The 246454-nt window shown below is 41.7% G+C and overlaps 2 protein-coding genes across 8 annotated transcripts; both read left to right on the top strand.

Moving 5' to 3' along the window:
• Positions 1–31173: 31173 nt before the first annotated feature.
• Positions 31174–102511, top strand: SEC63 (SEC63 homolog, protein translocation regulator). Of its 2 annotated transcripts, XM_079939404.1 has the most exons (21): positions 31174–31413; positions 52404–52503; positions 58716–58830; positions 60389–60501; positions 64343–64404; positions 64995–65053; positions 66530–66580; positions 67610–67718; positions 69346–69440; positions 69540–69672; positions 71028–71120; positions 71788–71942; positions 73287–73434; positions 74765–74847; positions 83260–83319; positions 83524–83697; positions 86868–87026; positions 88796–88897; positions 93992–94090; positions 97697–97801; positions 98758–102511. In XM_079939404.1, the coding sequence occupies exons 1-21, from the start codon at positions 31290–31292 to the stop codon at positions 98899–98901; spliced, it is 2283 nt and encodes a 760-aa protein (XP_079795530.1). In that variant the 5' UTR covers positions 31174–31289; the 3' UTR covers positions 98902–102511. The 2 variants fall into 2 exon arrangements, with proteins under 2 accessions (XP_079795530.1, XP_079795531.1); XM_079939405.1 differs by lacking the exons at positions 31174–31413; positions 52404–52503; positions 58716–58830; ... (5 more) ...; positions 69346–69440; positions 69540–69672 and having other exon boundaries at positions 71030–71120; positions 71792–71942.
• A 12441-nt stretch (positions 102512–114952) lies between these two features.
• On the top strand, positions 114953–240766 carry SCML4 (Scm polycomb group protein like 4). Of its 6 annotated transcripts, none has more exons than XM_079939012.1 (8): positions 114953–115060; positions 178677–178891; positions 198248–198377; positions 200559–200759; positions 205322–205516; positions 225059–225346; positions 234382–234527; positions 237048–240766. In XM_079939012.1, the coding sequence occupies exons 2-8, from the start codon at positions 178736–178738 to the stop codon at positions 237171–237173; spliced, it is 1242 nt and encodes a 413-aa protein (XP_079795138.1). In that variant the 5' UTR covers positions 114953–115060; positions 178677–178735; the 3' UTR covers positions 237174–240766. The 6 variants fall into 6 exon arrangements, with proteins under 6 accessions (XP_079795138.1, XP_079795142.1, XP_079795137.1 ...); XM_079939016.1 differs by lacking the exon at positions 114953–115060 and adding an exon at positions 203138–203269 and having other exon boundaries at positions 178616–178891; XM_079939011.1 differs by lacking the exon at positions 114953–115060 and having other exon boundaries at positions 178616–178891.
• The last annotated feature ends 5688 nt before the right edge of the window (positions 240767–246454 follow it).

The raw sequence follows: 246454 nt of genomic DNA, 5'->3' as shown, positions 1-246454 counted from the left end.
TGATTGTGATTTTTTTAAAGGTGCTCCTCAGGATGGGTTTGGAAGGAACTGCTGGGCTTGGGTATTTGGAGAAGAGTGAGGTTTCTGGGAATCGGATCAGAAAACCTGGCTTCGGCAGAGAATGGTCTCTTTCTCTTCCTTGCTCTCTGTGAATATGAAATTCTACCTATCCCAACTTCTCCTTTTCCAGACACAGAGACTGGCAGCTTTTTGGAAGCTTCAGCTGTTCCCTCCCTCAAGGTGGTGGGCTTAGGGGCTGGAGGTGAGGTGCTGCTTTTGAGGGGGGAATGGTGGTCATTTCCACAAGCCATTTTGTGTGAGACAGATTTTATACAGGCTTTTAGGTCAAGATATAGTCAGGAGCAACTCAGGGAAAATTCTCCACCAAACCTCAGGTTCCTAGCACCAGAACAAATTTTTTTTTTTTTTTTTTTTGCGGTACGCGGGCCTCTAGCTGTTGTGGCCTCACCCGTTGCAGAGCACAGGCTCCGGACGCGCAGGCTCAGTGGCCATGGCTCATGGGCCCAGCCGCCTCGCGGCATGTGGGATCTTTCCGGACCAGGACACAAACCCGTGTCCCCTGCATTGGCAGGCGGACTCTCAACCACTGCGCCACCAGGGAAGCCCTTTTTTTTTTTTTTTTTTAAAGGAGGGTGTGTGTCTAGACTAGAGGACTTAGAGGAGGAAGTGCTCACCTCCATAAAATATGGTCATTATGCCCCAAGTACCCTTACCCATAGGCCCTTGATTCAAAAATGACAGCCCATGAATGAGTCCTGGGATGTAATGTACAGCACAGTGACTATAGATAATAGTACTGTATTGCATATTTGACACTTGCTAAGAAAGTAGATCTCAAAAGTACTCATCAGGGCTTCCCTGGTGGTGCTGCCCAGTAGTTCTTAAGTTCAAAACTCTGATAATGTCCTTCTAATCATACTCTATTGAGCCACGGGGACGCTTAGCCCTAGACTAATGCAAGAGGCTTAGAACTCTCGCACATGCCTTAGTTGTTTCTTTACTTTCTTTTCATGGATTTTGTTGACTACTTCCCAAATGTTTGAAAGGTACCTATTCAATGTCTCTTTATTCAGGTGCACCATTAAAAATTAAAGTTGAAACAAAAATAAAATATCAAATAGATTATCCTTAATAAAAATATTCCTAGGGAGGGCTGCTCCCAATTCATTAGGATCTGTGGCTCATGGGGTAGACAAAGACTGACTTAATAATGCTTATAGTATACTGGGGTTTATAGAGATCCAGACTGCCCTCTTGGTAGCCTGCAGAGGAGCCAGTGTACACAAATGGAAAGCATCCTCCAAACAGTCTATGAGAGAATCACGCAGTCAACCCAAACCCCTCACTTTGTTTAGCCTGCATTGTCCTCGTGAACTGACCCCACCTGCTTCGCCCAGGCTCATTGCTGACCGCTCTCCCCTTGTTCACCATGCTCCAGCCCAGCTGTTTTCTATTTTGTTCCTCAGATTCCAGCTGCTGTTCCACACTTCCAGGCCCTGCCCCTGTCCTCACCTGATACCTTGACCTAGAACGCTTTTCCTTCCTAGGACTGGCTGCTCATCCCAAGGGAAGCCTTTCTGAGGCACTTTACCTGAAGCAGGCACCACCTCTATCCACTCAGTCTCCAGGCCATGATCCTATTTGTTTCCTTCATAGACCTGCCATAATCTGAAACTGAGTTAATTTTTTACTGTTTGTCTGCCCTCTCCCCTCGCCCCAGAAGGTAAGTTCTGTAGGAATTTTCTTGTCTTGTTCACCGTACATAGCCCCAGCATCTCTACCTGGCACAGTGTAGATGCTTCATAAGTATTTGTTGAATATACAAAGTAACAAATAAAACAAGCTGGAGGATAGTAGATTATTGTTCAAATAGCGATGAGCTGTGCAATTATGATGTCAACTGGATTCAGAATTGCCTGCCAGGAATGAAGTCTCCAAGAATATCGATGTGGACAGGAAAACACAGACTCATCGGCCCAAGGCAATTTCTTTCTTTTCTTTTATTTTGGCATTCTTCTATCCAACTTCATTTATTTATTTTATTAATTTTTATTGGAGTATAGTTGCTTTACAATGTTGTGTTAGTTTCTGCCGTACAGCAAAGTGAATCAGCTATATGTATACATATATCTCCTCTTTTTTGGATTTCCTTCCCATTTAGGTCACCACAGATCACTGAGTAGAGTTCCCTGGGCTATACAGCAGGTTCTCATTAGTTATCTATTTATACATAGTAGTATGTTTATGTCAATCCCAGTCTGCCAATTCATCCTGCCCCCCACCCCCAAGGCAATTTCTTCTAATTGGAATTTTCCTAAAACTAGGCTGCATTCTAACAGTCCCTTGTAATGTTTCCCAAGACATATCAGTCTGAATTCCTCAATAAGAGAATATCCAAGCAGTATTGGGAGGTTCTAGAGACACAGAGATGAGGAAGCCTCCATCCCTTTCCTGAGAGATCTTGTACTCTAAGGGAGTAAAGACATAAGGGGCTTTGTCTTTTGTAAATTGCCCAGACCACAGAATTTTCATTAGTACATGAAGCAGTCTCAGGAGTGTTGTTCTACAATATGAGATTTTGAAATGGTTTCTGAATCCTTCACCTTTCAAAGCCTAGGATCCTTTGGACTCCACAAAAGTGCCCAGTGTTTCAAAACAAATAATGATTTTTTGGAAAAAAAATGCTACCCATTACTGAGCTCCTGTTATGTGCTAGACCCTACCCTGGGCATTTTTTTTTTTTTTTTTTTTTTTTTTTTTTTTTTGCGATACGCGGGCCTCTCACTGTTGTGGCCTCTCCCGTTGCGGAGCACAGGCTCCGGACGCGCAGGCTCAGTGGCCATGGCTCACGGGCCCAGCCGCTCCGCAGCATGTGGGATCTTCCCGGACCGGGGCACGAACCTGTGTCCCCTGCATCGACAGGCGGACTCTCAACCACTGCGCCACCAGGGAAGCACCCCCTGGGCATTTTTTACATTGTTTTTCTCCCAAGGTAGTTCCAATTATATTAAACTCATTTTTACATATGATGAGACTGAGACTCAGGAAAATTCAGTAGCTGGTTCGAGGTTACACAACTAGTAAGTGAAAGCCATGAATCAGATCCCAGTGTTTCTAGTGCCAGAGCCCATGTTCCTTGCACTATACCACAGGCTCTTGTTTCAAATATTCCAGGACCCAGTTCCTCCATTTTTCACCTACAGTGGATCTCTTCCTAACTTCCCTTCTCTATACGTGTTAGAGAACATCTTATACACACCAGGTAAAAGCCCTGTAGATCCAGGCAGTCTTCCTTACAAAGAGGGTGCAGTCCAATGGCACACTGTACTAATGGAACCATTGAATAAGGCTGCAGGAGCTCTAAGGATACGTAGAAGACACGGGGCAAAAATAACACTAAACTATCAATTACAGATGTGACTGATACAAGACCCTTAATCGGCTCAGCTTCTGTTCCCACTTTGGTAACTGCAGAGCCCTTCTGGGTGACACCATTTATCCCCTAGGTCCATTCAGGTTTCTCTCATGTCTTGTCTTAGCATAGGTATTTTCAGTTCCTAATGGTCACCTAAATAGTATTCATTGATGAAAAGCAGCTGTGTCTTCCAAGGGGTGTGACTTCCCCAACGACTGGCAACAGTGAGTGCTGGTTTCCCACTGGAGCCAAACTCTTCCTCCATCTCAGGGAAGCAGTTCCATTCCTCCTAGCCCCTGTGGATATGGTTTTTATTTTTTTCTTTCAGATGTTACTACTTGAAAATTGTGGTTTTATTCCAGCTCATTAAGTCTTATAAATATTATGATTTGGCATGTCACATCCCCCAGTCAATTTCACCTTCGTAAACTCTGGGTTCTTTGGACAACTGCAGAAATTAGACAGGGAGGGCATAGTTGGCAGGAATGAAGACAGTCACCCCCTCCCTTCCTGCACACACTATCAGCCCATAGCAAGGCACTGCTGGAAAAGTAGACTATGAGGGAGAAAACCTTTAAAAGTAATTATTACTCTGCTGAGGAAATAACATTGACTTTCCTTCAAACCACTTCTTTGGAGTATCAGGCAAATATCAAATATCTTTCAACCTCTTGAGTTTGAAATGGTTTTGTAGGTACATGTGACAATTGACTTCGAAACAAAGGCTTTTGGAACTAGCTGCTCTCCTCTCTAAATATGTTTCATAAGAAGGCATATGCCTATGGGAGGAGTGGGATGAGGAACTAGGGAAATAATAGAAAATAAAAAGAGGGGGGATGGGGGAAGGGTAGGAGAGAGGAAGAGTCAGAAACAAAGGACACATAGGGTTTAAGTGTTCTGCTTCCTTTTCCTTGTCATTAGCGCAAATGATGGGGCTACCCGTGTATTTCAAATCCACTTAAGCTCTTCTTAGGGCCTGGTTGTGGCCTGAGGCACAGGCCGGCTCTCAGAGGAGAGCTTGGCAGTAACAGAGGCAGAAGTCGGACAGAAAGGCTCTGACATGTGAGCTGTCGGGTGATGTCAACAACAGCTGACCTATCATAAGACCTTAGGAAGTAAACCAATGGGAATCTTGTTTCAGAGCATCCAGTGCCGCCGGCTAGCTCCCCGCTAGGTGCTTGGAAACAGATTGACTAGCATAATGGAGTGATTTTGTAATCTGTCATAATACCATAAGCCACAAATCCACAGACTTTGACCCCTCACAGGTATAATAAGCTCCTTTGAATAAAGCGGCACATGTTCTCCCTATGGGGAGTGTGGGAGGGGGCCTTTCCTCTAATTACATATCCAAAGCAGATGTTTTGCCTGAGAACAAAGCATTATATTCATTAGCAGCAATCTTATAAACCAGGTTCTTTTTACTAGCAAGTTAGCTAATTGACAGTTAAGAATTTGTATTAATAATATACTTCAGCCAGGCATTGCTTAATCTGACAGTTTTATTTAAAATGTAGGCAAGCTCTGCAAGCCAGCATGACTGCCAGCCTTTATGTAGGAATCCTGCTTATCCAGGATCTTCAAATCCCAGGTCGAAGTCCAGGAGTCAGCAGAGTTACTCGCTTGGATGATTTTTGTTTTTGTTCCCTTTGTGACACATCTGATCAAGGAAGTGATTTTGTCCCTGTTTTCTTAAAATCTTATTGACGTGATTCACTTGTTCTCCAAATTATCCAGATAGTGAATTATCCTGACTCTTCCTTTCTGCTTTTCTGTGTCCCACACTCTCTTTTTAAAAATTTTATTTTTCGGTATAGAAAGAACTATTTCTCAACTCATTAGCAACTCCATCAAAAGTTGTGTAAGTGATGGTAGAGATGGTGAAATTGAAAAGCTATCATCTCACTGCCCTTTCCAGTCTTTGCCTTCAAAATTCTACCCATTTTTTGAGACCCAACTTGAAGACTTCCTCTTGCACAACATCTTCTCTAACTTCCCCCACTCATGAAAATCAAATATTTCCCTCTTCCACTCTCCCAGCATTTGCACCAAACCTCTCTTGTGCCCATGACTCACCTGATTGTAACCCCCTGAACCCACTGAACTCATAACTGCCAAGGCAAATGGTCAATTTTCAGTACTATCTTTGTTTCATTCATATAGCTGATCATCCTTTTCTCTTCCAGGTTTTCTTCCAATTCTCCCAAAGCTCTTTCTCAGTCTCTTTTTTGTACACCTCTCTCTTTATCTGTTATCCTCCAAAATGTCATTACTCAAGATTCTGCCCTTGACTTACTTTTCTTTTCCTTTATATCTCTCTTCCTAATTACATTTATTCCCACACTTGAATGGTCACCTGTACAATGAAAACACTGGAATCTGTTTTTCCAGCCCAGCCCAGATCTCTTTTCCCAAGATTTCAGTTATCGTCTATCAAAACTTCAATGTCAACATGCCCAGATTCTACTCATGCTATTTTAATAGCACCACCACCCCCTCAACACCCAAGTCAGAGACCTGGACATCATCCTGACTTCTTTCTCTGCTTTCTTTCTGCCCCTCATTCATTCAGGTCCCCCTCCAGGTAAACATTCCCCCCACCCACCCCAAATTTCCCCTATAATCTGGACTAGAGTCGCATTTTACTTGGCAGAGTTTGAATCCCAAAGACAGTGAGCACAATGACAATTGAAAGAGTTAAAATTAACCTGAAAGATTTTTGTTGCAGTCTATGAAGGATTAAATACTACAGGAATTTCCTTTTACCATAAACAACTGGAAAACCAGACAAGATATTTGAAACAGTTTCCTGACATTGGACAACAGGTTATGAACTGTAATCCCTGAGAAAAGGGAACGAAACAAGGAATGCCTTATCAGCACTCTAGCTCATTGTCTGGTTGCAAGAAGAAGGAATCTAAACAACCTGATAGTCTTGCCAAGTTGAAAGACAGAGATCAGAGTCTGGGGAATTTGTGGCATACAGTACCAGAGTGGAGGGAGGTAAACAAAAAGAGAGCTTCAGGGGAGCCCCCTTTGAGTGTTTGGCTGAGTACTGATCTGAACATGTATTAAGAGGAAACCCCGCAAGGCCTGGGAATAACGGCCTTGTGAAAACGGTAAGGATGATCAATGCTCAAAGCCCACACAGGGTTAGGAGTAGCTGTATTTCATCCAGTCAGAATAGAGACCTTAGATAGAGTGCTTGCTCTTGTAGAGGGGCAAAATTAACTCTACAATATTGAGTCCTATGTAGTGCAGTTCTGCTGGTAATGAATTTTTCCAGCTTTTGTCTGTCTGAAAACATTTTTTTTGTGGTTTGCTCAAAGATATTTTTGCTGCATGTAGAATTCTAGGCTGACAGTTTGTTGGTTTTTTTTTTTTTCTCGGTACTTTAAAGTGTTGTTCCATTGTTTAACTGCCAATGAAAAATCTGCTGTCATTTTAATTGTTCCTTTGGATATAATGTATATTTTTTCTCCTCTCCTGCTTCTATGATTTTCTCTTTATCACTGATTTTCAGCAATTTGATTATGGTATGCCTTGGAGTAGTTTTCTTTATGTTTCTCATGCTTGGGTTTTTTTGTTTTGTTTTGTTTTGTTTTTAGAGCTCCTTGGATCTGTGAGCTTGTAGTTTTCATCAAAGTTTGGAAATTATTTCTCCAAATATTTTTCTGTACCCATTCCCTTTCTTTGGAGGCTTTAATTATGTGCATATAGTCTGCTTGAAGTTGTGCCACAGATCACTGATGCTCTGTTCATTTTTTAAATTTCTTTTTTCTCTCTATATTTCATTTTGAATATTTTCTTCAATCTCACTAATTTGTGATGTCTAATCTGCTACTAATCTCATGCAGTGTATAATTTATCTCAGGTTTAATCTCTAGATTTGGGTCTTTTAAAATACCTTCCATGTCTCTACGTAACTTTTTGAACATACGGAAAATACAGTTTTAATATTTTCTGTTAATTCTAACTTTTCCTCTAGTTCTGGATTGGTTTCAATTAATTGATTTTTTTTCTCGTCAAAATAGAGCATATTTTCTTGTTTCTTTACATACCTGGTAATCTTTGATTGGATGACTGGCATTAGAAATTTTACCTTGTTGGATGATGGGTATTTTTGAATTTTTATAAATATTCTTCAACATTGTTCTGAAATGCAGTTAAGTTACTTAGAAATCATTTGCTCTTTTGGGCCCTCGCATTTATGATATTTTAGAGTAAACTAGAGTAGTGTTTAGTCCAGGACTAATAATCATTCCCCATTATTGAGGCAAGACCTTCTGAGGACTCTACCAATGCTCCATGAATTATGAGGTTTTCTATGCTGGCTGGTGGGAACAGACATTATTCTTAGCCCTGAGCAAGTGCCAGGTAGTATTCTCTCTGATCCTGTTAGATCGTTCTTTCTTCAGCCTTGGATCATTTTTCCACATGCTTGTGCTGATAAATACTCTTGAATATTTGAAGGTGATTTTCTGAAAATCTCTGGAGTTCTTTCTTTGTTCAGCTCTCTCTTCTCTGGCACTCTGTCCTGTGAACTTTAGCTGCCTTTATCTCCCCAGACTCTCAGCTCCATCTCCTCGATTCACGAGTCCAGCAGGATCCACATGAGTTCGACTTTTCTGTGCTATGGCCTGGGAACGTTTCAAGGCAGAAAACTGGGGCAGTCATAGGACTCACCTCATTCGTTTCCTATCTCTCAGGGATCCCTGTCCTTCATTGCCTGATGACCAATGTTTCATACATTTAATCTGGTTCATTATTATTGTTTCAGGTGGGAGAGTAGATCCAGTCCCTGTTTACACTCCATCATGGCTGAAAGCAGAAGTCCTAAAGTCTCCTCTAAATTTGCCCTAAAGAAGCTTAAAAGAAAGCATTGACAGGATCAAACTCAAATAACTTAGCTGCACGTCAGAACAAAGTCCCAGACTCTTTAAGAATACAACAAAATCTAGTGTCCAACAATGTAAAATGCACAATGTCTGGCATCTGATAAAAATTACCAGCCATACAAAGAAGCAGGAAAATATGACCCACACCAAGGAGAAAAATCAACCAGTAGAGACAGCTCCAGAAATGACAGAGGTAATGGAATTAGCAGACAAAGAGCTTAAAACCATTACAAATCATACAGGTATATTGGACAATGTAAAGGAAAACATGAGCATGATGAGGAGAGGTATGAAAGATACTTATTTTAAAAAGAATCAGGTGGGAATTCCCTGGCAGTCCAGTGGTTAGGACTCCATGCTTCCACTGCAGGGGGCCCAGGGTTTGATCCCTGGTGGGGGAACTAAGATCCCACAAGCCTTGCGGTGTGGCCAAAAAACAAACAAACAAACAAAAAACCAAAAAGAATGGGAGACTTGGATTCTAACATTGATGCTTCCACAGGTTGGCTGTATGACCGTAGTGAATGACCTTCCCTCACTGGGCTAATGACATCCTGCTAATACTCTCTTCCTCTCAATCTCTTTCTCATCCCATAAATTCTCTATCCTAAATATCTACGTCTCCGTCTCTATTTCCCAATCATCTCTGCCTAGACTATGCAAGTCTCCTATCCTAATCATCACCAATCCTTTTCTCCCACAATTGCCGGAGAGATTTTTCTAAGATGAAAAATGAACCATGTCTCTCTCCTGGCCTTTCACTGCCCTAAGGACAAAGTCCACAGTTCATATTGCAGACCCAAGGCCCTTCCTGGTCTGGTCCCACCCTTCTTGCTCCTTTGAGCCTTTCTAGAAAGCATTCTTTCCTTTCCTTCATGGCTCCACTCCTACCCTTTCATCTTGAGGCTTCCTGCCTAGAACATTTCCCCCAGTGATTTTTCAGTCAGTTAATTTCCGATCCTTCATTAAATTGCCAGGGTAAACTCTACTTCCTCAGGGAAGGCTTCCCTGACCACCTGTATCCCTCCCCGTGACTGTTAAGTGCTGCTCCTGCTATGCACTCTTATATGTCTCTGGTTCAATGGTCACAGCACTTTTCTCACCATATTATAATTGCCTAATTGTCTCTCCCCATCCCAGCCTCTGTGCCTGTTCCCCATATTATCACAGCACCTAACCCAGTGTCTGGTTCTAAAAAGAAAGAATGAATGTTTACCCTCCGTAATATATTTCGGTTCTGCTCCTTCCATCCCACGCCCAGAGCCCTGCTCTAGGCCATGTGCCTGTAACCCTGCATTCCTGGAATAACCTCAGATCAGCCTCCCGGCCTGAGAGTCTCCTTCATCTAATCCACCCTGCTCACAGCGGCAAGAACCATTGTCCTCAAGCATCGTTTTGATCATATCACTCCCCTTCTTAGAAGCCTACAATAGCTCCAATTGCCTCTTGAATTAAATTAAAACTCCTAATCATGGGTTTCAAGGGTCTCTACCAATTAGCTGCCTGCCTTCCCCCACACAGAACTGCTGTCAGCTTTTCACAGGCCCTCAAGTCTGGCTTCTCCTGCTGCCCCGCAAATCTGCTCCATGCCCACCTCCTTCCTAAGCCCGCCCCTATGGCACTCTAGCCTCCTTTCTTAGCTTTTTCCCCTCCTCTTTCTTTGTCTCAAATTATATCCCTTCCCCTACTTTAAAAAATATTGCTCAATAATTATTTTCTTTGTGACAGTTTCCTAAATCAACTCCACATGGCTTTGTCCTTTCTATCACAACTTGTTTTCATGTGTGTAGAATATTGGTGCATATATGTGTGTTGTTAGCATTCCATGCCCTGTGGCTTCTGCTAACTAATTTTTGGTACTGTCTGCCCTATTAGGGTCTGGCAACTCCAAGGAGAGGGATGATGTCTTTTCATCCCTTGTGACTTCCTGTTAGCCTCAGGCATGTTCTGTGCCTGAGGTCCTCGCTTACCTTTACAATAGTGACAGAGGGGAGACTGGAAAGTGGGAATTCCTAAGGAAACCTGATTTCCTTCAGGCTGTTAGGTGCAGCCCTAGCTGAGCAGTAGATAGTGTGAGCTCAGCGTTCCTGTCATGGGGGAAATCTTAGTGTGGTGGTGGGCAAGAGGGACAAAAACAAACATTTCTGAGTGCCTCCTCTGTGCAGACACTGTGCCGGGAGCTTTACATATGCTATTTCATTTCTGCCTCCCAGTAACCTGATGAATTAGGAATGATTATTCTTGATTTACAAGTACATTCGGTGTCAGAGAGGTACGTATAATCTGCGTTGTCACTGATAAAAGTCTTCCTGATCCAAAATACATGCTTCTGTTCTCATACCAAGGAAAACATGTTTCTGGAAAAGTGGACCTTCCGGTAGAGTGGTGAAGAAGGGCACCAAAATCAGGACACGTGCTCTGACAATGCTGTGTCCATACTTCATATACAATGTTGACTATTGCTTTATGTTTGAAGAAGATGCTCACCAAGCCCATACCACGTGGCTCTGTCACCCTGTTTGCTTGTCTTGGTCTTGTGAGACAAGACTCCTCCTACAAATGATTACATTTTAAATTTTAGTTCAAGATTCCTTTAAGAATTTGATGAGAGCCATGGACTCTTTCCCCAGAAAAGATAGTAAACATATGACATTTATGTACAAATCAGGGTGTTTGCAGACACTTCCCCTCTTACTTCTAGCCATAGGTTTATCAAGATGCCAGTCCTACACAGAGAACTACATGTTTTCTTTATGCTTTTCCTATTTTACAGACTCCAGAACCTATTAATGGTAAAAATTTTTGAGGACTCTGTCTTTTATGTACATGTTTCAAAAGATATGCTGCATAAGCCTTTAGTTACTTAATGATGCAAAAGCTAGCTTTAAGGTGGAGACCTAAGAGAAAACCTAGAGATTGAAAAGAAGTTAGAGAAGGGGCTTTTGGGAAAGTAAACTTCATGATCCTTCATTCTGGTTGTGCCCATATTAATCTGTGGTCCCTACTGTTGGTTTTAATTGCAACACCTTAATTTCCAGATCAGCTTTCATCGTGATTGTAGAAAATATTATCATTTGTTTCAACCTAATTTTTTGAAGCACCGAACCAGAGTCTGCTCTATTTACAGGGGAAGCTCCTTTACAAACAGTAAACTCATTTTCCTGGAAACTCTTCCCTTTGTAGTTGAGGAGAAAGGAAAAAAATAAAAACACTGGCAACTTTTGGGGTGGCTTTTTGAGACTGTTTGAGGCGGCTTTTTGAGGCTGTTTGAGGCTGAAGAGTGACATCTTTCGGTGGGGAGATGGAAGGGGCTTCTTATTAGGCCACTTTTAATTGGGACATGTAGGAGACCAAGTGTCCATGGCTTGAGAGTATCTGTGAACTCCCTAAAGTTGTATGCAAAGTTTTGGGTGTAAAATGTGCATTTTTCTGAAAAAATCGTCCAGGGCTTTCATCAGGTCCTCAGAGGATTCTTAGATCATGAAAAGTTGGTCCACTGAGTTGGGCCTGTGTTTTCTTCAATTGTTTGAGGTCAGAAGATTACCTGCTGCAGAACCACTGGGAGGGCAGGGGAAGCGTGTTAAAAACTCAGATTCCTGGGCCCCATCTGAATCTTCTGAATTAGAACCTCTGTGGGAATGACCTGGGACTCTGATTCTTTCACAGTTACCCAGCTGATTTGGTTAAATTTCTGAATTAGCTAGGTTTCAAATGCTTAACATCACCTGTCTGAATAAGATAAAAAATTACAATGTAGAGAAGTACTTACATTTACCTAAACAGGCCTGGGTTCAAATGCCAGCTCAGCTACTTACTAGCTATGTAACTTTGGCAAATTATGAATCTCTTTGAACCTTAGTTTCGTATCTGTAAATATGTGACTAAATAATTTATCTGTCTTGAGATAATATTGCCTAATACATAGTAGGAGTCCAAAAAATATTATTTACTATTCATTGCTTCTCTTAAACATTGAATATTCCCCAAACTCTCCAGGTCTATTTTTTTCAAGTGCTTTATGAGGCTTTTTTCATAAAGATATTGTCAATAAACAAAACAAAACAGATTAATCATTTTCTGTGATGATCCACATGCCATGTATAACGGGGGTTCTCCTATGCCGTCAAATATGCCCGAACTGTAAACTATAAACCAAAATTTTCTTTGTCTCAATAGACAAATTAGCAATATTCATATTCTGTAGGCTCTGCTATACTGCAGCTCTCTCTGTGGACTCATGGTGAGTTTAGCAAATGGAAAGCATAAATACCAGAATTTACCCAACAGGGACAAAGTCTTCCATGCTTAATAGACACATTATTGAGAATGCTTGATTTAATTGAGAATCTACTTACTAGTACATCTCCAGAAGCAAAAGGAGGAAAGAAGAAATTCCTATTTTTGTAAAATCGGTTGTAAAATCCTAAGTTTGGTAAGAACACCCTCACGAACCCTTCTCACTCCCATTCCCACGCACACACACCGGACGGTTTTGAGCAAATTCCTTCCCTCTGGTGATTTTGCAGCTCTATTCTACTACAGCTGTCTATTTTCTATCATTAGGAACTCATTTACACAAATGTTCAGTTTTATACCAAAGAACATTTACCCTGGCTCACAATGTAAGCAGAAAATCTAAAGGAAATGCAATGTCTAAATAAAAACAACAAGCTCTTCTAATTCGTTTTCACATAGAGTCCCCATTTGATTAGCTAAAAGAAATCTAGGAGTTTGTCCCTGGTGTCTCTTCTGTGGCTAGACATTTATTTCAATTCCTGGTGGAAGAAGACTTGTTTGTTTGGAGCATAAGAAACTGTGGCTCTATGCAGAACTGGTATTCAAGAGGTCGACTGCAGGGCTTCCCTGGTGGCGCAGTGGTTGAGAGTCCGCCTGCCGATGCAGGGGACACGGGTTCGTGCCCCGGTCCGGGAAGATCCCACATGCCGCGGAGCGGCTGGGCCCGTGAGCCATGGCCGCTGGACCTGCGCGTCCAGAGCCTGTGCTCCGCGACGGGAGAGGCCACAACAGTGAGAGGCCCACGTACCGCAAAAAAACAAACAAACAAAAAAAACCGGTCGAATGCAGTGGTCTGCCCACCTTCAATCTATCATCTTATCATTCTTCAACCACTTGTCAAATATCTTGAATAGGATAAACTCAGGTTTCATATTCTTTGATTGCCATCTGCTGGTAATCCTCTGTACTAGAAAATAAAAATTCCCAGGAAGATTGCAACAATCTGGTTATTGCTTGGTTTAAGTAGTTCTCGAAACCCCAAAGAGAACGGTATTTTTCATGCCCACGGTGATACCAGAGAGTCATGCCAAAGTTCCAGAGAACGTATCTCTCAAAAAAATATATTTGTACGTTGTGTTGTTGTTTCCTGGGAAGATGGTTGCACAGCTACCGGGCATCACTCTACAGGGCCAGGTGCTTGTTTAAAAAACAAAAAAGACTTTATTGTTTAGAGTAGTTTTAGGTTCACAGCAAAACTGAGTGATCGAGTGGAGTTTACAGAGAGTTCCTATGTGCTTCCTGCCCTCACACGCGCACAGCTTCCCCCGCTGCCAACATCTGGCACCAGAGCAGTATGTTTGTTACAATCAATGAACTTATATTGACGCATCTTTGTCACCCAAAGAGATAAATAGTTTACATTCGGGTTCACTCTTTGTGTTGTAAGATCTATGGATTCTGGCAAATGTATAATGACATGTATCCACCACCGTAGTATCATACAGAATAGTTTCACTGCCCTAAAAATCCCCTGTGCTCCATCTGTTCATCCCTCCCTAACCCCTGGCAACCACTGATTGTTTTACCGTCTCCATAGTTTTGCCTTTTCCAGAATGTCATTTAGTTGGAATCACACAGTATGTAACCTTTCCAGGTTAGCTTCTTTCACTTAGTAGTATGCATCTGAGTTTCCTCTTTGTCTTTTCATGTCTTGATAGCTCATTTCTTTTTAACATTGGATAATATTCCATTGTGCAGATGTAGCACAGTTTATTTATCCATTCATCTAGTAATTCTTGGTTGCTTCCAAGTTTTGACAATTATGAATAAAGCTGCTCTAAACATTCGTGTTCAGGTTTTTGTGTAGATATAAGTTTTCAACTTATTTGTGTAAATACCAAGGAGTGCCATTTGTTGGATGGTATGGTAAAGGTTGCTCATTTTTAAGAGGACTAAGTGAGCAGTACTGGCTGTAAAATCTGTTAAAATCTACTTAACCTTTAGTCCCTGGACCCATGATGGGCTTCAGGCATTCAGAAATCCCACCAAAATAATACACAAACAATTGGGTAACGTGCGTTTTATGGGGGTATGGTTCATTGTTTTCATCACATGCTCCAAGATGCATCAGGAAACAGCTCCCTGGAAACTTTGAAAGGAGTGTAGCTGAGGTGCCCACACAGGAGATATGACAGGCCTATAGTGGTTCTCTTTGCCACCAGACATCCATTATTGGAGCTGGAATTAGAAAATAAGAAAACTAACATTTCTTGAGAACTTACCATGTGCCTGATACTGTTAGCTCCCACATTAAAAAGAAATAATAATAATAATGCTAAAAACAGTAGCTGGGACTTATTAAGAATCCAGCAAACTAGTTTAACTTTATTACTATATCTATAATCTTACAATTATCCTATTTTAGAAATTATTTTCATTTTATAAAATGACCAAGGATCAGAAATATTGCATTGCCCAGATTTATACAGCTAATTATGGGGCTGAAATTCAAATGCAGACCCGTTTAGACTCCACTCCCAAATAACAAAGACAATAAACCCAAATTCCTGCCTTTGATGACTTCTATGAGGGAAGACAGAGCTGCACACCATCTGCGGTGAGGAATGGGACGTGGCTCCCTCTGCTGAAGTGGGGGGACCGGGGATCCCCAAACAGGAGAAAATGTCTGAGCTAAGTCTTCAAGGGCAATAAAGACCTGGCTAGGCAGAGAAGATGGAGGCAGAGATGGAATTTCAAGTAAGGAAGCAGCACATGTCATGGCACAGAACACGAGAAATAGGCTGAATATATAGTCATACTGCCTATATCACAGCAGCTCCTGACAAGAATGACATGCCAGCTCTTGGGGCAATAGGACAAAGATCAATCGTCTTTGGTCTTAAAGAGAAGAAATTTCAAAAGTGAATTCAAAATAGATAAACCAGACTTCATCAAAGCTATAAACCTTTGTGTTTCAAAGGACACCATCAAAAAAGTGAAAAGACAACCCACAGAAAGGGAGAAAATATTTGTAAATCCTATATCTAATATGGGACTTGTACCAGAGTAAAGACATTTTACAACTTAACAATAATAAGACAAATAACTCCATTTTAAAAAGGGCAAAAGATCTGGATCAACTTGTCTCTAAAGAGGGCATACATATGGCCTATAAGCATATGACAAGATGATCGACATCATTAGTCATCGGGAACATGCAAATCAAAACCGCAACTAGTAGGGGGCTTCCCTGGTGGTGCAGTGGTTAAGAATCCGCCTGCCAATGCAGGGGACACATGTTCGATCCCTGGTCCGGGAAGATCCCACATGCCGCGGAGCAACTAAGCCCATGCGCCACAACTACTGAGCCTGCGCTCTAGAGCCCATGAGCCACGACTACTGAGCCCACAGTGCTGCAACTACTGAAGCCCACGCACCTAGAGCCCATGCTCTGCAGCAAGAGAAGCCACTGCAGTGAGAAGGCTGTGCACCACAATGAAGAGTAGCCCCTGCTCACCACAACTAGAGAAAGCCCATGTGCAGCAATGAAGACCCAACACAGCAAAAACAAAGACAAAAACAAAAAGACCACCCGCAATTAGTTATCATTTCATGCCCACTGGGATGACTAAAATTTTAAAAAAGACTATAACAAGTGTTCATGAAGATGTGAGGAAATTGTAAGCCTTACAGATTGCTGTGGGATTGTTACCAGTCCAAGCTTATAGTGCTTGCCACACAACAGGCCAATAAATTGAGAGACAAGGGGTTGGGGCAAGGAATAGTGATCTTATTTGGAAAACCAGCAGACCAAGAAGATCGTGGACTACTGTCCCCAAAACCCATCTCACTGGAGTTAGAGTTCAGACTTCTTTTATACTAAAAAGGGAGGGGTTGTGGCTGGTTGTTGCCAACTTCTTAGCGCTGGCCAGACCCTGGGAAGGGTGTGATGATCCTTTGTTCTTACAGCTATCTATATAGGTCTGCTAACAAAGTTCCTGAAAACCTCCAACAAGACAAATGTTCTCTGTTCCACAACTTTTTATCTCTATATGAATGAAAAGTGTTATACCTTTAAAGGCCTGGGAGGAAGAGCCTTGAGTATGGGCTATTATGTATATTTCAGGCTATAACAGGAAGCATTCCTTTACAAAGCTGCAGAACCAGCATGACTAAGCACAGGCAACAGAACAAGAAGGTTAGAGCTAAAGGACTAGATCCAATGTGGAGTCAGGTTTGTTCTTTGTTACAGAATTATAAATGGTTCAGACACTTTGGAAAACAGTTTGGCAGTTCTTCAAAATGTTAAACACAGAGTTACTATATGACTTAACAATTCCTCTCCTAGGTATGTACCCAAGAGAACTGAAAACAGGCAACCACACAAAAACCTATACATGAGTGCTCATAGCAGTATCATTCAGCCAAACGGTAGAAACAACCCAAATATCCGTCAACTGATTGGATAAACAAAATGTGGAATGTCCATATACTAGAATATTACTCAGCCATAAAAAGGAATGAAGTGCTGGTATATGCTACAGCATGGATGAACCTTAGAAACATTATGCAAACTGAAAGAAGCCAGTCACAAAAGACCACATGGCATATGATTGTATTTATATGAAATATCCAGAAAAGACAAATTCGCACAGATAGGAAGTAGACTAGTGGTTGCCATGGGCTGGAGGGAGATGAGGGAGAATGAGGAATGACGGCTATTGGTACAAGGTTTCTTTTCGGGGTGATATAACTTTAATCTAACTTTAAAGTTAAATATTTAAAGTTAAATATAACTTTAATCCCCTCAACCACCTACTGATGAGAAAATTGAAGTAGAGAGAGATGGAGCTGATATTTAAATATAAACCTAAGTATTATCCTTTGATAACACTTTATAACTTTTCAAAGCTCTTTCATGAAAATGGAATAATATACGCAGAAGTGCTTTGTGGATAATAAAGTACTATGCAAATGAAAGTAATTATAACTATTTTAATGTAATCTGATTTGACCTCCATGGTATTGCTGTGAGAGAGATAAGGTGTGTAATATTATAACATTCTGTAGACAAAAGCAAACGCATGCAATTGTGAAGTGCAAAGTAAAGTGACTTGCCCAAGGTCACAAAGTTAGTAATGGTATATTCAGAACTAGTACCCACATTTTTAAAGTTTTGTACTTTTTTTAGGATGATAAATTCTGTAAGTATTTTTCTTGCCAAGCGTATTAATAACTAGATTAATTATTAGAGTTAAAAACAGGTTAGTGCTCATAAATAAATCTTCAAATTATCCCTTCTTCTGTATTTTCAATTCCACTCACTCCAGAGGTACCTTCCTTCTCCTCCCCATTCTTTCCCTATTCTCTAACTCCCAGTCACTAATAGACCTTCATATTCACACTCCAGGAATCAGGGAGGAGCCATCAGCCTTCAGATCCCTCTTAGTTAACACAGGGAAGAGATATTCATCAACTTAACAGAATGAGACCAGATCTTAGCTCTTACGATAGAATCAGAGTGCAGTTACTAGGAGAAAGATGAATGTCTTAAGGTGACTACACAGCATTTGAAAATCACTCTTCAAGGTGATTAAATGTACTTGATTTTAGATGCTAGAGATCAGAAGGGATTAGCAATGTCCCCAAATGTAAGACCCATTAAGTACAGATGAGGGAATTCCCTGGTGGTCCAGTGGTTAGGACTCCATGATTTCACTGCTAAGGGCACGGGTTCAATCCCTGGTCAGGGAACTAACATCCCGTGAGTGGCGCATCCCCCAAAAACAAAAAAAAACCCAAAATCCAAGCCCCCCGCCCCAAGCACGCACACACATAAGTGATAGCATTTATTCTTCCCTTCATCCATGAGACCAGAGCTTGACCCTTCACTGGCCATTGAGCACCAAAGCTAGAGGCTATGAGACTGTAAGATTTCAGAAAACCCTGCAGTGGGGATTTGGTTTGTGAATGCTGCCTGGGGGCAAAGTGTTTGGTTAGGGAACTGAGGATAGGTACCTTAACTACACTCCTCCCTAATTCCCATCCTCTGTAAAGCTTCGTTCTGGACTTCTCTCCTGGACCTTTGAGTAAACTATTGCCTAAACCTTCTGTAGGGATTGGAGATAAGGCTGTATCTAAAACTGAGAGGCCCCTGCTTGTATGGGAAGTTCATGGCTGACCAGGAGGGGCCCAGCCCCAGAGGAGATCAGCAGGGGTGATTTATATAATGTTCTACCCAGAAGAGCAGCTAGGAACATCTTATGAGGGATAGAAAACAGAGGGACTGAGAGCATGTCATATAAACATGGCAAAGTCATCCATGTTTAAAAAGAAAAAAACCTCAGCAATTGGTTCTTGCTTAGTCTCTCATTCCCGATCCATGCCCCTTCTTCCAGCTCTCGTTCCTGTTCCTTCCCCTCCTGACAGAACAGTGCAGATGCTTGTCTCTGTCTTTCCTTTTCCTTCTAGTCATTACACACTGGCTTCTCCCCTCCCAACTACTCTATTGCAACTACTCTTGATAAAGTAATCCATCGGTGGCAACCATTTTGCTAAAACTACTAGACCAGCATTTCCCAAAGTGCATTTCTGTAGACCCTTGTCATGCCTATTTTTTAAAAGGAGGCAATGGTCAAATAATTTGAGAAGCCTCATCTTAGAGATTTACATTCTTATTCACAGACCAAAGATTTTGGGGTGTACTACAATCCCCTCTCTTCTCCGAGTTTTCTCTCCCTGCCTGATTCCAGTTTAGGACATCTTTATCTGACACCTTCAAGTGAGGGGTGAATCACAGCAGCTCTCACATTGTATTAGTTAATCCGACCGTCCAGCTACTCTTCACTTGTTCTTACGTTCATTTTTTGGAGATGGAACTCTGTCTGAAGCACCTGGGGCTGCCCGCATCACTGGTGTTGGAACACATAGCATTGACAGCCTGAGCAAACGGACCTGAAATTAAATCTTTTCTTCCTTTTCCCCTTTTTTATCCTCCTCACGCCCTGTCCATTTTATTAATGATATAGTCATAGAATTTGCCCATAGATTAAAGTCCAGATTCCTTATTCTGATTTGATCTTCAAACCCTTTACAAACTGGCTCCATCATTATCATCTTAATTCCATAACTGGGTGACTTTGCTGGGCCAGAGGTGAGAGTCAGATACTCTAGGAGAAGGAAGCCTGGTGACCCTCTTCACCTTGTAGCTATTTGCATTCACTGACATGCATCACAACTGGGGAGCCCTCTGGGCAAAGTACTTGAACCCTGTCCACAACTGGGGCTAAGACATATACAGACATGTCTGATTAACTGGGGGTTCCAGGTAGAAGCTAGGTTTCTGGGAAAGCACACTGGTAAGTAAGAGGAATCTGGTGCAGGGAGCAGGATAGGGATTGGAGGCAAAGAGGAACATCTCTGTCCTGGAGTCAGACTGCTTGGCTGACTGCTGACCACTTGTGTGTCCCTGGGCATATTTCTTTATCTGTTTAAGCCTCCCTTTTCCTCATGTGGAAAATGGGAGCACTGCTAGTCCCTACTTCATAGGGCTGTTTGAGAATGAAATGAGCTAAAGTACGTAAAGCACTTAGTGAATATTCCTGTTGTCAGCCGTAAGGCTTTAGCATTAAGGAGCCAGTAGTGAGCAGTTCTGGATAGAGCGGTGGTTGACCCTGGAACTTCCACTTCATTTGTGTGCTCTGGGGACAAGGTGCCTATGTGTGTGGACTCAAGGTTCTGTGATCCTTTGGCACTCAAGAATCCTTCCTGTGGACCGCTCCACTTGTTCCTCTATCCCCACTCTAACTTCAGAGAACTCTACTGCCACCACCAAATCCTGGACAAACAACATAGTAATACTAGGATATATTCTTTTTGCAAAAGCAATGGCATGGATTTCAACAATCAGATGCAAAGGATCTAGCATTTAGGCAATGACAGCAGTGGTGGTGAGGGCTGGGCAGTGGCCTCTCTGGGTTCTGTTGTAGTCTAAACCTGCAGGGTTGTAACCTAATTAGCCATGGCTGAGAGCAATGAGCAAGTCCAAAATGGTCACACGAGAGAGCTCCCTCTTTTGCATGAGGCTGGATTTCCTACAGCCTGCCAAGCAGGAACGAAGAGCCATCAAGACTGGATGAATGATATAAATGAACTTATTTACAAACCAGATACAGACTCACAGATTTTGAAAACAAACTTATGGTGATCAAAGTGGAAACATGGCCGGGGAGAGGTATAAATTAGAAACTTGGGATTAACATACACCCACTACTATACATAAAATAGATAACCAGCAAGGACCTACTCTATAGCACAGGGAACTCTACTCAATATTCTGAAAAAAATCTGAAAAAGAATGAATATTCTATGTATAACTGAATCACTATGCTGTACACCTGAAACTAACACATTATAAATCAACTATACTCCAATAAAATTTAAAAAAAAAAGATTGGATGAATGAACCCAAATCTGGTGAAGCCCTGCACACTTGGGCTACAGTTGTATAGTTGTAACAATCATTTGTTGAAGACCTACGGTTGCCAGGCCCTGGGCCGGGCAACCTGTAATTTACTAAGCACACACACACAAAGTTCTTTCTATTTCACAGATGAAATTAAGCTATTTCCCTAAGGTTACATAGGTAGTAAGTGGTAGAGCCAGGATTTAAATTTTAAGCTGATTTGGAAACCCAAGCTCTTACCTTCTATGCTACCCTGCTTTTCTCCATCTGCACCCTGGCCATATTTTTCAGTATTGGACACACTCTTTAGTTGAACTTTGACTATCTCAAATCTGTCTCATCAGATTTGGTCTGCAGTTCTTTCCACCTGTGTTGCCTCAAACACCATTTTTTTTTTTTTTTTTTTTTTTTTTGCGGTACGCGGGCCTCTCACTGTTGTGGCCTCTCCTGTTGCGGAGCACAGGCTCTGGATGCGCAGGCTCAGCGGCCATGGCTCACGGGCCCAGCCGCTCCGCGGCATGTGGGATCTTCCCGGACCGGGGCACGAACCCGTGTCCCCTGCATCGGCAGGCGGACTCTCAACCACTGCGCCACCAGGGAAGCCCCTTAAACACCATTTTTACGATGTTCACTAAGCTTTGTTGTGCCCTTCCTACATGAGAGTCACAGTCAACTGTCCCTTCTATCTTAGTTTATTTGCCATAGCTATATATACTCCTGCTTTTATTTATTGACACTAGATTTGGGGGACGATCTACAGCTTTGCTACTCCAAGTGTAGTTTGTGGTCCAGTAGCATAGGCATTACCTGGAGCTTGTTAGAAATGTGGACGCAAGGATCACACTCTGGACTTACTGAATTAGAACCTTCATTTTATTAAGATTCTCCATGCGATTCAAATGTGCATTGAAATCTGAGAGGCACTAGTCCAAATCTTTGAGCAGAATCCCTGAAGCCACCAAGCTTTGGGGTAGTTCCTGATCTAGTCCAGAGCTTTCAAAAACTAATAGGCTGCTGGCGTCAGCAGAACAAGAGCACTCAAGATCACCTGATAATACTTCACCTGCCCCAATACTTAAGTCCCCAATATTTAAACAGGATGTAGTTTTTCATGATGATGGAAAGCAACTCAATAGGAAGAGACTGTGAAAAGTGCTTCAGTATGAAGAGGGGTTTAACTTACATAAATGATTGTACTGGTTTTAAAATTTGGCTGCCAATTGGACTCACGAGGGAGATAGGAAGGAAAATTCTGATATAATTGATATAGGGAATGACCTAGGCATTGGAAATTCCCCAAGTGGTTCTTACACGCAGCAAAGTTTGAGGACCACTTACCTACTGTGAATACCTTCTTCTTTCAGTTAATATAATTCTAGGGTCTATATTGTATTCAAAGATAGTTTTATTTTATTTTTTTAAAATTTGTATTGGAGTATAGCTGATTTGCAATGTTGTGTGAGTTTCTGTGGCACAGCAAAGTGAATCAGTTATACATATACATATATCCACTCTTTTTTAGATTCTTTTCCCATATAGGTCATCACAGAGTATTGAGTAGAGTTCCCTGTGTTATACAGTAGGTCCTTATTAGTTATCTATTTTATATGTAATAGTGTGATTTAAAACGAGGTTTCCCATACTTCTTTGATTTTAGGACTCACCTGGAGTAATTGCTAAAAATATAACAACCATGCTTCCTCCCCAGCTAACTGTGTCAGAATCGCCAAGGGCCTGGGAGCTATAATTTTAACTAGCACCTGGGTTCTCTGCTCCTCCTCAGAGAGGAGGTTTGGAAAACACTGCCTTCAAAGACCAGTGAATCAGGAGCTCTAAAACTTGCAACAGCTGCTTGATTTTGTCATCTTCCTGTTTCTGGAAGGGCACCTGATCCTCACCCATCAGGAACAAAATGGTTATAAAAGAACAGAAAAAGGAACTCAGCATCATTCCACAGCTTTTATTTTTAAATTTTTAAAAAATTTTTGGCTGTGTCGGGTCTTCATTGCTGTGCACGGGCTTTCTCTCGTTGCAGCGAGCGGGGTCGAGGAGGGTCTACTCTTCGTTGAGGTTTGTGGGCTTCTCATTGCGGTGGCTTCTCTTGTTGCAGAACACAGGCTCTAGGCACGTGGACTTCAGTAGTTGTGGCACGTGGGCTTCAGTAGTTGTGGCTTGTGGGCTCTAGAGTGCAGGCTCAGTAGTTGTGGCGCATGGGCTTAGTGGCTTCGTGGCATGTGGGATCTTCCCGGACCAGGGATCGAACATGTGTCCCCTGCATTGGCAGGCGGATTCTTAACCATTGTGCCGCTAGGGAAGTCCCCATTCTACAGCTTTCTGAAGGGAACTGTTTTCTTATAAAATGCTCAGGCGGATGGTAATCTAAAGCCTAGCACAGATCTTGGCACAGGGTCACAAATATTTGTGAAATAAATGAATGAGTGGTTAAATAACTCTGGAAAGGAGCACCAGAGGGCTGGAGGAAGGAATCAGCAAACAGATGGTCTCCCTTAATTCCTGACTTTTGACCTTCTGCTCAGACACAAATTATAGTCACACACATCTAACCACTACAACATATGTTGCTTCAGTAAACTTAACATATGACAAACAGACAAATTGGGAAGTGGTTAGTCATTGTGCAAAAGGATGATATGATTTATAAAAATGATTCACTAAAACAGTGTGGTTTCCAGACTAGCAGCTTCAGCATCACCTGGGAACTTGTGAGAAATGCAAATTTTCAGGCTGCCCTTTACCACAGCCTGATTCAGAAACTCTGGGGGTGAGGCCCAGCATTCTGAGCTTTAATGAGCCTTCTAGGTGATTCTCCTGCAACTAAAGTTTGAGAACTACTGTGCTAGAGCATTTCTTTAAATGAGAAGCTCCCCACCTGGTAAAAGAATGTTCAAGAACATACTTACTGTCAAAGGAGACCTTATCTGTATTCTATGATTGAGCTTTTCCATGCATCTTCAGAAATCTTCCAGACCGTAGTTCAGTGTTTCTTTCTTTTTTTTTTTTTGGCGGTATGCGGGCCTTTCACTGTTGTGGCCTCTCCCGTTGCGGAGCACAGGCTCCGGATGCGCAGGCTCAGCGGCCATGGCTCACGGGCCTATCCGCTCCGCGGCATGTGGGATCTTCCCGGACCGGGGCACGAACCCATGTCCCCTGAATCGGCAGGAGGACTCTTAACCACTGCGCCACCAGGCAAGCCCCAGTGTTTCTTTAATAAAGCATTTCACACATAAGTATAATTTATTACATATACATTTAATATGAATAAATGTATAGTGTACGATAGAAAAATATCACACCACATTGCACATGGTGAGGGTTAAGTATTCTTTTATGACACTTGTACTGAGCCATAATGTAACATATATCTCTTGCTACGAATAATGGTCAAAAACAATTTTAAAAGCACAGCTGTATATGGCACAAAGTTTGGTAGTTCTTATCCGTACGAACAGGTGAATAGGCATACAGAAGGGCTAATTATAAGGATCAAATTGGTAATCCCTGCTAAGGAAGAACATTCCTTAGATTCTAAAAAGGCTTTTTATTTCTGTGGTCCTGTCTCAGACTCAGGCAGTGAGTTTGATTGCATAGGCTGGTTGGTTGGCTGTTTTTTCCTCAGTGTCTAGGTTTTAGTGGGAGTAGAGGTAGGCACTTGGCAAATCATGAAGACGTCTATGCTAGACTACTACTATGTGTGTAATACTATGTATACCTAACAACTGTTAAAAGCAATTCATTTAGTATTTACATAATGTGGAAATAAGTGAAGGTCTTCCAAATGAGAACAAACAAAGGCTGTTTATTCAGACCTTGCTATAGCAAAAGATTCTGCCACCATTGCTTGGGTTTGGCAGAGACTTGAAGCCAGGCAGGGGAGTGGGGAAGATTTACGGTGAAAAAAGGGAAGGCTTCGGTGTGCTTTGATGGAGAAGCTAGAGACAGGCTGACTAGGAGTTGGGTATCCTGCATGACTGATGAAGGCAGCACATTTGGCTGGTTGATCCTAATTAGCAAATGGGGGCAAAAAATTGGGAAGCTAGTCCTGGTGCTCTGGGCCAATTGCTGAACAGGTTGTGTTTTGGCTTCCTGGATTGCTTGCTGTAAGGGTTGTGGGTTAGAGTTCTATTGTCAGATTGGTCTGGCCATTGTGTCACTACCCATAAAGCAAGGCAACTACTGAACCTGGAAGGCAAGTTTATTCATGTATTTAATATTTATGGTCTCTAGCCAACCTGTCCAGTGAATCAGAGATTAAAATGAGGGTTGAATCTAGTCAGCCTGTAGGTCAAAGTTTCCCTTCCTTGATCTGATTATTTAACATTGGCAGGGAGGGCACACGCCAAACTTTTGGTGAACTGGAAATGCTTGCTAATGCTGACACCTCCTCACTGGCTATCAGTCAGCTCTAGGATGGCTATTCTGAGTCCGTGCTAATCTGACTGAGCCATGAGAGCTGAGGACCCCACAGTGACCATAACAACTCAGCCCTGTGCAGGCCAGCAGTGAAGGGTAAATGGATCTTGTCTCTACTGTTTTTGCAGCTTCTTGTGAATCTATAATTATTTCAAAATAGAAAGTTAAAAGAAGAAAAGGATCCCTGGCTGCTGTGTAGAGAACAGATGTGAGGCAGGAGAGAGGTGGGAAAGCAGGATTGGAAGTAGAGAGTGAACACGATGTGAAATATAGGAGCCAGCAGAGTGAGGTAAGGTATGTCAAAGAAATCTTTTTGGGGACATAACTATTGTATTAGATCTTCAGACTTGATTGATATCAAAGAGTGGAAACTATATGCTGGGTAAAGGAGGAAGAAGAAAATAGTAGAAATCATGACCTAGTTCACCCTCTTGTTTTCTGCAGGCCCTTACTCAAACCATGCTAGTTAAAACCATTTCTTTTTTTTTCTCTCTCTTTTTTTTAAGGTATCTAAAGGAGACTGCAATATCTCCCACTTATGAACTCCTTTAACAAAGCTCCTTAAATGGCAATACTGCTAACATGTTGCCTGTAACCTGGAAGCTGGACTTAAAAAGTATTTTCCCACTTCTGTGATTGCCATTTACAACCAGACTGGACTTCATGCTATTCTTCAAATGTTCTCTGAGCTGATTCCACCTGGAATTTTTCCTTCAATTTCTATTTAAGTTTCGAGGCCTAGCTCAATTACCACCTCATCCTTGAAGCCTTCTGATTCTCTCTGCCAAGAGAAAGGACTCTTTCCTATGAACCTGGAAATAGTTTTATTTGTATATTCCTTACAGCATTTATCAATTCCTTCCTCTGGTTTTTGTTACTTATTGAAAAAAGTATGCCCTTCTCATTAGACTGTAGGCAAGTTTCCAGAGGTCAGAGACCCTGTCTTAAACATTCCTGTGCTCCCCACCCTCGCTAATAGTATATGTGATTTCAATGAATGTTAAATGTTGAATGACTGATTTTCTTCCTTATAATAATCTGTATATTTGAAAGTAAGGGGATACATTCATTTTGGAGCTAGGGTGATATTTTTATGTAGTTCACAGTTACTTCTGTGTATAGTTGTTAGCACTTCCAGGAATACTTCTTCCACCTCTACCCCTGGGGCAAACTTACTGAGCATTGCAACATGAAAGAGTGATACATCTTGATTCATGATATGAATATATTCCACTAGGCCTGGTACCTGAGGTATGTAGGTAATAGAGGAGAAATATTGTTTGAAACGTACAGAGTCAGAAACTACTCTGTGGAAAATTCTTCCACTCATGAGATGTTAAAATTGTAAGCAGAGAATTTGGTTGTCATTGAGCCTTGTCAAAAAGGAAAAATCTCTCTCAGTAGAAATATATTCAATATACAGTTTATACAATTGTAAATGTTACCATATTAAAAAGAATCCTGATGGAAATCATGCCAAAATAGAATTTATCAGAATTCTTTTGTTTGTAGAACACAAACCTATAGCAATTATAATTATTATAAATATTAGCTTTTTTTTTTTTTGCAGTACGCGGGCCTCTCACTGTTGTGGCCTCTTCCATTGCGGAGCACAGGCTCCGGACGCACAGGCTCAGCGGCCATGGCTCACGGGCCCAGCCGCTCCGCGGCATGTGGGATCTTCCCAGACCGGGGCACGAACCTGTGTTCCCTGCATCGGCAGGTGGACTCTCAACCATTGCGCCACCAGGGAAGCCCAATATTAGCTATTTTTTAGTAGACTTTCTTTAGAGCAGATTTAGGTTCACAGCAAAACAGAGTGGAAGGTACAGAGATTTCTCATATATTTCCCACTCTCTCCCTCTCCTGGCCCCAGAGCCTCCTCCATTTTCAACATCCCCCACTAGAGTGGTACATTTGTTACAAATGATGAACCTACCTTGACACATCATTATCACCAGAGTTCATAGTGAATATGAACTTTTGTACCTAATTTTATAATCATAATTTTATATTTTTTATTAATTAAGGCTCCCCAATTTTATAAACTTCAGGATCCACAAATATTTGTTTTTCAACAAGATGATTTATGTTTTCCCTTAAGTTCTAATCTCTATTGAGATATTTTTTTTTCTCCTTACGCAAATATACAAACTTGAAATTGCCCATAGTGATCTCTCCTGTTTATTTATGGCCACTCTTCCAAATTATATTTCAATCTGGGTGGAAAATTTCATTAAGTGCTATTTTATGGCTCACTGTGAAATGTCAATCATTTTTTCTTTAAGCAGTTTAGATATGTTGGTAATGCATAAAATTAATTCATAAAGGAATAACCTAAGTTTGTTGATACATCGTTGACAACTGGTTTTAGTACAATAATTCTCAGCTTTGTAATCACAAAAGTAGGTATAGAACAAGAACAATATTTACAAGTCCAACATACTCATGAAAAGAGAGGAGCCCAAATGCAAACCTGATCCCAACACTAAAGAAAACCACAGCCCTCAATTCCTCTTTTAACATTGTTTTCATGCTTTCAGAGTGGAGCATAATCCAGTTCCAATGTCTTTTTAACCCATACCTCCCTTCACATTCTCTCCAAGTGTAAGACTGGGGTTTCATTGGGTCATAATGGCCTTAGGAAGCTAGGGAATGAAAGGATTGCAATCGGTTAGTACCTTTTACCTAGTCAAAGTTCCAACATGTGGGTCATGCTTTGACATTTCAACTGGAATAATGCTGAGGAAGTTTTTTGTAAATAATAAATGTTGTACAAAGGTTACTTTGTTGATGTTACTGTTGTCATTATGATGGGCATAACTTTTCATTTCTGTAAGATCAAATAAAAAGAATTGTTCATTTTGTATCAGAAGAGATTTAGCTCTTAATGGAGAAAATCCTGGCACTGAAACAAAGTAATAAGAGGCATAACATTAAAGATGATTTGCTAGGCTTTGACAGTGAAGGTTATTGTAGGGTAGAGAGAGGGGGAAAAGACTGGAAATAATTGCATGTACCTACTTATTTATTTGGTTCTTTCCAGTCTCTTTGAGGCTAACTACAATAAGCAGAAAATTAAATCACGTTGACTATAGCTACACAAATGTATTTTGGTATGTATAAATGTTAAGTCAACACCAGTAGTTACAAGCATGACTTGCAAGGAAGGAAAGATTCACTTTAAGGAAAAAGCAAATTATTAGGAGGAACCAAAAAATAGTCAGGTTTTCTACACTTGAGAGGAAATATCTACCTAGAAATTAGAATGAAATTGATTAAAATAATCCTTTACAGACACATATAGAGAAATACAAAAATGTCTTTTAACATGTCCTATCAGACTAAACAAAATGTGTTTGTAGCTCTGGTTCTACCATATTCACTCAGTACTATTAAATATTTCACTGAAATGATATCTTAAAAGAAACAACTGTTTAAAAAGCAATTAAAAAAATCAGTCAGAAAAAATTGTGATTAATTAAAGGTATGATTCAGATTTGCTTTGGGGAATATTTGGGTGATCTGAGTTTATCTATGATGAATAGCATTAAGTTCTAAGACAGACTGTGTTTATACATTTTCAAATCTTTAATCGTTTAATTTGGTTAAAAATTCATATTTTATATAGGTATGGAGTTTAGCAAATAAATGTGATTTGTTCAAAATTTGGTTTCATGGTTCAGTTCTGTACAAACCACTCATATGCATGACCCCAAACTGCAGGGAAAAGATTACTCCTGCAGAAAAAAAAGTCAGAAGGGGAATATTTATCATGAATAATTTATATTGACACAAGGTTATAAAACTGATGTATTATCTTTATCCAAATGCAGAGTAAAATGTATAATCAGGGTAATAAAAAACAACCAGTTCAGCATTATTAAAACAAGACTTAATAACAAATTCAGCATAAACAAAAGGAACTTCAGGATCCTACGCACTGCAGTTGAGCCAATTTTATGACAGACTTGTTTCTGAAGCAAGGCAGATTGTTTTGGGCATATCAGCCTTGGGTGATCACAGTGCTGTGCTGACTTCATTGTCCAATCCTCTCTCCCTCACCTCTCTGTTTTATTTCTTCCCCTCTAATATAGTCTTTGAAAACTTCACACAGAAAAAAGTGAGGAGGGGAATGCAGAGCAAATGATTTTCTGAAATTTCCTTTCAAAATGGGTAGTTAGGACATTTGAGAGGGAAGACAGAATACATGTGAATATAATCTATTATGAAGGAAGTCGTCACTGATTATGATAAATAATATTTTTGAGGACATGAAATAAAAGATGACATGTGACCAGATTTCTCTTCCAACACTGGAAGGCATATTGAAAGGAACCTAGTAAATAGACTATATAGCCTTAAAATGAGTTTTTAAAAATACAGTGTAATATTTGTTTATTGCATTGGTTTTCCAGTTTTCACTATAACTCCCTTTAATCTTCACAACGACTCTGTGAGGTGACTCGGGTGGGCCTTTCCTTTTGGTCCCCTGAGGGGAGGTGGAGATGCTGGGATAGGCTCCAGCCAGGGCTGCCGCGGGACCGTGGGGGTCATTCACGGATCGGGGCACCAGCCCCCTCAGCTCCCAGCTTAGCTGACACCAGCCTCTGGGGTCTCCCAGCTGGCGAGGGCAGAGGCCGCCGAGAGCGACTGCTCCCCCAGCCGTCTCTCCTCGCAGCGCGGATTCCTGCCCACACTCCGCACGCGAGGGCCGGCCGCTCTCAGGGAAATGCGAAGGTCGGCGACGAGGCGGTGGTCAGGGCACTGGCTTTGTGGCGTCAGCGTGATCTGGGTTTAAATCCCCAGACGTTTCTTTATTGTGCTTCACTTTAGGCAATCTCTCTGAGCCTCCATATCCCCATCTGGAGAGCAGGCATGCTTTGATTCATTCCAAGGGGTTCGCAGACCATTGAATGATTTAAAGCAATAAAAGTCTTTGCCTACTGCCTGTGTCGAAGAAAATGCTATAAATATTATTAGCTCTGGGATAGGTAGGTGACCATCTCTACCGGCTTGGGGAATCGCCATCTGCAAAATGGGCGCAATGTAGATTGCAGTCTCTTAATAGCAAACGTTGCTTTGCCAGAAAACCCCTACAGCCAAACCCCTCACCATCCCTCCCCACCGCCCTGCTCCCGCGCCCTATTCTGACCGACCAGTGTTTCCAAACTGGAGGAGCGGATCCGGAATTTAAGGAAACATTCTTATCAACCAGGGAAATTGAAAAGTGAGAGTGCAGGACAGGGTGGGTAGGGATGGGAGACAGGGGAGGCAAGGAAGCCTCACCGCTGCTTCGAATGGGTGCGAACCCGGTCGCAGTCAGGTGAACCGCCCGCGCCCACTGCTCGGCCGGGAAGCCTCGGCTGGGACCCTGTAAACCGACCCTCAGGACCCGGAGCTGGGCCCTGGGAAAGGAAACTGAGGAGGGAGGGGGAGGGACTTTAGGGGTAGGGGCGGGGCCTTCAGGGAGGGTCTACCAGAGCTTGAGGGGCGGAGCTGAGGCTAAGCGGGCAGGGCTAAGGGCGGGAGCTCGCAGAATCCTTCGGCTGCGCGCGCCACGTCTCTCTCTGCGAGCTGGTTGGGGAGAGGCGGGGGGCAGAGGAGGGAAAAACCGCGCGGGGAGGGAGCTATCTCTTCTCGCGAGAGCTGGGACCGCAGCGGCGGTGGCGGCGGCGGGTCCGTGAGAGTAGCGTGGGGGCGGGGAGGAGAGGCGGCGGCGGCGTAGGAGCTACGCCACACGCGGCCGGGGCGCTGGGAGCTCGAAAGCAGAGCGGGGTCGTGGCGGCGGTCGTGAGACGAGGGAGGCGGAGGAGGGGGTGCCATGGCGGGGCAGCAGTTCCAGTACGATGACAGCGGGAACACCTTCTTCTACTTCCTCACCTCCTTCGTGGGGCTCATCGTGATCCCGGCCACATACTACCTCTGGCCCCGAGATCAGAATGCCGGTGAGTCCTGCCGGCAGCAGCCCGTGGACACGCGCAGGCTCCGCCGGCCCCACCGGGCCGCGCCGTTCCCACCCGCTCCGGCCCAGCCCGCCGCGCCCGGGGTGATACCGCCCGCGCGGCCGGGCCTCAAGTCCAGGCGTCCGCCGCTGGCGGGGCCCGAACTCGGCGGTGTTTCCCTCTGTGCCTCTCCGGGTTCCTCTCCACCCCCTTCATTGTCCTCCTCGGGAGTTTCGCTTTGCACCCTGTCCCCCATTGTTCTGGACGCTCCTTGCAGCCTCGTTTTGCCTCTTTGTCTTCTCTGCCTCCAGTTTTATTGGGTATTTTTCTTTACGGAGGGAGCAGGGTGGGATAGGGAGGATGGGAATTGGGAGGTGAGAGAAGAGTTGGCCAAGGAGGAAGCCGAGCGTGCAGGCTCCACTCTGAGCCCCCAGGCCACGGTCTTCTTACCCCCACAGCCCAGTTTCCCTGTTGCAGCGGTCGTTACAGATGTTTCGGGCACCGTGTGAGCTGGGTGGCAGGTATAGGACTCCATCTGAGCTCGCCAACCGCCCCTCCCCCCGTGCCTCTCCCCCGTTGCTTTTTCATTTGTTCACTCACACTTGGGGGGGGGGGGTTGGAAGCAATGCCGTTATTCCCCTTAGGAAAAATTAGGCTTTTCTCTCTATTTCCGTTTCTTTGGAGTTTCCTGTTTATGGCGGAAAAAGTGCAAGTATGAAGGAAGGATTAAGTCTTCTAGGTAGTCCAGTTGTGAGGTAGCTGGTACGTTTGCTTTTAGTTCTGAATCTTTTCACATTAAACAACATCGGATTAGAACACAGAATTATTTAGATTCTTTGCAAGGCATTTTATGTTTGGGTTTTGGATTCCGTTTGTTGCACTCTACTAGGATATATGGCAGGTGATATTCTTAAAACCGATAGAACTGCAAGGCCTTAGTAGGTTGTTTGTGGTAGCGTTAACAGTAACAAGTAGCTTTTGAGTAAGAACATTTAGGGAAGGCTTTCTGTTTCACAAGAGCTATGCTAACTTGAGTAAACAGATTCTCTCAAGTTGGGTGTGGTGGGAGTCTGGGTTGTCCAGGTGGTATACTGTACTTTGGGGACACTGTTACCAGTGAAACATGGAATCAAATCGGAACTTGTTATGCTTTAAGACTGATTCAGTGCTTTTAGCTACTTACAGTTTCACAGGAAAACTAAGTAAGCTTCAAAAATCAAATATTAAAATATCCTGTTGTGTTATTCAAAATTACTACTACAGATCCACATGCTTTATTCAAAACGCTTGAGGACAGGTATGCTACAGAGTTTTTCAAATTTTAGAAAGATAGTGCCTACCCTAACAAGCCTTTAAGGGTCTAAAACAGCACCAATAATCAAATTAATATCCCAACAGCAAAATATGACTATGAATAAAGGTTATAAGTAGCCTTCTATCAGTCCGAGTCACCAAATTATGTTCCTGCAAACATCTAGGCGTGTAATTTTGAATTTCAGAGTTCTTATGGCAATATTGACTTTTCAGGGGTATCTTCTATATGAAAGCATAAAAAGATTTACCCAGCAATTGTACAACATTAAAGTTGAGTTTAATCTTTGTTTAGCTTTTTTAAAAGATGACACATTTGGGGGCTTTCAGTTTCAAGGTGACAGTTGTTTCAGTGTTGCTCTTTTGGAATTGTTGGGCTCTTGAGTCCATCAGAAAGCATGGCGTCATTTCAGATTGGAAAATGTAGGGTTTGACAAATAGAAATAGCTTGGTCATTGGCATATTTGACGTGTTAATTGAAGTTACTCTGTTATCCAAAACATTATCATTGGAATCCTTTTGCCTTGATTTTTGTCTAATCTGTTGGGCTAAGTGTGCTTATAATTAATACCCCTTTTGGTAGTTGAAGGGTCCTATTTATCTTACTCTCTTGGTTGTTTGCAAATTGGCTGAATAAGATGACTGAATACTTTTTCAGACCTTTATGGGCAAAAGCTCTGTGTGAAGTAATAATATGGAGGGTTTGGATTTCCTTAGAATAGTGGTTCTTAAACCTGACTACTCATTAGAATCACTTGGGGGACCTTTTAAAAACACTTAGACCCATCACCAGATATTGTGATTTAGTTGGTCTGGAGTGGGTGCTATGTACTGGTTTTTTAAAAGTCCGTATGTAATTGTAAATTGTAACTAGGTTTGAGTAGTGTTGCTAAGGTAGGTAGTGGTCTTTTGTTGGAGTTGTCATTTTGGGAGGTGGTGTATTTCTTTTGATATGTGCACTTTCCTGAAAACAAAAAAACCTCTAATGTCTTAGCTTTTTTATTTTACAAAGCTAAGAAGTACTTACTGTAGAATAGGGCTGTAAAATTCTTGTAGTTGAAAGTAGAATATTTTTGTTAAAGCAACTTTAATAGGTTTATAATGATATTTGACAAGAGAAAATAACTGTTTCTAATTATTAGAAATTCAAATAATCCAGAGAGGGCTTTTATTCTTTCCATAAGTTAAGGATTATAGATCCTTTGAATTGAGATAAAATATATCACTGCTTTCCCCAGATTTTGGAGGTTTTTTTTTTTGACTCCTTGATCTTACTTTTTCAAAACTGCCAAGTTTTGAAACCTGGATCTGCCAATTACTGTGTTATCTTAGGCAAGTGATTTAATTTCTGTGTTTTAGTTTACTCATTTGTGAACTAGAGACAGTAGTTATCTGTTTTATAGAATTAAATTAATAAAATAGATATATGTAAAATGTTTAGAACAGTGTCTGGCACATATTGGGGCTCTTAGCTCCTGCTGTTTTTGCTGGTTACTTAGACTTTGTGGAACAGTTTGATTTGGTACACTTATGTACTCAGATTTTTTCCCCCATTGTTTGAAAGGATTAATGAAACTTTTTTAAAAAAAGTTACATTCCTTTATTCTTCTTTGCTTGCTCCCTCTCAAATAGTGTACAAGTGATTTAGCTCTCTGACTTGGGAATGTGAGTAGGAGTTCACTTTTAGTGTTTAGTAGTAAAGTAAAAAATGCTGTATTTGAAGTTAGAAGTTTTGGTTTTAAGTTCCAGTCTAGTCCCTGTTTAGTTGTTTCTGAACTCTCATCCTCATTTTCTAGGGGTGATAATAATAACCTGCCCTACCTACCCAAGAAGTGATTATGAGAAGCAAAGAAATAAATGCATTTTAAATAAATGCAAAGAAATAAACATGCTTGCTTGTAAAACTAAATATGCTGTAGAATTTTCTTCATTTTGCAAGTATTTATAGAGCATAATACTTTGTGCTAGATGCTGCTTCTAGGTGATGGATCAGATTTTTTTTTTTTAAAGCTTTTTTTTTATATTTATTTTTTTATTTGGGGCAGCATTGGGTCTTCGTTGCTGCACGTGGGCTTTCTCTAGTTGTGGCGAGCCGGGACTACTCTTCGTTGCGGTGCGTGGGCTTCTCACTGTGGTGGCCTCTGTTGTTATGGAGCACAGGCTCTAGGCACACGGGCTTCAGTAGTTGCAGCACGCAGACTCAGTAGTTGTGGCTCGCGGGCTCTAGAGCATAGGCTCGGTAGCTGTGGCACACAGGGCTTAGTTGCTCCGTGGTACGTGGGATCTTCCCGGACCAGGGGTTGAACCTGTGTCCCCTGCATTGGCAGGCGGATTCTCAACCACTGCGCCACGAGGGAAGGCCAATGGATCAGGTATTTAAGGGCTTATAGCTTTTTTCTTAGTAAGTTGCATATACTCAGTGCAGAAAAGATCAAAGGAACAGAACAAAAATTGCTTGTAATTCCATCACCCAAATCACCCAGAAGTGATTAAACATTTTGGTGTGTGCATCCCCTTGGGATGACTTTAGACATAGTCCCTTTTCTTGTTGGGGGGAGACCCCACATCCTCCTCCAGTCTTAGACAGATAATTGTGATCCTCATCTCAGCTTTGCTGCTGTTCATTGAATGTTGACTAGCCTCAATGATGGGTAGTGCTGAATGCACTCACTATAGCACTTTAAACTAGACTCAAGTGTTATCCCAATTTTATTAATGAGAAAATTGAGCCCTAGAGGAGGTAACCAACTTGTCTGAAGCTATATTGCTACTAGGTGGAAGATTGAGTGTTGGACCCAAATCCATCTTATGCCAAAGCTTCTCTTGTTAGCCACTACCTTATACTCTCTCCTGTAATTACTATAACACATTATAATAAGTATTAAAATGATAAGTGGAAAGTGCTGTGGGAGCACAGAGGAAGGAGAGAATAATTCTGTTTGGGGATTTGGGTGTTTAATGTAGAGGAGTTGATTTGAGATAGGTCTTAAAAGGTAAATGGGAGAAGTGCATTCCAGTTGTAGGGGAAAGCATATGCAAAAGCGTGGAGATGTTCAGTAAGTGGTAAAGATTTAATGTGATTGGCACTTAGGAGCAAATCAACCATTTTATACTTCATCCTATAAGTTATTGGGTAAATAATGGAGGTTTTTAAGTAGGATAATTTACATGGTCAATTTTGCTTTTGTGGAGCTTTGAGTGGAGAATGGTTTGGTGGGAGGTGGTGGTGTCTGAGTGGGGAAAAACTAGATGGAGAAGGAATCCATTTCAGAGGCTTATTAGTCCTTTGAGATGTCAGCGTATAGGGGAATGAGCAGGTTAGAAAGAGAATTCTAAGATAGCATGGGCTGTTTGTGGAATATAAGTACTGTGGAGGGAATGAGAGAGTGGAGTGCAGATTTTGTTTTTTGTTTTTTTTTTGCGGTACACGGGCCTCTCACTGTTGTGTGGCCGCTCCCGTTGCGGAGCACAGGCTCCGGACACATAGGCTCAGCGGCCATGGCTCATGGGCCTAGCCGCTCTGCGGCATGTGGGATCTTCCCGGACCGGGGCACGAACCCGTGTCCCCTGCATCGGCAGGTGGACTCTCTACCACTGTGCCACCAGGGAAGCCCTGGAGTGCAGATTTTGAATTTTTCATTCATTTCTGTTTTGTTTCTCTTCCTCTTAAAAGCTGTTTGGTGATTGGTCCAATAATAACATATTAACTTTTATCAGTTTTAGGGTTGAGTGCAGGGAAAAGGATGGGGATGAATATTTTTATTTAAAATGAAATGTTGGCTTTATCTATTGATTTATCTAGATAATTTCTAATTACAGTAGAGTTATCTCAATCTCTTGTTGAGTGGATTTTTTAACAGAAAAAACTAGCTAGTTATCAGTTTTGTGTTCAAAGGAGTATATTTTATGAATGTTCATATTCCACTTAGAACATATAGTCTTCCTAAGATTTTAGATTTTGAAGGGGTATTAGAGATCTGAGAAGTTTGAGTCATTTTAAAGTAGTCATTCCCTCTGGGTTCTGTCTGGACAGAAAAGGTATCAGACGTGAGCATATACACATTTAAGTCCCACGTCATAGAGGAAACTTGGCAGTATGAATTATAGTACAACATTTAGGTTTTATAAATTCGGTGACAGACATTGGATTAGTAAATGCATTTATAAAATTGTTTTTAAAGGCCATCTTGCATTCTTGCTTGATCTTGGAGAACCTGAAAGACAAAGATAGGCTTACTTTCATATAAAATAAAATTTTCAGATGTTCATTCCCTTAATTATACTTTACAGGTCATAACAAATATATCCATATTGTACTCAGACTTCCTTTTAAAAAAAGTCCCATTACCAGACTCTGTTCATGACAAATGTTGTTACACCATCTCACTGTCACATTGTTGAAAGGCATTATTGTTCATTCTCTTAATAAGCGAAACCAAGTCCCCCTAAACCCCGAGTTCCTCTGCCGAGTTTATGATTAACCTATCTATTCAAAACGTTATTCCCTTTCTTGTCCCATATCTGTTCCCCTCAAGATTGAGGAGTATCAAAGGAAAGGGGGATTGAAACCAAGCAGGACCCTCCCAGGTACAAAAGCCCCTCCATGTCCCCCATTTCTTGTTTGTAGAAAAAGACTTTAGTCTCCTAGGCCTTCCTTGAGTTCCAAAGAGTAGGCATAGGTAGCTACTAAGTAGGGAAGTGAGGGAATGCAGAAACAAAGGAAAAGCAGTTAAACAAGAAAAGTAATGACAATAGTTCAGGGATAAAACAGAGTCCTAGTTCCTCCTCAAGGGATATACAGAACTATCTGAAGGATCTCTTGGAGTTGTTCTTCAGGAACTAAGACCTGTCCCCCGCCCCCAACCCTGTGGTGACTTGCAGCCCTCACCCCCAGATGCTGCCTTTAAAAACCCTTGCCTGAAAACAGTTGGGGAGTTTGGGTCTTTTGAGCATAAACTACCCTACTCCTTGCTTGGCACCTGCAGTAAATGCTGTACTTTCCTTCACCACAACCCAGCGTCAGTAAATTGGCTTTGCTGTGGCAGGTGAGCAAACCCAAAGTTGGGTTTGGTAACATAAGGTGTTCCTTACATTTTGGAATTATATTTGTCAGTATGGATGAAGGAATTTTCTTGTGTAGATTCCAGATGTTTTTCACTTTAGATTTTTGCCTCTTTAGTTAAATCTAGTAGTTATTGATTGAGCATTCACTGTTTGCCTGTACTAGGAGCAGCAGATGGTACAAAGATGAATGCAGTGTAAATATAGTCTTTTGATAGAGTTTATAATCTGGATGGGGTGGGAGAATTAGGATTAGACAGATACACAAATTATTATATCCAAAGCACAACAAAGAAAGTGTAAGAGAAGTGAAAGCAAGTGCTATGGAAGTTAGTTGGATAAAGTATTTGCATCTAGTTGGGGGTGGTAGTGGGTATCTAGAGCTGAGAAAAGGCTCTTCAGAGTAAGTTGATTTTGACTGGACTGTTAAAGGATGAGAAGGATTTAATGGGTTGAGTGGAGGGAGGAGGTGCAAAGAAGAAGTCACATGAGCAAAAGTGTAGAGCCTGAAAAGCATGAAACATGTTTAAAGTACAGATCAAACCAGTTGCAGCAGAGTTCCCAGAGTGAAAAAGTGTCAGAAAAGGCCAGAAAACTTGATTAAGTCATATAGAAAACCTTATATGTTCAGCTGAAGAGTGTATATGTGATTTGGTTGACAGTGTGTCATTTTGAACATTTTAGAACACTTTTGCAACTGTGCTATATGCAAGTTAATGTAATAACATCTCATAGGATGAGACAGTATAGAGATTGAGAAGCAGACAAGAAATAATATGGGCCCAAACAATGGTGGTAGCAATAGGAAGGTAAGGGACATACTTGAGATATTACTTGATATATTACTTTTCTTTTAAAATTTTTATTGTGGTAGTATGTATATAAAACATAAAATTTGTAGTTTTAACCATTTAAAATGTACAGTTCATTAGCATTAATTACATTCACAATGTTGTGCAGCCATCATCTTTCCAAAATTTTTCGTCATCCCAAATAAAACTGTGTACCTGTAGAGCAATAACTTCTCATTCTCTCTTTCCTTCAGCCCCTGGTAAACTCTAAGCTACTTTTTGTCTCTGTAAATTTGCCTATTCTAGATATTTCATATAAGTGGAATCATACAATATTTGTCCTTTTGTGTTTAGCTTATTTCATTTAGCATAATGTTTTCTAGATTCATCCATGTTGTAGCATGTATCAGAACTTCATTCTTTTTATGGCTGAATAATATTCCGTTGTACAGATATACCACATTTTTATTCACTCATCTGTTGATGAACACATGGGTTGTTTCTGTTCTTTGTCTTTTGTGAATAATGCTGCAGTGAACATTGGCATTCAAATGTCTGAGTTCTTATTTTCAGTTCTTTGGGGTATATTCCTAGGGGTGGAAATCCAGTTGTTCAAGCAGTATTTGTTGAAGAGACTGTTCATTTTTCATTGAATGAACAATAGCCTTTTCAAAAATCAGTTGGCTCTAGACATGTGGGTAGTCTCTATTTTTGTGGGATAATTTATTGAGCATAGTTTACTAGTGAGGACCTCTTAATTTTAGAATACCTCAAGACTGAGTCCTTGACTTCTTTTCCATCCACACTTATTCCTATGGTGATCTCATCTGGTCTCATGGCTTTAAATATCAGCTGTGTGACTCATAAAAACTTATATTTCCAGTCTAGAACTCTTTCCTTGAACTCCAGCCTTCTGTATATGTAAGTTCCGAGTCCACATTTCCATTTGCATATCTAATAGACATCTTAATGTGCAAAATACTGATGTGATTTGTCTCCCCTCTCCCCAACCTTCTTGACTTATAGTCTTCTCCATCTCAGTTAATCACATCTGTTTCTTCAACTGTTCTGGCAAGAAGCCTTAGAGTTATTCTTGGTTCATCTCTTTGTCTCATATGTCACTTCCAGACTTTTAGTGTGTCCTGTTGGCTCTACCTTCAAATTATTATATCTAGTCTGACCATTTCTTATTGCTCCACCACCACCACCACCCTGTTTTATTGCCTGGATTATCATTAGCCTTCCTAGTCTCATTGTTTCTACCCTTACTCCTTGCAGTCTTTTCTCAAAATAGTAGCAGAGTGATCCTTTTAGAACTGAAGCTGGCCCATGTCACTCTTCTGCTCAGAACCATTTAAGCCTCTCCCATCTCAATCACAGTAGAAGCTAAAGTCATTAGAGTGGCCTGTGAAGTCCTTCATGAGCTTTTTGACTTCATTTCTTATACTTTCTCTCTTGTTTCTTCCATTCCAGTCATACTAGCTGCTCTGCTGTTCTTAGGGCACATGAGGCACACTTCTTTTGAACCTTTATAGTTGCTGCTCCCTATGCCTGGAATGCTTTTTCTCTAGTAGCCACATTACCACCTCCCCCATCTCCATTATGTCCTTGCTCAAACACCATCTTCTCAGTGTTGCCTTCTTTGAGCACCTTATTTAAAATTCTTAAGTTTTTTTCTACCTTCAAAGAAGCTCTTCCCTTTTTCTGTTTTATTTCTCTTCATAACACTTATCATCTTCTAATATACTATATAGTTTACTTAATTTGTTTATTGCTTTCTCCTCTGCTAGAAAGTATGGTGTGTGAGAGCAGGGGTTTTTGTTTTGTTTTCTGCTGTATCAGTGTCCAGAAACATCCAGGCACATAGTAGGTACCCACCAATATTTATTTAATAAAGGTGTTCTCTACATTCTATACAAATATTTATGTAGTGCTTGCTATATTCTTGGCAACTGGAAAGGGCAGGGCTGATTATGTATATGACAACAATGTCTGCCTTCAAGAGTTTGAGTACAGATTAGTAAAAATTGGATTTAATACTGGCTGCTGAAGAATGGTGGTGCCATTCATGCCAACTGCTGGAAAGAATGTATAGTCCTACTTCCTTTTTTAGAAGAAAGCTATAAAAATGTTAAAAATTTTAAATTTAGTAATTCCACTTCTGGGACACTGTTCTAAGGATATAGTTCTAAATACTCATAGGACCAAAGAAAGATACTGTGATATTGTGACTTATAAAAATATATTTTGGTCATCTGAATGACCAGATATATGGTTCTTGTATATATTTGGCCTTTGTCCACAGTTCCTGCTCACAACTTCCAAAATCCTTGGAATTTCCTAAGTGTTAAGAGTGATACAGGTATCTTTTGTTATGTGAATGAGGTGAATTTTGGAAGCACTGAAAAGGGACCCTGCTGGTCACCAGGAGAACCAACCATGTGATTAGGGGGTTGGAACTTTCAGTCCTACCCCTGATCTCCAGGGATGGTAGAGGGGCTAGGGATTGAGCTCAAATGCCAATGGCCAGTGATTTAATCAACCGTGCCTATATGAAGCCTCTATAAAACCCCAAAAGGATAGGGTTCAGAGAGGCTTCTGGGTTGGTGAACACATGGAGATTTTGGGAGAGAGGTGCACCTAGAGAGGGCATGGAAGCTCCTCACCCTTTCCCCAAACCTTGCTCTATGCATCTGTTCCATTTGGCTTTTCCTCAGTTGTATCCTTTTATAGTAAACCGGTGATATAGTAAGTGAAATGTTTCTCTGAGTTCTGTGAGCCACTTTAGCAAATTAATCAAACCAAAGGAGGAGGTGGTTGGAACCCCCCAGTCTATAACCTGGGCTTGCGACTGGCATCTAAAGTAGGGGGGCATGGATGTACAGTCTTGTGGGACTGAGGCCTCAACCTGTGGAGTCTGATGCTAACTCTGGGTAGATAGTGTCAGAACTGAGTTGAATTTTTGGACACCTAGCTGGTATTCCAAGAATTACTTGTCGAAGGTGTGGGGACCCTCCCCACCCCTGCGTTGGAAATTGAGTCTCAGAATATCCTATTTAAATGCCCATAATACCAAAAAATCAGAAACAGTTTGTATGTCGAATTATAGGATGGTAGGTATATTATGGTGTCAATTCATTTGGTTATTAGTAGTCATTAAATGATGTTTACATTGAGTTTCTAAACATGGGAGATATTTAGAAATTAAAAATTACAGGTAATGTGATTTTAACACAAACTTTAGCTTTATGTGTTTGTGTCTGTCAGTTTGTATGCTGGTACATTATAGAGTGCTGCCCTTAAATTAGCATTTGTATGTCCTGCTTGTTCTTCTGTCTGAGAAACTATCTCTTGGGCATCTGCTGCACTGGGGAGAAGTAGTAGATGTCATCATTACTGCAGAAGTGTTCTTGAGGGCCTTGATTGAAGCAGCCCCACAGCCCTCTGATTGAGGGAAGCACATTGCCCCTAGAAATTAGTTGCTGGAATTATCTTGTTCGTAGAGAAGTCTTTCCTGAGTATGTAACTTCAACCTTGCCAACTTTCCTTTCTTCCTTCCTCCTTCCCAGATGTTCTCTGAAAGAGGACTACAAAGGAAACACATTAAAATGTTATTATTGATTATTATCTGGGTGTCAGAATGGTGAATACTTTCTTCCTTCTGCTCTTATGTATATGTTCAGTTTACTGTATGAATTTGTATTAATGTCTAAAAGCTTATTCAAAGAATCTTTGGCTAGATTGGCTATGATGGAATGAGCCAATCATAGCCATAGAAGGAGGAAGACATTCTCTGTACCTCTTATGTCTGCAGGCCCTTTCAGCTCAGTGAATTGTCTTTACTTTGGGGTATGTAGTGTTTAAGGTCCCAGTGGGACATATATCCTTGTGTGTTTTTTTTTTAAATTAATTAATTTTATTTTTATTTTTGGCTGTGTCGCGTCTTTGTTGCTGCGTGCGGGCTTTCTCTACCTGCGGTGAGTGGGGGCCACTCTTCGTTGCAGTATGCGGGCTTCTCATTGCTGTGGCTTCTCTTGTTGCAGAGCACAGGCTGTAGGTGCACAGGCTTCAGTAGTTGTGGCTCGTGGGTTCTAGAGCGCAGGCTCAGTGGTTGTGGTGCACGAGCTTAGTTGCTCCGCGGCACGTGGTATCTTCCCGGACCAGGGCTTGAAGCCTGTGTCCCCTGCATTGGCAGGCGGGTTCTTAACCACTGCCCCACCAGGGAAACCCCATCCTTGTGTTTTAAATTGCCATTTTTTTTTTTTTTAAAGCTAGTATTTCTTTACTGTAACAGTATTTGAGTTTCTCTATTTCTTTTTCTCTTGTTTTGTCTTAGAAATAATTAACCTTTGACTTGGGCTATGGATTATCACTTGAGATAAAGGTGAAAAGAAAAATAGAGTGGTAATGGTAGAGGAATGGATGAAGAGTAAGGTAGCTAAGAGAGTAGCTGTGCTGTTGGCTGATGAGATGGCAGGGTAGAGAGGACCCTTTAATAGGGTCTTGGGTCATGTTTGAGAGTATGCTAAGGAGACATAGCATCCTTCTCGGGGACCCATTTGCAGCACACTATAGTTCATTTAGAATTCTCCACTATCTTGCACCTCTAGTTCACTTTAAGAAATGTAATTTGAGGGACTTCCTTGGTGGTCCAGTGGTAAAGAATCTCCCCTGCAATGCAGGGGACGCGGGTTTGAGATCCCTGGTCGGGAAACTAAGATCCCACATGCTGTGGGGCAACTAAGCCTGCGCGCCACAACTACTGAGCCCGTGCACCTCAACTAGAGAGCCTGCGTGCCACAAACTATATAGCCCACGAGCTGTGGAGCCCGCGCCACAACTAGAGAAGAGAAAACCTGCACGCCACAACTAGAGAAAAGCCCATGTGCCGAAGCAAAAGATCCTGCATGCTGCAACTAAGACCCGATGCAGCCTAAATAAATAAATAAAATCTGTTAAAAAAAAAAAAAGAAATGTAGCTTGAAATGAATCGTTCCTGCAGTTGAGACTCCCCTTCTTTCCTTAGTATTATCTTCTGGCTTAGAGACAAATGGCTCACAAAAACCCCTGTGTCCTACAGATATGAGGGATGGTTTGCTTTTCTTTTGGATCGTGACACTTCTGTAGCAAATTGAGCTAAAACAAACGAAAAAGAACTGGTTTACCATCCCCTCCCCCTCAAATTTATGTGCTTACATTGCCTTGTCCCACACTCTTTAATACTGAAGTCCTTGTGGCGGTTTTATTTGTAGTACTTTTTTTTTTTTTTTTTGCGGTACGCGGGCCTCTCACTGTTGTGGCCTCTCCCGTTGCGGAGCACAGGCTCTGGACGCGCAGGCTCAGCGGCCATGACTCACAGGCCTAGCCGTTCCACGACATGTGGGATCTTCCCAGACCGGGGCACGAACCCGTGTCCCCTGCATTAGCAGGCGGACTCTCAACCACTGCGCCACCAGGAAAGCCCTGTAGTACTTTTTTTTTTAAATAAATTTTTATTGTTTTTTTTTGTTGTTGTTTGTTTGTTTTGGGCCACGCCGCATGGCTTGCGGGGTCTTAGTTCCTCCACCAGGGATTGAACCCGGGCCACGGCAGTGAAAGCGCCGAGTCCTAACCACTGGACCGCCAGGGAATCCCTGGTCTGTAAACTTCTGTTTCAGAAGTTTAGAGGTGTCATCTAATCAGTTGTTTTTAGCTACTCCTTGTTCTTAAATATTTTGACTTGAATTTCTTCGTATTACATTTTCTGCTTCGGAGATATAGTCTGGTCTGGTTAAGTTAATGAGAATAGGGACATAATATATTTTAGCTGCTTTTGAGAATTGTCAAGGCAATCTAACTATTCTTTGATTAGGAAAGACAGTTAAAGTGATTATGTGCACAGGCCTATGAATTTAAACCTGGGCACAAGTCTCATCTGTATTCTTTAGTGGTTATTTGCAGTTCCTTTGGTACCGTCTGTAACTTTGGGCAAGTTACTTAACCTCACTGAGCCTCAGGTTTTTTCATTTTGTTTTGAAGTATAATCATCCATCCATACATACGTACCCCCAGGTGGTTGGGAGGTCTAAATGAGGTAATTAAAACATTCAACAAATATTTGTTAAGCACCTACTATTTGCCAGGCATTATGTTAGGCAATGGAATATGGGAGTGAACAATATAGACAGGATCCCTGCTCTCTTGAAGCTTACATCTTAGTGTGGGGGAGATGATTGACATCTAAACAAATAAACAAACAAAATCAGATAGTGATAAATACTGTGTAGAGAAGTAGAATATTCAGAGAAAATTTTCCTGAGAAAGTTTCTTCAAGCTGAGTGACAAAAGGGAGCCAGCCATTCAAAGATCTGATTTGAGTGGAAAAGCCTGTTTCAGGCTGGGGAAACAGTGTTCAAAGTCTTCAAGGGAAGAAAGAGTTGGACATATTCCAGGAACAGAGAAGAACAAAGTGGCAAGAGTGTGGCAGGTGAGGAGAAGAATCAGGGATAAAGTCAGAGAGGGAGCTGGGATGCTGATAATGTCTGTAAGCCTGGTACGAAGCTTAGATTTTATTTTAGGTGCAGTTGGAAGCTATTGAAAGTTTCTAAGCAGAGAAGTTGACAAGGTCTCCTATTTCTTAATGAGGTGAAAAAAGTTTTTTGGCCAGCATGGATATATACCCTTTAAAGGATGAAGTCATATCTACTTAAAATATTTAAAAATCATATACTGTAAAATATAGTACTTAAAAATACAATTTTATCCCCTTACATTTCAGGAAACAATTATTTTCAAACTCCTCATGTATTCAACCTCAGTGTCTTTGTGATCACCAGAGCTATTTTAGGAGTCATCTAACAGTTTTTCAGAATGTATATGTTTCATCTGCGTTTGTGATATAGCACTTTTGGGCTCTGAATATGATACCATCACTGGAAATTTTATTCCAAGCCACAAGTGCAGTATTATATAACATTAGGTGTTTGATCATCCTGTAAGTATATATTTTTAATCTCCATAATGTAGCCACTTGCTAAATTTTTTAAGTGGTCTTTACAAAGGTTGCTTACAATGACAGCTTAACACTTGTAATTGTGAGATATACCCCCAGGGATAATTATGGAATATCTTAATATTTTTGCCTTCAGATGACCTCTGAAGTGTGCTAAACTACTGAAGTTGTGGGCTTTCTTCCTCCAGCTTTTTTTTGTTGTCTGGCTTTTTTCTTCTTTTAAAATAATCAAGCTCCCCAACCTCCCCCTCCCTCAAGGTGTTCATAAGTACTCAAATATATAGTGATTCTCTTTGCCTGAAGGATACTTGTAGGGGAATGGAAAAAGAGAATTGTTGCCTTATCACCTCTGTTTATTCTCGCAACCTTTCCTTTCTTCTCCCTGTGTCCCTTGTCTTCAGACCATAGCATTCAGCTGCTTTCCATGACCCCGCTATAGCCATGTGTTTTGGTGTGTGTGTGTTTAATATTGTCTCCAGTGGGGAGGTGCTCTTGGCATCTAGTGGGTAGAGACCATAATGCTGCCAAACATACTCTAATACACAGGGCAGCTCCCCACAACTGTTACCTAGTCCAAAATCCATAGTGCTGAGCTGAAAAACTGCTCTATAGTATTCGTTTCAGTACTCTAAAGGGAAAATAAAATTGAGGTGGGTAAGCATATGGTATAGTTGTATACTGCTGTCCAGTCAAGCACCAGCTGAATCTATTTGAACCACTTGGTTTGTATTGGTTTGCACTTACGTTGCACTTATATAATCCTTAGGCATTCCTGAGGATTATGAACTTTGGTTCTGGTGGGGTGGTTCTACTCTGATCCAAACATTTTCAGCTGCTTTCTGGGTTTCCTTCTCTGTTGCCAGGGTATGCATAGGGGGGTAGGTGGCAACTGAACCCAGGTTTCTGAAATCCTTCCAATTTAGGTAATCTGTGATTGTGTGCACTGGGTGGTAGTGATGGTGAGTAGCGTTAAATGTCTTATCTATCCCAAATCCAAACAGTTCTGACCTGGCCTTGAGAATGACACACTATGGCTAACTATTCAGATTCAGGTTAAGAGCATAACAGAAGCTTTAGTTTCTCTTAGTCTGTTTTGAGATTAGGGTGACTAGGTAAGCGATAGTTTTGGAGGTCTGGAGCACTGAATTCTCAGTTTTTCATTTCCAAATGATCATTTTCATGCCTTTTCTATTTTGAAGTATTCTAGGAACCAAACTGCACTATTACAGTGAAACGTGTTTTCCTGTTTTTTTAAATAAAAGAACGAAATTGTCCCAACAACGAGTGAGCCAGGGTCATCACATTGAGGTAATAATATATTCTCAACTAGCTGCAGAGAGACTTTGGGTAGCTAGAAAACTGATATATAATGTCTTCTAGACTTTTTGGGGTATTGAATATAACCTTTTGATTCTTGGTACTATTTTCTTGGACCCCTTAAGGGATTTAGGAATAGTTTTTAGGAGTCACTGAATTTTAGAAAGAAGTGTGGTACATTTTTTTCTTTTAAGTAAATTATGTTATCTCTATATCATTTAGCTTTATTAATTTTAGTAATCTATTTTGCAAGATATATTCTAAAATTTATTTCTCAGTGATTTTTATAATCCTCAAAATATATTGATATATTTATTTGAACTGAAAAATGAAGTCAGACTTTTTGGACCAAGTTTGGTTTGCCTGATTGGTTTAACAGTGAGGACTGCCTTTGTCAGTTAGGTTATGGAGCACGTTTTTTCTATAAATTGAATAACTGAAGATAATCTGCAACTTCCAAGTTTTGAAAAAACATACTTAAAGTAAAAGATAAAGCTATTTTACCTAACATTGTGCCATTATTGACAACAGTGTACTTTTTATTTTTAAAACTAAGTTTCAGTGTTTAGAGTTTCAACTCTTTGAACATATGGGATATTTACAAGTTTCTTATAAGTGAAAGCGTAACGGATATTTTACTCTTATTTTAGTAGTTTATCAATTTGTAATATTTATGTTGCCTTGATAACACACACACACATACGGATAAAAGTAGCAGCAGAAATTTTAGCACATAAAAAACCTTATGGATGTGTTAAACTTCACTGTGGTGAAATTACTGATGTTCTTTGGTCATGCGTGCCAAAGCATTTGGAAGTGAAGTGTCTTGATGTCTGCAACTTATTCTAAAAAAAGGGGAGAGGGAGGGAAAGAAGGAACTAGAGATAAAGCCAAGAGTTGCAGAATGTTAATAGTTGGTGGGTTTAGGTGAAGGGTATTGTTCATTGTAATATTCTTTAAACTTTTCTGAAGGCTTGAAAATTTTCAATATAAAAATTTGGGAAAAATAGTCACAGGGAATAAAACAAATTAACTTGAAGAAGTATGTGTCAGTATTATAAGAAATGACTTACCAGGATAAAAATATATTACATTAGGATAAAATTATGTGGGGGAAGTAGAATGAAGAGCTTGTTCATAAATTTCTGTAAATGGATGATGGTGGATATGAAATTGCCATTATGATTTTTAGATTTCATTGGTACATTTAAAAGCAATGAAACTATTTTATTTTAAAATATCAACTTATGTCAGAAACAACATCTTTTGCAACTCTTCAAACTTACGATGAAAATTTTAGATGTCAAATTAGAACTCTACAAGAGGGTAGATGATTTTTTTTTTTTTTTTTTTTTTTGCGGTATGCGGGCCTCTCACTGTTGTGGCCTCTCCCGTTGCGGAGCACAGGCTCCGGACGGCGCAGACTCAGCGGCAATGGCTCACGGGCCTAGCCACTCTGCGGCATGTGGGATCTTCCTGGACCGGGGCACGAACCCGTGTCCCCTGCATCGGCAGGCAGACTCTCAACCACTGTGCCACCAGGGAAGCCCGAGGGTACATGATTTTTAAAAAATTCTTTTGTAGTAAGCAGGCACACAGGTTTGAAGACCGGATCTGGCTAACATTCTTTCAGCTCTTTAGGTTCTAGGAATATGGTGCTAAGGGGGGTTCACTCAGTTATATTACAGACTGACAGATCATTCTGCATTACAGGTGGATATGACTGTTTTAGCAAAGGCACTGTATAGCTTGTGAAGCACAACCATAATAACCTGCCCCCAAGCCTGGACTACTCCCGTGGACATACAAACTTCATGATTGCTGAGAGCAATCATGATATGTTGTTATTTTTTTTTAAATCACAGAATTGTTTTATGACCTTGTAATTTCCCTTTTCTATAAATGTGAATAATTTCTTTAAAAACTGTATTATAAGTTAATGACATTACTTAGGTAATTTTTGCTGGCCATGAAACTAGTAATTCTATAAACTAGAAGTTGATAAATGAATTTCTTTTTATTCTAAGTGCCTTTAAAAAACTCTCAAAGTACTTTACTTTTTTCTTCTTTTCCATTATGGTTTATTACAGGATATTAAATATAGTGCCCTGTGCTACACAACAGGACCTTGTTGTTTATTCTATATATAATAGTTTGTATCTGCTGTTCCCAAAGTCCCAATCCATCCCTCCTTGTGGAGGGACTTTACTTTTTTTTTTGTGTGGTACACGGGCCTCTCACTGTTGTGGCCTCTCCCGTTGCGGAGTACAGGCTCCAGAAGTGCAGGCTCAGCGGCCATGACTCACGGGCCCAGCCACTCCACGGCATGTGGGATCTTCCCGGACTGGGGCACGAACTCGTGTCCCCCGCATCGGCAGGCGGACTCTCAACCGCTGCGCCACCAGGGAAGCCCAAAGGACTTTACTTTTGATAGTTACTTTGACTTGAGGTCATTAGTATAGAATTTTGGAATGTGTACTATGAATATTGAGTGGTGCTGGATATTACTGTGTTACTGTGTAAACTATACCCCATAGTACTTACTGATTATTTAAATATTCTGCTAAAAGGTTAAGATATAAATTTTGGATTGGAAGAGTGAGGCATACAAGGTGCGTGTATACGTCGTGCAAGACTTTGGGGGCTGAAAACCATGTGTACTTTCTCTTGGACAGAAACGTTGGGAGAATATTATTCCTTTGAATAGATCAAGCCATGTGGTTAATAGAGACTTCAGCATGTTCTTATAACATGTTTCCTTGGTTTCATACTTAAAATGGGAGACTTAATTTAATGAAATCCAGATTAAAAAATCACCCGTGGTGTTTTCAAAAGTGTCCATAATTTAACTGTGAAAATCAGAAAATTTACATTACTACCATTTCATTTTCAGACCTATTCAAGTTTTGTCACTTGTCTCAATGATGTCCTTTATGGCATATGATCCATTTCAGAATCACACATCATCACATTCAGTTGACATGTTTCTTTAGTCTCCTTCAGTCTGGAACAGTTCTTTAGTTTTTCCTTGACTTTAAAGATCATAGGCCAATTATTTTGTAGAATGGACCTGAATTTTGGTTGTCTGGTATTTTCTCATTATTAGATTCAGGTTATGTATCTTAGAGAAGAATTTCACAAAACTGATTCTGTGTTCTTCTCATTGCATTCTGTTAGATGGTATATGATTGCATTTTGTCTCATTGCTGGTGATGTTCACCGATCACCTGAAAATGTTGTCCACCAGATTTTTTGTATTAGTTTCCTATCATTGCTGTAACAAACCACAACCTTAGTGGCTTAATATTACACAAATTTATAGTTTTGGAGGCCAGACTTCCAAGGGTGGTTTTACTGGGCTAGTGATTGTGTTGGCAGGGCAGGTTCTTTCTGCAGGGTTTAGAATAGAATCCTTGCCTTTTCCAGCTTCTGGAGACAGCCTGTATTCTTTGATTTGTGACCTCTCCTTCCATCTTCAAAGAACATCACTCCAACCTCTGCTTGCATTGTTACATCATCTTCTCTTTGACCCTCCTGCTTCCTTATAAGGACCCCTGTGATTATATTGGGATCACCCAGATAATATAGGATAATCTTCCCATCTCAAATCTTTAATTTAGTCACATCTGTGAAGTCCCTTTTGCCATGTAAGATAATATATTCACTGGTTCTGGGTTTTAGGATGTGGTGGACATCTTGACAGGGGGCAATTATTCAGCCTATCACACTTCCCCACTGTAAAATCATTCTTTCCCTTTTGTAATATTTTGTGGGAAGATACTTGGATCTCTGGTTCCCATTAGCAGAGAATGCTATTTAGAAATCAAGATCTGGGTGCTAGGTGTGCTCACTGCTATTGAGATGTCATTGTTCCTAGGCTCACTTAATAGAGTTAGAGAATGTGTATGTATGTGTATAGATCTACATCTATATTTCTAGATTAAAAGATATTAACTAGTTCTTACTCATATCTTCAGTTCCACTCTAATACCACAGAGTTACTTCATGTTTTCTAATTTTTCACATATGTAACTCCCTTCTCTGACAGTGAAAAACTGACTGCAGTTATCCTTAATATATTAACTTACTTGATAATTCTCCCTGCATATTACCAGTCTCCTTTTCTGCCACCACCCCTCCCCCTACATGGATCCTTCTTCACCACACCTGTTTCTGATACCTCCTGCCACATAGCTCTCTCATGTGGATTCTTTCCTGGAAGCATGGTGATAACAGGGTTGGTGGGCTTCTTATATGGCAGCTTTGGAACATTCTATTATATGCAAAGTTCTTTTACTTACCTGAGATCTCATTTAAGGACTTGGTTTTGTAGTTTTTTAATATTGTGAAAAAATTTTTATTTAGTATTAAGCAGCTGGACTCAGTTGAGATGATCTCAGTTTTGTTGGCAACATCCAAAGCATCATAGTCAGTAGCCAGTCGAACATACCTTCTTCTCTCCATCAGCCCTGATCAGGGTGTTGACCTTGGCCATGTCAATGTTGTAGAGCTTCTTCATAGACAGTTTGATCTGGTGCTTGTTGGCTTTGACATTCATAATGAACCCAGGTGTATTGCTGTCTTCTGTCTTCTTCATGACCAACTCCCTGCTCAAGGGGAACTTAATGATGACATAGTGGTTAAGCTTGTCGCTCTTCCAAGGATAAACGGGCTGCCTTCGGGGTGTCTTGAGCCACCCAGAAAGTGGGTAACATGCAGTCTTCTTTTTGTGTGTGTGTGGATATGGATGCTTTTTAGCACTGCCTTCTTGGCCTTCCAAGCTTTTGTTTTTGTCTTTGGCTTTGGAGTGGCATGGGCTTCTTTCTTTGCTTTCTATATGCCATCTTCATGAAAAGGTAGATTTTTATTTTAAAACTTACCTAATTTTTTTTTAAACTTGGGAGAGTTATTCAAACCAAGTGATTGTAGTGAGCTTAGTAAAACAGTATATGATATGTTGGCTTTGGTTTAATTCCTTTTTAATTGAATTGCAGACTTTTCCCTGGGGACTAAAATAATACCTTTTGTTATAACTCTTATATAAACCTATTTTAACTTCTTAAGGGTTTGGGTGACTTTTCTCATTTAACATAATTATTTTCATATTTGAAGACTATCATTTCTGCTTGGCTTCCTTAATAAAGTGCACGTTCCAACTATTTTGCACTTTTTGTTACTTTTATAGCAGAAGGGAAAGGAGGAGAGAAATTCTCAGATATTACTGATTATATAACTAAATATTTCGGGTTCAAGTCAGTTTTTAATTTTTTCAGTTAGAAGTTAAGTCTCACATGAAAAATGATTGCCTGGTAGTTGAATAAAATTTTCCAGATAGATCATTTGTTCTAAGTGGTAGAAAATTTAGCTTATCTTGTGAATTTTTCTTAAAAGTTTAAGTAGAGAGTACTTTGTTCCAATATAATATTAGCATGATAATGAAGGTTAGTATGGTTTTAACTCTGGTTTTGCCTTCACTGTGGAAATCGTTGAACTTATCACCTTATTTTTCTTTCTTTTGACAGAGCAAAATCGATTAAAGAATATCAGAAAAGTATATGGAAGATGTATGTGGTATCGTTTACGGTTATTAAAACCTCAGCCAAATATTATTCCTACAGTAAAGTAAGTAATTGATTTCAGTAAAAAACATACTTAGTGCTTACTCTTTGCTAGGTATCATATAAAATAGGGGTATAATGATGAATAAAAACATGTGTTTGTAAAGAAATTGTAACCTTAGTAGGGGTAAGATGTGATTAGTAAATTTGAGAACAGTCTGAACAGAGAATGGTTTAGAAGTTCAAAAGAGAGAGAGTGTACTTCTGACTTGGGGGAGGAGGGGAGAAAGAGAAGTCAAATCTTGAAGGAAGATCTTGTATATCTTGTGTCAGGATTTGAATTTTGTCTTAAAGACTATGGAGGAATCTTTAAAAGGTTATCGAAAGCATGGAGGTGACAGGGTCAAGTTTGCATTTCATGGTGATTGAAGTTTTTGAGAACATACTGTGTGCCAGGGGCTGTGCTAGGATTTTATATTTTATCTCATTAGTTTTATGTTAACTTTAAGGTAGATATTTTTGCTTTTTCTCAGATGAGGAAACTGAGACTAAGAAGATGAGGTAACTTGACCAAGTTCCTGCAGCAAGAGGTGGTGGAGTAGGAACCTAGTTACCCTTTATTTTTGCAGGGCCATCTGCTTAAATAGGCCATTAGCATGTTTGAGTAGGTGTCTTTGATTTTTTGAGGCTGTCGGGTATGCTGGTTAGCCTGGGCTTTGGACCTTCACCCTAAGTCATCAATTTACAGGTAACAGATGAAACTGAGGGGAAGTGAAAGAGCTGCCATTATTGGAGGACTATATCCTGTGAATTACCTACATATATCTATCCAGTAGATAGGAGGGCAAGACCTAGCAGAGGATATTAGTAAAAGTGGATCCAGTTATTTTTAAAAATTGGTTTAGGGCTTCCTTGGTGGCGCAGTGGTTGAGAGTCCGCCTGCCGATGCAGGGGACACGGGATCGTGCCCCAGTCCGGGAAGGTCCCACATACCGTGGAGTGGCTGGGCCCGTGAGCCATGGCCGCTGAGCCTGCGCGTCTGGAGCCTGTGCTCCGCAACGGGAAGAGGCCACAACAGTGAGAGGCCCGCGTACCGCAAAAAAAAAAAAAAAAAAAGAAAGAAAAATTGGTTTAAATGATGATGATAGTTTTCAACATATGTGCCTGGATTAGTTCTTTTGTAGAGGGAGGGAAATCTTAGCTTTGGTGTTAAGAGTTCTTCAATGGTGTGAAACTAAAAGGCAAAATTAGTGTTTACAAGAGTAGTTTCATGTTCACTATGTATTCCTTGCTATTCTCATTTTTTGTTTTGTTTTTTTAATTTATTTATTTTGGCTGCATTAGGTCATCATTGCTCACGCGGGCTTTTCTCTAGTTGCGGCAAGCAGGGGCTACTTGTCATTGTGGTGTGTGGGCTACTTGTCGTTGCGGTGCGTGGGCTTCTCATTCAGTGGCTTCTCTTGTTGCGGAGCATGGGCTCTAGGCACGCGGGCTTTAGTAGTTGTGGCCCGTGGGCACAGTAGTTGTGGGTCACGGGCTCTAGAGCACAGGCTCAGTGGTTGTGGCGCATGGGCTTAGTTGCTCCGTGGCATGTGGATCTTCCCGGACCAGGGCTCGAACCCATGTGCTGTGCATTGGCAGGTGGATTCTTAACCACTGCGCCACCAGGGAAGTCCTTGCTTCTCGTTTTAAATTAAACTTTTATGAGGCAGCAGGCAGATATTTTTGGCTTTCCAGTCTCTTCTGTTTTGGGCCTTGGTTAACACATTGTGGGTATCTGAACCTCAGTTTTCAAGAAAAAAACCCAACTTTGTGATGTTCTCTTTAATAATTAGTAAAGAGATTTACTTAAATAGAAGTACAGATTAATGCATGTTTAAATAAGGAAGAATTAAATAATACTGGTAAAATTTTAGATAAGGCCAGGAACCATCAAAACCTTTTTGCTACTTAACCTTGAAGCATTCTTTCAAAATTAAGTAGTCATTGTGTAATACTCTAATTTCTGGAAGTTGCTTAAAAGAAAAAACACAAGACCTCAACTTAATTACTGAAGCCGTATGTAGGGAAAATGTTTGTCTTTTAAGAGAAACCAAACATGTTTTTAAAAAATTGGGCACAGTATGATGTAATCTCTTATGTTTCTACCTTTGGTATGGCTCTCAGGAAATTAGAGCGTGGTTTTATTGGTTGTGGTAGTTTTCATCAGCCTGGGGATTCTGTCATTAACCTCTTCTCTCTTCCCTTTATTCTTTGGCTCAGAGAGCTAGATGCTACATGAAGAGCATCTAACACAGGGTGTAGTGTGTTCTAGGTGTTTTGTTCCCTTTCTCTTCTACCCTTGTTTGCTTTAAAATTTTACTTTAGTGGTTTTCAATTTTACTTTTATCATTGTTTTTTGAGCTTTGTAGCCTTTTGGGGAAGTTCACAAAACAAAATGTGGAGTTACTAAGTTTGTGTGGAAATAAAATATATTTTCAAGTGTTCTTTAGCATATTGAGGGTATTAGCAAACTTTGGGTTTGAGTCAAAAGTTACTGTTTTAAATTATTTTCATTATTCATAAAATAAGTAGTTATTGTGTGCTATGTATGTGTCAGGTATTATACTAGGCGCTGATATACCTGAGTAACAAATACTAACAAGTAAACAAGTGATGATAATAGAATTTAATAAGGGTTGTAAGGGGCGGGGAGGGTGTGCCATGAAAGAACAGAGGGAGGGCTCTTAACTGGCATGAGATAGAGAAGATTTCCTTGTAAGTGAGGTCCTAGTTGAAAGCTGAGACTTGGGTTAGAGTTACTAATAACAGCAAATAGCTACCATAAATTGGTTGTTTACTATCTGTGAGGCACCTTTTAGGGGCTTTACATACCTAATCTTAGTTAATTCTCAGACCCACCCTAAAAGTTGGAAGTTGAATTGTAAAAGGCTAAGCAGCTTGCCAAGATCTCTAAGTTAATAAGTGGTAAAGTTGGGATTTGACTTCAGGTAGTTTTTGCTCCAGAGCCTATGTTCTTAACTACCTCTCCCTAGATAGCCAGGTAAAAGTGGGAGTATTCCAGGTAGGCCTCCCTCTTCGTCTTTGGGCATACAGATAGTATGGAAAGCAGCTTGTAGTATTATGCCCTTAATAAGGTTTAGAGCATTAATTTGGTCAGATAGAAAGAAATTTGCATCTGAGTGCCATCTCTGTTTGTTACTCTGAGGTTAGTCAGAACTGAATAGGATCCTGTCCATGTGCTCAAGGAGTTTGCAACTAGCCAGAGGAGGAAGGTCATGGTTTGTGCTTCTTTGTGACTGTAACCATGATCTCCCCATTGATCATCTTAACAAGGGTTAAGGATTGCTTCTTGGAGGATACATAATTTGAGTTGAGTCTTGAAGGATGAATATAGTTTGGATACGCAGCAATGGGGAATGGGAATTCTAGGTTGAAAGACCCAAGAGAGCAAAAGCATAATGGTGGGAAAAGCTTAGGGGACTGTGGGATATGGGGATTTATTTTGTTTGAAATACTAGGGTGATAAAAGTAAGGAGGTAGGTTGGAAATGGATCCTGGAAACTCCAAATAAACACATTTAAGCTAGGTTCCTATCAAGAGAGCTTAAACACACGGAATGTTTTCTTTCTGTATTTGAAAATAGGTCACTTCAGTTTTGTTTGATTAGGTCTCCTATGATTCATTTATGTCTTTGTTTAACAGTTCCTACCTAATGTAACAAATTGTGATACAAAAGGTATAAAAAAATTATTCAATCTCATCATTAAAGGTAACCACCATTAAGATGATTTACCTTATTAGATAACTCCCTAACACCATACACAAAAATAAGCTCAAAATGGATTAAAGACCTAAATGTAAGGCCAGAAACTATCAAACTGTTAGAGGAAAACATAGGCAGAACACTCTATGACATAAATCACAGCAAGATCCTTTTTGACCCACCTCCTAGAGAAATGGAAATAAAAACAAAAATAAACAAATGGGACCTAATGAAACTGTAAAGCTTTTGCACAGCAAAGGAAACCATAAACAAGACCAAAAGACAACCCTCAGAATGGGAGAAAATATTTGCAAATGAAGCAACTGACAAAGGATTAATCTCCAAAATTTATAAGCAGCTCATGCAGCTCAATAACAAAAAAACAACCCAATCCAAAAATGGGCAGAAGACCTAAATAGACATTTCTCCAAAGAAGATATACAGACTGCCAACAAACACATGTAAGAATGCTCAACATCATTAATCATTAGAGAAATGCAAATCAAAACTACAACGAGATATCATCTCACACCAGTCAGAATGGCCATCGTCAAAAAATCTAGAAACAAATGCTGGAGAGGGTGTGGAGAAAAGGGAACACTCTTGCACTGCTGGTGGCAATGTGAATTGGTGCAGCCACTATGGAGAACAGTATGGAGGTTCCTTAAAAAACTACAAATAACTACCATATGACCCAGCAATCCCACTACTGGGCATACACCCTGAGAAAACCATAATTCAAAAAGAGTCATGTACCAAAATGTTCATTGCGGCTCTATTTACAATAGCCCGGAGACGGAAACAACCTAAGTGTCCATCATGGGATGAATGGATAAAGAAGATGTGGCACATATATACAATGGAATATTACTCAGCCATAAAAAGAAACGAAATTGAGCTATTTGTAATGAGGTGGATGTGGATGGACCTAGAGTCTGTCATACAGAGTGAAGTAAGTCAGAAAGAGAAAGACAAATACCGTATGCTAACACATATATATGGAATTTAAGAAAAAAAAATGTCACGAAGAACCTAGGGGTAAGACAGGAATAAAGACACAGACCTACTAGAGAATGGACTTGAGGATATGGGGAGGGGGAAGGATAAGCTGTGACAAAGCGAGAGAGTGGCATGGACATATATACACTACCAAATGTAAAATAGATAGCTAGTGGGAAGCAGCCACATAGCACAGGGAGATCAACTCCAGCTCGGTGCTTTGTGACCACCTAGAGGGGTGGGATAGGGAGGGTGGGAGGGAGGGAGACGCAAGAGGGAAGAGGTATGGGAACATATGTATATGTATAACTGATTCACTTTGTTATAAAGCAGAAACTAACACACCATTGTAAAGCAATTATACTCCAATAAAGATGTTAAAAAAAAAGATGATTTACCTTCTATATTTTTACTTATAATAAACTTTTATTTACAAAGAATAGGATTATATTATACATACAGCTTTGAAAGCTGTTTTTCTAATTTAACAGTACAAGGTAGATAATCTTCCACAGCAAATATTTTTAGTGTCTAGATAGTATCTCTCTATGGATGTACTGTTATTTATCTTTTCAGTACTGTATTGATGGACATTTATGTGTGTATGTTTTCAGCTATGAATTATACCTGTAACCACCTTTTTATACTTTATAAACTTAATTTTAGTTTATTTCCTTCTAAATTTCTTGAAGTGGAATAGATGATAGTTAAAAAGGTATATACTTCTTTAGGGCTTTTGATAACCTTATTGCCAGATATTCCTTTAGAGTGTAGAATGTATGAGAGTTCCTTTTTACCTTAGCCTCTCCAACACTGATAATATCAATCTTTTAAATATTTTTACTAAATAGAACATATTGAGGAGAAAAGAAATTAGTTTTTTTTCAAACTATATGTTCTTTTATATCTTTTTTTAACCTGTTATGCACGTCTTTCTATATCTGTTAGCTAAAAATGTTCTATTGTGTGGCTATATCTTGGTTTATTTAATTAGTCTCCTATAAATGGTTTATTTAATTAGTTCCTTATAAATGGACATTTAAGGTTGTTTCCAAATTTTTACTGTTATAAACAAGGCTACTTATTCATCTTTGCACAATTGACCCATTATTTTTCATAGTTTATCTTACTAAAAGTGTAATTACAAGGTCAAGAGCAATTCTTTTTTACATTAAATGGTTAACTGAATACTAAGTATTAATATATTTTGATCTAATGGAATGGGTCCAATAAGTTAATGAGTACATTAACTTCTTACTTAAAATTCTGCAAATAGTAACTGAGAGAATATTATATGCCAGGCACTGCTAGGTTCTAGAGAATTCAAAGGTGAAAAAAGATGCAGTCCTTATTGTGTCTTACAATCCAGTGGTTATAGAATTTGAGTCAATAGCACAGTGACATGAGACTACTTAAGATCGTTTTATGCCTTGCCATAGTGTGTTTAGAATCTTAAAGGAAAACCATATAGTTGTATTTATTTATACTTCACTTATCTTTTTTCTAAACAGGAAAATAGTTCTGCTTGCAGGATGGGCATTGTTATTATTCCTTACATACAAAGTTTCCAAAACAGACCGAGAATATCAAGAATACAATCCTTATGAAGTATTAAATTTGGATCCCGTAAGTAGTATTTTATATAGTCCCTTGAAAATACTCTGGGCCCACAGCCTAAAAGAAATTGAGCTGTGCCTAAAGAAATCAGACTCTGGTCAGTTAAAAAAGATACCTAATCCATTATTATTCTAATGCATGTATGTTTTTTTTGGTTGTTTTTTCTTTGTGGTACGCGGGCCTCTCATTGTTGTGGCCTCTCCCGTTGCGGAGCACAGGCTCCGGACGCGCAGGCTCAGTGGCCGTGGCTCACGGGCCCAGCCGCTCCGCGGCATGTGGGATCCTCCCGGACCGGGGCACGAACCCGTGTCCCCTGCATCGGCAGGTGGACTCTCAACCACTGCGCCACCAGGGAAGCCCCAGCATATATTTTTTAAGCCACAGATGTTGATTGCCATCCTATTAAGAGTTGGTTTGTAATTGCTAAAATGTAAAAATATCTGAAGATGAGATGAGAAGTTAGTATATTTTTAAAAGACATTTCTAAGGTTGGTTTAATGCAAAGTTAGAAGCAGGAGGTCTATTTATGTTAGTTGGATGGGACCCTGTGTTAGTTGACACTAAGGCAGTGTGTTGGTGTCTTTGTCATAGAAATTCAGGTTAATCTTGAGTGTACCTGTTAGCTGACTTTCTTGATTGAACTTGAGTGATGGGTCGCAGTAGAAAATTGGTCTTTTAAGTTAATCAGTGGAAAGTTAGAACTGAAATGAATGCTAGCGATCATCTACCCTTTTTTTCTCATGGAGAAAATGAGGCCTGGAAAATTTGTGTTTTGTCTGGGGTCCCATAACTTCTTAGTAACAAAGGTGAATCTAGTGCCCTTTCCATTTTTTCTGCCATACTACTTTTTTTTTTACTTCTAGTCTCTCCTCAGTAGATGGCTTGATCCAGAGACTCATATGATACACAGTAAGGAGTGTGTTAATCTTGTAGTTTTCTGCTTTGTAGAAGAAAAGTTTGCATATCATCTGAGTTTTCTTATTGTGATGATCATGGTTATCAAGAGGGATTTTTTAAGATTAAAAGGTTTGGGGGCAATTTAATGCCATAAAAAATCAATGTGAAAAATTTATTCATAGAAATTGAATCTAATTAGGAAACAACTAAGGTAAACTTATTAAGTATTTACTTAACATTAAAATATTGACAAGCAGGTGAAACCAGAAATTCTTCAGATTTTTTTCTTAGAAAGGAAGTTAACCTTTGATTTGAGTTTTTTTTCAGCCAGACTTAATTTACTGTGATCATTCTTTGGTATTTAAATGTCACTATCATTTTATTTTCTTTAAATGGCATTATATAGTATCAGTCTAAAATTGTCGGTGCCTAGGGTACTGCGTGGCACATACTAGGTGCTCAATAAAATAAAATATCTTGGACAAAATGAATATTTTTATTTTAAAAATATGTGGGTGAAATTTATAGGACAAGGTATATATAGGATGAAAACTTCATTTTCTGTTTCTGAAAATATTGAGTAGTTCAATATTTTAAGTTCAAAGTGGGATGGATTATGTTTTTACAGCATTGTGCTTATTTTTTACTAAAACAAAGCCTTTTCTTTTAGGGGGCGACAGTAGCAGAAATTAAGAAACAGTATCGTTTGCTGTCACTTAAGTATCATCCAGATAAAGGAGGTGATGAAGTTATGTTCATGAGGATAGCAAAAGCTTATGCAGCGTAAGTATTATAGGACCCGTTACACATTTTTAAGAGTGGTAAAGATAGTTTTCTATTTGAATAAAGTAGTAATAAAATAGTTGTCATACACTTTTATTAAGCGCCTCATATGTTGAGTCTATCATTTATGGAACTACCTGGCAACCCTGAAGTGTTAATTTAGCCAAACCTTAATTTTAAATAACTTACAGTAGTGCTTTTGCCATGTAAGTTGGTTAAATTAAGTAATAAGTGATGTGTTAATTGAGCTATTTTCAAAGCATCCTGATTAGAAGAGATATACTTGCACCTTGTTTTCATTTCTAGGCTTTTTGTTAGGCTAGATCTATTTCTTTTATTTTGGCTTATAGCTTGTCTCATTTAAACTATAAACTAAAGATGAGTTTAATTTTGGGGAAACAGGATAGGGTATATAAAATTTGAAGTAATTCCTTGAGTATTAATATTACAAGAGTTAAAAAGTTAGCTGGACTCTTCAGGAATCATAGATATATCCCACACAGCTCTTATGTTGAATTAAAGAGTAAAATACAGACAAGATGTTATCTGTTTTTGAGGACTCGGTGATGTATATAATTTTGTAAGCTAACTTAAAAAATATAAGTAAATAATAGGATATGCAGATATAATAGCAGGCTGTGAAAGTGGAATGTGAATGACAAAAGTTTGGGAAATATCATCTTACGCATTTTTGTGCATAATAAAAGTATATTGACCGTGTCCCCTCTCTGCCTAGCCTGCCCCCCCTTTGTGGATTGCTTGTTATCTATGTGAATATGATTCTGTAATAAAGCAATACTTTCAGGAGCTTCTGAAGTGTATACTACATTTTCTTTTCTACGCAGCAGATGTCCTCCAGATTGCTGTCTTTCAGTTGGTGTCTCCTTTTCCCCTTTTTTCAGTGTCTCCTTTAAGCATTTACCCTTGTTGCACAAGTATTGCAGTGCCTTAGTTGCTGTCTTCAGGTAATTTAAGAAGAACTGAAGATTTCCAGAGGAAGTCAGATAGCCTTGGTTTCCCTGTACAATTGTCCACCCGACCCAGAGCTTTAGCTATTGTTTCTTTCAACTTTATGTCTCCTAATCAGATTCTTTTCCCCAAAATAATTAGTAGTTTTAATTTTAGTGCTTTTGGTACAGTTATTTTTTTTCCCCCCTGAGTTTTCAGGTATTGTAACACTTTCAAGTTCATGATTTTGTTCTCAGGTTACTGGAAATCTGACTCTATGATGTATGGTCACTATTCTAAGAAGTACAGAAGAATAATATATGGCCTTTGGTTTTAACTCAGTTACATGTTCAAGATGTAGAATGTTTTGTATGTAAAATGTCTTAAATAGTTGATGGTCTATCAGACAAGTGAAGAAGTAAAATGATTATGGGACCCAGAACTTTGAGTTATTGTAACTTGTACAAGTATAATTAGATTAGTTAAAAGGGTGCATTTTACTGAATATAGGTTCTGAGTGATTGAAGCTGCTATCTTATGTATGTATAACTCTACCAGCCTAAGTTATGTAATTCAAGCAACGTGTAGAATGCAGTTATAAAAAACTGCATGATCTACAAGGTTTTTCAGAATTTGCCTTGGTTATTCAGGCTGGTTTCTCTTCCCTTATTCACTCATTATAATAAACAAGCTGGGTCATTCCTATTTCTTCAGACCAGATTGTAACTGAAAGGAAAGGAGGTATGGCTATTTTTGAGGAGTTAGACCAACTATTGATATCTGATTCATTCTTCTGGATATAGTTGGGATTTTGCTTTTGGGTGTAAAATCTATGTTTAAACTACTTTGTAACAAGTGGGCAGCATGATTTACATCCTTAAAGATATTTTGATTTTTAAAAAGTATGTTTTCATGTGTTCTTACATATGAATATGTAACTTAGCTCTACATAGCCAACTCAGGCCCTTCGCATATAATTTAGTGAAAACATTCTCTGGGTTAGGATTTATAAACTGAGGTCCCTGAAACTGTATACAGAATTTATGTGTGTTTGTAAATGTGCGTTTTTTTTCCAGGGCAGGAGGGGCATAGGTTTCATTAGATTCCTAATAGGATCTATGATATAACCTCCCACCCCCAAAGTCAAGGGGTATAATCATGTTTAGGAAGCTTTATACTCATTGAATTAAAAAAAATTATGTTAGCACCATTGGTGTTGTTTAAGCTTGTTATATATAAATTATACTGAAATCACATAGCTTTTAAGTACCTTAAGTCTTAGGAATGGATACTGAAGCACTAATAAGTAGCCCAAAATCAGTTGCTTTCTTACACTGACTTTTTAAAAAATGGATAATTCCTTTGAGTATACAGGATGGTTACACAACAGTTGTACAGATGGTTTAATGAATGAGTTAATGGAATTTTAATCAGGTGTGTATGCAGGTTGAAAAATCAAGTGCTTCTCTGATGAGAGCTGTGCTTTATTTTGCAAAACGTAAGGGCATTGTATAGAGAACAGAACAGTTTATGGTGCTGCCATCATTAGAAAGTCAGGAGGGGACAGAGATAATTATTTTGGGGAAAAGACACTGATTAGGAGACAGAAAATTGAAAGAAACAATAGCTAAAGCTCTGGGTGGGGTGGACAATTGTACAGGGAAACAAAGGCAAAAGTTTTTGAAAAACATCCCTCCCTTAGCAGAAAGGAATCTTAGCACCACTCCTTATTAACTTGCAGTCTCTCTAATAATGCCTTTCATTGGCTCCTGTATTTTACTGCGGCCTTAGGTCAAACAGTGTAAGTGGAGTTATAGTTGAATAAGGACTAAAGACATCAAGGCTCTTGTTTTCATAAATGACCAAATTGGTAAGTTTAAAAATATTTTCAAATCATTGAAAAATTTTGCAATTTTATGAAGATTCTTCTGCATTCGCTCTCTCAATTGGAGCTTTGTTGAATAGAAAATTCATTGTATCTTAAGTGCATATGTTCTGGGAAATAGAAATATGGCTAAAATTAGATTTGGACATAAACATAATCTTTTGCCAATTAGTCTGCAAGAATGCCTTCCTTATTATGTTATTGGTCATTTTGTGTGTATGTGTCTGCCTTGTCTCCTTAACAGCATTGTAAAGTTTTTGAAGGAATTGAAAATTTCTTTCAATGTTTTTTTTTTTTTTAACATCTATACTGGGACCTGGAATAAAACTACTCTCACCCTGTGCCTTGAGCCATTGCCCAGGTCAGGGGTTATGTGATTAAAAAATCACTGTCACTTTCATATTGCTTGGGTTAAGAAGCTGTTGCTTTAGCAGGTATTTTCTTAGTCTTGCTGGAAGTTGGCTTAGGAGAAAATTGTGATCTTAGCACAATGCAAATGACCTTTTCCAAAGCAGTGGAATTTTATAGGTGTTATTTTTTTCTTTGAGAATGTGGTACCAGTTTTGGAGGGATTATTATTAATCATGTATTAAGTTTATATTTAAAAAATAGATATATATCATTATTAAAGTAAAAACATGAACATTGAAGAAATTTTGGGAAATATCTGAGTGTATAAGATTTTTAAAAGTAACGTATAGTCCTCCCTGCCTCCTTAGAAAATGTAGTAGCCTTTAAAGTTGCATCTTCTGGCTTGAACTGGCTAAACCTGAGAACCCATGGGCCAACTAGGAATTTGTATCTGGGCTCAATAGTTAGCATTTTCTGTTAATGCTGAATTTCTTATTTTCCTTTCCCCCTTCTTTTCTGATTTCAGAGAGTTCTTTTCTTGATTCTCTGAAATTATCTTTAGGAAGTGAGTTGGTTAGTTAATGGAGTTTGTGTATATGAGTACTTATTTTTCAGATGTGGCTTTCTAATTTTGCACCTTTGTTCCTTTTATGCTAGTTTAACTGATGAAGAGTCCCGGAAAAATTGGGAAGAGTTTGGAAATCCAGATGGGCCTCAAGGTGTGGTAAATGATGATTAAAAAATACTGGGGTTATGATATGTGTATATTATAAAAATGTTAAACTAGATTGAAAAGAATGTTTTGATTTTCTTAGTTTGTGAATAGGAAAATTACAACCACAAGGAGTTAAACAAATATGTAAATTGAGTTCCCTTTAATTTTTACTTTATTCTTCTTTCTAGAGATTGGTTTGAAAGATAGAACTTTGATTGATTTGATGAGGAAAGTAGTCACTGTCATTATTCTTCACTTCCAGTTAGTAGTTGATAAAAATTGGATGAATAAAATCTGTTTTTCTTTACTGACTAAACATTTTCTCATATATTCATAGTGTTTACATAAACTCAGGACATATAAAATAATTTAAGTGTTCTGGGAAGAAGGAATTCACATACTTAGAATTTTTTTTTCTTCTGGAAAAATTTAAAGTTTCAAATATAAACCATGTCCATCAACTTTTGTGTAATGGAAACACATAATAAGATAATCTTAAAGCTTTTTTGGAGGGGCTGGGGGAGACAGAATTTGGGGATATAAAGAAATAAAACTGGAAATGGAGACTCTTCAAAAATATTCTTCCTATTTTAGCCACAAGCTTTGGAATTGCCCTGCCAGCTTGGATAGTTGACCAGAAAAATTCAATTTTGGTGAGTACATTTAAATAAGACACTGTAATGTGTTCGATATATCTTGGTAATATATAGAGAGCTTTACAAAGAAAATACTGGTGTGCTGTTTTCAATTTAACTGTGTATTGTGAAAACTGTTTTTGCATAATGGAGAAAAGAATCGGTTCCTATTATTAGGTTGTTGGTTTGGGGCAGTGTGTTCTAGTATAGGGTCCGTCCCCCCCCCCCCCGCACTGTTTAAGGAATTCCTTACAGTTGTGGCGATTTCTTGTGGAGGTGGTTTCAGATTGGGTCCTACTCTTGGTTTAGGGAACCACTGTTTTTTTATGGTATCTACATTTATCTTACGTAGCGCTCAAAATTTAAGTTATCTTTTATTCCACATTTACCCAGGCTAAATTAATTTTAATGTGTGCTAACATAATGATATATATTATATGTGGCACTTCAGGAGACAGTGGGATATCAGACTTCAGTCTGTAATATAGAGGCTGCAACTCCTAAAACATCAGGAATTATCCTAACCTATTGTTCAGGAATTCCCTACTTCTCCTTTCTTGAAAATACTTATCTAGGAGCTATCTTTGAAGCAATAAAAAAATCCATGTTTTGTTTTGAAAATGGCTATTTAGTGTTATTTTATGGCTGTTTATTTACATGTTATTTTCCAGGGTATATAGTTGCTGTATATAAGCATGTTTATTATGCTTGGGGTTATTCAGGGAATACTAGAGAAGAGAAAAGATAGTTAGCTACCAGATTTGGGATCAAGCAGTAGGACAGAAATCTAAGACCAATAGATAGAAATTACTTGCAAACAGAACATTATGTGTTCTGTTTGATATTTAGGCAAAGAAACCAGCTTCTACCATTTATTTGGAAGGCACTAACTACTTGCCAAGGTGTGGATATATAATACAGTTGACCCTTGGACAACCGGGGCTTGAACTGTGTGGGTCCACTTAATACGTGGATTTTTTTGATAAATACGGACTACAGTACTGCACAATCCATGGTTGGTTGAATCTGCGGATGCAGAGCCACAGGTAATGGGGGGCCAACTCTGAAGTTAGAGTTGGATTTTCCACTGCAAGGAGGTCGGGGAGCCAAGCCCCACATTGTTCAAGGGTCAGCTGAAGTTGGCCCTCCCTTTCGGCATGTTTTGCATCCGTGGGTAAAGAGGCCCTACTCTTTTATCACCATTTTATATAAAGGACTTGAGCATCCCTGAATTTTGGTATCCTTGGGGCCTTAAAACCAGTTCCCCATGGATACCAAGGGATGACTATATATGCTGAAGGTTCCCTATCTGCAAAAGGAAAATAATAATGGTACCTTCCTCTTAGAGTTTGAAAATAAGGATTAAATGAAGTACTGCATGAGGAGTGCTTTTAATAGTGCCTCCCCCATGTAAGCCTCAAAATAAGTGTTCATGGATGTTGTCATCATTTACCTGGTGAAGGCCATAACTTTTTCTTTCCTTTTCAATTCAAGGTTTTACTTGTATATGGATTGGCATTCATGGTTATCCTTCCAGTTGTTGTGGTAAGTTCCAGCTCTTTTTATTAACATTTTTTAGGGAAGGGAATCGGTGCATGCTTTGGAGTCTCCTTATAAGATTGTAATTTGTATTAGAATATAATCCATTAATCCTTGAATTTTAAGAATCTTATATTCAGTTATACTTTAAAGGTCTTCTAAAGGTGACATCTCTTTAGTATGTTAAAGTGAATCTCCTCCTGATGCAAAAATTACACACAGATGAGATAGTACAGATGTATTTAGAATTTAAAATGAAAATCTTCCGTTACCACCTCCCCCAACTCCATTTCTCTGTCAGAGATAATCACTGCTAAGTTTGCTTCCTTTTCAGATATTTTTCTATGCATTATGTATATATACATGTGCACATTTTTTTTTAAATGTGATCTTACTATATGTATTGTTCTGTGACTTTTTTTGCTTCATATAGGGGTACAACATGTAGAACGACCTCATTTTTAAAAACAGTTGCATAGTACCTCAATATTGAGGTACCATAAAGTTTATGATTTTATTGTTTATTACTCTTATGACTGGTGGTATTCTTACTGATCTTACAGTTCCTATGGGTCCCATAGTGAGGCTAACAATTAACCTGTCTTGCCTTCTTCATAGGATTGTTGTGTGAGAATCCACTTGTGTGGAATAATGTGAATGAAAGTAGTATATCAACTATAAAATTGCCTCTTCGCTTATTTGTCCAATATTTATTGAAGACATGCTATGTGTGAGGAACCAGCTTGTTGCTTATAGCAGTGGGTTGTTTCATTCCTATTTTGTCTTTAAACAATTTCTAGCTGAAACTTAAATGTTTTAATCATATATATGTAATGAGGTAGGTTGGTGTTTAGGCCTCAGGCAGCATAAATATTTACCAAATAAATCATTTGAAATATGTAACAAAGGCATTTGTTCTAAAGAGCAGGTCTTTTTATTGGTTTATGAACATTTAGAAAATTTGACCATTCTGCATCAAAATTAACATTTATCATGGTTTTTATGCTTTATTTCTGGTTTAATTTTGTGTTTTAGGGCTCTTGGTGGTATCGCTCAATACGCTATAGTGGAGACCAGATTCTAATACGCACAACACAGATTTATACATACTTTGTTTATAAAACCCGAAATATGGATATGAAACGTAAGTAAATTTAAGTAACTGTGATACTAGATTATTTTCTGAGTCGTTTATGTAGAGTTGATATATATTCAACTGGAGAAATTCCATTTAATAGTTTTAGGGATATTCAGTTCATTATAGCTAAAGCTGGAGGAAAATGCTAACACCCTTTATCATATGTCTTAATCTGTAGTTCTGTTATTCCCATTTTACTCAGCTATATGTATATATCAATACATATTTTTTTCCCTCCAGAAATTTTATGGTAAAACTTCTTGTGGGCTAATTTTGTAATAATACCAGCTAGGATTTCTTGAGTATTTGTCATTGCCAGGCATTGCTAGCCACTATGCATGTATTAACTCATTTAATCTTTGTATGCCCCCATAAATAAGTGCTGTTTTTAAGCACATTTTATAGATGAAGAAACTGAGCCCAAGGATACACAGTAAGTGACAGAGCTAGGATGGAACTCAGGTAATGTGGTTCCCAAGCCCTAAACCAGTACATACATAAAGCTTTGTTTAGCTGGTGGGTTTGCTTATATATCCTTGGTTTTAGCATTGGCACCATTTATATAGCTGTTGTTTTCATTCAGACATTTGAGGGTAGTAATAGTACTAGCTCACACACATTACTATGCTGACTGTGTGTCAGGCACATATGAAGAAACCAAGGCCCACAGAGAGGTGAAGAATATTGTTCTAGGTCATTCAGCTATGCACTTAACCTCTTTACCGTCCTGCTTTTTGTGAGGATGTTGCATGTATTTTCTGCTGTAAGGTAAGATTGATGACTATAGTGCCAGTCATTGAAGAACTTGTATAGGCCAACGAGGGTAACGCTAATATATGTGACCTCACATCATGTGTATTTCAAGGAACACTATTCCTACAAAACCCTCCAGAGTTCCATAATAAAAATTTCTGCAAATTACAATATATTGTAGTTTACTCAAGGCTCTGAGGAGTCATGAAGTGAAGAAACCTGAAACTCTTTTTTTTTTTTTTTTTTTTTTTTTTGTGGTACGTGGGCCTCTCACTGTTGTGGCCTCTCCCGTTGCGGAGCACAGGCTCCGGACACGCAGGCTCAGCGGCCATGGCTTGCGGGCCCAGCCGCTCCGCGGCATGTGGGATCTTCCCGGACCGGGGCACGAACCCATGTCCCCTGCATCAGCAGGCGGACTCTCAACCACTGCGCCACCAGGGAAGCCCCTGAAACTCTTTTTAACTCTTATTTCTCAGCTTTATTTAGCCATGGAGTCCCCGCCCCCCCCCCTTTTTTTTTTAACAAAGCAGTTAGTAACATCACATAGAATACTTCCTACCATAAATTTCTGTGGAACACATGCTTAGGTCTAGAAACAGATGCTATTTGTAGTGATTTTAATGCACCTAGTTGCTTCTGGGCCCTTAATTTGATGTGTATTTCTATTTACTTGTGATAGGTAATATTGCACACATTTTAAAAAGTGAGATGTTGCTTTTGTTATGAGAGAGATTAATGCTTATTGATAGTGGAGTTCAGATGATTTTAGCATTGTGTGTGATTGGAAAACTGCCTCGCTCTAGGATTAATCAAGTATCATGGGAGGTGGATTAATGGGTGACCAAATTTATTTTTCTTCATATTTCTTTTGTTTTCTTAGGTCTTATCATGGTCTTGGCTGGAGCCTCTGAATTTGATCCTCAGTATAACAAGGATGCCACAAGCAGACCAACAGATAATATTCTAATACCTCAGGTTAGGCCTGTCTCCCAAATTCCTTGATAAACATTTAAGTATATAAGGTTAATGCTTTTTTAAGTATACATTTTTAAATAATTATTTTATTTACTCTAGCTAATCAGAGAAATTGGCAGCATTAATTTAAAGAAGAATGAGCCGCCACTTACCTGCCCATATAGCCTGAAGGCCAGAGTTCTTTTACTGTCTCATCTTGCTAGAATGAAAATTCCTGAGACCCTTGAAGAAGGTATTTGTGATTCTAATATCTGTAGGATTTTAGTGGTACAGAAGAGGTGGATTTAATTAGACCTCGTGGTGCAGTGTTTTTTTGTCACTGTTCTTTTTTGCTCAATCAGATAATTACTCAAGGACCTTTTAAAAACAAATCTATATGCTATGTACATAATTCACAAATTCTTTGAAGGTATTAATAAGTCAGATGTTTTGGCAAATGTTAAAATGTTGTATTTCAAGGTGAGAGAATACTCTCTATGAAAAATGTTAAGTCAGTTGCAGATTATACAATAATTCCTGATGGCTTTTAAAAAAGGATTTTGTAAGCCTTTTGGGGCAAGGAAAAAATGGATTTTCACAACAGATGTCTCAGTCACTGCCACCAGTACCACCATCATACTCCAGGAGTAGTTACCAATGAAGTGTCTGTTTAATCTTTATTTAAAGCTTCAGAAGTACTTGAAGCCATCTATTCTACTTAAAAGAAAAGCAGTGGATTGGGACAGTGGTGTTTCCAGGGATGTCATGAATTTGAGTGTCATCTCTTTTCACTTGCATTATTTCAATTGGAAGTTCTAAAAGAAAGTTATTATCCTTAGGGAATTTTCTTTCTGAATGAACCAACCCTCCCCCCACCACTTTAAGCCAATCAATAATGCAATCAAATGCCTTTGAAAACAAGGTCAGTTGATGCTCAGTGATTAATGATAGGATAGGCTGCTTATGATGGAATCAAGGAGCGCTATTTAGGCATTGTTTATTGAAGTTGCAAGTTAACTAGTAATTCTGTTCCTAATGTTCTGTACAGATATGAAACCATCTCCATTTTTACCAATTATCTTAGAATCAGGGAACAGATTTTTTTTTAGGTTGAGTACCAACCCCAATGGATGATCTTAATGGTTAACTATTATATGCAGTATAAATGAAAGTGTCTGTCTCCCTCCTCCTCCTCCTATCCTCCTCTCTCCATTTGGTTGACATTTATTCTCAGTCTTAGTCTTTGGACTTATCCATAATTATAGGAATTTAGGTACACAGGAAGAAGAATTTTGAAGTTCTTAAATCAGTAAGATTATGATTAAATTTAAGATTAAGGCTATTTCCAAAAAAAAAGGTAGGGAGTAATTTATAAAGCCCAAGACCATAATATTAAAAGTTTGCCTTTGAAACATCTAATTTGAGGTAGGGTTTTCTGATTGATTTTTGACATAGTGCTGCCGAGGAGAAACTATTGTAATATTCTGAGGTCATGTGAAAAATGTGTGTGACAGCTTAAATTTAGCATTCGTCTTGGACTACAGGTGATAAAGGTGTTTTAATCATAAAAGAAGAATGATTTGTTTCAGGTGTTTTATTGTTTTGCAGATCAGCAATTTATGCTGAAAAAATGCCCTGCCCTACTTCAAGAAATGGTTAATGTAATCTGCCAACTAATAATAATGGCCCGGAGCCGTGAAGGTGAGGAGGAAGCATAATTATGTTGTACTTTTTCTTGCAAGCACATACAGATTACACTTCATAGTTTTAAGATTTTTGGGTGCTTAGTATAATTCTGTCTGTAAGGTGAATCAGTTTTCCCAGTTTTGTTCATGGTTTTCCTTATTTCTTTCCTGTATTTTTTATTATGTAAAGTATGGTGACTTATGTTCTTTGAATTTAATTTTTCATTGTTTTATTGTTATTTATTGTTTGCAGAGATTTAAAATACCCTTTTCCTTCCTCTGAGTAGTTTTAGAATTAGGTTAACAATGAGTTTGAAGTAATTCTTTAAGTGATGTGATGATGATTCATCTGACGTGTAGTGTTTTTTACATAATGGAAAAAAGAACGAGGGAGTTTATTTATGGTCAGTAATGGAAAGAGAGACCCTTAAAAAAGAGATACTGGTTGTGTTTTGTTGTTATGGATGATGTCAGTTTTTGGCATGACATCAGTATGTGCATTTGACCAAGTTTGTGTATTTTCTGTGTCTTACCCAGTAACTTTTAAAGGAAATTCAACACTGTGATCGTAAAATTTGAGGTGTTAAGGATGTTCACATGAATTTGTTTTTGTGATGAATTGTGTACTCCTGAACATATAAAAAGTCCAGACCTGTTTTTGCTTTTCTTCTATTCTTTCTAAGAAAGGGAGTTTCGTGCTCCAACTTTGGCATCCCTGGAAAACTGCATGAAGCTTTCCCAGATGGCTGTGCAAGGCCTTCAGCAGTTTAAGTCTCCCCTTCTGCAGCTCCCTCACATTGAAGAAGACAATCTTAGAAGGGTTTCTAATCATAAAAAGGTAATTTGCTACTTTAAAATTAGTTTTAAGCAGTTTGTCCTGTCACTTAAAGGTAACATGAATGAAAATTTTTCTAGAAATGGTTACTGTGAACTTCTTAGATTTATAATGTTTTAAACATTCTAAAACATCCCTCAAGTGATTCTGTTAATACTTTCTTGATTAGGTAGCTGTTTTATAATATTTTACTACTGTAGTGGTTTACTTTGGGGGTCAGTGCATTTTAGCAGTCAACACTTTCTTTTTTCTTTATGTTGCCAAAAATAAGCGTACTAAGTAAAAATGCACTGTATACTTTCCATTTATTTCATTCGTGGCTTAAAGGTTGGGCCATAGTTTATTGGTTGAGTCTGAACAAAAAAAATCAAGCATTCAAAAAATAAGTAGATCAAATACAGATAATTCTTATTTAGAAAATACAATCTGTATATAGATTATGATAATGAATCTTAAGATATTTCAGAAATGTAATATAAATGAAAACTTGAGGAAATACAAGAAAAAGTGGAATGAAATTGTAAGTTTGGTAGATTTTAAACATTACTTTGTATGTATTGATATTAGACAAAGTAGGCAGAAGATAGACATTGGATTTGATAGTGTTAAGGCAGAACTAATAAATACATATTAGAAATTTGCATCAGAGTTCTCTCCTTTCGAGGAAGTGTGTTACTCTTATAAATTTGATCACATTTTAAGTCATAATTGTAAACTTCAGAATTCAAAAGCAGGTATTTCACATGCCTCATGAGCTAATCCCTATCGGTGAAAGTAAAAATTAATAACTGGCACCGAATACTCAGAAATTAAAAAACCCTCTCCTGAGTATCCATTTAGCCAGGCTGGGTTTTACTGCAATAACGGATAGCTGTATTTAGAAAATAACAAAAATGAGAGTACTGCATAGTAAAACTTAAGGGTGCATGCAGCTATTACTTGGACATAAATTCATACTCTTAAAGGTTTTTATCATTAAAATTAAAAATAAAGGTCTGCAAACTGAACAAATCAAATGACAGTCATTCTTGCTTGGGTCAAGAGTTTATATGAATGTTATTATTTTTTTCCTCTAACTTTATTTTTTTCTAATTAAAAAAAGTAGCTGTGTATTAACTTTGTAATAAAAAAAATTCTTAAAAAAAAAAGAAAAATTCTTAAATTTCCTTGGAGAAAAAGGCCATGAAATACAGTGAAGTCGTATTTTCTGCTTTGAAATGTATATAATCTTAACATTTTTCTAAAAGTTTTTGGATTTTGTTTTGGTAAACATGCTAATAATTTTCCTTTTATGTAAAGTTATATGACTTCGGGATTTATTTTCTTTCTCTCTCTTTTTAAATTTAGTACAAAATTAAGACTATCCAGGATTTGGTGAGTTTAAAAGAATCAGATCGTCACAATCTATTGCACTTCCTTGAAGATGAAAAGTATGAAGAGGTTATGGCTGTCCTTGGGAGTTTCCCATATGTGACCATGGACATAAAATCACAGGGTAAGTGGGAGGTTTCCCATTGCTTCCCTTTTGATAGATTGGCTTTTGTTTATTTGCCTCAAGGCCCTCAAAACACTTCATTTAATAACTTTTAATTAGACTTTGCAGAACTGTAGTTTACCTGTCAGATTTGCTGTGATGGAAGATGTTGTATACTTATTAGTTTTGAGAACCCTACTTTTATTATCCTCCTAATGGGCTTAGGTTTGAGGATGCTTCTGTTCTGTAGTTCAGCTTTCAAGAAGATCTTAACTTTTCAAAGAATGAAAGAGATTTCTAGATGTAATGAAGGATATTTGAAATATATCTATTGTTAGTATAAGATACCTGCTTAGTCCTAAAATTAATTTTTAAAAAACCTAATTTGTTTATATTAATTAAATCTTGAGAATCACCATGCTCTGTGCCACATTTCATGTGTTTTTCTTGACTTACTTCTGTCTTTGTCTGCTTGGAGTGAAAAAAAATAGAGATTATTTTTCTACCTACATAATTGTCCTGTGAGTTCCCATTTTAGAGCCAAATATAGTATCTTAGTATGGTGACAGAATTAGAGATTATTCTGCTCCATTCCTTCATTGTGACATTGTTCTGAGCTTTGACATTTGCTAAGTTGCCATTGTGAAAACATTCTTGTGGGACCAAGAATACAAGGATGTGTTAGGAATGGTTTCTGTTTTTAAAGGGCTTGTAGTTAAGTTTATTTTATTGTTAGACTTTTGGGGTTGTGTGTGGCAAATGTGGTTTTAAAAAATTAAACAATTGCAAAAAATGTTTTTAAAGTGTTTTTTAATATAAACAATATTTTCAAGTTCTTGCCTTAAAATATCTTTACTGTTGCTCAGAATACTAGTTTTAATTATTTTATTCTTACAGGCACGCATTTGTTCATATAGGTAAGATCTTGTGAGTATAAAGTTTGCACAATTTAATAGAGTGACAGAATCCTATTTTTATATCACTGTGAGAGAAAGCTGTTGTAGTCCTAACATACTCTGTTTTAAAAGGCTTGGGTTTGAAACTTGGCAGTGTCGATATAGCCATTTTGTGACCTTGGGCATTTTACTTTATTTCTGAACCTCAGTATCTTCTTTAAAGAAATAATAATAATGCTTCATAGAGCTGATTTAAGGATTAAATGGGTACATTGTTGAAGGCATCTACTAGAGAGCTTTTTACAGAGTACATAGTCAATAAATTATTTTTTATTTAGTAGGTTTAAAACTCTGTATGTTTGAAATACTGAAATACCAGATTGATTTGAATAAGTTGTTTTGCTGTTTGCCTTGACATAGAACTTGATTTTTATTTATTTGTTTTTCTTTTATAGTATTGGATGATGAAGATAGCAACAACATCACAGTAGGATCCTTAGTTACAGTGTTGGTTAAATTGACAAGGCAAACAATGGCAGTAAGTAGTCTGTAGTTTTATGCTTTAAGAGTTATGTGTTAAGGCTTTTATATTCTCTCACTCTAAGTTATACATTCTCAAAGTCAAAACTGTTGTAGATTTGCAAATGTAATTTTGCAGGTTCTGTTAGCTGTTTTGAAATTTTAAATTAATTTTTATAGTTTTCACATTAGTTTTTCACACACACACAGTTGAAAAATACATTAATTCTTCCTCTGATGATTTGTTAATTCCCTATAAAACATTATAATTACAAGGTCGTGTGGGTATCATTCTTAAATTGTAAAGTGTTATACAGAGATTAATTATTGATTATTGTTGAGAATTTTATTACCTCCTTTTTTTTGAATTTTATTTTTTTATACAGCAGGTTCTTATTAGTTATCTGTTTTATACATATTAGTGTATATATGTGAATCCCGATCTCCCAGTTCATCCCACCACCACCAGCACCCCCCCCCCCGCCACTTTCCCGCACTTGGTGTCCATACGTTTGTTCTCTACATCTGTGTCTCTATTTCTGTCCTGCAAACCAGTTCATCTGTACCATTATTCTAGTTTCCACATATATGCGTTAATATACGATATTTGTTTTTCTCTTTCTTACTTACTTCACTCTGTATGACACTCTCTAGATCCATCCACGTCTCAGAAATGACCCAATTTCGTTCCTTTTTATGGCTGAGTAATATTCCATTGTATATATGTACCACATCTTCTTTATCCATTCATCTGTCGATGGGCATTTAGGTTGCTTCCATGTGGCTATTGTAAATAGTGCTGCAATGAACATTGGGGTGGATGTGTCTTTTTGAATTATGGTTTTCTCTGGGTATATGCCCAGTGGTGGGATTGCTGGGTCATATGGTGATTCTATTTTTAGTTTTTTAAGGAACCTCCATACTGTTCTCCATAGTGGCTGTATCAATTTACACTCCCACCAAGAGTACAAGAGGGTTCCCTTTTCTCAACACCCTCTCCAGCATTTGTTGTTTGTAGATTTTCTGATAATGCCCATTCTTACTGGTGTGAGGTAATACCTCACTGTAGTTTTGATTTGCATTTCTCTAATGATGTTGAGCATGTTTTAATGTGCTTCTTGGCCATCTGTATGTTTTCTTTGGAGAAATGTCTGTTTAGGTCTTCTGCCCTTTTTTTTTGGCGGTACGCGGGCCTCTCACTGTTGTGGCCTCTCCTGTTGTGGAGCACAGGCTCCGGATGCGCAGGCTTAGCGACCATGGCTCACGGGCCTAGCCGCTCCGCGGCATGTGGGATCTTCCCGGACCGCGGCACGAACCCGTGTCCCCTGCATCAGCAGGCGGACTCTCAACCACTGTGCTACCAGGGAAGCCCCTGCACATTTTTTGATTGGGTTGTTTGTTTTTTAATATTGAGCTGCATGAGCTGTTTATATATTTTGGAGATTAATCCTTTGTCCGTTGATTCATTTGCAAATATTTTCTCCCATTCTGAGGGTTGTCTTTTTGTCTTGTTTGTCGTTTGCTTTGCAAAAGCTTTTAAGTTTCATTAGGTCCCATTTGTTTATGTTTGTTTTTATTTCTATTACTCTAGGAGGTGAATCAGAAAAGATCTTGCTGTGATTTATGTCAGAGTGTTCTTCCTATGTTTTCCTCTAAGAGTTTTATAGTGTCCGGTCTTACATTTAGGTCTCGAATCGATTTTGAGTTTATTTTTGTGTATGGTGTTAGGGAGTGTTCTAATTTCATTCTTTTATGTGTAGCTGTCCAGTTTTCCCAGCACCACTTATTGAAGAGACTGTCTTTTCTCCATTGTATATCCTTGCCTCGTTTGTCATAGATCAGTTGACTATAGGTGCGTGGGTTTATCTCTGGGCTTTCTATCCTGTTCCATTGATATATATTTCTGTTTTTGTGCCAGTACCATATTGTCTTGATTACTGTAGCTTTGTAGTACACTCTGAAGTCAGGGAGTCTGAATCCTCCAGCTCCGTTTTTTTCCCTCAAGACTGCTCTGGCTATTTAGGGTCTTTTGTGTCTCCATACAAATTTTAAGATTTTTTGTTCTAGTTCTGTAAAAAATGTCACTGGTAATTTAATAGGGATTACATTGAATCTGTAGATTGCTTTGGGGAGTATAGTCATTTTCACAATATTGATTCTTCCAATCCAAGAACATGGTACCTCTCTCCATCTGATTGTGTCATCTTTGATTTCTTTCATCAGTGTCTTATAGTTTTCTGAGTACAGGTACAGGTCTTTTGTCTCCCTAGGTAGGTTTATTCCTAGGTATTTTATTCTTTTTGTTGCAGTGGTGAATGGGATTGTTTCCTTAATTTCTCTTTCTGATCTTTTGTTATTAGTGTATAGGAATGCAAGAGATTTCTGTACATTAATTTTGTATCCTGCAGCTTTACCAAATTCATTGATTAGCTCTAGCAGTTTTCTGGTGGCATCTTTAGGATTCTCTATGTATAGTATCATGTCATCTGCAAATAGTGACGGTTTTACTTCTTCTTTTCCCATTTGTATTCCTTTTATTCCTTTTTTCTTCTCTGATTGCCGTGGCTAGGACTTCCAAAACTATTTTGAATAATAGTGGTGAGAGTAGACATCCTTGTCTCGTTCATGATCTTAGAGGAAATGCTTTCAGTTTTTCACCATTGAGAATGATGTTTGCTGTGGGTTTGTCGTATATGGGCTTTATTATGTTGAGGTAGGTTCCCTCTATGCCCACTTTCTGGAGAGTTTTTATCATAAATGGATGTTGAATTTTGTCAAAAGCTTTTTCTGCATCTATTGAGATGATCATATGGTTTTTATTCTTCAGTTTGTTAATATGGTGTATCACATGGATTGATTTGCATATATTGAAGAATCCTTGCATCCCTGGGATAAATCCCGCTTGATCATGGTATATGATCCTTTTAATGTGTTGTTGGATTGTTTGCCAGTATTTTGTTGAGGATTTTTACATCTATATTCATCACTTACACTGGTCTGTAATTTTCTTTTTTTGTAGTATCTTTGTCTGGTTTTGGTATCAGGGTGATGGTGGCCTCATAGAATGAGTTTGGGAATGTTCCTTCCTCTGCAATTTTTTGGAAGAGTTTGAGAAGGATGGGTGTTTAGCTGTTCTCTAACTAAAAGTTTAATAGAATTCACCTGTGAAGCCATCTGGTCCTGGACTTTTGTTTGTTGGAAGATTTTAATCACAGTTTCCATTTCATTACTTATGATTGGTATGTTCATATTTTCTATTTCTTCCTGGTTCAGTCTTGCAAGGTTATACCTTTCTAAGAATTTGTCCATTTCTTCCAGGTTGTCCATTTTATTGGCATAGAGTTGCTTGTAGTAGTTTCTTAGGATGCTTTGTATTTATGCGGTGTCCGTTGTAACTTCTTCTTTTTCATTTGTAATTTTATTGATTTGAGTCCTCTCCCTCTTTTTCTTGATGAGTCTGGCTAATGGTTTATCAATTTTGTTTACTTTCTCAAAGAACCAGCTTTTAGTTTTATTGATCTTTGCTATTGTTTTCTTTGTTTCTATTTCAGTTATTTCTGCTCCGATCTTTATGATTTCTTTCCTTCTACTAACTTTGGGTTTTCTTTGTTCTTCTTTCTCTAGTTCCTTTAGGTGTAAGGTTAGATTGTTTATTTGAGATTTTTCTTGTTTCTTGAGGTAGGCTTGTATAGCTATAAACTTCTCTCTTAGAACTGCTTTTGCTGCGTCCCATAGGTTTTGGATCATCATGTTTTCATTTTCATTTGTCTCTAGGTATTTTTTGATTTCGTCTTTGATTTCTTCAGTGATCTCTTGGTTATTTAGTAATGTATTGTTTAACCTCTACGTGTTTGTGTTTTTTCCGTTTTTTTCCGTTATGGATTTCTAATCTCAAAGCATTGTGGTCAGGAAAGATGCTTGATATGATTTCAATTTTCTTAAATTTCCTGAGGCTTGATTTATGACCCAGGATGTGATCTATCCTGGAGAATGTTCCGTGTGCACTTGAGAAGAAAGTGTAGTCTGCTGTTTTTGGATGGAATGTCCTATAAATATCAATTAAATCTATCTGGTCTGTTGTGTCATTTAAAGCTTGTGTTTCCTTATTAATTTTCTGTTTGGATGATCTGTCCATTGGTGTAAGTGAGGTGTTAAAGTCCCCCACTGTTACTGTCGATTTCCTCTTTTATAGCTGTTAGCAGTTGCCTTATGTATCGAGGTGCTCTTGTGTTGGATGCATATATAATTATAATTGTTATATCTTCTTCTTGGATTGATCCCTTGATCATTATGTAGTGTCCTTCCTTGTCTCTTGTAACATTGTTTATTTTAAAGTCTATTTTATCTGATATGAGTATTGCTACTCCAACTTTCTTTTTTTTTTTTCCGTACGCGCGCCTCTCACTGCTGTGGCCTCTCCCGCTGCCGGAGCACAGGCTCCGGACGCGCAGGCCCAGCGGCCATGGCTCACGGGCCCGGCCGCTCCGCGGCATGTGGGATCCTCCCGGACCGGGGCACGAACCTGCATCCCCTGCATCAGCAGGCGGACTCTCAACCACTGCGCCACCAGGGAAGCCCTCCAGTTTTCTTTTGATTTCTGTTTGCATATCTTTTTCCATCCCCTCACTTTCAGTCTGTATGCGTCCCTAGGTCTGAAGTGGGTCTCTTGTAGACCACACATATATGAGTCCTGTTTTTGTATCCATTCAGCGAGCCTATGTCTTTTGGTTGGAGCATTTAGTCCATTCACGTTTAAGGTAATTATCGATATGTATGTTCCTCTGACCATTTTCTTAAATGTTTTGGGTTTGTTTCTTCTCTTGTGTTTCCCACGTAGGGAAGTTCCTTTAGCATTTGTTGTAGAGATGGTTTGGTGGTGCTGAATTCTCTTAGCTTTTGCTTATCTGTAAAGCTTTTGATTTCTCTGTGGAATCTGAATGAGATCCTTGCTGGGTAGAGTCATCTTGGTTTTAAGTTCTTCCCGTTTATCACTTTAAATATATCATGGCACTCCCTTCTGGCTTGTAGAGTTTCTGCTGAGAAATCAGCTGTTAACCTTATGGGAGTTCCCTTGTATGTTGTCATTTTTCCCTTGTTGCTTTCAGTAATTTTTCTTTGTCTTTCATTTTTGTCAATTTGATTACTTTGTGTCTTGGCGTGTTTCTCCTTGGGTTTATCCTGCCTGGGACTCTCTGCACTTCCTGGACTTGGGTGGCTATTTCCTTTCCCACGTTAGGGAAGTTTTCAACTATAATCTGTTCAAATATTTTCTCGAGTCCTTTCTCTCTCTCTTCTCCTTCTGGGACCCCTGTAATGTGAATGTTGTCCCATTTAATGTTGTCCCAGAGGTCTCTTAGGCTGTCTTCATTTCTTTTCATTCTTTTTTCTCTATTCTGTTCTGTTGCAGTGAATTCCACCATTCTGTCTTCCAGGTCACTTATGTGTTCTTCTGCCTCAGTTATTCTGCTATTGATTCCTTCAAGTGTATTCTTCATTTTAGTTATTGTATTGTTCATCTCTGTTTGTTCTTTAATTCTTCTAAGTGTTTGTTCTTTAGTTCTTCTAGGTCTTTGTTAAACATTTCTTGCATCTGCTCAATCTTTGCCTCCATTTTTTGTCCGAGGTCCTGGATCATCTTCACTATCATTATTCTGAATTCTTTTTCTGGAAGGTTGCCTTATCTCCACTTTATTTAGTTGTTTTTCTGGGGTTTAATCTTCTTCCTTCATGTGGTACAAAGGCCTCTGCCTTTTCATTTTGTCTGTCTTACTGTGAATGTGGTTTTCCTTCCACAGGCTGCAGCATTGTAGTTCTTCTTGCTTCTGCTGTCTGCCCTCTACCTGCTTCTTTTTAGTCAGTTCTTGAGAATGTACTCCCTTTTATTTTTATTTTAAAAAGTACAGTAAAATTAGCTTTTTTCCCCCCTAATTATGTGAAAAATTCATGCTGTGTGGGGAAAAAAATTTAGGCAATGCAGAAAAGTATAGGAAGAAATTAAAATCACCTAAAACTCTACCATTCTGAGATCATCAGTTTTGAAGCTCATACCTTTAGCTAGCCTAAAGCATGAATACCCACAGAGTTAAATGATATTTTTATCATGGATCCCTTATCTCACTCCTGCTGCCTCAGGAAACCTCCTTGTCATACCCAGATGACCAGAATTCAGTCTTGTGTAAATCTTTTTGTATCTTTCTCCATGCTCATGTTTACTATCTGGACCTTTTCAGTGAATATATGTACATGCATGTATATGTATACTGGTAGTTTTCTCATTCTTTTTCATTAAATGCAGTCATAGTGTATATGTTTCCTGCATCTTGTTTTTCTCAGTTTCTGTAACATATTTATATTACCTCCCAAGCCAAGTATAACTCCCAAGTTTCAACTACAGTCGTTAACTCATTTTTAATAGACTGTAGTATTTCAGCTCAGTTTTATTCAGCCAGTGGTAGATTTTAGCCTATTCTACTCTGAGATCTATTGGCATCTGTAGGAAACCTATGCTACCTTCTTTTTTGTTTTGTTTTGTTTTTGTTTTGTTTTGTGTGTGTTTTTTTGCGGTACGCGGGCCTCTCACCGCTGTGGCCTCTCCCACTGCGGAGTACAGGCTCTGGATGCACAGGCCCAGTGGCCATGGCTCACGGGCCTAGCCGCTCCACGGCATGTGGGATCCTCCTGGACCGGGTCACGAACCTGTGTCCCCTGCATTGGCAGGCGGACTCTCAACCACTGTGCCACCAGGGAAGCCCACCTATGCTACCTTTAAAACCCATGTCTAGAACCTCTGGTAGGAAAAGCATATTTTGTAGTAGGACATATCAAATCAAAGATACTGATTTTATGGTAGCAAGTGGTAAGGAAGCATTTGTATCATGGACTCTGGATGAGAGGTGCCTCCTGGGAGAAGAGGAAGCTCTAAGCCAGTGGCCAGGATTGGGTTTAGAATCTAGACTTACACTGCCTACAGGCTTTGAAATTCCCAGCCTGAGAAATGAGCACAAAATTGGCCTTGGGCTGTTGACACTTCTCAGGTAATTAGTAAAAGAAAAAGCAAAAGTGCCCTGGAGGAAGGGAAAGAATCAAGTATTTATCTTTCAGTTCTTGCATCAGTTGTATCTCAGCATAATTAAGCATTAGAACCCAACTAATAAGTGAAGAAATGAAGTAGAGATAATAGAATTAGGCTAGAGGCTGGCAGACTTTTTCCATAAAGGTCCAGTTATTAAATAATATGTTCAGGGCTTCCCTGGTGGCGCAGTGGTTAAGAATCCACCTGGTAATGCAGGGGAAATGGGTTCGAGCCCTGGTCCAGGAAGATCCCACATGCTGCGAAGCAAATAAGCCCGTGAGCCACAACTACTGAGCCTGCACTCTAGAGCCCGCGAGCCACAACTACTGAAGCCCGCGCCTCGCCTCGAACCCATGGTCCATAACAAAAGAAGCCACAGGAATGAGAAGCCCGCGCACCAAAACAAAGAGTAGCCCCCACCCACCGCATCTAGAGGAAGCCTGCGCATAGCAAGGAAGACCCAACGCAGCCAAAAATAAATTAATTAATTAAAAAAAATTGATATGTTCGGTTTTTACAGGCCATACAGTCTCTATAGCAACTGCTGAACTCACAAATGGGCATAGTTGTGTTCTAATAAAACTTTGTTTAAAAAGCAGACAGTGAGCCATAGTTTGCTGACTGATGCATTAGGCCAACAGTTTGAGCCCAACAGTTATTGTTTTCACTTGTTAGTTTTAATAATTCTAGGGAGTTTATGAAACACAACCCATATCACTTGTCATCTTCTAGTATAGATTCTTGCTAAATTCTTATTGGATTTCAAATCCTAAATTTATAGCTTCTGCACTGATTCTAAATGGATTATTTGGTGGGTGGGTATGTCTTTAGGATATGTAGATTTGGTGTTCCACTTCTTAGTTATATCTAAGTTATATCAGTTATATCAACAATATCACTTAAAATCATAAATAAACTAATATTGGTCTCGTGAAGTTTCAATGTTAGAGAATAATGTAATATATTCAAATTCTCATAACTTTAAAATAGTCATGTCTTATTACTATTAGAATAAAAATAAAAATTTAAATTATGAAATATGACTGACTTATGAGTTTACATATTTTAAGGCATTGCATTTATAAATTTAAGTAGAATGTACTTCTCAAAATATATTCAAGACAGATGTGAGATATTTCAGAAGGTAACTTCTAAAGCATCATTTAGTGATTGCTAAATTTGCACACATACATCATTTAGTAATTGCTTCGAGTCTCCTGTCTATCCATGGTTTTGTCCCCACCCCCTGCAATTGTCAGCAGTTAAAAAACTTACTGATAACATATATTGAAAGATTGCTTTATCGGAAAGATAAATATAGGTTGACAGACTTTATATTTTTCTTCTCGCTACCTGTAGGAAGTATTTGAAAAGGAGCAGTCCATCTGTGCTGCAGAGGAACAGCCAGCAGAAGATGGGGTAAAAACTTCAGTTTTCCTATCTATCTTTCAGGTGAAATAACTGTTTTGTTTAGTTCTCTGATTGATTTATATTGCTGTGGGAGAGTAATTCACTTTACTACAACATTTATTAGTTTAGTCATTTCCATCTAAAATTTACTATGACTTCCAAATGAAACTAGTGCTACAACTTCTGAGTGTGCATGTGTGTTGTGATTTACAGCAGGGTGATACTAACAAGAACAGAACAAAAGGAGGATGGCAACAGAAGAGTAAAGGACCCAAGAAAACTGCTAAATCAAAAAAAAAGAAACCTTTAAAAAAAAAACCTACACCTGTGCCCTTATCACAACCAAAGCAACAGAAACAAAAGCAGGCTAATGGAGTCGTTGGGAGTGTAAGTTTATTATCTTATGTAAAGATTATTGTTATTATCATCTTTATTGAGGTCTAACATACACTAAAATGTTCAAATCTTTTTTTTTTTTTTTTTTGCGCGGTACGTGGGCTTCTCACTGTTGTGGCCTCTCCCGTTGCGGAGCACAGGCTCCGGACACGCAGGCTCAGCGGCCATGGCTCACGGGCCCAGCCGCTCCGCGGCATGTGGGATCTTCCCAGACTGGGGCACAAACCCGTGTCCCCTGCATTGGCAGGCGGACTCTCAACCACTGCGCCACCAGGGAAGCCCCTAAAATGTTCAAATCTTATGTGTACAGCTCCTGAAGTTTTACAATTGTGTGTACCCATGATACCCAGATCAAGATATAAAACCTTACCAGCACCCTAAAAGGCTCTCTTGTACCCTTCTCAGTCAGTGACCCCTCCATCCACCCCCACGGCCTTCCCCACTATTCTGACTGTTAGGACCATAGATTAGTTTTGCCTGTTCTTAAAATTCCTGTAAGTGGAATTGTTTGGCTGCTTTCATTCAACATAGTGTCTTTGACATTCATCTGTACAGTGTGTAGCAGCAGCTGTCTGTGTGTGTGTGTGTGTGTGTTTCCTGTGTGTGGTTTTATTTACCTGATGACTAATGATATTGAGCACCTTTTCATGTACATACTGGCCATTTGGATATCCTCTTTTATTTTGGGGTTGTTTTTCTTCTTATGGATTTGTAGGATTCCTTTATGTATCCTGGATATGAGTCCCTTTTAGCTCTCTTAATGGAGCTTTTGATGGTTCTTAATTTTAATAAAGTCTGTTTCATCAGTCTTTATGGTTAGTGCTTTTGTGTCCTGTTAGAGACATCTTTGCCTATCCCAAGGACACAAGGAATGGAAGATATTTTTGTTTTCTTCTATGAGTATTATTATTTTACTTGTTAAATTTAGCTCTGTGTTATATCTTAAATTTTTGTGAATAGTGTGAGATTGGGATTATGGACCACTTATTTTAGTACCATTTATTGGAAAGATCATTCTTTCCTCTCTGAATTGCAATAGTGATTTGTTGTAAAAAGTTGCCATTAAGTGTATATGTGCAAATCTGTTTATGGACTTTCTAGTCCATTCCACTGATTATTTGTCTCTTTTTGTGCCAGTACCACACTGTCTTAATTATTGTGGCTTTATTTTAACTCTTAAAATATGGTCATGTAAGTCCTCAAACTCTTATTTTACTTCTTCAAAATTGTCTTGACTATTTTAGGTCCTTTGCATTTCCAGCTAAAATTTTAGAATAAGCTTGAGAATTTCCACCCAAAAAAAGCTGCTGGAATTCAGATTGGTATTGTGTTTACTCTGTGGTTCAGTATGGGAAGAATTCACAGGTTAACAGTATTGACTCTTTTTATTTATAATTATGCTTTATCTTTATTAACTGGATCTTCCTTAATTTTTCTCAGCGGTGTTTTGTGATTTCCATTGGCAGAGGATATGACACATCTTTCATTAGATTTACTCCTGTGTGTTTGATCCTTTCTAGTGCTATTGCAAATAACATTAAAAAAAATTCATTCTTCAGTGTTTATTGCTGGTGTATAGAAGTGTAGTTGCCTTCTAAATATTACCTTATATCAAGGATTCTTGATGAATTGACAGTAATTCTAACTATTTGTAGATATTTAAAGAAAAAGATTTTCTACATACACAATCATGCCATCTGGGAATAAAGACAGCTTTACTTTAATCTTTATGTGGTTTCTTCCTTTCTGCTTTACTGTACTGGCTAGAACTTTCAATGTAATGTTGATTAGAAGTAGAAATGAAGATGGCAGTCACCCTTTTCTTATTGTTGATCTCATGGAGAAAGCAAACATTATTTCACCACTAAGTATGACGTTAGGTATAGGGTTTTTATAGATATTCTCTATCAGGTTAAGGAGGTGATCCCTCTATTCCCAGTTCGGTTTTTTATCATGAGATGATTGTATGATTTTTCTCCTTTCTGTTAATGTGACTAATTATACTGATGAATTAAAAAAATTTAAACTGTCCTTGTATTCCTGGAACAAATCTCATTTGCTCATAACACAATATTTTTAAAATATTTATCTGGATTTAGTAATATTTTGTTTAGGATTCCTGCATCTGTTTTTATGAGAGAATATTGGTTTGTCATTCTTCTTTCTTGTAATATTCTTGTGAGGTTTTGGATCACGTTTATGCTGGCCTCATTAAACAAGTTAGGGATTATTCTCTCTTTCTTTTTCCTGGAAGGGTGTATAAGATTGGGTTGTTTCTTATTTGGAAGAATTACCTAGAGAAGCCATATGGAGTTTGAAAAAGGATTTAATTGTAGAGTCCATTTATTTAACATATTCCACTTCTTTTCTTATATCAGTTTTAGTAAATTGTTTTTTTCAAGGACTTTGTCCATTTCCTCTAAGTTGTCAAATTTATTGACAAATTTGATAATATCCTTATTTTTAATGTCTTTTGGATCTGTAGTTATGTCTCTTTTATTCCTAATATTGGTAATCTGTATTGTCTCTTTTTTTCTTTGATCAGTCTTGCCTAATTTATCAATTTTATTAATCTTTTTAAAGAACCAATGTTTGGTTTTGTTTGGGTTTCCCTTTTGCATATCTGCTTTCTCTTTAATTGATTTCTGATCTGTATTATTCACTACTACTTTCTTTGCATTTAATTTGCTATTCTTTTTCTTGCTTCTTGAAATGGATTTTGTCTGGGACAGTGACTTTCCTTACTGCACTATACTCCTTATTGAAGATGATATTAAATTCCCAAAGCAGTACTATAAACTTCTCATTTCTCCTTCTCAAATAAAATATATTGTATAATTGGTGTTTGTGAAAGATGAGCCATCTTAGCCATTGTGGTAGTATATTTTGTGAATAGAAATAAAATATTTTTGTTTTACAAACTATGAAGACTGAATAAAATAACTGACAAAAAGACAGATAAGCCAAATGTTAAAAGTCTTCAGTCTGACTCCCACATATTTATACATAAAAATGTTTATAGTTCTCTAAAATTCTGCACGAATAGTGAAATTGTAATCTTGAGCCAGTTTAATTATAATGACAGTAAATTAGTTTCAGGGACTCAGAATGGTATATTCATTGAGATATTCAGAGCTTTTGTGGTTGCTTTTTCCTTTTAGGAAGCTGCAGTAAAGGAAGATGAAGAAGAAGTTTCTGACAAAGGCAGTGACTCTGAGGAAGAAGAAACCAATAGAGACTCTCAGAGTGAAAAAGATGATGGTAGTGACAGAGACTCTGATAGAGAGCAAGATGAAAAACAAAACAAGGATGATGAAGCAGTAAGACTTATAAGTTTAAATAATTGGAATTATACCTCTGGTGATAGTTTTGGTTTCTGTTGTTGTTTTTCCTTTGCTTGCTTACTTTTTTTGCTTGTCTTAAGCAATACCAGTATATTTTATAATCTTATATTACTTTTACAGAATGTTTTTGAGGGATGGTAGTTGTAATTATAAAGAAAAATTATTTCTAACAAGATTGGAAATCCTAATTTTCTTAAATCTTAAATTGTTAGATGGGATAGGACCTGGGTCTGAGGTAAAGTCAGTTTGTTCTCTTAAGGCAATTTTCTGTGTTATCTGGAAATATGAGTAAGGAGAGGTGGATTATGAAATAGGTAGCAGTTACTTGGAAGAGGATCTCAAAAGTTCCAGGAAATGTTTAGGGTGAAGAAACATTACTGTGGGCTGTAACGCCAAGAAGTTGGTTAAGGTAAAAGCTAACATTTACGGAATGCCACCTCGTTTCAAGAAGTATATAAGACATTAAGGAAAGGGCTGTCACTAAGGAATTAAGATTGTGAGGATAAAGGGAATAGAAAAAAATCTCGTGGCATGGCATTAAGTTGCACATGATTTATGAGAAAGCTGTAGAAAAGAATATTTGGTGGACAAATAATGGTCCTTAGAGGCTAACTGTAAATTAACTGTAACCTGATCAGCCATTTTCTTTACGTTTGTGGTGTTCTTGACTGGGCCATTGATCAAAAGTAACCCTTATGGTTTAGGAATTTAAAAGAGATTCCCTGAACAGCCTCTGAAGCAAAAGCAGAGGCCAAAAAAAGGAAAAAGTAAAAGGGCAAAGGATAAAGGTATACAGAAATAATGTACTTGCCCTTGGGAATGGTGGGAGAAAAATAAGGATGACTGTTTTTAGCAGTTGCTGGCCCTTGAGTGTTTTTGTACTTTGATAATTAAGTTGATTGCCAGGAAATTAAAACCTATCAAAGAAATTATTCCCCCACGCTTGTTTTGAGAAAGAGTTGACATATTTCTTTCTGACTGTATTAGGGTTAGTAGAGGTGACTAGGTTAGTAGGATTTTGATAAACTAGTTTCTTCAGATGACCAAAAAATAGGTTCATTCAATTGACAAATAATTATACAAATAACAAATAATTACTCATTATTTGTCACACTGCAAGCACTGTGTTAGATGATAGGAATGCAAAGCCAAATGTGCAATAATTTCTGCCCTTGAATGATAGTAGCCTGATGGAGAAGGCAGACTTGTAAGTGAGCATTATAGTAACAAAGAGACTATGCATGTTGTGCAAGGGGCAGTGATGCCACAAAGGAAGGAGTGATCAACTCAGCTCTGGGGTAGAGGACGATTTGTGGGACTCAGGAACTCATACTTTAGACTTTAGCAGCTCCTGAAAGAATAATGAGTAGGAATTTAACAGGTAGAGAAAAAAGAAAACAAAAATCTAAACAGGGTTTAGGAGGAGTGAAATAGCTGGTGAGGTCAGAGAAGGCTAGGCGGTTGGAAATGACTAGAAGAAAAAGTGCAGGGAGGAAAACAGTGACAGGAGACTGGAGAGACAGGTCCAGATCAGGTCATGATTGGCTGTGTAGTTCATACTAGATGGGTTAGAGTTGATTTATGAAAAGAAGCATTGTAAGTCTGGGGCAGGGAAATGATCAGATTTGTGGAACTGAACTCAGTAGTAGTTAGCATTGTCAGGAATAACATCGGGAAGAAGACGGACACCCCTCAAAATGATTGAAAACATGCTTGATTTCAAAGATTTAATTTTCACTTTACAGGAGTGGCAAGAATTACAACAAAGTATACAGCGAAAGGAGCGAGCTCTGCTGGAAACCAAATCAAAGATAACACATCCTGTTTATAGTCTTTACTTTCCTGAGGTGAGTTATACACAGCCTAGTGTTTTCCTTATTCTATGCAGATATTTCTTAGTTGCTTTTTATCTCTCTGTGGTGTGTATTGGCTCAAATGTGCTGAATGTGGTCTGTTCTTGATAGACCACATTTTTGAAGGCTATATTTCAACGTAAATCATTTTTAGTGAATGTGTTGTTTAAAAGGAGGGTTGTTAACGTTTTAAGTACTTCTGTCTTTTCTGCGCCCAGATTACTTAGAGTTGTGCTTAATGATGATTTTTCATTAGCAGTTCAGGCAGTCCTAGTTGGACAAATGCATATTTTGCCTATGACTGTATGGCTGTTATGAATCTCACAATTCTGTCATGTTTTAAATAGGATGAAAATGTTCTTAAATTTTCCCCATGGTTTTTCTCTGAGGGTTCTCTACTGGCCACCTGTAGCCACTAGACTTGCTCTGATAATTGCCCTGGTCCATGGGAAGAGGCAAGCCCATGGCTGAGGGACCCACTAAGTTCAGTAGGAGCCGAGCCCCAAGCTCAGCACAGATCATGGCAGTGCTGTTTGTTCACTTGTGCTTGTTTATGTTGTGACTGTGGCCTGTTCAACTTTTGATCTCTTTGATACGCTATGTTGTTTGTCTTTCAGATGAATTTGGGATCTGCTTGATGTATTGCATTTGTGGATGATTTTATCTGTGGCTAGAGATCAAGGACTGGTTGCCTCTTAGTTTAGCGAAGCTGTTCTGTAGACTGCCTTGCAGCTTTGCCACAGAACCTTGTGCTTACCACTCATGTTTGGCAGGTGATTTCATGTATAAATCTGCTTTCTGCTCTAGAACATCAATCTCTAGTTGTTGGGGGCTGCTGAAGGCAAATTCCTAAGTGATTTGGCTCTCCTAATAATAAATGAGTGGCTCTGCACAGACTTTTGTTTTGACTTGGAGAGAAGTCAGCCAGGATTCCATCTTACTGTGTGCACTGATCTTCTGGCATGTCCTGAGCTGTAGCCCATCTGTTAGGGGCATTTTGCCCATTGCAGTGTAGTCTGCCAACACCAAAGCTCCTGAAATCAAGCGAATAAATTCCACTCATTGATTGGTTTTAAAAGTACCATGGGGGCTTCCCTGGTGGCACAGTGGTTGAGAGTCTGCCTGCCGATGCTGGGGACACGGGTTCATGCCCCGGTCTGGGAAGATCCCACATGCTGCAGAGCAGCTGGGCCCGTGAGCCATAGCCGCTGAGCCTGCGCGTCCGGAGCCTGTGCTCCGCAACGGGAGAGGCCACAACAGTGAGAGGCCCGCGTACCGCAAAAAAAAAAAGGTACCATGGGATGCTGTAAGCTGCATCATTTGTACCCTTATAATAGACAGCTTCATTTTAGACCATGCTTAGTTAATAAGCAAAGCATTCATTTACTCCCTTAGAACATTTTAGCAGTGAAAATGCCTTCTTGTAATTTCATCTACATGGTAAATATCTCAAAGTGTCATTTATCAGATAAACTTTATTTAGGATTTTCCTAACATCTACCTGTCTACCTTCCCATGTACCTACCTAACCACCATACTACCCACTTAAATTACTTAAAGTTTTATGTTAATAATTGACTTACATGTTAATTGCAGCTCATATGTTTAATAAGTGAAGAATGGTTGGGAATCTCACACAACAGAAACAGTTTTGTTTAAAGTGCAAATAGCTCATGGTAGAACATCTTTTCCACTTTCACCATGTACATCAAGAGGGCGTAGGTGCAGTGCCATAGATTGATAGTCACTAGCTTCTTTTTTTTTTTTTTACACAACAAATCTGCTCTTTTTTTTTAAAATTTTCTTTTATTTATTTACTTATTTAGGCTGCATTGGGTCTTTGTTGCTGTACGCGGGCTTTCTCTAGTTGCGGCGAGCAGGGACTACTCTCTGTTGAGTTGGGCTTCTCATTGCTGTGACTTCCCTTGATGCGGAGAACGAGCTTTAGACACGTGGGCCTCAGTAGTTGTGGCTCGCAGGCTCTAGAGTGCAGGCTCAGTAGTTGTGGCACACGGGCTTAGTTGCTCCACCGCATGTGGGATTTTCCCAGACCAGGGCTCAAACCTGTGTCCCCTGCACTGGCAGGTGGATTCTTAACCACTGCGCCATCAGGGAAGTCCCAGATAGTCACTAGCTTCTTAATAAATAGTATTCTTGAGTGAATCTCATTTTAATCAAATAGCGTGCGTGGGGGGTGGAGGGTGGGAGGCATTCTCTAAGTGGAGATAAAGAATAAATGCACATTTTGAATATACCCCTCTGCTTCTCATATCAATACATGTTCTGGTAATGATATTTCTGATAATGAAATGTCAGACCACTTAAATAGTAGAGATGTTTACCTCATTTCATTAATAATCATAACTTTAAAAATTATTATTGATATATAGTTGAAATACAACATCACATTAGTTTCAGGTATACCATATAGTGAGTTGACATTTGCATTCATTATGAAATGGTCACCACAATAAGTCTAGTAACCATCTGTTCCCATACAGAGTTATTCCAATATTATTGATCATATTCCTTATGCTGTATATTACATCCCCATGGCTTATTTATTTTATAACTAGAGGTTTGTACTTCTTAATCTCCTTCACTTATTTCTCCCGCTACCCCCACCCCTCTGGCAACTACCGGTTTGTTCTCTATATCTGTGAGTCTGTTTTCATTTTGTTTTGTTTTTTAGATTCTACAAATAAGTGAGATCATATGGTATTTGTCTTTCTCTCACTTCACTTAACATGATATCCTCTAGGTCCATCCACATTGTTTCAAATGTCAAGATTTCGATTCTTTTTTTATGGCTAAGTAATATTCCATTGTATACATGTACCACATCTTCTTTGTCCATTCATCCATCAATGGATACTTCAGTTGCTACCATATCTTGACTACTGTAAATAATGATGAGGTGAATTGCTGTGTACATACCTTTTCAAATTAGCAACTTTGTTTTCTTGGGGTAAATTGCCAGAAGTGAAATTGCTGAATCATATGGTAGTTGTAGTTTTAATTTTTTGAGGATCCTCCATACTGTTTTCCATAGTGGCTATATAAATGTAACTGTAATTTTATTGTGCTCTGTGTCCTAGGCAGTTTAACAGATATTTTATTTGTATTATCTTGGTTTATCTTCACAACACAGTGTGAGGTAGGCATTCATTACTTAACAGAGAAAAAAGTGAGGTTTAGAGAAGTGAAATAATCAGGTCTGGATGGCTTTAAAACAGGCATTGGCAAACTACTGCCTACAGACAAATCTGCCTCCTGGCCTGTTTTGTAAATGAAGTTTTATTGGAACAGAGTCACACTCATTCCTTTTGCAATACAGTGGCAGAGTTGAGTAGTTGCAGCAGAGACTCTTTGGCTCACAAAGGCCAGATGTTTATACAGTTGGCCCTCGGTGTCTGGGGGTTCTGCATCTGCAAATACAGAGGGCCAACTGTACCATGACACTTTATGTAAGAGACTTGAGCATCTATGAATTTTGGTATCCTGGAGGTGGCGTGGTCCTGGAACCAATCTCCTGTGAGGTACAACTGAACTCTATTTTGAGTCTGTTATGTTTTACCCATTTTGTGTGTGCAAAACACTCATAGACGAACATGTATATACACATATACCTGTTGTGGTAGTCTTAACCCTTGAGTTGAGCAGAAGTTGGGTTAATCATGCACTTGTGATCTGTTATTCTGCTTATTAATGTTGCAGTGCCTTGTAGTTTAAGGCATTTAAACAAAAACTTTTAGCTGAACTTAGTGTAGCATTATTAGAAAGATAATAAAACGAATTTTAATATCTTAGGATTGAAATGCAATAGAAAGTGCAAGTGTTTTTGGCTTAGAAACAAACATTTTTCCTACGAAACTATTTTCAGTAAAAGTTATTTTTTTTAACCTTCTTTTGGATGATTGAGACTTTAGAATAGTCTGTTGTTTTTTTGGTTGATTATTTGGAATATTCTAGAGTTTATTTTTAGCTACAAAACTTTTTTTTTTAAAGCCATTTTAGAAAAATATTGTCTCTATCCAGTTCTTAAACAGTGGATGTGAAGAAGATGACTGTTTAGTTACTGACCTGTGCTGTAAGTGATAGTTGCTGGGCACACTGAAGTTTTGTACTTCCAGACTAGTCTTCTAATTTTTGTTTTAATAGATTTTTGTCTCCTGTCAGTGCTCTCTGCTACCATTGTGCATTCTGGTGGCAATTTTTTTACCCAGCTCTTTTTCTGGTCCTAATCTTTTATGAAGTACAACTAAAAATGCTGAGCTTGTTAAAATCATGTGCAGTAAAAGGTATAAACAGGCTCTTAGAATCTGAGATGCTCTCTTATGAGTAATGTGTTTTAATATATTAATTTCTGATATTGTTGTAAGTCCTTTCCATTTCTACTTTCTGGCTTTTGCTTATTACTAGGTAACATTACTAAGATTATTTGCTAAATGATATTGTAATAGTTCATACTGTTTTCTTTTTTAGCATATCTTTTGTCATTTACAATTAATCGGGTTTTTAATACAGAGGTTCATCAATAGCGTTTAAGGGGCCATTTGAAACACCAAAATTACATACAGAAGTGTTGTGGAGAGCGGATCTACAAATGGTTAAGAACAATTTATTCATTCAGTAAATATTTATGGACATCTATTTTGTACCAGGCACTGAGTCTGTGCTGGGGATACAGCAACGAATAAAACAAGGAAAATACAGTTGGCCCTCTGCATCTGTGGGTTTTGCATCCATGAATTTGACCAACTGTGGATTGAAAATGTTAGGGGGGTACATTCCAGAAAGTTCCAAAAGGCAAAACTTGAATTTGCTGGGTACTGGCATAGCGTTTACGTTGTATTAGATATTGTAAGTAATCTAGAGATGAAACAAAACATATGCAAATATGACACCAGTTTATATAAAGGATGTGAGCATTCATGGATTTTGGTGTCCACATTGTGGGTGTGTGGGGGCGTGTCTGGAACCAGTCCCCCTCAGGTACCAAGGGATAACCATACCGCTAAAATGAGACAAGGCAAAATTGTATTTCTCTAACTCTTTTTGGTTATTTATATTTATTTTTCTTTGCAGGAAAAACAAGAATGGTGGTGGCTTTATATCGCAGATAGGAAGGAACAGACATTAATATCTATGCCATATCATGTGTGCACACTAAAAGATATGGAAGAGGTAATTATCCAACAACATTATTTAAATATAGAAAACAGTGTAGAAATCAGTTTATCATATTTGGCTTATTACATTTTATTTAAGACACATTTTATAACTATTCTCTGACATATTTTGGAGGGAGCTCATTGGAAATTTATAAAGTACTGAACTACAACTTGGTAGTCTTCTAAAACCTTGTTCTCAACTTATTTTGGGGAGTTTTCACTGTTACTATCTAAGAACACATGCCTTACCTTATCTCCAGAATTTAATTATGTTTTACAAAAATTTATTATTTTTATCCTCTTTGGGTTAGTGCTCAGATATATACCTTTTGTCTTAAAAAACAAATATAAGAACTGGTGATTCGTTTTTTAGAGTGGAATTTTTTGTTACATTGCTTTGTCCGCTGTCAGTGACATCAGTAATATAGCTTTGTGATGAACATATTTTGCCCTTGGATTTTCTTGTTTTTCTTCTTGATTTTTTATGTTATTTTTCTAGGAAGAAGTTCTGTCTACCCAGACTTGGTGGACAAGAGCAAGGCTTTGAATTTCAAGATCTATGATGATGATTTTTAATCCAAAAAGTTTTTTCCCACCTTTCTAACCAAGTAGTACATGTATGAAGTAGTTTCTTGTTTATTTGACACTTAGAGTTGTTACCAACTTAAGGGTATTTTTGAGAGTAATTTTAACATTTTTTTTGTGTGTGTGCGGTACGTGGGCCTCTCACTGTTGCGGCCTCTCCCGTTGCGGAGCACAGGCTCCGGACGCACAGGCTAAGCGGTCATGGCTCACAGGCCCAGCTGCTCCGTGGCATGTGGGATCTTCCCGGACCAGGGCTTGAACCCGTGTCCCCTGCATTGGCAGGCAGACTCCCAACCACTGCGCCACCAGGGAAGTCCCAGCCATTGATATTTTTGAAGAGTCCAGGCAAGGTATTTTATAGAATATCCCTTAATCTGAATTTGTCTTATTGGTTACTCACGCTTATATTCTTCTCAAATATTTTTGGCAAAAATACTGCGTAGGTGATGTAATAACCTTCTTAGTGCATCACATCAGGGACACATTATATTAGTTTGCCTGATATTGGTGATATATCATGGTTGATCATTTAGTTAAGTCTTTTCTCTGTTGTAAAAAGTGTGTGTCTTCCTCCAATCTGTGGGGTGATACTTGGACACTATGTGAATACCCTGTTCTCCAACAGTCTTTAACCCACTCATTTTAGCATATGTTGATGATTCTTGCCTGAATCAATTTTTACTATGCTGGCTGTATTCAGTGTAGTTTAATTTTATATTTCTCTTAAGAGGGAAACTGTACATCTTTCAGTGTGTTTGAATCATATTTCTTTGTGTGTCTGTTTGTGACCATCGTTCATTTTTGTTGGGTTATATTGGTCTTTTAAATTGGTTTTGGGACTTTATTTTTGTTTAAATATTATGAAATCAGCCCTTTGTGATGTGTGTTGCAGATATTTCTCCCCAGTTTGTTGCACTATTGTGGCTGTTTTTATCAAGCAAAAATAGAAATATTTACTCATTTGTTTATCCATTGGTTTATTTGGGTGTTTGATGGTATGATTTAGTAGTCTTTTTCTTTTATGATTTGTAGGTTTGATGTTACAGTTAGAGGGGCCAAACTTTGAGATTAATTAAAAAAAAAATTCTCCCATGATGTTTTCTAGCTTGTTTGTTTTTTTAATAAATTTATTTATTTTATTTATTTATTTTTGGCTGTGTTGGGTCTTCGTTGCTGGGCGCGGGCTTTCTCTAGTTGCGGTGAACGGGAGCTACTCTCCGTTGTGGTCACGGGCTTCTCATTGCGGTGGCTTCTCTTGTTGCGGAGCATGGGCTCTAGGCACACGGGCTTCAGTAGTTGTGGCATGCGGGCTCAGTACTTGTGGCTTGCGGGCTCTAGAGCGCAGGCTCAGTAGTTCTGGCGCACGGGCTTAGTTGCTCCGCAGCATGTAGGATCTTCCCGGACCAGGGTTTGAACCCGTGTCGCCTGCATTGGCAGGCGAATTCTTAACCACTGCGCCACCAAGGAAGCCCTAGCTTGTTTGTTTTAATGGCAAATTTTAATATATAATCTTGCCAACAAAATCTGGATTTTGGAAAGTGGAGGCAGATTACCAGAACATCTAAATGTCATCATAAAAAGGTATTCTTCCTTTGTCCAAGTGGAGTAGAAACTTCTAAGAGTTCGTAAATGTTTGTATTTGAAGTTCATTAGTATATGATAGGAAATAACATATCTTTTTGACCTTGTAAGGCATTGGACATCTGTAAAGAAAAAAACGTATTTCTCCCATGTGTTTCTCCTTTACTCTAACACTACTGCCACACTCTCAACACTTCTGATACCAGTTTGTGGGCTTTTCCCCACACCAAGCAATTCGCTGTGACACCAGCTGAGTGTCCTGTGATTTAACTCAGTGCTGACACTGTCTACCTGGATATCTACCTCAGGTTAAGGGTTCAGTCCCACAAGACTGCTGTTCCCCCGCTCTCCATCTTTAGATGCTAGTCACAAGTCCCAGGTTATCACCTATACTTCTGACCAACTGGCTGTAAATCATGGTTCCCATGATCCCCCTCCTTGGGTTCAATAATTTGCTAGAATGGCTCACAGAATTCAGGGAAACATATTTACCAGTTTATTATGAAAATAATATGATAAAGGATATAGATGAATATCCAGATGGAAGAAATACCTAGGGCAGGGTATGTGGGAAGGGGCATGGAGCTTCCATGCTCTTTCTGAGCAATCCACTCTCCCAGCACTTGCACATGTTCACCAACTCGGAAGCTTCCAGAACCCCTACTTCGGGGATTTTTATGGAGGCTTTATCACAAAGGCATAATTGATCATTAATTCAGTTTCCAGCCCTTCTCTGGAGACTGGGGGCGTGGGACTAAAAGTTCTAAGCCTCTCATCATGGTTTGGGCTTTCTGGTGACCAGTCCTCATCTAGGAGCCCACCAAGAGCCACCTCATTAGAAGAGAACTCATTCTTATCCAGGAAATTCCAAGGGATTTATAAGCTCAGTGTCAGGAACCAGAGTCAAAGACCAAATATTAGAACAAAAGATGCTCCTTGTGCTCTTATCACTTAGGAAATTACAGGGGTTTGAGGAGCTCTTTACCTGGAACTGAGGGCAGAGACCAATGTATATATTTTCTATTATCTCACAGCATTTGTCGTAGAAATAAGAAAATTTGGCAGGAACTCTTTCCTCTCTGGTGAATTCTATTTTAGTCCATTTCATTTATTTTACTTTTATACCCAACTTAATTTCTTCAAGTTGTCAAGATGTGATGGTCAACATAGAACTTGGTTGCTTTAAATATGCTTTCTTGAATTGTGGAGATAGAAATTAACCCCATCAATTCTGCCTCTTTTTGTTTTCTTTTTGTATAGTATATATATGACATAAACGTCATATATGTGTGTATTTGTTGTTGTTAGAACTTTTGTAACATTTATTAGGACCTCCTGTGTCATCTGAGTAAACCCTAGCTATTAAATACTCTGGTCTAAATATTTTAGGAGTGAGCTGTTGTTTCTTCCACTCCTCAAAATATAGATTTTAAGTGCTGATTTTATATTCTAGGTAGAACTGAAGTTTCCTGCACCAGGAAAGCCTGGAAATTATCAATATACAGTGTTTCTAAGATCAGACTCCTATATGGGTTTGGATCAGATTAAACCATTGAAGGTAAGAATAATGACTATGCATTGCATATGGTTGTCTATTTGAATAAGTGCTTAATATACTGGGGAAGCTTTTCTAGTTTTGAAATGTAGAATAATAGAAAAAGAGGTCATCTCATACTTTTAGGTAATATACTTGATGGACTACTCTTTCAATAATAAACTTAAGTTGTATTAACAGAGTGTAATGATTTAGAACCTTGAGTATAACTTACGTGGTACATTTTAATGTGCTGTAATATGCTGTAACTTTACAGGGCCTCACCAAATGGGTTCTGTTTTCTTTAAAAAGCACATGTGTTTTCCCACAGATTCCATTGTAGTGTTTATTGATTTCCAAAACTAATTTGTTTTTGATCATTTTAGAGTATACATTTGTGTATCATTTGAAGCACACTCCCATCAGTGTTTACTGTTTCACTTGAGCTTTTTATAAGAGGCATGCTATTGTGTTAGAGAGATTGTGCTGAAGAAATATTGTTGCGCTGTATACTGGAGACCTAAGAGAAGGGAGCCAGCAAAGACATACCTTTTTTTCCCCCACGAGAATACTGTATTTCTTTCCATTGTCTGTAGAATGTTACTTCATGAGTCTGGAGGCTGCAAATACCTCTTTGGAAGTCACACTTGAGTTTTTCTTCATCAGCAGAAGACTTATTAAGACATTACTCAGTGTTCTCACTCAAGAATCACAATTATTCACCTTTCATGCCACAGAGTAAATAGTATAAGCTCCTAAAATCAAACTACATTAGAAATTTAACTATACTTATGTGTTAGTAGATTCACCTTTTTATTTCTGGGATGAATATCTGTTCTAAGTATGTTAAATTTAGAGTTAAAAGCATAAAATCTATTTCTTTATAATTGCTGCAGTCAAAGAAACCTTTTCTTTACCAGGTATTTCTCCCATTATTCCTCCCCAAGTTTCTAAAGTCTACATTTAATTCTTTTTTATAGTTGGAAGTTCATGAGGCTAAGCCTGTGCCAGAAAATCACCCACAGTGGGATACAGCAGTAGAGGGGGATGAAGACCAGGAGGACAGCGAGGGCTTTGAAGATAGCTTTGAGGAAGAGGAAGAAGAGGAGGAAGATGATGACTAAGCAGTACTATGAATGGACCACAGTATTTGCACATATTTGCAAATTTTTGCTGTTTTGGAAGTGTGTAATAAACCAGAAACAGTGCAGAACTGATGTTGAAGGAGGTGTTAGTTCTTTACTAGAAATGGGTGCATAATATAACTAGGCAGTGGTGGTGCCTTGGTACAGTCTGAAAAATGCTTAAGGCTTGTGAAAGCCTTTCAAGTATGGGATGGTGCATTTATTTCATCTGCAAATGATAATAAACCCTTTGTTATAACTGTCCAGAAGTGTGGGCTATGTATTATCTGATCATTTATGGTCCCAGTGAAAGTAAAGGTACATGAAAAACAGTCTATAAATGAGCGACTTTTCTTTGTTTAGCTTTAGTTTTAACAAACGTTAAAGTATGGTAAACACCACAAATGTTTTAAGTAACATCTGCTCAAGTTTTAATCTCTTGGTAAGCTCTATTCACTTATTGACATTTTGCAGTGATACAAGAGTATTTATAACAGCTCCATTCATAGCTTTAAACATTTTATTTTTGCCTATCTTGGTCGTAAGTTGGCATTCTGTCACATTCCACATAATATAGAGGGCTACATTTTGGGATTTTCCTTCTTTTAATTGCCCAGAGTTATCAGATTATAAAAATGGCTTTTAATGGCTTAAAACATTTTTAAGCCTCTATTTTAGCAGATCAATACAGGATCTAATTCTTTTTATAAGCTGTAGATCTAAAAATGATTGTGGGACCATATGTTCTCTGATATTGGTGACTTATGTTATTAAACCTTTTTTAAAAGGTTCATTATAAAAGCTGAAATACATTCTTAGCTTTTAATCTACCTGACTCTATCAGAAGCCTTTTAAGGAAAAATATAACATGCAAACGAGGCATTTTTTTGTATTCATTTTGGACTCCTGTCAATAAAATAGAAGTTTGACTCATTTTACGTTTGTAATGGTGTGTCTTTTTACTCCCAGAAAGGGATATGATAGGATAACTCATTCTTTTATTTTTCAACTAAAAATTTAATAATAATATACATGACTGCTGATGTGATTGCTATTTCTGTATACTATAGAAAAACCCATGATTGGGAAGAATTTTCCCCTCACACTCTCACACAGTACAACCTGGAAGGGAGTGTGTGTAAAGAGCAGAAATGTGTACATGCTGAGTTATTGAGGTATTACTAGATACGGAGGAAGCATGTCTCTATTATAGGACTGATTGTAATAATCCTCTCCTATCAAAATCTCCACAGACCAAAGTACTCTTGGAATACTAATTTGTGACCTTCTTTACATAGAAGGTTGTCACTTTCCATGCAGAATTACCACTGGTATTTTGTTACTGCAGTTGGAAATAAAATTTGAAACTTAACCAAAAACATGAATGGGGGGGTTTTTGGGTTCTAAATTTAGGATGTAATATTTCCTATAATACGATCAAAGCAATTTTTTCACTGGAACCTCCATCACCTATTTTTCTTTTAAAGGTGTTAGTGAGACCCTTCCTTGGGAAGCAGAAGCGCCACTGAGGATTTGTTTCATTTTATAAGTAGAGGGTGGGTTTAATTTTCGAGTCAGGTTTTGCTGGGAAGCTGCTGGCCACCTAAGTGAGGTGGAAGGGAGTGAGCCAGCCTGTAGCATCCAGTGAAAGGAGAGGTTAGAGAAAACGCAGGTGGCATGAAGGCAAGGAAAGCGAGCAAATGAAACAGTGTGTAGTATGCACACTCCTGGTTTTCTTGAAAGATACTTTTCAAGAAAAGTATTTCTATTCTAGTGGCTATTTTGTCTTAAAGAGGCTTTGTAAGTTATTCAAACTGGCTTCTTTCTGATTTTAAGGCTAGAGGATGGTTTTACAACCCAGTAACTCACCACAGTGCTTAAAAAAACAGCATCACCTCATTAGGAAACCCTACTAGCCTGTTTTCCTTTGCCATTTGTGTGATATATGTGTACTTCCTAACCAAATAATACATTTTCTTCTAATGAGCTCTTTCCATATTGCAATAGTGAAAGAACTGAGCCTTCGTTTTATAGTTCTCATCTTTCCAGCAAGTCTCTGAATTCTACATCCCTTCTTTCTTTCTCTATTATTGAGATTTGATAACTAATTTACCCTGGTTTGCATTTAATCAAATGGAAACTTTCACTGAGTGCAGTTTCAGTTTTGTTCCCATCAAGAAACACTGACGTTTTGTCAACAGAATAGATGAATATATAGGCGAAAACATTCAGTGTGCATATACAAAGTGAAACTGGTTATTTATGAAATTAAGCTACTTAAATTGTATAATATTTTTCTCTTTAAATTGATAAAGTACCTATTAAAACAAAAGGTACTCGTCCAGAGGAGACCACAATTGAAAGTCTTTCAGTTGTAAATTTTTGTGTTATGAAACTTGATTTAGGCCCCATGTGCATATCTCAATCTTGAAGTCAGGTGTTCATGTCCTTTAAAATTAAAAAAAAAAGTTTGTGAATATTTTTTAAAAATTGAGTACATTGAATAAGGTTTTCTGTGTAGAACATTACTGTATTTCTCCCAGCTTGCACTGAGGGGTGCAGAAGGATGCTGAGCCTGTCTGGCTGCAGGGCTCCACTGCGAGGTGGAAGCTCAGGCCCTGGGTGGAAACAGAGTGGGTGGACACCAATGGACTGATGTGGAAAAAGGGAGCAAGGGTGTTGAGGAATGTAATGAGGTTCTCTGAGCATATAATTCTCGACCATAATATTTATCCAGTTATTCACTTCAGCCAATCAAAACGAGATACTGGAGTGGCCTTTAGCAACAATTGTTACTTCAAATGCAATTCAGCAAGCACTTCGCATATTTTTTGAGGGATTGTTCATCATCACATATTTACTGAGTTTCAGTGTGGCTGGGTCTGTGATTGGACACTGGGGCTGTAAAAATCAGAGACTTTGTGTTCTTAATGACTCATAGGTATTAGGGCAGGCAGATTTGTGGCAGTCTGTTTTAATCCATTTGCATTGGCTAATGACCATTGTTTGGAATGCCTTTTTTAGTTTGTCTTTCCACTGTAGGCAGAGGAGTTTTTTAAGGTGCTAGCTACTTGTTGGCTTAAAAAAAGAAAAAGGCAAACCTTCATCCTTTATTATTAAGTGTTTCTTTAAAGCATTTTCCTCCCCAAATATTCTTATTCAGCTCCATGAAATCCCCTATTTAATCTGCCTTATAGTAACTGAAACAGCTATCAGTGAACCATAATGTGACATTTTACCTACCAGCTGTGCAGTGATTAGCCCAAATATGTCTTAAAAAGTTAGCATCAAGCATCTTCACACATTTAAACTTGATGCTAGAGCTATTTTGCAAAACTAAAAAAAAAGCTGTGATCTTGTACATTTTTCTGTAACTTGAGCTAAAAATTCAAGTCTAGCAATCATTGGCCTGCTTTAGGGCTGTGGCTTCAGGTGGGGGCGTGTACCTCCCAGGAATATGCAGGTAATCAGTCCACTGGGAAAATGTTAAAGCAGTTGTTTGTATTTAATCTCAGCCTTTTAAATTTCTATTTTTGTGTGTTTTATAATGTACATAATATATTGTACAATTGTACACTTCTATAATTTGTAAATAAATAATACATTTATTGGTGCATTATACATTCTTTTCTGATTTCAATGCATGATCAAAATATTTGCATATGCTGCTTTGAAGTGTTGATATACCGCCATTTAAGCAAAAACGAAGGTTTGGACCTTTGGCACTCACCATTTGAGTTCACAAAATGATGCTACTCTGCTGGAATTGAAGGGTTGGCATTCACTGTGTAGCAAAGTGATATTTTTTGAGGTGGAACTGAGTAGGTTTGGTGATGGGGTTAATACATGAGGGGAGGGTTCTAAGCAGCTGTTGTCCATGGAAAGAAAGTGTGACAGGTGAGGGCAGAAGTGCTAGGTGTGGCTTCCAGCAAAGTCTACAGCTCTGTTAGTGGTCCCTGCAGTCAGTGGCTGCTACAAATTACAGATGAGCATGAGAAGGACTGTCCACTCTTTTCGGCACTAGATGGTCCAGCATTAACCTGCCAGGCTGGGTTACTAGAAACCTGAAGTGTACACTTTAAAATCTGGATAATTATGAGCAGATTCCATAAAGAACTTTAAAACTATTTCCCTGTAGTTTCTAGCCTGGTTCCGGTAGAGGGCGATAGGGCTATAATTTTCTTTAGCAAAGAATGGTTTAGTTTGTGACACAAAGAACCAAAATTAAAGACATGACTGTGTAATTTATTTCTATCGCCACCTTCTAGGCTTACCTCCTACCCTTTAATGTTTTGTATTCCTGTCTAACCCTAGCCTTTATTACATGTGTCCTTTAATATATTAAATTTACTTCTCGGTTTTCTGGCTAGAAACATTAAGCCCCTTTGCAACAAACTCCCAAAGACAATCCACGTCTGTTAATACAAATGTATGAGATTGCTTGAGAGAGATGGGAAGTCAGGTAGGACAAAAAAAATCCTTTTATTCTACAAAATTAATTTTTGGATGGCAGGTGTCAAAAACTATTGAAGGGTCTGAGATTTTTACTGTGTGTGCAAGCTAACAAGTTAACCTGCCACAGTGCCATGGATGCTGGCAGAAGACAGGAGACTCCCAAGTCAGAGGCACTGGAGGCTGCGTGAGCTTCCTGTTCCCCATCTACGCCTCTGTCTCCCAAGTTCCATGGGGCTGATTGGAGTAGCTCAGGTGGATGCTGCACATGCTGAGGAATTGAAACCTACTCTTTGAGTATGCAAGCAGGGCTTCCCTGGTGGCGCAGTGGTTGAGAGTCCGCCTGCCCATGCAGGGGACACGGGTTCGTGCCCCGGTCCGGGAAGATCCCACATACCGCGGAGCGGCTGGGCCCGTGAGCCATGGCCACTGAGCCTGCGGGTCCGGGTCCGGAGCCTATGCTCCGCAACGGGAGAGGCCACAACAATGAGAGGCCCGCGTACCGCAAAAAAAAAAAAAAAGAGTATGCAAGCAAAGTTGCCCAAGAGGGAGATACCCTTTCTTCCGAGGCTGTTTCCTATGCACACATAAAAAGATAGTCTGGAACAAAAGCAGTGTGCCTCTGCTCACAAGGGTTGCAGAAACATGAGATATTCATAGAAAATTGTCTCTCAAAAGTTGGAATTCAAAATATATAGTAACTTCTATTTACAAAGAGGTATAGAGTACTTATTTTCAAAGAGAATGAGTTCTATTTAGTGACCGTTAGGACCAGTGAGGCCATGTTCCTTGAGAATAGTGTGCATTTAAACCTCTTGCAAATGTTTTATTGTCAAAGATAGTTTTATGTTACAGTTGAAGACCGTTCACTTAACATGTGCACCAACTAAAAAAAATACAGAATTTTCCAAATTGAATCCAGAGCAGTGTGATAGTGCAAACAGGGTGTCTAAAAATGAACACTATAGCTGTTATATATTATAACCATAAAAGATTTTGATAATTGCCTCTGTACCTTTGCCCAAAACCTCAACCCAAAACGTGTCCTGCCCCCCGCCCCCAAAATCCCACTCTTCCCAACAAACTGAACATGTGCCTCCAAGTGAGTGGATCCTTGTAGAACAGCTGCCCTTCCTTTAGTGGTGCCCTTTTTCCTAAGATGCTATCCAAGTCCAGGGAGTCTTTGGAGTGTCTTTGGTTGAAATAATTGAGGAACTGCTGAAATATCCTTCTGAACAGTTGTGCTGGCATCTGACCATCCTTTGAGAGAATATTTATTATTTTTTTTTACTGTGAAAAGTCATTTAGAGATGTTGAATTGGGAGGGTAGTCAAATTTGCTGATATTTCGATGAAAAATTAAGCATGTGACTAAAATTCAATGGGTGCCTTTTTAAAAATCATGATTTTTATTTAAAGTGCATCTGAGGACTCCCAAGGAGACATTCAGTAATATTACTGGGGTAACTCTAGCCTCCCTCATTTATATGGATTACTCTGCATCTATATCTTTGTAAAAATTAGTCTACTTGCTTTATAATCACATCCAAAGTTTCTCCAGCTTTTTATTTTTATTTTATTTTTAAATTAATTAATTAATTTTTGCGTTACGCGGGCCTCTCACCGCTGTGGCCTCTCCCGTTGCAGAGCACAGGCTCCGGACGCACAGGCTTAGCGGCCATGGCTCATGGGCCCAGCTGCTCCGTGGCCTGTGGGATCTTCCCGGACCGGGGCACGAACCCGTGTCCCCTGCATGGGCAGGCGGACTCTCAACCACTGCGCCACCAGGGAAGCCCTCTCCAGCTTTTTATAATTTCTTGATTCTCTGCCACATTCCTGGGACTCCTGTTGCTGGCTGTGCTGTACATCAAATTTCCAAAATTTTCCAGAGCCTCCTCTTCTTGATGTGACAACACATATATGAGAGAGAGAAGGGGGAGCACCAGAAGAGGTACCCCAAGTTGAAGGGAAGCAGGGCATCCCTTCCAAATGTCTCGGAGTTGCTGTTTTCCCCACAACCAACTCCTGGTTCCGGACTCTGCAGTTGCTCTTTCTCCACCGTCCTGAGATCGTGCTCCAGCTTCCCTACCCCACTCACAAAATGCTGATCCGGGCCCATTATCATGCAAATTATGAGGATTACTGTGATTTTCCGAATAGTGCTTTTGAGAATTGGAGATGAAACTAGTGTTATGTATGACTCACAGTATTATTTCTTTATACACTGAACCTCCACATCTTTCAAGTCTGCTGACTTGATGACAGGGTATCGCTCCGAGCGTCAGGAATGACACAAATGGGGCAGCGCACTTTAGATGATTTTAGGTTTGCTAATACTAAAACTGAGTTTTGAGTAGAATTGTGACTGTTTCAGTGTGTTGAATAATTTTTAGAGCGAGAAAAAAAAATCTTAAAAAAAAAGCCTTCCTCCATCTCCCTCTGTATGATTCGTAAAATTTTCTTTGCATTTAGTGCTAGGTACTTAAAATCTGATTGAACCGAGTTCCTGTCCCCCAATCTCTCCACAGCCTAATATAAGCAGAGAGAAGGTAGGTACGGGAACAGAATCCATGGATTTTAGTCTTGGTGCTACCTCCATGGAGGGGCATTACCGTGGGGAGTTCATGACAGCGTGTATGCAAGTGCTGAGAACCTGGGAGGCCCCTTCTCAGCAGCTCTGGTTTGAAGTAGATCACACTTCCAGCTGCGCCCACAGAGGGCCAGGCATTGACGTGAGGGAGAGACATGGAAACAAAGACTCAGATAAGAGAAGTGACTTGTCACAGTTGGTGACGGAGCTGGAGCTGGGACCCAGGCACCTTCCTCCACAGGGGCTGCACTGTACAACCCACGTGTCTTTACTTGCACCACTGCTTCCGACAGCAGGGCTACCCCGGAAGACCATCACTGACGGGTTCCTCATGGGCTCCAGGTGCAGGGACCTGAGGCCGAGGGGAGGGGCGGAGGACAAAGCTAACAGTAGACTGTGCTTGGGATACAAAGAAAACAGAAAAGAACAAAAGCAAATAAAGACCCCTGCTGTACATTCTAAAAGAGGAGAAAAAGAATGAACAATAAACATAATTGATAAGTAATTTAAATTGTATAATTGAAGGTGATAAGAGTGATGGAAAAAAGAAAGTAGAGAAAAACAAGTCAGGCAGATGGAGGACAGGTTTCACTTTTTGTGGTCAAGACAGGTCTCATCTCAAGCTGACATTTGGGCCAAGGCTTGCAGGAGTGAAGAAGTTAGCCGTGCAGATATTTGGGGAAAGAGTGTTCCAGACAGAGGGCAAAGCTGACACACAAGCTGTAAGACAGGAGTGGCTGGCAAGTGCGGGGAACATCAAAGAGGCCATCAAAGTGGCTGGATCGGCTGGAGCGGAGTGAGCGAGGGGAGAGCAGCAAGAGATGAGCTCAGAGAGATATTGAAGGTCAAGGTCGCAGAAGGCAGGGCCTTTCAGGTTGTTTAAGGACTTCGGCTTCTACTCTGAGTGAAGGGGGAGCCACTGCTGGGTTTTGAGCAGAGGAGTGACAGGGTTTTGATCCTTTTATGTCTTAAAAGGATACTTCTGGCTATTATGTTAAAAAAAAAAAGACTAAGGAGAGAGGGGTTGAAGTAGGAAGACCAATTAGAAGGTTACTGCGGAATTCTCCCTGGAATTTTTACATGTGTTATAAGGCAATGGATGCTATACAGGTGTACCTCAGAGATGTTGCAGGCTCTGTTCCAGACCAGCGCAATAAAGTGAATATCGCAATGAAGTGAGTCATAAGATTTTTTTGGTTTCCCAGGGCATATAAAAGTTATGCTTGCACTATACTGTAGTCTATTAAGTGTGCAATAGCATTATGTCTAAAAAACCATACATAATTTAAAAATACTTTATTGCTAAAAAGCAGATCATCATCTGAGCCTTCAGCGAGTCATAATCTTTTTGCAATAGTAACATCAAAGGTCACTGTCACAGATCACCGTAACAAATATCATAGTGAAAAAGTTTGAAATATTGTAAGAAATGCCAAAGAGTGACACAAAGACACGTGAGCAAATTCTGTGGGGAAAATGGCTTTGATAGACTTTCTTGACACAGAGTTGCCACAAACCTTCAATTTGTGGGGAAAAAAAAATCTGTGAAGCACCATAAAACGAGGTATGCCTGTATAGCTATCCCTTTGTCCGCATGGAGGCTTCGATGGGGCGGCAGCCATGGAGGTGGGGTGCAGTGGATTTGGGATGTGCATATCTTGAAGGTAAATCCAGCAGGATTTCCTCATGAAGTGAATGTGCTGTTATGAGGGAAAGAGAGGAGTAAAGATCCTTCTGCGGTTTTCGCCTGAGCAACCAGAAGGATGGAGTTGCTGTCAGCAGACAAGATCAAGGCAAGACGTGGAACATACTCGGGGGAAAAGATTAGAAGTTCTGTGTTGGATATGTTAGTTTGAGATTCTTCAAATGAAAAGTTAGGTGGGCAGCTGAGTGTGTAAGTCTGGAGCTTAAGAACAAGGTCCACCTCAAAATAGAAATTTGGGTTGAAACGGCACTTACTCACTGAATGAGATCAACAAAGAAATAAGTGAGAGACGTCTGGGCCCTGAGGAGGGGTAACGCTATCAGGCTGGAGTGAGGACGAGATGGCGGAGGAGACAGAGAAAGAGCACACTGTGTGTTGGGAGGAAAACCAAGAGTGTGGGGTTCCGGCAGACGCTGTCAAGGAGAAGGAGGTATCATCATTGGTGTCAATTGCACTGAGAAGACAAGAAAGGGGAGAACTGAGAATTGACCCCTGGATTAACCAGGAGGAAGCATTGCTGATCTTCATAAGAGCCATTTCAGTGGAACAACTGGAGACAAAAACCCCACTCCAAGCAGCTTTGAAATTCAGAAGGGGAATTATGACAGTGTGGTATTGGGACAAGAGCAGACAAGGAGGCCAGTGATACAGAATGGGAATCCAAAAACAGCCCCCCACGTGTGGATGGACTCACGCACTTGATATATGTGACAAGTTGGTGCTGCAGAGCAGTGGGGGAAAGGAAGGCATATTCAAAATATGATGCTGGGACAATAGGATATCCATTTGGGAAAAAAGAAAACAAAGATACATGGCTTCTGTCTCATGCTTTATACAACAATTAATTTCAGGTGACATATAAGTCTAAAATTGAAAGGCAAAACAATAAAAGCTTTTGGAATATAGGAGAATATATTTATGACCTTAGGGTAGGATACAAAGAGCATGTCTAAAAAGGAAAAAAAATTGAGAAACTGAATTACATCCAAATGAAGGACTTCTGTCCAAAGACACAATAAAGAAATGAAGAAAGCAAGCCCCAGAGTGGGAGAAGATATTTGCCATACATGCAATTAACAAAGGAGTTGTATCCATACTAAACAAAAAGCACCAACAAATTGGTAAGAAAAAAAAAAGGCAGACACCTCAACAGGAAAACGGGCAATAGGCTTAAAAAGACACTTTGTGTCACGGACTGGGTTCTTCAGAAGCAGACCCTGAGAAGGAGTTTGTGGTGCAAGATGTTTATTAAGAATCAAGATGCTTATTGTGAACAAAAGGGGGAGGAAGCAGGTTCGGGCAGAGAAAAGAGATGAACTTCGATGTAGGCCCAGCAAAGCCCAGGCTAACTTGGTGAAGGGTGCTCATTAATGTGTCCTGTGTCCCGTGTCAGGCTGGTACGGCTGTACCTTTAGAGTCTGCCTTGCTCAGTCAGAGAATGGGCTCCCCAGGGAGAGCGTGACCTTGGACAAGGTGGTTCTCTACAGTCGAGGCTGACCCTGAAGGAGCCACTGGCTGGAGGCTGTCTGGGGACCACTCAGCTGCTGGACAGCAAGTCCTTCCTGGAAGGAGGAGATGAGTGCCATGTCTCCACATCTACTACAGTTCACAAAACACTATATCCTAAGGTCCTAACACACACATAAAAAAAAAAGCTGTTCAAGCTCTTTATCCATCAGGGAAATGCAAATGAAAGCCACAATGAGATATCACTACATGCTCATGAGGATGGCAGAATTTGAAGAGATTGACAATACCAAGTGGTATTGAGGACGTGCAGCAACTGGAAATCACATCTACTCCTGGTAGGGTTGTAACTTTGTAGATCACTTCCTAAAACTGTTTGCCATTAGTTACTAAACTTGACCTTATGCATAGGCAGTGACCTAGCAATTACTCTTCTAGGTATCTATCCAGCAGAAATGCATGCACATATACACCAATAGACATGTACAAGAATGTTCATAATAGCCCCAAAATAAAAGTAATCCAAATATTGATTGATTATAGAAAGGATAAAGTTTTCTATGTTTATACAAAGGTTGTGATGGGGAGCCGCCAAGATGGTCCCCAGTGATCCCTAACTCTTGGTGCTCATGTCCTTGGGTGATCCCTTCCCACACTGGACCAGGATGGTCTGTGTGATCAATAGCAAACAGCAGCACTGACAGTGTGTCACTTCTGAGATTAGGTTATAAAAAACATTGCAGCTTCCATCTTGGGAGCGCCTTCACTCACATTTTTCCTCTTGGACTATTTGCTCTGGGGAATCTATGTCGTGAGCAGACCTATGGAGAGGCCGAAGTCTTGTCAACAGCCCTGTGAGTGAATTTGGAAGTGGATCTTCCAGTCCTAGTTAAGTCTTCAGAGATTATAGCCTTAGGCAACAGCTTGACTGCAACTACACGAGACACCCAAAGTCAGAACACCCAGCTAAGCCACAAATGATCCCTGACTCTCAGGACATAGGTGATATAATTAATGTTAGTTTTAACCTGCTAAATCTTGGGATAATTTGTTACACAACAATAGATAACTAGTGCAATGGGATTCTATAAAGTAATGAAAATAAATGAAATGCAGTTACATTTGTCAACATGGGTGAATTTTGCCAACATGATATTGCATGAAAGAAGCCAGCCACAGAAGACATTTTTTTTATCCTATTATTTAAAGTTCTAGAAACAGGTAAAACTAAAGTACAGTGTTGAGGGATGCATGCCTAGAAGGTAAAGCAATAAAATAAATCAAGGAAGTGATGATCATAAAAATTAGGATGGTGGCTACCTTTGGGGGCAGACGGGCAGGAAGTGGAAGAAAGCATTAGGAAGACTTCTGTGCTCTTGCTAATGTGCTATTTTTCTTGACCTGGATGGTGGTAGCAAGGGTATTTGTTTTGGATAAATCATTAAGCTGTATGGTTCTGTTTTTACCCTCCACTCCCCCTTTTTTTGGTATATGTGTTGTATTTCACAATAAAAAAGGCAAACAAAGAGAATGGGAGGAGAGAATTGGAGACAGAGAGCACACACAACTCTTTAGAGGAATGTTGTTACAAAGATGACCAAAGAAAGAGAGTAGCAGCTGGAAGAGAAATAGAATCAAGATTTTTTTTTAAAAAGATGAGAGCAATAACAGTATGTTTTATGCAGAAGGAAATCATCTACTGGAGAGGAAAAACTTATAAGGCAAGAGAGGGGTATTGCTGGAGCCAAGTTCTGGAGTAGGTGAGAGGGATGGGTCTGGGCTGAGCAGGGTGCCAGCCAGATATAGATATGTCTATATCTATGTATGAGAGAGAAAGGGAGAGAAAGAGGTGTTTTAAGGAACTGGCTCACACGATTGTAGAGGCTGGGCTGGTCCAGAATCTGCAGAGTGGGCTGCTGGCAGGCTGGGAGACAGGGAAAAGTTGATGCAGTCTTGAGTCCAAAGGCAGTCTGGAGGCAGAATTCCTTCCTTCCTTGGGGGAAGTGAATCTTTTTCCTTTTGAGGCCTTCAACTGATTGGATGAGACCTGCTCACATTATGGAGGATAATCTACTTCAAGTCTACTGATTGAAATGTTATTCTCGTTTAAAAAAATACCTTCGCAGCAACATCCAGTGTTTGACCAAAATATCAGAGTACCTTGGCCAAGCCAAGTGGACACAAAAAAACCACCCACCATGAAGACCTTGACAGTGTTTGTCAGTTAACTTGCATTGGGTGGAGAAGGAGACCGAGAGACAGTCATTTGGTGGTTAGGACATGTCTTGCCCTTGGTTTTCACTTGGAACATCTGTCTCTTGATTTTTCTGTCTGCCTAGAGAACGTCTGTACAGCATTGTGAGAATGGGAGAGGATGGAATCATTGTGTGAGTAAGGTAAAACAAGACACAAGACCTTCATCTTTTTGTTTTGCGTTTGCAGCAAAAGATACTACTAATTTTGACTGAGCAAGATGTCTACTTGTATTTTTCTTACAGTTTGGTAAGTCTTGTAGTTAAAAAGATGGATTCCCTATCACACTTACTCAAGGTGGTCTAAGTGATGGGGCCAGCGGAGCATTAAGCTACCTAATACCTGTGGAAGACGAGGGCAAAGATGCTCTCAGGAGCAGTGTGATTGTCCCTAGGAGACTTTCTACCAGGAGCTCAGGTCTTCCCTTGTCTCTGAAGACCCTGAAAGAGGTGTCTTCGGTGGAAACGGTCACTTTCTTCTGCCCTGCCCCATGAAGCACTTGTTTCCCCAGGACTCTCCACCTCCAGTGCAGGTGCTCCGTGCACGTGTCGGGATTCAGGCGGGAACGGGCTCAGCGAGTGAGCGGCGTGTCCAGATGCCGCCGCCAGGGGGCGCGAGGCGGCCGAGGAGGCCGGGAGCAGGCCGTCAGGAGCCGGGACATCCGGGGCGCCTTCCTGTGAGCCCGCGGCGCGAGCTCCTGTGGCCGGAGCCACTCCCGAGCTACGGGAGAACAGGAGTCCCGACCGTGTCCCCTTTGCCCACTCCCAGGACCGAGCTGCTTCTCCTCGGACCCCTGGAGGCCAAAGGGAGTCACTGCCGCTTTCGTTGTTCGTCTCTCGGGCGGATAGACCTGGCGCCCCGTCCTCGGGGCGGGAGGCTTCCCCACTGTCCTCAGGATTCAGCCCCGAAACTCCACCCTGGGGGCCGACAGCTACCCACGGTCATTGCCTCGGAGGGGTAACCCCGTGAACTTCAGGGCCTCTCGCTAGAGCAGGGAGGAAGTACAGCCACCCCACTGGATAAATATAATCCTCATTAGGACTCACCGCCACACCTTCCATCGGAGCTGTCAGGGGCCTGGCTTTGGGGCCAGGAGCAGGGTTGCCAGATTTAGCACACACACAAAGGATGCCCAGGTAAATTTGAAGTTCAGATAGACAACAGGTTATTTTTTAGTATTTAAGTGTGTTTCATGCAATATTTGGTATATACTTATACTAAAATGTATATTAAATATATTTTTATATTATATAGTTAGGAAAACACTTATACTAAATATATATTACATAATATATATAAATCTATTTATTAATAAATATGCATATATGTGTAAGGTATATACATTTGGTATACTAAATGTATGTTTGTGTATGTGTGTGTGTTCCTTGTTTATCTGAAATTCGAATTTGACTGAGTGTCCTGTATTTTTTCTGGCAACTCTAGCCAGGAATGAATTTATGTGGAGGGAGGAATGGAAAGGTGTGGGCGAATGAAAGAATGCGTGAAGCTCTCATTGTGAGAGAGATTCATTTCTGTTTTGTCTTTTGAATGTCTTCTTATCTCTATATTTTAAATTCCATTTATAAAAACCTGGCTGGTTTTTAAAAAAAATCCAATCTCTGCTTTGTTTCAGTTAAACTCAAGTACAACCTTGTCTGTGACTTTTTTTCCAAGCCATCAGCGTTCTTGACAGATTTTAAGAAGAAGCAACCAGTCATTTAGATCATGAAATTCAGCTAAAGCTGCTGCTCTTTATGTCTATGGAAACTTCTTTTCGAGAAGCTTAATATTTTTACATTAATTTATTTTAATAGACAAATCTGTATTTTCCTATTTTGGCAGAGAGGTTTACTTTTTTTTAATATATAAATTTATTTATTTATTTTTGGCTGCATTGGGCCTTCGTTGCTGCGCGTGGGCTTCCTCTAGTTGCAGCGAGCGGGGACTACTCTTCATTGCAGTGTGCGGGCTTCTCATTGCGGTGGCTTCTCTTGTTGTGGAGCACGGGCTCTAGGTGCACAGGCTTCAGTAGTTGTGGCATGCAGGCTTCAGTAGTTGTGGCTCGCAGGCTTAGTTGCTCAGTGGCATGTGGGATCTTCCCAGACCAGGGCTCGAACCCGTGTCCCCTGCATTGGCAGACAGATTCTTAGAGAGGTTTACTTTCTGACTGAAGACCATGCTGAATAGGAACTGTTGGGTAGGGCAGAAATATGGAAGTCATGATACCACCTGTGCACCACCCTGAACAAAGCCTGGTGGGAGCCTTCTGGGGACCTCACTTCTGGATAACCATTTTACACCCACTGTCCTATGGGACACACACACACACAGTCTATGTGTCCATTACATTTAGATTTTGGGTCAAAGGACTCAATCCCCTATGAGGGACCAGATCCCTTATAATATTCCTAATAACACTGCTTGGCCCTTGTTGAGCTTGTTTCCTTCACTCCACTGTTGAATCCCATCCAAAATAGGACTGACTCAGATGTAGATATGCTCCCCCTTGCTCCTGACCTGCTTAGTCTTAGAGGAGAGAAAGCCAAGTGTGTTAGTTTCCTAGGGTTGCTATAACGAAGTACCACAAACTGGGTGGCTTAAACAACAGAAATGTATTGTCTCCGTTCTGGAGGCTAGATTTTCAAAATCAAGCTGTCAGTAGGGTTGGTTCCTTCTGAGGGCTGTGAGGAAAGGATCATTCCAGGATCTGTCTTTGGCTTGTAGATGGCATCTTTCCCCTGTGTCACGGTGGCATCGGTACTTTTGTTTTTAATTAATTTATTTCTTTTTGCTGTGTTGGGTCTTCGTTTCTGTGCGAGGGATTTCTCTAGTTGTGGCAAGTGGGGGCCTCTCTTCATTGCAGTGCGCGGGCCTCTTACTATTGCGGCCTCTCTTGTTGCAGAGCACAGGCTCCAGACACACAGGTTCAGTAGTTGTGGCTCACGGGCCTAGTTGCTCCACGGCATGTGGGATCCTCCCAGACCAGGGCTCGAACCCATGTCCCCTACATTAGCAGGCAGATTCTCAACCACTGTGCCACCAGGGAAGCCCCAAAGTTCTCCTTTTTATAAGGACACCAGTCATATTGGATTAGAGCACACCCTAATGACCTCACTTTACCCTGATCCCCTCCGTAAAGACCCTACCTCAATTAAGATCATGTTCTGAGGAACTGGGGGTTAGGATTTCATCATATTTTGTGAGGGACACAATTCAACCCATAACACCAAGGAAACCCTGATAAATGAAAGCGCAGTACATTGGTGCCTGAGAGATGACTCTTCTGGAGGGGGGGAGGGCTCCCATCAGCACCTTGACAGACGGGGTTGGCCACCAGGCTGGAGCTTTGGTCAGGAAGCTCCTAGAACCCAGGAAGTGCTGGCTTCCAGAGAGAGCACATTGTTCCTGTCAGACACTTAAACTTGGTCTGAGAGATCAGCTGAGCTCCTGGCAGGAGAGGCGCTTTCCTCTCCACAGTGAACCTTTCCATGGTAGAGATGCTTGCCTCAGGGAGCGGTCCTTGTCTTCCCCAGGGCAGAGGCCCACTTGTCTCCTCTCACTGCAGGTGGGAAGAGGACCCTGAGCAGAGCATCCTCCACGGATTTGTCCAACACGTGTGGCACCCAAGTTCACCGAGGAGCTGGGAATTGGTCCAGGAAAGGAAAACAAGGGCAAGCATTCGGAGGATTTGAGGTAAAAATTTAATGATGTGTGGTACATGTTCATAGCAATCTGGGTCTCATAAAACCCAGCCTCCCCGGACTGTATCCTCTTACTCTGATGATAAAACTCTAATGCAACTCCATGTTGTGTCACACACAATTGAAATATGAGGATTCAAAATAATGCCTTGCCTAATTCTTTTCTTTTTTTTTAAGAAGATGTTGGGGGTAGGAGTTTATTAATTAATTAATTTTATTTTTGCTGTATTGGGTCTTCGTTTCTGTGCGAGGGCTTTCTCTAGTTGTGGCAAGCGGGGGCCACTCTTCATCGTGGTGCGCGGGCCTCTCACTATCGCGGTCTCTCTCATTGCGGAGCGCAGGCTCCAGACGCGCAGGCTCAGTAGTTGTGGCTCACGGGCCTAGCTGCTCCATGGCATGCGGGATCCTCCCAGACCAGGCCCCGAACCCGTGTCCCCTGCATTAGCAGGCAGACTCTCAACCACTGCGCCACCAGGGAAGCCCATCTAATTCTTTCTAAGTGAATATAGTCACTGCAGAGTTTCGAACTCAGACTTTGGTCACCCTTTTGTTCCATAAGATTTTAATATTCTAATTAGTAACAGGAAATCATGCAAAGGAGAGAATCCCATTTCCTCCACTGGTTTATGGAGACAAAAAGAATCCAGTCAACTATTCTGTAATTTCCAGAGTACCATCACCTTTCTAGTAGCTGCTAAATCCAGTGTGAAAACAGGCTAATAGCACGTGCAATTTTCCATCATTACTGATCCCCTTGGGAGAGTCTCCAGGCTCCAGCAATGCTAACTTAGTAGTCAGGGCCATCACAACCTGCTGCATTAAGACAGATTTTTTCATAACTCATCCCCCCCAGGCATAATTTCAAACGGTCCTTTTTGCCAAAATGAGATCCTTTGTCTCACTATGTTGGGGATATGAATTTTTAATCTCCCTAAAATAGAATGTATTGGAGGAGCAAAATTTGGCATCTGAGCAAATGGGATGGAGAATTGGCCTCAGGGAGGGAGTCCCCTTGCTGTGATGGCCATCGCCATTTGGGGCTCCAGAGGTAGTTGTTTGGAAAATGAATTGGATTCTGTCCTTAAAAATAAAGTTATTTGGCAAAGTGAGGAAGCCTGGGTCCAGCTGAGAGGCCAGAAGCAGCTGGGGGCGTAACACCCTCCTGCACACCTTTAAGACTTGTGGCTGCTAATTAGTACCTACTAATCATTTAAATCATCAGTTTCTTGATCCACTGTGAGCACATTAATAATTTTTCTCAGTACATTTGAGGTAAAAAGAGATTGCGGGTAGAAGACTAATTCAATCACTTGCATACAAGGGTACCAACACCATTTTTCCTGCCTTCCCTCCTTGGCAGCCTCCTTCAACAACACATATCCCCATGCTGTTGTGAGTCAGCCCTGCTCCAGAAGACCCACTCACCCTTCCATAGCCAACACGTGCCTTCTTCCTGTCAGTCTCTTCATTTCTTTTTCTCCTTCCGACACACATTCACATCTGTTTCCCATCACTTAATTGTTCTGTATCATGGTGTACATCTTATTTTTCTATTTTCCTGTCTATCATGTTACATCTAACTTTAGCAAACACATACTCATTTCATTCTGATACCGTATCCTTGATTGTTTCCCCTACTCAGTTTGTGATTATTATAGTTTTTCTTTGTCTCTTTTTTTCTGTTGCTTTGGTTTTTCTCTCTCAGGGGTATGGAAACCAGACTCCAGGTGCTGAAGCTGGTCAACATCACCAGCAGCCCTGGTGCCAGCAGCCCCAGTGCCATACCTTCCAGTCTCTTCACCAGTGGGCTCTCTAATTCTTGTGAGAGTAGGTGTGGTAAACCCCCTTCCCGCCCCCTCCAGCCTGTTTCGGGAAGTTTGGGTGGGTCATTCCCACCTGGCAATATGTTTAGTCTCCTTCCCTGAAGCTGAATGTGCCTACAGATGTCCTGCTCTTCTACGGTCCCCCTCTATAGGGCCTGTCGGGGGAACAGCTCAGAAGTCACTAGCAGAGTTGGCGGGCAGAGCAGGCAGGTTGATGAAGAAGCTGGTAACAGAAGTGTACAGTGTGTGGGGACTTGTTTTCCTGGATTACTTTGAATAAGGCATGTTACTAGAAGTTTTAAGATTGCTGCAAAACAGATGCTCTAAGTTTGGTGAAGTCAGTTCTGTTTTTTTTTTCTTTTTTATAATAATTTTGGATTGATGGCCTTCTAAAGGGGCACTGGAATGATGTTTCTGACTACTCTCTGAGAGTCTCCTGTCCTCCCCAGGGTATGTCATATGCCTTTTTTCTCTGGCTGCCTTTAACATTTCCTTTTCATCTTTTATTTTCAGCAGTTTGAAAATGATATACCTAGGTGTGATGTTTTTGTTTTCTGCTTGATGTTTCTGAGCTTTTGGATTTGTGGTTTGATGTCTGTCATGAATTTTGGAAAAGTCTCAGCCATTAGTTCTTCAAATATTTCTTCTGCCTCATTCTCTCTCTTCTCCTTCTGGTGCTCCAACTGCATATATATTAAATCATTTTATATTGTCTCATTTTAAATATGAAAACATACATATATTGTGAGTAAAGGACAAAAAATAAATATGCAAACACTAAGTAAAGCTGGAATAGCTATATTATATTAATATCTGAAAGAGTACACTTCAATATAAGGAATATTACCAGGGATAAATAGTGATGTTACATAATGATAAAGGAGTCAATCCTCCAAGAAGACATAACAATCCTAAATTTGTACATATCTAACAACAGTGCTTAAAAAGACATGAAGAAAAAACTACTAGAACTGAAAGGAGAAAGAGGCAAATCCATAATTATAGATGGAGACTTCAAGGACTGATAGAAAAAGTAGACAGAAAACAGTAGACAAAGAAGATCTGAATAATATCATTGACCGACTTGACCTAATTGATGTTTATATTGATAGAATACTCAGCAAGATCAGAAAATACATTCTTTTCAATTGCACACAAAACATTCACCAAGGTAAACCATACCTTGGCTCCTAAAGAAAACCTTAACACACTTTTAAAAATGGAAACCTCTTTTTGGTTCCTGGAGCTTTGGCCTATGGGCAAGAGTGGTGGTGCTGCCTAGAGAGTGTGCAGGGTGCCTCCGCTGGGCCAGTGGGATAGAGGGCAGGTGGACAGTTTAAAAAAATAAATGAAATCTGACAAAGTATGTTCTTGAAGTATAATGGCATTAAACTAGAAATCAGTAACAATAAGATGTCTGGAAAATCCCCAAATATTTGGCAATTACCACACTTCTATATAACCTATGGGCCTCAAGGAAGCCTCAAGATAAATTTTAAAATCCTTTGAACAAAATAAAAATGAAAATACATTATATCTAATTTGTGGATTGCAGCAAAAGCAGTGCTTAGAGGAAAATTTATGCATTAAAATGCTTATATTAGGGACTTCTCTGGTGGCACAGTGGTTAAGAATCCTCCTGCCAATGCAGGGGACAAGGGTTCAATCCCTGGTCTGGGAAAATCCCACATGCTGCGGAGCAACTAAGCCCATGCGCCACAACTACTGAGCCTGCGCGCTAGAACCCGTGAGCCATAACTACTGAGCCAACATGCCACAACTACTGAAGCCTGCGTGCCTAGAGCCCATGCTCTGCAACAAGAGAAGTCACTGCAATGAGAAGCCCATGCACCACAACTAAGTGTAGCTCCCGCTCACCACAACTAGAGAAAGACTGTGCACAGCAACGAGGACCCAATGCAGCCAAAAAAAAAAAAAAAGCTTTTATTAGAAAAGAAGCAATGTCTCTGATCAAAAATCTAAGCTTCTACTCTAAGAAACTAGAAAAAGAAGAGCAATTAAACCCAAAGCAAGCAGAAGGAAAGAAATAATAAAGAGCCTAAATCAATGAAATAGAAAAAAATGGAAAAACTTCCTACCCCCTCCCCCAAAAGAGTCTTTAAGTCCCCGTGTACATCAGTGGATGCAAATACAGATGTATGGAGGAAGAGGAATTCATTCACTTATACAAGTTAGACTTGTGAGTGTTGGCTCTCTGTCACCCAGGGCGTCTGTGAAAACTAGATGTTATAAATGTTTTTAAAATTATTATAGGTCATCTATGTCATTTTAAAAGCTAACATCTGTTGAGAGCTTATAACATGCCAGGTATTGTTATAAGCACTTTAAGTGTATTAGTTAGTTCATGGAATCCTTATAAATAACGTATTTTTACCCCCATTTTATAGACGTGGAATCTGAAGCACGCACAAGTTAAGTAATCTGCCAAAGGTTAGTCACCTAATAAGTGACAGAGTCAGGATTTGAATCCAGGCAGCCTGGCCTCAGAGCTCAGATGTAAAGGAGTGTTTTTGCTGGTATTCATGACCATAGGGTCCAGGATAGAAAAGTCTGTATTTGTTTCTCCTGTGCCTTGCACAATATCTGGCAAACAATAGCTCTGGATAAGTGTTAGTTGGCAGATTTACAACTTGAGACCATTTTAGAATAAAAATGGAAAGAATCTTGGCCTATTAGAAAGGTGACTTCAAAGTTGCTAAGAGACTAGGTCTTAAATGTTATCTCCCCCCCAGAATGAATAATAATTATGTGACATGATAGAGGTGTTAGCTAAGACTACAGTGGTAATCATTTCACAATATACAAATGTATCAAATCAACATGTTATACACCTTAAACTTACACAATGTTTTAAATCAATTATATTTTACACACAAAAAAGGTGATGACTACAAATCTACATTTTAAACTATTTATAAACCTATTTATAAGTTACTGATGCTGGTCAATACAGACTTAATATTGTCTGATGTGATATAATGGGTAAAGGGAGGGAGATGGTGTGTTTGGGGATTGAGCAGGTAGATGAGAGTGAGGTTCCTCTGATAACATCACGAAAGTCATAGAAGAGAGCAAAGAATTCAGTCTCGGGAATCTTCATACCCATTCTATGAGTTAGCTGCCATCACTCCCACTCTGAGGGGCCCAGACAGAGGTTAGGTAACTTGCCCAAGGCTGCTCTGCCAACATGCAGTGGGTGAGGGGTCCACAGAGCAGGCTGATACCCCTGCTCACCGTCTTCCCATCATGCACTGTGGTGGAGGGGCTGAGGCTCAGAGGGCTTCCGCTTCACTGCCTTCAGGTCTTAACACACCTTCACCTCCAGGAGACGTGCCCTGCTACTCTGATTTTAATTACAATTCCCTTCCTCCTTACTGCAACCCTGACACTCTTTATCCCCCTTCCCTGCTTAAATGTTCCTCCTTGTCATTCATCACTATTAACATGTACATATTTTATTTATTTATCTTGCTTATTGTCTGTCTCCCTGCAGTAGAAAGTAAGCTCCATGAGGCTAGAGATTTTGGTCTGTTTGTTAAGCTGAGCCTAGAATAGTGCCTGGAACACAGAAGGCACTCATTACCTATATGTTGAATGAATGAATGAGTAAAGATTCCCTGTCATTTCACTCATCATAAGTTAGGGGAAAGGCATTCAGAAGTTAGGAATCTGTGAGCATCTGATATGCTAGACAGCTCAGAAAGTGCCTATTTAATATAAAATCCTTTAATGGGCATGCTTTAATGGGCATGCTTAAAATTTTTTATTTAATGCTTTTTACAATTAAAGTTTTATATATATATATGTATATATGTATGTATCTATTGAGAAAGAGATTAAAAAGGCAAATAATTCTATAAGATTTACATCAAAAATAGTTGTCTCCTGTCCCTACTCTTCAATGATAACCATGTTTTTAGTTGTTGCTTCTGATATTTGCCTAAATTTCTAATTAATCTGCATATAATGCCCTTTTTTGATTATTTTCATTTTAGGTACAGTCTGTTTATCTCTTACTTTGGAAGATGAGGGTTTAGCTTGAAGACCTCATCCCACCTTTTTCTCCTTCCATCCTCCCAATAAATTTATGGCATAATATTTAGTGAAATCAATACTTAGTGATAATATTGTTTTGTAAATGTATATATCATTTAGAATTGAATCATATAATGAACTACAGTTATATTTTATTTTTCTTTCTCTTTATCTCTCTGAGTTAATAATTCTCTCTCTCTTTCTCTATTTTTTGTTTGCTTGGTTTTCTAAGTACCTATCACAAATTTATCCCCAAATTGTCTGCCAGCACTGTAACACTTTCATTATGTTTAAGCATTACCTTACCTCCCAGTTTCTTTCCCCCGCCCCCCGTTTGGTGACATGCCTCCAGGATGGGCAGCTCACAAGGTCCGTTGATATTTGTCATTCTGGAATTTCCCATCACCATTATTCTGGAATTAATCACTCTTACCAGCTACCTCTGGTGATCTGTCCTTCTTCAGACACTCCTGAACCAAGCCTTAGAGGACACTAGGGAAGAATTGAAGATGGGGCAGACCTGACCTCATATTTCATTTATCACCGCTTCTGTTTGCTGCCTGGGGATAAAGGAGGCTGAGTGGTCACCTCTGGGACTCTGGAGGGCCACAAGCCCTGCCCAGGTGGTGGTAAGCCAGCACTAGCCCTTCACTGTTATTTGTGGGGAGAAACTTAAGGAGTCCCTGCTTCTCTCTTAATGATGGTGAGGTTAACCTAGGACATGTTGGGCTATGATACCGGTTGGAATAAGATTTAAGCCAATCAGCTCGCCTTAGCACTGTGCAGTGCTAATGTAGGGAGCCAGCTATGACTTGAGAGATAATGTATTCATGGCCCTAGTAGGCAGGGCTATGGCACCCATAGGACGATCAGGGCCTTGATAGAGAGTTGATCTACATCAAGAAAATGCTTAGCAAAAATACCCTTCCAGGTTTGGAAGACCCCTCACTCCATAATCTCTGAAGGATGGGCTATCATAGTATCTGGTGTTAAACCTGACAAGAGTCACAGGCTATCAGTGGCTCTGGGTGATCTGTCCCCAGTGGTCAACCTGATAAATATCATAAACAAAGAGAAAATGTCAGGAAAAACACTCATAATTATGGGATGGGGGACCAAAACCTTGAACTCGTGGGGTGTGGGTGGGAGCACAGTAGGCCTACTAATTTCTGGACATCCAGGGTTGGGGACCACAATGCCCAGAAACTGGTCACCCAGAGCTCATGATTGGCAATCTAACCCTCAGACACCCCAAGATACCCACCCGATAAGGCTGTTCCCTTGTTTAGGGTATACACATTTCATAAGCCCAGGCGGGAGTGGAAGGGCACAGTTCCTGGAACATGTGATGCTTCCTGATGGTTCCATACTGTCACCTCTCAATGCAGATCCCACGGAGTAGGCTCTGATAATGGGTAAGGAATAGCAGCCTGCCCTTTTTTCTACCTACTGGGCATGTGAGACATCTGTGGATGTTCAATGGCTCCCTGAAGATGGTGGGTGGGGAGGGAAATCAAGACTAGGAATCAAGAACCCAGGATATGCTCCAGAACAGTGTTTGAATATACAAATCCCAATGTATGGAAGGACCAAAACCATATGAGAGACTGGGCATATATCACTGTAAGAATGGTGGCTCTGAGAAATGTGGTGCTCCAAAACATCACGGCCCTGATCATATCCCAGCTGAAAAGGGAGGAGTATGTGATATTGTGGGGAAGACTGTGGCATTTGTATGCCAGACAACTTCCCAAATATACAGGATTTAGCAAGGCAAGCATATAAAGAAATGGCTAAATTTAGGCGGATTCTGAGTGAGTCCTGGGATATGTGGTCCTGATGATCATTTTTTTGAGAAAGTGGGAGCTTATGTAATACAATGTGTGTTGTGCTTTGTTTTGTACAAATTGGTTGTAGTAAAATATTAACAGATGTCATCACCTGTTTGAGGAGTCACCACACCTATCTGGGCAATCAAAATTATTAGTGGGAGAGCTACTCCCATCCCTGACTAAAGAATTGGACGATGATGTATGCTGTGGCCAGTGCTTGGGAGGTCCAGAGACAGTGAGGGCACCCCATGTTGTTGGTAAGCCCTGGGTGGAAAGTCCCTAGGTCTTGTGATGTGGTTAGAGGTTTAGCATCTGGAAATCAGACTTTACCTAAAGTGGTACCTGAAGTGTAGTTTTATCAGTTAAGATGTTGATGATGTGGCCTTTGAGTGGGTGAGGGCTAAAACTCTGAGAATAAGGAGACAGAATAACTCTGACCTGCAGGACTCATTTCTGTGCCAGCTCCAGATTCACCTATATGTCTCTAGAGTACTTCTGCTAAAGTATTTTCAAATGAGAGAGCAACAATATTCCAATTAACATACTTTTCCAAAACAGCATGTTTTTTTAAAAGGATGTATAAATCTGCCTTAAGAAATTTATTCTCTGTTTCTAAAATACATCTTAAAGCACAGGAACAAAAATTGCTGCAATCAAAATTTGCTTAAGATTATTTACGTCAGCACAATGGCCTAGGAAGCTCCAAAACCCTTGTTTTCCCAAGAAGACATCCAAATACAACCAAAAACTAGCTGAAATAAACTTGCAGGAGGGTAAAGCCAGGAGGGACATGCATCTCACTTCTTAGGGGGCATCAGCCTGCCATGCATCTCCTACACTGATCCCCTAATTTCTTCTAGATTCCTTCTTTTAGCTTTTCTCTCTTATCTTGACAAAATCCTTTGATCTTTCTATTACATTTTCCATTTCTACTCTCATATTTTTAATTCCAAGGATCCTATTTTATCCTTTTAATGTCTTTTTAAAAAAATAGCAACCCATTCTCATGTTATTGATGCAATATGTCGTATTATGTCTTCCAGGACATTAATCATAATTAAAAAAAAATTTTTTTTTCTCCAGATTCCTTTTCTTCCTGTTTGTTGGTTTTAGTCTCTGTCTTTCAGGCCAGAGAATCAAATTTAGTGAGGCCCTTAAAATGTGATTGGAAGCTTTCTGCATATGGGTAGCCTTGTCACTGGTGGGCTTCACTGAAGGGGGATCTTGCTGGGCTGTTCACGTGAACCCCACCTGTCAGTGTGTGTAGATCTTTTCTCCCTCTGATGTCCTGCCTGGGAGTCTAAGTCTCCCTGCAAACAGTCTGACAGCTGAGTCGTGGCGGGCTCTGTGGGTCCCACGATTAAGGATATGAATTTTTTCTGAATCCTGTTTTGGGGACAGCACCTCTGCCCTCAGGCGGGCCTGTGTCCTCAAGGATAGAGTAATCCTTTGTTTGGTCAGGATTGAGGGGCCATCACCAGCAGCATAGGGGTGGGGTGGGGGTCTGGTCTTCTTGTTCTTAGTCCCCTCTCACTTCCACTTTTGGAGATTCCTTAAACCTCCAGTTTCAGAGGCTTTCATGGTGTGAAGTGTGTGCATCCTGGGACCCCTCACTTCAGAATAAAGGTTCAGATATCGTGGGTCCACCAGGTCAGATCCCTCTCGTCCATCAGCCCATTTGCTTTGCAGCTTCTACAATTTTGTTGCTTTTATCCCCCTTTTCTCCTGTTTCTCAAGTGTGTTTGTGCCATTTAGATTCCCTTTTCCTTATTATAGCTATTTATGTATTTATTCATTCATTCATTCCGGGCACTATTCTAACAGCTTGACATTTTATCTATTCTAACTCATTTCATCCTCACAACAGTAGTACTATGCCCATTTTACAGACAAGAGAAATTAAATAAAGCACAGAGCAGTTGCGTTTCTTCACCCAAGGTCACAGATGGGGTCAAGCCAGAATACTTGCTCTGAGCCACTGAGCTTCACATAAAACTTGTATGTTTCTTGTTAAATTTTCTTTTCATTTTAGTTTTTGCTATTCCCATCTCCTTTAGTGTTCATATGAATATAACTCCCACAAACCAGGAGAAGATGGGCATCCCTCACTGGAGAGTCCCCCACACTCTCTGGGTTTTGTACTAGTCCAGAGGTTGTTCCTGGTCTCCATCACTGGAAGGTCAGTAAAGGACCCATTCCTAGATGGTGCTGCCACATGTCCTGTCGCTGCCAAAAACAGGTAGTCTCTGAGTCCCTACAGCATCCCTTGAGCCCTAAGCTGTAGGAACTCCTTCAGTTTCCACCTGGCCATTTTCCCGAGGCTTGCCTGCAGCCCTTACCCTACATTGTTCAAGAGGATGGAACCGACCCTCCCACTGATTCCCTTCAGTCAGGGCCTGGCTTTTATCTCTCATCTCACAAAACACACGCCTGCAGCTTAGGGGTGAACTGTGCAGCTAGATTAAGGTAATCCCAATAGTTCACAACACTCTTCTCAAAGTGTGAGTCATTCAGTCTTGAATAGCTCATCTGGAGAGCACCAATTCCAGTCAAGGATCTCCAGAAGATTCCTCCCCTTTACTTAAGAGTGCAATATAGCTGAATATACACCCAACTTACATGGCTCTAGCCCCTTTGTCAGCTGGCTGCCTTTCTGTCCCTTAAATTCCTGATTTTCACATCCCAGGGAAGTCCAGAGTTCTCCCCATACGGCTTAACAGTTAACTACTTCCCCAGGTTTAACAGTTTTTGAATCCCTTTGGTATTTGTCCCTGCCTTCTCATGTGCTCAACATCTTCACCAAAACAGAGCAAAACTCAGCATCTTCACCAATTTCTACAAGAACTTCAACCACATCAAGCACTTCACAATTTCTGTGGTCTTTCCTGAAGATCATGTCTGAGAGTGCTGTAGGAGTGAGGGCCACGTGCACAGCGCACAGCATCCTGCCATCTCTTTGTCCCCCAACCCACCAAGCTCTTCTCTCCTCCCAGATCTCCCCCTCCCTACCTTCTGCTAATCAGTCGCTTCTTGCTGGTTATGGTCCCTTAGCACCCATTCCTTTTCCTTTTGGCCAAGAGCACTGCAATTATTCAGGTATCCAGCCCTCCCCAGGCAGCTCCTGTCCCTGGGGCAAAGCAGAATCCACCTCCCACCCCCTCCAAAGGTGGGCTTAAGCCAATCAGCATATATTAGTGGCTGTCATTGGTTCAGGGATGGGGCATGGCCCAATTGCAGCCAATGAGATGAGAGAGATGTTAGCAGGTTGCTCTAGGAAAGAAGCTTCCTGGCTCCTCTGTGGAAGGTACCTGGAGAAGCTCTCCTTTGTGTTGAATGTGAATGGGGAAGTATGTGGCCTAGAAGCAAGTGGCAGCCATATTGTGACCATGTGGGAAGCCAGGCATAGGATGATTCAGACTAGGTGTTTTGTCATATCATTGAGTTGGATCAGCCTCACTGAAAGCTCACTGGACTCCCTGCCAGTGAATGCTCTGAGTTATTTTTACTGTCAATGCAACCTTACTTCTCTCTTCCTTCCTCTTGGCCCCAGACTCAGTTTTCTGGGTTCAGCTTCTAACCCAGTGGGCTTATTAAAATTGTGGCCCATACTAAAGTTGGTTATCCTTACAGGGAATTCATCAACCAGTTGCTTTTTATTCACCAACCAGCTACTTTTTAATCTAAAGACAGTGAAAAATTTCAGACTGCATCATCTGCATTCAAGTTCTGTTTCAAGGACAATGGTTGTGTTCTTGCCTTCTGGTAACTAAAGGGCCCATCTTGGAGATCTTCCCTCAAATAAAGGGAGATGGAGCTTCAGGTGATCAATGACTTTATTCTAGAAACTGAAACTGCAGGCAACCCCCAACGGGCTATTCTCTAAATGACATTTTTAAAATGTAGAGTTTCTTTTAGCTGAGCCCCCTGGTACGTCCTTCCTACTTAACACACACACACACACACACACACACACACACACCCCTTTCTGTAGAAATTGGGTCCAGAAGAAGTAACTGTTATCAGCTAAATTGCATATACTCCTTTTTTTAAAATTGAAGTATAGTTGATTTCCAATGTTGTGTTAGTTTCAGGTGTACAGCACAGTGATTCAGTTATATGTGTGTGTATATATATGTGTGTGTATATATATGTGTGTGTATATATATATATATATATCAATTCTTTTTCAGATTCTTTTCCCTTATAGTTTATTACAAAATACTGAGTATAGTTCCCTGTGCTATATAGTAGGTCCTTGTTGTTTATCTATTTTATATATAGTAGTGTGTATGTGTTAATCCCAAACTCCTAATTTATCCCTCCTCCTGCCCTTTCTCCTTTGGTAACCATAAGTTTGTATTCCATGTCTGTGGGTCTGTTTCTGTTTTGTAAATAAGTTCATTTGTATCTTTTTTTTTAGATTCTACATATAAGCCATATCATATGATATTTGCCTTTGTCTGGCTTACTTCACTTAGTATGATAATTTCTAGGTCCATCCATGTTGCTGCAAATGGCATTATTTCATTCTTTTTATGGCTGAGTAATATTCCATTGTGTGTTGTTTGTGTGTGTGTGTGTGTGTGTGTGTGTGTGTGTGTGTATACATGACATCTTCTTTACCCATTCATCTGTCAATGGACATTTAGGTTGCTTCCACGTCTTGGCTATTGTAAATAGTGCTGCAATGAATATTGGGGTGTGTATGTCTTTTCCAATTATAGTTTTCTCTGGATATATGCCTAGGAGCAGGATTGCAGGATCAAATGGCAACTCTATTTTTAGTTTTTTAAAGAAGCTCCATACTGTTTTCCATAGTGGCTGCACCAATTTACATTCCCACCAACAGTGTAGGAGGGTTCCTTTTTCTCCATATCCTCTTCAGCATTTATTATATGTAGTTTTTTGATGGTGGCCATTCTGACTGGAGTGAGGTGATACCTCATTGTAGTTTGAGTTTGGATTTCTCTAATAATTAGCAATGTTGAGCATTTTTTCATGTGCCTATTGGCCATCTGTATATCTTCTTTGGAGAAATGTCTATTTAGGTCTTCTGCCCATTTTTTGATTGGGTTGGTTTTTTTTGATATTGAGCTGTATGAGCTGCTTGTATATTTTGGAAATTAATCCCTTGTCAGGTGCATCCTTTGCAAATATTTTCTACCATTCTGTAGGTTGTCTTTTTGTTTTGTTTATGGTTTCTTTTGCTGTGCAAAAGGTTTTAAGTTTAATTAGGTCCCATTTGTTTATTTTTGTTTTTATCTCTGTTACTCTAGGAGATGGATCCAAAAAGATATTGCAGTGATTTATGTCAAAGAGTGTTCTGCCTATGTTTTCCTCTAGGAGTTTTATAGTATCCAGTCTTACCTTTGGGTCTTTAATCCATTTTGAGTTTATTTTTGTATATTGTATTAGGGAATGTTCTAATTTCATTCTTTCACATGTAGCTATTCAGTTTTTCCAGCACCACTTATTGAAGAGACTGTCTTTTCTCCATTGTATAGTCTTGCCTCCCTTGCTGTAGATTGATTGACCATAGGTGTGTGGGTTTATTTCTGGGCTTTCTATCCTTTCCATTGATCTGTGTGTCTTTTTTTGTGCCAGTACCATACTGCTTTGATTACTGTAGCTTTGAGTATAGTCTGAAGTCAGGGAACCTGTTTCTTCCAGCTTCGTTTTTCTTTCTCAAGATTGCTTTGGCTATTCAGGTTAAAAAAGAGTAAATTGCATATACTCTTTACTTTATTTGAAGTCTCTTTTTCTGTCTCTTTGGAATATACATACAGGTATGGCTGAGGCTCACTTTCTCTAATTCTAGGAGTTTCTCAGCATTCCAACATTGATCGCTCATATTTAACTTGGGGAAAATATTTTAGGAGCTAAAAGGAAACCTATCAAATAGCCAAAAGTATTTGGAGATCACCTTTATGAATGCTGAATAAAAATTCATCAGTTTCAAACAAACATGGCTCAAAGCAGAAGTGATCCCAAGGAGACAGCATTTTTAGAGCATAAAGGTAGAGGGAGATAGGAAATGGAAGTCATCCTTTCAGTTTTAACAGATTAGGATTTTTTTTTTCTGATGGCAGATATCCAAAGTCAGTCACTTTTTGGGAGGGAGAAGGAATCAGGTCTAAAGGCCTATACTAATATTGATTAAGATTAGGTCACCTTTTTAACCCCTAGTTTCTTTTATTCATTAAGCAATAATTATTTGTTGATTTCCTACTACAGACCAGACACATGTTGGGGATTCAGTGGAGAACAAGACTGTTTCCTTGGCAGCTTGGAATCTACACACTAGTTACCAAAGAAAAGTCCTGGCTATTGTCCCCCGCAGCTCTCCTGGCTGTCAGCACATGCCCTCACTGACCAACCTTGTTACCAGACACTGCCCCTGGGATGAGGGTCACTGGACTTGCTACCACCAAAACTGCCAGACCCTGAGACAAATATTTCCACTAGGTCAATCCCTGAATATCAGCCAGGGCCACAGGCCCAGAGCCACAAATACAGTAGGCCCCATCTGAAAGGAACTAAGTTTTAGGCCCAAGAGAATTTTAATGAGTCATTTTTTCCTTGGATGGGAGTGATTTTCACTTCATTCGATCACCTTCTCCCCTCACCAACCCGTTTATCTTTAGAATATGGCTTTACTAAAACAAGACTGAGTATCATCAGGTGTGAAAGGACCCCACAGACCGTGGGAGCCCTTGGGTATAGAAGGATAGGGAGTCTGTCCCTGATTTTGTGTTAGTTGCGCTGAATACGCTGCATGGGCTCAAAGATATTAGGTGATGGTGAAGCCCAGAGTGGAGGACAACAGGATAACTTGAGAGAGTTGGGGAGCAGTCTTCAAGCTTGAAGCACTGGCTAAGGCCATGGCTGAATGTAGCCTACAACCACCAGGCACAGGATTTATTTTTATTTCATTGACGTAAAAGAAATTTGAGGTTTAAGATTTATGAGAATTATAAGCAAATATGTTTGCAGATGTGATAAGGAAAATTTGTCACTAATCAATTAATTCACATTCACTTTTTATTACCACATAAAGTAGGTGTTCCTTTATAGGAAATATAAAAAAGAGAGATTAAGAAGGTAAAAATTACTCATAATCCTATCACCAAGGGATCATCACTATTACCATAGCTCCAGTATTTTGCAAATCTTTTTCTATTTTTTCAAAATAAGATTCTATTCTGCATATTCTTTTGTAACCTGCATTTTTTGGCAACTATATATTGAGAACGTTTTTTCGTGTCATGGCTTTCTATGACATCCTTTTTGGTGGTTACATTGCATATTCTATAGTATGGACACATGATACATTAACTTAAATAATCTCTTTTTATTGGACATTGAGATTGTTTCCCGTTTAACTTCACTACAAAGAACAGTTTTGCTTCTAATTTTGAAAGATTCCTGCTTGTGTAGTTTAAACAAAGATCTGGCCCTGTGGAAGGTAGGGCTTTGGGTTGAAGAAGTGGCAGTTTGGAGGAACTAGGAGATCTGGGTCTACTAATTGTTTACCTCTTGTCTGACTATCAGGTTAACAATTTTCTGCCTTGATTTCCCCTCTGGCAAAATAGGATCATAAGCCTCATACTTTCCATAACCCTGAAACTTCTCAAATTTTCAGGAACATTCAGGGAAAAGTCTCTGGTGAATGATGTGGAAGCAGTGTCATGGGGCTTCTTGATTGTGGGAAACTGGTCTCCTTTTGCTACTTCAGGAATGGGATCTTGGCCATTAAAACTTCCCTGTTCCTTCTCTATGCTCTCTCCCCTCTATCTCCATCCCAAATTGACAGTCCAAAGCACTAGTTTATCAGATCTTATTCTAATGAAAGAGAGGGTGTTATTTTCCCCCTTAGTAGTCATGGCCGTAGCCACAACCATAAGTGAGTTCTCCTCCAACCCAAAGCATTTGCCTGTTCCAGCCCAGCAGATAAAGCAATTCATTGGACTGTAGAATGTCAGGACCATAAGAGACCACAAAGGTGACCTAGTCTTCTACTTCCATCCCCATGTTATAGAAGGGGAGTGTAATAACATTCGACCAATGTTTTTGGGTTAATGGCAGAGCTGGAACAAGGGGCAGTGCCAGGAGGCCATGTGGCCAAATGACTAAGTACTGTGTCTTTGGGGACAAAATGCCTGGGTCAGTCCTGTAGGCAACACTTCTCAGCTGCGTACTTTAAATAAGTATTTAAATAAGTTGCCCAAGCAACTTATTTAAAGTCTCAGTTTCATTTTCTGTAAAATGGGGATGGTACTCATAATATTTATTTCATAGGGTTGTTGTAAATGAGATAACATATGAAGAGGGCTGGTACATGATACTTCCCCAGTAAATGTTGGCTATTATTATGGTAACAAGGGTTATCATAGCACTGTGCTATGGTTTTTCCCATAGCACCGACTCCTTTGTCCAGGACACAGCCCTCTCCACCTGATTCTTGTGTTGGAACCAGAACTCTTTACCAGCAGCTGACATAGGGATTACTCTTCAGAGAGAGGCTACTCTAAGTAGGTTTGCACTTGGGATGCCCCCAAATTAACCTGTTCCCTCTGGCTGCCTCTTGCCAACCACCAACCCAGTAGCATTTGTGTAGAAAGAGTGGAGCGTGCTGCCTGTGGTCTGCGACAGAAATGTAACCACAGTACCAAAGAAAATTAACAACGTGGCATAGCCTAAGTAAGCATCCTGATCCTAGCCCAGGGATGTATAAAACCTGGAGATACATTAGCTCGGAAGGGCCCCTTGTCTTGTCAACAGACCCCTTAGCTTGTGTGCAGCCATCCCACCGAATTTCCTTTCTCTTACATGTTTAACTTAAATGTTTCTTGGAATTAAAAACATTGAGGATTTTTTAAAACATGAACTTAATTACTTAGGACCCACAGTCATGGTTGTATAAAGAAAGAAATCCCAGTAAAATTACCTACCTATCTATCTATCATCTATCTATCTGTCTATCCATCAAGCATCTATCTACTTTTTAAAAGCAAGTCAGGTTTAGTTAATTTCCATTTTAAGCCTCATTGTGCAATTGACCTGTGATGCCAGTGCCTGCATCCCAGACACACTTGACTTAAGGACGGGTCCCCAAGGACCAGAATTACAAATTCTCTAGAGCTGGGTAGGAAAACTGAAAACTCCTTTATTTCAGGCAGATCTTGACAAGCCTTTTTCTTCTTTTACAGAAATTGGGAAATATTCTAGATTATCTAGGAAATTTTTATTTGATTTATCTGAAGAAATATTTTAAAGCAAAGACTGGTCTAGCATCTCAGGCCAAGGTGCTTCACTGAGTGTAGTGTAGGATTGTGTTCAAGGCCATGGGCATAAATACTACCACTGTGGCTGCAGCAGAAATGCTGGCCAAATTGAAATCATCCATTGGGTCCTGTTTTCTTTCCTCCTCGTCTTCCTCTCCCTCCCTCCTCTCCTCCTCCTCCTTTAATGAAATGAACTTATATTAAATGAGCAAAATGAAAAACTACCAAACTTGCCTTTTCCCAGACAAAACAAAACAACAAAATTAGATGATTAAGTGGTGAATTTAAGTTCAATAAGTACAATGCTTTGACTTCAAAAACATTTTAATTTTTTTCTATGTTTATAATTTGAGGAGAGAGATTTCTTATTTCTTTCTTTTGTGACTCTGTATATGTATTTGGAAAAACCTCAAATTGTAATTTCAGTTTTTCATTCTCAGTAACTGTCCAAGTTGTGGCCTAAACCTTAATTATCCCTGGTAGATGTTTAGTCCTGGCTAACAATTTGCTTGTTGTTCACCCCCAGGAATAAGCCTGCAGGTGGTCACATATTAAACAGATGTTTCATCTTGTAGGAAATACTTGGGAATAAAATGCCAGAGTGGGGTGAATGAAATGGGCAATTGGGAGCCTTGCTCCACTTTACAAAAAAAAGAAGAAAAAGTCCCTTTACCACTATAAATTGATTTGCCACAGAGAAAACAATAGGGCATGGAGGATGAATAGTAGCCCTTATCCCATGTGAGGACCATTCTGCCTCATGCAGGACCCGACCATGTTTATGAGTGTAAACCATGTTTACGCTTCTGCACTTACACACAGATCTGGAGCCCAAGTCAGTGCCCCGTTTAAAAGAACTAACCATATGTGTTGTATGCAGCTGTAGAGTCAGTACGTATGAGCATGGTGTGCTCACCTGTATAGGCACACTCCTCTGGCAAACACACAGTCTCTCCTGAACAACGATGTCATTAGAATAATTCTTTTTATTTTATTTGTTCAAAGTCAAACATTCACTCCTTCAGATCACCAGTATCTTATAAGCCCGGTGCTGGCACACTGCTGCAGGACTGGGACAAAGAGATGATGTTACAGTCTGGTTTCTATGGCAACAGAGGAGGGGTAATGAAAACCGAAATGTTGGAAACACCCATTCTGACAATTGTGACATAATTCAGGTTATTACAAGGACGTAACTACCAAAGAAGCAAAAGTGTCATTACCTTGCAGCTCGTGTCAGCAAAAAGCTACACTGCACATTTCTGTTAGTTGGGCTGCTAAGAGGAAGGAAACACACACACACACACACACACACACACACACACACACGCACACACACACATACTCGCGCGCCTCGTTTTCTGCATGTAAAATGTGTGTGTTCTTTAAAAGCCAGTGGTTGGCTGGTTTTCTGGACATGATGTGGTTGAAGCTGTCATCGTAATGGAAATTCATTGCTGTAGCTATGGTAAATCGAGTTTTCTGCCTGTGCTGAATGCATTAGTCTAATGAGATGTTTGCAGCCGGAGAGCAGGGCTGCTGGAGACTAACTGTGAGCTATTAACACACGGGTGGAAGATTAGCTTTTGCAATACTCGGTTTGCATGTACTGAAAGTCATCTGTCTTCTGAGTCAACATTCCCGGCCTGGTAAAGAACCTGATCAGGGCTCTGGTGAACGAGCTGTAGGTAAGGGAGATGCACAATCGGAGGGTGTGCCGTTGACATGGGATCCTTCTCTTTTCACTATAAGCATAACAGATTACCTGTTTCAGTTCTTCTGGATTGCATGCCTACGTTTACGGCAATGCACGAGTGTCCTGCACTAAAACCGCTGAGGCAGGCAGGTAAACTTTAGTTCCTCCTACTCAAAATACAGTGTTTGATTTCTTGACCAGATCTCAGAGGGGAAGACATAGTATAGAATTATATAGTTTATCAATCTGGGGTACATATACTACTCTTTCACTCTGCATTTGAATATGTAGAAAGTTATTTTTTTTCCCAAATGTGCACTCAAATAATTGGTTAGTTTTGTTTTTTTTTTTTGGCATGATGATTTCACTTTGCTTTGTTCTGTTTTTTAATTTAAAAAATTGTAGTATGTCTTGGGATAAAAATATTTACCTAAAATTTAATTTTTATAATCAGTATGTTGTGAACATGTAAGAGTGGTTTTTAAAATTGAATTTTGTTTTTTATATCTCAGATGGAATATTTTTTATGTCTTTGTACTAGTTTCTCCTAATTTACCAAGATAGATGAGAATACTATTTATTGCTAGTTGCTGGTATTGGTTAGTTTTGGGGATAAAAACCAGGTGACTATGCAGTGTCAGAAGCAGTTTTCCCAAGTTCAAATACAGAATCACCTCCTTCCCAGGTAGTGCTTTGTGTGACTTGAATCCAGGGGCGTGATTGCTTGCTGAGCAGGATAGGACAGTGGATGAGGGTGAGGTGCAGGCTGCAGGTAGTCATTAGATTGATGGTTGAGGTGCTCAAAAGTTCTTTCCATTACCTGTAATGGTGAAGGAGAGTGAAGGAGAGGAGGCGCTGGATTCTGTGATGATACTCAAGCGGGTCCGACAATCAGTAGCTTCCTGAGAAAGTGGCTTTTTGGTTGGTCTCAGAAATTATGGTATTTGAGAAAGTAATCCAGTCACTTCAGAATCCAGATGTTTGTTGTATACTGTGTTTTTCTTCCTTTTCAACCAGAGGAACCATTTTTGAAGAGTGAGAAACATAGTTGCTTTTTTTTTCCTCAAGACTTAAAAATATATATATATATATATATATATATATATATATATATATATAAAAGATAGGATATTTGGAGTGAAAGCATAAAAATAACTATGAAGGAATTTATAGTGTGGAAAAGTAAACTAGCTAGGGGCGCAATATTCATGTGCAGCATTTTTTTGTGTGTTGCTTGGTAGAACTAGCCCGAAAAAATGAAGCAGGTATTTGAGCAACAGCGCTCGGTGAAGATTACCTAGAAAAGCAGTAGTGAATCGTCTAAACTCAGATAAAATGTGAATGTAGCGCCTTCAGTTTTAGGGAAGTTGTCTGGTGGCTTCACAATCTACATTTCAAACATATTTGTGACAGATATTTAAAAAAATATGAGTGTGTTTTCTTTATCGTTGTGTGTGTGGAGAGGCTGTGTAATATTTTGGTAAATAATTTATGTCTGCTTGATTTGTGGAATTATAAGAAAAGTGAAAATTCCGCAAACACCCAGTTCTTTTATGTTTAACGTGTTGAAATTTCTTCCCTATGCCACTAAAATGACTTCTGTTTTGCTGCCAAGACCCACCCCCCCAAAACCATGACAACAGCAAGAATAAAAAAAACTGACAAGTAAATGAACAATAATAGAAAGAAAACAATAAGAGATACAAGAGTAAATTTCTTTGGGTCATTTATCTGCTTTTGGTAGTGTGTTTTTGAGGCAAGTGAAACCAGCAGAAGCAGTTTCACTTTCTAGTTCTTGGCTTCTGTGGGCTGGGGTCGCAGGGGCTCCTCTAACAGCAGGTAAGACAAGCAGACCAGCTGTTAGAACACAAGCCAGCCCCAGGTACTGTCTCTGCTGTAGAACTTTTATATTGAAAATTTGAAAGAATAATGACTTTTAAAATGTGAAATAACATTTGCTTATTATAAAATTCAAGCGATGCCCCAGAGTACAAAGATAGAATTTTTAGAAATTTTTAAACTTTAAATGATGTGAAAAATCACAAGCAGAAACCTCTCATATTGTGGCAGCTTTTATGTATTTTTTAATCTAAATTTTGGATCTTACATATTTAAACAAGTTTAAGGAAACATTGCTGAAGTGCCCTTAGATCAAAACAAGGAATGCTCAGAGAGAAATAATCTTTACGCACACGTGGGAGTAGAGTGTTTTGGAGGTCTGCAGTTCGGCGTGGCTGGCTGACACATCACACACATTCACTCGCTCCTGAAGACACTTTAGAGCGAACACGGGGTCCTGGCAGGCAGAGGTGGGGTGGAGCTCGGAACTGGCTCCCTGGGGCCCTGGGCAGGGCTCTGCGGGACGAGGTTCCTCCCGAGTCTGTACCCGTGGAAGTCGCAGCGTCACACTGACGCCAGGTGGCCCGGTGTGCTTATCCCGATCAACACGTCCTGGAGAGAGCAGGAGGCGACACTGCCTGGGAGCTTGACAGCCCAAGCACCTCCAGTTTCTTTCCGTGAGGCTTTTCTTCCACGGAGCCTCTGCAGATGGTGTGGGAGAGAAGGGAAAAGAGATGAGGAAAGACTCTTTTCCCATCAAATTAACAAAGGGCATAAAATTAGGTCTCACAGTTTGGAAATGAAGTTTGTGAAAGCAGTCCCTTTTGGTGTGAGCACATGTGATTCTTAATTTCGGTGGACAAATCTGACATTTCGAGGAGAGAGCTTTGTTTAAGTGTCTCCTGGACATCTTACTTCTTAATCCTGCAGTGTCTCAAAAGGCTAGCTTGAGATTTACATGTTTTTAATGTTTTTGTTGCCTTCAAATGCAGACAGGTGAGGAGAGGCGAGGGGGATAAAAAACAGCCCCTGGGAGAAAAATCAAATGGTTTTATACTATATAATGTAACAGAAGCCACCACTGTGTCTAGTAAATTACTCTAAATTTTAATTGAGTCACAAAAGCCACACCATAAGCTTTAAAAATTACCCTTTTATCAATAAGGTGATAATTAACTTTCTCTGGAATTAGCAATTCTCTCAGCCCCCGGCAGTCTGCAGCCTAGTAAGTTCTCTGGAATCTTGCCAATTTTTAACAATTGGTCTTTTGGCAGACCTACTGGATTTTAATTCAAACATCTATTGCGACATTTTCCAATGTGCATCAAAGACCATTAGGATCACTCAAATTGTAAACTTTCTGAGGTTGAATGAGTGACTCGGAGTGTTTGGATTGCATTTGCACCTGTCGCTTTCTCTTTCTTCATTTTCCTTTTCTACCTTTCCCCCCAAAACCTCTGCATTTGCAGGAGCGCCACACGCTAGTCTCTGCTGTAAATCGCTGTGGCGAATTCTGCATTCGTCGGTACATTCAAACCAAGTTCGAGTGTTTGGCTGCGAGCCCACGAGGTTCTAAGTGTTTTTCATTGTTGCGCTCATCTAGGCTTCAGTTCTGGCAAGGGTTCGTTCCTTAATACGTCTTCAGACTCTCACCCTGGGGTTGTCAGATGCTGAGATTCAGACTGAGGCTCAAAGAAGAGGAGCTGCAGGCCATTTGAGACGTGCTCGGGGCTGTTTGCAGTTTGGCTTATTCCGACCTATGTGTATAAATGTCTGAGGAGGTAGAGGAGCTCTGGGCACTTCAGAGCAGCCTGCTCCACAGCAAAACCCCCGTGCCCCACTCTCCAGTGCTGTTGGTCACTTGTGGGTGGCATTCAGGGGCAGCCTGAGGAGGGACGCTGCTATTTGGCCACAGCAGCTGGAAGGCAAGTGGCGATGTGTGCAAATCACTCCTTCCAGGAGTCAGACCTCTCTCTCCACCCTCTGGGTTCTTCAAATGTTAGCGTTGGTGAGCTGTTGCTTCTCTCAGCTAATAGACCTGGAGACAAAACTTCCTGCTGGGTTAACCTGGCAGTTCTGACACAGTCAAGAACATCGCTGCCTTCAGGAGCGGGGGACGGAGACGAACAGCCAGCAGGATTTCTGCATTCTGTTATAAATCAGCATTTTTCAATCTGAAGAGGCACTTTGCCACCACTGAGGAGATAAAACACCTCTTGCTTCTTGAAGTGATTACTTCGTGAACTATCACTGCTTCTTGCAGTGATTATTTGAGGACAGAAAGGAGTTTATTACCCAGTGGCAATCCTCACTTTGCATTAGGCTGAAAAGTCATTCCACTGAGTCTATGTGACACCTGGAGTAACAGGAGTATATTCCGAGATCCACGTCGCGGGCTTCCCTGGGATTGCTCTTGTTACTGTTTGACCAGTTGTGATTTAGAGAGAATCTGGTGGCACCAAACTGTATAAACGCCTCTTTACTCTCCTACAAACTCAGACACGTTCTCCCTAAATTTTTATTTGTGGGGAGGCAGGTGTGCATTCTTTTTCATCAGCTTCATTTATTGATCACATAAATGGAACTTGGTCCCAGTGTCGCTGCTTTTTAGGAAGGATTGCACACTCCTTTGAGCCCTTTGGGGAAGGGGCTGGACTGAGGAGTGGTGGCCTTACTGTCTCCAGAGGGCATTCAGTGCAGAAGCAGAGGAGTGGAGTTGGCTGTTGTGAGAAAATTAATGCGCCAGGGAAAAACAGCGTCAACGCTGTGCTTTGAAAGGTGGTGACGTTGTCTGGTTAGCCCTGTGATGGTGACTCAACTTTTGTGAGCTGAATATTTGGTAACAAAAGACTTTGCCCTTTTTGTCTCTCTGTGCTGACCATTCTAGAGCAAAAGCCCCAGTTCTTTCAAAACACACATATATGGCTGAAATTCATTCTAAAGAAATATACAGCCTTTCATGAAGATGGGCACTAAACTTGGGAGCAAATGCTGATCTGGGCAGAGCAAAGAATTACTCTGGTTAGGTCCTAGTCCAGCCCAGGGAAAATGGCACTGAACAAAGATAAAACCCAGAGGAGAGAGCCTATTCCATCCCTCTTCCAATGAGGACTTGGGCATCACCCTCCCTCCTACATCCCCTGGTGCAGTTCAGAAAGGATTCAGTAATACCCAACAGTAGTACAAGGCTGTCAGCTCACAGAGCTTTATGGGTCGTTCGTTTTCTTTTGGAAGGAGAGATTTTCTATGTTCCCTTTCGCATTTGTCCACAAGTCATCCTGGGACATCATCATTCTGATGAGAAAACCGGGGTGGAACGCCAAGGAGTGTGTTTCTCTCTGGTGTCCGGAGGCAGGCCCTGAGCCCTCTCACCAGACTGATGTTAACACTTAGAGCGGCCATGTGTGAGGGTCTGCCTTGAATGCTGTCTTTGAGCAGGCCTGGAACTGGCCTCAGGATTTGAATCCCGTTTTGACAGGGCCTTGGTAAAAGAAAAAAAGAAGAATTGAGGAGAAAAACCCAAGGTGAAAACCAACTTCGGGGCATTCACACTTTTTGTTTTGGAGCCAGGATTTGGAGGTTGTGTTACTTAATTCCTTTGGGCCTAGCCATTTCTAAACTATTATAAGCCAATAGGAATCATTCTCATTCTTTGTGGCCTTCCAGAAAAGAGGCTGACCTCTTTCCTTCACAGCCTTTAGGATTCAGTGCTCTCACTATTGGGAAATTATGATGATGCCAAGGCTTAATCAAACAATTAGCTTTTAAGATATGCTATTTACCTAAAGCGAATAACTCAGAAACATTGGGTGAGGCATTGGGTTTATTGATCAGGAAAGAACTCCACTGTGGGAATAGAGTTTTGTCATTTTTCAGTCCTGAGAAACCTATGGTCACTGGTTTGATTCATACTGTTGCCCTTGTTGCCTATGCTAGGGGACTTTGCCATGAAATTTGGGAGTCAATCCAATAGCCATCAGTGCATTCCCACTTCTACTGAGAATTCCCCCTTACAGATGCCAAAAGATACTCAAGCATGTTTGATTATATCACTTTAAGACCTCATTTGCAAAGATGCTTCAAGTGGAAAGCTGTAGAAAGCTTTAAATTTTGGTGCACAAATTAAGCATAGAAACAATGAGAAGGAAAAAAAAAAACTAACTGGCTCTAACGCCTGAAATCACCACCTACAGTGTGAAAATATAGCCCTTGTATTGAGTGTTTGTAATGTAATTAATACTAAGTATTTAGCACAGTACAAATGTGTATTGTATTAATGAAACCAGGTGAATATAAACTGTCTCCAGGGAACTGAAGTCAGAAACTGAAGTTGGGATGCAATGGTGTGTGACGATGTGTGGAGGCCAAAGATACGCGATGCTATAATGGACTGGTCCTTTCTTTCTATTGCCCTCCTTTTAGTAAGAAGTCTTTTGGCATGAACCTAGTAAAGAATAAAGGACCTAAAAGTTCTCTGATAGCAGAACAAAGAAAAAGCACATTCAGAAATGTTTGTCTTCTACACACGTTTCCCTGGAAGCAGCCCAAATCTGCTAGGGTCAAGTGTGGAGAAATTGAGTTCTTATTCGTTGGCTTGAGACCAGAGTAGGGTGGAATAAATGGGAAGTATAATCATTTAAAAAATCTATTTCTGTTAGGCCACTGCTTTTATGATTATATTTGGCATTTTCATGCCTGAGGAAAAAATATTTCCATGGGACCAAAGACTTAGGCAGTCTTTGTAGATTTCTAACAGTGGACAGTTACATGGCTTCCTGGGCAAAATTAAGCAGTCCCAGGCTGCCCTTCGGTTGAGATTTCATGTATTCTGCTTGTGTACTTGGTAGACTGATTATCAGTTTCCAGGGGGTTTTGTTTTTCATCCCTGAGAATATGGATTTGGGACAGGATAAGGACAATTTACACTGGGACCATGGATCCACTGAAGTCCCAGACCATTTTCTAGCCAGTTCACCCCTCTGTGGAAGCTGGAAGGTTAAAGTAATAACCTAAATAATGAGGTTAAGGGAAAAACATCTGACATTTGAAGGGAAGAGTTAAAAGTAAAAACCTCTACTCTGAGAAGTGATCTCTAAGTGATTCCCAGATTCTTTAACTGAATGGGTTTTGAAGGCCTCCTTCCCAGGGCAGCCTCAATCTCTCCCCTAGTGTCTGCAAAAGATGCAGCCTACATCCTCAAGGGGCTGCCCCTTCCATTGTTGGAAGCTCCAATTGTTAGCAAGGGAATCTTTCCCCCAGGAGTTCCCTCGGCTTCTTCCTCCAGTAAATTCTTCCTCCTGTGAGGGTGTTCTTTTGTCCTCAGAGCTGCACATAATAAATCTGAATGGAGCAGCATAGATTTTGAGTGGCTACCAGTGTGACCCAGTTCAAGTATCGTGGCAACTCTGGGCCGCCCTGAACGTCCCCTCCTCCCAGGGATGGTATTCCTGTTAGTCCCCACTGCTGAGGCCCAGTGCCTTGAATATGGCAAGTGCTCAATAAATATTTGTTGAATGAATGAATGAATGAGTAAATGAATAATGTCGGCATGGGTGGAAGCAGCATAGTGTTGTGGAAAGGGCATGCACACTCTTTGGTGTTACCCCTACTTTACTAGATCATAGGATATAATATTTCAGAAGTTGGGAAGATTACTTGGGATAATGTATATAAAGTTCAAAGGAGACAGTATATAGAAAAGAGCATTATAAACTGTAAAGTGCTGTATGAACAGTAATGTTACCAACGAGGGTTCTTAGCCTCCTTAATCAATGGAAATTGATCAGAGGCTAGACAAGAAATTCAGGCAAGGCTTTAATTGGAGCCCCTGGTGCAGCAGGAGGGAGCGAGGACAAGTAAGAGATTCCCTTGCTCACTTGCTCGCTTCCTGAGGGCAAGCCAGCTGGTTCCTTATATGGGGTAAGGGTAAGGGGTGTGTCCAGGGGTCAGGCTGGAGGGGTAGCTTAGGTGGTTTGCCCACCCCTTTGGTGGTGGTGTGTGCAGGGGGCATGCGCAGTACCCTGCTTTTGCTCCCAACACCTTTCTTTTGCTCCTGGCTCTTCAGAAGTGGCAGTTGGGTTTTTGGTCTTTTGGTCCATGATTTGCCCCAGCTGCACATGCACACAGCTATTTTTAGTCCCTTATAGTTTCTTTGTATTTTGTTGCTTCAGGAGACATTTGTCCGGGTGCAAGCACTGCAGCAAAGGGTTCCAGGTCCCAGGTCCCAGCCTATCTCAATAATAAATTCATGTTTCCATTTATTGAGCACTGTATGCTCAGGGGTGCTGAGGGAAGCACTAATCATGCTTTATCTCATTTGTTGGATTTAATCCACATAGGAAGTCAATATGGGAGGGGCTATTTTTATCTCCATTACACAGATAAGGAAACTGAGGCTTAACTTGTGTGTCACATGGCCATGTGAAGTCTGCTGAGTCTTGCCTTAAGTTTTGAAAAGCTGATGAAGCATCCATGTCTTTTCACCTGTGAGGGCTGAAGAGCAAGAGTTCTTTCATGCCTCAACGCCAGCTGCTCCTCCTTGGCCTGGCTGGGCTGCTCCTAGGTCCAGCAGGTTCCAGAAAGGAAATGATTCCTTGGTGTTTCCACTTGGAAAGGCATTTTTGATCCACACAAACTTCTTTTAAAGCAGTGGATTCTCAGGCCTGTCACACTCAACCCTCATTTTTATTACAAATATTTTTAATGCCCTGTTTACAATCCTGAAGTGAATTTCCCACCCACATCCACAATTTAAGAAAAATCAGCATGACGTCATACCTGAGATCCAAAGAGGAACGAAGGCAGCGTAATTTGTAATTACTTCCAGTGCAGGTGCCTGGCTCTGGATGCCAGTGACGTGATCAGGTGCTTGACATTTGCTACCTCCAGTGCAGCTAAAACAGGCGAGTGATACTGGAGACTTGGATAGCACAAGCTTGTGCTGCTGCCAGTGACATGATTTTCCAAAATGGTAAACAACTCTTGGAATTCTGAACAAAATAGAGACAGTCTTTCCTTGGTTTATGTACTGATTGAATTCTTGGAAATATTATCGCTGAATAGAAATACATTATGTTTATACGCAAAACGAAGTTAGTTCTAGATTCAGAAAAACGAGGTCTTCACTTACGTGACTATACGGTGAGCAAGTGCTTCATTATGTGCGACAGCTGCGTGCACCCAGCGTCCCTCGTCTCTGCCCTCCAAGTACAGTAATGCTCACCCTGCCCCCTGCATTGGACCAGCGCATTTCCAAAATGCCCCTCTGCAGGGGTGTGATCACCACGCCTGTGGATCAGAGCATGCCAACTGCCATGCATTTCACTCTCTCCTCCCTCCCCAAACACCTGATTAATTATGGCCTAGAAAAAAGATGGTTCTGTTTTGCTAGCTCCCTACATGATTACTAAGCAGAGCCATCTCAAATATCATGGCAGGAATTTGGGGGTAACTTTGACATTCTGAGAAGATGCTCGCTAGCGAATTTCCTCCAAAAACTGCAGCTTTAAGCTAAGTGAGAAGGCTCTTTGTATCATGTCTCATTCTCCTTCAGTGTATGAATAGGTTTTATCATAAATACAGTATTTTAAAAATACCTTTGTAAAATCATCAGTTTTTTCTGGGTTTGCTTAAAAGCATTAACTCTTACTGACTAAAGTAAGGCTTATAACTAGGTATCCACAGGGTAGCCCTGGAACATACCATTATTCCATTTTACAGACAACACTCCCCCACCCCCGAGATTCAGTGAGTTTAAACTCAAGGTCACCCGGCAAGTGGTATAACTGGTGTCAAAGCTAGGTGTGCCTGACTTCAAACTGATGCCTTTGCTCCCGTGTGACCTGGCTCCTGCCTTAGTTCTTAGACGATACGCTTTTATCCATGATGTGGAAATCCTGTGTCTGAGGACTCTCTCCTTCTTCAGTACATAAGAATGGGGTGAAGGAATAAAGATGGCACAGGTTCTTTGACATTCCTACCGTGGAGCTGTGGAGGCTAATTCCCTCTCTTTGACTCTGGGCTGTCCTAAGTGACTTCCTTGGCTCATAGGATGTGGCGGAAGTCACGTTCCAGGACAGACAGGAGGAACCTCTGGGACTCTCCGAATGCTCGCCCTTGGAGCACTGAGCCGCCACATAAGAAGTGTGACTGCCCCAGGGCTACCAGGCCACGAGAAGTCAAAGCTCTGTGGAGAGGCGCTGGAGGATGAGACACCAAGGGGAGAGAGGAATAGGCATGAAACACGGAGCCGCTAGACATGTGAGTGAAGATACCATTCTGGAAGTGGATCTTCCTGTCTCAGCCTCCCCAGCTGATGCCACAAGGATCAGAGACAAACTGCCCGGTTGAGCCTTTCCTGAATTCCTGACCCACAAAACGGTGAGACCTACATAATAAGCCAAAGCTTGGAGTAGTTGTAAGTGTAGCAACTGATAACTGAAGCACACAGTGGTGGCATTCTCTCTGTTGTATTGTGTATTGAGTATTACTTTTGATGCCTAAGAGGAAAGGATTTTCCACTTGAAAGTAGGGTAAAATTCACTATAAAATATAGCTGATCTCCATTTGCTAGGGACTGAAATGAGAGACAGAAGTTTTGTGCCATATACAGTTACCATCAGAAGTGTGTGTTTTCAGGGGAACTATTATTTTAATAAGTGTGTATTTAATTTTACAGTTAGCTTATATATTTATATTTTTAACAAAAATATTTGATTTAAACTTGTCAATATGACAGAGTTGCATTTTAAAATGCATTTATTTAAATAAGCTGTTTAAAGATTGAGTAGGTGTTAAGTAAATATGGTACAGGAGGTGTATTATTAGTGTTCTCCAGAGAAACAGAACCAATAGTATAGATAGATAGATAGACAGACAGTTAGAGATAGAGATCTATTATAAGATGTCGGCAGGGAATTCCCTGGTGGTCCAGTGGTTAGGACTTGGTGCTTTCACTGCCGAGGGCCCGGTTCAATCCCTGCTTGGGGAACTAAGATTCTGCAAGCCATGTGGAGTGGCCAAAAAAAAAAAAAAAAAAAAAAAAAGGAATTGGCTCCCATGATTATGGAGGCTGAGAAGTTCCACAATCTGTGGTCAGCAATCTGGAGATCCAGGAGAGCCAATGGCGTAGTTCCAGTCTGAAAGCTGGAAGACTTGAGAACCAAGAAGAGTTGATGTTTCAGTTCAAGTCTGAGGGCAGGAATAAAATGATGTCCCAGCTCAAAGGCCACCAGGCAGGAGGAGTTCCCTCGTACTCAGCCTTTATGTTCTATTCAGGCCTTCACCTGATTGGATGAGCCCCACCCACATTAGAGAGGGCAGATCTGCTTTACTCAGTCTACAGAGTCAAATGTTAATCTCATCCAAAAACATCCTCACAGATACACTTAGAATAGAGTTTGACCAAATATCTGGTTACCCCACGGTTCTGTCAAGTTGACCCCTAAAATTAACCATCATAGGAGGTGTTCAGACATGACAAATATTGCGAAGGTTGTAGCTAAGGATCCAAAGTTTGCTAAGCGCTCCACTGTGCCCTAGGCCATCCCTGTCTCTGGTCTGAGGGTTCGGAGCTGAAATCCTTGGTGATATTGCTTAGTTCACCCACAGAGACTGCGATCCTCTGAATCCTTCCCATAGTGTCTCCTGGAAGAGTTGTTCTTTGGCTTCAGAGCAGCTTTTAGAGAATGTCCCTGTTGGTGACTCTACTTCTGGGGAGGTTTGAGCCACGCTTCAGACTTCTGGCTGTCTTCCTGGGAGTGGCCGTTCCCTGCCTCTCCCAGCTGGCTGCCATGTTTGCTGTCGGTGCCTTGGGCTGCCCACAGTTCTGCAGCTGCCGTTCGGGCTCCCTGCCAGCTCCTGCGCAGGATTGTATGTCACAGCAAGCTTGGTCCTCTGGTGAGAGAATGTCTGCCCCAGAAGTCAGGGTCGCTGGACACCCTGTCTCAATATGTAACGTGAAGCCTGGCTCAGTGGTGACAAGGAGCTCAGACGTGATGTATACGATGTGACATCATAGGAGCTGTGATAGGTCCATGTCTCATGACCATGAAGGGAGCTGAACATTTTCACATCCCCTCTGGGCGGGGCTCGTTTGAATGATGCCATGTAGCACCATCAATTTCACTCACCCACTGTCCCCTCTCCGTGAATTTGTGTCTAAACTGCCCTTGGAAGTGGAATAGAACGTCTTTAGGGCAGCATTTTTATCTCTTTGACCTCTTTGGCTTAGTGTCATAGCAGAACAGAAAATCAGTGGTGGGCACTTCAGTGGGATTGCAGAAGACACATCTTTTTCTCCAGGAGGATGCCTTTTGACTGGGGGCATTCTGGGCAGCCCTCATTTACACGAAGTGCTGCAAATCAGCAGAGCCTGTAATTGTCTTCACCCTGTCTTCGATGTCTGAGAGAGGGATGGAACTTCCACTCCCTGAAGTGATGAGTTCTGGTTGGACTAGAGAAAGGAGTAGGGGGAGGTTGATTCAGAAGTAACATGAGGAACAACAAGAAGCAAACAGTACAATAAAGAAAACAAGGAAGTTCACAAAAACAAGTTGTATTTATTTTGATTATATATCTATAGGATGAAAACAGCAGTGATCTCTTTCTGGTACTAAAGAAGAAAATATTCATAGTGCCTGTGTTAGTCTGCTTGGGCTGTCATAATAAAATACCAGAAACGGAGGGGTTTAAACAACAGAAACTTATTTTCTCACAGTTCTGGAGGCTAGAAGTCCAAGATCAAGGTGTTAGTGGTTTCACTTCTCCTGAAGCCTCTTCCCTTGGCTTGTAAATGGCTACCTTTTTGCTGTGTCCTCACACAGCCTTTCCTCTGTGCGTGAGTACCCCTGGTGTCTCTCCCTCTTCTTGTAAGGACATCAGTCCCATTGGATCAGGCTCCCACACTCATGACCTCATTTAATCTTAATTACCTCTTTAAAGGCCCTCTCCAAATATAATCACATTGGGGGTTAAGCCTTTAACATATGAATTTTGGGGGTGTACAGTTCAGTGCACAGCAGTTTTAAGATTTCAACTGACAGTTTTCATCTATTTCCTTGGAAACTATCAATGCTAAATGTGCCTCATGATGGTCTCTCATGACTTAGCAAACACCTACATTTCTTTGAATTTTAGGTCAGTCACATATCTGTCGAACCCACTCCAGATGGCCGGGGGATCTACCTCACAAAGGTTCCAACTCTCTCCTCAGGGCAGAGGAGGTGGTCTGATGTCTCCAAATTCTTTTTAAATGTCAACTGGAGTCTCCCCCTCTCTCCTCTTCCCCCAGCGGTGCAAGTTCACTAAGTTCGTGAAGTAGATGGAACTCAGCAAAGAGGGTTGTACTGATAGCGCCTCAGAGTTTATGCTGTGGACGCAGCTCCCACTGTGCATTCTACCTCTCCCAGTAGGACACAAGGCATCTTAGGATGTCTTAGGAGACATCCTAAGATGCTTTGTGCACCAGTTGGGTGGGGGAGTCTTGAGGATACAGATTCTATTCAAGTGGAAATAATTAATCTAAGTTTCATCCCTTTGACTAGATTTTCTTGAACTCTTCAATCTGGGAGTTCCCTCTTATTCTTGAGAGATTAACCTGTTGAAAATGAATAATAATTATTGTGACCTGAATTTTGACACTGATGTTGGGATGCATGTGCACTGATTAACAAGCTTCGTTGCAAGGAGACTGATGCGCCCTTGCTGCAGGGTCTATGACAGTAGCAGGGTTAGGATGGAGAGCTTGCATTCTTGAATCCCAGGCCAGAGCCACTGTCAACGTTAACCTGTAAAATTTTCCTAGAATCCCTGATTTGAGGATGGGCAATATGTGATGGTTGTGCATGAAGAAGTTTGAAAATACATTGCTATAACATATAACTCAAGCACTCTCCTCACTCATATTTGGTGGTGTGAATTGGCTTTGACTGGCCTGTCATGGTTTTGGTTGGTGTCCAGGCATTGAGGGAAAGCGCTGGGATAGCTGCCTTACTTGGGGGCTTTTGGGGTGACTTTAGTTATCTGCATACCACTTGATGCCCCTGACTGAAGATTTCCGGTGACTCTTGGCTCTGATGCGGCAGGCAGTGTGAAGAGGGCTGTAGTGAGGGGAGTGAGAATGAGTGCCCTTGTGTTTGAGCTCCTCAGCTGATAGTGGTAGCATAAGGATTGTTGTGTGAGCCTCCAGGACAGAGACCATGCTTGAAGTGGCTAGTGCCTTATCAGCCCAGGAATGGCCTCTCTGTTAGCCGCCCCTTCTCTGGACCACGAGAGCAGCGGGCCTGGCGTGGAGCTGCTCCCTGTGTTTTCCGGAGGGATCGAAGGAGATGTATGGACAGAAAGGGGGATGGGTGGTTACATGAGGGGGTTATGCACCCAAAGACTTGCTTGGCTAGCTTCCCAACTTCCAGGTTGGAATTTCAACTGTTTTAATGGACATCTCCACCTACATGTTCCACAGGTACCCTAAACTCAACATTTCCAAAACTGGACTCATTATTTGCTCCCTTCCCCACATCCTCTCCTTCTCCTTTATTCTGACTTCATGAAAGCGATCACTGCTTCCTCAGCTACCCAAGATAACAGTTTCAGAATCCCTAACTCTCCTCACCCCATGCCTTCCAACTAGAAACCAAGTTCTAACTGATGCTACTTCCAAAAGAGTTCCTGCACTTTCAGGTTCTCCCTCCACCCTCTATTGCCCTTGTTCAGGCCCTCACTGTCACCCTTCTCCTGGACCATGGGCTTCAGCCCTGCTCCTCTCCCTAGTTCCTCCTCCCGTCACTCACTTCGTGCATTGCAGCAAGGTTACCTTTGTAACACATGGGTCCACTCTAGTCACTCAGCTGCTTAAACATCTCACATAGACTCCACTGCTTCCATCAATAGGTGCCAAATGTTTGGACTGTGTTCTCCATCACAAATAATTCCTTGAGCGCACATTTCCAGTATACGTATAGTCATAGATTATATACATACACGTGTATTAATGCAGTATACATATTATAAAACATATGCAAAAATAGAAATGAAAAAGGCCATATGAGCCTTTTGCCCTTTCCCATACATTCTCAAAGCCTCTGTGTTTTTTCACTTTCTCTTCCCATGTCTTCCCTCACTTCTCCATGTGATGAAATTCTGTGTCTTTTAAGACATTGCTCACATATCACTCCCCTGACCCTGCTTCTCCACACATATTCTCCACACAGACTTTATATATAGTATTTAGATCCTTAACCTTCTCCTGCTGCAGGACTTGAGAATATTTTTCTGGTGGGCAAGGAGGAAGAAGGAAGGTATCGGGATATACATCCCTGTTGTGACCAAGAACAAAATTGTAGTAGTGACATGTCTTTCCTTCCTTGTCAAACATCCCGAAGAGGTTTTTGGTTTTGTTTTTGTTTTCTTTTTTCCTCATCCAACTTCTCTATTATTCTGGGTAAAATACGTCTCCCACAAATGAGTGCGGAAGCAGGCAGCCAGACAGACAAAGCAGGAGGGAGTAATTGAGGGAGATGTGCAAAAGTAAACTGAATTCCGAATATCAAGCAATTGGGCTGGAGTGATTTGGAACAACGTGGTGGGTGATGTTTGTGTTTGTTTTCCCCTCACACTGTAATTAATTCATGGAAGTGCTGTAGGTTGTTAAATTTTAGTAAACAGAAAACAGAACTGTTCTTTGAAATAAAAACAATGGCAACAACCTAGTCATCTTACAGTTTCGTGAATGCAAGACAATTACAGTTTGCGAGAACTTCTCCATCCAGTGCAGCAACACCGGCAGGGCAGGGCGGCTTGTCTTTGGCAGGGAGTTGCTGTGAGCACAAATTGCAAAGTTGATGTGTGTTCAGGGAAATGGCCAAAATGGCCAAGCACTTTCCCCATCTAGCCAAGGAGAGTGCTTAACTCACTTTTCAGATATTCCAACCAGTGTCCAACAGGGAATTGTGCTAATAAATATGACAATAACATTGTAATGGGACAAGAAAGGCTGACACAGCGTTTAGTTAGTGTTCAGCATTAGCAGGGAGCTTTGCAACCCCTGGGCAATGAAGCAGGAGCATATTGGTTGACTGTAGGCATTTTAATTAGGGGTCTTGGGACTATTTCTGTGCTGTGGCAGCTGAGTGAGACCTGGCCCCACGAAGTTCACCCAAGGTGAGCTTTCCTCCTTGCCCTCAGCAGCCATTAAAAGGTTTTACCCGAAGCACGGGTCTGGAGGAAGGGAGGAAAAAGTTTCTAAGAAGAGGAGGACTCCTGGTGGGCTGGGGTCCAACACCAATTAGCTACTCGGCTGTCAGCACCCAGAGCCCTTGTTTTAACCAAGTAGTGGCAAAGATTGACATAAACGGCTCGACCCCATGATGGGTCCCAAAGCATTTTTAAAAGGTTCTTTTGAGTCTTGCTACCTTTTCATAATTTGGCATAAATACAGTGCAAGAATACAGACATCATAAATCAAAAGCTGTTAGCGCACATGGCCCCTGAAATTTATGGGTATTAAGTAGAAAAAGCTTAGGAACATTTCACCAAATAATTTTCCAATCCCCTAAGACTCATTTAAATTTCCCTCCTCTCCCTCCTCTGTTGCTGATGTACGTTCTCTGGCTGCCAGCGATTTATCGATTATCACACAGGAGCACCTGAGCCCTAAGCCAGGGGAAGCCAGTTCTTTGCCATGAGACAGGCTGGAGGATTCTTACAGGGCGGAGCTCAAGGCTTCGTCCAGCTACCAGCACCACATGGGCAAAGAGCCAGGAACCAAGAGAAAGATATGGCAACTGCCCTCAGGTCAGAGATTTGGGCTTGGAGATGACTGAATCGGAGGTGAGAAGAGGCAGTGGCAGGGCTGGGATTCAAACACTGGGCTGTTCGGACACCAGTGCTGCATCACAGAGCCTCGAGTGCGAGGCAGCAGCTGTCCTCAGAGTTTGCCCTAAGCGAGGAGAAGACATAATTGTGTGTGCGTGTGTGCACGTGTGCGCACGTGCACGCACACACACACACAGAATAGATAATCTCCGACCTAAGGGAGCAGGGGATTGAGGTGCAGACCTGAATGGCCCTCTAAGAGAAAGAACAAGAACTGGAGGAAGACAGGGAGGCTTCCTGGAGGAGGTGGTCCTTGAAGGGCAGGAGACCCACTTCTGGTGCTAGTGGACCTGACTTTGTCTATCGGTATGGCCAGAGTAAGTTACTCCATGTGTCTCACCCATCAGAGGGGCTCAATAATTATTTGACAAGTTCACTGATTACAAACAAACATAACATCACTAATTGGTTTCTACATCTCCACTAGCAGTGAGACCCAGGAACCACCATCCAGGGCACAGCTGGGTGGGTCTGCTCCTTAATATTGGCCTCTAGTGGGCCCGCTGCTCTACAGACATGAACACCTATATCACAGGTAGCTATGGGGAGCAAATGAGGTAAGATGGGTATAACACTTAGCATATTGCCTGGCCACAGGGAGTGTGCAATAAATTGAAGCTGATATGATCCTGTCATTTAGCACATGGATTGTCAACTGAGCCCCTGTTCACTGTCTATTAGGACAAAATCTCTTTTTGATTGTTTGTCCTTCTGAGTTGACAAGGGGCCCTCTAAGCTGAAAGCTGCCCGGGAGAAGTAGAGAAGGTGGTAGGCATAGGACTCTCTGTGGTATCACCTGGCCCCGTGATAAATCTTATTTTATTCAATGAGGAAGGAAAAGAAAAGGAATGTCTCCTTAGACATTCTTCTGAGGCTGACAGAAATCTATAGATCAAGAACTCATAACCGTGGCCTTCTCCACGTGAATCCCATGCTCTCTGATCCCCTGCCAGTCCTGGTTTTCCTCGGAGATAACGTCTGTCCATTTCAATGCCATTGTTCTTATTATAATTAGGACTATCATATTTCAGAACCAGGCTGATTTCTCATCAGGTCTGATTGCGAATATTATAGCTACCATGTGCTCTTAGATCTGAGGGCCTATAAAACAGCTCACCACATATGGGAAACTTTACATCACTCATTCCCAGGCACTTAGAGGCCAGCTGTAAGAGGAATTCCCACAAAGCACCATGGGTCCTCACTGTTGGACAGGGTAGGGAGTCTTGCCAAGAAAGTGCCCTTGGAACCATCTGGAAGGATGACTTTGAGTGTGCCAGACAGAGAAGGGAGGTGGGAAGGGATTCCAGCAGGCTGAACAGTATGTGCAAGACAGTCTGTCTGTGGATTAGGGGGAGCCTGTCCTGGGTCTGGAGTGGAGAGAGGCAAGATGAGAAAGGCAGGCTGAAGGTGTGAGTCTCACCATGATCCTCTAGAAACATAAAGAATTAGTCTTCCGTGTGGAGGGGAAAGTGGCCTTCCCCATGTAAATCCAGACATAGAACTAGGGCCGGGGAGAGAAGTTTCTGGGAGGCAAGGGTGAGCTCAAGATTAGGAAGAATTTGCAATCAGTCATGTCCAGCAGTGGAGCAGGCTTCATCCGGCTTGCTTGCACGCCTCCCATGTGTGCCAGCGAGAGCCAGGGCATGTGAGGGCAGCAAGTACGGGCGTGCGGTTCGTCTGGCAAACATAGAAGGCATTCGTGAATGGGATGAGGGGGAGAGATGAACTTGAACCCCACCCCACTCAGATGACCGGTGCTGGTCTCACGCCTCAGGCCGGGATGAGAGCAGGGCCTCTTCCCAGCTAAGGGCCGCGTATCCAGCTCGGCTCTGGGCTGCCTCGACAACCCCAGTTTTTTCACACTTTTTCCTTTCAAGGGCTGCAGAAAAATTGGGACAACTGGATAATATCCTCTGCTAGCAGGAGGAATTTGGAGGGCTAGCCACTTCTTAACATTAAAGGCTGTATGTGTCTGTGTGTGCACACACATATACATAGGTGTAAAATACTGTGTTTGGATTCCAATATTAGGTCTACTTGGATGCTTAAACAACATATTGCAGTTTGAATCTGGCCCCCATTTTCTCTGTCTCCTCTGGACTCCCCTCTGGGTGTCCTGCATCTGTAAGGTTGAAATGAAACTTGAGAAGCAAAGCCCTGGACCCCATCTTGCCTTCTCAGGGGGCCTGACCTCAAGCAATGGTGGGCAGTCTGCCAGGACTTAACTTTGTAGCAGGCTGTCGAGGGTTATTTACTTATTTTAAATTATTTTTTCAAGATATACAAGTTGAACACACACACGTTCATGTTTAAAATGAAAATTAGTAAATTGGTACAGAATTCACATAGCTGTGCTCTCCACAGCAGCCAGAGCGAGTCACATTATTTCTTTGGCTTGGAAACGTCTGGTGGTTCTGCATCTCAGAGAAAGAACCAACACTCATAAGTGGCCTACGGGGTACTACAGTCTCTGGCCCCTTATTCTCTCTCTCACCTCATCTCCCATCCCTCCCCTCAGACAGTCTACGCCCAATATCCTGGCCTCCATACTGTCCTGGAACACCCAAGTACACACCCACCACAGGGCTTGGAATTTGCTGTTTTCTCTGCTTGGAACCCTCTTCATTCACATATCCCCATGGCTCATTCTCCAAGTTCCCTGAGGTCTCTGCTCAAGTATCCCTTGATGAGAGAGGCCTTCCCAGGCCATCAATATAAAAAAGCACCCTCATTGCCATCAGGCTTTATCCCCCTTAACCTAATTTATTCTTATAGCATTTATCATCACTTAGCTTATAACATATTTGTTTATTTGTTTGTTTATTGCCTGTCTCTCCCCATTAGAGTATAAGTTCCATGAGAGCAGTGACTTTGTTGTTGTTCGTACTATATCCTTAGTGCCCAGAACACTGGCATATAGTAGGTGCTCAATAAACAGTTGCTGACTAAACGAATGAATTAACAAAGATCATAGTAAAAAGTAAAAATGTCTCTCTTTACCCACTTATGTGCTCACTCTCATTCCACACTTCTCAGTCTTTAGCCTTGTAATAGCATATACTTCTGGAAACTGTCTTTGCATGTGCAAGAATACCTAGAGGCTTCTACTTCCAGTTAGGATGTAAAAAAATGTGAAATATTTTTGGACATGGGAAGCAACAAGAAAAACTTAGAAAAATAAAACCCATACTTTTCAATGGGACTAGCAAAAAAGGATAGATGCAAAGAAACCTTGATGAACTATATTCCAGAGAGAAATGAGCCCTTCCTAGGTGTAGCAGAGAACTCTAGCTTCCATACCTAGGGAGTGAGCAGGTATAGGTAGATGTAGGAACGGGGAGTTTCCTCAAGGAGATGCCCTCTGAGCCATCTGGAAGGATGACTTTGAGTGCGCCATGCCAGGAAGGGAGGTGGGGAAACATCAAAAACCAAAATATACTTAATGATAAATTTAACAAAATGTGTGAATGATATCTACACCAAAAACTACAAAAACATTTCTGAGAAAAACCAAAGAAGTCATAAATAAATGGAGAGGTATACTACGTGTAAGGATTGTACGACTCCATACTGGTAAAATTTCAATTCTTCCCAAATTGATTTATAGTTTCAATGCAATCCCATTCAAAATGCCAGTAGGTTTTTTTTTTTTTTTGTACTTATGTGGAAATTTAAATGTAAGTTATGAAATAATCTTGAAAAAGGAAAATGAAGTTGGAGCACTTACATTACCTGATTTTAAGACTTACTATAAAGTTATAGTAAGCAAAAGAGTTTGGCATTGGCATAAGGATAGACAGATATGTCAGTGACAAAGAATAAATAGCCCAAGAAATACACTCAAATTCATACGGTTAATTGATTTTTTTTTTTTTTTTTTTTTTTTTTTTTTTGCGGTACGCGGGCCTCTCACTGTTGTGGCCTCTCCCGTTGCGGAGCACAGGCTCCGGACGCGCAGGCTCAGCGGCCATGGCTCACGGGCCCAGCCACTCCGCGGTATGTGGGATCTTCCCGGACCGGGGCACAAACCCGCGTCCCCTGCATCGGCAGGCGGACTCTCAACCACTGCGCCACCAGGGAAGCCCGGTTAATTGATTTTTGACAAAGGCACCAAAGCAATTCAATGGAGAGAGAAAAGCCTTTTCAACAAATTGTGTTGGGGATGACTTGCTAACTATGTGTGGGAATGAATGAATCCTGAACATTATCCCACACCAAACACAATAGTTAATTTGAGATGAATCATAGACCTTAAACTGTAATAAGTAAAATCACAAAGCTTCTAAATTAGAAGAAAACAGGAGAATATTTTCATGATCTTGGGGTGGGAAAACTTTCCTTGGAGAGGGCACAAAACCTACTGATCAATAAGATGTTGCTATACTGGACTTCACAGAAAAAAAAAAAACCAACCCAAACTTCTGTTCATTAAAAGACACTATTCAGAGGGAGGCAAGCCGCAGGACAGGGAGAGAAGTTTTGTAGTACAGATATTTGACAAAGGACTTGTATCCAAAATATATAAAGAATTCCTACAGCTCGATAATTTAAAAGGCAAACAACCCAATAAATATTTGGGCAAGAGACTTGAACAGGTACATTAGAGGATACGTGAATGGCCAATACACACATAAAAAATGTGCTCAACGTCTCTACTCATCTAGGAAATACAAATTAAATTCTCACACTAGAATGGCTAAAATGAAAGACTGACAGCACTGATATTGGTGAGGATATAGATAAGCTGGGCTCTTTCACACTGCTGGTGGAGTGAAGACGGTGCAACCATTGGAAAATTGTTGCGCAGTTCCTTGTAAAGTTCAACATAAACCTACCCCATGACCCAGAGATTCCACTCCTAGGTATTTACCTTAGAAAATGAAAACATATGTCCACAAAGGACTTGTACATGAATGTTTCCAGCAGATCTGTTCAAATACCTTGAAAACAGAAACAATCTAAATGTCTATCAGCAGGTGAATAGATTAACAGGTTGTGGTATATTCATATAACAGGATACTATTCAGCAGTAAAAAGAAATGAATTATTGATATGTGCCAAAATATGTTTATGAACTAAAGAAGCCAGATACAAAAGAATACGTACTGTATAATTCCATTTAAATGAAACTCAAGAACAGACAAAACTAATCTATGGTGATAGAAATCAGGATAGTGGTTGGCTTTGGAAGAGTGAGGTTGACTGGAAAGAGACATAAAGGAACGTTCTGAGGTGAAGAAAATGCTCTAAATTTTGACTGGGATATGAATTACATTGGTGTATTCATTTGTCAAAACTCATTAAACTGTACCTTTAAGACCTGTGCATTTCACTGTATGTAATTGTGTATCAACTAAAACAAATATTTTTATCTGGAAAATGTAAATTTAAGTGGAAAACTTTACTTGCACAAATTAGCTTGAAGGTAAAGAAAATTATGGTTAAATTACAAGAAGGGCTATCAGATTTTCTTCATCTTCCTAGGGGATGTAGGAAGAAAAATGCCTTAAATTATAGCAAAAGACTTCTATAGAAATTCATATTCTAGTTAACATACCACCACAGATGGTAAGATAAAGACAGTATTTCCCCCAAATGAAAGGTCGATGCATACTACTCGTACTGGCCTGGATAGTGTCCTCCCAAATTTCACATCCATCCAGAATCTTGGAATGTGATATCATTTGGAAATAGGATCTTTGTAGATGAAATTGGTTAAGATGATGTCTAACTGGATTAGGATGGGCTGTAAATCCAATGACTAGTGTCATTACAACAAGGCCATGTGGAGGTACAGAGACACACAGAGAGGGTTGAAGGCCACGTGACCATGGAGAAAAAGACTGAAGTGATGTACTTGCTGGCCAAGGAATGCTAAATATTGCTGGTGACCACCAGAAGCCGGGAGAGAGCCATGGAACAGACTCTCAGATTCTCCCTCAGGACCCTAAGAAGGGACTAAACCATGCTTGGCACCTTGATTTCAGACTTCTGGCCTCCCGAACTGTGAGAGAGTAAATTTCTGTTGTTCTAAGCCACCAGGATTGTGGTAATTAATTATGACAGCGCTAGGAAACTAATTCACTACTCAACTAGGTTATCAAAGAACAAAGTTTAAGTATTGGAACATTTGTTTGGTACACTCAAGTAGATTTTAATCAATAAAGTAAACAAAATGTGCTCTGAAAAGTGTATATACGCCTTTTCTTGTATAAAACAAATGAGATAAGTGTACGTGCTAACATACTCTTTGGCTACTTCTTATTGTTGTTTTCTAACGGAACAGTAAATCCTGGAGACATTTCCCTGTTAGTACACAGAGAGATGCCTGAATGTGCCCCTCTGGGCTGTTCTGGGGCCAGGGAATTAGTCTTTCTAAAGACTGCACCGTGTTCCAGGATATGGATTTCCCATGATTTATTTTGCCAGCCCAGCTCAGTTAGATGACGGTTTATTAAATGCCTCATCCTGAGTGCTTCTATTTAAATCTGTTCAATTCAATCCAGCGTAGTGCAAACCAACTCAGTAAGCATCTATGGAGAGCACCTTCCTTGTGCCAGCAACTCTGCTGTGATCACATCTTTGGTTTCATCTTAATTGACTACCTCTGCCCCTCAGGTCTCATAGCAAACAAAGATTCTTCTTGAAAGTCTATTATGAAATATAATATGAGACTGATAATAAGACCAGAGTAAAAGAGTCTGATGTTTGGAAGGGGGACAATATTTTTCTTTTCCTATACTGACCTTCTTGTTTTAATAGGCTCTAATGTCCTTACTTAACTGGGCTTCTTAGAATTTGGGATTTGCCCCAGATAGAGAGGTGCAACTCAGCCTATAAAGAAGTGACAGAAGAGATGAAAGCAGAAAGAATGTGAGTCCACCTGAGTCACAGTGAGACGGATGCCCGCCCAGAAGCAGTGAGGAGGAAGCCAATGTCCTGTCCTGTTCAGCTTGTGTTAAGTATTTTTTTGTCTGGTATGATTCCCAGTTATTGGTTCTGTGTTTCACGTGCATGCAGGGGCTTCCTGCCCCATAGAATAAATACCCAGTGGCAGTAATACATAGTATCTCACTCAGTTCTTCTTGCTGCTGATGTAAGGAAGCACATTAACTACTGCTTTCCCACTTTTGAGTTAGACTGGGTCTTAGATTATGAGAATCCTGAGTGATCCATGTTTCCGTTAATAATTTAACTTAAATTCTTGACACAGTGTGGGAGTGGAGATGGGGATTATTGGGGGCCATTTTGGAGACTGCCTATTATATTCTGGTTCTGACTCATTGTGCCACATGGAATAATCAATCTCTTCTCCAAGCTAAGGGTCCTCAGTTATTTCAACTGTTCCACAGAGGAAAGTTTCCATATGCCATTTTCCCCTCCTTTTGGATATAATATTTCCTTTAATTTTTGCCCCCAGAAACAAGTGTAAAACTCTAGATGTTCTGCAGACAATGAGGTTGTTTCCTTTGATCTGGACACTATACATAATTTATAATCTTGTGAGCTTTTTAATAAAATAGCCCACACCATAGTCTAAAAAAGACTTGTCGTTAACTAAAATTCCTAGATCTTTTTCACACAGGAAGCCTTCCTGTCAAGTCTCTCCTGTACATCTGTGAAAGAGGATTTTAAGTATTTTGTCTTTTAAAATTTCTATTTGATTGATTTGGTTTACTGGGTTAAAATTTTTTTTAATCTTAATTCTGTAACCTGTAGCTTTAGCTGTCCCTCCCAGACTTGTGTTATCCACTTTTATTTGATAGGCCTGCTTTCCAAATCTTCATCCACGTCATCAGGGAGATAGTAACTTACACTAGAGACCTGTGGCATGCCACCAGAGACAACCTGCAGATCGGTGTTGTCATTAGTTATGCAACTTAGAACCTAGGTGGTGTCTCATTAGTTACAATTCTACCCAAAAGTATTATCCTTCTACTCACATGTACTATGTTGATCCATGAAATAATCTTGGGAAATTTTGCCAAACATTTTGTGGTAATCAAGACAACCCGTGGTTGTAGCATTCCTGATTTCCAACCTAATCCCTGCTTCCCCACCCACCCCCTCGTCCCACCAATAAATCTAGTTAGGTTAACCCTTAAACTTTAAGGGAATTTGCTCTTAGTGAGCCAATGTGCCAATATTAGTGATGGCCACATTCTTTTATAAGAGTTTACCAATTTGTTTAAATATCAGTTCTGTAATGGCTTATTCACATCCAGAATTCAACCTGTTTTGAAAATTGGGATAAAATATGCCCCTCTGCTCTTCTAGTACTTCTGCACTTCCCATGATTTCTCAGAAATTTCCAGCAGCAGCTCTGAGACCCTATGTGTAAACTCCTGCTGCCCTGGAGGAAGGGTTTGTCTGAGTCTGGAGAGACTGAGCTCACTGAAGTGATGAACCGTTACCAATTTTTCTGTCCCGTCCCAGGGCAGCCGACCTCTTTCTCACCCTGTGTTCTGCTGCCTCCACTTTGAGATCCTTCCCCTTCCCGTACTAAACAGGAACAAATAGTCCCCGAGCCTTTTGGCAGCTCGCTGTCACCTGCGAACTCTCCAGTCTATTTTAAGCAGTAGGCTAATTCCATCCTTGTTCTTCTTGCTTTGAAAAATAAAAGCTAACCCAATGGCACATCCCTGTATTCTTTAGTGCTTTTTGTCACTCTCAGCTCCTTCTGTGCTTTGACCTCTGCTGAGACTTTTCTGCCTGCCTCTTGCAGTAAGTTTTGCAAGGTTCATCCCAGACCAGGCAAGTCTGCCGCTGCAGAAACTTTTCTGCTTGCATGCTTGTCCTGATGCCCCTTTGTATCTCCAGGGCCTGGCACACGTGCCTTGCACCTAGTAAGTGGTAAGTGTTCAATAAATATTCATATAGGTATAGATTTTCAAAAGGTAAATGTTGAAAGCTAATTAAGAATTGATTTAACTGCTGTTGCATAGCCTCAGGAGACCTCTGAGAAGGGGAGAAGATGTAGAAAATTATCCAGGAAGCCCCTGTTTGCTGACTGCTAACCCATTGGAGAGAGACCAGGACGAGAGAGTCATTATTTTTTCCTTTTTTGACCTTTTCTTTCACAACCAAGCAGTAGAAGTGCACAGCTGTGTTGTTCTATGCTCCCCTCCCTCCCTTTCTTTTTATGAGTCAATCAAATCATATTTGCTGAGGATTCACTGCATGCAGGGCCCCAGCAGGTCACATAAGGTTTACCCAGCCCAGGTACAGCAGTAATAACATCCTTGACTTCTCTCAGGTTGTGTGCAAGGCTTCCAGACTTTTCGGTCAGACATTTTAAAATACATCTCCCACTCCACCTCCAGCCAGAAACAAAAGCCCTGGGAGATGACACCCCTTGGGTCTCAGTGACTAACATCTTGTTAACCAGGTGCTGGTGGTGAGTGGCTGTGCCTGGCACAAGGCACAGAGCCTCTCTGAGCCATCATCTGTGTAGATTTGATAGACTCTTCATCTGTGTCTTGGGGGTACATAATAATACTTGTTTTAAAGACTTGTAGTGAGAATTTAACAAAATAATGTACACACAGTTACACGCTTCTGTCGTCCACTTACTTGTTCATCCACTGTTTGTTACCTTGTTGGTCCTGTGAGCTGGGCCCTATGTGTAACCGTGTCTACCAGGGACAGCGCCTACAGCATCAGGGACACAGGTGTGAGGGGGGCGCTGACAAGGGCTGGAGGGACTGGGAATCCCGTGCTCCACGGGTGGGGTGTCCCAAGGGAAGAAGGAGTTGCTCAGGGAAGACCCGAACATGAACTTGGCTGTTGTGCCATGGGCTGGCATGCTTGGTCTGCAGAGGCTTTGATTTGTGGTTACCAGCCACCCCTCCTTATCTGGACTGAGTGTGTGCTGTGACTGCTCTTCCTTGTTGAGTGACCTGCGAGTGTCACCAGGCTAAGAGCCATCCTGGGAGACGGAGACTGAGAATTTGGCTGTGCCCTGCACACCACAACATGCCATTGGGGCCCCCCTGGAAGGAGGGGTGTGTGTGTGTGTGTGTGTGTGTGTGTGTGGTCAGGATGGGCTGGGACTTGAGGAGATGTGATGACCTGTAGGTGCTCTGCTTTCCTTCTGTCCTCCTGAGAGTCTCTGGGGAAGGGATCACTCTGGGTTCATCTTCATGTCCCCAGTGGGCTCTGCACAGGGCCTGGTACACAGTATTGTGCCCAGAAAATATTTGTTGAATCACTGAAGGGATGACCAAGGGGATAAGAGTCCATTTCTGACCAGTGCTTCCCTTTTGAGGGCCAAGAAGTTGCTTTTTTTTCGCTAGTCTTGTAGTACCGTGAACTCTGGGGCCCCAGGCTGTTTAAGGGTGGCCACTGGGGGACACTGGTCCAAGAAGTAGTGACCAGCCCACCGTGTCCCTGGTGGGATGATGCTGCAACTGCACTTAACAGGACAACTGGGAAGCCTTTGTGACCCTTGGTGATCAGAAGCAAATGAGGACTACACTTTGTTTTCCTCTTTTACGTTAGGAAAACAAATACGGAAACAAAGAAACAAAAAATACCACAGGGAAAAGTTTCCCAGTACTCTTTGTTCCAGCCCCTCCTTCCCTTCACCCATTCTATTCCCAGACCTGGTGATAGTTTCCATTCCTATTTAAAGACCCTGGGATTCTTCTTTGTGAAATAAGGGGAAGAGTGAAGCAGTGTGCAGTGACTGCACGTACAGATAGATGATGGATGGTGACAGTGCGAGGCACCAAGGACCCCTCCAGACTCACAGCTTTCTAGGGAGCTCTGAGTCCCCCAGATGCCAGGGTGTCCATAGCAGCTTCACCCCCATGAGGAGGGTATAATCTAGCCGGGAGACAGGACTAGTGTGATGCTCTGCAGGTGGAGATGAGGAACTTGGCATTCTCTGGATGCATTTGGGTGTATTTCTTTAATAATAATAAGCTTAGGATGGGCTCTTGTGGTCATTTTCTTATCGGATTCTCAAGGCAGCCTGGTGATGTGACCCTGGCAAGTACTGGTGTCTCTGACAGGTCAGGACACTGACGCCCAAGCGTCACACTGCTTTTCTAGTTACTTCCTATGCAAGAGGGAAAAGATATGGGAACGTAGGTATATGTATAACTGATTCACTTTGTTATAAAGCAGAAACTAACACACCATTGTAAAGCAATTATACTCTAATAAAGATGTAAAAAAAAAGGGCTCTCCTGATCCTTGCTCCCTGGACCCTGACCACCAGCTCCTCCTACTGGCCCCTCGATCAAAGAAACACGGCCCTTGTATACTGGGGAAGCAAAGCTTTCCACCCCCAAACACAGAGGACCAAAATCAGTTTCAAGATAAACGTGCACGTGCTGTCACCTTTCACCTCTAACGTACATCTCTCCTTGACTTGCAAAGAGGTGAGGGCATTGGTTCCTGGGTTATTTTCATATTTGTTTTCTGTTGACTGCTGTATCCTGCATATGTGGAGCCAATGTGTATATCTTTCTTAGACAGTCCAAGGTGTGTATCTTTCTTAGACAGTGAGTTCTTCCAGGGCAAACATTGAGTTGCTAAGTCTCATTGCAGACCACTAACAGAGTGTCTTGGATACTTCAATGTTTTGCAAAGAGTATCATAATGCAGATAGCATAGTTTCACATTTCTGTGCCTGAAAATTTTTGTGAAAATGTTTGTGTTGAAAAGGATGCTGTCTAAAACATCCCTATGTGAAATCCTTGAGGAATTCACAACCCCCAGGACTGCTGAATGGATTCCCATTCCGTGAGGCATTGATTTAGAGAGTTGTGATTTGTCTTACTGTTAAAGCTTTAAGAATTCTTCTTAGCAAAGTATTTTAAAGGAATCTAGGTCTACAGTTCGGTTATATGACAAAACATCGTCTTGAAAAGAAAGTTTGCTTTGTTGATAAAGACTGAACTAGAAACAGCCAAAACACCAAACCACCAGTGCTTTCTCAAAACTAAATGTAAAGTATAAATAGAGAACAAAACAGGAAATTGTGGTTTTCAAAAAAAACAATAGTTGTAGTTGCCCTAAAAAGTGCCTTTCCCTACACTGTGGACTGAGTTCAGAGACCAAGTGACAGAAGGTCACTGGCTCCACCTCCCAGCAGAGACAGTGTCTTCCAGCACACGCTGCCTTACTGCTGCCTGCAACTGCTCTCTAATAGTCTTTCAAAAATCTTTGGGTCAGTCTGTATGTCACAGGCACTGGCCAAATAACTGTGCTTCTGAATCTGTCCAGTCACCACATGCTCAGTGAGTTGATTGGGTTACCTGATACCCCCTAAGCTTTCCCTTAGCGTCAGTGTCACCTCTTTACATCCTATAGAGATGTGGAGATGTGTCTTGAAGGGTTGGGCTTCCCTCCTGTCCCCCTGACCAGCTCCATTGCCAGCTCCTGTCATGCCACCCAGGGCTGACCCTGGGAGGCAGCTGTAGGGATTTGTGCAGAGGACCCTGGGGTGGAATCTGAGTTCTGCCCACTAATGGGTGATCTCATGCAACCTCTCTGGGCCACAGCTCTGCATCTGTAAATCCAAGGACAGTACTACTTATCTTAGAGAATCATGAAAGTGAATAGAGATGAAGTAGGTGAAGGCCCATCCTGGGATCATGTCGGGCACTGTGTCTTGCTGGGGTGGCCTTGTTGTAGGAAAGTGGCTATTGTGGGGTAGAGCTCTGAGCTTGCTGGTGCCAAGTGCCCTGGGCTGGATCCTGCTGCCTCAGCGCTGGGGAGGGGAGGGAGTCCTGGAAGAGGGGCTGGGTTGTGATCCTTCACTCACCGTTTATTCAGTAAATATTTGTTAAGTCCCTAAGTTGTACTAGAAGCTAAATTAGATGGGATATGTTGATCAAGATACAGTGCCTCCTTCAAGGAGTTCAGATATATCAGGAGACACAGACAAGGATACAAATAAATGGAATGACATGTTTGTGGTGTTGTGATAGAAACTGTCAGTCACAGATACTGGGGGGACGTAGAACAGAAACATCCTATCCAGACAGAGCTGTGCGGGAGGAGTCTCTAGAAAGCCACCTTCTTGAGGAAAGTGATTCCTTTTTAGCCAAGGGGAAAGGCCTCACATTTCAGGGAGAGGCTGATGGCTTTCGGAGAAAGGATAGATTCCTCTCTTGCAAAGCTGGGCAAAGATCAAGTAACGGCGCTTCTCGGACTCCGACCTTAGAGGAAACTGTGAGGGAGGGCACCACCTTAGAGGCTTCTGAAGAGCCTTGTTGTGATTCAACTCACCTTGAGTTCTCCTTCTACCCTTCAGTCAGACTGGAAGCGGATTAGTTTCACCACTGTGTTCAAGCCCATGAAAGCCGCCTGAAATGAGCTAGGAGTAGGTAATAGGGCAAAATTCCAGGGCTGCATCAGGGGACCCCCTTCAGTTTGGATGTCCTCTCGGTTCAGTAGCAAAGGGGAGGTTGGGCCCCTCGGGGAGTGCCAGGCTGCAAGGACCTGCGGAGGGTGAGGTGGAGAGAGGTTAGCAGGCCCCACGCTTTGACTTCCCCTTGGTTGTTCTGTGGCCCCAAGAATCTCAGCCCCACAGACCTCTTCTCTCTGAGCATCCTGGACCCTTTGGTCCTCATCCTAAGGGTACAAGTTGCCTCAGAACAGTCCTCCTGCCATATCGTGTACAAGTCTCCTCCCCTCCTCGGTACTTAGCTTCTTGAAGGCTGGAGGGGAGTATGGGGACCGGCTCAGCCATGGCACCCTGGGGACTTGGCACGTCTCCACGTAGGCCACCAGGCAAGGCTCAACCAAGCTGATGGGAGTCTTGGCAGAGCCCCTGTGATGCTCCCAGACCGTAAGCGTGTAGGAGGCCTGTGAGGAGCTGCTAGCAGGCCGCTTGCCACTCACCTCCCTATCTGCCCAGGGGCCGTCACGGGACCGTCTCCCATTGCCTCCTGGGCGAGGCCTTCGCCTGGCTCTCCCTGAGGGTGCAGCTGCAGCCTCTAAAACTGCTCCCTGCAGCGTGAGGGCTCCTCAGCAGCAGGGTGCAGTCATCTGGCCCTTTTTGTTTCTGTGTTGTCCTATGGGACAGGGACACGGGGGCGTGGGTGCTCTTCTCGCTGGTGCTTCAATGTAAAGTGAGAAACTGTCTGGATTGAGCAAGGGCTTGTTGTCTTCCTACTGGAGGTATCTGTCAGCTTTGTTCTTCAGGGAGTTTAGAGATCAAAACCTGCACAGATTAGAGGGCAGGGGCCGGGAGAGTTTGAGTGGTCTTTATCTCTCTGCCTGTTAGGAGCAGAGCCGGGACTAGAGGCTAGCGCCCTAAATCTGGGGTCATTTCCACTAGCACCTAACACTATGCCTTATGGCCTATGAATGCCTGTTGAAACAATTGCTGGTCCAGTCAGTCAGGTCATTGGGGTTATTAGTTGTCCTGGTCAGTACAAATGCACACAACCATGGCTCCCAATGACCGTAGCACCCACATATTGGCTTGTGATTTGTGGTCCTTGCAGGGTCCAGGGCACCTGGCCCATCCTACCCCGTACATGCTAGTGCAGATGGCCCTGGCTGATCAATGGCTGCGGATGGTAGAGCCACTCATTCATTCTTCTCTGGAGTAAGAGATTGTGGATGAGCTCATTTATTTGTTTGTTATTTTTATTTTTGAATAGACACAAAATACAAAAGGTAGAAAACAGTATGCAGAGAAAAATCACCATCCTCCCACCGCCAACCTCCAAGAGATGAATGCTACCATTTTTAAACCCTTCCTGAGGCATTTTATGCATATATAAGTGTGTATATGTGTGAGTGTATATATTTGTATATGTATCTTCCTCACCTACCATATGATAGCATGCTCTCCATGCTACTGTGTAAACGTAAACATTTATCTTGAAAGTCATCTGCTCTTATTTTTCTTAGCCACGATTCTGCTGACCACAGCAATGGCAGGAAGCATTCTATCTCTTCCCTCCTCCAGGTTCCTGCTTACAACCCATGGGTATGCATGTGTGCAGAGCTCCAGGTGTGGCCACAGAGAGACAGACTCCATTCTTGGAGGTAGCAGGAAAGATGGGAAATTCCCAAAGGAGGCTTTCTTACAAAGTTCTGCCCGGTCATGAACTGACCTGCCTTTCCATGTCAGTCTGTCGGGGTCTAACTAGGAAACCTCTTTAGTATTTAAGGCGCTGGGCATGTAATGCAGGGAAATGGTGGCACAGTGATGGAAGAGCCAACACAGGAGGCTGGACCATTAGCCACGGTCCCTGGAGGTGAGCCACTGTAGGCTAGAGGGGCAGAGGGATGAGGTGGTGTGGCAGGAGACAGGGCCAGGCCACCCAGCAGAGCGTGGGACCACGTGGGCCTGCCCAGCGGGAGCTAGAGCCTCAGAGGAGAGGCAGCTCCTGGTGGACACCCAGCAAAGCAGAGGCAGTGGGTGACAGAGCCCGGGCTTCACCCATGCCAACAGCCACCTCCAAACTCAGACCGGCACTTCCCATTGAGCAAACTCAGCCAGCAGCCAGCTGTCATGGCAAGCTTGGAAAACAGCTTTGGGGACCAGGCCCCTGGTGTAGAGAACTGCTGTGCAGTATAAGGGGCGGAGCAGAGGGAGGCCGGCCAGGACTGGCCCATGGAATCTCCCGAGGGCTGTCTTCTCTAAGGACATCACCTGAGGGGGGAGGCCTGTCAGTGTGGGGGACTGGATTTTTAAAAAAGGGGTGAACATTTGAAACAAGGAGGTGGCAACCAGTCCCTCTGGGGTCTGTCCTCTGAAGTTTACCTTCTGAGGAGCAGCTCTAGGCCAGATGGCGGTGCTGGAGTTGGAAGCAGCTTTCTCTTCTTCCTGTGCCAGCTGAGGGTACTGGCAGGACCCAGAAAATAGCTGGTTGAGGGTACCGCCGAGCAGCTGCCCAGCCGGTAAATAATTCATACCTCTGTGGTGTGCCTGTCTCTCGTGCTTTCAAATGTTCTAACGTTTTTCCAAACCCTGCAGATTGGAATGGGTGTCTTCCCCACTTCCAGGCTCGTCCTTCATGCATCTTTTCTCCTTCCCCTTAAATATATGAATTTTTGCTCTCTATCACCCTGGCTGCTGCACCCTTACTTGATGCAGGGAAGGTTGCAGAATCAGGGAGGGAGGGGCTTTTATAAGTTCAGCCAGGGGTGGAATGGATGTGACAGGCTTTAGAATCTACCCTCTCAGCCGCCGGCCAGTTACAAGGAGGCGGGAAGCCCTTGCGCCTACCCAGCAGCAGAGCTGGGAGCTCTGTGCAGAAGGAGGCGCCTGCACCTTGAAGTCTCCACACACTTACTATGCACATCTAGAAGCTTCATCTCTGGGGACTGAGGGGGTAAGTCTGCACATTAGAACCCCTCTAAAGACACTGAACAGAGTCATCGCCTTCAACGTTCTCTTGAACCCACTTTCTACCTGGTTATTATGTGGCACAACTGGGACTAACCAGTCCTTTTCGTTCCTGGGTCAGTTGCTATTTCTCCAGAATAAGCTAGCCTATTTATAATTTCTTTGTACTCACCCATGTGTATTTAGACGTGGAAAGACAAGGGCATATCAGTATGCAATCAGTGGATAAATAATATTTTATTCTATTCTCCCTTCTGTTGTATTAAAATAATTACAAATAAGAGTTTGGGGCACCTTAGCTTAGTCTTCTGAGTATCATAAAGAGCTCATAGCCTTTCACAAACAATTATTTCAATTCACTATATTACCATTGTTATTATTATGGTTGATTCATAAATTGTTACAACTTGCTTCTTTGTCCTCTTAGCACCACCCCTGATATTCTTAGAGTCATCCTTGTCTGGTAATAATAAGATGTTCCAAGCTAATTTTGGCCTTTCTCTGTCCCCAAGATACAGAATCAGCTACCTCTAAGGAGTCTTGGTTTTTATTTCCGGTGGAAAATAGTAGCAGAAAGTGAGTGCCAGGAGTGAGTACACATGAGTGTTGGTTTTGGCTTCTGTTGGCCCAATTTTTGTGACAGAATTGGGGAAAAATATATATTAAGGGAATTCTTTTTCTCCATTCAACAGATTATATTGCTGTCCCTCTTCTTATGATATGAAGCTTTCATTGACCAGCAAAGTGTTCTATTATGTTCATATATTTCTAGCCAAAATTAAAACATATGAATGCACAGCTCTGACACCAGCTGTGGGCCGGGAGCCTCGGTGAGACGGCGGACTCCAAGGCGAATGGTATTGCCACAGGTGCCAGGTGCACTCTGTGGGGGCAACATTGCACCAGGTGCTGTGAAGAGCATAGTGACAAATGAAAGAAACATGGCCCTGGGCCTCCAGGGATGGACAAAAATCACTTACGTGCTTGCAATGAGAAAACTGTATAAACCATCATTTAATCAGTGCCTGCTGAAACTGGCGGCACAGGCAATAGGTGGTGAAGGAGTTGAGAGAAGGGAGAGATCAGTGTGTGGAGAAGGGAAGGTCCCTGAAGCAGGAGGGCTTAGGTCACCTTGGAGAGTGGTTGAATTTTAGATAGATGCCAAGACACATCCTAATTGCTTGAAACTACCTCACATACAGAACTAAGCAGCCTGGGGAGCCGTGGGTATTAGGGTACGTACGAGGCTGCTGGCAAAAGAATGATGCTAGAGGGCTTCCCTGGTGGCGCAGTGGTTGAGAGTCCGCCTGCCGATGCGGGGGACATGGGTTCGTGCCCCGGTCCGGGAAGATCCCACATGCCGCAGAGCAGCTGGGCCCGTGAGCCATGGCCGCTGAGCCTGCGCGTCCGGAGCCTGTGCTCCGCAACGGGAGAGGCCACAACAGTGAGAGGCCCGCATACCGAAGGAAAAAAAAAAAAATAGAATGATGCTAGAGACTCTGGCTTATGGTGAATGCAACGTGGTGCCCCCAGAACGAGAGAAAATAAGATTCCAGTTGTACTTTTTTTTTTAATTAATTTTTATTGGAGTACAGTTGCTTTACAATGTTGTGTCAGTTTCTGCTGTACAACAAAGTGAATCAGTTATATGTATACATATATCCCCTCGTTTTTAGATTTCCTTCCCGTTTAGGTGACCACAAGAGCATTGATTAGAGTTCCCTGTGCTGTACCATAGATTCTCATTAGTTATCTATTTTATATATAGTAGTGTATATTTGTCCATCGCAATCTCCCAATTCATCCCACCCTCCCCTTCCCCCCATGTGTCCACACGTCCGTCCTCTACGTCTGCCTTTCTATTCCTGCCCTGAAAGTAGGTTTATCTGTACCATTTTTCTAGGTTCCACATATAAGCAATATTATACAATATTTGTTTTTCTCTTTCTGACTTACTTCACTCTGTATGACAGTCCCTATGTCTATCCATGTCTCTGCAAATGGCACTATTTTGTTCTTTTTTATGGCTGAGCAATATTTTATTCTATATATGTACCACATCTTCTTTATCCATTCCTCTGCTGATGGACATTTAGGTTGCTTCCATGTCCTGGCTATTGTAAATAGTGCTGCAATGAATGTTGTGGTCATGTATCTTTTTGAATTATAGTTTTCTCCAGATATATGCCCAGTAGTGGGATTGCTGGGTCATATGGTAATTCTATTTTTAGTTTTTTGAGGAACTTCCATACTGTTGTCCATAGTGGCTGTACCAATTTACATTCCCACCAACAGTGTAGGAGGGTTCCCTTTTCTCCACATCCTCTCTAACATTTATTGTTTGTAGATATTTTGATGATGGCCATTCTGACTAGTGTGAGGTGATACCTCGGTGTAGTTTTGATTTGCATTTCTCTAACAATTAGTGATGTTGAGCATCTTTTCATGTGTTGGTCATCTGTATGTCTTCTTTGGAGAAATGTGTATTTAGGTCTTCCACCTATTTTTTCATTGGGTTGTTTGTTTTTTTTGATATTGAGCTGCATGAGCTGTTTGTATATTTTGGAGATTAATCCCTTCATTTGCAAATATTTTCTTCTGTTCTGAGGGTTGTCTTCTGGTTGTACTTTTAAAATGACAGTGAGAGAGAGCATGACTGACACCAAGGTCAGAAACGCATCCCATGCAGTTAATAGAAGGAAATAATCCCGAGTCCATTAGGAGGCTAGAGAGCCTTGTACCTACCTCTCTCAATGCTTTTAGAAACAACGGAAAGCCATTGGTCCTGCTTCCGGTCTGGCTGGCCCATCCCTTCTCCATGCACCGCCAAACATCCCTGAACGTACCTGCTCTATCGCCAGCTCTGTGCGTTTAGCTTGCTCTGCCTGGAAAATCCTAGCTCTGATGTCACCTTTTTGTGCTTCTCCTGCCTCCACTCTTTCCAACCCTGTTAAAAGAAATGATTTCTTTTCTCCTTGATGTTCTCATAGCATTTCATAGGAAACCTTTGTTATACCATCTACCTCACATATTATTATTGCCTCCTTACTTGTCTGCTTCTCCATAGTGCATATCTTAGGGAGATGTATTTTATTTATTCTTGTCTGTAATCCAAGTGCCTATGCACAATACTTGACACTCACTTCATATTCAACAGATATTTCTTGGATGTATTAATAAATGAAACAGTGAATGAATGAATGGATACATGAACACATGCCTCAGGATTGAATTAGGTGACTCAATGGCCCCATGGGACTGGTGTATGCTTTGAATTTGGTAATTCCTTGTTCTTTACCTTGATGAAGTACCATTAGCCAGGATCTTGATTTATATGTATTAGATCTGCAAGGCAAGCAGGTAAACTGTCATCCCCAAATTCATAGACCAGATCTTAGTTTCTCTTGGTTTCAGCTATAATATTTCTAGCCAAGCCTTTTTTTGATAAGAAGAGGGAGACTTTGAAAACCAGCAGCAAATCACTTGATTTAATACGTTGTCAGGATTTGACAACCACTTAAAGGTTATAACTTGGAGATTTAGAGACTTGAATGTTAGGTTGTTCTAAGGACAGAATCTTTTATGTTTACTGAAGCTCTTTGCTCTAAGATGGCTTCCAATTCTGAAGTGAACTGAGGCAGTCTGTATTTACTCAAGTCCACAACTGAAAGCAGAGAAATTCAGAGATATCATATATACCTCGGGATTTTGACAGTTCTCAAATGATTTATATAGTTGGTTGTATCAAATTATGTGCCCATGGCTAGGATGTCCTTGGACAGCACTTGAGATCTTTTGAAGGTCTTTGGAGATGAGTGGAAATCTTTGGGGGAAGGGCAGTAACCCAGCTGCCAACTGGGTGGAAGTGCCTCCAGGGAGGTGGTATCAAGGCCAGTAAACGCAGTGACCTGGTTCTCTCAGGATCCCAGCAAAGCACCCCTGTCCACCATCTGTTTATGGACATTCTTAGCTCTGAAACAACTTTCTCTGTATTATTAGTTATAAAGTCTTTTGCCTTTTTTTTACAATTTATTTGAGATGTTAAAGCAGTGGCCAGTGAAGTTCTGTGGCTTAGGAGCCAAAACCATTAGAAAACAAGAAAACGAAAGGCCATCTAAAGAAGCACAAATTTCCAATAGAAACTTCCAGAGAGTGAGAATTATTCACTCATTGTTTATTTTCCCTTTATACTATTTTTCTGCCTATGGTTTAAAAATTCAAATAATGCAAAATGGTACAAAGAAGAAAGCAAGATCATCTTTCCATATTTTTCTGCCCAGAGCAACTACCATCAGCCTTTCTGATGATTATCTTTCCCAGACTTCTTTCTATGCCTAAACACATGCAGATTTATCTCTATCTGTATACGTAAAAGAGATATGAATAGAATCATACTATAAATGCTATTTTGCAATCTTTATAAATGCGTGTATATAGGTATGTATGTATATGCACACAAATTACAGAGTATTCCATTTTATGAATGTGAAATAATTTACTAAACGAAGGCTGCTTTGAGAGGGGCATTTTGATTGCTTTCAGTGTTTTACTATCATAAACAATGTTTGAAGAATATCCTTGGCCATCTATCTTTGTGTTCTTCCCAGATTATCTTCTTAGGATAAATCCTTAGGAGTGATATAGCTAGATTAGGAAGTGTGCACGTATAAAGCTTGTAAGTGATTTTCAAATTGTCCTCCAGAAAATTTAACCAATTTCTACTTCTACCAACAGTAAATGGGAATTTCCTCTACCCCCTTGCCAACATGGAGTATTATCAGGGTTATTCACATTTATCAATCTGATGAGTGTCAAATGATATCTCAATTTACTTTTTGGAAGGTTACCAGTGAAGTTTAGAATCTTTTCTTGTAATAATTGATCATTTATTTCTCTCCTCTCTCTTTCCTCCCTCCCTCCCTTCCTTCCTTCCTTTTCTTTCTTCTTTTTTTTTTTTCTTGCCTTCTCCAACACATCCCCTGCCTTTTGTGAGTTGTCTGTGTCCTTTGCCCATTTTTCTATTGGAGTGTTAATTTTTATTTTAATAATTTGAAGGAGTTCTTTGTATTAACCTTCTGTTGGTTCCATATGTAGCAAATAGTTTCCTCAGATTTTCATTTATTTTCAACCTTATTCATGATTGTACTTTTGCTGTATGAAAGCATTTGTGGTCATGTCCGTCAGTCTTTCCATGTCCACTTCCTGAGTTTTCCATCATACTTAGAAAGTCCATCCCCATCCCAAGAGTATAAAAATGTTGACTTATATTGTCTCCAGCACTTCTTAATGTTTCTTTTATTTTTGTATATTTTAGTCTTAGATAGCTCTAGGATCTATTTTGCTGACGTATAGTTAAAACTTTATTGATTTCTAAGTGCCAGTTGTCCACAAATTATTTATTGAGCTGTCTGCATTGATATGAAATGATCCTAAATTTCAAACAAATGGAAACTTAATATACGTTTAATTTCTGGACTAACTTTTCCATTAATCTGATCTCTTATTTCTGTACCATAATACTGCCATTGTTATAGTTTTATAACACATTTTAAGAACCAGAAGGGCAAGTCTGTCCTGCTGGCCTTTGTTTTGTCTTTCTTTTCTTAAAATCAGTTTGGATTTTTAATGAGATTACACTTAATTTATAGAATAATTTAGGTAAAAATTATATTCTTAAAATATCCATCTGTCCAATGATAGATTAATCTTTTAATTTAATAGGTAAAAATTATATTTTTTAGGTAAATATAATTTAGGTAAAAATTATATTCTTAAAATATCCATCTGTCCAATGATAGATTAATCTTTTAATTTATTCATCTTATTTTTAAGGCATAAGTAGAATTTCAAAAACTATTATTTTCTTCATGTGACTCCTTCCACTTCTTATTAAGTCTATATAAAGAACAGAGAAGGGTCTGAAATTTTATCCTCTGCAAGCAGACAGGTTAGCCTACCCCGGTGTTATGGATGCTGGCAGAAGAAAGGTGACTGCTGGATCAGAGGCACAGCAGGTGGTATAATTTTCATGTTCCCATCTGCTTCTCTTGTCCAAGTTCCATTGTGGATGCTTTACATGCAGTAGTCACAGCTGAGGAACTCTAAGCTTAGGGAACCCTAATGAGAACTCAGGGTAAGTTTCCTTGAGCTAATTGATGAAGAATGAGGGGACTAAGCCAGAGCAGGAGGAAAGAGCATTGTAGGCAAAGGCCCTGTGATGGGAGAAAGTGTGGCAACGATTAACATCTGGAAAAATGGCCACCATAGCGATTCCATTATCTTCTGGCTAATGGAGCTGAAGACAGCTAGCCTGTTTATTTTTCCTATTGTAAATGATCTGTTTGTTCTGCCTAAATGCTTATAGATTTTCCCCTTTGCTGTTGAGTGTATTTTTTTCAGGATTTTTTTGTTGTTGTTCATTCTTTTTTTTTTTTTTTTTTTTTTTTTTTTTTTGGTACACGGGCCTCTCACTGCTGTGGCCTCTCCCGTTGCGGAGCACAGGCCCCGGATGCACAGGCTCCGCGGCCATGGCTCATGGGCCCAGCCGCTCCGCGGCATGTGGGATCCTCCCAGACCGGGGCACGAACCCGTGTCCCCTGCATCGGTAGGCAGACTCTCAACCACTGCGCCACCGGGGAAGCTCTGTTGTTGTTCATTCTTAAAGGAAGTTTCTTAAGACACAGAGAGGCTCTTTATGCTTGATGACAGCCTCTTAATATATCTTTGAGTATTTTACTTTGCTATTAGTTTTGACCTTTTCCTTAAATATTTGATAAATTGTGATTGTCTATCATCCGTAGTTTTGTTTTCCCTAAAAAATTTCCATCTGTTTTGTTTCCATTGCAGTCCAAGATTGGGACCTTTCTTTATTTTCAGTATTGATCTTTGCTATTTTTACTTTTTGTTGTTGTTGTTCATGTCTTAGTTTTGGAAAGGGAGACCTTGGGGACCCTCCAGTTTTGCCACCATCTTTTCCAAAGTGTCTGGATCTGGGTTTTTTTTGTTTTTTTTATCCGCAATAAATGTGTATTTATTTATAAATTTCAAACATGTGCTACACTGCAAAATATGTGTTATAAAATGTACGCTTGGAACAACAGAAATTTTAAAAGATGAGATAAAGAGAAATACATAAAAAGGTTTTAATACTTTTCTCTCTAATGGATCATCTTGATCCCTTCCCCAGGCACATACAGCCCACTTTCAAGACACTACCCTAGAGATAAAGGCTGTCAAATGTGATGTCTATTTCCTCAGTGCATGTACTAACGTATATATCTTATTTGTTAAAAACGATGAGGGCATACCAGTTCTTCGATTGGCTTTCTCCATATAACACCACATGTTGGACAGCCTTCCTCTCATTACATAAATCAAGCTCATGATTACAGCTCCACAGTAACCCATAATCAGAAACAGTTATTTCTTTAATCAGACACTTATTAGACATTTAGAATCTCCTGATAGACATTTAGAATGCTCCTAATTGTTCATAAAGACAAAGAACACAACAAGGACCACCACTGTATGTTCACAGATTATTCATTTTTTTTAACCAAACACGTGACTAGAGCTGCATGGTTAATAGTCTGCTCACACCTAATAAGTTACTCGATTTGCCCAAGTGCCCTATGGAGTAGGCAGTATAGAGAATCCTTCTCATTCTGTGGGTGGGGAAATGGAGATTCCAAGAGACTACCTGATCTAACACAAAATAATAAGAGCCACTACGTTCTCTGTGTATCGTGCTAAGGACTTGACATTGATTATCTGATTTAATCTTCACAAAAGTCCTAGAGGATAGGTATTACTACTATCCCCATTTTAGAGATCAGGGAACTGAGGCTCTGAGAAGTCAGCAACTTACTAAAGGGCACACAGAGTAGTGGGTAGTGGAGTGAGGTCAGACTCTGAAGCCTGGGCATTTGCCTGCCACTCACTCATTAGGGCTAGGGTGGGGTGGGATTGGAGGCCAGCATACCTACAGCCCTCTTCGAAATAAAGTACCAGCTACAGCTGCAGTCTGGGATGGCCTTGACACTCTGCCCTAGACCCTCCCTTGGTCACATCCTCATAAGCAGGGAGAACATTATACACAGGATTAGTAAAAACTATTTCAGGCAACAAATTCAAAACTGAACTGTATATCACAGGGAGCTCTGCTCAATATTATATAACAACCTAAATGGGAAAAGAATTTGAAAAAGAATAGATACATGTATATGTATAACTGAATCACTTTGCTGTACACCTGAAACTAACACAACATTGTTAATCAACTACACCCCAATATAAAAAAAAAAACAGAAAACCTGAAACGAAGTTAACAGAAAAATCCCCTAGTTCTTGAAACTGGTTCTCTCTCTGTTGAGTTAATCTCTTTCGCACCACCAATGTCAAAGGTTTCTGGCTTCTTCCTCCTGGTTGGGGCCAGCTTCCTCCCATAAGGGGCACCTGTCAGTGTCAGCCACGTGCCTCTCACGCATTACTCACATGGTACATAGACGTGGGCGGCCCAGTTGCCCCGCTCGTGGGCAAAGGTGAGCACCTGGCCCCCGTGTTTTGCGCTACCATCCTCAGACCACTCCTCGGTGCCCGGGAACCTGTCCAGTACACTGTCGGGTACTGGCAACTTCTGGCTGGGAAGGGGGCTCTGGCCCCGACTGTGGCCTCCAGTCCCCAGCCAGCCCCGGGCCCCAGCCTCAGCTTCATCCTCGGAGCCACTGCTGCTGTAGCCCACCCGGAGCGCCGCACTCATGGGGGACCCCCTCCACTACAGCACAGCCTGCCTGCCAGCGGTTGAACCACACCAGGAATTCCTCTGTGCAGGAAGTTGGATCTGTTATTGAAAGAATCATTTTGTAGATGCTTTCCTCCAACTCTGTAAAATTATTCCAAGAAGACATTTTGAGACTCCCCCATGGTTAAGATAGACTATTCAGTTTTTAACAGCTCTCTGTCCCATTACTTAAAATTGGATTTATTTTTGTGTTAAAATGGTATATATTTGTTAACAAGGAATTGGGGAACAGCATCTTCCTGATTGATGGATGAAATACATAATCATTCAGGTATGGTGACTTGAGGAGACTGTGGGAAGACTCCCTATCTCCAAGTATCTCCCCAACCACTAACCAGTACTTAGTATTCCACTAAAAATACTTCACTGTTGTTCCATTAGCATGAAGTCCGTTGATCAGATTTAGTTACCTGGAAAGGTCCTTCATACTCCTGCAATGGTGTACTTCTATAGAAGGGAGTGGAAAGTAACATGAGTCCTGTTTTTTCCTCCCACCAGGGAGAGGGAAGTAGAACAAAAGAATCCAGTTTAAAAGATGACTGTTTTTCCTAGGAAATTATTTCTGGCATATTAGAAATTTGGGGATACTTAAGTGTAATTTTGAGTGATATGAATTCTTAGGATAATGTGCTCATTAGTTTGTTACCCTTCCTTTACTCTTCAAAACCTGTTCAACAAGAAGAGTTTTGTGAGGGAGTGTCTCAGTCAGCAGAGTATCCCAGCTCACGAGGGAAGGAGTGCTGCTAATTGAACCTTTCAGGGGACTCACATTTTCATGAGAGGAAAGAAATTCAGTGCCTTCTCTGATTGTGGATTTTCTCGTGTTGACTTTTGATCTTGATGTTATTAAATACATTGCTGACCTCCTCACTAGACGAAAGTAGAAAGGTAGAGAACCTTGTCCTAGACGAGGAAAATTCCTGTTTCCAAAATCTGTAAAGATAAACTAATTATGAAGAAGCAGAAACTTGATCATGGTAGTTCAAAATGGGATTCAGATAAAGTTTCACATAGCAAAAATCTTACTGAATAATTTTTTGTGGTTTTTCAATGTTTTTAAAAGCCTCTCTTTTGAAAATGAATATTTGGGTATTTGTTGGCACTGTGGAGCAGAGATACTAAGTCTAGAGTTAGTCTAATGTTTACATATTTGTTTACATATGGGTTTATCTGCATTGATCATAATTCCTTGACTCTAAGATGTCTTTAAGTATATCACACATCATTATTTCATATACCACTAAGAAAGAAAAAATGCTCCCTATGGAATTCTGACACGCTTACAGTGCTTTAGGGTGCATCCTGATTTCAAAGATGTTAATATGTGAAAAAATATGCATCATAGAATTGATGAGATATAGTATTTTTCTTAAACTTACAAAAACAGGGAAAATTGATATCCTTAATCACTTGTCCATCTATCTGAAATATTTAACAATACAGTCAATAGGTAAATTTATGCTTTAAAATTCTATTTACTAGGTATGATATTTCTAAGAAAAATCAAGACATTGATAGAATACCATTAATATTCAGAGAATTAACAGTGACCTTACATCTATAGATGATACACCCCAGATTTCCCCTGTCATGTTTTTTTAATATTTATTTTATTTTATTTTTAATATTTATTTATTTTTATTTTTGGCTGTGTCGGATCTTAGTTGCGGCATGCAGATCTTTCGTTGCAGCTCACGAAGACTTCTCTCTAGTTGTGGCGCACAGGCTCAGTAGTTGCGGCGCCCAGGCTTAGTTGCCCTGTGGCATGTGGGACCTTAGTTCCCCGACCAGGGATCAAACCAGCGTCCCCTGCATTGGAAGGCAGATTCTTAACCACTGGGCCACCAGGGGAGTCTCTTCTCTGTCATGTTTTTAAGAATTCCCACTATTTGATATTTTCATCCCTGAGTAAAGCAATCTGGTCCCTGCAGTGCTGCCCAGACCAGGGTGTAGGGATTGCTTCTATTGTCTTTTCCAACTCTTTCAGCAGCCTTTTGAGAAAGAGCCTCTTATTTCCACTATTAGGTATCACTAATGCTCAGAAATGAATTTTATCACCTAACATCACCCCTGAATTAAAGTCTAAAGTTCTGTCCCACTTGCCACTTTCCTGAACATTCCAGGAAATGTGATCCTTGAGCTCATGATACAGCTGCGTTCTCTAGGTTGAGGTTGATCAACTACCTCTTGCTGCAAGATTTAGTCAACTTTACTTGAGAAGCTTATTATAAATATTTTTAATGCTAAGCATATTATAGTACGAGGGGGAAAGGATTTGTGTGTGGTGAACAATTACCCATAGTCCCACTATCTTTGCCATTGGCAGCATTTTTGCAAGTTTCCTTCTAGTTTTTCACCACATAAATTTTTGCAGAGTTGAAATAACTTTTATGGGCAATTTGTGTGATGCTTTTTCACTCAACCTCATGTTATTAAAAAGAGTATCATTAAAGGCTTGTAACTAGTTGACTGTTTTATTCTGTAGCTATATTAACCATTCCCCTATTGCTTGTTATCGGGCTCTATCCATTTTATTTTTGCAGTTCTGAATCATGTCAAAATGGACATCTCTGTATGCAAATCTCTGTCCACATTTTGATAGGAGACATAATCAACATTAATCCAATTGATTTGTACTGTTAAATTTCTTTCATGGGAAAAAAAGGGTCATAACAATCTGTCACCCAACCAAAGGGTAGGAGTGAATGTGAGAAAATGGTTGTGTTTATTTAATACTGTTATTATTTCAGCTCAGAGTTGAACTGAGACACATAGGTAAAGTTGTCTCCTTGCTGATGACATCATCAGTTGTGCTTGTTGCTGGGAAGCTGTTGTCCTCTTCACCTAGCCAGTATCTTCCCTACTTCACTATAGTCCCGTGGAAATTCACTATCCTTGAAATTATACCAGGAGCCCAACAGCACTTTAAAAGCTCCTACTGGTGCCTGGCTCTCTCATATTTGGTTTTCCCCTCCCTTAAGGGGTAGGTATGGCCAAAATCACCAAACCGGATCCATGTTTGCCTTGCAAACCAAACAAACACTTCTGTTTTTGTTTTGCTTTGTGTCTGGACTAATCCTTAGCACCTCTTCTGCCTGTGAGCGATTTGTCACTTCCTTCTGTAAGACTGGCACCGGCAGAAATGCAGTCTCAGAGGATCCCGGGGAGAAAGCGAGGCCGACCCCCACTTCACTCAACACCTATGAAGATGGCAGTTCATAACCTTTATTCTGCTTCAGCTGGTTCTTTACCAGCAGTGAAGATCCCAAAGAAAAGAGGGCGGAAACCCGGGTACAAGGTATGGCTCCATCATCTCCTTTCTCCAAAGTGCAACTGGGCTGGGGCATGGCGCTTGGGCAGAACTCCAGTGCCAAATGTGATGAGAGGTTGGAAACTGGGTAAAGACAGGGTGAGAAATAAGTTTCTCTCAATGAAGCATGTGACAGACGAGGCTTCATTGTTGCAACATGGCACACAATACATGCTGTCGCTGTCATGTGCATTTTTACAAGTGGAGAAAGCAAATTACACCAGATGGGGAAAGTTGTAAGGCGAGCAGATTTTAGGGTCATAGCTAAACACACATTATTAAGCCTCGCATCTCAATGAACGTTTCAGACACTGAGCTTTTCCCTGACTGTTCTTATGAGGGCAGCTCTGGAAGCCACTTTCCAGAGCTCATTTGTCATTAATTTCAGTAGAAGCTGATGATGTCCCTGAGACATTTAAATTACTAATGCGAGCAAGCTAGTGTCAAAGGTCGTGAAGAGTTTTCCCTAATAGAGCCTCAATAAGGGGACTCATCATGAAAATTCAGGGTGTTAATTCATAGTTTCCTGCTTACAAAAGGCGCTGACGTCAAGATTGGCTACAAGGAGACATATCAGGCAAAATGAAAATCCTGTTACTCTTTCAAGAATTAATGATTTGGCGAGGCTGTGGGGTGGAGACTAAATTCTCTGATGTAACTGAAATCACATAAAACAACTCAAACCCGAGGGAGAGCTCCTCCTCTAAGATGTTTTTGAAGAGTCTGCTAGAGAAGAAAGATCATTGAGTTGTTTTCCATGAGCCTTTCGGGCATTAGAAAATGAGCTTCAGAAGTTTTCCTTCGTCTATTTTTCTAGAAGTAAAGAGCTTATGTTTCCATCTTGAGATCTGAATACGCAAACCAAAATGCAAATTGGCAATTAACTCCCATATATTTAGGAAAATGTATGGAAATTATTTCATGTCAGCAGAAAGACAAAGCTTCCGGAAGAATTGGTAATGAATTCAGCCTCTGTCCCTTTGGTTCTCCACAGTTCTTCCAACTGCTGGAAAATAGACACAATAGGTAGGGGGAAGGTGACTTAAAGTTATTTGGGGGTCACTGGTTTTAGTAAAAGAAGCTTTTACTCAGCCAGCTCTTGAAGCAAAGGCTTCTGTCACTGGTTATTTTTTTAACAAAGAGAGCTTCCTTTTTCTCATGGGCACACCGGTTTCAGAATTGTGTCTCTGAAGCTGGCCCAGGGCAGGTCTCTCTGCTCAGCTACCTGTGCAGTTGCTGGGGTCTGGGAATTGCATCTGGAAGGCTGGAGCAGGGCAGCCCTTCTGTTTATAGAGCCAGGGAGTGAATCCAGGATCTAAAGAAACACACTGAAAAATTTTCTCTCCTATTTGGCCTTTCTCCTGCTCCCCTGGGAGCTGTGACCCAAGAAAGAAAATTACCGACAGACACAGCATTTCTGGGGCCAGGAAAAATGGAAATTCACTCTGTGGAATGAACCCAACTTTGCAATTTTCCTGTCTCCTGAAAAAGGCAGTTTTCAGTTCTCCTAACACTCAGAGACAGCTCAAGGCAGGAAGAAAGCTTTGGAGACGGTTAGCTGACATACGGGCCCTGCACATGGCAGGTGGATCTTATTCCCATGCCTCACAGGGTGTCTTTTCTGGGGACAACAGGCCACAGATCTTCTTTCAGTCCACCTCCCATATATTTGAGGAAATTGTGGGAATTATTTCAGGCCAGCAGCTCCCCAAGCCATGGGCTTCGTGTTCGAGAAAAACGGCTCCAAACCGGGTGCCAGTCTGTATGCAGTCCCGACCCGCTCCTGGTGACAGGAGCAAAAGGTCTAAAGTCTTCAGAAAGCTAAAATGATTCCACCTAAAGGATCATCCTTTATTCTTTTTTTTTTTTTTTTTTGGCTGTGTTGGGTCTTCGTTGCTGCGCATAGGCTTTCTCTAGTTGCGGCGAGCAGGGGCTACTCTTAGTTGCAGTGCGTGGGCTTCTCATTGTGGTGGCTTCTCTTGTTGTGGAGCACAGGCTCTAGGCACGCGGGCTTCAGTCATTGTGGCACGCAGGCTCAGTAGTTGTGGGTCGTGGGCTCTAGAGCGCAGGCTCAGTAGTTGTGGCGCATAGGCTTAGTTGCTCTGTGGCATGTGGGATCTTCCCGGACCAGGGCTCGAACCCGTGTCCCCTGCATTGGAAGGCGGATTCTTAACCACTGCACCACCAGGAAAGCCCCAGGATTGTCCTTTATTCTGAAATATCTGCTTCCTGCTATTTTGGTGTTAAAGTTTATTAAGTGTCATATATTATGAGGGTTTGGTAATCTTAAAAAAATGTCCTTACTTGGCAAAGTAAAGTTAACAATGTATTAAGTCTCTCCGGTTTTATTTTGACAATTTCTTAGACCCCGAAGCCCCATTTTACCAGTAATGAAATGGTTTTAATTGTGGAGATGCCAGCAAGGAAAGTGTACAGTTTGATTCCATTTACCAAATGACCACTCATTTGGCAATTTTAACTACCTGGGACACAGCTGGGGAGCCAGAGTTGTTAACAAAAAATCCTGAGCAAGTGAAATAAGATATTACTTGGTCTACCCTTAAAGATCTTGTATTTTATTACTAAGAAAATGCTTCCAAACCCTTCCTCAGTGTCTGTTTACCTTTATTGTAGATGCATTTCTTACAAGCTTGATTATTGCAGTTTAATAGCCTTTGACTTGAAGGGGAAGATATTTTGGGGAGAAGATTGCACACACAGCTGGATACTGAAAGTATAATTATATGATATCATGTTAATAATTTAGAACAATAAAATATACAATAATTTTTCAGTTGTAAACTTATAACACTATAACTTTATGTCAGCACATTATTATATTTATATTAACAATATTATCTTAATAAAATGATAAGTATTGAGCCAGGAGATTCTGAGGATGCCTGGTTGTACCAACTGTATCACAGGTTTGTGCTGGTTGACATTTGTCGCTTCTTGCCTGGTGCTGTCCCAAGCTGTTCTGTCAGTCACCTCTGTGTCCCTGCACGTGTGGAAACTCTCTCTGGTCCAAGTATGGGTATAAGCCTCTCCCTTTAAGACCCAAGCACAGCTAACACAGGCTGTGATATTTAACCTCTTCTCTGAGTCTTGAGAATAACATGAGCAAATTATAGGCAGAAAAGGAAGGGTTTAACCGGCATTCAGATGTGAGTGCTCCAGAGTTCATGGGTCATTCCTCCTCCCAGGGCCCATCTGACCATGTCTCTTGGCCCCGGCCTGCAGCCACTTTGCTGGGGCCTGCTTGCTGCTGTGAGTATCATTTTATGGCCTTGCTGCCCCCTTCTCACCCCAGTCAAAGGAAGGAAAAACCTCTTAACGTCATATTTTCTCCGAAGAGCCATACTCTGCCACGAAAACAGCTTTCTTCATTATAAAACAGAACATTTACATCTCAGTTTGAAGAATCTGCTGTTGATTTAGGTCCTCAGTTCAGAGACTCCCCAAGGTCAACAGGTGGATTTTCCTTACATTTCATGACGAAGGAGACCATGGAAGTCTTTTTAAAAAGATAAAGAGAGAGGGTCTGCACCAGGGATAAACCCTAACTTCCATTCAGTAGACATAGCTGATTATAATGGCTCCAAATAGCGGGATTTTCAGCTTCTGTGTCTTTATGATTTAAGCAGGAAGAAAAAAGTGCCGGTTTTTTAAGATAGCCATTTGTCCCCAGTACACAATAATAATAATTAATAGTAATAGCAATAATAGTCATAAGTAACACTTACTGAGCACTTCTACATTTGAGTCTCTGGGCCTAAGCACTTTATATATATATATTTCTTATAGATCCTTGATAATTTCATAGTGAGAAGAGTCAGAAAAACTGCAGGAATTAGGCATGAATTAACCATGCCCCACAGCCTGAGGCCACATACTGTCTGGCCAGCAACCCTCTCCACCTCAGCAATCTCTTTGCATTACTGTTCAGAATAGTATTTGTGTTTCCTGATTCAAAAAAGAGTAGATTACTTTCTGTCTGCTCTGTTTAACTAGCTAAGAAAAGTGTAACATGCTCTAGAAAGAATATCATCCCTGAAATATTAAAAACAAATAGTTTATATGTTCTAAAATGTTAATAATTGTATCATTCAGCATACAAATTCAGCTGCTGTAACAAAGGCCAAAGAACAGTGGCTTAAAGAAGATAGAAACTAATTTCTCTCTCATGTTACTGTCTGGGAAGGCCATGTGGGGCTGATTCGATGACTCCACCGTGTGGAGGACCCAGGCTCCTTTTATATTGTTGCTCTGCTATCTTAAGACACAGTCTCTACCTCATGCTCTAAGGTGGCTCCTCCAGGTCCCACCATCCCACTACTTTGGCCAGCAGAATGGGGACAGAGGTGGTGGAGGGCACGTTGTTCCCCTTTAAGGGTGAAACCTTCAGAGTTGTACACACCTTCACACTTGCAACTCACTGGCCAGGAAGTGAGTCACTTGGCCACACTTAGCTCCACAGGAGGTGGGAAAATGTAGTGTTGAGCAACCACATGATAAGCTGAAATCCAGGGATTCCATTAATAAATGAAGAGAGGAGCATGGATATTTGGGAAGAGCCAGCAATTTCTGCTAACTATTGAAAGGACAGTCTTCCATTAACTGGTAAATTCACTTTATAAAGAAAGTAATTTTCTAAAGAGCAAGAGTAAATGCAGCATTTTGTTTTGTTCCTCCTTTCTTATTGTCATCCTTTTCCCCCCCGAAAAAGTATGTGTTCTTGGCACTGTGTAACAAGGACGTCAAGTTAACAAAAATCTCAGTTAAGAGAATGTTCAAACTTAAGTAGAAAGGGTTTGTTTGTTTGTTTGTTCCAACATTTGTTTAAAGCCTCTTTCTAAAGTGTGTTTTCATTATAACTGTTGAATTGGCTTCAGTGCTTCTTTGATTATCCAGATCTTGTATTGCCTTAAGAGTCATAGTTAGGAACACTAACGGCAGCCTAATAGTGTGGAAGGGAAGAATCGACATCTAACCTTTCCTGTGCCTATTTTCAAGGTCCCCCTCTTGCTGATGGTGCATATGAAGTACCACCTGTGGCCCGTGAGGGAAATGACTACAAAGGCACTAGGCAGGGGCCATTCCCTTGGGCTGAACGGTGTGCAGCATCTTGGGAGGGGACGGTGTCTCCTGGGGTTTTCTGTGACCCTCCTGCCCTCAGCCCAGGGCTGGAGCAATGGTCAGGGGTGAGGCTAAGCAGTGTATCTGGGGCAGCGGTATCTGGTGAATGTTTCCTGACCAGCATTCTGAGTGTAACTCAGACATGAATGTTAGTTGGTATTTTCACTTATGTTAAGGAGTGAGAGAAAGGTAAACAGTGAAGTTGTATGTTGGAATTTCACTCATTTGTCAAGGATGTGGTTGACTTCTTTGCTGAATTGGATAATAGTTTGTGAAAACAAAAAATATTTGTTTTTTCATTCTATTCGCTGTGTAATGGCTACAGACAAGACACACTTTTAAGTTTAATTTGCATTTTTAATATTTTCTCCATTGCTCTCTTAAGCCTATAAGTCAACAAAACAGTAAATCCAGCCCTATTTGTAGCATTTGCCAATTTCCAAGGTGTAAATATTCCCAACATGGCCAGTTTCAAGGCACCAATGTGACTTTCCTGAACGTGGAGTTGGTAAAAGATGTGCTGTAGTATCACTCTTGTACTCTATTTCCACACAGATGCAACAGTAAAATAATTAGAAAGTGATGAGTTTTGAGTATCTATTACCTTTGTTCTTAATATATTTTAAAAATTAATACTCTGTACGTGTATGCACTTTAATTTTTAATAATTGCTGTGTTTAACAAACAACTTGCAATATTCCTGAAAATTTAACAATCACCTCTTGTGAACCAGTAGAAGCTGCTCCACCTCCCCGCTGCTCTGAGCTCTGCTATGCGCAGGATGCCTGTGAGTGTATGTTCCATATCCCCACTCTCATCTTCAGGGCTGACCCCACGCCTGCTGGTGCATAGAACTTGGCTCCCTCACCAGTTTCTGTAAGAAGCTCCATCACAGCAAGCATTCGTTGAAATGTGTGGGCTCTACTGAAGATTGTTGGAGTCACAGGGCAGCATCGACATTCATTAAATACTTCACATGGATGGATCTGTTTTTCTGCATCCCACTTTATCCAATGATGGTTATTTTTGTTTTCCTTTTTCTTCCTTCTGTTTCCTCGTACTCACGGAGTACGGGCTTCACGGCTTCCCTGTCTCCTCTCTCAGCCGCCCTCTGTCAGGAGGAAATTAACCCATTCTTCTCAGCCTCACCCAGGCAGGATGGTAGCACCACCTCTGCCTCCATGCACACTAACCCTAGGGCGGGGAACTGTCTCTCCTGGGGTTTTCTGTGACCATGCCCGCCCTCCTGCCCTCACCCCAGGGCTGGAGCAATGGTCAGGGGTGAGGCTAAGCAGTAGGTCTGGGGCAGTGGTATCTGGTATCTGACCAGCATTCTGAGTGTAACTCAGATATAAATGTTAATTGGTATTTTCACTTATGCTAAGGAGTAAGAGAAATGTAAACAAGGCCAAAGGATACTGGCTCCTCCATCCCTCGCATGTTTAATCTCTCCCAAGGGAAAGGAGAAAAAGTTGTGGGTAAACCCAGAAACAGGCTGACTCCTCGGAATGGAATTAGGCCATTGGCCACAAACTTCTTGTTGTTGGAGCTGATTTGCATTTCCAACAGGCAAGTTTTTTAGACTAAAGTCTAATGTTAAACACAGTGAGGTATTCAATTTTCCCTAACCCTGCTCCCTGAATCTCCGCAGAACCCTGAGGGAGTTTTCTGTGAAGAAAGAGAGTGAGCCTAAAGGAGCAGTGTGCCCCCAGGGAAAGCTATGGGCAGGGACATGGACAAAGCTATCCTCGAATGGTGTGGGAGAGGAAGGAAGGGAGAGAAAACATGATTTTTTAAAAATAGAATCTGGTACATCAGTTTCCTAGGGCTGCTGTAACACAATACAACAAACTGGGTGGCTTAAACAGTGCAAATTTTTTTTAAATTTTATTGGAATATAGTTGATTTACAATGTTGTATTAATTTCATGTTAGATATACATATATATCACTTAATATACATATATATACATGTTAGATATATGTATTACTAATATATATGTATTACTGAATATGTATATTCTTTTTCAGATTCTTTTCCTTTATAGGTTATTATAAGATATGGACTATAGTTCCCTGTACTATATAGTAGGTCCTTGTTGTTAATCTATTTTATATATAGTGGTGTGTATCTGTTAATTCCAAACTCCTAATTTATCCCCCCCTCTCCTTTCTCCTTTGGTAACCATAAGTTTATTTTCTATGTCTGTGAGTCTATTTCTGTTTTGTGAATAAGTTCATTTGTATCATTTTTTAGATTCCACATGTAAGTGATATCATATGATATTTGTCTTTGTCTGATTTACTTCACTTAGTATAATAACCTTTAGGTCCATCCATGTTGCTGCAAAAGGCATTATTTCATTCTTTTTTATGGCTGGGTAATATTCTATTGTGTATATGTACCACGACTTCTTTATCTATTCATCTGTTGATGGAACACAGAAATTTATTGTCTCACAGTTCTGCAGGGTGGACATCTGAGATCAAGACCAGCCAGGTTGGTTCCTTCTGAGGGCTGGGAGGGAGGATCTGTTGTTGCAGGCCTCTCTCCTAGCTTTGGGGGGCCTCCGGTGTTCTTTGGCTTGTGGATGGCATTCTCCCTGCGTCTTCACATTGTCTTCCCTCTGTACATGTTTGTCTGTGTGTCCAAATTTCCCCTTTCTATAAGGGCACAGTCATATTGGATCAGGGCCCACTCTAATGAACTTATCTTAACTTGATCATCTGCAAAGACCCTATTTCCCAATAAGGTCACATTCACAGGTACTGGGGGTTAGGACTTCAACATCTTTTGGTGGGGAGACACATTTTAATCCATAGCACCCAGTATAATAATCTTTATCTTGTAACTAGACATTTAGTCCATTTATATTTAAAGTAATTATTGATAACTTTGGGTGTAAATCTGTCTTATTTTCTGTATTCTATTTGTCTCACTCATTCTATGTTCCTTTTACCTGTCTTTCCTGCCTTCTTTTGGATTTTTAAGCATATAATTCTTTCTTTTCTACTTCTTGAAGTTTAAGCACTATGTTTTCTATTGTATTACTGATTGCTCTAGAAATTACGGCATGCTTACGTACTAGAGTTTTCTAAAGTTAACCTTACCTTTGCTTCTTCCTAGATCATACAAGGACCTTAGGACACTTTAACTCCATTTATCTCCCCACTTCAATATTACTGTCGTCACACATCTTAATTCTTTTTTGCTTTTTTAATCCCTCAAAACAATTATTTTTGTTTTGTACAGTTATTTTCATTTAGATTCACCTGCTTATTTACCACTTAAAAAAATTCTTCATTTCTTTTTGCATTTCATACATTCTACCTGAAATCACTTTCCATTTCCTGCAGTACATCTTTTAGAAGTCCCTTTAATATAGATCCTCTAGTGATGAATTCTCTAGCTTTTGTTGTCTGGAAGTACATTTATTTCATCTTCACTTTTGGAAAAAAATATTTTTGCTGGGTGTAGAATTCTAGGTTGTTATTTTCCTTGCAGCACATTGAAGGTATTATTCCATTTATCTTCTGGGGCCCATTGTTGTAAAGAACTCAGCTCTCCATCTGGTTCATGTGAGGGTTCCCTGGCAGGTTTTGTATTTTTAAGCTAATTTTAAGATTTTTTTCTTTGTCTTCAGTGTTCTACAATTTCATTCTGTTGTGTCTACCTGTGGATTTCTTTTTTATTCATCTTATTTAGAGTTTGGTGGGCTTCCTGAATCTGTGGATTAGAACTTTCATCAGATCTGGAAAATTCTTAGCCATTCTCTTTTTAAATATAACCTCTGTTCCATTCTTTCTGAAACTCTAATGTTAAAACTTCTCATATTCGCATTGTCTTTTAACCTTCCCTCAATAGTTTTTATCTATTTGTCTCTATGCTACTTTTTGGTGAATTTCTTCTGACATATCTTCTGGCACACTAATTCTTTCTTTAGCTATATTTAGTATGCTGTTAAATCTGTTTATTTAGTTTTTAATTTTAGTTATTGTATAGAAGTTAAATTTGGTTCTTTTACATTTTGCTATGCTATTTTTTATAGTTTTCTGTTCTCCAGAGATATTTTCAAACTTGTTCTTTATATCTTTATACATAGTTTCACACTTGCTTTTAGAATCTAAGTCTGATAATTGAAATATCTTAAGTATTTTATTTTATTTATTTATTTTTGGCTGCATTGGGTCTTTGTTGCTGTGCGCAGGCTTTCTCTAGTTGCGGCAAGCAGAGGCTACTCTTCGCTGTGGTGCGCGGGCTTCTCATAAGAAGAAAGAAGTGGTGGCTTCTCTTATTGTGGAACACGGGCTTTAGTCGCACGCGGGCTTCAGTAGTTGTGGCGCATGAGCTCAGTAGTTGTAGCGCACAGGCTTAGTTGCTCCACGGCATGTAGGATCTTCCCGGACCAGGGCTTGAACCCGTGTCCCCTGTACTTGCAGGTGGATTCTTAACCACTGTGCCACCAGAGAAGCCCAGTTTCTGGGGTTTTACTGCTGTGTGTTTTTATTGCCCATTCTTGCTTTGGTTCCTTGCTTCCTTGTGTGTTTGAGCTGTGTTATTCACTGACTTCGAAAAATTCTTTTGGGGACTTCTTTGAGACCTTTCTCCAGAGATGATTTGTGTTTGTTTTTCCAGGTAACCTGGGAGCACTGCCAGATTGGGTAATTTTTTTTTTTTTTTTTTTTGCAGTATGTGGGTCTCTCACTGTTGTGGCCTCTCCCATTGCGGAGCACAGGCTCCGGACGCACAGGCTCAACGGCCATGGCTCCCGGGCCTAGCCGCTCTGCGGCATGTGGGATCTTCCCGGACCGGGGCACGAACCTATGTCCCCTGCATCGGCAGGCGGACTCTCAACAACTGCGCCACCAGGGAAGCCCAGATTGGGTAATTTTTAAACTAACTTCACAGCCTGAAGTTTTCCTGGTTGCCCAAGTTCTGTGAATTTGAGCTACAAATCTGTGTGAGCTCTGGCTTGTGGCAATATCTTCCCAGGAATTCTGCACACCCCCTCCCCCAGTGTCAAGGCAACTTTCCTTAGAGTCAGTTATGGGTTGGGTAGGGCAGGACAAGTTTATAGCTAGCTTACCCTTACCCTGAGGTTGTAGCCCTTTGGGTGAGCTCTGACCCATGGCAATTCCAAGGCCTAGATTTCACCTATATTTGGGCCCAATTATCCTTTATATATTGTTAGCGCCTCCATACTTTTACTAATCTTACATTTTATCCATTGTTGGTGGTTGTTTTCAGTTGATCCACATAACATAGTTTTCTATATTCCCAGAAACAAAACTCCGAAGAAATTTAGGATGCCACATTTCTTCTAATCAACATTCAAAATATGGCACTGACACTGGTTTTATCTCAAACTCTTTAATGTTTTCAGAAATAGTCTAATGCAAGGTACATACACACATTACGAGTTGGAATAGAACTTAGAAACCAACAAGCTGGGATTTCGCAGGTGGTCCAGTGGTTAAGACTCCATGCTTCCACTGCGGGGGGCACGGGTTCGATCCCTGGTCTGGGAACTAAGATCCTGTATGCTGAGTAGCAAGGCCAAAAAAAAAAAAAAAAAAAGCCAACAACCCTACCTACCCGCATTAATGGCTTTGGAAGATGAAGCCCAGAGGCACTGAATGGGTTGCTCAGAGTCCCACGTGAGTCAGGGGCAGAACCAGGATTAGAACCCCAGCCCTCTCTGAGTCCTGTGTTCTCACCACTCCCCTGCAGCTCTTTGGGCAATGTGAAATCATGTCAGTTCTCAGTGTTCATTTTCCAGATGAGGAAATGTGGATGCTCGACTTCTTTTTCACGTCCTCTCCCAGAAGTTCCGCATAGAATGTTTCCTGTCGTATTCTGAAATTTTACTGCTTGAGTATTAGAGGAGGAATGTTTTGAACCTTAGACACAAGCCAGTGTTATGGCTTCCCCAAAGTTAACTAAATGAGCAACAAGTAAAATGCTAATGTTTTAAACTAATGTAATAAAAGTATACTATCAAACAAAGTTTATGTGAATAAATCTAGAAGTTATCTTTGATTTTGCACTTTCTCTAATCACCTTAATTTCACCTCCAAAGTACACCTGAATCCAACCAATTCTTTCTGTTTTCACTACTTTCACCCTAGTTCAGCCACCTATGCGTCTTGCCTGGACCATATGATAACCTCCTCACTAGTATTCTTTTCTCTATTTGCCTCTCCCCATCCATTCTCTGTATAGCAGCCATACTTAATTTTATAAAATAAAAACTGGGTTGTGTCTTTCTCTGCTTAAAATTCTCTAATTGTTTCCATAACTCATAGAATAAAATCCAAACTTTTTAATCTGACTGTACTTATTTACTAGGAGTGCTATAACGAAGTACCACAAACTGGGTGTCTTAAAACAACAGTTCTGGAGACTAGAAGTCCAAAATCAAGGTGTTGGAAGGGCCATGCTCTCTCTGAAGGTTCTAGGGTAGGATCCTTCCTTGACTCTTCCTAGCTTCTAGTGGTTGCCTGCAATCCTTGGTGTTCCTTGGTTGTAGACATATCACTCCAATTTCTGCCTCCATTGTCACATGGGATTCTCCCTGTGTGTCTGTGTCTGTGTCCAAATTTCCCTCTTCTTATAAGGACACCAGTCATCGGCATTAGGGCCCACTCTAATCCAGTATGGCCTCATCTTAACTTGATTACATCTGCAAATACCCTATTTCCAAGTCAAGTCCCATTCACAGGTACTGGGAGTTAGGACTTGAACAAGTCTTTTTTGAGAGGGACACGATTCAATCTACAACACTGACTTAGAAAACCCTCATGATTGGGCCCTGACCACCTAGCTAACCTCATCTTGCATCCTTCTGCCTCTTGCTCATAATTCCAGCCACTCTGGCTTCCTGGTTCTTTGAAGAAGCCAAGCTTTAGGAGGCTTACACTGATCACTCTGTCTCCTTCGAAAGTTCTTTCCTCAGCCTCCCTCTTTTTTTAAAAAATAATTTTATTTATTTAATTTTTTGCCTCATTGAGTCTTTGTTGCTGCATGTAGGCTTTCTCTAGTTGTGGCGAGCGGGGGCTACTCTTCATTGCGGTGCGCAGGCTTCTCATTGCGGTGGCTTCTCTTGTTGCAGAGCACGGGCTCTAGGCGTGCGGGCTTCAGTAGTTGTGGCATGCAGGATCAGTAGTTGTGGCTCGTGAGCTCTAGAGCTCAGGCTCAGTAGTTGTGTCACACAGGCTTAGTTGCTCCGCAGCAGGTAGGATCTTCCCGCACCAAGGCTAGAACCTGTGTCCCCTGCATTGGCAGGCGGATTCTTAACCACGGAGCCACCAAGGAAGCCCTCAGCCTCCCTCTTGTCATTCAGATCTTGATGTAGGTGTCACCTCCTTATCAGCCTACCCTAGTCACCTGGTCCCTTTTTATCACATCCCCATATTTTACTTCTCAGAGTAGTACTTATCACAATTTGACATTTTTGTTGTGTTTCTTATTTGTTTCCTCCACTATGCTATTACCTCATCAAGAACAATGACCTTATCTTCCCCATTTACAGATGTATCCTCAGCACCTACAACAGTTTCCTGCACACAATAGGTGCTCAATAAATATTTGTTGAGTAAATGACTGCCTCATGGAATGAATTTTTTTCCCTTTTTATACTTAGCTTAAATGATACAACTTGGAAAGGGCAGCTTCTGCCTAAGCAGTACTTAACGTACTGGGAACATTTCTTAAAGGGGATCGTGTGCAATGTGTAAGGTAGGAGAGTGGGTCTTCAAAGATTTGGGAAGATGTGATCCCAAGTGGGTAAGTGTAGAAAATGTAGATGGGTCCTAGAAGAAAGATGGGCAATTTCCCTTTCCTGCCATGGCTACATGAACAAGAAACTTGGAACTCATTTGTATTTCTGGAATTTCTAATAATAATATTATAATACTAGCAGCAATAATGATCAGAAATACTTACTGAGTTCTCACTTTGCACTAGCCCTATGCTAAATGTTTACACTTCATTCTTGTCACATCCTTGTGATGAGAAGGTGCTGTTATCCTTACCTTACAGATGAGGAAAGGTAGGCTCTGAAAGGCTAAGTAGCGAGACTGAGGACAGGGTTAGTGAGGCTCCATTGTATGTGCCTACTGTTATCCTGAACTTATTTTAGTTTTGCTTTGCTGTTTCATCCTCTGCTGATGTGCAGGCAGGCTCTACACATCTTCATACTTCCCCCGACCACAGTCTGTATCCTTCATTTACCAACCTCTTCTTGTCAATCTAACAAATACTCTTTAGTCAGTACTTCTGTTTCTCCACACTTGCATATTTCTGGAAAAATACTTGAATTTTACATCAGCTGATCCCTTCTTCTTTAGTGTGCCCTGGCCATACATCTCAGTTTGCAGACAAATCCCCTCCCAACTCTTTGCAGTGATTTTCTAGCAAGCGTCTTAGAGAAGGTCTTCCCCTGAAGACAGCGGGAGCAAGAAACTCTCCAGGCCCATATCTTGGATCTGTGGATGGAAAAGAAAGATGAGCTGATCCCAGATTCCCCAGACCCTTTGGTGGAGACTCCAGCTGGCAGGGGCCGCCTCTACCCCTCTGCTTCACCCCACCATGATGCTTTAAGAAGGCAAAGCACAGCCACTGGCACCCATGCCCTGGATGAGGAGTCGCCATACCCATTTGATCGAGGTTTTGAATTTCAGGTAAAGGTGCCAACTTTGCCAGCATCTGTACAGGCTGTTGGCTTCGAAGGCCAAGGATTAGCTCCTGCATGTCAGAGCAAGGCATCCTGGGCAGCAAATCTTCTTCCAGTCTTATGCAGCCAAGAAAGAGGCCTCTCCTCCCTCCTTCCTCTTTATTTTCCCCAATTTATTCTGCCAGATTCTGTTTTGAATATTTTTAAAATAAACTATATTTTAGAACAGTTTTAGGTTTAGAGAAGGGTTGCAAATACACAGAGGATTCTCATATACCCGACACCTAGTTCCTCCTGTAGCTAACATCTTACATTTTTATGGTACATTTGTCACAGCTAGTGAACAAATAACAATACATTATTTTTAAATAAGGTCCATATTTTATTGAAATTCATTAGTTTTCCCCTATTTTGTTCCAGAATACATCCAGGATACCTCATCACATTTAGTCATCATGTCTCCTTAGGCTCCTCTGGGCTGTGAAAATCTCTTAGACTTTTCTTGTTTTTGATGACATTGGCAGTTTTGAGGAGTATTGGTCAAATATTCTACAAAATGTTCTGCAACTTGGGTTTTTTGAAGTTTATCCCATGATTAGATGGGAGTTATGGATTTTTGGAAAGAAGATCTCAGAGGTAAGGTGCCATTCCCATGACGGCCTGTCAAGGGTGCGAACTATCGACATGGTTTATCACTGTGGGTGGTGATCTGGATCCCCTGGCTGAGGTGGTGTGTGACCAGTTTCTCCACTGTAAAGTTACTATTCCCCCCATTCCCATGCTGTCCTCTTTGGAAGGAAGTCACTTTGTGTGGCCCACACTTAAGGAGGAGGAGTTATACTCCACGATAAAATGTTTGGAATTTTTATACATGGGAGATCTGTCGATTCTCCCCATGTGTTTACTTAGTCAGTCACTCATTTATGTGAGTATGGAGTCATGGATATTCACTGTATACTTTGAATTATAACCCACTACTACCTTCTTTATCTGTTGCTCGTGTTGCTCCAGGTTTGGCCATTGAAAGCTCTTTCAGTTGACTCCCGTGTCCCTATGACCTACCCCTCTCCCTTTGCTAGGTTACCTTACTTTTGATTCATTCTTTATATTAAGCAATGAGATAGAAATTTCAGAATGCTGAGTCAAAGGATATTCCTACTGATGATTTATCCTCTTACCAAAAGGATATTTTTTAAAAGTCATATACCACCCACAGTTGCATGAGATTCCTTCTTTGTTCAAAAGTCCCAGAAGTTGTTTTACAGGTTGAATGAATATGTAAGGTTTTTCCTGCAACCAGCTGACTTATTCTAATCCCTTTAATTGCTTCACCTGGGCAGAAATGATGGGCAGAGGTAACAGCCAACTATATTATTTCATTGGCGGTGGGTTCAGTGGACAGATTCCCCCTCTAATAAATATTAAAATAGTGAGCAAGTATTAAGGTTAGGCTCATTATGAAGTTTACATGAACAGTAAACAGTGTCTGCTATCTAAGTCTTAGCTGCCGTCCTCCTCTTTCTCATCATCATCATTGTCATTTTCCTCGGGATGGATCACACGGATCTTTGTGTAATTTACTTAGAGGACACAGGGGGGAAAATGACTTACTAATCCTGTTTATTTTCCCCCACCAATACCGTTATCTGTATGTTGGGCATTGAAGGGCTTTAAGCCTGTAAAGGAGGATTTAGCCAAGGTTCTTCCAGAGCCTGTTGACAGCCTTTGGAGACTGTCACCACCAGCCTCTCCATCACAAGCTGTACCTTCCTAGAGATACCACTCCTAGAGAGACCACCAGGGGAACCCTTGGTGCCTGACCTGGGAGAACAGGCAGAGTGGCTGCAGCCCTCCTCACACTTGGCAGATGAGGGAACCGTGCCATAGTCACGGTGACTGAGTCACAGGAAGTTTCCCATCTACTCTGTCCCAGCACTGAAGTTTCTTTTAAATTATTTTTATAATACTTAGTATGGTATTGCTACATGATGAGCCTTTTAATTCTTTCAAATGTTAACTCAAATTAAGATGAACTGTCTATTGTTAATTGCTGCTTCTGATTAGTACAGGATCTCTAGCAAGAGCCCCAGACTCTGCGCACATACAGCCTTGTATAGCCAACATGCTCACTTTTGGCCTGTCTCCTTTTAAATTCATTGCAATTAATTTAAATTCATTTCCGCACATCCCACTGTGCCCTCAATACTGCTCAGCAGCCACATTCCATTCCCCCCATGGCCTCCCACCCTCCTAGTTCATTAACCCACCCTCCTCTACCCTCACACACAGCTTCCAGCATCACTGAGAAATTAGAAGCCATTGCAAAAGGCCTTCTGTAAGCTCCCACCTCCACATCCACCCAAATCCAGAGCCTCATATTCCTCCTTCCTTCCTACTGCAGTAGATGAAAAGTCCTTTTTTCTGTCTAAGGCCATAACCCAGTTCATTAAATCTTATCCTCTCTCACCTGTTCAGAGACTCAATGCCAGCAGTTCTCCACACACTCCCCTGTATCATCAATTTTTCCCTCTCTACTGGGCTATTTCCACCAGATTAGAACATATTTCCCCCTTCTCAAAAGCAACAACAAAAAATCTTTTAAAAATTAAAAAAAAAATAGGGCTTCTGTGGTGGCGCAGTGGTTAAGAATCCACCTGCCAATGCAGGGGACATGGGTTTGAGCCCTGGTGCAGGAAGATCCCACATGCTGCAGAGCAACTAAGCCTGTGCACCACAACGACTGAGCCTGCACTCTAGAGCCTGCGAGCCACAACTACTGAGCCCACCTGCCACAACTACTGAAGCCCGCATGCCTAGAGCCCGTGCTCTGCACAAGAGAAGCCACTGCGATGAGAAGCCCGCGCACTGCAATGAAGAGTAGCCCCGCGGCTCGTTGCAATTAGAGAAACCCGCGGGCAGCAACAAAGACCCAACGCAGCCAAAAATAAAAATGAAATAAATAAATTTTTTTAAAAAAGTAATTGTGATAAAAACCACATGGCATAAAATTTATCATCATAACCATTTCTAAGTGTACAGTACAGTAGTTTAAGTATATTCACATCGCTGTGCATCCAACTTCCAGAACGTTTTCACCTTGCAAAACTGAAACTCTATACTCATTAAACAACGACTCTCCCTTTCCCCCTCCCTCCATCCCTTAGCAGCCACCATTCTTCTTTCTGTTTAAGTGCATTTGACTACTCTAGGTCCCTCATATAAGTGGAATCATACAGTTGTTGTCTTTTTGTACCTGGCTTATTTCACTTAGCATAATGTCCTCAAGTTTCATCCATGTTGTAGCATGTGTCAGAATTTTCTTCCTTTTTAAGGCTGAATAATATTTCCTTGTATGTATATACCACATTTTGTTTATCCATTCATCTGCTGATGGACATTTGTTGCTTCTACAATGACTATGATGAATAATACTTCTGTGAACATGAGTGTACAGATATCTCTTGGAGACACTGCTTTTAATTCTTTGAGAAGTGGACTTTCTGGGTAATTCTATTTTTAATTTTTTGAGGAATGCACCATTTTACATTCCCACCAATAGTGCACAAGGGTTGCAGTTTCTCCACATCCTCATCAACATGTGTTATTTTTAATTTAAATCTTATTTTTTTTATAGTAGCCATCCTAATGGGTGTGAGGTGGTATCTCATTGTGGGGCAAAAATCTTTCAGTCCTACTTTTCCTGCTGCTGTGGCTAATTGGCCACTCCTTTTTAAGACAGGACTCCTTGCAAAAGTTGGCTTTACTTCCTGATCCAGTGCCTCTCTTCCCACTATATCTTAAGCTTATTCCAATCAGGTTCTCATCTCACCTACTGCACCACAGCCTCTCATGTCGAACCGTTGCTATGTGGCCACTTCTGGTCCTCCACGTCTGACCGAGCATTTGACATGGTTGGTTACTCTCTTCTCCATGAGACACTTTCTTCATCTTGTCCCCGCAGTGCCATGCTCTCCTGCTTTTCTTTCTACCCCACTGGATAGAGTTCCTGGTTTCTTTTGCTGTTCACCCCTCTCTTTCTGACTTCTTCATGTTGGAGTCCTTCAGGGCTCAATGAATGGATCCTCCTCTTCTCCACCTACCCTCAATTCTCTGATGATCTCATTCATTATCATGGCCTTAAATATCAACTCGCTACTTACGATTCCAAAATTAGTTCTCCGTTTAGACTTTCCCCCAGAACTCCGTAGTCCAGTATACATACCTGCCTACTTACCATCTCTTCTTGGATCTAAGCATCTTAAACCTGACATGTCCAAAATCAACCCGACCTTCCCTCGTTGTCTCCACTCTCCCCTCCTCCTTCCCCCACCTGCAAACTCCCTGGCCCAAACCCTCGGAGTCATCCTTGACTTCTTTCTTTTTCTCTCACACACTACATCCAGTGTGTCAGAACGTCCTCCTGGTTCCACCTTCAAAATCTGTCCAGAATCTGTCCCCTTCTCTTCACCTCCACTGCTCTCACCCTGATCCAACCTACCATCGTCGCTCATCTACTCTAGATTAGTGGTCCTCTCACTTTTGCTCCTTTCGTCTCTTCTCAACACAACAGTAAGAAAGATTGTTTAAAATGTCAGTTTAGATTCTGTAGTTTCTCTGCTCAGAAGAGCTCAGAGCAAAAGTCAAAGAACTTACGGTGTCTTGCAGAGCCCCGTGGTTTTACCACGTCTCCAATCTCACTCTTGCCTCCTTAATGTGGCACAAACACTCCAGGCATGCTCTGCCTCAGGACCTTTGCAGTTGGTATTCTCATTCACTGGAATGTTTTCCCCTTAAACACTGGTATGACTTGAATGAATGAATGTAGAATGGTTGGATAACTAGCAGTAGGAATACTATTTCTCCATGACTACTATTATTATTACATCCTAAAAATCCAGGAATCCAGTTAGGATATGGATGGGGATTGCATATACATTAACAACAGAATGTACACCCTTGCTACTCAAAGTGTGGTCCATAGACCAGCAGCATCAGCCTTTGATGGTCTCCACTGCAGGAAATAAACCCTGAGAAGCATGTCACCTTTTGGAAGAATGGCTCCTGCTGTCTCTTCTAGCAGGACCCAGTGATCTTTGTGAACAGAAAACTCAGCAGAGTGAGCAAAGCTTCAGGATTGGTCACTGGGTGGCTGTCAGGAAAGAGCTGTCCACAGGAACCTCAGGAGCACAGGGGCTCAGGCTGGGAACTGTCCCCGACCCTGCATCCTGCACTCAGGAGGCTTATAGGCTGCAATTCCTCACACCTCTGTGTGTCCCACACCCTCTGCCTGACACAGCCATTTCCTGGGTGGCTCCACTGTAAGGACGGGGTGCAGAGCTGACCTCTAGGTGTGACCCAAACTTGAATCTTGATCATGAACTTGAATCTGAAGTTCAGCCCCCAAAGCTACACAATAGAAAGGTGTGGAAGAATGACAGAGTAGCAGTGGTTAACTGAGCCCAGGAAGGATCCTGGGAAAGTACAGAGAGCATCTCCAGATTTTCATTGACTCCCTGGGTTCTCTCTTGCAGCTCAAGTCTCGGGTTCTCATGACGCCTTTAGCCCTCTCACCCCCGCGGAGCACGCCGGAGCCCGACCTCAGCTCCATCCCTCAGGATGCAGCCACCATACCCAGCTTGGCAGCGCCACAGGCTCTCACAGGTAGGTGAGGCGAATGAACTCCAAGGCTGGGATGGCCTGCCCGCCAGCTAAAGTTACTTTGTGAACTAGAGAGCTGCCACTGAGGTCGCTCAAATGAAGGATTCAGTGTGTCAGTTGGACAGTAGGTAGGATGACCAAATTCTCTGAGAACAGGAGTTTAGTGTCTCACAGCTTGGATTATTTAAAATTGATTTTCAATACATCTTGGATTCAGCTGGTTGCTGTGGGTGGGTGGAGGCTAGAAAGAGCAGTTGGCGGCCCAGACTATCTTCAGAGCTGCGTTTACTTTGCACCAACAGCGAGCCTGCTCACCTTGAAGAGTTTCTATCCCTGTGTTTGTACTTCCAGATCTCCTAAGGATCCTAATGCCCCTCAATCCCACCCAGTGCCTTCCAGTCCAGTTCAGGGTGGAGCTCGGCCCAGTCTCCCTCATGGGGCGTCCACCAACCAACAGTTCCATCTTAAAAGTAACAGCAGTCGGATGGTGTCTCTCTCTCTCTCTCTCTCTGTCTCACATACACACACACACACACACACACACACACACACACACACACACATACACATCCATAGTTCCCCCTCATCACAAACCATCCGCAGCCCCATCCCACTTAAATCCCTCAGTGCCCTAATGCTGTTAGGTAAAGACCAAATTTTGTAGTATGGCCAACAAAGCCCTGCTCTTAGTTTTTAGGGCCCATCATAGGATCGTAGCATATTCTCTTTCCTTCTTCTGGAATGATCTTTCCTCTAGGGTCAACCTATTCCTCCCTTGCACCTCAGCTCAGGTACCTCCCTCCAGAAAGTGTTCACTAACTTTCCTGCCAAGGTTCCCAGGACGGGCTCTCCTAGCATCTCCCTAATGTTTCTTGCGGCCAAGGTCCCACATCACTTCCTGTGATTCTCTGAGTAGGTCTGTCTCCCCTTCTGGGCCCTAAGTTCTCTGAAGTCAGGGATTGTGTAGATTTTCTCTGTAGGGCCTAGCACACTGCCTGGCATGAAGGTCCCTTAGCAATTAGATTTTCCTTAATCATGTGGGATTAGTTGAAGAAGGAAGCCTGGTAGAGTGAAAAGAGCACAGGCCATGACAACAGAAAGATGTTAGTTAAAATCCCTATTGCACCATTAATTACACTTTCTGAGCAGCCACTAACCACTTTTAACCTCAGTTTCTTCTTTAGTAGAGGAAGTAATAATATTTAATTCTCAGGCTTATCTTGAGAATCAAACAAGATAAACGATATACAGTGCCTGGAGTATAGTAGGTGCTCGATAAAAACTAATTTTCTTCAACTTTGTTGTTACTGTTTAATCCTTCCAAAGTCCTAATGGTCTCCTCTTACAGTCCCTCTTTAACGCTTCTCTGCACTAGTGGCCCCCAGGGTAAGATGCTCATACCTGGGCTGGGGGCAGAGGGAGACATAAGAGGAGCCATTAACATGTGGAAGAAAATACGACACCTACTATTAATATTTCTTTTTATCTCATCCTTTAAAATTTTCTATTTTTTGGTTACATCTTTCAAATGTATGTAATACATTAATACGGTTGAGAATGTATATAATCTATAAATAAATAAACACATGTTAGGGCATGTGGTAAAAATTTTTTTACCAATGGGGTATATTACTTTAAAAGTGTGGGGACCATTGGTTGGGCTCACCTAAATGGACTGCTGAGTGTTCATTATCCTGAGATTGTAAGTAGAATCCTCTTTAGAATGTCATCGAATATATAGTCTTTGGAGTAATTAGCAACATGTTGATTTTTTTTAATTACTGAAGGTTAACAAAAAAAATGGCAAACATTATATATAGCTTGATAGCTTCCTGGGAGGAGAAGGGAAGATTTTGTGTATGTTCCCAGCACATAAATCCATTTATATACATGGTCCACAATTGTCCATAATCGTCTACAATTCAGATTTGAGTACATCGGAGAGGACATGCCTATTTCTTCCCAACCAGGAGGCCTTTCTGAGAGCAAGCCCTGGCAGCTGGAGGTGATTGACTCTATTGCCTCTTTTACTTCTTAAGTTGGGAAGAACTGGTCCCACTTTGGCCTTTGCTTTCCCAAGACCAGGGCCAAGGGGACATGGCTGAGGCCTCCCCAGTGTGCACGGGAGCCACCCCTGGCCTGATGTGCTTCGATGCTGAGGGCTTTGTGGGTCTGTTTCCACAGTCTGCCTCTACATCAACAAGCAAGCCAACGCAGGGCCGTACCTGGAGAGGAGGAAGGTACAGCAGCTCCCCGAGCACTTTGGGCCCGAGAGGCCGTCGGCTGTCCTGCAGCAGGCCGTGCAAGCGTGCATCGACTGTGCCCACCAGCAGAAGCTGGTCTTCTCCCTGGTCAAGCAGGGCTACGGTGGTGAGATGGTGTCAGGTAAAGCCCTGGAGCAGGCTGTATGAGGAGGGCCATGGGTGTGTCTCCAAAGAGGAAAATAGCTGTAATCAGGCTTGGGGGACTGTGGCCAGGGTCTGTCCCCATCGTCTGGGCTCCAGGGTCCTTAAGTGAGCCTGTGTGCCGAAGGTGTCTCTTGGGACTTGAGGAGAAGATACTTCCAGATCTGGATAAGAAGACTGGACATCTGAATCCTCTCCCTTGACTTGCCTTTTTCACCTCCCACTTCCAACCCATCAATAAATCCTATCGTTCTAACTGCAGAATATATCCAGAATCCTTTCAGAATCAACTTCAAAATATCTCCAGAATCCTTTCACGATTCTGGTTCTTTCAAAATCTAGGTCAGATCATGCCCCTCCTTTTCTCCAAACCCTCAATGGCTCCCATGTCACTCTGAGAAAAAGCCCACATCCTTACAAGGGCCTCCAAGTCCTATGTGACCTGGTCCTGGGAACTTCCTTGATCTCCTGGCCACTTCTGTTGAGTCCCAAACTCTGCTCTGGCCACAGTGGCTTCATTCCTGTGTCCTCCAACCATGCTCCTCCTGCCTCAGGGCCTTTGCACCTGCTGTTCTCTCTTTATGGAATGCTCTTTCCCCAACTGTCCACGTGACTTGCTCCTGGAGTTCCTTCAGATTCCTACTCAAATGCCACCTTATCAAAAAGCCCTTCCCTGACCACATGTCTAACACATCAGCCCTTGTCACTATTTATTCTCCCTTCCTCTGCTTTATTCCTTATTCATAGCACTTAACACCATGCAGGGAAGTGGGGAAAGTTCATGGTCTAAACCCCACCTCACAGGACACTTTTTTTTTTTAAACAAGAGCCTTCAGGGTCAATCCCATCTCCCATTGTCACCACCCTCCTCCATTTTCCACCCCAACCCAACAGCATCCAGAGGGAGTGGAAACTGTCACCACAAGTCTGAGGCAGAATTGGGAGCTCTGCCCCCTTCAAATGTTTCCCCTCAGAGGCTCTGTCTGTCTTACCCGAGGCTCTCCACATGCACAGTGGTTGTTACCACCTGCCCTTAAGCCCTGGAGCTCCAGGCCTTTGCAAGATGCTTTGACTCCAGGGGACAGCCTGGTGTCTTCTCTAGCCCAGCATCGTAGACACAGCCTCCATATCACCAGGGAAAAGGGATACAATTCCCCAGCCACAGGGCAGTGCAGGTGACCCTGCTGGCCGACTAAGAAAGGGTCGGGGAGAGGGACCTTTAATGTGGCTACGCCCTGGAAAACCAAAGCATAAGTGTTTTATTTAACTCCAGATTGATCCCGAGGGCTTGCAGATGGGGAGGTTTTTCCAACACAGCTTTACCAGCTCTGATTGATTCAGCCCTCCTTCTGGAGCTCCCTGTGAGCAGGAAGCTGGGTCTGACTTGCTGGTAATTGATTAAAATAGAACTTGGCAAGGTCTGGGTGCATGTGTCTGACCCAGGGTGACTTTTAAGAGACTTCAGCAGATGTGCGGAGAGACAGGACAAAGAAGTACTGCACCAAAGAGGCCAGGAGGAGAGTCCTGCTGTCAGGCCTCTGAGAGCTCCTTGGCTGTCCTGTCTGAGAGCCAGGTTCTTGACCCTGCACTGCCCTCTGAGGTTGAAGGCCTTGTCCGTTTCCTTGCTAAACAGCAGGGCTCAGGACGCAGACCCAGTGCTAAGAGAAAGCTCCTCCTGTACCGTGTGTCCCCACTCTTGAGCAAATCCCGCCTGAGCCCTTTGTGGCCCCTGCCCCCCAAGCTGGGAGAGCTGACCCCGTTCTCCCTGCTCTCCTGCTCGGCTTTTCTGCGGCCTCAGGGGCCTCGGTGCTGGGGAGGAGGCTCTGCAGTGCCTGGCACCAATGCATGAGCGGGCAGAGCCCTGCCAAGTTTCCCTTGGCTGAAGCATTCCCAGGAAGGCTGGAGCTGAGGACTTGGTCATGGAGAATGCAGTAGCGCTGAGGGGCCTCCTCATGCCACCTCCTTAGGTTGTGAGGTGGAAAGGTGGGCGTTCACGTTTCTGATGGTGATGTGGCAGCCCAGCAAGGTGGTGCTAGCCCCAAGGTGGTTTAGGGAGGGACTCAGGAGGAAGAGTCAGACTCTCCCACTCTCCACCTAGAACCTGATCCTTAGGGCACTGCTTTCTAAACATCCCCGTGGCACAACATGTAGAAAATGGTGAACACTGGTGCTGGTGCCATGGGCTAAGGGAATTTAACCTGCTGTGGCTGGGCCTTGGGCCACCCCAAAGGCTGAGGGGGAGTAGTATCTCAGTACCCATGACCCATTCCTAGCACACCTGTTGGGACGCTCTGCCTTAGTCACACTCTCCCAGAGGGGTAGATTTCGTGATCTCACAAATTCCATGTCTGCTTCCAGGAGGTGGAATTTTCCTGCTATGTGACCATCCAGGCACCTCTGGGAATGTATACACACTGATTTATGGCACAGGCCTGATGACCCAGACCTTCCTGCTGTGGGTTCAGTTTCCAGCACACCTACTCTTTCAAGGTATCGGAGGCAAGCAGCAGTGCCCACCTAAGAGGGAATTTCCAGAGTGTTCGAGTGGCCAGGATGACCCCCTCACTGAGCATCTGAGCAGCTCTTTGCTGGCTCTCCTAATCTGGGTCACCTGGAGTATTAAAGTGACAGGCAAGTGCCACTTATAGGCCTCACGAGCTGGAAAAAAACGCTCTAGGCCTTCTCCTCAGTTTCCTCATCCATATTATGGAGTCATAACCTTTTCTCCACTGTCCTCACAGGACAGTCAGAAGGCCTAAATGAGGTGATAGGTGTGAAAGCTCTTGTCAAACTATAAAAAGCTACACAAAAGAAATAGATTGTTTTGATTTCTAATTTAAATGGGTGTGGAGTTGTTTTGTTGTCTTTTCGCTCTGAAATCAAAACTAGCTCTGGTCGCCCTGCCCCTGCCCTTACAGTGTGCTAGCCTTTGAGAGATACAGTATAAAAATCCAGGCTGCCCTCCAGGTGCCGGTGCTGAGGGCAGAGCCCAGGTGGGAGCAGAATGTCCTGCTGGGCATCTTCTCATGTGTTCTGCACCCTGGAGCTGCTGTGCGGGCTTCATGCAGCAGCAGAGGGCTGTGAGGAGGATTACAAAAAGAAACATGCGCTGGGCTGGAAGAACCAGGTGTTTCTCCTAAATTCTGGTCACCCTAGAGAAAATGAGTTTGATCTAGCATCACTGTGGAGACATTATTGTTCTTTTATAAAGACTCCTCCCCTTTAGGCTGAATGAACCCTGAACGCTGTGGTGCTGCGTTAAGAGCTGGAGGCCTCAGCATGAACTCAGGTTTATTTGAATATACCTATATGTCTAGATCTAGACATATCTATCTAGACCTACCTATTGATCTAGATCTATCTATCTAGAGTTGCTTAAAATAAATGAGAGTATGTCATAGGGACACAGGAGTCAGTCTGTAAGATCCCAAAGACAAAAACTGGAATAATTTAGCAATAAGATACATAATATAGTATTGGACAACCCACAACACAAAATAAATATATATATTTTAAACTTTTATTTATTTATTTTTGGCCATACCATGTGGCCTGTGGAATCTTAGTTCCCCAACCAGGGACCGAACCCAGGCCCTCGGCAGTGAGAGGGCTGAGTCCCAACCACTGGACCGCCAGGGAATTCCCCCAGAATAAATATACTGAGTCTGCACTGATATTGATGAATAAACAAATAAATAAATGGAGGAAATGGGACAAGTCTTCCTTTATAGAAGAATTCCAAATGATATAGAGACTCTTCCCTCTCCAGGAGGTAGAGCTTAATCCCTCCACTGCCCTTAACTGTGGGTAGGACCTTGTGACTTATTTCCCAGGAACAGAATACAAAGAATACAGTGGAGGGCTTTCCTGGTGGCGCAGTGGTTGAGAGTCCGCCTGCCGATGCAGGGGACATGGGATCGTGTCCCGGTCCAGGAAGATCCCACATGCTGCGGAGCGGCTGGGCCCGTGAGCCATGGCCGCTGAGCCTGCACGTCCAGAGCCTGTGCTCCACAACGGGAGAGGCCACAACAGTGAGAGGCCCGCGTACCGCAAAAAAAAAAAGAATACAGTGGAGAAATGTGGCAAACACTGTCTTGGCCAGGAGATAAAGGTTAACATCCCAGTGATGAACTGTGGCTATCATGTACCACCCCCCACTGACTCTGTGGTCTTCCTCCTCAAAACCCCATAACCCCGGTAAAATCATAAGAAAAACATCAGACAAACCAGATTGCGGGACGTTTTACAAAATACCTGACCAGTACTCTTCAAGACTGTCAAGATCACGAAAACAAGAAAAGACTGTGAAACAGTCACAGACCCGAGGAGACCGAGTTCACACAACAGCTACACCCGATGTGGTCTCCTGAATGAGATCCTGGAACTGAAATAGGACATTAGTGTAAACACAGGTGAAATTCCAATACAACTTAGTTGAAAACAAAACAAAACTGAACAAACCAAAACCTCTTCCCCAGGGCTGACGGGCTGACAGCTTTCTCCAGAGCCCCGCTCTAAGTCACTGTCTCTGTACTCTTCCAGTCTCCGCATCCTTTGACGGGAAGCAGCACCTGCGGAGTCTGCCCGTGGTGAACAGTATTGGGTACGTCCTCCGCTTCCTTGCCAAGCTGTGCCGAAGCCTCCTGTGTGACGACCTCTTCAGCCACCAGCCGTTCCCCAGGGGCACCAGCGCCTCCGAGGAAGCCCCTGAGAGCCAGGAAGACAGGATGGAGTCAGGTAGGGTTTGCCCTTGTCTGTCTTCCTGGGCCTGCAGGTGGTTCCAGGTGTCCCCACCCTCCCGGGGCAGGTGAGGCTGCCACTAAGGGGGCTCCTGGGAGCTCTGCTGCTGGAAGCTCACGGGCTGCTCCTCTGGGCACCCGGGGAACAGTCAAGGCTGACCAGGACCAAGGACACCCCGACGGTCCCTGCCCAGGCTGCAGTGGGAAGAGATGGCTCCAGCTACTGAGAGCTGACATTATAGCTTCTAGGCCTATGTTATTAGAATTTAGACAATGAGACCGCATCACATGCAATGAGTGATTTTTTTCCTCTCTTCTAATTAAGACTCTTGAGCATTTATTCATCATCGTTGAGTAATTGAAGGACTACTAGCCTAAGGAACAAAGAAATCCTGAAGAAACAAGGGCTAACGAATTGATTACGTTGGTCCTGTCTGGGGGCCTCAGATTCCTATCCAGGTCAATAAAATGTGTAACAGAGTGTCTATCGTGGCAGGAATTTGACCTGCCCATAAATCACATATGTCCTTCAGTGAGAGTGTTTCTCTCTCGTCACAGGATAGAAAGTGACCCAGGGGCTGAATGCCTTTTGTATCACCAGCCCCAGAATAGCTCAGCATAGGGAAGTGGCCAGTGGGAAGTACAGCAAGACCACATGGGCAAACTTGCCACACTGTTGTCTGCCCAATGGACTGCTCCTTCCTTCCCCACTTAGCGGCCCTGAGTTATGCATTTGCAAGGAGTTGAACATGAGTCCAGGTTCTAGATTCCAGGTTCCCAAGGATGAGCAGGCATGTTGCCTTTTTTCTTTCTCTGGAAGCAGTGTTGTTGATACATAAAGAACACATAGACAGTGAAATGGAATCTAACCATTATCTCATTCTGCAAACACTTGCTGAATCTTTTCTGTTCCAAGCACCATGTGAGACCCTGTCTTGGAATAAGGCAAATATGTATGTGAGCTTAGGAAAGTTTTTGAGGTATTGAGTAACCAGTATGAATAATGAAAAACTTACATTTGCAGGTATGTGCTCACAGACAGACTTAGAGCATTCAACAAAACGATACTTATAATAGGAGTGGCTGTGTTTTAAGCCTAGGAGGACATCAGGGAAGGATAAAGTTAGATTCTAAGCATAGATTTTTCTCACATCCTGTCAAGAGCCTTGTCTACAGTTTTACTTTAAACTCTCAGAGACCTGGGAAACAGGAAGAAATCTGGCCTTTACAAAGAAATGTACCTAATTAAATATAGTTTGTGTGAGCAGATGCTATATACTTCTGTGTTTTTCTTGATGCCTCTATATGTGTGAGCTTGGGAAAGTCTTCTCATGTCTCTGGGCCTCAGTTTCCTGTGTGAAATGATGGGCTGAGTTGCTCATGTATAATGTTCTGGTTCTGACAGTCAAGAATCTGGCCTCTCTTGTAAACCTTAGTTGACTCAGAAACATATTGTAAAGCTCACGTATCTTCCAGTGAATCTTGCAATGAAAATAGCAGATGATGATCTGATTTCACTTCGCACACCCTAAAGTCATTGTTACATTGAACAAGCAATGACCCATGGACATAATCATAAAGCCACGTAATTCATGTCTCCCATTCTCCTTTAAATGAAAGTCTCCTGTGAGACCACTTCTTCCCTGTCCATGGATGAAATTTAGGGCAAATCTTGTGACTTTTCTGGCTCCTTTCAGATAACAAAACACTCTCTAGTAAATGATTAATATGTCCAGGTCAGTGTGATCATCCAACTTTAAATTTCACTCAAAGATGGAACTACTCCCCATTCCCAGCTCAGCCCTGCTTCAGGCCAGTTGCCTGCAGCAGTAAAGGAGGGCACGGTTGGCTTCTCTCCACCTCCTGCCCAACCCTATGTTTTTGCCCCTTCCTTATCTAGCTAATAATGATTCCCGATCCTTCCTGATCAGAGTGAGGGAAGGAGGAGACGCAAGAGGTAGGAGAGTTTTTACTTGACTAATCCCGCTGTGAGCTGGCATCAGCCTCCCTGGTTCTGGCAGGTGTTTCAAGCTGATTCTGCAGCCTGTGGGCTCTTGCATGGGTCCTTTGGTGATCCTACCATCTCTCATCTGCACGTTCCTTGACATGGACAAAGGTAACTCTTCTCTGGCTAGTCACTTACAGTTCTTCCCACAGCCTCAAGGCATCTGTGGGTACATCTCTAACTTCTTTCTGCTGAGGCCCCCTTGTGCCTCCAGACAGTCCTATGGAAAGGATCTAAGATAATCTCACTTCAGATCTCTCTTCTGATGGCCTGCATCTGGTCCCTTAGAAACACCCTTTGCCCAAACAAACTCAGGGCGTGCAGGCTGATCTCAGCAGACACCTCTCCTTTGTCCTGCCATCACAGCAGCCAGACTTTTTGGTTTCTCATGGAAATCAAGCATTAATCCATTGTGTCTGTTGAGCTCCAGGGACAGAAATCAAGCTATTCACACGGCCACATTGAAGCTCTTGGATCACGTGGGGTAGTTCTCTCCACAGTTCATCTTCTATTCAACCTGCTTTTCAACCTCTACAATTTCTTTTGCAGGCTGCATGTGGGTGGTCATCTACACAGGTAAAACTGGCTTCCCACCACCTCTTTTTGCTAGAGCTCCACACTTCTCTCTGCTATGGGGAGACTATTGTCTTGCAGCTTCAGCAAAACTGAAACTAAAATAGTTTCATTTTAACTTCCTGTCCCAGGAACCCCCCTTCAGCTTTCCTTAAGTGATCACTGAGGAAACCTTTGCCTTGGTTTCCTCCTTATTCTTTCTCCTTCCAAGCTCACCATGCTGAGTGCAGTTCCTGTCTTTTTCCTGGGAAAAGTGTCGTGCAGCCGCCTCACTTCTTCCCTGGGCTGAGGCCGGTATTTCCGCCTGCAAGCTGGTTTCTTTCCTAGTTGGCTTGGCTTTGGGAGTAATGACTCCAGTTGTCTTCATGAGCCCTTCCCTAGCCTGTGGCTGCTTTGAAAAAATGAATTGCTCCAGTTCTTGTGGAAATTGTTCCCCGTGCCCTGGGTGCTACAGAACCAAGCGCTGTGTGTTTCTTGTGTCTGGGGCCCCAGGGAGGGTGGAGGAAGCAGCTACGGCACAGTAAGCTTTGAGCAGCCCCCTGGCGCACACCTCTCCTACCTGTTTGCCATGGAGCCTAGGATGACACCACTAAAGAGTTTGCCTTTAGGGCTTCCCTGGTGGCGCAGTGGTTGAGAGTCCGCCTGCCGATGCAGGGGACACGGGTTCGTGCCCCGGTCCGGGAAGATCCCACATGCCGCGGAGCGGCTGGGACCGTGAGCCATGGCTGCTGAGCCTGCGCGTCCGGAGCCTGTGCTCCACAACGGGAGAGGCCACAGCAGTGAGAGGTCCAGGTACCGCAAAAAAAAAAAAAAAAAAAAAAAAGGAGTTTGCCTTTAGACTAAGACATTGCCTCTTTAGGATTGCCTTGTCAAAGTTCCCTTAAAGGATAACATATCAAGTTATTATTACCTTGGATGAGGAATTAGTTTATTACCCACTTTCCCATGATTATGGCAAGAAAGGCAGGTGTACTTATAAGCGAAGGGGTGGAGGTCTTCATTGATTTTAGGCTTCACATCCATCCGTAGGACCACGTCATTCCTAAACAAGATTGTACAGTCTTGAACTCATTTGAACCAGATCCTGCTCTGCCCCAAGGTTGTTCAGTCAAAGCTGGAGTGTTCCAGGTTTGGTGCCACACAGTTAGAGGGTTTGTCAACACTCATTAGGACATTTCCAAAAGACAGTTAATCAGACAGTAAGAAAATGCAAAGCCATGACACATAAGGAACTATATAAAAAAATGGATGATTTGGGGAAGACAGAAGACAGATTTGGGGAAGACAGAAGACAGAAGACAAATTTTCTGTTCCAGGATATGACAGCAGGTCATGTGGATTTGGTCTTTGTGGCCCTGAAGATAGGTTTAATTAAACCTCACGTCTTGCCACTCAAACTCGGGTCAGGAGCACTGTAGTAACCTGAGAAAGGAAAAGCTCAGTGGCCCTCCCTCACTCCTTCACAACAGATCCCAGGTGTTTTGAAGACACTTAAAGTTGGAGAAGCCTGGGTTTCAGGAATACTCTCCCACGTAGAGGACTTGGCACCTGAATAACCAGGAGGAACTCTCAGAAGACAGCTCCCTCAGGGTTCAGGTGGGGTTGACATTGTAAAGAACTTTGAAAAGCCAAAGCCATTCAGAAGTAGAAGGAGCTGCTTGGATGGAGAGAGCTCCTCATTACTGGTGACAAGTGCAGATGTCCACATGTCAGGGCCATTAGGGTGAACTCTGGCAACCCAGAGGAGTAAGAGCAAGATGTCGCCTCTGGTCCCTTCCAAGCTGAGAGACGGCTGGAGGTGGCAGAGGAAGGCCGCGGACAGCAGGAGGTGAGAGGCCCTAGAAGCCCTGGGGAGGGGGTCCCCCAAAGGGGAAGATGAGGATACTGAGACAGAAGGGCTCACATTAGAGCAGAGAGAGGGCTTCTTCCAAATCTCTTCCTCAGACCTTTGAAATATAAACTCTGTCACCAAATGATCTTTCTCCTGCATTCAGGGAAAACCAGGTTTCAGACCCACTCAGCTGCCTGAATTCAGTCTGGAAGGTAGAGTTCTTGGCTTGAGACCAAGAATTTTAGTCATTTTCCTCCGAATCTATTAACTGACAGCCAAATGTTCATGTTTTCAGAAGAAGAGCAGTTCCCTGGATGCTTTAGGAGAATGGAAGCAAAAACATGGATTTGATAACATTTGTGGTTCTGTCAGAAGTCCAGAGATGATCATGGGGAAATTTTACCTTATCTTTGAATGTTGGGGAGAAAAAAGGTCTCAATTATAAGTAAGCTTTAGCCAGATGCTTCTCAAACTTTAATATGCCCTGGTACCACCCAGGCATCTTGAGGAAATGTGGATTCTGGCTCAGGAGGGCTGGAGTGGGGGCCTGAGAGTCTGGTTTCTAACAGGCTTCCAGGTGATGTCCGTGCTGCTGCTGGTTGGGGACCACACTTTGAATGAGAAAGTGTGTGCTGACGGAGTCCTGCTCCCAGAGGTAAATTTATTTCAGGTTTTCAGTAAAATACGTCTCTCCGTGCTAGGATGGTGCCAAACCTGTAAAAGCATTGCTGCTGAGGATGACCTGGTGCCCCGTGGAGGTGTCTGTGGGCTGGAGAAGAAGAGAGGGGCGTGAGGGGGCAGAGTAGTCAGGCACGGTGGCACATGTGCAAATCCAGGTGAGAAAGAGGAGGTTTGCAGTGCTGGGGAAGAGAGTGAAAGAAAGGAAAGAATGATGACGGGCAAATTTCCTGGTGTGGCCTGACCACCACCGGCAGCAGGGTCTCTGTTGCCCGCTAAGCTTCTCCGAATTCCTAGAAGACCCTAGGGATCTGTTCTCTCAGACCCTTGTTTACATACCCTCCCTGCCTTATACTGCTAGAATCTGGGTCCAGACCTCGTCTCCCTGCTAGGTAGACTTGAGGGCAGGGACGTGCAGTCCCCAGCAGAGCCTGAGATGTAACAAGTCCACAGTAAATATTTACTGTTTCGAATTCTATGCGACACAACAGAACAAACTGTCTGCTCACCAAGCATTGGGGAGATCTTCTTTGGAAACCACAAATGTGGTAGCTGAACTCTTTTGCAAGATCTAGTTTAGTGATTGGCTTCCTGCCTTTTGAAGGTTTGACATGATGGGAACAAATTGTTTACTTTTTGTTGAGTAGCTTTTCTTGATACACAGACGGTGGGGGTGGGAGATGAGAAAGGACATTTGTTCTTGAGACTTGATGTTTTCTTCCTTGGCTGGTGGTCTTGGAGCCAGGCACCAGAAAACTATTGGAGTAACAGACACACACGGTACGTTCTGCTGTGGTTGAACCTTCATACCCAGCATCTAGAAATCAAATCTGCTTCCTTGTTAAACTACAAATTTGTCTAATGTAATAGCTCTACAAAGAATGACTATCCAGAGCTTATCTCTCTTTCCAAAAGGTTGTTTATTTCTAAAAGGAAATAGAGCTTATCAAGTGGCATGAGTTCTATTATACAGGAATATCCATATGATCAGTTGGCAAACATTTTCTGAGCTCCCTCTACGTGTGATACCTGCAGAGCTGAGGCCACTTGTTCAGAGCCACACAGAAAGGCGGCAGCAGAGTGGAAGCTGAGCCTAGGTTTTCTCCTCCCTGGCCCTTTGCTTTTCCTCCCAAGCCTATCAGTAGGGCCCCATTACCCAGCACTTGCTGGGTTGTGTGTGTGTGTCCTGTTCTCTGGCTCAGAAGCCTGACCGCACAAAATGGATGTTCACAAGTGGCTTGTGGTACCCCTGTGTCACTTCTTCTAGCAAAGATGTAAAAGAACAAAACAAACACAAATGCCCACTTAGCAAAATCTAGGCAGAAACTGCACTCCAGGGACATCAATTATCTTTTCTCCTTCTGGGTTAATATCTTGGCCCCAAGGAGTGTCTCTTCCTTATCTTTGTGCCCTAGCTACATCGTTGCTAGACGACATCCACAGGACAGGCAGAGCCTATCATCCTAGACACCAGGAGAACTTTCTCATCCCTACAAAACCCACACAAAGTGGCCTACTCCACCGACACTAGGTGTGGTTTGACCTGGTATTTTAAATAATATATGAAATGATGGGGGAAAAAAGAAATGAAGGAAGGCATGTGCAGGCCAATGATTAGAATATTGCAGAGCTATGCTCACCCTGTCATAGCCACGGGCCATGTGAACAAAATGAGCCATCTGGTTCTCAAGCCATGCATTGGAAAGGGGGTCATTTGGAAGGAGAACAAAGTATCAGTGTCAAGCTCAGTTCTTAAGAATCTTTGCAGAAAGTTTTGATGGAAAGATGAAAAGAAGAACGTCCGCAAGTTCGGCAGCAAATACAAAAGGCCTTCCTATATTTTCGGACAGGTAGGTCCAGGAGAAGCCCAGCCAGAGCTCTTACAGCATGGAATAGGGAGTGTTTGCCAGTGTAGAATTCCTGATCTTAGCTCTGCCTGTGTGCCAATATGAGTTCATTTAGGAAAATCTGTTTATCATATTTTTAGTGATATCATTCATTAAAGTATAATATCTGTACCTATTTTAAAACATTGAGCTAAAAAACAAAACAAAACAAAACAAAAAACGTTGAGCTAAAAGGGAAAAATGTAACTTCTAAGGAAAACACTGGGTTTTGTAGAATTTGAAATAGATTTTCACAATGCTCAGTAATTTATTAGATCCCTTTGTGCTGTAATGATTTGGTTCTCTTTTGAATCCTGTAGATATTGAGGAAGCACAAGGATTCAATAATTATTGGTTAAATGAATGAATGAATGAATGTTCCAATTAAGTTGTTGGAACCTCCTAAGGTCCTTTAAATATGGGATAAATAGGCTACTATTGAATCATGGTGACCAATTTGGTAATATTTTAATAGAAAGTATATACATTAAAATGACACAAAAAGAAATGAAGATAATGCTCCACTTGGCCAAGATCACAGATAAAGTCATTTTGTGGATTAAAGATGCCAACACCAAAGACTTGAGGAACAGAATGATGATGGTGGTAGATCCCCAGTAGGCTTTCTACTGTTTGGGAGAGCTCCTTCTAGGAGGGAGTGTGGAGGAGAAAAAGAGGCTGCCAAAAAATAGGCGGTATGAACCTTTCCTTCCTACAAGGCTGGTCTCAGGAATTCTCTGAAAGACAGCCCTACCCCTGCCCCCCATGTCTCTCTTCAAATAAAGAAATCTACTGGAAATCTTCCCCTTTGTTCAATGAAACTGTCCTTAATGTGACATCCCTACCCATCAATCCCCCATGAGCCACTCTTGAACCGGGGACGATGCTGGGGACAGCTGAGGCAGGTGCGCAAGGCCCTCTGTGTTTCTGGCAGGCTTGTCCAAAGAGGCTCCTGCCTTGATGGAAGAGTAGATGTTAGGGAATGGGCAAGGTCTGTAAGGAGATCCAAGGAGATGGTGACCAAGGTCTCTGGTTTATACATCAGAACACTGAAAGCACAAGGACTGATGGAAACAAAGGATCAAGTATATGAGATTTGGCCATCCCAAAATCTCCAGGGCCCAGAGGAGCTGTAATTGGAGACTCTATCCTTGGGCTGCTCCTCTGGACTAATACCCTGAGCCCCTGTGGTGGGTCCTAAGGTAATATCTGCAAGTTATCCACACCAGTATCTACTGACCATGCATCAGAACTGGGTTAAATTGGCAAACCATGCCAAGAGGAATTGAAGCAACTTTGGAAACCAGTAGCCTTCTAAGATAAACTCCATGAGCTTTCTCCTATTAGTTGGTAGTTTCTGGGTCTCAGACATAAGTAGCAAACCCTTTGATTTTGGGGGAAAAAAAAAATCCCATGAACTTCCTGACAGAGAATTAGATATTCTATAGCAGATACATCCTAGCTGCTACCGAATTAATAGTTACAACTTCCAACCTAGATATGCAGAGTCAAGAGGAATTAAACAAATTCCCCTTTCCCACCTGTATTATTTATCTATTGCTGTGTGACAAATTACCCCAAAACTTAGTGGCTTAAAATAACATTTATTATCTCACAGTTTCTGTGGCTCAGGAATTCAGGTGCAGCTTAACTTGGTCCCCTGGCTCTGGGTCTTTCACAAGGCTGCAAGCATCCCAGAGTTCAACTAGGGCAGGATCTACTTCCTAGCTCATTCATATGGTTGTTGGCAGGATTCCATTTCCCACAAGCCATTGGTTCCTTGCCATATAGGCCTCTCCACAGAGCTTCTCACACCATGGCAGCCTGCTTCATCCACTTGAGAAATACGGGAAAGCCTTCCTAAAAATTAGGATGTCCGTTTAGAACCAAAAGTTATATGGTGTTCTCTATTCCAGGGACTCCAACATTTTCCTGATTAAGGGTCACTTTAAATTTCCCCAGAGTTCTATGAAAGACCAAAAAGAGGCGGGGGGGGGGGGGGGGGGGGGGGGCTATTGAGGAAACAGGGCTTGACCGTGGGAGGTCCCACACTCTCACCCTCCCCCGCCTTCTGGGAACTCATTCCCTTAAGCCTTGGGGTAGAGGCTTGGCAAAGCCGCAAAGAAAAGACCACAGGGATGGTGGTTAGGGAACCTGCTCTCCTCTGGAGACTGAAGGGGCATTCACTATTCTCAAACGGCTGACACTGGGCAAAATTGCCTTTGGGCAAAATTTCCACAAGAGGAAATCTTAAAGACAAAGTCTCAGGCAAACCGGCAACATTGGAAAGGATTAAAGAAGTTCAGGTGTCAGGGGGAAAGTGTAAATGTACTTAAATGGACCCAAGAGGAGTTATAAGGTTGATTCTGAGGGCTGAGTGATCTGTACTTAGAGACGAGCTTGAAGAGAAAATCTATACTGGCCAGAGACCAAGTTAATGGAAAATTTAATTGAAGAGAACGAAAGGCTAAGCCTCATAGGTGGTGTGGCCTGGTGCCCTTTGAACCAGGAAGGCTGGGACAAGAGGCCACAGGGGGCCCTAAGGGAAAACGTGATGAGCTTATCTGAGCCAGAACAAGGGGCGGGACCGAGCCGGAGTAAAAGAAACCTGCAGACCTCCACAAGAACCGCAGTGAAAGGCGGCAGGAGGGCAGAGAGGAAATCTGCTTGTTTCGGACACCGAGGAGTCCCGCCGAGGGCCTCCCTGCCGCCCACAGCTGAGCACGCGCTGGGCGCTGGCGGCGGTGCTGGCGAGAAGCGTGCATGCAGCTGCCTGGTGGCGGAGACCCAACCACTCAAGGTAGGAAGTGAAGCCCAGGTCCGGCTCTGAGCAGGGGAGGGGCAGCTCCACTGGGACCTGCTAGAGTCTCCTGGCCCTTCTCCCTCCTGCCCCCTTCCTCTTTCTGTTTCTCTCCTTGCAGGTCTCTTTCCCTGCATTCCTGAACTCACTGGCTGTGCTCCTTAGGTGGTGGCACCTGGTTAAGCAGGGGGAATAGTTATTCCACGGTTATTCACGTGGCGGTGTTATCAGGCCGACTCTGTTACTTCCTTTTCTCATCTGGGGTTCAGGGCTAGGGATCCGTGGTGCCGCTATCTCTTTAAACAGCAGAGCCAAGGCGCTCACACACGGAGCCCTCTGGACACTGGTCCAGTGGTCTGACCTTCTTGTCAGCCTGAGCAGGGTCACGTGGCCTGCTGGGCTAGGCAGACCCGCTGGCAATCAATCCCAAGAGAGGCAATGGCTTTCAGCCTGGGGGAAGGTAGCAGAGCTGATTGTAGAAAGGGTTCACTCTGTGCAGCTGCTCCTTCAGCTGGGACGTTGTGACTGATATGAGGAAAGGGGAGTGGAGGGTGAGAGAGTGTGTATGTGTGTATGAGAGAGAGAGAGAGAGAACTGTTTAGTGCTGGGAAGAACAGTGTCTGAGACTCTGGGATTTAGGGTTATTATTGCACTCAGAGAGATTACTTGAGAATAATTTTGCAGATGGTGGTGCTGTCGCTTTTCAGGGCTTCATTTGGTTAAAGAATCCAAGTAAAGTGCCATTTAAAATTCTTTAAATAAATTAAATAGTCCAAGCTCACTTAACTGTGAGCAGTTGGCTCTTGTGTCCTACCTGAAAAGGGGCCAACACCCCCTGAACTAAACCTCCGGCAGCAGTGTCTGGAGTCTCATCTATGGGGGCCCCTCTTTCCTCCCTGGACCGCTGTCGCTGCTCTGGGACTTTCTCTTTCTCTCTCTGGCTCTTGGCTTTCTCCTTCCCGTCCCTCTGCCTCTTCCTCTTCTCTTTGGAGTTTCTGCACTTTCCAGGTGCTCAGCTGACCCTCCAGAACTGCAGGAGGATGGGCTGTGCTGGGCGTCCCCCAGGCCTCTGCAGGGGTGTGGGTGGAGGGAGGAGTCCACACACTCCTGACTCAGACCCTAGAGCTTTGTTCTCCAAACAAGGAGGCTTAGACCTGGTTCAGGTTCAGGAGCAAAGGGGTATCCTTTGAGGCTTGAGTGGGTTTGAAGTCTTCTAGAGTATTTTTTAGCCTAGTAGGCAGGCTTTATATGGAGCAGCTGGGGAAACCATAGTCCACAAGCAGATTAGCTATGGTGAAAAAGGCACGTCAGCCTCTTTTGAATGTTCCTAAGACACCAAACCTTGAAGACGTGGCAGCCTTCTTTGAATGTGCCATTTGTGCCTGTGCCTTTCTACTTAAGCATGCCCTTGTGATCGTATGAAAGCAGATTAATCCTTTTTCTGGAGGAAAGATTTAATGATTTATAAGTGGCATCCTTAGTGTCTTGGATAGAGGCAGGGGGTTATAGAAGAGAAGCACATAAAATGCTTCTTATTTACCCTGCTTTGCTGAGCTGGTGTGCACAGCGATGAAACGGCCTTAAATAGAGGCTGGGCTGGATCCTCTTGTTTAATGAGAGGTGCCAGGGTGACAAGGTAGCTCGTTTCCGATGAGAAGGGATTTTCTAAGAATCCAGGAAAAAAGACTGGGAACGTCTTAATCTGTCAGCCCTGTGGTTTAACACAAGTCTGTGTGCGGGAATCGGATCCACTCAGGGCACTCTCCGCAGATGATCCCAGGTCTGCTGGCCCCATCTGGTGTTCACTCACCAGTCAGCCACAAAACTGCTTGAAAAGTGTAGTTCTCTCTCCAAGGAGATTTGGTCCTTTTTGTTTTTTACCAACTTTAAATAGTGGTTTTGGGTAACAAACAATTCACGCGCCACACTTTATTAAATTCATCTTACCTGTATGTTGGATTGACTTAATGGTTCTAATAGTATAAAGGGTAGGTACCCAGCAGTCATCGTTTTAACTGAAGCAAGAGGAATTGGGGTTAGGTGTAAGGAAGACATTTCAGGCAATGAGGTTTGTGGCACAATGACCTAACTGTGAGGAGATTGTAAGATCTCTTTGGGGGAAGCTTTTAAATAAGAGGCTCAGTTATTTAATTTATTTTCCGCTCCAAATAACACCCTGCCTGAAAAGAGAAGTTGGGGCAAGCTCAAGGCATTCCACCATTAATTTACCACCTTCACAATTTTTGCTATGTCTGACTAAAACCGATAGAAGTGTTTACTCAAGATATTCCTTGAAATGGATTCATTTCTTTTAACCGTAGCCTTTAGTCATCTTAAGCAGTGATACCTTATCAGTGAAATCATAGTTTGATGAGCTAACTATATTTTATTGCTGTGCACTAAAATATATGACTGTAATAAAATAACGTTCACCTGTTTTTGTGTCCTCCAAAAAGATACATGTTCAAGTCCTAACCGCAGGTACCTGTGAAAGGGACCTTCTTTGGAAATAGGGTCTATGCAGAGGTAATCAAGTTGAGGTCACACTGGATTACGGGCGCTAATCCAACGGCTGATGTCCTTATAAGAGGGAAATTTGGACCCAGACACAGACAAAAAGGGAGAACGCCATGTGACCACAGAGGCAGAAATTGGAGTGGTGTGTCTGCAGCCAAGGAACACCACGGATCATTGACTATCACCAGAAGCAGGTAGAGGCAAAAAAGGATCTTCTAGAGCCTGCAGAGAGCATGGCCCTGACGACACCTTGATTTCAGAACTGTAGCCTCCAGAAGTGGGAGAGAATATATTTCTGTTGTTTTAATCACCAAATCTGTGGGAATTTCTGCAGCCTTAGGAAACTAATACACCTAAGTGCCGCCGAGAATCATCCCCTGGTGGGCCAGCGCAGCACATTTTAACACTCGGGGAAATGCTAAGCCGGGTGCTCTGTGAAGGTCCTTTTCAGGCCTGGGGTTGAATAATGATGGCCTTCATTGTATCAGCCATTTTTACGCTCAGGTATGATGTAAGTGTCAGCACCCCTATTTATAAAGGTGAGGAAAAGGCTGCGTTAATCGGGTTTGAGCAGATGCATCTGTCAATTCTGAATGGCACCCTGATGTGTGCACCTGAACGTGCTAATCACTCCCAGGCTTCCTGGGAGCTACAGGCTGTGCAGGACCGCGGCTGGGGCTTAGTGATCTGTTTCCATGGCTGTCCACCTGGCCGCCTTTGGAATCACTGTCACATCCTTTGCTGGGTAGAGGGCTATTGCTTGACGCTCTCTCAAGTCGGTTTTACTTTCTGATGAATTCATTTGGATCATAGCCCAGAAGCTGGCTTTTATTACCTTTGATCTCACCCATGGTTGTCTGTAGTTTTTAAACCAATAAGGTCCATATTCCCTTGTTCCCCATTTCCACATGTTGTCATAGGGGAACAATGTTCCATCTGCATCTCTATTTTCCAGCTGTAGTGCAGATTGGTGAATATCTGCATTCCCTACCTTAGACTATCAGACTTCCATAGGCATATTTAATTTAGATTTAATCTATTTAATAAACAGAATAAATGTTTTAGATTTTTTTCATTGTTTACCGTGCATCTACATGAAGAATTTATATTTAGTTCTTTATAATCTGAATTTTAACACGTCTTCTGTGTAACAGCAGCCTCACTGCCCAAATGTCTACTTAATGTTTATTGAGAGCCTTCTGAATGCCAAGCACCATGCCAGACACTGGGGACACAAAAAGGATTAGTATCCCAGACTATGGAAACTTTTCAATGAAGGGAATATAATGGCAGGCTTCCTGCTCACTTGCTTGGAATGTGCTGGCCCATAGTAGGTGCTCAAAAAATGTTAGTCTTCCTCTTCCTCGCTCCATTCAAGAAGCAGCCTAGTATCTAGCTCCATAGCCAGGTCCTTCCTGCTGATGTCTTCTGACCAGGAGGGAAGATGCAATAGAGGCCATCTAGGGGAAGGTGCAGAGTTCCAGGTTCCTGAAGACATCGTTCAGCACTGCATTAGCCACAAAGCATGAGGCACAGAGCATGCATGCCTACCCTTTGCTGCTCAGTTTTCCTGTGTCCAAGTGGCCAAAGCAGTGTTGGATTTGACTGTACAACACTCTCAAAAATGTGTTTACAGCCAAACACTGGGCCTCCACAATGAGTTTTTAAAAGCAGCTTTATGGAGATATAATTCATACATCATACAATTCACCCATTTAAAGTGTATTATTCAATGGTTTTTAATATATGTGCAACTATCACCCCAGTCAACCCCGATTCCCCCAACCTCCAAATCCTAAGCAACCACTAATTTACTTTTATCTCTATAGATTTGCCTATCCTGGACATTTCATACAAATGGAATCATTTGATATGTGGTCTTTTGTGGCTCAGTTTCTTTACTTAGCATAACATTTCAAGGCTCATTCACACTGTAGCACGGATCAGTACTTCATTCCTTTTTATGCCTGAAATTATTCCATTGTATGCATATGCCATGTTTTGTTTATATATTCATCAGTTGACAGTTTTTTGAGTTATTTCCACATTTTGGCTATTATGAATAGTGTTTCTGTAAACATTCATATATAAATTTTTATGTGGGAATTTCATTTCTCTTGGGAATATATATATATATATATATATATATATATATACATACATATATATACATATATATATATCCATACACACACATACATACACACACACCTAGGAGTAGAATTGCTGGGTTGTATGGTGAATTTATTTTTAACCATTTGAGGAAGAGCCAGACTGTTTTCCAAAGAGGCTGCATCATTTTACATTCCCACCAGCAGTGTGTGAGGGTTCCAATTTCTCTACAGTATCACCAACACTTGCTATCATCTGACTTTTTGATTATAACCATCCTAGTGAGTGTGAAGTGGTTCCTCATTGTGGTTTTGATTTGCATTCCCCAATGACTAATGATTTAGAACAAGTTTTCATGTGCTTATTGGCTATCTGTCTATCTTCTTTGGGAAAATGTCCATTCAAGCCCATTTTAAAATTGGGTTATTTGTCTTTTGATTGTTGAGTTGTAAGAGTTTTTTTTAATATACTCTGGATATGAATTCTTTATCAGAGGTATGATTTGCAAGTAATTTCTCACATTCTGTGGGTTTTCTTTTCACTTTCTTGATAGTGTCTTTCAAAATGCAAAAGTTTTAAATTTTGATAAATTCAATATGTCTATTTTTTCTTTTGTTGCTCATGCCTTTGATGTCAAATCTAATAATACCTTGTCAAACCCAAGGTCGTAAAGATTTACCCCTATATTTCCTTCTAAGAGTTTTATAAGTTTTTGCTCTTACATTTAGGTCTTTGATCCATTTCAAGTTAATTTTTGTGTATGGTATGAAGTAAGGGTCCAAATTCATTGTTTTGCATGCAGATATCCAGTTGTCCAAGCATCAGTTGTTGAAAAGACTATTTTTTTCCTATTGAATGATCTTGGCACCTTCATTGAAAATCAGTTGAACATGACACATAGGTTTATTTCTGGACTCTCAACTCTATTCCATTGTTCTATATGTCTCTCCTTAAGTCAGTACCACACTGTCTTTGTTACCATTGCTTTGTAGTAAATTTTGAAATTGGGAAGTGTGACTACTCTACTTTATTCTTCTTTTTCCATGATTGTTTTGGCTATTTATGGTTCCTTGAAAATCCATATGAGTTTTAGAATCAGCTTGTCAATTTCTACAAAGAAGTCAGCTGAGATTCTGACAAGAATTGCATTCAATCCATAGATGAATTTAGGGTGTAAGATGGTAATAATCTTAATAATATTAAGTCCTCTGATTCATAAACATGGAATTTTTTCCAATTAAGTATTTAGATCTTCTTTAATTTCTTTCAATAATGTTTTGTAGTTTTTAGAGCATAAGTTTTATACTGCTTTTGTTAAATTTAATTCCTCAGTATTTTATTCTTTTTAATACTATTATAAATTGAATTCTTTCCCCAATTTCATTTTCATATTGTTTAATGCAAATGTATAAAAGTACAATTGATATTTGCATATTAATTTTGTATCCTGTAACTTTACTGAATTCATTTATTAATTCCAATTAATAAAAGTGTGTTATTGGATTCCTTAGAATTTTTTACATACAAGAGATAGTTTTACTTCTTCCTTCCCAAATTAGATGCTTACCTACTTGCCCTGGCTGGAACCTCCAATACAATGTGGAATAGAAGTAGCAAGAATAGAGACATCTTTGTGTTGTTCCTGATCTTAGGAAGAAAAGCATCCGGTCTTTCACCATTAACTACGATGTTAAGTGTAGGTTTTTTTATGGATGCCCTTTTTCAGCCTGAGGAAGTTCCCTTCTATTCCTAGTGTGTTGAGTGTTTTTCTCATGAAACAATGTTGGATTTTTTCAAACGCTTTTTCTGCATCTATTGAGATAATCACATGATCTTTGTTTTTTATTGTATCGATATCACATATTACATTAATTGATTTTCAGATGTTAAAGCAACCCTGCATTCCTGAAACAAATCCTACTTGATCATGATGTATAAGTCATTTTGTATGTTAAGGATTTGTTTTGCTAGTATATTGTTGAGAATTTTTGCATCCATATTAATGAGACATTGATCTGTAGTTCTCTTGTGATGACTTTGTCTAGTTTTGGTATCAGGGTATTAGTGTTCTCATAGAATGAGTTGGGAAGTATTCCCTCCTTATATTAGTCTGCCTGGCTGCCATAACAGAATACCACATACTAGGTAGCTTTAACAACAGAATTTATTTTCTCACAATTCTAGAGGCTAAAAGTCTGAGATCAAGGTGTCATCAGGGTTAGTTTCTGGTGATACTTCTCTTCCTGGCTAGTGGACAGCCACTTTCTGTGTCTCATCTCTGTACATGTGTGTGAAGAGGGAGAGAGCTCTCTCATGTCTCTTCCTTTTCTTGTCAGTACTTTCTTTTTAACCAGTCCTATCAGGTTGAGGTCTTACCCTTAAGACCTTACTTAACCTCTATTTCCTCCTTATGGACCCTCTCTCCAAATATAGTTGCAATGGGGGCTAGGGCTTCAACATATGAACATTTGAGGGGGACACAATTCAGTCCATAGCACTCTTTTTTTTTACTTTTTGGAAGAATTTGTGAAGAATTAGTTTTAATTTTTCTTTAAATACTTGGTAGAATTCACCTATGAAGCCATCCGAGCCTGGGATTTCTTTGTTTTTTGATGACTAATTTAATCTCTTTAATTGTTATAGGTCTATTCAGATTGTCTATTTCTTTTTGTCAGTTTTGATAGTTTGTCCATTTCTTCTAAGTTACCTAACTGATTGGCATAGAATTGTTTGTAATATTTCTTAATAATCCATTTTATTTCTGTGAGATTGGTTTTAATGTCATCTCTTTCATTTCTGATTCTAGCAATTTGAGTCTTCTCTCTTTTTTTCTCAGCCAATCTAGCTAAAAGTTTGCCAATTTTGTTGATCTTTTCGAAGAGCCAGCTTTTGGTTTCTTTGATTTTTCTCTATTTTTCTATTCTCTTTAATTTTCACTCTAATCTTTATTATTTTCTTCCTTCTGCTTGCTTTAAGTTTAGTTTGCCCTTTTCCTCCCAGTATCTTAATGAGGAAGATTAGGTTATTAATTTGAGAATGTTCTTCTTTTTAAATATAAGTATTTACAGTTACAAATTTTCTCTAGGCACTGCTTTAGCTGCATTCCATATGCAATGGTTTTTATTTCCAGGCAAGCTCCATATGCATCCCCATCTATGAGAAGACCTGCTAGTTCCCCTAATAAAATCTATTCTTAATCTTTCAATATCTATGTTGTGCGAGGAATCCATACATGAAGAAGACATCTGGATCTTGTGGCCCAAATGTGTTTACTCATTGCCAACATTGGAGGATCCCTTGGTTTTTGTTATTCTAATGCCTTTGGGGAATGTCTGTATCTGTTTTGATCATGTGTAGTATATAGATGATTGTTGATGGGGCTAGACAGATATGGTCTTGTCTGGGGTGGGAGGGACTGAAGAAAAGGAATTACTAGAATATTTTTCTTCCTCTTTCTATCCCTATAATTCCTCTGGACTTTGTTCTTCAAAACAAAACAAAGCAAAACACCCCACACCATTTGGCCACAGGTATAGCTCGCAGAGTTCAAAAGGCTGCAAGAATGAGCTTTAAAAGTGTAGAAAGTCCTGATCTACTTGGGTGGGGGAGCTGATGATGAGGTTGGCAGAGCCTCCAGGTCCTCTACTCCCCCTGCACTTTAGATTGGTTCTTTCTCTCTCATCTGCAGGGTTTGGGGAAGACCATGGGGCCATCCAGATCAGCATTTGTGTCCCTAGTTTGTTAGCTTTGGTGGAAGGTTAGTGCCCTTGTGTGTACTGGAACTAAAAGTGTGGGGAGGAAGCACCATCACACCTGTGTCAGAGCCCAGGCCAATCATCAAAAAATCTACAAACGATAAATGCTGGCGAGGGTGTGGAGAAAAGGGAACCCTCTTGCACTGTCGGTGGGAATGTAAATTGATAGAGCCACTATGGAGAACAGTATGGAGGAGGTTCCTTAAAAAACTAAACATAGAACTACCATATGACCCAGCAATCCCACTACTGGGCATATCCCCTGAGAAAACCATAATTCAAAAAGAGTCATGTACCACAATGTTCATTGCAGCACTATTTACAATACCCAGGACATTGAAGCAACCTAAGTGTCCATCGACAGATGAATGGATAAAGAAGATGTGGCACATATATACAATGGAATATTACTCAGCCATAAAAAGAAATGAAATTGAGTTATTTGTAGTGAGGTGGATGGACCTAGAGTCTGTCATACAGAGTGAAGTAAGTCAGAAAGAGAAAAACAAATACTGGATGCTAACACATATAAAGGGAATCTAAAAAAAAAAAGGTTCTGATGAACCTAGAGTTAGGACAGGAATAAAGATGCAGACATAGATAATGGACATGAGGACAAGGGGAGGGGGAAGGGTAAGCTGGGACGAAGTGAGAGAGTAGCATTGACATGTACACACAACCAAATGTAAAACAGATAGCTTCGGGAAGCAGCTGCATCACACGGGGACATCAACTCAGTGCTTTGTGACCACCTAGAGGGGTGGGATAGGGAGGGTGGGAGGGAGACGCAAGAGGGAGGGGATATGGGGATCTATGTATACATATAGCTGATTCACTTTGTTATAAAGCAGAAAGTAACACACCATTGTAAAGCAACTATACTCCAATAAAGATGTTAAAAAAAAAAAAAAAACCCAGGCCAAAGTTGTTACTCCTAACTCTGGGACACTGTGACTCTGGCTTGATCTCTCCCAGGAATCATGGGCCAGGTGCAGGAGGCAGTGGTGATGGGCAAGAAAAGACGGAGCAGGGAGATTCTGCCAAGCTGGCAGAAACTCTTGGAGGAGCAGAGCCATGGAGGGAGAAAGACCTTTGTTTGAATTTTATTTACAAGTCATCAATAACCAAGATAATCACATTTTCCTCAGAACATGGAGGGTCATATGTCCCAATCCCTACTAAAATATGCTTCGTTGGTGAGGTGTCAATCTGCTGAGAGGTGAACTATTTGGGATTATGCCGTGGTATCCATTCCTTCTCATCTGCCATCCCCACAGATAGCGGCACCTGTGCTGCTGGGGAAAGGTTTTCCAAGACCCAGCACCAGGTGTCTTCTTGAACTGCTCTCTGATCTCTGCTTCTCTGCTCTGCCTTCTTGCTTAGCAAACACAGTCACCACTGAGGAGTGCCTGGTGAACCCTGCGAGCATGAGCCGCTACAGCGTGGACTCCTCCTCCGCCTTTAGCCACAGGGGCTCCCTGCCCACCTCCTCTTCGTTGTACTGCAAGAGGCAGAACTCTGGAGACGGCCACCTTGGGGGAGGCTCAGCCACCACAGTCGGTGGTCCCCATACCAGCCCCATGTCCTCTGGAGGCCCCTCAGCACCTGGGCTGAGGCCCCCTGGCTCCAGCCCCAAGAGAAACGGGACCTCTCTTGAAGGAAACAGATGTGGTAATGTAATGCGTGCACTGCCTTCCCCATGACCTAACCTCCTCTGCCCTTGCCCTGGGACCACCAAATGTAGGGAGACCAGGGGACTGTAGCGGTCTGAACACAGCAACACTGGGAAATTAGAAGTTTCCACAAATCCCTTCATGGATTTTTGTTGTTCTTGAGGGCAGCTGACTTCAACCTTTGACCATAAGCAAAGAAAATGGTGTATTAGAGTAAGTTAGGCTGTAGGAATAAGTAGAATCCAAAATGTACAGTGGCTCAAATACAATAGAAGTTTTTTATCCAGGAGTCCAAAGTGGGTGTTCCTAGTTGGTGTGTGTATCCCAACGCAGGGACCCAGGATCTGTCCATTTCATGACTTTCCTGTCCCCTATGGCCCCCATGCCCCACGCATCTAGTGGTAGAAATGGAAGGAACAAACGAGGAAGATGAACATGTTTCCCTAGAGCCTGGAAGTGATGCCCATCGCTTCTACTCACGTGTCATTGGCAAGAGCTGGCCATTTTACCACACTTAACTCTGGGGGAATCTGAGAGGTGTAGAGTAGCTCTGTGCCCGGAAGAAGAAGAACCAGAAGTTGCTAAAGACTTTTCTCTTGCACAGTGGTTGACTCTTGCAGGGTACAAACACGTGGGCAGACCAGAGTTAAGTAAAATTCCCACAATGCTGGTTATTTATTTATTTTTTTTGTCCCGTAAGTTTTTTTGTTTTGTTTTGGTTTTCCATTTATTTATGTATTTAGGCTGCACCGGGTCTTAGTTGTGGCATGTGAACTCTTAGTTGTGGCATGCATGTGGGATCTAGTTCCCCAACCAGGGATCAAACCCAGGCCCCCTGTGTTGGGAGCCCGGAGTCTTACCCACTGGACCACTAGGAAGGGCCTCCCACAATACTGGTTATGATGCTACTTCTGTCTCACCCATTAAAGTTAGCTTATTGGAATGCAGTGTAGGAAGGTACTTTCATTCTAGGGGTAGGTTGATGTCCATTTTGATTTATGTTATTAAAAAAATCATTTTCAATTCAGTATTTGAGTATGAATAGAGCATAGTGGATAATCACATGGACTGTGGAGCCCAATGGCCTGGGCTGGAATGCTGGATCTGCCATTTTCTGACTGTGTGACCTTTTGCAAGTCTGAACTTCTTTGTGCCTCAGTTTCCTCACCTGTGAAATTGGAATAATAATAATAGCACCTACTTCATAGGTTTGTTGGGAGGATTAAATAAATTCATGTGTATTTAGTACAAGGCCTAAGAGTTAGTAAGAGCTCAATAAACATCAGCAATGACAGATCACGTGAACACACCCCTCAACAGATCACAGCCCATCAACTCTACACCTGAGAACTCTAAAGAAAGGAGGCCAGAGGCCCGGGAGTCAGGGAGTCTTCATCTTGCCCCTCTGGTGCCTCCTGCGGGCTGGCTGTCTTCTCTGGCATTTCTGTTCTGAGCCTTGGCTCGTCCACTGGTAGCCCTGACAGCCACAGTGGTGAGCTATCGCGTATGATCCCAGATCCTCCACACACTCCCCTCAAAGAGCCTCACCATCACAGATGCGCCTCTGTGGGCCCAGGAGGGGAGACAGTTTTGAGGGGCAAGGCACTGTTCCCTCAGCCATGGGGGCTCTTGCCAAACATGGATGGCCCTGCTCCCCAACATTGTCATGCAGGGCCGTCGGCCAGGCAGGTTTGAGTGGGCAGAGCCCATTTTCCAAAGGGGAGAGACGTTGTTGCATCTGATTTCTAAGAACAAGAGAAGGGAACAAAACCTGCATCATAAAGTAAACGCACAAACCCGCATCATAAAGCAAATGAGGGGCAGCAGTTATTTCCTAGGTTTATCCCCAGAGTTAGTGTAATGTCAGACATATAGTAGGCGTTCAGGAAACATTCTTTCTCTCTACCCCATTCCACTCCCCACATGGAGCCCAGTGCCCTCACATTGCCCCTGCTTGTCAAAGCCCTCATCCTGGGGTCCCTCTGCCCGTCACACGTCTCCTTCTCTCAACCTCTTCTCCTCAGTGCAATTCCCAGCTGCATGAGGTGGTGATCACAGGACACCAGGCTGATGGAATGGACTCATAAACCTAAGAGTATTGCCATTCTTTAAAAAGGAGGTATTTACTCTCCTATTTAAGTTGGTGAAATCTTAGACCCCATGTCTTAAGTGTAGGATTTCAAGTAGTAAGGGGAAGGCACGATTTGAATGGAGAGAACTTCTACCACTCCATCTGTCACTGAAGAGTTGTCTGCCCCATCCCAGCCCATCTGGTGGCCCAGATGAGGGGAATCCAGGACGCTTCAAAGGGGTCTCAGGTATTTAGCTCCCTCCCCCTTTCTCTTTCTGCCTCCTCCCAACAGAGTCCTGGGACGAACTCCCATCCCAACTCCAACAGCCCCCCTGTCCTTCCTTTTCATCTCTGCTTCAGCCCTTTGTTCTCCTGGAATTAGGTCCTCATCTACTGTCTGGGTAATCTAGCCAAAGAGAAGCCCAGATCCTTGCTCAGAACAAGCTCTGAGAGAGCCCTCTCTGTCAGAGCCCTAGATGCACCCCAGGAGAGCCCCACTAGCTCAGGACTTCTGCCTCTCAGGATCTTGGGTGAGACCAGAGAAATGGAGCCCACCAGTGCCTGCTGCCTTCCACTCCAAGCAAGCCACTGACCGTGGCCAGGAAGATGTAAGCAGAAGTGGAAAAAAGATTGGGTCGGCAACTGGCAGTTTCAGTCACTGCTGATTAGAAATGTTCCTTCCCTCCTGTTTCCTCCTGTGGCACTTTGTCTCCTCATCTCTAGTACTTCCTCTCTTTTGTCCCATAGTAGGAGCCAGACTCTCAGCTTCATGAGGTCTCTCACTCATATTTGAATCCTCTGCAGCCCCAGGAAAGGGGCCTGTTTGAGGCATATCCTAAATAGCTATTTATTGAGCACCTACTGTGGGCCAGACACTTTCCACACAATATTTCTGACTTATTATATCTTATAATTTATTATTATAGCAAGTATATATTATTATTGTAGGTATTATTATATTCAGTTTACATATACAGCAATTGAAGATCAAGTCAGTCAAGTGTTTAGTCAGGATTTGACTTCAACTGACTCCAAAGGTGGCTTTCAAAATTATCCCAGGGATTTTCAAACCATGCAAAATGGGCTTCAAGGGGTCCCTCAGAGGTTCTAGGGCATAGGAGAGAGGGGATGGGAGCAGATGGTACTCCAACACTGCCCTCTTTAACCAGGGCCTCTTCACATTAGAAGAGTGGGGTTCTACATTTGTGTAGTTTGAACAAAGTTTGCACAGCTAAACGCATTTGGAAACCATGGAGATAAACCATGCTGAATTGAGTGGCAGTACATTAAAGTAGGAGAGAAAACCCCTGGCCTCCTTACCCATTTGTCACCTAGCTGCCAGTCCAGGTGCCAGCTGCAGGCCCTCTGGAGGGCTGTTAAGTTTTCCCTCCACCCAAAGAAGTGCTCAGTATTGCTCTGAAATTGCATCCCAAGTGAAAGCAGTTGGTATTAAGAAACCATATCTCTTTAAGGGGGGTTGACCTAAGTCGTAAACCTGGAAGGGACATAGAAATGTCCTTTGTGTCCTCCCCCATGGTGCTAATCAAAATGGTTTAAAACCGCAGAAGCCAGAAAGTGGCATGAGGCTGCACAGGACAGTAGGTATCGATGACGTGACAAACTTCTCAGTCCTCTCTCTCATGTGAATACCTACCCTGGCCTCCTGTTGTCTTTTTTTTTTTTTAAATGTGCAACTCTTTTATTTAAAAAATTATAAAATATTATTAAAGGACATAAAAATGAATAAATCAATAGTTAAATTATACCCATCAATTGACCCAATATCATGATGGTACTAATGCTACCCAAATTACTGTGTATATTCCATTAAATATGTGCATGTCCTATGACCCAATAATACTTCTAGGAACATAACCTATAAAAACTTCCTCAGAGACATGTGCAAGGAAATTTTTTGCAGCGCTGTTTGTAATTCCTCCTGCTGTCTTGATACATCATGCCCATCGCCTCTGTCAGTGGACTCTGAAGGGATGTATTCAAAGGACACGTTTCCCTGTTTTTTTGCTGATACTCAGGTGAAAATCTGAGAGCTCTCCTCTGTCTTTCATCCAAGATATAATCACTAAGAGCTATAAAGAGGTTTTAGGGCTTCCCTGGTGGCGCAGTGGTTGAGAGTCTGCCTGCCGATGCGGGGGACGCGGGTTCGTGCCCCGGTCTGGGAAGATCCCACATGCCGCGGAGCAGCTGGGCCCGTGAGCCATGGCCGCTGAGCCTGCGCGTCCGGAGCCTGCGCGTCCGGAGCCTGTGCTCCGCAGCGGGAGAGGCCACAACAGTGAGAGGCCTGCGTACCGCAAAAAAAATAATAATAAAAATAAAAATTTTTTTTAAAAAGAGGTTTTAGATAACAAAAGCTTCCTGACATTTGCATTAACAGGAGATGCTGTAGCATTCCCAACCACAAGTATGTCCAAGCTTCAGAATTGAAGTGACTCTGACATTGTTATTACCACTCATATGCTTTCCATGGGTTGGAGTTTGATTCCATAGGGTATGGTGTTGGGTGACGGATAGAGAACAATTCAGCAAGAGAAAGAAGAATGGGGACAGCGCTCGATGTGGGGGGCGGGGAATGAGTGAAGGTGCGGCACGGCTTATTCATTCCAAGGAAAGAGAAGAGTTTGTGCAGGGACGCCAAGGGAAATCATGCTGGGAAATTTGGGGTTCAAGTCAAGCAGACTGAGCTTTCTTTACTCTGTGGAAACCAGACATGGCTGAACAGGGAAGTGAGCTGATGACCACAGAATTTAGGAAGACAAATCTATTGGCCATTATGGAATGATACATAATAATAAGAATAGCAACTATCTTTTGATTAATTCTTACCGTTTAATGCTTCACATTATCCTATTTAATCCTCACAACATGGTAGGTGTTTGACAGGTGAGGCAACTAAGACTCAAAGAGATGTTGGTCAGTCCTGGCCAGAAGATACTTATGGAGCACAATATGCCAGGGCCTCTTCTGAGGTCCAAGGATGGAGCTGTGAGCAAGACAGATGTGGGCCCTGCTCGCTGACAGCGTCCAATTCCAGAGAGGCAAACGTTAACAAATGTTAACAAATGATTCTGAGGGGCCCCTTTTGGAGACTGATGGGCTTCCTTCCAAGACGCTTCTTGTCAGGCTACAGCCCAAAGCCATATAGTCACTTGACTCCTACAATACTTTTGAGAAACAAGCTGAAGAAACGGAGGCTCGTAGAGAATAGAATGATCAGGTCCAGGAAAGGGCTCAAAACCTGGCCATTGGCTCTGCATTCACTGTACTTTGCACACAGACACACTGATGAGGCTTCAGATGTGTGAGAAAGGAGCTCTCTCGTGTTGCCCGGGACAGCCTGTGGTGTTGAAGGGACCTTGGAGATCCTTCCTAACTCCTTATTTCACACCAAAGAAGCACAGAGACGCTTGCACAGAGGGTGGGTGGTAAGGGCTTCTAACTCCCAGCTCATTGTTCCTTCCATTCTTCCACATGACTCTATTGTTAGCTAAAAAGTTTCCTCTGAATTATGAATGAACAAAAGGAAATTATGCATGTGCTTGTGGGTCTGTGTGAGACAGAGAGCGACTCACAGGCAGCAGCACGAGTACCGGGGCTGTGAAGATATCCGGGGTTGCTTTAGACAGATTCACAGTCAGTCTATTCCTGGTGGATGTGAGTTCAGCGTTAGAAACAGCCACCACCATCCTTCATTCTACATCCATTCACAGCTGGGTTTTACTATACACACGTCTCCCGCATCGCCCAGGGAACAGACCCGACCACGTACGAAGTTCTCGGCGCTGGAGAATGCCACCTCCCATAAAGGCGGTTGGCAAGCGCTTTGCGTGCTCTGTTCCTTTAGGAGCAAGATATTTTCACCTCTATCATGTCTGACTGCTGTCCAGTCACATCTGCCTGGCCTGGCTGTGTCAGGCCAGACCCATCTGTCTTCCTGACACCTTCACAGCAGCTGGAGGGGCTAGTGTGTTTATTATCTTTGTGTGAGCACAGGCCATTGCAAAGGCTCTTCCAACCTGCTAGAAAGTTCCCTCTCTTCCTCCTAGAGCTAATTCATGTGCTTTGGATCCTGAGCAGGTCCCGAGGTGTGACAGCTTCCCGCTGCTGTCTTGTGTGACTGTGAGGCACCTCAGAGAGCAAAAGTGAAAATGCCCACAGCTAGTACCAGGTGCCAGGAGCGGAGCCACTTCCCCTCCACATTCATCACCTGGAGAGCTTCCCCATAAAGACAAGCCAGACCACCTTGCTCAACTCCATGGCTGTGGCTCATGGGGAAAGTATTTCCCTGGCCTTTTGCTCAAAGGACCTTAGGCTCCCATGGATGGTGTTGTGAGTCGGTCTGGTGGTTTTCCTTCCTGTCAAACACAGGAAATTAGATTTGACCTCCGCTCTGATCACTCTAAAATCATTCTTGGCACTGAAGACTTCCCGCCTTTGTAATCAGAGCATCTATTATCACCCTGATTATCGCCGACGCTCCGATGGGGCAGGCTCCAAAGGCAAATGCGATTTCCGTGGTTCCTCTTCCCCATGTTGAGTGCAGATGTCTTTAAATGCAGTGAAATCATCTCTAATAAGCATGTGTCGGCATTCAGATGGCCCTAGGGTGTATTAACAGTTTCCCGCCAAAATGCACCACCCCAGCCCGTGCCAAATCACCTTAGGGGACCCTTCCAGGTCCAACAAGGAAAAGGCAGAGAAAATCTCAAAGTAAATCCAATTCTCAACCAAACTATTATGTATTTAGGACAGACTTCAAATGTGATGCTGTACTTTTCTCAGCACTACTGGAGAACCGTGCACTTACCAAGTACATTGAAAAGAGGAGGAAAAAAGGAGACAGCAGAAAACCACTGCACCCTGAGATTAAAGAAGGGAAATGGAAGTGAAGGCTTCCCAACTTCTAACTTAGATTTATTCTGTAGGGAAGCTGCTTCATTGTTCAGAGCCTGAAAATAGGATTAAGGATTACTCGCACAAAGCTTTTGTGTAAGTTACTTATACTGTTTCTGCAAAGTATATTGAGTCATTTTACATTCATTGAACCCATATTACAAATATATTTGCATGGAGCTGTGGAGAGTCAATGATTATAAACTCTGTAATGAGAGGATCCCATTTTTCACCAAACACTTTGCCCAGGACCTGGTACACAAGAGACACTCAGTAGATGTCTGTGGATGAATAGGGGGAAGATGCAAAAGATAATCCTCGAGAAATTAAAACTAACTGGAGGTTCCAGGCAAGCACATGCATAATGGTAATACAAGGCAGATGTGGAAAGCATCTTTAAGAAAAGCGCAAACAAAAATTTGGGAGTTAAAGGTAGAGGAAGATGACATCCAGATGGCAGGACACGGAAATGCTGCCTGTGAAGGGGTCTACCTGGGCTTTGATGGCTGGTAGAGCTTCTTTGGAAAGGAGGGAAGGTAAACACCTTCTAGAGAGAAGCAAAAGCACTAGCTAAGGTGGAGACTGGAAGCTGGAGGAACTTTCGGTCAGAACCAGTATGCCCAGATGGGAGTGTGCAGAAGGGCAGGGAGGCGGGCAGGGAGGCAGGCAGGGTGCCTCCTTCCCTCTGTGGACCACCTGATGCAGGTCAACCATAAGGCCAGCCCCAATCCCACTTGCATCCTCACAGCTGCCCTTCCAGGTGGAGAGCATTGCCATTTTACAGCTAGCGACGGGCAGCTCCAGGATTTGTCCCTAGGTTTCTCTGGCACCAAAGCTCTTCCTCTCTATCCAGGCAGGAAAGATGTTCTTGAGACCAAAGAGAGCCCTTGATCTTGTGCTGGAGTACGGACTTGGTGCACGGGCGAGGGGCATCCACAAGGGGCACTAGGGAGAGTGTGAAGACGTGACAGTTTTTGCTCTAGAAGGAATAAAGCGTGAGGTGAGGACATCTGCTAGAAAACCTTTGTAGAGGGTCAGGTAAGAAGTTCCCGGATTGGGGCAGCAGGGATGGAAGAGAGGAGACCAGTGTGAGAGGCATCCTTCTAATAGCTTCAGAATAATTAAATGCGGGGAGCAAATAAGGGACAGGAGGTAGAGATATCACTGAGGTTTCAGAAACATGAGAGATAGGAGGGGATGCTGGTTCTAGGGAAAGAGGATGAATTCGTTTGGGATATACAAAACAAGTCACCCCCTAAATATTGCCTAAATATTGATTCACTACTCTCTCCTCCTTCATATGTCCTGCACCTTTTAATCTGCCATGTGGGAAAAGCATTTATGCAGCAATGCAACTCATGCCACAATCACTGACCAGGGACCAGCTGTGGACCAGGCACAGAATTAGGCTCCTGTTGTCAAGGAATCCCTCATCTAGTGGGAGGTTGGAGTGCGTGCTCTGGCAGACCTGAGGGCTGGCGAGGTGCTCAGTGTAGGCGGTGAGTCTTCTTTCTGCACATGCAGAGCAGGGCATGGACCTCTCACAGACAGGGCTTCTGAGACCCAGGACAAGCACAAAATGCCCCTCCATTCTGCTGCGTCCTTCTTGTCTCAGGGTGACACCAGTGGAGGCGGAAAGGACCTGAAGTCATTTTGGCATCACAGCACTGCAGAGGTCTATTTGGAGCTTCATGGAACCTGGTTACAGCAGGCCCGGGGCCCACTGAGACAGGACTGATCAGGAGGGGTCTTTAAAACTCTAACATGGGTCAGCATTTCAACCTGCTGGAGGAGATCCGTTTTCCAACGCTCTATTCCCTGGGAGAGCGGAGAACCTCTGTGTAGAGGGGGAGGCTGCTGCCCTTAGGAGTGGCCTCCGGTGCTCCAGGCTCCTGCCAAGAGCAGGCACTTCTGGCCTTTCTCTGTCGCAGGCGGTCACTCGGGCCACCGCCTTGGACTCGAGGGCCAGGTGGGGACAGGAGGCACCAGGTAGGTGCCAAGGCCCGAGGCCTGCTGTCTCATGGCCTCCCTCTCTGTGCTCTACCTTCCAGCCTCAAGCCCTTCTCCGGACAGGCAGGACACCCGGCGGCCAAGGAGCAGGAACCCCTCTACCTGGTCTGTGGAGGATGTGGTCTGGTTCGTGAAAGACGCAGACCCGCAGGCTCTGGGGCCCCACGTGGAGCTCTTCCGGAAGCATGTACGCGCAGTGGTGGGCCTGGGGGCGGTCAGGGGGCTGCGGGGGGCTCTGCACTGTGCCCGGGGGCACCACTCAAGGGAGGCCAGACGGAACCACAGGGTTCTCAGAGCAGAACAACCACCTAGTTTCTTTGTCCCATCCGTTCCCTCACTTTGGCCTTTATCAGGAGTGCCTGTTTTCCTGCCCATCCATCCGTCTGTCTGTGCATCCGTCTGTGCATAAACAAACGTTTATAGCCCACCTACAATATGCCAACAGACAGTGCCTATTCCTAAGCTGCTTTGAGGATTAAATGAGAAAATGCACATAAAGTGTTCAGCACAGCGCCTAGCTCGTAGATGGCCTTTGATTAGCAGGCCATCTACATATTTGCATAATTATTTAGGAGATTCTAAAATATATAAAGATGGTAATTTTTTTAAAAAAGGTAAGAATTAGTACTTTACCTGCCAAGCTTTCTATGTCAGTTATCGACTGTTGCTATAACCCGTCACCACAAACGTAGTAGCTTAAAACCACACAAGTTTATTATCTTACAGTTCAGTGGGTCAGGAGTCTGACAGGGGTCTCACCGGGCTAAGACCAAGGTGTCGGTGGGGCTGACATTCTTTCTGGACGCTCTAGGGAGAACTCATTTCCTTCCCTTTTCAGCACTGAGATCCGCCCTCATTCTTGGCTCCTACCTCGCTGTCCTCATCCTCAGAGCCAACAACATCAAGCTGAGTCCTTCCCAGGCTGCCAACTCTTTGGTTTTTTCTTCTGATTTCTTCCTCCACTTCGAAGGGCCCTGTGATTGCACTGTCTCCTCCCTCCCCAATAATCCAGGATACGCTTCCTATTTTAAAGGCAGCTGATTAGGATCCTTCATTCCATCTGCAGCCTTAATTCCCCTTTGCCAGGTAACCTAACATATTCCCAGGTTTCAGGGATTAGGACGTAGCAAGGACCGCAGAGGGGTTATGTTTAGACAGATCTGGGTGGGAGGACTCTGGCTTCCTTCCAGCATGACAGGAGGCAGTGGAAGTCTAGGAAGTGGGGGAAAGAGAGAACATTCGGCAGTGAGGCCCCGGGGAGGGCCCGCAGATGAGCTCTGAGTGACGCAGGGTAGGTGCTTCATCAGTGCTGGCTGAGTGGCTGGCTGGATAGAGGAATGAGAGGGGCTGCTCTATGAGTCCTGTACTGTGCCTCTTCTCCCCACCTGAGCACCCAGAATCTCTACCCTTGGTCTCTAGTAATCTGAAAATAGCACTATAGGTGAAGGAGGAAACCCAGCCTTACTAAGGAGTGATACAGTGTGGTAGTACAGGCGGAATGATTGGCTACAGCAGTGAAAAATGTGGTACCTACTGGTATGCTCTCGGGGTTCTTATACATGTAGCATAGATGACCTTTACAGTGTCCCTCCCACCTTCCCACCTGCATTAGGTGTTCTTTTTTTTACATTTTTATTTATTTATTTTTTGAACTTATTTATTTTATGTATGTATTCTTTTGGCTGCACTGGGTCTTCATTGCAGTTCAACATGCAGTCTGGAGGGTTACCATTTTCAGAGACAAATGGGAGCAATATCGGGACCTCAGAGGATTGGCATTCCCTTAGTAATTATTTGTGCTAAACCCTCAGATGAAGCAGGTGCATTATTTAGTTGTATGCCACCTAGTATTATTGACAGGGCCAAAAAACCACCTGAAATCCCTTATAGAGTGTTGTTAGCAATTTGGTAATCAGCGAAAGGCAGGTGAGTGTCCCACGAAAAGAAACCAGAGATTAGGATGATGGATGGAAGTCAGGGCCTTATACCAGCACCTGGAATGGAAAGGTAACTACTAGTTTCAGGGTCTAATGGGATGATACTTTGCCGTAGTCAGTCCAGGCTGCTGTAACAAAGTACCACGGACTGGCTGGCTTATGAACAACAGCGATTTATTTCTCAGTTCTGGATGCTGGCAGTCCAAGATCAGGTTGCCATCAAGGTCTGCTTTTGGTGAGACCCTTCTTCCAGGTTTCGGACTGCCATCTTCCCATTGCATGAGGACACTAATCCCATTCACGAGGGCTCCACCCTCATGACCTAATTACTTCCCAAAGTCTCTCCTCCAAATACCACCACTTGGAGGTTAGGATTTCAGCATATGAATTTGGGGAGGGGGGAGGGGGGGCACATGCAGTCCATTGAACACTTCTTTCTTGTTTAGCCCTAGATTGGATGAAGAGATAAACGTATGTGGGATATTGGGAGTATGGCTGGGACTATGTTAGATTCCTTCAATCAGGAGAGAGCAGGAATATGAAAGATCCAGTGTATCAAACGACTCCAGGGAGACTATGGGAAGAGGAGCACATAGTATTTGTAGGCTTTCGTTTATTTTCTTAAGGTCTTGCCTTGGGACTAAGAGAATACGCATCTAAGTCAATCCATATTCCCTTACTTTACTCCCTGACCATACTCTAACTGTGGCCACTATTTGATTACTTTGACCACTTTCTGGGTTTTCTTTTTTCTGATTCTGTTCCACCAGGAGATTGATGGCAATGCCCTCCTGTTGCTGAAGAGTGACATGATCATGAAATACTTGGGCCTAAAGCTGGGACCTGCACTGAAACTCTGCTACCATATCGATAAACTGAAGCAAGCCAAGTTCTGAAGGTGTTTAAAAGATAGAAGCAAAATCCAGACAACAGATCTCCAGATCCTCTTCTGCCTTAACAACATTTGCCACCATCACAAAGATTCTCTCCTGAAAAAGAACAGCCACAAAGACTTGGTCTTTTTATAAAACTCGTGCATCTTGACCTTTTAAAAAATTCAACATGGCCCTTTTGAAAGGTTCTTCTAGGTTAATGATTTGCCAAAAAATTACAAAGAAGCCTGTTATTTTTAACATTTCTGGTAGGTTGGTTGCTCTTAGGGTGGGTACTGTTTTTATAATGAGAATGTGGAGAACTGAATGCTATCACCCAAGGAGGACACTGGAGACGTCCAAGGATGTGAGAAGAACCTTTGTCCCTGCAGGCTCTGCGGGGACGCCCACCGCAGCACTACCTGTCTTTAGCTCTGACTTGGGGACCCTATCATTGTGAGCCTTGCTTAATTCAGCTCTGGAAGCTGTCTTCTGAGGATAAATGCCTCACCTTGCACTATCTGGAAAACTTGAATTCTTTCACTCTCTGAAAGAGAAGGGAAAAAAAAAGTCTTTTCTATTCCTAGTTATCTGAAGTACTGTGTTGCCCCACTAGAGGGCAGACTGCTAATGTATTTTCCGGACCCTCACTTCAGCAGCCTGATATTCAATACCCAGTGGATGGATTAGGGTTTCTGTGAACAAGACCTAGCCTACACAGACACAGGGAATTTATTCCACAGTCAGCACCACAGATTGCAACTTGGGAAGAAACCGTCTTCTAGAAGGTTCTAGTTCATATCCAATCATTACTGACTGACTGAGGTGCACCAGCAGCAAAGTCAAGAATTTGGAAGCACGTTCTTCCCAGATGGGGCTTTGGAGTTCCTTCCCTTCCAGCGTCATTACTGAGGTGTCGATGTATTGGCATGCCGCAGAGCTTAGTGACATTTAGCCATGGTGTTTCTTTAAAAAAGAAGAAAGATGTCTCTACTAAGCTTTGAAATGGGAGAGTGTTGATTTCTAGTTACATCGTGGGATTATATAGTTGTATGTGTGGCTAATTTTAATAATAATAGCATGTACACAGACATGCTATTATTGGGTTTAATTCAATTTACAAATAGGTTTTCCTTTCTCACCGTGGAGTAATAGAAAAAAATTGATTTCTACCCTTTTGCAGCTGTGTCCAGGGACGGACAATGAATCCACAATTTACTAGGCAGAAGGGCAGCCTTGTCTCCATTCTTCTTTTGATCCTTTTCCTTTCTCTCTCTCCCTGTCTCTTTTTTCCTTCCTCTCTCACTGAATAGGAAACGTATCTTCAAAATGAATTTGCCTTTGCCGTGGGCGTGTCCTCTTCCTTAAAAAACGTCCGTAGTGCTGTAAGGGAGGAGATGAATACTAGACTTTGTGATCTCTGGGAGGGGGAAGATCAAGGGCCACTCAGGGCCTCCCTTGGCCCAAATGCAAATCAGAAAAGGCACACCATCCTCGGGATGCAGCCTGGACGGGCGTCTTGGCCGGTGAGTGGAGCAGCGTGGGATTGCAGCCTTCTCACCCCTCCACCAGGTGACCTTGTGCAGGACAAGACCTGTACAAACTTGAGGGCAGCCCTGGGTAGATCTGTGTATTGATCCTCTATAAATCAGTTAGAACTTGGACAAGGATCATAAGAAACATTCCAAGCCATGCTCTTAGACCCACTTGATGAGTGGTATTTGAGAAAGCACATCAGAGCAAAATCCTTTTTAGACACGCAAATGGTGGCGGACTTAAAGCATGACAGAAAAGGGATAAAGCAGAGTGTCCTAAAACTGCCCATGGAACTGAGCTTGCGTTATCAGGCTGTGGGAGAGCTGAATGTCTTGGTCCCGGCACCTGACAGAACTACCCTGAATCAGGCCTTGGGACAGCATCTTCAAGATTTTGAAACAATAAATGGACTCTGTCCCTCAAAGTTTGTAAATCGTGAAGTGCTCACTGCTGATCTGGAGTTAGATAGTTGCCCTCAAAAAACCATGGGTAGGGCTTCCCTGGTGGCGCAGTGGTTGAGAGTCCACCTGCCGATGCAGGGGACGCGGGTTCGTGCCCCGGTCCGGGAGGATCCCACATGCCGCAGAGCGGCTGGGCCCGTGAGCCATGGCTGCTGAGCCTGCGCGTCCAGAGCCTGTGCTCCGCAACGGGAGAGGCCACAACAGTGAGAGACCCGCGTACCGCAAAAAGCAAAAAACAAAACCATGGGTAGTGTATATATTCAGAACGGCCAGTGTGAAAACAGTGAGATCCAGAAAATCCCACGACAGCCTATGTTCCTCACTCCACCATTTTTGCTCAATTCTCTGAAACTTGTGGTGCCTCTTGCATCAACATATACCTCATATAGAGATTTTCAAAACTTTCTACCATTCTTAGTAGTGCCTCCCTCGGTACAAACACATCAACATTGGTGCCGCCAAATCAAAATCATCTGCAAACAATGTCAAGGAGATACTCGGAGTCGTTTTCAGGGGAGAGAGATTTTCCCATCTCAAGTCTAGGAGAAAACTGGGTCCACGTTCATGTGGAACTGCTCTCACAGAGATGCTATCTCATTTTGCATTAAACTTTAAGCAGGACAGATTGCTGAAACCATGATATTTAAGGTTTGACTTTTTAAAAATCTCATTACTCTTGAAATGAATGCTGTCACGTCAGAGAATAACCTAAGGAGGAAATTCTTCCTTTCCTGTTTTTGCACTGAAATGCAGTTAGCCGACCAAATTATTGTTGCAATACTGCAATTAAATTAATTTTCACCCCTTTCAAAAATCTTGTCAAACCAGGCAGTTCAATAGCTCAGCAAATGTAAAACATACCAGGCCATCTCCTCTAAACGGACCTTAGGCAGAGTCATGCCACGTGTGTCATTCTCATCTGAATGGGAGCTTATTTGGGGGCCCTTGAACTTGTACAGATGTGTTACTTGTTATTCCATGGCAGTAGATTTGCTCCAGGTTGTGGTAAACAATGATATAGTTTTGCATAATTTCAAATTAGTGTGTGTGTGTGTGCTCATGTCGCAAACATTTCCAATTACACTTGTCTGTTAAACACGTTTAAAAAAAAATCTAGAGACAGTTCTGTTGCCTAAGGCATTTAAAATATTTTATGAGGCACATTATTCCCTTTGTGAAGACTTCAGGTAAAAGAAGTGCATTTCGTCTCTCTCTCTGTGTGTGTGTGTGTGTGTGTGTGTGTGTTTCCTGACACTGTAGTGGGAAGAGCCTTTGAAAGTGGCTGGGAGTGTATCAGCTTTTGCATTTGCTTCGTTTCAAATGCCTTCCCAGCTTTGTAGCCCTGAGGCAGAACCCTCTCTAAGCTGTTACTGCCAAGTATACCCTCTAACACCAACAGGGTGTGCCCTGGAGGCAGCTGGGGGACAGTGCTGGGGTTCTGGGCCTGCCCAGGTCAGGTGCTAACTGGACTCACCAAGCCAGCCCAGGCTCTACTCCGTGTGACTAAGGGGACAGGCCTCGCCTGGGAGCCCAGTGGGCTGGTTTAGTGCCCACCAGAGCTATACAGCGCTTCCATCATTTCTCTTCGGCAGGGCTGCCTCGTATTTTCCTTTACAGCAGGAGAAAGGAGTGGGGAGCTCCTCAGGAAAACCAAATAGGGTATTAAAATACACTGGGAAGGAATACTGCGTGAGAAGGAAACAGTAAAGAAGGGAAGATAAAAATAACTGTCCTAGGAAGACGATAAGAGAGCACCTCTTCTAACAGGCCCAACCCTCTGAGCTACAGTAACCTATTTTTGTATTTATGTGCTGCATGGAAGATTTCTTATTTTATTTAAATTAAAAGTATGTTTTTTATTACTTTCTGAGATTGTTTTAGGAGAATTTTGTCATGGCTCTGAAGATGATTGGAAGTGCCCAGAAGTGACCAGGGACTTGAAGTTAGTCATTGTCAGAAGGTCTGGAAAGATGGAGATACTCTGGTTTCTAAGAAACTAGCCAGGTTTCCATACGTGTGAGTGGGAGGTGAGTGCTGTGTGACATTCGCTCTGATCTGGTGCTTTTTCAACTCTTCTCCAATGGCTTAAGAGGAGGAGGAGGAGGAGATGGGACTCACGTTTTTTTCCTTAAACCTCAGATAACAAGACAGGCAATTGGGAAGGAGGAGATGATTTCTCAAAACTGCAATATTTTGTTAAGGAGAGGGATGAACACCTGTCCGTGGTCTTGGTTTATTTTTTGTTACAAACTCACTCCAAGAACTAGGTAGCTGCCCAGCTCTGCTGTGGTCTTGCCACGTGCCAAGTTCCCCATGGCATGAGATGACCGTGCTGAGAAGCCCAGTGGTGAGCCCAGCAGATGGTCTGCCGTCTAGAGGTACAAAGAGTCCTGTTCCCATCTTGTGATGTCACCCCAGTGGCTACTTTCACAGGACTCCCGGCCGTGCTGCCCCGGGAAGAGGGCTGGGAGCCTCAGCTTCCAGGGTGCCCTTCCCTCCAACCATTATCCTAATCGAAGACGATTCCTTCATGGACAATTGGAAGCTGGATTTTTGGAAATCTAGCATTTACTTGAAAGAGAATCGTTCTTATTTATTGCCACCAGTTAAATATTATGGAAACATGTCTGCTAACAATTTGCTTTGTGTAATTTGTTCTAATGCTAATAAGCAACAGCTGGGACACTTCCTGTGGTAAATTCCTCTGTGGTTACAGTGGTATCATCACACATGGACTTCACCAAATCACTGTACTTGAGAAGAACGCTCACTCTGGCTCTCCTAGGCTGCAGGAAATTCCCCTAACTTAGAAGCAGTTCTGGGCAAAAGCGTATTTTTAGAGGAGGATTTGCTTTTCTTTGCTCCCTGCTTTTCTAAACAGGGCCCCAGACCTGTGCTCTTAAAATCCTACATAGAGAGCCTGGGGTTCTCCTCACGCTCAGCATTGAGCTTGATTTCCTCCAGAGGAAAAACAGCCAGCAGAGCTAAAGAATGACCCTTTCCTCCAGGTCAACGTGCTGTACACATAGTTGATATGGGGCACAAGAAGGGTGGAGACGAGTCCGAGGGCCAAGAGCTGCTCAGCAGTTGGTTAAGTAATGATAGCCGACAGTGTGGGCATCTTTCCGTCCAAAGGGTCTAAATATACCATTCGGACTTGCTCTGGGCTGCCAGCCCACCATTCTCTGCTCTGTAGCTCGACCACATGACCTGAGCCTTCGAGTTGGTTCCCTCTATTAGACGCTTGTTGTAAGGGCCAACACAAACGTCTTCTATTGATTGGATCCTACTTTGGAACACAACCAAAGCCTTGCTTCTCCAAACAGCTCACTATGAGACAGCAGACCCACACTGGGTGTCATTTTACAGTAAGCATATGTGACCGAAGGCTACTTCCATCATAAATGTAGCATCCTCCAACCTTAGGCAGCCTCCACCTCCCCATCCAGTGCTGGGACGCCTTCCCCACAGCCTGACCGCTTCTCATTAGGGGGAGTTGACTCCCATAGGAAGTGGCTTATTTCTCTGTTGGACAGCTCTGGTTGTGAAAACGTTATTTCTCAGGGAGACACAGATGTCTGTGAATCAGACACAGACGTTTGAGATGAAGCCAACTTTGCAATCTTTCTCTTTTTTAACAGAGCTTGTCCATGCAGTAACCACACCTATAATACAAATTGACATTGGCGAATAGATCCCGGCTCCACTACATTAGCGTAGAGGAGCAGACACTGAATATCAATGTGGGACTCAGATAGGTCATAGCCATCAGATTCATCAGCCCTGTCATGAAAAACTATCGAAATTCCTGTGGTCTCACACACACACAAAAAGGGTGTCCTGGGAGAATCTTTAGTGTAGTTGTAAATCTGGCTGTGGTCACATAAGCATGTGAGTTACAAAAGTTTGCATGAATGAATCTATAAGTCCATGCGCCTCATTAACTGGAAAAGACACTACGAGACGTGGAAGCCCTATCTCTTAATTGTACTCACTGGTGATATAATAAACTAAGGAAGCTGAAGCTTTTAGTTTAGACAAAAACAAGTTATAATTGATGATAGAAAAGTAAATATGGTCGGTTGTGAATTTATGCAAGAGGTATGCAGTTTATGACACCAAGCCCATGTGGATTTCCTGCTTGTGTGTGCATGCCCCCGTGAGTGTGTATTTGTGAGTTAGTGCAATAAGAGGTGGGAACTGGGGAAGGTTAGAGAAGGGATTGCAAAGGGAGCTTTTGCTTTCTAGAGCACTCTTATTCAGAAGAGCTATCTAGCAATGATTTAGAAATCAGATCCCAAAGTACACATAACATGTAGTTTACGTAGTTTGCTTAGATAAAATTCTGGATTATGGAGCAGATTCTCGATGAAAATAAGTAGCTACAATTATATCTAGCACCTTGCACAGCGGCACCTGCCATATATTGTAAAAGGCACCTCATGAATATTAATTCACTGAATGAACAAATGCTTGACTAGTTTCGTATTTTATTCAAAAAGCCACTAGTTTCTTTTTGAACCCCATATCTTTACTGAAAGGAGAAGTGCCGAAGGGACAGGCCAAAAGAAGAGATAAGGCGTTTTGTTTCCTCTGATTCCCCAAACGCTCAAGGAGGTCAACCCCATAGTCACTGACTTGCATTTCACTCCTCTTTTTGTCTTAGCCTCTCTCGTGTTCTACTGCAAGCATCAGAGAATAACAATAGATTCCTTACAGCTTTACTTCTAAGACATCTTTTCCTTTTCCTACTCAATGCTCGGTGCCTCTCAGCATGAGTAGGGGGGTCTCGGTGGGCTGGGTGCCTCTCAGCATGAGTAGGGTCTCGGTGGGCTGGTTAACTGCTCAAGGACAGCAAGCACCTCCAGGAGGAAGAGAGCACCTTCCCTGAGCCCTGCACTCGCAGTACCTTGCTCACCTTGGAGAGGGCAGGTCAGTGGAGCTGGGTCTTCCCCGCAAGCCACTCTGTCGTCATGCTGATGGTAGCCCGCCTGGGAGTAGACGTGGGTAGAAGAAAAGCTTCCCCTGTCCTTTTCACTCTTTACCCATCTCCACCCTTGAGAGCAGATTTGGAGAGATCAGGGGCTTCTCTTTTTTCCACAGAAGGTTACATAAGAGCATTGAGAATAGAATATTGTGACTGATTTTTTTTTTCACAACCACACCAAAACTTAGAGTGTTTCACTTTCAAAGAAATCACCTCAAAAGTCTGAGCACATGTTCCAAAGATGTTGTCATTGCTCAGAATATTTGCACTGCATCTCTTTTGGGGTCATTGTTAGATGCTAGAACCCATTCTTTTCAAAGTGGAAAACCCATCGTTGTCACTCGAGGGTGGATTTTTTTTTCTTTTTGGAGTCAAAGGCACTGGGGTCATGTCTGGTGAGCAGCACAGGTAATCCACTTGAGATGTAAAGCAGTGTTTCTCCGTACTCATTAGTTTGTCTTTTCCTTGTGTGTTTTCTTACTGGGTACAGATGGTTTGAGCAGTAACAGCCACAGCTCATTTGTTAACTTGACTGTATTAGGCAGGTGTCAGTATAAGGAGCTGCAATGCAGAGACTGATTTGAAGGGCAGCGTCACTTGGATGAACATTCAACGTGTTCATTTTAAAGCTCACTTACAGTTCGTTGCTGTATCTTTAGGCATTGTAAGCTGAGGATATTGTGAGTGTACCTAGAACTCTAGAATAGCAGAGGAATTGGGAGGAAGAAGCCTTAGGGGACACCTGGACAGCTCACCTCCAGGGTAAAGTCTTCTCCACACCGTCTCCCGCTGGTTGCACACTACTGGGGCAGCAGATTGTGGTGCAATACAAAGAAACAAGCTCTCCGAGTTACTGCCTCCCCCGCACCCCCATCTCCTCATCTGGAAAAGGAGAGGCACCCAGATGACCTTCAGAGGCATGTACAGCTCAGTTACTTTCAGCAGGGGCCGGTGGGACTGTTGGCTCCTCGGCCTTCTGTTTTATCATTTCCAGCTTCTGCCTCTCCTCCTGTCTGGCCTCGTCTAGATGTTTTCTCATCCTCTTCTCTCATTGGCCCATAGCTCCTCCTCAAAGCCACAGAAGCATCACTTTGCTATCCTTTCTCATTATTTTTTACTTTCCATTTAATTCTTTCTTCCTGTCTCCATGTTTCTTTTGTCTCCTCTTTTCTGTTTTTCTCCGTTCCACTACCTCCAATGCCTTGTGGGAAGGAGAGGAGGTGGAGAGATAAATAAAGAATTAACAAGTAGCCTCTTCCCTTCCTGGCCGGGCTGTCCCGACCCTTGCCTGCTCCCACTGTCCCATCATCACCCGCCTACAGCATTCCTCAGCTCTGTTGTGCTTCCGGCCCGAACTCCACTTGTTCATTCCATTCCTCCAGGTCCTGCCCTCTCAGCCTGTCCTTGATTTCAGGAACAAGAGTCCTGTCCCTTTTGATTGCTTCATTCTGAGACTCGCCCTGATGTCTCACTCATAGGCCTCATCAGCCTTCCTCAAGCATAGGCCCCAATGCCCATCCCACCAGGTGTCCCTCCTCATTCGGCCCCGAAGGTCAAGGGCCCAGTGACCTGGAGCCGATGTGACATACCTCTTCAGAAGCATGAGTTGTTTCTGCCAGCCATGCTGGCTCTTGCAATCTGCATGGAGTCACTCTGCCCTCCAGTAGCAATTCTGATCATTGCACAGTTGTTGTTGTTTTTCTTTGTAAAGTGATTTTATTAATTTAAATTCTTTTTTAAATTGGTGTATAGTTGATTTACAATGTTGTGTTAGTTTCAGGTGTACAGCAAAGTGAGTCAGTTATACATATCCACATATCCACTGTTTTTTAGGTTCTTTTCCCATATAGGTCATTACAAAGTGTTGAGTAGAGTTCCCTGTGCTATACAGTTGGTTCTTATTAGGTATCTATTTCATAGGTAGTAGTGTATCCATAGTTCTTTATAGAACATGTAGCTTTGTCCAGACCCGCTGAGCACTGACTGTGCCTCTCAGTGACCAAAGCCAGACCAGTGTCTCAGTTTAAATGAGGAGGGCCAGCTGGGATCAAAGACGAGACACAATGACCTACATGAGAAGCACTTCTGGGGTGAGGGTTTGTTTCTAGACATTTATAAGTCTGCTGAGACGTATGCAATGTTAAGTGGCTTGTGTCTGGGTAGGGGAAGATGATGACATATTTCCCAAACAAAAATGTGATTTGGAGGAGGGAGAGAGGCAGCAAAATTCTGGAACGGGAATGCTCTGTTCCTGGCCTTTATCCAGCACCATCACATCCCCTCGAGGTCTTTCTAGAAGTCAAACTTGTTTCCTCCACAGG

This window comes from Stenella coeruleoalba, assembly GCF_951394435.1.
Source record: "Stenella coeruleoalba genome assembly, chromosome: 12".
Taxonomy (NCBI): domain Eukaryota; kingdom Metazoa; phylum Chordata; class Mammalia; order Artiodactyla; family Delphinidae; genus Stenella; species Stenella coeruleoalba.
Note: the sequence above shows the minus strand (reverse complement) of the source record. Positions and strands in the feature narration are given on the sequence as shown.

Bases quoted from the DNA above. Each gene is read 5' to 3' on its own strand.
- SCML4 (XM_079939016.1), top strand. From the start codon at position 178,736: ATGCAGTCTCAGAGGATCCCGGGGAGAAAGCGAGGCCGACCCCCACTT. The intron at 178,892-198,247 runs GTATGGCTCCAT...TCTCTCTTGCAG, and splicing joins GGCGGAAACCCGGGTACAAG to CTCAAGTCTCGGGTTCTCAT. The intron at 203,270-205,321 runs GTATCGGAGGCA...GTACTCTTCCAG, and splicing joins AGCACACCTACTCTTTCAAG to TCTCCGCATCCTTTGACGGG.
- SEC63 (XM_079939404.1), top strand. From the start codon at position 31,290: ATGGCGGGGCAGCAGTTCCAGTACGATGACAGCGGGAACACCTTCTTC. The intron at 65,054-66,529 runs GTGAGTACATTT...TTTCAATTCAAG, and splicing joins ACCAGAAAAATTCAATTTTG to GTTTTACTTGTATATGGATT. The intron at 69,441-69,539 runs GTTAGGCCTGTC...TATTTACTCTAG, and splicing joins ATAATATTCTAATACCTCAG to CTAATCAGAGAAATTGGCAG.